A 288,358-nucleotide genomic window follows, 5' to 3' on the forward strand; every position below is an offset into this window, starting at 1 on the left:
AGGCTATTCCTAGAAATAGGAATTCATCTATGGCAAAGCTGCCAGAAAAAAAATTCAATAAAATTAATGTTAGAAATAGATAATACTAAGAGTGGGGGGGGGGGGGGGGTGTTGAATCAATATTTTCAACCTTTTTTCCCACAACTGGATATTATTAACTACTTTAATACATGTGTAAGGAAGTAAACCAATAATGTTGAATAGTATAAACAACCATGTACAAAGAGAGCTCATAACACCATATTTTGTTAACTAGGGAAACCCTGGCCAAGGGAAAACCCTGGTGGGGATGAAACCCACTAGATGATTCACTATATAAAAGAATCTGGTTAAGGATTTTGACCTTGTTAGGAGACTAGGCCTTGTTAGAAGCCTCAACTCTATTAGGAGTTGCTTCAACCCTATTAAGAGTTGGTGGATCACATACAAATGTGTGCAAGAAGAGCCCACTGCCCTAACATGCAACTATACAATAAGTTATTCAAGAGAATAGATATACATACAATATTAGATCACTTTTTGTACTTCACAATTCTTCTGATTGTCAGTTCTTCATAAAGAGTGATTGTGCATATATCAATTTGCATCATATCTTGCATAACATTGCTTCGCATCATATATCATAATATCACATCCATATTAACTTTGCAATTAAAGTTCTTTACTTATATCAAAAATATCAATAAATTCTTCCTTAGTCAGCTCGCATATTATCCTTAGAGTTGACTAATCAAGATTTAGTAATCAAAACAATTTTGCAAGTCGTACAAGTTAATTTGCTGACATGCTCTGTTCTAAATTATGAGATAACTACATCAGTATTTCCTCCATAACTTGAACTAGGTTGCTCGTACAGACATGTGCACTAGTATGCACCATCAGGATGATGTCATGCATCTAGGGTTAATTCCACAAGAGAATATTCTGCTATCAACAAATCTTGTCATGCTGCTGTAACATTGTCCAATACTTAGACAATGTTCCTTTACAAATAATCATGACTAAACTGCAAAGCATATGTTGCCATAAATGACAACCACATATCTTACCTTATTTGATTGATTAGTCATATTGCCAACAATCTCCCCCTTTGGCATTGATGGCAAAATTTTGGGGAAATTGGCTAAGTCCGAAAAATGTTGTCATACCAGTCAAAGTAAATAACAATAACACAGTAAAGACATTGTATTTATGTTTTCAAAAAGGTTACATCCCTTATAGCTCTGATTACAAGATTTTTTGAAAGAAAAGCTTACTACTATACTTCAAGATACAACTATATAACTTACATTTACAATTGCAATTATAATTTTCCTTATTTCTCCCCCTTTAACATTAATGACAGAGGTGTCAACAAAAAGAAAATCCTTTCAAAATCTAAAAGCTGCATCAAAACTTGGAGAAACAATCAATGAAGTTAGTCTTCAACTGCGCAAGGTGTTTCTTCCAACTATCTTTTAGTGCACTAGACACACTAATTAGCGCACATAGAGCATATGCAGCTAACTCTGCTACATTCAATTCTGTAGCCACAAACTTGTCATATGAGGTCTTAGCTGCTAAGCATTCCTCCAACTAATTTTGTAACAATGTAATCTATGGGGATAAATGGTCCCTCAAAAGAGTGAATCTTTTTAGAGCTTTCTCCTTTTCTGCTTGTATATCCCAGATGCTATCATGAATTGCTTGCATTATGTGCTCAAAGGTTTCTATGTTATGATTCTATTTCAAAAAGTTATGAGTGAGCGTCTGAAGCTCAGTTATCTTTTCTTTGATTTGTTCATCAAAACTGTGAAGGCGAAGGTATGCCATGTTGCACTTAGCATATATTTGCTTCCCTTCCTCCATACTCTACCTTAATGCATATATCTAGTGTTTCTATATCATTTATTATATTTATATAGATGATATTAAGAAGTTTACCATCATGTTCAGTCTGTGCTTGAATTGTAGCCACATTGGTAAGTGTTGTAAACTCATTATCAAAGGTTTTGCACAAAACTGTTGCTCTCTATTGAATGTCTACAGGTGTATCAAAAGAATTTACTATCTTTTCCAATCTATCCAAAACTGAGGTTAAAGTCTTCTCAATAGACTTGATTGATTTCTTCTTTTCAAGGAGTTTACTTACAGAAGATATAAGGTTTTGTGCCTCATCTTCTTCATCTGACTGTATTGCTATTGTAGTGACTATTGTTGCTTGTGTAGGTGGTGTAGATGGATTTACTATTTCTATTACTAAAGGCACACTTGTAGTAGCTTCTTCAATGCTAGATTCAAATTTCTTTGCAGAAGGTGCATCTTCTTCCTTTTGCTCCTATTCTTTTTTCTCATCAGATGAGCTATTGTAATCAACAATATTGCCAACAATGCTAGGGCCAAAATCTTTAAATGGGTCTTTAGTTCTATCCATTTTCATATTGGTGTCATCTACTTGCATAGATTCACTACCAATGGTAATGTGTGGTGAATCACTTGGTTGCTCAGAACTATGAGGTGGACTAACTGTTATCATAGTAGGACCTGTCTCCTCTGTCTGCACACTCTTCTCAGTCTCCTTAGGCATAGGGCTTGCCTTCTCTGGTTGCACTCTCTCCTCAATCTTCTTAGGCATAGTAGACATGTATGTGACTATAGCATTTTGAGTTTCCACATTGACTTCTTCATAATTTCCTCCCATAAGAAGAATATATCTCTTCTTATTTCTCAACAATGGTGCTATTCCTTTCAAAATTTTCTTTATCTCTTCCTCATTATTTACTGTACATAACTTTTTCACCATATTTATTCTTATTTTCTTATCTTCCTCAATTACTCTAATTTTCTTATTTCTTAATCTGTTGTACAAATCTTCAGGTATTTGACCTCTTATGCTATCAAACCTTTTATCTTTTAGGATCAGATTTCTAACTACAACATTCTCTAGGTGTCCTCTATCCATATTATTATACAAGTCATAATACTTATTTAATTGCACAAAATTATTGTCATTAATAATTTGCATGTTAAGATTTTCTACCTTTGGTTTCCATGCTTTTCTTCCTGCTTAAGTCTTTGCTTCCTAATCTACTAGTTCTATTGGTCTATCACCAGTTTCTTCTTTAGATTCAGAGGAACTGATTTGCAAGGTTCTTCTCCTCTTACTAGGTCCACTTGTAGTTTTCTTGACTCTCTTCTTAGGTTTGGTTTTCTCAAGCCTTGTGGACTTCCTTAGTGCTAATGCTTCCTCTGTTTTCTTCAGATTCCTCAGAGGTTGCTACTATGCAACTGCTGCATATGGCATTGTAGGTGCTTGTGCACTTGTATGTCCAACTATGACCTCTTCAGTAGGTTCGGCCATTGTAATAGATGTAAGGGTCAATAGTTCAAATTGACCACTGGCCTTCATTTCCAAGGCTATCCCTTTAACCTCTTCAAATTCCTTTCTTGACATTCCTGATTCCTTTAAGATAGAATCAATTACTTTTTCTACCTTCTTCTTGGAGTCCATGACTCTTTGATTTGTTTTGACTTCTCTCATCTTTTTAGTATATGTCCCCCATCTAGGGCATTCAAAATCAACTTCTGATTGTAGAATTATCTGGGCATATCCTTCAATCAGTTCATCACTCATTTCATAACCCATAGGCTCAATGAACTTTACATAAGGGACTACTGCCTCCATGCATGTGTAATCTGTTTCTACCATAAAACATATTTCATCCTTATATTTTTCTACTAGCATAGGAGGTATCCTATACCTTTGCTTCATTTTAGCTTGGAATAATTTCATCATTCTATCAATATCATTATCTCTGAATATTTCTAGTTTAGTTTTTTATGTGCGAGTGATAGTCTATGTTGCGCACTCACTTCCATCCCAATTTGAGATACCAAGAAACTTCTTTTTTGCATAGAAGAATATATGAGTCAATAGAGATTCAAACTTAAAGACTGTGCTCCTAGATTTCTTGATTTTTGATATGTTATCCAACAAATGAGTTTGGATAATATCACATAGATTAACCTTTTCACCCTTTACTGCCATCCCATAAGTTGCATGAAGAAACCTGACAGGGGCTGAATCTATCCTAGATCCATGGTTGAATTTATATCCCAAACTTTTACCAACAAGTCTCACTCCATCATCTTGAGTAGAGTTGTTCTTCATATTTCTGTCATCAAAACTTGTGTTGAGGTTTGTTTCAACTAACTTGCACACATTCTTTATGTTCACGAGATTGCATCCTTCATTACTCAAACTTGTGACCTTATGAATTAGGTCATTATCAATGCATATGATAGAATCTCCCAACCATAGAAGGTCATCATGAACTTTACTCATAATTATTCTTGTCCATTCATGGTTATTAAAGTCTATATGGAACATGTGCTTAACTAGGTTAAGTTGTTTTAGGTATGCATATTTTGGTTTCAATGACAAATCATTGTTGCACATTTTCTCCAATTCCTTATGAATCTCAATATCTCTTATGCTTTCTATTTTATAGTGAATATAACCTCTTATGTCCTCAACATGAAGAACATTTTCTAGTACTTGCGAAAATGCTCCAATGGGGTCATCAAGCAGAGACAAATGGGTGTTTCTTGAAGTTATATCTAGGCCTATTACTGACATTAAACACTTCTTGTCTTGCCATTTCTAAAAATATGCTCAATAAGTTTGAAAAATACCTTAATTTCATGTTTTAGTGTTTTCAACGATCTTGCATATCTCCAAATTTCTTCAACACTTCAAATATCTCTTTAATCTTGCACTTAATATTTCACACAAGCAAATGATGTTCGTAAATCAATTTGCATCCTTTAAATCTTTCACAATATGTACTTTGCATTAAATGTGTATCTTCCACCAGTTTAATGTACTGTCTCTATATAATAGAGAGGTTATTCTTCTTACATATCCTTATACTAATCATATTAGGCAATGTGCACTTTACTGTAGACTCCTCTTAATGTCTAGTATATATCGTTAACTATGCAACTTGTGATATTCTCTCTAACATGAGTTATTGTTAACTGATGCACTGTTTTACTGATAATACTTAATGTAGGTAAGATGGATCATAGAAAATAAGTGACTTTACTATCTTATCAGTACATTAGGATGAGCTTCGTCCTAAACTATATGAGAACTTCCAGCTTCTTTTGCCTTTACAAATATTTCCTTGAATTCTTCTGTCAGCTCCTTCATTTCTTCCTTCAGACTGTCATCATTTCTTCTGTTGTTCCTTTTGTAGTTTTGATTTTTGTTAAGGTTTCTTCTATCCATTCTACAAAACTTTGTTGTGTGTCCAAAGTTATTACATAATTAACATACAAGTACATTCCTTCTTTGTTCATTATTCTGGTTGTCAAGTGCTCTACAATTCCTTGCTATGTGTCCAAGATTATTGCATCTGTAACAAATAATTTGTCATCTTTCTCCACTTCCATTATTGTGAGATCTTCTTCTACTGCCTACATAGTTAGTGTTCCTAAACATTCTACTATTTGCATTATCATTATCAAATTTAGGTTTCTTACAATCTACTACATAATGTCCTTTTCCATGACAATTATGATAGTAAAAATTTGAAATAGGTTTAAAAGACTTACCTTTGCAATTGTCTCCAGAATGTTCAAGTTCATTACACCTAGCATGAGACTCCTTTCTCCTATTATCCTCATCTTGATCAGATTATTTAGATTTCTCCGAGTGAGTAACATCCTCCTTGTCTTTAGATGTATCATCTATTTTGCTTTTGCTTAGATCCTTTTTGACTTCAGGAGTATCAGGTTCTTTTCTCTTAATAGATTTCTCGGTGGATTGTCCAAGGAAGAATCCAAGTCCAGTCTTGTCATAACTAGGTCTTTGTATAGATATTTTTTCTTCAATCTTTTCACTGCTAGTATATAATTTCTTAAGTTGCTATTTGGTTTGCATCAATTCATATTTCACAATAGTGTTGTATTTCTCTAATTCTGCATGCTCTAACTTGATAGATTCCAATTCAGATGTTACCTTGCTTAACTGGGATCTTAGATCTGCATTTTTAGCTTTTATTTCAAAGTCATTCTTTCATCCATTTTTCTTAAGACTTAGCTTGAGTTCAACTATTTTTAACTCATGTTTCAAGATCTCATTTTGTTTCTTTAGATCTTTAATGTCATCATCATTGGTTTGCTCACTAGATCCTTTTTGCTTCAGGTCATCTATCTTGTCCTTTAGTTCACCAATGTAAGCTTTTGCATCTTTATATCTATCTTTTAGGCCATCTCTTTCATCAGTAAGGAGATCAATTTGTTCAAGAACTTCTTCAAAATTCTTCTTCAACCGTTCCATATCCATAGGGATCTTATGCAAGCTGTTAAGCCTCTTTTCAATAAGTAGGTTATGATACCAATTATTAGAAATTAGATAATACTAAGAGGGGGGGAGAGGGGGTGAATCCGTATTTTCAACTTTTGTGCCCACAACTAGATATTATTAACTACTTTAATACATGCATAAGGAAGTAAACCAATAATTTTGAACAGTATAAACAACCATGCACAAAGAAAGCTCATAACACCATATTTTGTTAACTAGGGAAACCTTGGCCAAGGGAAAACCTCGATGGGGATGAAACCTACTAGATGATTCACTATATAAAAGAATCCAGTTAAGGATATTGACCCTGTTAGGAGTCTATAAAGAATGTATAGTGTCTCAAGTCCCTGTTAGGAGACTAGGTCTTGTTAGAAGCCTCAACCCTATTAGGAGTTGGTGGATCACATACAAATGTGTGCAAGAAGAGCCCACTACCCTAACATGCAACTATACAATAAGTTCTTCAAGAGAATAGATATACATACAATACTGGATCACTTATTGTAATTCATAATTCTTCTGATTGTTAGTTCTTGATAAAGAGTGAATGGGCATATATCAATTTGCATCATATCTTGCATAACATTGCTTTGCATCATATATCATAATATTGCATCCATATTAACTTCTCAATTGAAGTTCTTTACTTATATCAAACATATTAATAAATTTTTCCTTGGTCGGCTCACATATCATCCTTAGAGTTGGCTAACCAAGATTTAGTAATCAAAACAATTCTGCAAGTCGTACAAATCAATTTGTTTACATGCTCTGTTTTGCAATGTGAGATAATTGCATCAGTATTTCCTCCATAACTTGAACTAGGTTACTTGTATGGACATGCACACTGGTCTAGTACATTACAAATAATGTAGTACATTACAAATAATCCATTATAAATATTTCCTTGATAACATTGTTCAGTACTTAGACAATTTTCCTTTACAAATAATCATGACTAAACTGCAAAGCATATATTGCCATAAATGACAACCACATATCTTACCTTATTTGATTGATTGGTCATATTGCCAACAATTAAAAGCCTGAAAACCCAAAAACACATAAATTTCCTTAACAACTTTCACGACGATGTGAACCTCTAAATGCATAGACACGCTCACTAGTCAAATCACATAATGCAAATGAGTTTGGATTTAATAATCATCGAAAGGTTTAATTAAACAATTAAAATAAGGATACACGACTATATAGGGATGACATTGGTAAAATATGAATGGCTGGACCACTAATTCCATGTGCCACTGCTAGGGATATAAATCATGCACACTAAACAACACGATCAAGTGCAATTGCATATAATAACTTAGCTGAAGCAATAAATGCATTAAATCACCTAATTTAACCATTTATTTAATTATACTGAAATAATCCATTTACATCACTCATGTTCGCATATAACATAATGAAGCAAGAATGAAGTAAATAACCATAGCATTAAATCCGTCACATAACATAATCAGAGATATGTCTAAGTACTAGATAACTAGATATCATCATAAAACACATTGTCATCTCAAAATGGCATCATCATGCAATATGATCAATTGAACATCATAGTAGTCTAACATCTATGATACTAATAACATCTGATCCTTAGGTCATCCCAAATGTAAAACATAACATGAGTAACAAAATATCTCTTGGATCAAAATATAACAAGGTAAATATCCGCAACACATAATCAATGAATCCAACATGGTCAATCCATTTCTAATTATTTAAGAAATTAATTATAGTTGTTTAAACAACAACAAAAGTGCACTTAAAACACATAAGCGAACACAATCATAAACATGACTAACCACTACTATAGGGACCTAGTCCAGTGTAGCATGGTAATAGTACACAGTACAATCTTTGCACACATCTTAGGGTAATCAAAAAACATCATCATGATACCACATCGATCCTAGTAACCATTGGCACAAACCTCAGTGAACCATACATCACATCATAATCTCATAAATCAACCATAAGCATAATTAAAGCAACTGATACAGTAACATAAATCCAATCACCTGAAGGGTGTAGACCACTCATGGTCCCAATCATGATCCAACTCAATGAAAGATTAATAAGGTTTCATTCATCAGGATGACTTACAAAAGTCAAATGGGAGAGGCACTACATGAGTAGAGTGCCATATCTAGATGATTGATGAAGATAATTTGTGTTAAGAAGATAACAAGAAGACCTAGTAGAAAGGTTAAGTTATATGGAACTACAATGGGCACTTGATCCATTAGGCTTTGACAAGATAATGTGTTGTTTATTCATAACACTAAGTGGAGAAGACAATTATGTTGAAGCCTAGAAGAGATGATCAAAGCAAGATTGTAAGCCTAGGTTTGACCAAGAAAAAGAGAAGAAGATTAAGGAACTTTAAGTAGAAGTTGAGTGATGCTAGAGTTGACTAAGTGATAATATAAGCCAAACAAAACATTTACTAAGAATTAGTAATGACTAAGTATCAAAAAGTTAGATTAAGAGAAGATGAAGAATGTCAAGCAAGACAGTTAGTGATGACCGAGACGAGGAACATAGTGATGATTGAGTGTCAACATTTTTTAGTTTGTGAGGAAATCTTGATTTCTAGCCAACATAATTGAATTCTTGGAATATGTAAAACATGTTGACGATAAGGATGAATGATCTGGAGCATTTAATGCATGATAAAAACATGTTTGTGTATGGATTCAAAGAGAAGTTTTGAGAAGTATCTAGAAGAAAAGAAGGATAGTAAAATGGTGGAAGGATTTGATGAATTTGATCAAACCCTAAGATCTACGATGATGGTTAAGTAGAAAAAGATCAAAGCTACCTATTTAAGGAGGCATAAGGGTAACCTAATGAGTTTATGCAAGTTGTTGATTCAATTGATTGGTGAACTTGAGAAAAAGGTTGAGAAGAGTTCTGAAGAAGTGAATAGTGATTGCTTGAAGGGTTTCCAAGTAGATCAAAGATGGAGATGATAATGAAGGCTAGTTAGTTGATCAATATATGGGCTAAATTATAACCTATATTTGCAAAGTGAGTTGTATTTTTCAAATCAACATGTTACTTTCTAACCATTATATTAGTTGAAATCCTTTAATAAAGGTTGACCTAAGAATCATTTGTAAATCCCTTAATCAAGGTGGCATTCTAATGGAATGTTCTTAAGTCCTCTAACAAGGTCACTCCTTAATAGGGTGTGCAAATCCTTTAATAGAGTCACACCTAATAGTGTATATTGTAACCTTCATTAGCGTTGGCTCCTCACAGAGCTCACTTCAGAAAAGTGAAAAATTGGTAGCATGTTACTGGTGGTTTTTCCTAAATTGGGTTTCCATGTTAAATCCTGGCGTCATACTTGTGTGAATTTTATTTGTTGAGTTTTCTTGTTTATTGTTAGTCATTTTACAAGTTGGTTACTATTGGATAGTGAATTGCAAGTTTATGTTACTGATTAATTTCTATAGAGACTGAGAATACTAACGAGTAGATTTAAGCTTTTAAAAGTGTTTAAAAGTTTAATTGGTACATTTGGATCTTAGGATTTCTTGTATCCAAGGAATTCTTCTCTAAAATAGAAGAATATATTTACCAATATTGCGCCAACTTTAAACTTATGCACACTATTGTCCTTCTTGATATTTAACACATTTTTTAACAACTATTTGCAAAGTCACCCACTTAGGTCAAGTGGGATTTTCTTCATTATTATTTGGTGTGCTTCATACACCACTCTATTGGGCATATTGTTTGATTGACTCGATTGGTATTTTTGACCTATGTGCAATCACTCTTATGACATACTACACTTTTTGGCCTGTGATGTCCTTTAGTGAGCACATTCTATCATCATGGTAACATTCATTCAACTTGCCACTGCTACTGGTTTATACTTCTAGGTAGTCATCTCTTCTTCTTGTGTTGTTCCATGGTCTTGCATGGTTCCAATGACCTTTCCTCCACTTGCACTGGGATGAAATGTGACCATCATTTCCATAGTCAAAGTGAACATGTCTTGTACTCTTAGGAGAGGATCGATATGATCCATTTCTAGATCCATAGTCTTTGGCGCTATGACCATATATGTCATAGTAATAGTAGTAGCCTTCTGTTCTTTCTTCATTTGCAAGATCTATGCACTCATGTGAACTATGTCCATACTGGTGGAAAATATAACAATAACCTCTAAAAGCATCTCATCTATCGGTTGTAGATTTCCCATGCCAACACACATTTGGCTTATGTCCTATTTTATGACAACAAAAACAAGTAGGTTTGTCTGATGACATTCCTTTCTTTGTTGTCCTATTTTTTTTCATGGACTTTGAGTTTTTTTCCTTTTAAGACTCTTCTTTCTCACTCATGTTAATTCCTTCAAATCCTAGACTGGTTGAGCTTGTTGACTCTCTTCAAGTGTTTAACTACTCCTCCACCATTTGGGTTTTTTTGTTTGGCTTTGTTAGTCTACCACATTCTTCCTTCACTATCTTGAGTTTGTCCATCAACTGGTAAACTTGTTCCTTCATATGTCTTTCTTCTTCAGTCAGATCATTCGGTTGGTCTTTTTTATCATGATCATGCTCAAGTAGGATGTTGTTTTCTTTCATGATATACTGATGCTCTTCCTCCATCACAACTATCTCATCTTCACTTCTTCTTCCACCTTCTCATGCTTTTCTTACATGTCTACTATTATAGTTTCTTCACAACTATTATGGTCTATCTTTACAAATATTTTCTTCATATAGTTGTAGCAACAACAATGATTTTGTCTTATCTCTCGACAATAGACTTCTCTCTTTCCATGCCAACTCACTTTAAATTAAAGTCAAAGTGATCTTTAAATCATGTTTATTATTCACAGATGGAAACCCTAAAAGTAATCCCACTCAAACTGTAAATTTGAAATTTGGAATCACATAGTGAGCATAGTCACAAGACCCCCATGATTACCTGTCCATATATGTCTATTCTCATAGGCCAACCTGTCAATCTGCAAGTCCACATCTAGACCTATGGCCTTGTGTTCTTTAGTCACATTATGTTGCTACTCTCTACATGCATGTCATGTCACATTCAAATTCCCCTTGTTTTGTCACATCAAAGATGACTGGCCCACTACCATCAAACTTTCATGTCTTCTTTCATTCTTCTATCGTGATCGGTATGCCATTCTATCGGTGGTTGCCCTTGTAATGAGTCATCACTTCTTGTTAATTGGTTGCCAATCAATGACAACACTTCATGCTTATCAATACTTGAGTTCTCTACCCACCATTTTCCTGATCAGTGTAGCTTAGTCCAATAGAGAACACATCTTAAACTCTTGGGCATTGAACAATGATAAGTTCTTCATCTGAATCATCATTCGAGGGTAGGTTTGCAGAAGTTACTAACACCATTGTTCATTTGCTGGTTCTAGGCTTGCTTGATCTCCTTAATTTTGGAAGGATGAACTTGAACTAATTATGATCACAAAGATCCATCGACACAAAAATATCAAATTTGGCATTCTTGAAAAAGAATTTGATCCATTGACTACTATCCTCTTTAATAATGTTGCTCCATTTGAGAAGGAAGTGGACATTTGCTTCATCTCATGACACACAAGCTCAAAAGCTTGGAAGTCCCTAATTGAAAGGATCATATGCTTAGGGACCTTTTCATGTTTGAGACTACCTACAAGCCAAGACATATAGTCTTTAGGTTATGGAATTTAAAGCCTATTGTTGATGCTAAGGATGACATTACAAAGCCCTTTCAACCAAGTATGATTAAAAAAATAACTTCATAGAGGTACACGACATCCCACTGGTTAACCCTAGCCCATAAAAGATAGACAATGAAAAACCTTATAACTTCACTATTTGTTTGCCAAGTAAAACTACAATTTAAGTGCTTCTCGCCTAAAGCTTTCCTCATTGTTAACCATGTCATGTCATCCACATTTTTCAAAATCCAACTCCAACATCCTTGAAATGACATAGTTCTATCTTCAAAAAAGTGAAAGAAAATAATAATAGTGTCCATAATGATGGGTGGAAAGGCTAGCTAAAGGGAAGTAGATAACAAACTATACAAGAAAAACAACCATTGATCTTGGCAAGAAAATTGGCAAAATTAACATCTAGCATAGGAAAGGTGATGGGAAATTCCAGAAAGATCAGGGCACTAACTAGAGTATGATTATCTTCTATGCACCCATCATTCGTAATATGTTAAAGCCATATAGATAAATGAGGATAACTAGCTTTAATGATTAGAACCCAATAGCCTTAATAAGAGACCACCACACCATTAATCGTGAACATAAGGAATTAGCATCGCCCCTCACCACATGTGCCTAAGACCAAGTCCTAACCACTAAAGCATTATAATATAGTGATTCAAAACAAAATGATAACAACTAGCAATAGAGACATAAAACATCTACAATCAAACAAAAGGAGGGCTAAAAAAAGCCAAGAACATTTTTCCTAATTAATATTAATAATATTATTTTATAAAAAAATAAAATTATAAGAACTCAAGTTTTGTAAAACTATAAATCTCATTAAAAAATTATTATTTCACAAAATTTTAGATAACATAGACTTATAAGTTCATAAAAATTAAAAAATAGTTCATAATTTAGATGAATTATTAAAATAATATAGTAATCTTTTTTCTTAATAATTTTAATAATTATATAATATTGAATTTCTTGTTATACTAATACTAATATTAATAAATAAAATAATTAATAATTAAAATTTAATATGAATATTATTTTTATTAATCTAATTTATTATTACTTAATTTTTTTATATTAAATAATCGATAGTTCAAAAAGATAGATACAAAATCAAGAGAGGGGAGGTGAACCTCAACCTCCTAGTTCAACTGGTAATCCATGATCAATCAACTAGCACAATATGTAACAGTTTCAGCGAGATTACAAAAAAGGAAATTAGATAAGCTAATCCAGAGTATCATCACGATCATCAATCCATGTTGTCCATCCTAGCTCTCCTTCCATCCAAACAGCTTTCTTCTGTTCAAGAATATGAGCAAAAAAATCAAGTCTATCAGAAAAAGGGCCTCTAGTATCTCGCATCTCCTTAATTAGCCGCTTAAGGGCTTCTTCAAAAGCAGCGTGGTCATCAATAATGTTGGCCCATTCTAGCCCATGCTTCATTCCGTAGATGAACATCATAGCGTGCCCATCACAGAGAAATCTTTTTAGTTTGTCTTTTTCAAGTTTCATAATGCAGCACACCTGCGAGACAATCTTAAAGCGTAATTATTACTTAATTTAGATAAAATGGTAATTATTATAATATTTAAATAGATGTATATTTTTTTTAAATAAATATTATTCTATTTTTTTTGTTAAAGCATTGCAATTTTGAAAGTTCATTAAAGAATAAAAGATTATAAGGTTCTTAGCTGTGTTTTCTGGGTAGATTGTGTTACAATTTTTGCATCAACGTTTCGGATCACACTCTGTGATCCATCATCAGGATGAGAGAGCTGAAGGAAAAAAGTAGAAAGATTGCAGACCCAATAAGGATAAAAAGGTGGGGAAAGGAAGGGGGGGGGGGGGGGGGGGGGGGGGGGTAGGTGCACCACAATCAAGAAAAGTTTGAGGTTCAACAATAGGGACAAGGAGGGAAGGGGACCCCAAAAAAAAGACGATAAAAATACATCCAACCACAAGAGAGAAAACAACCACCAGAAATAATGATAGATCTACTATTAAAAACCAAAGTGAAAGAAAAAATAAAACAAAAGAGGGTGACCCGAAGGGTGAATATGAAGGCTAGAAACAAAATAAAAACACAACAATAGATGAAAATGTACAAATATACATGATATTTATTATTACATAAAATTATTATATATATAAACAACCTAAAGAAATGCCAACGAAATTCTAAATGAATAATGACCAAATAATATAATAGAAATTATTATTATATAATAATGGTCATTATTATATAATAATATTCAATATTATATACTCGTAATCATTACTATATTATAATAAAGGAAATAATGGTAATAGACTAAAACGACACTAGAAAGGGACTATGAGACAATAACGGCATGGATACAACATAAGAACGCTTAAGAGTGCTTTTATGTGTGTGTGTTTAACAAGGACACATGCGTAAACACCAAAGAACAAATTTGACCCACACACACACACGAAAATAAAAAGAAATAAAATGAAAAGATAATGAAAATAATTATTAAATGAATAAATAACTAAAGAATTTTTTTACAATAATAATAATAAATAAATTATAACAATAATAATAATAATAACCATAATAGTAAAATAAATAAATAGATAATATCAATTTAAAAATAAAAATAAATAAATAAATACAAATAAAAATAAAAATAAATAAATAATTTAGAAGCTGAAAATATGAAAAGCAAAAGATAAAATAAAACTAGAAGAATAAAACTAAGTGAAAACTGGAACGAAAAAATGGGGGGGGGGGGGGGAGAGAGCAGGAGAGGTAGAGCAGAGGATGATGAGCGAGAGAGAGAGAGAGAGAGAGAGAGAGAGAGAGCGAGAGAGAGAGAGAGAGAGAGAGAGAGAGAGAGAGAGAGAGAGAGAGAGAGAGAGAGAGAGAGAGAGCATTAGGTGTGGCAAGAAAAGTTTCTGATAGGAGATAACAGGGGTTGCCATGAATGGCTAAGAAATAACCCTTCATCACGATTAAGATTCCGCGGGTGGTTGCCAATGGCAATGGCCTCTTTGATTTTTTGCCTAAAGAAATTGTCTTCCTGGCATAAGACTTGTGTCTTCTCTAGGCAAATGTGGTGTTTAGTGGTTGAGGAGTGCTTAGCTAGGGCTGACTTGGCAACTCGATCGTGTTGTATGTCAGCCCCATGTTCCTTTAATCGAGTTTTGATAGCGCGTCTCGTTTCCCCTATATAGGGAACACCACATGAACATTCAATCTTGTAGACTCCAGATTGCAAAAGGGTATCTTTTGAGTCTTTCAGAGAGCGGATATGGTGTTTGATCAATGAGAAGGGTTTGAACGCACTATGAATGCCTTTATTGGCAAGAATTTTGGCAATCTTATGGAAGATACCATTGACGAAGGGTAGCGAGACCCTATGTGAGTGAGAGATTTTGGGGGGTTTGGATTGAGAAAGAAGAAAGATTTTGGTGTCTTTGATAGCCTTCATAATTTGCCTGCTCGAATACCCATTCATTTGGAAGATGTGGCGCAGATGTGAGAGCTCAAGGTCTAGGTGTTTATCATCGCAAATACGAAAGGCTCTCAGGATGAGTGTCTTAAGAACACCAAAATTTTGACTAGGGTGGTGGTGTGAAGACGAATGGAGGTACAAATATGTGTGGGTGGATTTACGGAAGACACGACGACCTATGGATCCATCCGGATTCTTGATGAGTAAGATGTCTAGAAAAGGGAGTTGGTTGTCTGCCTCAATCTCTAAAGTGAAGGAAATGCAAGACGAGATGCTATTGAGATGGGTGAGGAAGTCTAGGAGTTTGTCCCGGCCATGGGGCCAACAGATGTTAGTGTCGTCTACATATCTTTTCCACCATCTAGGTTTGAGGGGAAAAGAATGGAGTGCGATTTCTTCAAAATGTTCCATGTATAGGTTTGCAATGATGGGAGAAAGTGGTGAGCCCATGGCAACACCATCTACTTGCTCGTAGATGGTGTCTTGGAAAGAGAAAAATGTGGATCTGAGGCATAATTCGACTAATGTTGCAATTTCTTCATTAGTCTTCTGCTTGACAATCTCCAAGGAATCTTGTATCGGAACTTTAGTAAAGAGGGAGACAACATCAAAACTCACAAGGAGGTCCGAAATAGCAAGAGTTTTATCCTTGATGAACTCAACAAAATGGGATGAGTCCTTAATGGAAGAAAGAGAGCTGCCAACTAATGGTGAAAGAAGTTTAGCAAGGAATGAGGCAAGAGGATAAGTAGGGGATCCAATGGTGTCAACAATGGGTCTGAGAGGAACCCTGTTTTATGATTTTTTGGAGCACCATAAATACGCGGAGTTATTTCTCTAGATTATAAGGTGTTTTTCAAATATTTACAATATATAAATTTCTAAATGTATAATTAGAAACATCAAATAAAATAAAAATGTAACTCTTTAAGAAAAAGTGATAAAATATTTTAAAACATGTTTTGTAAAAAAATAAACAATTTGCTTTTAGTTTAGATAAATATTTTAAAAAATTTTTTTGTTATTTAGTTGATTAAAAATTAACTATTAATAATTAAATAAGTTTCAACTGAGACATAATTCTAGTCTACAATAGGAACTAAACATTAATTCCAAAAACTAATAACTTTTATTAATATAATAAAAAATCAGTATTGTTTACTTTTAGTTTAGATAAATATTTTAAAAATAAAAAAAATCTTTGTTATTTAGTTGATTTAAAAATTAATGATTAATAATTAAATAAGTTTCCTACAATAGAAACTAAATATTAATTCTAAAAGCTAATATTCTTTATTAATATAATAAAAAAAGACTGAAATTTAAAAAAAAAAAAAAAAAATAAATAAAAATAAAAAAAATTTGCATTTCCAAAGAAATCTAAAATCACTACATAAAATAGAAATACTTGCATGAGCCATAAATTACTCTTAAAAATATTAAAGTAAATCAAGATAAGCTAAAGAAGTACATGAACTTGGCCTTAAGTAAAAAATAGACTTTCCCACTATTCACCAGGGTAGGGAGATAGATTATCGTGGGGGGTATAGTTGCTCTGCTGCCGTCGGAATTTATCGTGGGGGGTATAGATTATCGTGGGGGGTATAGTTGCTCTGCTGCCGTCGGAATTTATCGTGGGGGGTATAGTTGCTCTGCTGCCGTCGGAATTGGCTCTGGTTCCGCCTATGCCATCGTTGCTTCCCCACTGTGCATCTCTGAAGCCTCTTACTCTGTCTTTTATGCTTGCTCCCGGCTCTAACTGCCGCATGAGAACATATAAACATATTTAGCCTATCGAAAGATGTGCAGTTCACGGGGCACAGGTTGACGGATTCAAGAGTAACATTTATTGTATGCTATAGGCTATAATACGGGGCACAGGTTGACGGGTTTCAGAGTAATATTGATTCTATGCTATAGGCTATAATACATTTGCAGAATAAAAAATGTATAGAGATGGAGTTTTCGCAGATTGCTCCTTTGCAGATTTGGGCCTCAATCCTAGCCTTTCTGAACAATTGGAAGGTGAAAAATAGCTTTATTTATTTTCCTTCTGCATCAACTAGAACTTGAGAAACTATTTCAACAGAAGCTCCTCTTGTTTGGGTCTGATACTCCGGGTATCCAAATAGGTATGAGAAAAATGCGATGCAGGGTACGTGGCACCGTAATGCAATGGTAAAACTAACATAGGTTATAAGGGTCGTTAAAACAATTGCACTACACAGCCTGCACAGGATCCACAAAAATTAGGAGGTAAGAAGCTTCAGCAGCTTTTGAATTACTCCATAATTAGCAGTTTAAACTAAAATAGATTTGGCTGTTGTCAAGAGAGGTAAATATTTTTACAGAAAATTCGTCATAGTTTTATCCATTGTCATTTCTTGCGCAGTCCTACCTTGCATTACAAAACATAAATTTGAAGCATGTTGTAAATATGCTGCATGTTGAGCTGAAGGACTCCAAGGGATTCCAAAAAAACCCATTTTCTAGAGGAGATACTAATTATATATATAACAAAGACCGCTATTTTCCTTTAGTTTTGTCAGAGCTATCAATCTCAGGATGAAGAAAAATTCCCAGCTGCGAGACTGCCGAAGGCAGAACACTCCTCAAGAGATTTGCGCTTTCTATAATGGCACACAAAGTTCAGCCCTTACTTCTACGGGTCTATCTATGGTTACACGCTCGTGATCACTGCAGTATAGAGAACCATGGCCATGAGAGAGCGTGAATCCTCTTGTAAAGGCATTGGTAGAAGGAGAGAAATTTACATGTCAGGGTTTACTCACCGGACTCCTCTTCCCTCTAATCCTGAAATGGCCTAGGAGGAAATCTTTTGTGCTGCGATTGGACCCCAGTCTGTCAAATATACTTGCTTTGGCTCAGACCTAGATGAAGCTTACCAGGAATTTGGCCGAATTTCAAACGGAAAACATGAGAACCTTGAAATGTTTGGGGTTTACATTTGTGCTCAAGAGCTTGGTGAACATGAAGGGTTATATGAAAGAGAATTTTGTGAAATGCCATTGCCAACAGTTGTTCTGTCATCTCATGGAATCTTCTGCGATTTGCAAACGATTTTGTTAGGAATTGCGTGAAATTGTGTCTGGTTTGATTACTCACTGTGAATATCTAGTATTGTGAGTAGTAGTAAACATAAGTCTAGAAAGTAAAGTTAGAAATCGTAAAAAATTATTTGTGGAATTAAAGTGCAATGAGACGGATTGCTTTCTTGGCGAAATTTGTCATAAATTGGGTGAATCTATGTGTGGTTGCCAACAATGTCTTCACTCTGCTGTGACAGCCTGTGCTCTTTTGGTGTCATTGACCATGAGGTGTTCCATTTTCGCTGGAATGAAATGCATCCATATAATGTTCTTGCTCCCTTTATAGGATTCTCTCAGCTCCAGTCCTGTAGAGCTTCCGTAATGACTCATCAAATCTATAGATTAACTTTCACTATTTTTTTCATAGAGAGCCATTGGTCTGGTAGCTTTGTCTACAACCAATACATTGAAACCCCTTTTCAATGTAAGAGTAGGACAACCGATGTTTATGATAAAACCAATCACGGCTATCGCAACTTTGACATAAGAAAGAAGTCCACATTCGATTACTTTTTGATGGATCTTGATACCATGTTCCAATTCTCCAAATCTGGTGCAGACTGGGAGGATGCCAGCAAAGGTAGCTTTGTTAGGTTTCAGAACAAAGAGCATTAAAAACAAAGAGCATTATTTGTTGTTAAAAAAATCTCAAGATGGGAATGCAGATAGGACGCTCCATATGGCTATAAATCTGAATCTAAACCAAATTGCTACACCTGCCCAATATATTCACTCTCCCTACTTCCTTAAATTCCTTATTTATGCAGTGTAGACATTATCTCAGACTCAAAATACATGTTGACTTGGCAATAACACTCTTCTTGTCAGCGTTGATAGCAACAGTCCAATGTAGTCAGGCTTGTTGATATTGAATTCATTTAAGAAGTTATCACATATAAAGTCATTTATCTATTGTTTATGTTCTAGTTCTTCAAAAAGATTGTTTGCTTTGTCTTTAATTTTAATGTCAGTAGCTATGGCTGGCTGTAGAACTTGTCTTTTTTAAAGTTCTTGTGTAAGCAGCTGAACTACGTCTTGTACATTTAGAATTTGTGTAGATGTTGCTGAGAATGAAATTCTTTAATATGTATTTTCAGCATGAAAAAATCCATTTTTTAAAGATGAATATCATAATTTATGTCTCTGTCAAATGTTTTTACATTCCATTACAAGGCCTGATATCAATCCTGTTAAAGCCTGTCATTGACTTGGCAAGGGTAACAGAATGCTATTTTGTACTGTAAACATAGGGGGTCAGGCGAGTGCATAGAGAGATTTTTATATTTTCCTATTGTGTTTTGTGCTTTTTAGATTGTATGAAGCTTGATCTATAACTAGAATGAATATCGTTGATTATTTCTTAGCTTTATATGTAGTATCACAACTTTTGGTCAATTCATTTTCAATTATTTGGCCAAAAATATGGTGCCTGTTTAATATACAGCTGGAAACATTGTATCAGTTGCATATAGCTAGTATGCTATTATGCCATAATGATGTACTACAAACTTATTTTTGAATTGATTGCTTCATAAGTTTTTTAATAATTGCAGTTTTGCAATTTTTCCAGCTAAGTAGAGGATTGATGCTGATCAATTTCACTCATACGTCAATTGTTTAGCACCAATCGCATCATGTCATGAGAAAAGACTGGATTAGAGTGTTTTGGCATGCCTTTTCCTCCTAACATTTATATTTTTGCTACTGAAATGGTCATCTGTCTCTCATTGCCAAAAGGGATTGTTCCCTTTTCTTTTTCAAGAATTACGATCTTCATAAACTATGTAATATGTACTATTCAATAAAAGGTATAACAATTTGAGTCACTCTTTCTCGTGTAATTTTTAACTAGCTTACTTAGAGAAGGGCTGTTAGGATCACTTTTGCTTATCTATTGGCTTCAAAGTTCACAATCATCAGTTGTGCTTTTTTCTGCTGCTATTTTTCCTAGTCTCTTGTTTCCTAAAATATTGGTCCGATTTTCCTTTTCAAAGGATTGCCCATTCTAAATGTAATACGTTATATCTAGATAATTTCCAATATACAAGACATCTTCGATTCCAAATCCTTCAGCATAGTTATAGAAGGTATAGGGCTTCTGGATTTCTGAAAATGTTTCTGGCCTCTGTTTCTCTTTGCAGATTGAAAAACTAGATCTGCACTTTCGAATTAGACATTATTGTGGAGGAATGTCACCATTTGAGGTCATTTCCCTGTAAATATACACAGTAAAGATTCAATTTGGTTTCTCAACCAATAAACAAAGAATTCCCAGATTGCATATATGACAGATTATATGATAACAGAGCTCTAGATCATGAACCCTGATTATTCATAGAGTACGATAAAAACCAGCAAAGAGTATGTAAAATGACAAGAATGTAATGATCCTTTCCAATAGGCCACTAAACAAACCCTAAATTTAATACACTGCTAAAGTATATTGCTGAAATAAGGAAATAATAGTGCCAATGTATTCATTCAATGAAAACCAAATGTTTTTACAAATGATATGGCAATTTTCAGCACCGAAACATTATGACATGGCACATTACAGACAAACCCTAACTGGCTGTATACAATTGAGAACTTGTTACAACTACAAACTAAAATGAAGAACCTGGATTGATCAGATACTGGAGACTGACTGCTGAAGATGATATGGTGAAAGTGCAACTCCACTTGAAACTCCAAACCAGCAATTAAGCACAAGTGAAAGGACTGAAATATCCTTTCCACAGCTGCAATAATTCAGGTGATCTTTCACACCCTCAAAATTGCGTACCAATTGAGAGTTTTCGTTCTCAATGGCCAATTGTGACTACTTGCAGAAACCCTAGGCTCCACAATGCACATCAGCAAAAATCAATAATAAATCTCGATGATAGGCAATGAGCCCTCAATGCCTATTTATTCTTTTTTCCTCGATAGGTCGGCCTCTTTTTTTTTAATTATTTCTCTGGTTCTTCCAGCAACCTCTAGAACATTATTTTATTTAATTACTTTATAAGATATATCACTTAATTAAATATAAAGTTATCTTGTAATATATTTTTTTATCGATAACTTTATAAATAATTAACTCCTCCAAAACGGGGACATTACAGGTCCGCCCCCCCTAAAATTGCTTGGCCTCAAGCAATCTTAATGCTGGATGCTGCAAAATCACTTGTCCCTCCCAAGTAGCATCTTCAACAGGTAAATCTTTCCACTTAATCAGATACTCTCTGATTACTCTCCTGCGAAGCTGCTTCTCTCTACCATCCAGAATGGATTCTGGCACTAAGATCAATTTTCCCTCATCATCCAAGGTAGTTAATATTGCAGAAGGCATCACATTCTGACCCAACGCTTTTTTGGGGCGTGATACATGAAACACATTGTGCACTCTACTATCTGCAGGAAGCTCCAACTCATAAGCCACCTCACCAACTCGCTCGACAATCCTTAATGGTCCATAATAGCGTGGCTTGAGTTTCTCTACACCACTCTTCTTGAGAGTGGACTGCTTATATGGCTGCAACATGAGGTAAACCATATCATTTACCTCAAAGCTATGCTCAGTCCTCTTCTTGTCTGCATACTGCTTTTGCTGGTTCTGAGCTCTAGCAATGTTATCTCTGAGAGTAGCAACTATATCCTTACTTTCCTGTAATAGTTCACCTGCACGGGGTACCCAACTATCTCCCAACAACAAATCTAAGAAACTAGGTGCCTCATAGCTATAAAGTGCCATGAAGGGTGTCATTTGTATAGTCATATGGTATGTAGTATTATAACAATACTCATAGAGATATATAACAATACTCACAGAGATATATCCATCAGACCCAAGCTCGCTGTTGATCTGCCACATAATTCCTCAAATACCCTTCCACCCATTTGTTTACAATCTCTGTTTGACCATTAGTCTGTGGGTGATAACTAGTGCTAGGTGTAAGCTCAGTATCACACAACTGAAATACCTCCTGCCAAAAGTGACTCATGAAGCGGCAACCCCCTGTCACTCACAATGCTCTGAGGCAAACCATGTAATCTGAAAACCTCCTTGAAGAAGACCTCTGCCACCTGAGCTACTGAGTATGTAGTAGCGAAGAAGTGAGCATATTTTGTCAGCCTATCCACCACCACATAGATACAATCGCGCCCCTGGGCCCTAGGCAAGCCCGTAATAAAATCCATAGAGATGCACTCCCACTTCCTGTCAGGAATAGGAAGTGGTTGTAGGAGCCCTGCTGGATAAGTGTGCTCTTGTTTGTTCTGCTAGCAAACATGACACTCACGCACATACTGCAAAACATCAGCCTTAAGTCCCTTCCAAGTGAACCGTTCCTGTACTAACCTGTAAGTCTTGAAATACCCAGGATGGCCTGCTGTAGGTGAATTATGGAATGTTACCAAAATTCACTGCTTCACTTTCGATCCTGGGACTAAGTAAATCCTGTTCTTGTAAATGATCAAATCATCTATGAGAGTGTATTTGGTGTTGATTGTTGTTCCCTCCACTATAGCAGAGGCCCATGTGTCTTTGGCATAGTCTGCTACAATCAAGTGTCGCCAATCCTCTGATATTTGAATCATAGAAGTGAGGTGTGGCCTACAGTATAAAGCATATGCAACAATATTTTGTGTCCCCTTAACATATGTGATATCAAAATCATATGCCTGTAACTTACTCACCCACTTCTGTTGACGATCATTCAGGTTCCACTGTCCCAAAAAGTGCCTCAAACTATTATGATCAGTTTTAATACAAAATTTGCTGCCCACAAGATACTGTCCTAATTTGGCCAAGGCATGCATGATGGCCAACATCTCCTTATCATATATGCTGAATGATCTCTCAGGCCCTCTGAGTTTCCTACTTTCATAAGCTATAGGATGCTTGTCCTGCATGAGTACAACACCAACTCTTTCTCCAGAAGCATCACATTGAAGCTCAAATGGCTTCGTGAAATCAGGCAATGCTAATACTGGGCATGTAGTCATTATTTCCTTGAACCACATAAAACACTCCTGTGCCTCTCGAGTCCACATAAATGCCCCTTTCTTCAACAAATCTGTCATGGGCACTGCATGTCGTGAGTAGCCACTGACAAACTTGCGATAGAATCCACATAGACCAAGGAACCCTCTTAATTGTGTAAGGTTCTCTGGTGGTGGCCAATCAACAATAGCATGGATCTTTTCAGGATCCATTCACACTCCTTCCGCACTAATGATGTGTCCAAGATACAACAATTCTGTCATCCCCAAATCACATTTGGACTCCTTGGCATACAAGGACTCCCTCTGTAAGATGCTCAATACTGTCTCCAAGTGCTCTAAATGTTCCTGCCATGTCCTACTATAGATCAAAATATAATCAAAGAACACTAGCACAAATATCCTCAACTGATGGTGGAAGACCTTGTTCATAGTGGACTGAAAAGTGGCAGGTGCATTAGTCAAACCAAAAGGCATGACTACAAACTCAAAGTGCCCACAATGACACCTAAAAGCAGTTTTCTCAATATCCTGCTCTCAAACTCTAATCTGGTGATAGCCTGATCTCAAATCAATTTTTGTGAAATAACAAGCCCTATGCAATTTGTCTATCAACTCTTCGATGCGTGGGATGAGATACCTATTCTTTATAGTTCTCTTATTCAACATCCTGTAATCAATACACATTCGTAGAGTACCATCCTTCTTTTTTACCAAAACAACAAAAGATGCAAAAGGTGACTTACTTGGTCTGATGTGTCCCATTGCTAGCAACTCCTTGATGGTCCTCTCGATCTCATCTTTGAGTCATTTTGGGTGCCGGTATGGTGTGATCATGACAGGCTTAACACCTTCCTCTAGCTCGATAATGTGCTCAATGCCTCTGTCTGGTGGAATCTCGCTAAAAACCTTCTCATACTTGATTCTCAATTTCTGAATATCTGGATGATATTCAGTCTTATGCTGCTCTTCCTGGGTAGGCATCAAGGCACATATTGTCGCCCACTCTATATTATTATGCCTGGCTAATCTCTCCATCTGTCTAAGTGAGATAGTCCTGACATCACCATTACGAATAGCCTTCAGCACATGAGTCCTACCATCCACCTCGAATCGTATCTCCATATCCTCTAGTCTTAGAGTAACCTCCTTCAAAGAATGTAGCCACTGCATCCTAAGTACTATGTCCATGTCACCCATGTTGACCACATGATAGTCCGCCTTGAACTCATAGTTGTTTAGGCGCAAAGGTAGATCTCGCACCATCCTGTCACAGCGAAGAGTATATCCATCAGCTACCTTGACTCTCAATCCTTCGAACTCCTCAGTAATGAGTCCACGCCTCTCCACAAATCGTGCATCAATGAAATTATGTGTGGCACCTGTATCCAATAGAGTAATAACCTTCTGCCCTGCCAAGACTCCTCGGAGTCTGAAAGATCCCTCTCTTTGAATACTAGACAGACGTGCCTCCTGTAAATGTAGCTCTGGAGCCTCTTTTTTCTCAGCACTATCTATCTCCTGTTCACCCTATACCCCATTAGGATCCTCATCATGGTGCTCTGAGCTGTCTAAATCTGAACCCTCATAATAAGCCCACATCGCTCGGTTAGCCTTCCCCTTAGGCCTCATAGGACAATCATGACCAAACTCATAGGGACCTTTGCAAAAGAAGCATAGCTTCTTCCTACGTAGGTCATTAAGTGTTTCCTTATCCAAGGGTACAACTGACTTGCCTTTTGAGTCACTAACCTTCTCTTTACCCTTGTTGAATTCCCCTTTGTTATCTCTAAATGATGAAGAACCCTTCGAACTAAACCGGTTTGCTGGAGCAACAAGTTCCATACTGCGGGCTTTCTTCATGGCTTCCTGTAATGTAGGAGGATCAAAAGCCTTTACCCACCCCTTGAGTGGTTCAATTAATCCCTCTATGAATAAAATGACTAGCCTCCGTTCTAAAATGTCAGGCACCATCACTGCAAGATTCTAGAAGTCATTGATAAATTGTTCTAAGCTTCCTGACTGTCTCAATTGGGCTAACTCCCGAAAATAAACTTCAGGATATTTTTTATCAAACCTTTCTATCAATCTATCCACGAATTCCTGATAAGTGGTTATCTGATTGTGTTGCAATGTGATCATGCCATGTGTCCACCAATCATGTGCTGCCCCATCTAAGTGTAAAGTGGCATACTTGAGCGCTTCAAATTCTGTCATAGTCTTCAGAGATAGGAAAGTATCCACCTTATGAATCCAAGCACGAGCAGTCATTTTTTCACTGCCATCAAATGTGGGTAATACCAACTTGTTGGTGACTTGTTGCAACTCACTGTGTTTATCTGCCTGCTTCTGCCTAGCAGCTTTGTAGTTCAGGTACCTGTCAAATGTCCACCCATCCTGTACATATGTTGGTAATGAATCCCACTCATTCCTTGCTTGTCGAAGTTCATCTACAATATCTGTTACCATAGCATCAGGTGTGCGTGCTGGAGTTTCTTCCCTGAATGTAGGACGTGTGGGTCTGTCAGCTGTTCTAGACCATGTCCTATGTTGTGATCCTGCTATGCTCCTGTCATCCTGTCATCCTGATCAGTATCATGATTATTTCTCCTATTTTCCCCAATCAAATGTTGCATCATAACCATCATTGCCTGTGTACTTGCCTCTATTGACTGTAGAAGCCTCTCCTAATGCTGTAAAGTCTCATCATCTCGCACGCTTCTGGATGGGCTTTGAGAATGTCTCTCAGCCATATTCTTAGTTATGCTAGTTCCCTGTGTAAATTGGCTGGATAAACCTTATTAGGCTGCTAGGAAACTTGCTCTGATACCACTGTAATGACCCTTTCCAATAGGCCACTAAACAAACCCTAAATTTAATACACTGCTAAAGTATATTGCTGAAATAAGGAAATAATAGTGCCAATGTATTCATTCAATGAAAACCAAATATTTTTACAAATGATATGGCAATTTTCAGCACCGAAACATTATGACATGGCACATTACAGACAAACCCTAACTGACTGTATACAATTGAGAACTTGTTACAACTACAAACTGAAATGAAGAACCTGGATTGATTAGATACTGGAGACTGACTGCTGAAGATGATATGGTGAAAGTGCAACTCCACTTGAAACTCCAAACCAGCAATTAAGCACAAGTGAAAGGACTGAAATATCCTTCCCACAGCTGCAATAATTCAGGTGATCTTTCACACCCTCAAAATTGCGTACCAATTGAGAGTTTTCGTTCTCAATGGCCAATTGTGACTACTTGAAGAAACATTAGGCTCCACAACGCACATCAACAAAAATCAATAATAAATCTTGATGATAGGCAATGAGCCCTCAATGCCTATTTATTCTTTTTTCCTCGATAGGTCGGCCTCTCTTTTTTTAATTATTTCTCTGCTCCTTCCAGCAACCTCTAGAACATTATTTTATTTAATGACTTTATAAGATATATCACTTAATTAAATATAAAGTATCTTGTAATATATTTTTTTATCGATAACTTTATAAATAATTAACTCCTCCAAAACGGGGACATTACAAAGAAAATTTTATGCATTTTCTAATCACTGCATTCAGCAGTTCCAAAATATACTCATGCTGAAAAAGAACTTCATGTAAATTCTTCCTTAGCAAATAATTATGTAAACTGTGGCTTCGAAATCTATCCAAAAAGATCAGAAATAATTTTAGACCTTCCATGTTCTCAAGAAGCTTGAAAGGATCAACAGCTTCCCCAAATTCAAAAATTATTAGAAAGAAATTAAGTTCCTTAAAGTTGACTGGGACCATTCAATCTTAATGTCTTGGATGACTGAAATAATTGCCTTAATCCAAACAAAATGAATTAGAAAATCCTAACATTGAAAAATTGTGGACAATTGATGTACATTCATAACAAAGGAGCACAGATATTTTTGGGGAAAAATATGGAAGCACGTGCATTGCAAAAATTATGTGTGAGAATAAGCGCTGTGTATTCAAATAAATGAAATGCAATTTACACAAGACTTGTTCAGAGGAGTTTTGGTCCATCTGCACAAATCTGAAGTCGAACTTGAATGAGGAAAAGTGAAGCACATATTGACAAGAAAGCTTTTAGTTGCTCTGCCACCGTATTGGCTTGTTTTCCATCAAAATCTTCAACGTTTGTTGTAAATCCTGCAAAAGGCAACAATGGAGTTCCTTCTAATACTGACAAAGGTGCCACCTGTAACAAGTTGGAATGGTGTGATTTTTTCGCAACTCTTACGAATCACATTGCAAACTTATTAAATCAGGCCACTCATGAAAAATGTTTCTCAACTTTTCCACAACTTTATGAACTTAGGATGGTTCCGTGTTGATGAATACATACTATTTCTCAATACAACAAACATCTTTGCAGGAGCACTTGCAGCTTAAAACAGATTGTTCTCAAAATTCCCTTCATGTAAACAATAACCCCAAACAATTATTTTTCAAGAAATTAGTTCAACTCAATGACTAAGTATTTGATTATCTAACCAAGAGGCAGGGACACTAGCTCCAACAGAGCCCTTGTTTATTTATTTTTTTCCTTTTTTTTCTGCAACTTTTCATATGTACGGATCTTTGGATGAAACCATGATATGTTGAACACTATTATATCAAAAAAGATATTTTTATTAGTACAAAACATGAAGATTACAGATAATACTCTCCTAGATTATGAAATTTCAGGTCTTTCTCTTCTTTTAGTTAGAAGGTTGCCAAACAGATACTGCTCGTACATTACGTGCCTTTTATCTGTGGCCTGTATATTATCTATCCAGTTAGTCAACAATTTGTAGAAGTGCCAAGCACCTGTCAACTTGCATATTAGAGCTATTTTGAAATGCTTGATAAGCAGGCCCATAGACTACATCCTGGGAATATCAACCGAAGGAGAATTGCCAGTTTCTAAACCCTAGATATACCTTATTACCAATCTATAAATTGGAGAGCTCTGTTGCAATTGAGCTCGAAGTCAGACTAACACTCAATTTAGCTGCAGCAGCCACGGGAGGGGTAGTGCAAGCAGAGACCAAAGACAAAAAAGGCCAACAAAACCCAAGGAGAAAACCCTTGGATCAGCTTAGCATGTGCTCACATAAACTAAGTGATCAGAAAAACCAGAGGCCCAAAGAGAACAGGGATGGGAGGTTTCAGCTGAGCTAGGTGGCTTTCTGGTTACATCGAAACTCTAGAACACCCATATGTATTTGCTTCATTTCTAATGTTTTTCCTTGTGTTCTTGACGAATAATTATTAGCACTGAACATTTTTTTAAACTATTATGAAATGGTCTTCTGAATGTAGTAGACTTGCAGCAATTTATACACAAATTAAAAATCCAAAACTTGGCCAATAGGTGTTGTATGGTGACGAGTACATTTGATTTGATGTTTTTTGTTTTTATATTTTTTGCGAAGTGGGATTTTCGGGTGGGATTTCAATTTCCTGTTTTTGAGTTTTTCCAGTAATGAGGTCAGTTCTTAGGGCTCAGGGTTTATATTGGTGTTGAAATAGTTGTCAGGACTTGCTTGGTGGTCATGATCTGTGAAGTATAACTGGCAGTTGTAATTTCCCATGGATCAGCTAAAACTTATACTCAGGTCCTCATTGACATTTTTCAGTGGGCTGGTGTTCTTTACTGCCCAAATTATAGAACCTTCAATTATTTAGGATTTGGCTTCTTTTTTAACAACAAGAACGCGCACTGGCCAAATGAGACCAGACTAGTTTCAAGGACGTTTACAACTGTCCAATTTTAATGTTAATACTTTTTATTGGTTGATAAATGCTTAAATACAATGTTGAACAGTCAAATTTAATTATCATGACTCATATCCATAGTTTGAAAACTTGGACTCGGCATGGATTCAACAGCCGAAAATAGAATTCGACCAAAAACTCAGGTAGGGCTCAACAAAGAAGAAAACCATAGTTTAGAAAGTAAAAATAAATTAATGCATTTAGACTAAGTTTACTAGTTCACTGGAAATGCCTTTTCAACCATCAAAAGTTCAAACTGGTACTTGGTCCTGGTACAATTCAATTTCTGGTCCAGGGTGGGTACAAAAATTAAAAAATGATTTTAGGAGAAATCATCCCAGCCAACTCAATAGTTCCCCCCTATTTGTACGAAATGGAGAGTTTTCTCTACACATAATGGCTTCTAGTAAAGTGAATTGAATTAGCGTTTGTCTAACAGAGTGACTGACCTTATACACCCATGATCACGATATTGGCTACTTGATTAAGGTAAATGGAAGTGATGCAATACCCCTGACATTTTTAGAAAATATTAATACACCCATGGCCAGGATATTGGATACTTAATTGAAGTAAATGCTGGTGATGTTGTCTCAGTAACATTTTTAGAAAAAATGACAGATATTACTATATTAAGACTGACAAATGATAAGGGATTTTTAATGTTATATATGACATTTTTGATTGAGCCACATGCTTCTTGCTTCATAAATATTTATATATAATTTTTACATATTTTTGTACTGCCATATCTTGGTCAATATTTGATAAATCATAAAGATACAAGAACCATTTTAGAAAAATTACAAAGAACCTCCACTATTTACTTCTAGATATGATAAATTACATACATGGATTATTAATAAAGATGGTAGTGGGTACCAGATACGGGATTAAAATATATCTTTACTCACTCATGAACAAAGACTAATGAAAAGAGCGTAGACATTGACTCATTTTGTGCAAATTCCAAGTTGTAGTGTACTTTGAAAAATGGGGATTTGGGGTCAACGTGCCTAGTAGGATCAAGGGGCAACAACTGCTGCGGGGATGTGGGGACAACGACTCTGGCAGATTCAAGGAGTAGTGCTTCTCGTGGGGTCCTCGGACAATATCCTAAGTGTGCGCCTTGTTGAAATACAAGGTAGGAATGAAGGGTGGAGCCCCCACTATTACGAACAAATTAAGACCTTTAGAACCACATTGAACTCCATGATGCACACCATTTTCATGACTACATCCACATATGGCCTTCTTGAAAACAAAGAAAATGGTCAGGGAGAACAAAAAAAGGGTGTTAATTTTGTCTTACCATTTTTAGGCAATGCCAAGAGTCCTTCATTGGGATTTGTTGTGAGTCCTTCTCAAAAACTTGCTACTCTTTGTTTTAAATTCACAAGGACTCAACTTGTTAGTCCATGGCAAGTCAACTTGGCAAGCCTCGAGACTTGCTAGTCATTGCGAGTCTGTGATGGGTCCCCCAAGTCTTCAAACTGCAGTCGTTTTGCATCAAGAGAATGCAACCATTGATTACATGGGATTATGAAAAGGGAGTTCCATTTCATACAAATAGATTGGAATATCTGAACCTTTTCCACATTTTGAAATTCTTTTCCATGATCACTTAAGTTGTTGTACTTGTTTGAATTCCTAGAAGATATTCTTTTTCCTATTGTCTATGTGGATGACTTGATCATTACTGGCAATTCAACACACTTAATTGCAAAACTCAAACAAGATATGGGCAAGGATTTTGATATGACAGAATTGGGGCTTCTTCATTATTGTTTAGGTGTTTAGGCTTGGGAAATTGATGGTGGCATCTTTATTTCTCAGTCTAAGTATGCCGGGAACATAATAAGTTTCATTTGCAGGATTGTAAACATGCTTCCCCACCTATGGAGGAAGGATTGAAGTTGTCAACTAAGCTTGATTCTCCTCCAGTTGATGAAACCACTTACAAGTAACTAGTGGGCAGTCTCATCTATCTCACTGCTACTAGACTCAATCTCAATTTTGAGGTGAGCTACATTTTACATTTCATTACAGCCCCACCAAGTCCAATCATTGGGTAGCAACAAAGTGTGTGCTACGTTATGTAAAGGGCACCTCTGATTATGGACTTTTTACACTTGGAGTCATGATACAAGTTCAGATTGGACAGGTTTAGTTGTTGATAAGACATTAACTTTTTGATACATGTTCAGTTTGGAATCTGGTGCAGTCAGTCACCTAGACTAGTAAAAAGCAGCATGCAATCTCACTCTACAAAAGCAAAATATCAAGGAGCTATTAAGGTGGCTTGTGAGGCAGTTTGGCTTCATTAGATACTTGCGGATATGTGGATGTCTCAAGTAGGCCTGACTCCCTTACTCTCTGATAGGAAGATTTTTTCTCGAGTGGGATTTGAATTCCTTCTTGTTGGCCGATAGGCTACATTTTGTAATAGCATTCACCTTGTAAGTTGTCTCATTATGGTAAAAATATTTTTTGAGCTGATGAAATTCCTTGCCCCATGTCTGAAAACAAATTCTAATTATCAATGAATCTTTTGCAAACATCTTGCCATGACCTCAAGAATCTTGTAGCTCTAAAACACAAATATATTTAGGTGTACTTTTTGCTTATTGTGAATGGACTGAAGCAGTAGCTGGTTGGTTCATCTCATTTTAAAAGTTCTGCTTTGAGAGGGTTTCATAATAGTTTTCTACCCAACTATTTATAGGTATACGTTATTCTTATTGTGAATGGATTGAAGCAGTAGCTGGTTGGTTATCTCATTTTAAAAGAAGTTCTACTTTGAGAGGGTTCCATAATACTTTTCTACCCAAATATATTTAGGTGTAGTTTTTGCTTATTGTGAATGGATTGAAGCAGTAGCTGGTTGGTTCATCTCATTTTAAAAAAAGTTCTGCTTTGAGAGGGTTTCATCATACTTTCCTTCCAAACTTTGCCCTTTTTTTTCCATCAACATTGTTGACAGCACACCAAAAGTAGTATGGAAAATCAAGGTAAGTCACTTGCCATGGTTTCAGTTTCTTTTTTTGAAATCTGTATTCAAACAGATCATATTTGTTGTGTTTTATTATATTTAAAAATAATTATATTGTTGTCTTTTAAATTAATGACAATGGTTCTATGGTTTATCAATGTCTATTTTCAGATATGATATTAGTGTAATCTTTACTGTTAGATCCCCATCTATTTCTTCACGTAGAGATATTTGAACGGTGAAATGAATTTTACATTTATGTGGTGGTTTTATATTTGTGTTTATTTTGCGTTCCGTATTCTTGCTGTTATTTTTGTGACAATATCCCTTGCACAATTATTTAGTATCCAATGGATATGAGTGTAATGGCCCTTGCCAATAGGCCACTAATAACCACTAATACTGAACTGTGAAATTTCATCAAGCACTTGACATGCAAACTAAATACACTGCTGAAAGTAAAATGCTGAATAGAGGACATTGTTGTGCAACAAATCTACTCAAATAACTGATGTAAAATAGTGCCAATATATTCATTCAATGATAACCAAAGGCTTTTACATATGATATGCGATTTTCAACTCAAAGCATTACAACATGACACATTACAAACAAACCCGTACTGGCTGAATGTAATTGAGTATTTCTTGCAACTACAAACTGAAATGAAAGAACTTGGATTGAGCAGATGCTGGAGATTGAATGCTGAAGACGAAATGATGAAAATGCAACTCCAACTTGCCCTTATATTTGCTGACTGTACGGCTTGCAGGTACAACCGTACATGTACGGACTGGTACAACACTGGGCAAAAATAGATACTAGGCTAAAAGGTGCCGAAAATGGTATAGAAATAATCGCTAGGCTCCAAGGAAAATTATTCTAGAAAATAAAAAAATCAAACTCCCAGCCAACAGTGAGATATGAGCAAAAATGTATGTCCAGGCTGAAAATTGAACCCTGCTGGAAATGTCTAAATACCAAATAAGCCCAACTTGAAGTAGCGGAATACCACTTCCAAAGTGCAACCTTTCAAAGGATATTTCACCTCCTCAGTTTTGCAAATCCTTAGGAGACTCCGTTCCTAATGATCAAATGACAATCTGTAGACCAAGATGGCACCACAAATGCTCAAAGAGAAAAGTAGTGTAAACTCAAGTCTTGGGATGTCCAAATGAGAGGCCAAGCACTCTATTTATTCACTTTTGTAAGAAGCCACTAAGAACTTCTAGAATTATCCATAAAATATTCTTATGAAATCCCTTTGTAATGCACTTTTATATAAAAAATAACTTTATAAAATAAAAAGTGCAACTCAACTCAAAATTATAATATTTTGTCCCCACATAACACATAAAATAAAAATATGATAAACCCCATCTCTCCAAGAGCAAATAAGACCATCCAATCCCCAAATAATCATCAGAATGACTCTCTCACCAAAATCATTTGACTACAAGAGTCCATGATAGGAAAATTCACTGAAAAATAACATGTCACTAAAAAGGGGACATGACAGTCCGCCCCTCCTGAAAGTGCTTGCCCTCAAGCAATCTCAAAGCTAGATGTTGCAAAATATCTTCTCTCTCCCATGTGGCATCCTCCTCGGGTAAATCTCTCCACTTCACCAATTATTCTCTGATAATCCTCCTTCGGAGCTGTCTCTCTCTGCTGTCAATGATGCACTCAGGAACAAGAACCAATTTCCCTTCATCATCCAATGGAGGAAGAACCGCTGAAGGCACAACATGCTGACCCAACGCCTTCTTGAGCCGTGACACATGGAAAAAATTATGCACCCTGCTGTCTGTTGGAAGCTCAAGCTCATAAGCCATCTCACCTATCTGCCTGATAATCCTGAAAGGGCTATAGTATCTAGGCTTAAGCTTCTTTGACCCCCTCTTCCTGAGAGTAGACTGTCGGTAAGGCTGTAGCATGAGGTAAACCATGTTACCAACCTCAAAACTCCTCTCTGTCCTCTTTTGATCTGCATACTGCTTATGCTGATTTTGTGCTCTGGCAATATTATCTTTGAGAGCATCAACAATGTCCTTGCTCTCTTGAAGCAAATCCCCAGCACGAGGAACTCTAACATCACTCATAAGCAAATCAACAAAGCTTGGTGCATTATAGCCATATAGTGTTTTGAAAGGAGTCATCTGAATAGACATGTGATAGGTAGTATTATAGCAATACTCACATAAATAAATCCATCTAACCCATGCTTTCTGCTGACCAACCGCGTAGTTCTTCAAATATCCCTCCACCCACTTATTTACTATCTCTGTCTGCCCATCAGTCTGCGGGTGGTAACTAGTGCTAGGTGTGAGCTTAGTGTCACATAAACGGAACACCTCCTACCAAAAAAGACTCAAGAACCTGCTGCCGCTGTCACTCACTATGCTCCGGGGTATCCCATGTAGTTTGAAAATCTCCCTGAAAAAAACTTCAGCCACCTCCATTGCCATGTAAGTAGTAGTGATGGGAAAGAAGTGTGCATACTTCGTCAACCTGTCTACCACCACATAGATGCAATCTCGCCCTTGGGCCTTAGGTAAACCCGTAATGAAATCCATGGATATACACTCCCACTTCCTGTTAGGAATGGGAAGTGGCTGTAGGAGCCCTGCTGGAAAGGTCTGCTCTTGTTTGTTCTGCTGACAAACAGGGCACTCTCTAACATACTACAACACATCTGCCTTGAGCCCCTTCCATGTGAACCGCTCCTATACCTGCTTGTACATTTTGAAGTATCCAGTCTAGCTGTAGGTGAATCATGAAGTGCTCTCATAACAATGCGCTTCACCTTTGATCCTGGGACTAAGAATATCCTGTTCTTGTAGATAATCAAATCATCCACAAGTGTATACTTGGTATCGACAACTGTCCCATCAACAATCCCGGATGCCCATGAATCTCTAGCACACTCAGCAATGATGAAGTGCCTCCAATCCTCTGATATTTGAATCATAGCATTGAGATGTGGTCTACGTGACAGTGCATCTGCTACCACATTCTAAGTCCCTTTCACATAGGAGATGTCAAAATCATAAGCTTGCAGTTTACTAACCCACTTTTGCTGCCTGTCATTGAGATCTCTCTGTCTAAGGAAATGTCTCAAACTATTGTGGTCAGTTTTAATGCAAAACTTACCATCCACCAGATACTGCCTGAATTTTGCCAATGCATGCATAATAGCCAACATCTCCTTGTCATATATACTAAATGATCTCTTTGGCCCACGAAGCGTCTTGCTCTCAAATGCAATGGGGTGGTTGTCCTGCATCAGAACAACACCAATACCCTCTCCAGATGCATCACACTGAAGCTCAAATGGCTTCGAGAAGTCGGGTAATGCTAACACAGGGCACGTAATCATGATCTTGAATCTCTCAAAGCAAGTTTGTGCCTCAGGTGTCCAAACAAAGGCTCCCTTCAACAAATCTCTCATAGGAGCTGCATGATGTGAATACTCACTAACAAATTTGCGGTAGAAACCACACAACACAAGAAACCCTCTCAACTGTGTCAGGTTCTCTGGAGTAGGCCAATCCACAATAGCACGGATCTTATCAGGATCCATCCTTACTCCCTCTGCACTAATGATATGACCCAAATACAATAGCTCTGTCATGCCCAAATCACATTTGGACTCCTTGGCGTATAAGGGCTCTGACTGCAGGATCCCCAAAACTATCTCCAAGTGCTCCATTTGCTCCTGCCAAGTCCGACTGTAAATCAGAATATCATCAAAGAAGACTAACACATACTTCCTCAACTGGTGATAGAAGACCCTGTTCATGATGGATTGAAAAGTAGCTAGTGCATTGGTCAGCCCAAATGGCATGACCACAAATTCAAAGTGCCCACAATGACATCTGAAGGCGGTCTTCTCAATATCCTGCTCTCTAACTCTGATTTGATGGTAGCCGGATCTCAAATCAATCTTCGTGAAGTAACATGCATTGTGAAGCTCATCAATCAACTCATCAATCCGTGGAATGGGGTACCTGTTCTTGATTGTCCTTTTGTTCAACACTCTGTAATCAATGCACATCCTTAATGTACCATCCTTTTTCTTCACCAACACAACCGAAGAGGCACAAGGAGACTTGCTAGGCCTGATGTGACCCATCGCAAGAAGCTCCTTGATGGTTTTCTTGATCTCATCCTTGAGCCTCTTAGGATGCCTGTATGGTGTAGTCATCACGGGTTTAGCACCCTCCTCCAACTCAATGATGTGCTCAATACCTCTGTTTGGTGGTCTGTCAGGTGGGATTTTACTAAAGACTGTCATACTTCACTCTCAACCTCTGTATGTCTGGATGATACTCATTCTTATGCTGTTCCTCCTGTGTAGGCATGAGAGTACATACGACTACCCACTCAATGTCATCATGTCTGGCTATCCTCTCCAGCCGTCTGAAGGAAATAATCCTGATGTCTCCATCACTGATGGCTCTCAAAATGTGTTGCTTCCCATCCACTTCAAACTTAATCTCCATGTTCTTCAATCTGAAGGTGACCTCTTCCAATGAGCGCAACCACTCCATCCCAAGAACAATATTCAGATCACCCATGTTGACAACATGGTAGTCTGCCTTGAACTCATAGTTGTTCAGGCGTAAGGGAAAATTTCTAACCATCCTGTTACACTTAAGAGTGTAGCCATCAGCAACCTGTACTCGTAGTCCTTCAAACTCCTCAGTCATAATTCCACGACGTTCAACAAAACATGCATCAATGAAATTGTGCGTAGCACCTGTATCAACCAAAGTAATAACTCTTTGCCCTGCTAGAGCACCACGCAGTCTAAAAGATCCTTCCTGCTAAATGTTAGACAAATGTGCCTCCTATAAGTGCAACTTGGGCTCCTCTTTAGTCTCTGGAGCTTCTGCTTCTGCCTCGGGCTCTGCATCACTATGATCAACCTCATGTCTAGAATTATCAAAATCTGAACCCTCATAGTAAGCCCACATAACCCTGTTGGCCTTCCTCTTAGGCCTCATAGGACAATCATGATCTCTGTCGTGGGGACCCTTGCATTAGAAACATAGCTTCTTCCTGTGCAAGTCATTCAGTGTCTCCATAGCCAAAGGTGCAGTAGATTTACCCTTGGTGTCACCTTTTTTGCCCTTGTTTTTATCAAACTTCTTATTGTCCTTGAATGAAGAAGTGCTCCTGGAGGTGAACCTGCTGGAGGGTGCTATGAGCTCCATGCTCCATGCCTTCCTCATAGCCTCCTGCAATGAAGGGGGATCGAATGCCTTGATCCACCCCTTTAGAGGTTCAGACAACCCCTTTGTGAATAGTATAACCAACCTCCTCTCGGACACATCCTCCACCATCACTGATAATCTCTGAAACTCACTAATGTAGACCTCCAAACTGTTTGTCTGTCTCAGCTGTGCAAGATCACAGAAGAAGACCTTTGGGTCTTTCTTATCAAAGCGCTCTACCAATCTATCCACAAAATCCTGATTGGATGTCACTTGATTATGCTGCATTGTAACCATACCATGTGACCACCAATCATGTGTTGCGCCCTCTAAATGCAAAGTAGCATACCTGATAGCATCCGTCTCTGACATAGGCGTCAATGCTAGGAATGTATCTCACTTATGGATCTAGGCTTGTGCTATCATGTGTCCACTGCTGTCGAAAGATGGTAAGGTGAGCTTGCTAGTAGCTCGTTGCAACTCACTGTCCTGACCTCCTCTAGGCCACCAGTTCTGCCTGCTACTCATGTGCTCTCTTCTCTGACTTAGGTAGCGATCAAAATTCAACAACTCACGAACATGTGGAGGTAGTGCCTGCCATTCTGCATTTGCAACTCGAAGATCATCCTGAAAGTCCTCTGGCATATCATCCTCTACTGCCTCCTGGGTCACCTCTCTAAGGAATGTAGGACACGTAGGCCTGTTTGTAGTCCATGACCTGTGCCTAGGAGCACCCTGTGAACCTGCTACACTCCTGTTATCCTGCTCTGGTGTCCCCCTACCCTGTTCCTGATTCCTCGGCTGAGCAACTCTCTCCATCATAGTAGTCAATGCACGTATAGACTGAACTAACTCCTGCTGTCTAGTAGCCATAGCCTGGAAGAAGTTTCTAACCTCATCATCATCAGTCCTAGGGACTCTAGGTGGACTCTGTGACTGTCTTTCACCCATATTAAGTATATCCCTAAATTCCTGCTCACCCTCAGGTGCTGCTCTCCTGCGTGTATAATAGTTGTGATACCCAAAAGCTGAAGGATGCATAAAGATTCTTTACCCAACAGGATGGCACCGCTCTGATACCACTATAATGGCCCTTGCCAATAGGCCACTGATAACCACTAATACTGAACTGTGAAATTTCATCAAGCACTTGACATGCAAACTAAATACACTGTTGAAAGTAAAATGCTGAATAAAGGAAATTGTTGTGCAACAAATCTACTCAAATAACTGATGTAAAATAGTGCCAATATATTCATTCAATGATAACCTAATGCTTTTGCATATGATATGCGATTTTCAACTCAAAGCATTACAACATGACACATTACAAACAAACCCTTATTGGCTGAATGCAACTGAGTATTTCTTGCAACTACAAACTAAAATGAAAGAACCGGGATTGAGTAGATGCTGGAGACTGAATGCTGAAGACGAAATGATGAAAATGCAACTCCAACCTGCCCTCAGATTTGCTGATCGTACGGCTTGTAGGTGCATCTATACATGTACGAACTGGTACGAATCCTGGAAAAAATAGATATTGGGCTGAAAGGTGCCGAAAATGGTATAGAAATAATTGCTAGGCTCCAAGGAAAATTATCCTAGAAAATAAAAAAATCAAACTCCCAGCCAACAATGAGATATGAGCAAAAATGTATGTCCAGGCTGAAAATCGAACCTTGCTGGAAATGTCTAAATACCAAATAAGCCCAACTTGAATTAGCAGAATACCACTTCCAAAGTGCAACCCTTCAAAGGATATTTCACCTCCTCAGTTATGCAAATCCTTAGGAGACTCCGTTCCTAACGATCAAATGACAATCTGCAGACCAAGATGGCACCACAAATGCTCAAAGAGAAAAGTAGTGTAAACTCAAGTCTTGGGATGTCCAAATGAGAGGCCAAACACTCTATTTATTCACTTTTCTAAGAAGCCACTAAGAACTTCTAGAAGTATCCATAAAATATTCTTATGAAATCCCTTTGTAATGCACTTTTATATTAAAAATAACTTTATAAAATAAAAAGTGCAACTCAACTCAAAATTATAATATTTTGTCCCCGCATAACACATAAAATAAAAATATGATAAACCCCATCTCTCCAAGAGCAAATAAGACCATCCAATCCCCAAATAATCATCAGAATGACTCTTTCACCAAAATCATCTGTCTACAAGAGTCCATGATAGGCAAATTCACTGAAAAATAACATGTCACTAAAAAGGGGACATGACAACAAGCTATTTCTGATATTGTAAATGCAATTACTACTAGAGCTATTTTGTATGGAGTGAATAGTAGAGGTCGGACCATGTTCATATGTTAAATTTATAACATTCTTCTTCACAAACCTTTTACATTGTACAACTTGTATTCAGAGTTTTGTGTCATTGTATATTGGCTCTTGTACTTTAAAGAACCAATCTTAGAAGGGATTGTTGTGATAAATGACTAAAATTTTAAAATATTGTGTTTAATAAGTGATAAAAAGTTTGATTTTTCAGTTTGGTACATCCTTTGACATACATGGTTACTTGTTTAGGACTCGATAGTACAGTTAAGACTTGAGCATAAATATAATTTTAATATGATTACATTATTTTCTGAAGCCATATGTCTTTGTTATTTCAACATGAACAGGGACACTACATTTGGTATCTAATCTTCCCACAGACAAATAGATCTAAGACCATTTCTGCTCTTGTGTCGATTTGGAATGATTCTATTAAAGATTGGTAGCTGCAGGAGCTATTTGCATACCTGTGATGATTGCATTAGTATTATGGTTGAGATATTTGCTATGTGAAGATGACGTCTCTACTATGTTATGTCAACTTTTATACTTCTTTATGATCAGACACTTTATGACTTCAAAGAGTCTTCAAGATGATTGGTTATCCTTATGAAGAGTCTCACCTCTTTGGTTTGAAACACTGTGGACATGAAGAGTCCTCATTGCCAACACATGAAAGGTTGCTCTCTTTGTAACTGTCATCAGCATGTGTGCCACGACAGTCATGCATTCAAGCATCTTTCATTCGTGTTGACATCAGTATTTAAGAGATTCTATATTTGCCTGGCTTTTGGGAATTTCAAAGAGTCACATTATTTAAATGTGTCCTACAAAGTTTTGGCCAAAACTCTGGTCATAAGGTTAGAGAATATTTTGCCCATGATAAGCAGCTCTTCTCAAATAGTTGTTGAAAAAGGGAGATAAGTTCTGGAAAACCTAGTTACTTGTTGGCAATCTATGGTGTGGGCCAGAACTTCCAACCGACAGGCAGGTATCTTGTTGATAGACCATGAGAAGGCATATGATAGGATTGAATGGAACCTCATCCTAATGATGCTAGAAGCTCTGGGCTTCACCCCCCACTATTTTGTAAGATGGTCTCTACCTTGATGAATGATGCAACTGTGGTAGTGGAGGGCAATTGGGCTAGATCTGAAAACTTTATCCTCTCTAGGTCAATTAGACAAGGATGCCCACTTGCCCCTTCTCTTTTTGTGATTTTTATTAACTCACTTTTCTATCTTTTGAGGGATGAGAGCATTTCCCCCAAAGTCGAAATTGCAGTGCTTCTAAATCAAGACTATATCTCCAATAATCAGGTTACTGATGATAGTGAAATCATCATTCAGATGCTAGAGGAGAATCTGAGAAGTCTTATGGAGGAGTTAGAGCTATTCAGTGTAGCCTTATGGATAAGAGTATTGTTAGATATTTAAGGTTTTCCTTCTCTGTTTTCCCTGAGCTTAAAGACATGTGGGATTGGGTCAAGAACAAGATAGAGAAGAAGTTGCATAAGTGGAACAACCACTTCCATTCCATGGTTGGGAGAGTACAAGTTTGTCATAAAATTCTATCCTCTTACACTATTTACTATTCCTCTGCTTGGTTATTCAATGTTGGCACAAATTTCCTTTGGTCTGATGGAAAATGCAACAGAACACATCACGCTGCAGCTAGGAATGGTGTTCTAGAAGCAAAGAACTGGGGGAATTAGGACTGAAAGATCTGAGGACACAAGGTTAGCTCTTGTTGTCAAATGGATTGCCAAGGTTTTTGAGGGTAGTTAAACTTGGAAGATTTTGATAAGAAATAACATCTCTAGAGCCACACCTCACATGCTAGATTCTGGAAGAACCTCCATCTGAATGACCTATACAGTGTTGACTTACACATTAATGTTTAAGGCTTGAATGTTTTCAAAGCCGGAAAACTTGGAGCACCGTGAGACATTTTATCCTAGGTAACTATCATTTTGATAAGAATAATGCAATATGTGGAGAAAAATCAGTTTGGTGGAACTTAACTCATGGTGGCAAGCCTCTAGCACTACTGCAAGGGTGCTCAGCCAAAAAGTGGGCTTCTAAAGGTATTAATTGTTTCCAAGACATCATAGAGGATAGTGAACTTATCAGCTAGCAGAACCTTGTTAATAGACATGGTATCCCTCATTCTCCATTAAGAACATATTGTATAAAGCTTTCAGCCACCAGCTGTCTTAACCTCCCCAAAAGTTGTAGCCCTCCCTCTAACAGGTTTGTTATGCTCAAGTGGCCTTATGACACTCCCCTTCCTCAAGTCAAAGCCAAACACACACACACACACACACACACACACACACACACACACACACACACACACACACACACACACACACATTATATACATCCTTGACCACCTTAATGTGAAGTGGAATCTTAAGACCATAACAATTGGAGCAATCATCTCATTAATTTCTGACACCATCCCCGTGAACCTAAATATCCTGTTTCTTTTGGTGCTTTCTTTTGCACAGACTACCTTATAAGAAGCCAGGCGGGGAGCCCAATAATTGTTCTTGTTGAAAACAATTATTCAATTGTATATTGTCATTGATGTTACACACATGTCAAACTCTAATCGAGCACAACTAGTGTTAGGCGAGCTTAGTCAGGCACTGAAGAAGTCTCCAGTATTAGCCGAGCAGAATTCAAAAGGAACTGAGTTAGGTCAGTCAATGAAGAGAGTATTAACCAAGTTTGGTTGGTTATCAAAGGAATTCACTATTACCTGAGTGACTCATTTTAGTGTTAGCCGATTGTCAGTAGATTACCTTTGCCAATTAATTGGTTAATATAAGCTGACTGAATAGCTATTAAATGTTTGTATGAAAGGGTATTCAAGCCGAGTTGACATTGGATGTCATATATATGAAAGGTCAAGTTGTGGATTGAATAAAGCAATTGGGAACAATGAAAAAGAAGCAAAATGAGAAGGATATCTGATTAAGGACAGAGCATCCGAGTTGGAAGACTGAGCTGCAAAGAATATTTTGATTAGGAAGGATCAAGAGTATAAACTAGAATAGTGATCTGAATCTGCAAAGTCAGTTGCTTCATCAATCAAGTTAATCATTGTTACTCTCTAACAATTGTGGTAGTGAAGAAATCTCTTAACAGAGTTGGCTTAACAATCATTTTATAAATCCTCTAACAAGGTGGCATTTCTAGATTGAAGTGTTTGAAGACCTCTAACAAGGCCACTCCTAACAGGGTGATTCAAATCCTCTAATAGGGTCACATTTAACCGTGTGTTTTGTAACCTTTCACAGGGTTGGCTCCTAACAGGGCTTACTTCAGAAGAGTGAAAAGTTGTAACTAGTTGCATTGGTGGTTTTCCCAAATTGGGTTTCCGCGTTAAATCTTGGTGTCTCATGTGTTCATGTTATTTGCTTAATGCTTTTGCAAATAAGTTACTAAAGGTTAACACACATTAATATCTTAAGATTGCTTTGTTAACCAAGTTACAGTAAATATCTAGTTCTAACCAAGCAGAGCAAGGATCTGGTTTATTTAGTGAGAAGTTTGTATTGACATCTAAGGGACTTGGAATTGTTTTTGTGGTAATTGATTCACCCCTCCCTTCTCAATTACTCCTTACATTCCAACAGTTCTATGTGCAAAAACTTTGAATCTGTCTTACATGTCTTTTTGGAATGTATTTTTTCTAAGCAAATATGTAATCTCCTTGGACTTACCCCCCAATGGCAACTTTAACATAATGCATATTATTTTTGGTAATATTTGAGTAGTAATAAAAGCAGTAAATTCTTGTGGTCTATTCTTTCTTTTGTTATATTTTGGCATCTATGGAAGCATAGGATTGATGACTTATTCAATGGGAAGGTTAGACACCTTACTGAGTCTCTATGGAGGCTCATATTTTAATATTTCTTCACAGGTGACAATCATCTTAAAGTTTAAAGAGGACAAGTTCTTACAATTGCTAAATCAGGAAGAGAAGAAGTTTGTAGAGAGGAAGTTGCATATGGGTACACATGTATCAAACCTCAAGGAAAGGGAGATGAATTTGATATTACAATTGGAGAGTTCTTAGACCAGATAAGGTAGAGTAATAAGCGTGAGAAGAAGCATGGAGCCCCTGCAACCTCTAATGCTACACACCAGTGCTAGGCACCTTCTTCTGCTAAACCAACCCACCATCTCTTAGGCCAGCATGCTAAATGCTACTTTGTCAGAGCAAAGGATCCCACCCTCTACAGCTATGGCCTATTGGCCATTGCTATATTGGGGGCTGCCGCTCCCAACCCCCACTTGGGGTTGGCCCGACCCCAACCCCGTCGAGGAATTATGGATCTGATTTTGTGTAAATTTGACTTTTTTTTTTTTTACACTCACACTTGTTCTCTCTTGTTTACTTTTTTCTTTTATTCACAAATGAAATTGTACTCTCTAATGTATTGACTTACTTGTATATTTCTAGTAACATAAACTGAACCTCATTTTTAGGTGCAAGCACTAGTTGTACCCATTTCATATTCTAGGTGCACTCTAGCAATCTCTAGGTATATGGTTGGAGTTATGGTTAATAGTAGATTATGAACCTGCTGCCATTTCTGCAACTGTTCCCTTGTAGTTCCTTACTTCTTACCATTTCTGTAGCTACCTCAAATTTTCAGTTTAGAAGTCTACCCCAAAATTTCACCCCTTACCTGACCCAACCATCCCCACTTTTGATCCATCTCCACTATTGATTTTCACTTTTTGAAATTGCCATGGGCTGATTTTGGTTTCTTGATGTTCTGTAGACATATGGTAAGGAGTCAATGTGATAGCCAGAGTATGAAATCAGATGAGATGAGTTAGGTTGTTACTCAATTGTAGTACTTATTTGGTTTATTGTGAGTTATATTCATTAGGTTGGACCAATTAAGCAATAAGCTTGATATTTCCTACACAAGATCTTGATCCTTCCAAGTGGAGAATTTTATTGTTATTTACTTAGGCGATTGAACCAACATGTAGATTGTTTATTTTTGAATTGAATAGCATATAATAGGAGGTTCATTAGCTTGTCGAATAGCTTATATTATAGAAATCTTTTACTAGAGAAAATGATCTACTTTGAACTGGTGATGTTGGTTGATTTTTTATCCAACCATTATCTCCTTAGCATAGTGAGAGTGTATCATTTAGGTTCCACATGGTTGGGAGGTAGTGATTTCATTACCAATTGAGATTCTGATGGATTTGTACTAGTGTTGGATGATCATTTGTTAGAGTTGTACTATTCTAATATATCATGCTTGGAGACTTGACCTTATTCTTTGTTGTTTCATTTTGTATCATGTATCATTGTATTGGTTGAGATCCTTATGGGATATTGTATTTTACTTGTATTATAGCTATATACTCTACGATTTGTGCAGCCGATGCTATGCCATTGTGTATAACTTATGGTATCAGTTGTATCTATGTACATTCATTATGAAATGATGTGGTTGAAAACCATTTATGGTCTTGGACATTGTACTTAAGATGAATTTAACTAATGAATTTAACATGTACATATTATTCTACATTATGGAACCCTTAAGAAATGTAATCAATGTTGTGTATTCATGTGTATGTAATATGTTCTCATTGTATTACTTTTGCACTATTATTATTGATGTAGAAACTTATTTAGTAAACTTAGTGACATGTTTTAGATTATTTTCTCTTGGGTTCCCTAGTGGGGTGTTACATGGTACTACCATGATTAATCACACCTTTTAATGGAGTTATCAAATATTTTAAGTGTTAGTAGAGTGATTCAATATCTTTAGCTTACAATGCATTCCATTGTTTCTCATACAATTTTAACAAATGTTGTATGCATGCTTATATAAGGTGAATATATTAAATAACTATACTTAGAAGGAATCATGGTATGGAGATATGCAACATTATAGATTTTGCACCTCACATTAGAGGAATGTTGATAGCGGAGATTTCTCTATGAGAGGAATTTCTGCCAAACATATTAAGCAGGAAGCTTGATATTTCCTACACAAGATCTTGATCCTTCCAAGTGGAGAATTGTATTGTTATTTACTTATGTGATTGAATTAACATGTAGATTGTTTATTTTTGAATTGAATAGCATATAATAGGAGGTTCATCAGCTTGCCGAATAGCTTATATTACATAAATCTTTTATTAGAGAAAATGATCTACTTTGAATTGGTGATGTTGGTTGATTTTTTATCCAACCGTTATCTCCTTAGCATAGTGAGAGTGTATCATTTAGGTTCACATGGTTGGTAGGTAGTGATTTCATTACCATTTGAGATTCTGATGGATTTGTACTAGTGTTGGATGATCATTTGTTAGAGTTGTACTATTCTAATTTATCATACTTGGAGACTTGACCTTTTTCTCTGTTGTTTCATTTTGTATCATGTATCATTGTATTGGTTGAGATCCTTATGAGATATTGTATTTTACTTGTATTATAACTATATACTCTACGATTTGTGCAGTCGATGCTATGCCATTGTGTATAACTTATGGTATCAGTTGTATCTATGTACATTCATTACGAAATGATGTGGTTGAAAACCATTTATGGTCTTCGACATTGTACTTAAGATGAAATGTTTTGTATGTCATTTTTGGTGCTCTTTGCAAGAATGAATTTTATTTTGGAACATACTTGCATAAAAAAATACCCAGCTTCTTAAAGACTTCAACTACTATTGAAAGATGTAATGAATTTTCTTTCAGTTCAAATATGTTGTTTTACTAAAGTAGTTTACTGTGCTTTGGTTCAGGTAGAATGGGCTTCAAAGTCCCTACTCTTATCCAGAAGCAGAGCATTCCAGTCATCCTTTCAGGATGTGATGTGTATCCATTTGTTCCCTTTACTTGACATATGTTACAATCAGAATCATATTGATTTTTGAGAAATTTGATATATATGCTGTCGTTGAAATGTGAATGCTAAGCAATTAGTTTTCATTAATGAAAAGAAGGCAGACTTGTGAATGCAGGAACTGGTACTGGCAAAACAATTGCATATCTTGCACCTATTATTCACCACATGCAAGCATATGTTCCTCGTTTAAATCGTTTTGATGGAACATTTGGTAAGAACTGAATTTGCTATAAAAGTATTTCTTGTAATAAGTGGACATTAATTATTTGTTTATTTGTATTGATTTCCAGATTTCTAGATTCTTTTTACGCATTATCTTTATCACTATCTTGTCTCACTTAACATCGGTAGAAACTACGTGGTGTAATAAATTTATTATGATTTATTAAATTTATATAGAAAATTGCAACTACCAAGGAGTGGGTGCATTGAGGTTTGGTGAGTTCTACAAATCCAAGTTTAGGAAAGATGTTATGTAAATGCTGCCACTGTCACTTATAGTGTTTCTTTGCAGTTCACAAAGTCAAAATATCTGTAAAGAAAGATCAGCCACTTATGGTTCCCTATCTTCTGAAGCATAAAAATGAGTTTATTGAGTGGTTCTACCAACAATTACGTGGTTCTAATGACAAATTTAAAGTTGAAACCCTAACTATTCAATTTATTATTTTCTTCTAAATTTCTATAATCAAATATTTCCTATATTATTTAAAGGGGTTTTAAAAGAATACAGTCACAATAATTTTTTACAATTTTCTTCTAAAATTTTCCGTAGTCAATTTTCTTGATTAATAAGTTTTTTTTTCAAAATCTGCAAGATAATTCCTTATTCAACAATCATTACAGTAAATTAATAAGCAATAAGCAAACACCTAGGAAGACATGAAGTAGACAGATCTTTCAATAGAATTCTACAATGGGTTTTCAAACCCTACCTCAAAACCACAACTAAAATCTGAGACAATCTGTGAATGCATGCAAATCCAAACCCTCTGAAACTTTCAACAATTCTTTTGAACCAATTCTGAATTTTGCTCCCCAAAACCTGTGTGTCTAGAAATGAGCTCTAATTTCCTTAATAAAGAGTTTTTCTCCCAAATCAAGGCTTTGATCATGCAATCATGCGAAAACCCTTTGTTTTTAATTACTATATTTTAATTTTCATGAACACACTTTATGTAATTTAATTAAAATAAACTTTATTAAATTAAAGTTTTCTCTCTTATTAAATCATGCGACGTTTTTAATATAATATTTATTAATTTAACTAATAATATTATTTAGAGTTTATTAAAAATAAAATTCTTAAATAAATTATTATTAAATTAAATAAATATAAATACGCCTAAATTATAATTATAATCAAATCTTTTAAATTTAATTCTTTCATGCACATTTAAAGAACTTTTTAATTAAAATATTCTTTTATATTTTCTTTTCCTCCACTTATTAATTAGTGCAAGCACTAATTAAATGATAGTTTATTGTTTAAATTAATAATAATAATCAAAGCTCATTATTTAAATGCAATTCTAATTTAATTATTATTAAATAAATAATTTAATAATAATTTATTTAGGAGTATTATTTTTAATAAACTCTAAATAGTATTATTAGTTAAATTAATAAATATTATATTAAAAATGTCACATGATTTAATAAGGGAGAGAAAGCTTTAATTTAATAAAGTTTATTTTAATTAAATTGCATAAAGTGTGTTCATAAAAATTAAAATCTAGTAATTAAAGACAAAATGTTTTCACATGATTGCATGATCAAAGCCTTGATTTGGGGGAAAAACTCTTTATTAAGGAAATTAGAGCTCATTTCTAGATACACAAGTTTTGGAGAGCAAAATTCAGAATTGGATCAAAAGAATTGTTGAAAGTTTTAGAGGGTTTGGATTTGCATGCATTCACAGATTGTCTCAGAATTTAGCTATAGTTTTGAGGTAGGATTTGAAAACCCATTGTAGAATTTTATTGAAAGATCTGTCTACTTTGTGTCTTCTTGGGTGTTTGCATATTGCTTATTAATTTACTGTATTAATTATTGAATAAAGAATTATGTTGTAGATTTTGAAAAAGGAAAACTTATTAATCAAGAAAACTTGACTGCAGAAAATTATAGAAAAAAATGTAGAAAATTATTGTGACTGTATTCTTATAAACCCCTTTCTAATATAACGAAAATTTTGATAATTGAAAATTGAAAGAAAATAATAAATTGAACAGTTAGTGTTGCAACTTTAAATTTTTTATTAGAACCATGAGATTATCATGAGTTTTCTAAATATAGATAAATATTATTCTTATATCAAAAATAATTTAATTGCAAAATTTATTGGAAAAATAAAAAAAATTAATTGAGAGGAAAACATGTTGTAACTAAATTTATGCATGCATGTGAAAACAAATATACTAAAAATAGAAATGCTATCATTATTGAGAGAGTTCAAAGCATACAACATTTGACTAGAGCATATTTTGATATAAAACTTCATATTTTCATTCAATCGAGATACCTTACAATGCCAAATGTAAATGCTTATAAATCATTGATTTTTCGTGAGTAACCACCCAAAGATCCCTTACGAGAATAACTTCTAGCAACTAACTAGTGTATTATTTTATTTAGTTGAAGCTAAAATTAACCTATTAATGTAAAAACTCTAAAATTTCCCCCTTATTACGTTAATTCAAACAAGAGTGGAAATTGCAAGGGTTTTAAATCAACCATATGGAGACTTTGATGAAGCGTTCTCACCAATCCTTGCTCGCTCAAGAAACACCAAATTGACCGCATCAGTGGATCTCATGCCTGTAAAACTTGAAGTAGTCTTCACAATATGAGTGTTCCCCCATCCCTTGCACAATAAGATACATTTCTTCCGAAATTCCACAGCTCCTTAATGTGTGTCTAATGCCTTTAGTGCTGCACATGAGACAACTTTCCTCCAAAATTCCACTCTTCTCTAAGTGTGTCAAAGTGCTATGGACACAATCACCACCAATATGCCTGCATATGAGACACCTTTCCTTCGAAAGTCTAGATCTCCTCCGAGTGTGTCTGACGGCTCCTCAAATGCTCGACAAAGCATATTCAACTCCTGCCTCCCTCCATTTGTTGAAGGGACAACCATGCTACCAAGCCCCAGATTTTCAGGGACACAAATACTTGCTTCTCATTCAATAAATTATCTCTGAGCAAGAAGGTGGTTCAAGATGATAGAAAACCTCCTGCTTCCATTGCCTCCATCCTCTTATAATATCTTGATTTGGCTTCTAAGACATGTTCTCTTTATCAAATAATCATTCCAGTTATCTTGTTCAGTTGCCAAATGATACTTCCAGGCTTTCCAAGGCTCTGCAAAATCAAGATCAGTTTCATACAAAGTCTTCAAATCATCAAAACCAAACACTTCTATCTTCATTTTTGTTAGTAAACTTCTTCTTCTACTCAAAGCATCAACAACTTTGTTTGACTGTCTACTTCTATGTTTCAACAGAAAGGGGAAAATTTGCAAATATTCAATCCACTTCATGTCTCTGATTCAACTTGTTGTGACTTCCAATGTACTGCAAAGTTTTATGATCTGCATATTATACAAATTTCTTAGGCATCAAATAATGTCTCCATTTCTTCAAGGCTTGAACAATAGCATAGAATTCCTAATCATAGACTGAGTATTTCTTTCTAGTGTGTTTCAATTTCTTACTAATGAAAACTACATGTCTTCTTTCTTGACTCAAAACAACTTCAATTGCATTCCCAATGGCATCACAGTGTGCTTGAAAAACCTTAGTGAAATTAGGCAAAGAAAGTGTAGGCAACTCTGTAACCTTTTGTATTAATGTTTGCTCCTTTTGTTTTAATGTTTCCAAACTCTTATTTGCTCCATCTATCCACTTTAAATCCCTTTTATCTCCTCTGTAGTCTCCATCATAGCATTACATACTGAACTGAAATTTCTAATAAACTTTTTGTAAAAACTTGCCAATCCATGAAATGATCTAATTTCTCCAACAGTCACAGGTGTAGGCCATTCAAGTATAGCTTTTACCTTCTTAGGATCCATCTTCAAACCGTCAACTAAAATCAGAAAACCAAGGTATACAAGCTTCTTCATAAAAGAACATTTCTTCAAGTTAATCAACAACTTTTTCTCTTTCAACCTCTGTACCACTTGTCTAATATGCTCAAGATGTTCCTCTTTAGTCTTACTGAAAATCAATATGTCATCCAGATATACAATCACAAACTTACCCAAGAGTTCAAAACTTCATACATCAACCTCATGAAAGTGCTAGGCGCATTAGTCAAACCAAAAGGTATAACCAACCTTTCATACAACCCTTCCACTTCATTAGTCTTAAAAGCAGTTTTCCATTCATCTCCTTTAATTCTGATATGATGATATCCACTTTTAAAATTATTTTTGGTAAAGTATTTAGCCCCACTCATACAATCCATGATGTCATCAATTCTAGGCAAAGGCAACCTTTACTTCAATGTGCTCTTGATTATAGCTTTGGAATCAGTGCACATTCTCCATTCTCCATTCTTTGTAGATGCCAATACAACAAGTACAACACAAGGACTCAAACTTTCTCTTATCAAACCTTTCTCAAGTAATCCTTGCACTTCTCTATACAATTCAGCATTCTCTACAGGGGTTAATCTATATGGTGCTTTATTAGGTAAGCTAGCTCTAGGTACCAAATCTGTACAGTGACTAATACTTCTCACAGGAGGCAATTAGTCAAGTATATCCTTAGAAATAACATCTTGAAATTCATCCAACAAAGCTCTTATCTCAGGTGCATGCTCAAGTTCATCTTGTTTTTCAGTCTCCCTAGGAATCAAAGCAAGGCATATATAACATCTTTAAATTCATCCAACAAAGCTCTTATCTCAGGTGCATGCTCAAGCTCATCTTGTTTTTTAGTCTCCCTAGGAATCAAAGCAAGGCATATATTTTGTCCCTTCATATCTTTAGCAAATTGATTTCCATCTACCAAACAAACTCTTACTGTAGTACAATGGTTCTCATCAGGTTTCTCAATCAAAGGCAACAAAATCTGTTTCTTCCCAGTTGCCCAAATAGTATATTGATTCAATCTACCATCATGCAATGCTTGTCTATCATATTGCCAAGGTCTACCCAACAGAATGTGACAACAATCCATACGCACAATATCACATAAGACTTCATCACAGTAATTCCCAATTTTGAATTTCACAAGGCATTGTTTACTTATCAACAATTTATGGTCATCTTGAATCCAAGCAACATGATAGGGTTTCGGATGCCTCAACCCCTCTAATCTCAACTTGTTTACCAATTCCTCTGAAGCCAAATTATTTGAGCTACCACTATCAATGATCACTTTGCAACATTGCCCATCAATTTTACATCTGGTATTGAACAAACTTCTCCTCAAGACAGGTCCTTCATCTGATTTTTCATTCCACAAGACTTCTTATCACTAGGTTCTCCTCACCATTCTCAGGTTCATTTGGTGCTTCAAAAACTTCTTCACAAGATAAAACATTTCTAGCACTTCCTCCAACCTTTTTACCATAATTAGTACATTCAAAAGCTCTATGTCCTCCACATTTGAAACAAGTACCCTTAAACCAAGATCTTTCTCCTCTGCCCTCTGTTTATCTTCACCATGGCTTTTGATGCTTTTACCAGCAGGTGTGGCACTGATATAGAAAACATGGTAAAGCCATTATATGTTTGAAGATTCTTCTCAACCACTAAGTGGGACACAAACTCCACAGATACAACTCTGTCAATTTGATTTTTGGATGCCTATCTTTTCACTGACACACAACATTCACTGTTTGACATTTCCTGTCAACTACTCAGCAGATTCAAGCTTTTATCTTGGAGATAGAGAATCTTGGTCCTGCTGTGGGTTCCACTTTTGTTGTTCCCTCAGTCCCTTTGACTCGTTTGTTGTCACTTGCTGGACATTAATAAATTTTATCTTTATAGATCAAACTAAGGCTTCATATTTGATCATCTATTTGTCATCTAGTAGCACCTAGTTAGTCATGTACAATTTGCTTTTCCTTTAATTAAATCTGCAATTCCTTGTTATCTTTAGAGACAAATTAATCTTTCTTGTGATGTGCTACAAACCAAACTAGGGCTTCATATTTGATCATTTGTTTCTGTTCTATTTGTACAACACCAACTGATCTTTTTGGCATTAATGAATCTGTTTGACATTAATGAAACTATTTGACATCAATGAAGTTGTTTGATACCAAAATGACAAACTCTTCTTAAGAATAGATGGTCTCCAACATCTTATTTTTGGTCTGCATATTGTTTTGAGTCTCTCCCTAATGATATAAGTGTTGATAGTTTGCAATCTTGACAGTGTTGCTGATGTTGTGCCAACTAGGTGTACTTGTGGTTGATCCTGACCTATTCCATTTTCTTTGGAAAATGTGTTAGGATGCCTACAAGCTTTAGATAAGTGCTAGGTAGATTTGCAAGCTAATTTTACGCTTGTTTCATATAATTGGAGCTGACCTACTTCAAGTCACATGTTTCACTTGCTAAGTTCTTTGCCAATATATTAGGCAATCTTCTGATGATATGGAGGATCTATAAGGAAGAATATATCATTTGTGAGTTTTTGTGTGAAGTTTTTGGTGATGTGCAAAGCTGATCAGTATTTGAAATGATGATGTACGAAGTTAGTGTAACTGAATGATAAAGCTGCAAAAGAGGATTACACCATCAGCATAACTTAGATGCCTATAGTTACAATAGCTCTGGGATTGATTGTGTACAAGTTTTTTCCATCATCTTGGATCATTCTCTGTGATTGTGAAGAAGTATTACAGAGTGTGATCTGCAACATTGATGATAAAATTTTGTAAACAATCAGATTCCAGAAGCTACTGTAACCTTGATATGGATTATGGAAATTTAATGGCTTTGGCAGACACCTTTTCTATAGCAGTTCATTTCATCTATCTCAATTGAATGCAATTGTGTCTTGCTATGAAGAAGTGATCTTCAAGTGACAAGACATTTGTATCTTGCTCTGAGTCAACTTGTCTTGGATGCAAGCTGACTATGAGGCCCTTGTAACATTTGGTTCATACATTGTAGGATTATATTCATTGTGGTTTTCCACTTCCTGTTTTTTCTACAAAAAAATTATGTTCTTGTGCAGTGCATGTTGTGTACTTGCTCTTTGCTTTTGCACTTATATTTCAATGGTTTAGATATTAGTAGATACTGATTTAATTACTTCTGATCCACCCCCCTTCTCATCATTTGGTGTATTCAACAACCACCCTAAATGTCAAGCACGCCTTCCCTCAAAGCTCATTCTTAGATTCTAGTAACTTGCTTGGCTTAGGAGGTAGTGCCCTAGGTTGTGAAACATCCTTGCAAAAAGGTGTAACATGCAGATCCATATAGCAATAATTAAGAAATTAAATACATAAACAAGGAACTGTAAAACAACCATTTAATCATTGCATTTCTAACATTTGAATAACAAAAATACAATTTTTAAAAAAAACTTAGAATTAAATTAATCTTTTTTACTACAAGAAGAACGGAAATGAAGTACAGAAAGAAGTACAACAATAAATTTAACTACGATACATGAAATTAAATAAATATAACTGAACTACAAGATAGGCTTAAGGAATCTTACTGCATTCAAGTAATTGAGTTTCTGTCTTGTCTGTGCTTTGCTCCATGCATCTTGGGAGGGAAAACATGCTCCATGCATCTTGGCAGGGAAAACATCACCAGTGCATGTTTACTACCCATCTGTGGATCTGGTGCATGGTCCCACATAATAAGTTGGTCATACACTGTAGCTTCTCTACCTATTATGATCTCTGACTAGATTATCTATCTGAAACTCTTTGGGTTGGCTATCACTATGTGCATTGTGTTCCTTGGCCAAAGTTTTTCTCAGTGCAAGCATATTAATTGTACAGTTCAGTTCAACACTTCATCAGGTTGATTTTACGGCTCGTGGTTCAATAGGAATAATTCTTATTCTCTTAAGGTTGATCCCTAGATGTATTATCCATAGGGTATCCTTTCTCCGCTTTCACAAAATTGGTAAAATTGGAGCTACAAGCTCTCATTTGTTTCTTCCTTGCCGATATAGCAAATTGGATTCCACCTCAATCATATGGTCAATTCAAGCATTTCAGGGTTAAATAAGGAATACTCTGTTTAAAAATCCATGCTTGGTGACAATTTAGTACTCAATTAATTCTGTGAGAACAACATGAATAACATAGCTTACTAGAGTATGTACCTAGAGAACTGTTTGTCCCCAAGAGTGGTAAAATCTCTTCTTATCTGGGTGTAGGATTTTAAAAGCTAGCTTACAGTCATAAAAGTGCTGCTAATGATATGTTCCTCCTTCCTAAGGATGAAAGAGACCCATTATAATAATATCAACTCAAGACTAAGTTCAAAATAGATTTTGGTACAGAACCTTGTCTCCCAAGTAAGAATTCTACTGCTCAAACATTTCCTATGAGCTGAAGTTGGTTACTAAAATCAATATTTTAGGTGCTGGCAACAATAGTATAATTCCCCATTTCATATGTTAGATTGTATAGACCATTAATATTTTAATGCTGGTAGAATGTATAACCCTCACAGAGACATTTAAAGATTTAGCAGCTCATTAAACATTTCTATTTGCTGGTAACACTATCACATTCTTAGACAATACTATCACCTAAGATCCCCAACAGTTCAATGAATATATCCAACTGCTAGAAAAGTAACCAAATGACCATTAATGTTTTAATGCTGGTAAAATGTATAACTCTCACAGAGACATTTTAAGGTTTAGCAGCTCATTAAACATTTCTGTTTGCTGATAAAACTATTACATACTCAAACAATATGACAGCGTTAATGCTGTTATAAAACAACATTAGTGCTGTATTTGTCAGAATTAATATCCTATCACCCGTTAAAGTTCAGATTTAAACCAGGTTGGTAAGATGGAAAGAGTGCAAACAGCTTAGGTTAGCAGAGACTAACACTAGCTCTTACTTCAGTCTCTTCTGTTTTTTTTCGTTTCCAGATCTGAATAATATGCCTAAATATATGAAACATGAGCAGCAGAGGTTCTACTTTGAACTTTCTTTTGATTGCAAAGAAACCCTTAATAAATTAGTAAACTTTATCTGAAAGTTTTACACCATTGACACTAGCTATGATTTATCTAATTTACTTCCAGCATTTTTCTTTTTGTGAAACCTGTCTTAATTTTGAAATGAAACTGGCATAGGTATGTAGCCAAGAAGAGAGTATGATTCTATAATTCTTCTCTATTTGGTGGCTGCCCTTCTACAGATTTGAAGATAAATTTCTTGGTATCTAGTCAATATAAACAGCAACTAATAGAACTGAAAAAATTCCTTTATTTCAAGAGAAAGCCAATCTATTTTTTAACTAATTTGAATGTATTCTCTAAATAGAAACATAAGATAAGATAAATTTATTAATATCCAACAAGAGTCAACAAAGAGGGTCTAAGGGAAATTTTCCAAAAGCGGTCGCTGCAGCTTGCTCTGATGTTCTTTTTCTCTATATGGGTGGGAGTTCTTCCCTTCTTCTGTGAATGCCCAGATGTTTGTTTACAAAGAGCAAAAGCTTTTTGTGTCTTCTGATTTTCCTAGGTTGTCCTTATTAAAATTTCATTTCATTTGCTTCCAATTTCCATTTCATTTCAGCCAAGATCTAAAAATGCCAAATACATGCCCAGCAATTTCGACGTGAATGAGATAGAGAGGGAACGACAAATGATATCCCAAAATGAATATGGAAAAGCCCTTTTAAAAAAAAAAGTCATGTGATATTTCTTTGTACTCACATTATTTTTATTTTCTTAAAGCCCATGTAACTTTTCCATTCAATCAATATTATTTACTTGCCAAAAGCATAGTTACCAGTTCGAGTTCGATTCAAAATACGGGTTTGAAGAACCAGTTTGCTGATATGGCAAAATTTTGGAAAGGGTTTTGGGTTATATATATATATATGAAGCCTAGAAGCATAGAGTATCATGGAATCATATGATTTAATAATTTAAACAACAAAAACACCATAGGCATAAACTGTAAACTTGTAGGTTGTAATCATAGCATCCTAAATCAAAATCATAGCATCATATATTTCACCTATTTGCACACCACAAATGATGTTAGAAGCCAAAATAATCAATTTACATTCACTTTTTACGGCTACGGAACTCAAAAAAATCAAATATGTTTTAAAAAACACTTAAAAGCCGCACATCGTAGGAAATTTGCCCGGGTTCAATGCAAATTCGAATTGGGCCCATCAAATTTGCCTAGGTTCGAATTTCATGATTGTGGGTTCGAACCACTCCCAACCAAATGTAACCCTAAATGAATTTTGGTCGAATTAGACCAATTGGACCAGAACCGTGAACTGGTTCGAACCCAAATGTGGTTATGAGGGCAAACCAGCAAACCCAGGTAACTAAGACCAAAAGCATGGCTTGTGTTTTTTCTAATTAGGTAGATGAAACATCTTTTAATTTCACCTCCCTTATAGGGGTTGTAAGTTTGAGACAAATTTAATTAGAAGAATTAAAGTGAAATAAACTATTAAGGAAGGTTTCATAATTAATTAATAAATTTAATGTTAAATTATAACTTATAATTTCATATGTTAAATTAAAAAACATAGTTATTAAATGGGTTAAATATTTAAATATGAATACAAGAGGAAGCATATTCTTGATTATAAATTAATTAAAAAATATATAATATTTTATATATAGCAAATAAATAATATTTTATAAATAGCTTTACTCTAATATATTAATAATAATTATATGTCTGATATATAAAACTGTCTCATCTTTTGATGACACCCACAATTATACATATATGTATAATTATGTGTATATATAAATATTACGTATATTACCCAATAGTTATATAAACTTATATAACTATGCTAATAATTTCAAATGAGATTTGATAAAGCACATTTAAATAATGAAAAAAAGGATGAGGTTTATTCAATGAGAAGAGTGCTAGGGTGACAATCGTCGATTCCTAGGTACAAGGTCCTATTGACAAAGTCTAAGGTTGAGCAGAAATTGACGAAATCCTCCAAGGTTGCCTCCTATACCCTAGTTAAGGTCAATCACCAACCTAGTATGTAAAACTTACCACTCAAAGTTCAACTGGCTTGGTGTTCATGATCATGTTTACATCCACTCTTGGTGATGTTTTCCCTACTTTTTCGGAGGACAAATATTTCCCTTGCCCACTTGAACAAGAAATGTAGTCAATCTATTATTATTAAAATGATTACATTGCATAAATGATAATCAACAATTTCAAATAACTTTACAATATCTACTCAATACACATTTTGAATCACCGTTCCACGAAACAGAAACACATCAACATACCCATATTCGAAACCATTGTTTCATTCAAGGAAGTACATACCATCTAGGGTATAAAATCAATTAGCCACTGTTTTGTTAAAGCACACACTTAACATCTAGGACATCAGATATCTAAAGCCACTGTTTCATGAAAGTCTAAGGTTGAGCAGTAATTGATGAAATCCTCCAAGGTTGCCTCCTATACCCCAGATAAGGTAAATGACTAACCCTAGTATGTAAAACTTACCACTCAAAGTTCAACTGGCTTGTTCATGATCATGTTTACATCCACTCTTGGTGATTTTTTTGCTACTTTCTTGGAGGATGAATCTTTCATTCACCTACTTGAACAAGAAATGTAGTTAGTCTATTATTATCAAAATGATTACATTGCATAAATGATAATCAACAATTTCAAATAACTTTACAATATCTACTCAATACACATTCTGAATCACTGTTCCACAAAACATAAACACAATAACATACGCATATTCAAAACCATTGTTTCTATCAAGCAAGTACATACTGTCTAGGGCATTAAATCAATGAGCTCTTGTTTTTCAAAGCATACACTTAACATATAGGACATCAGATAGTTAAAGCCACAGTTTCATGAAAAAAAGTTTAAACTTCTAGGACATCAAATTTTATAAAACAACAATTTCATTCAAACAAGCATGTAAAATCTAGGACATCTATTTCCCAAAACCATTGTTATAAGAAAACCATAAAGTATTGTGTAGGGAATTAGAAATCAGGAGGGGTGTGACAAAAGGTCTCCTCTGCTGTCCTTATGGTGCATTCTTGGAATAGGACTTGTTCTTGGTTGTGGTATCCTCGAGACTCGAGGACCTTCAAATAGCATTTTACATAGAAGTAGGTTCAAAAGCTCCAACTATGCCTCGAAGTGACTCCGACTCTCCAATAAACAAGAACATAAGTCTACTCTTTGCAATATTAGGCACCATGACCAAAACTTGCTGAAATTTTACTATGTAATACTCCAGTGAACCATGTCATCTCAAAAGTGAAATCTATCTATCAGCCTTTGTGTGAAATCAGCATATGTTACTACTCTACGTTGTCCTTGTGTGAGTTTGATTAACCTATGATGCCACCAGTTGTGCTATACCATCCAAGCGGAAAATAGAAAATTTGATAGCTTCATCTATTGTGATAAGTCTGAGTGAAAGCAATGTGTATAGTTTTTGGACCCAAGCTTGTGCAGTGACATTTCCTAGCCATAAAAATTTGGGAGAGTCAACTTTCTCACTCTTGTTGTAGATCTTTCTTAAATTGCTGTACAAGTTCTCTCTCTCTCTCTCTCTCTCTCTCTCTCTCTCTCTCTCTTTCTCTCTCTCTCTTTCTCTCTCTCTCGCGATCCACTTCTAGCATTATAAAATTGTATGAATGGAATTTGATACTAATAATTTTCTGTTGAATTTTATTTCTTCCTCTTCTCATGACAACTTCACTCTAGGTAAATATGAGGGTTGTGTGAATCAATGAACCTTACATTATGATTTTCAGACCCATTCTGATTTGAATTCTACTCCATTGTTGTGTGTAGATCTCTGATAAAATTGATGGAATTATTTGTATTTTGCAACATTTGACAGGTATTCATGTTGTTTGCTCTTGTTGTTTCACCATTCTTTTTGCATTTGGGCTATTCTGCTGTATTTGCACGAAGACTTACCATTTCTCCTCCCAATGTAAAATCTTTTTATCTTTGTCTTCACTTCCATACCCTAATTGCTTTGACTCCGCTTCGAGTTTCTTTTTCCCTCTATCCAAAGCTTGCTTCCGCTTTGGTAAACTGTATACACAATCTATATAACAGATAGGCCCGTCAGCCTTCTTTTATACCACTGTACTTAACTTTAAGTTTGTTCCTTAATTATGATGCAAAATACATATGTATAAACTTGAATTTTCTTCATAAGAAAGTTGAAGAGATCATTCAGTAGATTAAACAGAAGACAATCACATAAAACTCTGATTCAACAGCAGGGTTTGGAAATTGCAGTAAGAATAACAATCTTTTTATTTGCTTTTCTTTCTTTTGGGTTCGATGTGTAGCAATTTTTCAGCGTCAATGTTTCGGATCACACTACATGATCCTAGGATGCAGCAGAGGAAAGGAAGAGAAGACAAATCTTCTCTTCCTTTGCTCTCTTGCATCCTGATGATGGATCATGTAGTGTGATCTGAAACGTTGATGTTAAAAAGTTGCTACACAATTGAACCCAGAAGAAAGAAAAACAAATAAAGAGATTTTAGAAATCTGATAGTGTTTTAATATCTTTATTACTATAACCAAATTTGATATTACAATGATCTGGTTTGTGAAACTTCCAACAATTGATATAGCAGTTTAAATCTGTCACAATGACGTGCATTAGGGTTTGCCTCTTACATTTTTGTGAACTCTAGCCACTACCTGGGTGTTAAGAAATCTGAGTTTTGATTTGCTACCTTGTAGGTTGGATATGGTCGCAGATATTTCATCTCTAGGATCTGTGTCAAAAACACTCCACTGAATGAGAAACGATGCGAGCCTGGCAACCAGCCACACGTGTTATTAGACTCAGATCTGGCATGACCTGGTACTTGGCAATCCATGGAAATTCACATGGAGGCCTGGTTGAAGCTTATACCACCTACAGTTGTCATCAAAGTGTCCTCCATGCATTGCAACTTTCTATTGATTTTTATTTGCTGAACCCTAGGCTAGACTGATAGGGGCAAGCAATTCATAGGTATTTGTTTTTGCTGTTTTTGCCTGAATCCTTGCTATGTTTTCTTGGAACCTTCCTCAAAGTGGATTCTGGAAGTATCCGGGTGCATTTGTTTAATGTCCTCTGATAATACAATAGCTCTTAATCTAAATGACTCCCCTCAAGGTCTAGATACTGAGATTTCTGCTAACTAATTGATCTGTTGCCTGCCTGGATTTGAATGATCAGATTTAGGAAATTGTAGAGAAAGTGGTGCTGAAGGAAGACAGGTTAGTATTTTCTTTCCAAGATGAACACAACAGCAGAGTTTTCATCTTGAGTTGATTATCGGAGTTTCTCACAAGCAAAGGAATTTTTCAGAAACATCAGATGAGATAATCAGCGCACAAAAGCCCAATCAATACAAGCTTCAAAATTAAGAGCTAGGCCTCCAAGGTCAACTCTTCAAGAATAAAATAGAACTTGGGTTCGAATTATTAAATTTTAATTAATTTTTTAAATATTTGTATTTATAATAATAGATTTATAAATAACAGGGTTTTTTCGTTGAAAACCTCAATTTATGGAGCTGATGTTGGCCACAAGGGAAGGGGGACATGACAGTGAGCAATGTGACAGATCTCTCTTCAAATTTCAGGGTGTTGTTGGGCATATGAGTAATGAACTGTGAAAGAAACCACTATACTGGGTAAATGGGATGATCTATTAACTTTGTGTCAGATGGTGAGTTATTAATTTCCCTAGTAATGCCATAACATAATCGCTCATTTTTAATAGTATTATCCTAGAAAACAGATTCCTCTAGTTAAGGTTTTGTATAAAGTAGGACTAGTTATCCAGTGCTGTTTTTGGCACAACATTGGTTACATATTAGTTATTTAATATAGATGAGCCTTGATTTAGTATCACATATATTTTAATCTTTGACATATTTTATGATATATAAGAGTATTTGAGCCAACCATCTGGAATGATTTTTTCATGTTGAAGTCATTTTTTCAATTGACCAGGTCACAAAAATCACGAAAACACAATCCAGTCTGTTTCTGGTTTTAGTTATTTTTTATTATGTGATTGAAGTGCATGATAAGCACTGTAGGTGCTAAAATAAGACATAAATTCATTGGACAACAGCTTAATTGTTTAGAAGGGATTCACATGTTCATTTCTGCAATCGAATATTATTTTTGATATATTTTCCATGGCTAAACTGTAGTTTTAAAAAACACTTAAGTTGTTAGTGTCCTTTCTTGGGACACGAACATGTAGGATTTTCCATATGTTCACCTTGTCATTTTAGAGACATTTCCAAAGGTTGTCTTGGACTAGGTTTTTGAGGAATTTAATAGAGGGTAAAATCTAATGTTTATCAACATTTTGGTTAAATTATTGTGTTGATTTTATGCTAGAAACTGATCTATCTAGTTGTAGCGTTGGTGCTTGTGCCAACGCATGAATTGTGTGATCAGGTATACAAAGTATTGGAGATATTGTTGCACCGTTTCCATTGGATTGTTCCAGGGCGTGTTAGTGGTGGTGGTAACAAGAAAAAGGAGAAAGCAAAGTTCCGTAATGGTAAGTTAACAATGCTTTATTATATTTCTCATGTATTCCATATTATTCTCAAGCCCTTCAAACAGGAAAACCATTTGGGAGTTCATACATTTACTGGAACTAGAGAATGTCTCTGCTCAAATTTTAACACTATAGCTTGACTTCATATGAAGTCAAGAAAATTACAAATTGTAATATCGGGGTTCTATAAAAAAAGACCATGGGTCAGCAACAAACCAAGATCATTTAAAACATAAATACCTTTATAAACTGGTAAACACTAAATAAATGTCTACTATTTTCCTTTTCGTCGTGTGATTTCAGATTCATATGGTTTATATGCTACCTTTTAAAATAATACCTTTTTTATATTTCATTTCTGTCCATTCCTTTTCTTCCTCCATGCCTGCTAAGGAATACAAAGACATTAGATATGATTAATTAACTGCTGAAGGACTCTTTTGCATGTATATCCTTTTCCTTCTAATTTAATTTGTAGGCAATCCAAAATGGTGATAATCTCGCTAAAGCTTGTTTGGGTGTAATGTCCTTATTTTTAAGAGATCAACAATAGCAATTCAGATCTAAATTTTTGATTAAAAAATAGTTATGCCATGCAATGAAAAATCCAAGCTAGCGAACTAGTCTTGTAGGAAAATATGCAACCATTGAGTGAACTCTTTGTAAACATTATTGTATTCAGTTTCTGACTTGGAACAACATGTAACAGGTCTGAAAATCAGATTTATAACAGAAAACTTGACTAAGGCTTTACACATCAAACTTCTATACCCAAATCACTAAACTATGGCAAAACAGTGGTACTCGATCTACTCAAAACTTCTCCAACTGAAATAACTTGTTCATCAAATGAAAATAATAATGCGTATATTAGAATATTATAATGCTTCTTTAATGATCATCTTAGTTAGTCTTTAGTTTATTAGGTAGTTTCTATTTCCATCTTTAGTTCATGATTGTTTCTTTTAGAAATATCGTGTTCGCAAATCTATATAAGGAGCTTTCATCTCCTTTTGTTTGATACAACTACAACAACATTGATTTACCATAACATGGTATCAAAGCACGTTGATGCGATTTCATAAAATTTGACAAGTTTTTAAAGAAAAATTGAGCCTCTTTTGATCTGGATTTTTTTCCAGAAATTTGTTTTACAAATTTGTGAAATAAAAAGTGTAAGAGGTATCTTAAGAAATTTGTGGCTTGTCTTTGAAGCTTTTTGTTGAAAATTGTGAACCTGGTCAAGGGTTTTGATTGCACAGTTTCTTGGTTTTGGTTAAAGTCTCTTATTTTTGAAGGTTGCAGGTGAGTTGTATGTTGCTTGCATGTACATGCATGAGCTGCTTGATGAAATATTGTCATTGATGTCAAAGTCAAGGCACGATCAGAGTTGCATATACATATTATTAATATAATATTTACTTCATTGTCAATATACATATTATGAACTTCAGTGTTAAAGAAAAACTAAAAATCTAAGACTACATATTTATATGTTGAAGAAAAGACAAATCCTGGAAATCAATGAAACATCATTTCCTAGGGAAGCAATATTTGGAGGTACCAAGTTGGTTGCATAAGTTGGCCAAACTACATAAATCTGTGGAAATCTATATTGAGCAGCAACACAATATATCAAAAGGAGCAATACATGTGGCAATTAAGAAATGATAATGATGTAAGTCATTTAGAACAGAGGAATTATATTTGTTGCATCCAATAAAGATTCCAAGCACATTGATAGAGTCAGACAAAATGAAAGAAACTGTCAGCGATTAAAGACGGCAACATAAAATAATATTAGCAAAAAGACAACCCTGATCCATGATATGAATTCCGTCAAATAAAAGATGAAACTTAATTAAGGAGGTGAACAAAGAAATGCAGTAGCGATAATGTTATCATTCACTATATGTCACGAGACAGCTGCCCTATTTGCAGTTTGCAAGATATTACTCAGACAACGGCATAGAATGATTGATTCCAGCCTTCATAGCATGGAAGAAGAAGAATATTGTATAAAAGAAAGGAACACAGCAATATTGGGAAAGGTCAGTGACAAACATCAAAGTTATTGATTGTGGCATTGTTGAATTGAAAAGTCAAACATAGTATTGATAAAATTCATTGTAATAATCAAACGCTATTCATTGGTGGCAGCAACACAATGAAGCAGTTAAAAGGGTTTTTTAAAGTTAATAAAATAAAGTCGAGAAGTAATAAAGGGGGAATAAGACAAGCATTGTTACGTCCCAATTTTTGACTCAATTTTAAATGTTCCTTTATAGCCGTTGAGGCCGTTGAGTGATTGGTTAAATTAGTTATTCGTTATGGTTTCATATGAAAATGAAGTGTTGATTATTTGTTATGATTTCATGTGAAAATGGAATATTGGAATCGTTATGACGATATATGAATTGGAAATGGATGGTTAATATGATCATATGCTATGATAATTTCGACTTCGTAAGATGATGAGCAATATGTTGTTACCATGATAATTTTTCATTGGAGGAATGTGGCGAAGGGGGGGAAACATTGCCAAGGAAGGAATTGGGCACAGGGGCACCACCAATCATTGGGCAAATAGGTATGAGTCCTAAACCACCATGGCTAAGGGTAAATGACTAGGCAAGCAAGACTATACTTTGGAAAACCATGAGCTAACATGGTCAATATGTGTATATCATTAAAACAATAAAAGAAAAACATGAAGTATTAATCAAACTAAGAACAAAATTGTTACCTTTATAATTTGGGATATTTTCAGATCCTTCTATTGTGTAAAGCATGTCTTAATATAACGACACCATGATACCTATATACTTATACATGTACATACATATATATGTATATGTGCGTAAATCAATTAAGATGTATATGCCTACTTAAATTGAACACATACATAAAATACATATATTTAGGATTTACACATGTATATGTGTATGTGTACATACACACATGAGTATAGGTAGGTACGATGATGTCCTTGTATTAATTTTTTTTTAAGAGGGTGAAATTATTATTATTTTTTTTCAACCTTGACTATGGACTTAATATTATTTCACAAGCGGCCATATTTCTTCATTCAACTCGTGTGTCTTCGGTGGGCATTTTTAAATTTTTAATATTGCCACATGTGCTGATGGCTCTTTGTTTTTGAACTCACATTTGCCACCTTTTCTTCCTTCTTGATTGTAACCAAGCATGCACAAGAGAAGCACGCTTTATATCTGTGAAGGCTCTTATTTAATTCATACACACTCCATAACAGAGAGACACCACAGTCACCATTGTTCTGATTTTACATTATCATTTTGGATTTTCATATTACCGCACAGTACATATAAGTTTCTACTTCTCTTGATGTAGTGTGATCTAAACCTTGTTAGTAAATAATTATTTCTCTCAGTTGCATGTTTATCTCAATTTCAACACTATACTTATGCAATCACATTCCTGTTCATATGAAATGGTAGTTAAGATTTTGTTATCCATTTTCGGACTTGAATTGAAAATTGTAAACCATGATTTTGAGATTTCTTTGACCTTGAAGTGGCTGGGGTGCCTATATGTGGCTAGTTTTGTGATGTAAATTGATGTTCACTTCTAATGATGATTAATTAGTGAGAAGGCCATACCTCACATTTTATGCTCCTCTATGGAGTAGGCACAGTTGCATAGATGAAACCATTAGTGCTTATTTATGATAAAATGTAACTTTTGTTCGACTTAAAATTTTCTTTGAAACATTGTGGTGACCAGATGGACATGAGAGCCTAAGTGACATGAATGGGAAAAGTGGATTTCCTAATCCTTATGGGTGATTGGCGAGCATGTGTAGGTGATCTACCTACTCGGCGATAAACCTATGTTAGATGGCACATGATTAACTTGTAGACACTTTCTAACCAGAATTTTGATTTAATTTGAAATAGAGATCCAACTAGTGCAAGCTTTTACAGGGGTATCTTCCATATGCCTTTGAGATAAGAGACAACACTCTCATGAATAGATTAGAAACAATTATAAAGCATCCTGAATCCTTTATGGTAATGCTAGCTATAAGCCTTGACTGGACAAATTGTATATGGCAGTGATTATACAATGTTTGGCAGCCACCCTAGGAATTCATCAAGGATGACCAACAAGGTCAAGATGAAGGGTGTGGACTGATAATCAAGAAAAACAATGGGTTATCCCTACACATAAAAATAAATAAGTCAGCATGTAATAAACAAGATGTGAGTATAAGTAGCTCATGATAGTCCAATGTATAGATCTTGTTTGTCAAGTCGTGCGGTGGGTTGACACTTTAATACTAGGATGCTCAATGGCAAGAAAGGGTGTCCCATCCCTAATCCCGGGTAAGGAAGGTTTGTCTTGGTAGAGATTGTGTGGAGATACTTAAGGGTCCGTGATTGGGAGGTTAAGCCCTTGTCAATACTTTTTCTCTCCACTAGATACCAAGACATGCACAAAACAGAGATGATTTGCATTCAATCATCTTCTATTAACGGGTATTTTAATTTTCTGAATTTGCAATTTAAGTCGAAGATATGTTAAGATGATTAATATTGTTAAATCAGTTATTTTCCTTTGAATTGTTTAGGATTCAGTTATTCTATTATAGCCGTTTATTCTCTTTCATCTGAATATGAATAGTAGCTGTTGTAACTGCCTTCTCAGGCTCACGAATATGAAAAGTAACTTCATTCAATGATATGATAGTCGTTATTTAAGGCTGGGAAAATGGGTTGTTTCAATCATATAGTTAATAATATGATTCATATTTAAAATATATGAATTCGTGATTAAACGTGCAATTTATTCATAAGTGTAATTTTAATAAAATATGACTTCTCATTTGAAAAGTCATATCCTCCAAATAAAGTAAACATAAATAAGCAAAGAAAATGTATTATTTAAAACATGAGGAAGCATGAAGTGAAAAAAGAATGCATAAAAGAGGATCTGAAAAATAAGAAGAATAAGAGGGCGAGTTCTCGATGTGAAGAAGTCAGCAGCATAGAAAGTGAGAATAAAAGGAGAGTAATTGAAGAAAAATGAATAAGTAATGAGAAGTTAGAAATAAGAGAAGTAAAAAGAGGGGCAAAAAGAATATATATAATCAGATAGAAAATCTGATTTATATATAAGTGTATATGAGTATGTGGCGTGGATAGAAATAATAAATACATACCTTTGTTTAACATTGATTTCAAAGGAGAAGAGTGTATATATATTTATACAAATATAAGAAGAGAAAAAGTGTGCAATTGAAGGATCCATCATTGGTTGAGTAAGCAACAAAGATAGTGGTGGAAAATCAAATCTATGTGCAGTAGGTTGGTGCTCACAAAGGCAAGTAATGGGAGTTGGGGCTTCTAATAGGTCATTACATGTGCAGTGTGGGAGATGGAGCTTCCAGTGAGTCGGTGCTTATAAACATAGGGGTTGGAGTCTACAAATCTCTGTAAACGAACAAGTTTATATAAAACAATTATCTTGCTGTAGTTTTCTCTCGCATTGAGTTTTCGTGTAAACATTGTGCTATTGATTTCATGTGCATAATTGTTTCATTAATAGTTTTAGGTTGGAAAAGTTGTTAGTATACTGATTCATCCCCTGGCCCTAGTATAATCGCGTGCTCTTCAATTGGTATTAGAGTGGATTCCTTCTATAAAGCCTATCTGCTTGAAGGTAGATCTAAACAACACAAATGGCCGAACATTTTCAAAACAAGACAAACTTTTGATGGGACGAATTATGCATTTGGAGTATAAAGATGAAAGATTACTTAAATGCTATTGCGTTTGATGTTTCACAATCAATGTTGGATGGTTATACACCACCATCAACACCACTAATAGACACAGCCGGAAAGACGAGAAGTAAAATAATGCCAAAGAAAAACATGCCATTTTATTCAATCTTGCCAAATCAGAGTTCAAAAAATCTATGGATTGTAAATCTGCTAAGGAGATGATGGGTACACAACCCAAGCACAGAATGGACACAACAGAAAAGGGAAATTATATTAACTGAGAAAATAAGCTAGTACAAATAGTACAGAGAAAATAAACTTCAAAACATGCCCTAAGGGCTTACAATAGCATAAATTTGGAGATAATTTCTCCTTTCAGTACCTCCTCTCAAACTCCACTCCGAACTGCCTTTTACAATGCCAGGAATCTCCTTAAATAGACCCCAGAGGGTTAAGGACTAGGAATACATTCTAGAAAGTGCTAGTAGGCATCCACTGACCAAATAGAAGGCTCCAGAAGCTGCGTTAGAAGTCGGCACAAATCTAGAAGAATCCAGAAACGGTAACCGAACTTCCGGGAGGCATAACTTTTGAACCGTAGCTCCGATTGACGAACCGTTTACATTTTTGGAAAGCTCTCGAAGCGCTCTATAGCCATATGGGCAGCTTCGCTTGTCCCCCATTTTTCGGCCCTTTTCGAGGTCATTTAATGCCCCTAACCTGACTTTGAAGCATTCTTAGGAGGTCTCCAAAGCTCGAAAAATTGCAATAACTTTCAAACCGTGGGGCCTTTTGACTTGATTCTTTTTCTGGAATGCTCTAAATCACAATTACATTCATCTGGCCAATTTACACCTTCTAGTTTACCAAAATGATGGCCCAATTACATACTCCTATTTTTTTAGGATTTACTAGCACACTGATAGTGGAACTATGAGAGTTGGAACCTTTATTTGACCCAAATGGGTATCCAAAAATGAAAACACATGAAACAAAATCTAAGTCTAAGTACATTTTTTTTTTGGGTGACACAGGATTGCCCTTATACCTCTAGATGCTCCTGCATCAGACACCCAGGGTAGATTGAAAAGTGACCCTGTCACTTTATGAATGGTAGAGGAAATCCCAAATGGAAAACCTCAGCTGCTGAAATCCAAGTTGAGTCCTCGATCGGTCGTCCTTTCCATTTGACCAAATACTCTTCATGCTGCCTGTTTCTGGTACTCCTACCCACACGATGATCTAGAATGTCTTCTATCTCCTCCTTCTTAGAAGCAGGAATCGGACATGGCTCTAACACCAGCTCCTCATCTGCACCATCATCATGATATTCTGTTAAGTCTGCAATGTTGAAAATGAGAGAAATGTGAATACCATTTGGCAGCTCCACCTCATATGCATTTCCTGAGTCATGTTTCTTCAGAATCTTGCAGGGGCCAAATTTCTTCATTTTCAGCTTGTTGTAAGTACCGGCTGGAAATCTTTCTTTTCGTAAGTGCACCATGACTAGATCCCCTACTTGGAATTCCTTATGTCTTCTCCTTTGATCAGACCTAGCTTTATACTCTTGATTCATCTTGGTAATGTGTGCTTGAACCTCCTCATGTAGACGCTTGATATGTTCAGCAAATTCTTCCGCTTCAGCACTTGTCCTCTCCCCTTGCTCTATCTTCCTTAATTTTGGTGCAGTCCTTGGGCTATTCCCATATACAATTTGGAATGGTGATTTTCCAGTACTCCTATTTATAGAGTTATTGTAAGCAAACTCTGCTTGTTGTAAAATCAAATCCCATCCCTTGGGCTTATCCCCAACTAAACATCTCAGCAAATTGCCCAGACTTCTATTTACCACTTTTGTTTGGCCATCAGTTTGTGGGTGATGCGTGGAACTGAATTTCAAGTCTGTTCTCAACTTTTTTCACAATGTCCTCCAGAAATACCGCACAAATTTAGTATCTCTGTCAGAAACTATACTCCTTGGAAGACCATGTAGTCTTACCACCTCTTTGAAAAACAAGTTTGCAATATGGACAGCATCATGAGTTTTGTGGCATGGAATGAAATGTGCCATTTTGGAGAACCTATCAACCACCACGAATACTGAGTCATTACCCCTTTGTGTCCTTGGCAATCCAAGAACAAAATCCATACTTATGTCCTCCCATGGCCTTGATGGAACAGGCAATGGCTGATATAGGCCAGTATTGTGACTAAATCCTTTGGCAACTTGACAAACCTGACAACTCTGTACAAACTTCTTCACATCCTGTGAAATTTGAGGCCAAAAATAATGTTCTCTAAGAATGGCAATGGTCTTATCTCGACCAAAATGTCCTGCCATCCCTCCGCTGTGTTTCTCCTTAATCAAATTTTCCCTCATGGAACTCCTTGGAATGCACAATTGACTACCCTTGAACAACATGCCATCCTGAATCAAATAGTCTAACCACTTGGTTCTATCTACAACAACAGGTTCTTTACAAGCTTTCCATGCTTCAACAAAATCAGGACCCTCAGGGTACAAATTCTTGAGTTCATCAAACCCAACTACTTCAACCTGCATTACTTCTTGGCTTATTACAACCCCAATAGCGCTGCCACTGGCATCATAATCCACCTGGAAAACCTTTCTAAAATCTGGAAGTGCCAACACAGGTTGTTCTGTTACCTTCTTCTTCAGCAAGTCAAAACTTCTTGCAGCTGCTGCAGTCCATTTGAACTCTTTTCTATCCCCTCTTATTGTGTCAGTTAGGGGTGCACATATGCTACTGAAATTCTTAATAAACTTCCTGTAAAAACTAACCAAACCATGAAATGATCTTAACTCAATAGCAGACCTTGGAGTAGGCCATTCCAAGATGGCTTTTATCTTCTCTGGATCCATTTTGAGACCTTCAGGTGATATAACAAACCCCAAGTAGACTAACTCCCTTTTTGCAAAGATACACTTCTTCAGATTAATTAACAGTTTCTCTTCCCTTAGCCTTTCAAGGACACTACGAATATGCAATAAATGTTCTTCCAAAGTCTTGCTGAAAATTAAAATATCATCCAAATAAACAATAACAAATTTTCCTAAGAACTTCTTAAGTACCTCATTCATGAGCCGCATGAAGGTGCTTGGGGCGTTCGTCAATCCAAAGGGCATGACTAACCTCTCATAAAGACCCTCCTTGGTCTTGAAGGCTGTTTTCCACTCATCTCCTTCTCGAATCCGTATCTGGTGATAACCACTCTTCAGATCTATCTTTGTGAAGTACTGAGCTCCACTCAAGCAGTCCATAAGATCATCCATCCTTGGCAAAGGAAACCGATACTTGATGGTTATCCTATTTATAGCTCGAGAATCTGTACACATCCTCCACTCTCCATCCTTCTTTGGTGCGAGTACTGCAGGTACTGCACATGGACTTAGGCTCTCCCGAATCAAGCCCTTCCTCAACAGCTCCTGAACTTGTTTGTTTAGCTCCTCTGTTTCAGTAGGAGTCATCCTGTGAGCAGCCTTGTTAGGCAAACTAGCTCCTGGAATCAGATCTATCTGATGACTGATTTGCCTTACTGGTGGCAATCCTTCTGGAACATTATCAGAGATAATATCTCCAAACTCCCCTAGTAAATCTGAAACTTCAAGTGGTATTTCACTACTACCTTCTTTATCTTTCCTAGGAATCAAAGCATAGGACATACGCTGATGTTTTATGCCATCTAAAAACTTCCTTCCATCAACAAGACAAATCCTAGCACTGCTACATACCTTTTCACCTTCCTTTTTCATGGGCTTCAATTTGTGGTGAACTCCATCCTTTGTCAGAGAGTATGTGTTTGCATGTCCATCATATACTGCATGTCTATCAAACTGCCATGGTCTACCCAACAATAGATGGCAAACATCCATCAGAATAACATCACAGAGAACTTCATCATGGTAACTCCCAATTTTGAATTTTACTAAACATTGTTCACTTACCAGGACCTTATGATCATCTTTTACCCAAGCAATCCGATAGGGCTGGGGATGTCTCTCCCTCTTGAGCTTCAGCTTAGAGACCATCTCTTCTGATACCAAGTTATCAGTGCTACCACCATCAATGATCACGTCACAACATTTATCCTCACACTTGCATCTGGTACGGAACAAACTCCTCCGTTGTCCTGGTTCAATCTCACCACTTAGTAGGACTCTTTCATTTACCAAGGTCTCTCCTCTTTCTGCATCCTCTGAATATGATGATTGTGCATCCTCATCCACATGAGCAACCCTAGCTTGACCCTCAGCCCTCCTATCTGTCCTTCCTTGTCGTTGAGGGCATTCAAAGGTACGATGACCTTCTTCATTACAATGGAAACAGGTACCATGGAAGCCTCCTCTTCCTTGTCCATGTCCTCTGCCTCTTCCTCGCTGATTCCCAAAGTCTTGATCACGGGAGCGGTTGAAACCCTCATTCCTCTGGTTCCTACTAGTACCCTCATCTTCATTTTTCTTTTGGGTTTCATTGCGACCTCCAGATGACCTACCGCTTCCCCTTCCTCCTTGACTGCGCCCTCTTTGTCTTCCTTCAAACCTTTTATTCAGCTTCTCTTCAACTCGTAGGGCAAACTGGTATGCCGCTTCAACGTTGGTCATTCTTACTAGACTTAATTCGTCCTGGATGCTAGGTCGCAACCCACTGATATAACGAGCAACCTTCTCCTTATTTGCTTTTGCATGCCCTGCTCTAATCAAGAGTCGGTAAAACTCCTCTGTATATTCTTGGACTGATCTTCCTGCTTGCTTTAACCCATGCATCTTCTTAAACAAATCAAGCTTGTAGTCCACAGGAATGAACTGCTTCTTCAATTTGTCCACCATGCGATCCCACCTTGTGATCTTCCCTTTTCCCCTTCTGTTTCTTTCCAATTGAACCTCTTGCCACCAGATTTTGGCATGGCCTTTCAGTTTGGCCTTTGCAAACTTAACCCTATCTGGGTCCCTGATATCCTCATACTCAAAGTATTCTTCCATTTCATTGATCCAATCGATCAACTCATCTGGTTTCAGATTTCCTGAAAATACACCTACTTCAATTGTAGGTCTTTTCCCAAACTTAGTAATGGCCCTAAAAAGCCTTTCCTCTGCCTGATTCAGAACTTTCCCGTCAAATTCTCCTTCTGGTCCCATTTCGTCTTATTCATTGTCATCCTCACTTTCATCACCTGCGGCCACATTTGTTCCTCTACGGAGCTCCTCCTGCAACGCTTGTACCTGCCTTTGGAGGGCTCTAACCTCCTCAGGATTAATAGCTCTGGCCCTTCTGCCACGCTCTCTTAATGGAGGCATCTTCTAACTCGAACCCACAACTACACAGTCCTGGTGCAAACTGCCTCACAGTCGGCGCTCTGTCTACACACTCAGGAAAACCAGCTCTGATACCACTTGATGGGTACACAACCCAAGCACAGAATGGACAAAATAGAAAAGGGAAATTATATTAATTGAGAAAATAAGCTAGTACAAATAGTACAGAGAAAATAAACTTCAAAACATGCCCTAAGGGCTTACAATAGCATAAATTTGGAGATAATTTCTCCTTTCAGTACCTCCTCTCAAACTCCACTTCGAACTGCCTTTTACAATGCCAGGAATCTCCTTAAATAGACCCTAGAGGGTTAAGGACTAGGAATACATTCTAGAAAGTGCTAGCAGGCATCCACCGACCAAATAGAAGGCTCTAGAAGCTGCATTAAAAGTCGGCGCAAATCTAGAAGAATCCAGAAACGGTAACCGAACTTTCGAGAGGCATAACTTTTGAATCGTAGCTCCGATTGACGAACCGTTTACATTTTCGGAAAGCTCTCGAAGAGCTCTATAGCCCTAAGGACCAGCTTCGCTTGTCCCCCATTTTTCGGCCCTTTTCGAGGTCATTTAATGCCCCTAACCTGACTTTGAAGCATTCTTAGGAGGTCTCCAAAACCTGAAAAACTGCAATAACTTTCAAACCGTGGGGCCTTTTGACTTGATTCTTTTTCTGGAATGCTCTAAATCACAATTACATTCATCTGGCCAATTTACACCTTCTAGTTTACCAAAATGATGGCCCAATTACGTACTCCTATTTTTTCGTGATTTACTAGCACACTGATAGTGGAATTGTGAGAGTTGGAACATTTATTTGACCCAAATGGGTATCCAAAAATGAAAACACATGAAACAGAAACTAAGTTTAAGTACATTTTTTTTTGGGTGACACAGGATTGCCCTTATACCTCTGGATGCTCCTGCATCAGGAGATATGGGACAAGTCAAAAAATGTTTATGAAGGAACCAATAATGCAAAGAAAGAAAAACTCCAAACTCATCGAAGTGTATTTGAAAGCCTTAAAATGAAGGCTGATTAAGGCATAACCTCTTTTCTTGATCGTGTAAATGAAGTTGTCAATTCTATGAAATCCCTTGGTGGAGAAGTAGAACAATTTGTAGTGGAAAAGATTCTGAGATACTTATCATTGATATATGATTCTAAAATATCTATAATAGAAGAGAGGAAAGATTTAGATACACTAATCAGAGATGTATTACATGGGTTTCTTACTGCTTATGAAATGAGAATAAGAAACAAGGAACGTACAAAAGAAATAACATTCAAAGCATTCAAGTAAGGGAAGTATAAAAAGAATGGTTTCAACAAAAGCTTGAGTAGTGAATTAGATGAAGCAGAGGCATAGTTCAAAAGAAAACTTCTCCTAGAGGGTGTTGGCGCTCAAAATTGCATTCTCATTTTGAGCGTCTATTTCAAATTTTGAATCACTTCAGGCCCTTTAAATGCTTTTTGATGCCTATGTACCCAGCTGCCCATTTGAAGCATAAGAGGTGTTTAATGTTTCTAACACCTTCCATTCAGTGCATCCACTTGTTTCATGAAGTTAAATTGAGATTTCGAGTCATTTCGTGAAGTCCCATTTTGAGTAATTGTCAAATCTACATTTTCACCTAAGTGTCAAACAGTGACAGGAGGGCATGTTTGCATGTGAATATCTTGCACCCAGTAATGTTTCATGACTTGCCACTTCTCTGGTAGGATCTCTCAATCAAATTTTGGCCAACGAACGGAAATCGCTTAGATTCCCCTGCACTTCGGGCTTCGCTACACCCAGGCAGGTAAACCTTCACCTTGAACACTGACTACTCAATTCAAGGGTTTTCTATAGCGAATTTAAACTTTGCGAGTTCCTCGGCTAGCAAGGTCCTTGAACTCGATCAGAATGAAACTGAAATGTTGGATAATGGTTAAATGTTTTGAACAATTGAATAATAATAAATTTGATGCTTGCAGGAGGAATGTATAGATTTTCTGACTTCAATAAAAAGACCAGTGCCTTTGCTCGTCCGGGCGATAGTCAACTTCGGTGAACTTTTACATACAACTTCATAATGTTCAATGCATTTGTACTGCCAACAATTTTGATAATCTAGATGCGACAGACCAATTATAATGCAATCTTAAATTAGTCCAGATTGAATTTTAACTCCACTGAGACAAACTGGACACAGCTGTGGAAACAATTAAATATTTCACAACATCTATGATGATCAAATTTAAAATGCTTAATTGACCATGTCCACTTATCTGATAACAAAATCATATACAGAATTTTAAAATATAATTATGAAGGACAATTCGCTTGCAGTTTTAAATCTCCACGCCATTAAAGGTAAACAAAAGACATTTTATTTTATAAAATAAAATAAAAGTAATGGACTTTATTACAAAATCATAATATTGCCCTTATCTCTCCTTACAAAATATATAGATACAAAATATGCTTCTTTTTTAGAGAATATAAAGTGTTCCGATATCCATATTACTCTCCAAATAACGGTCTATTTATATTTTGAAAAATAGAACCAATGTGACTGCCTAGATTTTAAAGTTGTGTCTTCAAAATAAATCGCAACCTTACATAACACAATTACATTAGTCATAATTGATTTTAATCCTTTTACTATAGCCTTCCCTTTCAAAATTTAATCGCAGCTGTAACTTATGGGGCTTTAATTTTATTATTGCTTTATTTTATTAAACCATCGATTATTTTCTAACATAATCGCAGGCTTCAGCCGCACCAAGGCAAGATTTTCATTCCATATTTAACATCATCAACAATATTTCCCGTCTACCTTCATTTAATTCATTTGTTCCTGCGATTGCGTATAGCTCCTGCATTGGAATTCACCATCCAATTTTCGAATCAGTTTGTGTGCTTGTTCTACTGCCTTCCAGTATGTCGTCCCTGCATATTTCGTAACCATGAAGATTCCTATTTTGATAATATCCTTAATCAATTATTCTGGACGGCACCCATATCTTATATATTTCAGCTTTTCATTTATCAATTGGTGCCATACACTACTCCCGTGACGTTTATATTTGATAGGGTTTCGATTTCAATTTTATTAATCTCTGTATGGTGTCGCCACTTCAAATTTAATCATCACGACCTGTTCATAGTTGTTTGTGTTATCGCTGCAGCCATATATAATTTAATTGATTTTTATCGCTTATTTCTATTATTAGAATCGCTGCTGTTAAATAGTGTTGATCTGCCACACATTTGATGTAATTCGTGAAGCTGTATCAGGATCTTATAAAAAGCTTTCATTTTTAAATCATTATGGCTTGAGGTCCCGTTGCTTCCTTCAAAATTTCCACATTAAAATATTCATGGCAGCAGGAGCAGAAGAAAAATGAAGAGACTTGAGCTTCCACATATCGATATAGAAACTGCCGCTAACTTCATCGTATGAAATTGCCTCTAACCGAAGTAAACAAAAAGGTTAGAAATTATCAACCACCTCCTGCTATGTCCACTGACTTATTTATTCCATGCCGTGACTTCATTTCAATGTGATCGTTTGCAGACCTGGGTGAAAGGTTTTCATCACTCTATAATCTCTCACACATGCCAAATACATGCCTATGACAATTCCTTTCATCCTTATTAATCTGTGTCAAATGCCATTCTGCAGGTCTACGTAAGATTACTTATATTGATTCATTTCAATCCTTGACTAGTCTTATTCATCAGTATGAATGTCTTCTGCACGTTCAACAGTCTTTTGTAATCTCTGGATCTCAAGGCAAAAGTGAGTACTTCCAGATTATGGTTTTTACACTCTTAACTGTAAGTATCATCACAACTTTCAGATTGAAATCATAATCTGGATAAAGATAATTAAAGATCTATTGATGAAATAGAAGGTACAACATGTTACATCCCTGTCCACAAACTTGAATTCTTGCTTTGCCCAGTTGAACCTAGTAGTCTGGAAAAAACTAAGCCGCTTGGAGAGAAACAAAACTAATACTTTCTTCTTCGGCAAATCAACAACTTCTGATGGCTCACTCAAACCTTCACAGTGTTCTTTCCCATTATAATTTGATTCCTTATAATCATTAGCATATAGCATGTAAACTTTTGTCATTGGTATACAACATAAAAACGCAAAGATATGAAAATATATAAGAATGGAGCTCCTAAAGTTAGAGTTCCATCAGGGGGTATCTAGTGTCCATACTGGACTAGTGCTTGATTGGTCATGGTGACATCCTTTTCATCTGGTTTCTCACCTTCTTGGATAGGTTTCGTGCCCTTAGGGCGAAGAGGAAGCTGTTTTCTCTCCCTTATAAGATTTTTCTAGATGAAGATCTCATGAAGGCTCAGGTTATAGAGCTCATGAAGGCGAGATAGGTCCCCAAGACCAAATATTAGTCTCGTTAGCGGTCGGACAAGAGGGAGACCTCCACGTGCTCTCTTCTTGTTAAATGTTTGGAATGGTAATGGTTCTCTTTGGTCATTACCCGGTCTCTTTCATGATGTAGTGAGGTTCTTGACATACTTGTCGACACTGAGACTTACGAGAGTCTTGTGCGTCCTCTTCCGGGGTTTACAGGTTATTAGGGGTTATCTATTTGTAGAGAGGAGGTTCGTGCTTCTAGTAGGGTCCATGGATCCGGTGGTGTTGCTTGTCTGATTAGAGATGATATTTTCAGCTTTACTTCTGTTGTCAACTCTGATATGCATGCTAGATTTATGTGGGTCCATATTGATCATAAGAGTCACTGCCAGAGAGATATCTTTATTGTTGTTTGCTATTTCCCGCCAGCTTCCTCTCCTTATGCTGTACATGGTATCGAGGATGGAGACCCGTATGTAGACCTTAATGAGAGTGTCTCTCAGTTTGCTGCTTTAGGGGACATCATTGTAATTGGTGATTTCAATGCACAGACCAGAGAACTCCAACCTTTGCCTTATGACTGATGCTCTGATTCTATCTACACCACTGTGATTGATCCAACTACTTTGTGACTTCAGCGTATTTTTGATGATGTTCTTGGGCCGATTTCCTGTTATGGTCGCCATCTTCTACAGCTTTGTGAGTCCTCTGGGCTTGTGATCTTGAATGGTTTCTCATGCTTTCCAGATTCTGAGCTCTTTACCTGTTAGCCTCATTGTGGGGTTGCTAGTGTTGTTGACTATGCCTTCACCTCTCCCTCCTTCATTCTCTTCATTCACAGCTTCATCATATAGATGATCTCCTCCCCAAGTGATTGATGAGGCCTAAAATATATGTGAGGACATCAAATGTATTTGGCACACGATGCGTCATAAAGCCGCAAAATGGGGACAAATAGATATCATAAAAGTTTTGTTGTAGTGGGGATCTCATCCTCTCCTCGAAAGAGATTGTGATGTCCGAACTATATTCCATTATTTAGTGCAATCAAAATTAATTGAAGAGGATGGAAAAGAAGTTGCATAACTGCTGTTAAAGAAGTGTGGATTTGATGAAAAGAAATTGTAGTGACTGACAGAACCAGGTGATGTGGAGTAGGTGACCTAACACTCCATAAACTGCACTTTGAAGAGGACAAAACCCAAATATTTGTGCAATATATCATTGGAGATTATCCATCAAAGGTGGCGAGTTAAAATAAATTCACATTATAAAGTAATAGCCACGTGGACTCCATGAAAGGGAAAGATTGAAAAACAAAGCAACAAGGAAAATTAAGTAAATTGTAAAGAGCAACAATATTGTCATTGTTAGAATGTGAAAAAGTTCAAATCAAACGACATCATATATAATTGACACCTATTCTACAAATTCAGTTCAATCATAAAGGGGCATCGCCACATACGGTGGTGAGAATTTCCTATAAACCACTTTGTATTACCTTATGCATGGGGTTTGTATAAATCAGCGGCTCACCACAAATAAACACACTCTGTGTATATTGTTTAGTAATGTCCACTAGGTATGTTGAAGGAAACATATAACTATTAAAGACATAGTGCAACGATTGAATTAAGAATTTGGAGTGCCAATATGGTAAGTATTTATGGTGTATTATTGAAGTTTTTTTATAATTATTTTTATGAAATATATTGTTTCAAGCACGAGTGTGCTTGTATCGGGTTCCTAAATCGTTTCAGTGGCGTCCTTTACTAGTTGGTAGCTTACAGGTCTCATGCCTTTGTTGGGTTGCCTCGTAGGTTTGAACCCTTCATAAAATTTAAATATATATAAATATAGTTTAAGATGCCTTATTAATATATTGGTAGGTAAGTTTTGGCCATTTATTTAATTTACATAGGATATTATTGTTGAAAACATATATTTAAATTAGATTAGTTATCTATATTATATTGGAATGATCTTATTATGAGAAATTTATTATTCTAGAGAATTAGTCTCTGTCTTATTTTTATTTCAATACTCCAAGAGCTATTTGCCTTGATCTTTTCCTTCAAGTATGTTCTTGCAGAAAAGGGGAGATTGATATCCGATTCAGAGGGAGTCTGACACTTTTAAGGTAAAGGAGCTCGGAAGATTGATGAATCAGAGGAAGTTTTGACTTAATATAAACTTTTGGTGTCATACATGTGACTGTATGATTTAATGGGCCTATCCATTGCGTAGATCATGAGGAAGTGATAACTTCCAAATGATTATCACTTGTATCTATAGAAGTTATTGAAAGGTGATGATCTTTCAATAAGTTAACCTTCTATTGTGATAGACATTTTTATGATGTTTGAAACAAATCATAATATATCGTAAACTTGCATGTTGGATTAAGATCCTTAAACAGACCATGACCATCTATTATGATAAACATCTTTTGATGTCTAAGTAGATCATAATAGATGATATCTTGCATGGTGGATTAATTTCCTTAAATAGACCACGACCTTCTATTGTGATGGACATCTTATGATGTCTAAGCAAATCATAATAGAATATTACTTGCATGGTGGATTAAGCTCCCTAATTAGACCATGTATGTTCATATGGTAATCATTATGAGAATATGTTTGCACATACCTTGCGAACATTTTTGACATTTTATGCAAATTGATATTCTGGAGGTCAATATTCATGATATCGAAATGTTGAATATCTTCTGATCAAAGATATTCTTATATTACATTTAGGTAATATATGGCCATGGTGTTTATCCTCCCTAGCTAAGAGGGAGTGTTGATGTTGTAGCTTCAGTCAGATTGATTTGATCCAGATTCTATCCCCTATGGTTATTGTTTAAACATTATTGCATTTGATTTATTGTCAATTAGACACACACACACACACACATATACATATATAGTTGTTAATAATGTCTAATGACAAATATTGATTAACATAGAGACATGTCTCTTCTACTCCTATTTATGTACACTTGGATCTGCATTTGAAAAGCACATACCACAATGGCAGTGCCATTACATTTGTAGTGATCCAAGGAAATCAACACTAAGCTATAAACATATATGAATTGCCTATGTAGAAGTTGAATTGCTAGATGGAGATATGGACCCGCTCAATAATAATCATTAAATATATATTGTGAACTATTAAGTAGAGTCTACCTCCGTTGATCAAGGAGATTAGGATGCAGTGAACATCACAATAGTAATAACTAATTATGAATGAAATTGATCAGAATGAACATGGGGGAGTTATTTTTGACCATACGCTAAGGGGGATATATATTTTTTCCTAATTGGAATAACTACACAGGTGGAAGTTGTAATTGAATGGAATTGTTAAACCTTACAGCAAAAGGAAATGAACGTTACAACCATGGAAGAAGCTTATACGTTTACCTATCAAATTAGCAACGCTTTATAATTATAGTTTACAATGAAATAAGAAACAAGATGATGTATTATTATTATTGTTACTATTGTTACTTTTGTCTCTCTGCTGGTTGTTTTGGTATTTGCTAGATGGTGCATTTGTGTTTGTCTACTGAAAGGTGCCCGCTATTGCGGATGTAGACGATTGCTCCTATGTGAAAAACACTTGTTGACTTTGTGTTTTCATATTATATGGGCATTCCTTGGTGAAATGTGCTACAAGTCGGCAAATGTCACAAAATGCTTTATTTGGGCATGTGCCCTTTGTATGACCCTCCTTGCAATCCGTGAACTGAATTCCCTCATCATTCTTACCGGCGTTGCGCTTCATTGCTTTGAACTCCATCACTCTATGCATATCTTTTTGAAGGGCTTGTCCCTTCTTGTTGGACTCCTCATTGCTCCTTTTGCTTGAGCAGTCGTCATCATTTGATGACTTGCCCTTCTTTTTCTTCGATGTTTTGTTCTCACTTTCGAAGTTCATGGCTCTTTGTATTCCTTTGCGTACGATGTTGGAGGATCAATTTTCATTTTGTTCCTCTAGGAGGGTTTGAGTCCTGCGAACGACATTTTCTTACAGTGGTTTGCTTGCTGACTATCCATTTTTCTTAGTAGTTCTTTAGTCACCAAGCATACACTCTAACAATCTTATTCTTTCCTTGCTTTGTCTATATATCTCTACCACAATTTCATTGCCATTCAAAAGCAATTGGAATTCATTGTGATATTCTTTTTCAAGTCATCACACGTAGTTAATATTTTTTATCAATGTTAGAGTACCAATCTATGGCCACTTTATGCAAAGTCTCTAGAAATTGTTGAGCCCATTCGTAATGGTCGGTTACACTATTGCCCACGAAATTGTTTCACTTTCGGTAGTATCGTACAAGATCGTTCTCATCCCTTGCGAATTTAGGCCACTTTTGTTTCAATGACATTAATGGTTTTGTTGTTTTGAGCTACCAAACTGGACATATTAGAACTGGACGCGTTGTTCTAACAACTTTGCCCCTGTGTCCCTCTAACACTCTTGGCTGCACTAGTGTCTTCTATGTCCTTGTCTTGGTCTCCTATACTTCCCCTCGATTTTCTTTTACCTCCTTAAGGTTCCTCTAGTTTCTTTGATTTGCTCATCATCGTTTACTTTCGTGCGGTATCCTTCTTCCGTACTCTATGTGTACCCTTCACCTTTGGCTGGTTCAGTTATCACGATGCCCCATTGGCTCCCTCCGGGTAACCCTTCTTCCGATTGTCCCTTAGAAAGTCTTCTTAGGCTTCACCTACACTCTACTTTTTCTAATTCGAAGGCTCTCTGTATGGCCTTGTAGTCGTTTATCTACTCGTGATCTCTTTCTTTGTTTAGAAGGTTTGGCATTAATTATTTTTCTCCCAAGCGTACAAGCTTCTTTGCCTTCTATTCTTGTTGTGCTCCTTTGCTTCCTTTCATCTGTTTCCTTGTACCTTAGGAGGATTTGTTGGCATCTGTTCTCCTTGTTGATCTCTTCCTATGAGTTTTGTAGGGCTAGTAAAGTTTTTTTCCAAGAGATGTGAAAGACAACTCATTAATTGGTCAACCACGAGACTTACTCTAATGGAACTTCACACTATGCTCTTAGGGACTTCTTCCTTTGTCGCTTCCCTTAGCAAGTGGGTCTCTATTGATGCTTGCAATATGGATACAAAGTGTGACATCAATGCTCTCTTTCTTTTGAATAACTCTTGAAAAAAGTTGTCTTCACTACGACTACCTCCACTTATTAGTTGGCACATTATTTTTCGTTCGCCATGCACTTCTCTCCTCACTCCTAGATTTGTATAGGCAACTGTGCCAAATGTTTTCCCTATAGGGACTCAGTTAATACATATGAGAATAACTAATAACATAACAAAATAACACAGAACATAGAGCACAAAACACAATGTTTCAGAAAACTCACAAGCATCTTAAAAAAATTATCAAATGCTTATAATGTCTGCACTAGGTATATCAACAATTACATCAATCCCAACCATGACTCTCATTTGATATGATATCATGTCTCTCGGATGCAAATACATAACATATATAAGGGTTGAAAGGTTACAACGACAAGCGCCATGACCGTTCCACTTACCTATCCCTTTGACTAACTACCAAGTATTGACAATTCATAATTATCTGGTAGCGCAAGGATTAAGCTTGAAACTCCTAATGAGAAGGAAGTTTAATTTATATTATCAAAAGAGGACTCAAATCAGGTTGCCAAAGACAAATTTCGAAGACGAAGACTAAATCTACAAGTTCAAGATGCAAATTCAATTAATGATGGTGAGAATATTTCCAAGAACATAGATGGTGAAATTTTGAGAAGATGAAGCAATTTGGGAATATGCCATCACTATTGAAGGCTTAAAATTTTTGAGTATGGAGAGATATTTTCTCTTTATCAAAATATGAATCAAGTCTACATAAGGATGTTGAGGTGACACCTAGTTGTCTTCGACCTCTTAGAAAATTCAAGTTTATACAAAGTCAATCATGTTATGCCAAATGTACCATTTTCTCATTGGCTACCAAAAGTATTGAGATTTTCTTATTGGCCCACATAATGTTGCTTTAATGTAATTGGTTGATAATGTGCCAACCTTAATTTGGGTTAGGGATAAATGTTGGCCATTGATCTTGACCCTTCATTGTAATTAATTACCTATAAAAGGCCAAGGCCTTCTCATTTGTAATACATTAGATTGTAGGAGAAGAGAAGAGGAGAAGGCTAGAGTAGAATAAGTTAGCTAAGGGAGATACTTGATCAAATTATTCCCATAATGCCACCAAGGTGATTAATAAATCATTGTTCATCTTCATGGTGGATCACTTAATGTTGACTTGGAGTGTTGTCCAGTTTCGTCAATCCTCACTTGGATTAGATTTCATTTTATGTTGTAGTAGTTGAGTTGGTTGAAAGTAATTATGGATGTACTTATTTGATTCGATGTAAACTAGGGCCACCAGCTAGTGAATGTTAGGAGTGCCTTGTGTGGTGAGCTAGTGAATTGTACTAGCATACCTTAAAAGCTACACGAGTATATCCTAAAAGCTTGTACTAGGTGGATAAAGTCGTTGATAAAGCTACATCTAGTAGAGTTCAAGTTCATCCTTGCTTCCTTGCATTCATCCACGTTTTCAACAAACAACATGAAGGTAAATCCTTAGAAGTGCATGTAGTTGATATCCATTAAATGAATAACGTGTGCCCCCTTGGTGATTACCAACCTTAGTTACCGATTCATGAAACTAATCCGATTCGGGCACATGAATCGGATCCGCGGATTCATGATTTTTTTTTCCCAATTATGATTCGTGGAGGATTTGTGTATATATATATATATATATATATGCATTATATATACTAAAAAATGAGAGAAATATACATAATTCTAAAACTAAATCATTTTAAAGTAGGAATCTATGATTCTAAATCATCTCATAGTATGAATCTATGGATCAAATCCATAACGATTATAAGAAAATAATCGAAAAAAACTAAAAAAAAAAAAAAATTAAAACAAAAAAATTTCAAAAAAAACAAAGAAATCCAAACGAATCCGGATGAATCCAGCCACAGATTTGGATCTGGATCGGATATGAATCCGGATCCAACCTACGAATCCGGTAACTAAGTTACCAACAAATCACATTATTTCACTAAGCAAGTATCCACAATTGAAGAGAACCTTGAAGCCATTACATGATCTTACTTTGCAAGCTTAACATGAGAGATGACCTTATTTAAGAGAGAATTGAGCATTTGGTGTTTCCCTGAGTATTTGACTCTGTTATAGTGGAATAAGACTCACATCAACACTAAGGAGGAACAAATCTACAAATAAAGAAGGATTACCATCATCAAAGGTTCAAGTACATGAAGGTTTACATGTCCATGGTCAATAGAGGAAATTACGTCACTTCAAGAAAATTGAGATATCAAGAACAATTCAATGAGAGAATTTCCTAAAGAAAGGGAACGTAGAAACAAATTTGAAACAAGGATCAAAGATGAGCAAGCTGAGATGGCTTCTAGTTATCATTCAACCAATCAGAGAGCTCCAAGTTGATGGTCCAAGATCACCCAATCATAGTCATTCTTGAGTGGACATGTGGAACACATTATTTACTCTTTGGTTAAACCTCAATTTGATTTGGAATGCATTTTTTTCATTACCCACATAATGATGTTTGCTACCAATCATAATGATTTTGGCAGCGAAAATTAGTTTACTTAAGGGATATGGAATCCATTACGAAGAGCCAGTTGGATGGTTTTCTCTCTCATGATTTCCATCAATTATCTACAAAAGCATACTTCAGATTGGGACAACATACTTGATACCAGCATGGAGAGACTAGAGGTGATTAAATTGCTAGAGCGCATGAATTCCAACGCAGTTTTACGGTGACAATCAGTAGTGTTGGTTTTACTAAAATTGGCATGATTCAAATGCCAAGATCGTTTTGTTAAGAATGTTAGCTTGTGAGAAATTGAATCTGTATTTTTTCATTACTATCCTAAAATAAATTTTGCATAACTGATTACAGTAGTCATATCTATATATACATATAATATTATATATATATATATATATGTCTCATTATTACTATTATCATATATATATATATAATATTATATATACATATATATATACTCAAGAGTAGACTAAAACACTTATATAATGTAATGTAATCACTAATGCCGATAGCACATAATTATTATATTCTGCGATTCATATAATGCACACGTAAATCAGTATTACCTTATACCATCGATGACAAATGTACTTATGTAAATACCGCTGATTACTTTACATGGTGCATAGCATTGACAAAGGAATGCTAACTAATCTTGCTTTCCGTTTCAAACCTTTGTGAACCGACTCTTGGTCATTGGGTTATTGGTACGTGACCTTTCATCATGTCTTCTCACTGTGCCCTTAACTTGATATATATATGTTATGATCTGCAGTGTGAAGTAGATCAATTACAGTGGAAATCGTACTCTCACACTTGCAGATCATAACACATAAAATCAGAGATATATATATATATATACACAGTTTCAATACATTATTTAAAATCATCAATAAACATTCAGAAATAAAATAACAGTATCTTAACAAGATTTAGAAAATTGAGATTTATAAATTTTACACGTTTAAGTTCTGATCCATAAATTTTCGATCACCGCTTCTTCTCCTAGTCACGACCAGTTTGTAATTGCATAATGAATGGATATGCTGCTTATCCTTGCCCTATCTGCTGCTGTTATATACAGCAGTTTTTAATATTGTAATCAAGCTATTTTTATGGAATAAGATGATTTTTTTATACTCTGTTTTCTCTGCTCTATTTGCTCTGTAATATTTCTTATAATGTGCAATGCTCTTTTTTTATTTTCCTAGTTAGATGTATGCGGGAAATTTTACATGGTATCAGAGCCTAGTTGCTAGAAAATAAATGTGAGTTTTGTTTGCAAGTGTGACGGATCAGAGCTTGAAAGAATGGAGTTTTCAATCTTTTCTGTTCTTATGTCATGCGATTATTTCGAATGGAAGCCACCAATTCTGTTGAGGCTCAGAAGCAAAGGCTTGTATCAAAAAGTCATGGCAATAGAGGTTGGACTAGATTCTACATCTGAGATAGGCCAAGATCATGCTCTCTTCGCAAGGATCTTGTCTTCTTTTTCTCTTTATTGACACCTGTTTTAGTGGACCTGTCAATGCCTATTGGTGCAAATGCTTCCTTTGCTTCCATAGTTGATCAGATTTATAGACATTTGGTACCTGTATTTTCAATCATCAATAATTCTTGCATGGTTGATAAGTGTCATTAGGGCCATCTATTCTTTGTTTGCCTCTAGTTATCATTCAACCAATCAGAGAGCTCCACGTTGATGGTCCAAGATCACCCAATCATAGTCATTCTCAAGTGGACATGTGGAACACATTATTTTCTCATTGGTTAAATCTCAATTAGTTTACTTAAGGGATATGGAATCCTATAAGAAGAGTCAGTTGGATGGTATTCTCTCATGATTTCCATCAATTTTCTACAGAAGCATCCTTCAAATTGGGACAACATACTTGATACCAACATGGAGAGACTAGAGGTGATTAAACTGCTAGAGCACATGAATTCCAATGCAGTTTTACGGAGACAATCAGTTAAGTGTTGGTTTTACTGAGATTGGCATGATTTGCATGCCAAGATTGTTCAAGTTTTGATCCATAAATTTTCGAGCCCGCTTCTTCTCCTAGTCACAACCAGTTTGTAATTGCATAATGAATGGATATGCTGCTTATCCTTGCCCTATCTGCTGCTGTTATATGCAGCAGTTTTTAACATTGTAATCAAGCTAATTTTATGGAATAAGATGATTTTTTTATACTTTGTTTTCTTTGCTCTATAATATTTCTTATTATGTGCAATGCTCTTGTTTTTATTTTCCTAGTTAGATCTATGTGGCAAATTTTACATGGTATCAGAGCCTAGTTGCTGGAAAGTAAATGTGAGTTTTTGTTTGAAAGTGTGACAGATTAGAGCTTGAAAGAATGAAGTTTTCAATCTTTTCTGTTCTTATGTCATGCAATTATTTCAAATGGAAGCCTCTAGTTTTGCTTAGGCTCAGAAGCAGAGGCTTGTATTGAAAAGTCATGGCAACAGAGGTTGGACCTGATTCTACATCTGAGATAGGCCAAGATCATGCTCTCTTCGCAAGGATCTCATCTTCTTTTTCTCTTTAGTGACACTTGTTTTAGTGGACTTGTCATGCCTATTGGTGCGAATGCTTCCTTTTTTTCCATAGTTGATCAGATTTATAGATGATTGGCACCTGTATTTTCAATCATCAATAATTCTTGCATGGTTGAGTAGTGTCGTTAGGGTCACTTGTACCGATTTATGTGTCATTTGCATCCTTGACAGATAAATGTTTTGCCTTTGTTTGCCATCTATTCTCTATTTGAGGGAGCTATGCAAATTACTATCTATTGTATCTTCGATTTGATTAACAGATGTTTTGCCTTTGTTTGCCATCTGCTCATTGTTTGTGTAGTCTTATGTTGGGCACTCATGTAGATTGATCCTGATCATCATCTCGGTTTAGAATAATGTTCTTCATTAGCACTATGGCGATTGTTATAGACAATTATCTACAATTTTCTTGTCACAAGATTTTTAGCTGCATCTTTTCTTTCTTTAGTTATCATTTTCCTTAGTTGGAATTGAGGGGGTGTTAGAGCGCATAATAATTCCAATGCAGTTTTACGGTGACAATCAGTTAAGTGCTGGTTTTACTGAGATTGGCATGATTCACCTTCCAAGATTGTTCAAGTTCTGATCCATGATTTTTGGATCACCGCTTCTTCTCCTAGTCACGTTCAGTTTGTAATTGCATAATGAATGGATATGCTGCTTATCCTTGCCCTATATGCTGCTGTTATATATAGTAGTTTTTAACATTGTAATCAAGCAATTTTTATGGAATAAGATGAGTTTGAATACTCTGTTTTCTCTGCTCTATTTGCTCTGTAATATTCCTTATTATGTGCAATGCTCTTGTTTTTATTTTCTTAGTTAGATCTATGCTGGAAATTTTACATAAACTACAACATAGCAGCTTGCTCAGCATTGCTATGGATGATCTTGATGCACTTATGTTCAAGTTCATGGAATTTGCTAAGGAGAAGGAGAAAGGAATATCTTCTAGATGATAAACTATATGATGACTAAGGAACTCTTTTTTTCTCATTGGTCCTCATGCCCTTGAATTTTTTCATTAGCTCATTTTATGGTTCTTCATTCTTATTGGAGATGCATTTAATGTTTGTAGCAGTCCTAATTAGGGTTTTCTTTGAGTAAATCTGAGACATTGTTTTTGATTTAATCTTTTTTTGTTCATTGTATTTGGGGCTCCTATAAAAATCCCACTCTTCTCATTTGTAAAGGGAGAGACTTATTCAAATTTTAGCCATAATGCTATCAAAGTAAGTGCTAATTTATTGTTGGTCATCATGGTGGATTACTTCAATCCTTGGAGTACTGCGTGGTTTCTTCATTTTCTCACTTAGATTAGGATTTCATTTCATGTTGATTAAAAGTAGTGTTTAGTTGAGTGGACGATATGGTGGATGCATCTTTGTTGAACTCGTGTAGACCATACCACTAGTTGCTTGCAGATTGCCAGTTTGCCTTGCGTGGTCAACTGGCATATTCATAAGCTTAACTTTGACTCTTTCCTGCACATTAATAATCATCGATGGATGGTGTTATTGGATTACTTATAATTTGAACATCTCACATTTACCTTAGGAGACTAGCATTGTTGATGTTGATGGCTAAACTATGTCTACTAGAGTCTCAAATACATTCATAGTCTCTTGCATTCTAGGAGTAGAATAGGTTTTTGAACCCTTTATCCCTTAGCAACTTCTTGTTGGTAGAAGTTGAAATAGCTGATATGCATTGATTGAACAACATAAGTCCTTTTGTGGTATCCATCATACCATATCACAAAATTGAGGTAAGTCCACAATAAGAAGGAACCTTGGGTTTGTCTCAGTTGATTACACAATCCATATTCATTGTTTAGCAAATGATATTCCTTATTTAAGAGAGGGTTTGATATTTGGTGTTTCATTCTATAACATCAAGTGTTTCATCTTGCATATTTAGTGGAACAAAACTCACATGAACAGAATCCTTGAATTTGAACTAGAACGAACAACTTACTAAAAGTTATAAAACTATAATAAGAGTTCTAAAAATTGATCAAATATGATTCAAATTTTTTGAAAGTTTCAAAAAAGTTAAACATATGATCTACAATGTATGTAGAAAATGCCACAAATAATTAGTCTTTAAATTCCTCACCGCTTGTTTATAATTGAGAGAATGCAATGATCTTTCAAAGAACTAGTTTTAGGTCCCATATTGCTATTAAGGAGACACACCTTGTACTATTACCTATAACATTTAAAGTTCTTTTAGCAACATTTTTCCTAGAAGGTAATCTAAAATTGTTATGAAACCAAAGGTTCCATACAAATATCTTGTCCTGAACTTCAATTTTTTAAAAAGTGACATAAATATACATGTACTCTGAATTATCACAAGGATGGGTGACTCAATTTTCGGGGGATGCCCAGATGCCCCTAGAACAATAAATCTAGAGGGCATTTTGGATATATCAAGTAATTTGTGTCTTTCAAAAAATTTATTGGACATTCTGGGGGTGGTTGGCAAGCCTTATTTGGGAAGATCATTGTAGGATCAGTTGGGGTGGCTCAGGGATGTTTTATCTTTGTAACCATGTTCCCAAAGGACAAAATTGCAAGGCATGTTAAAATGTTAGTCCCAAGCCTGGACTTTATCCAAGTCTAGCACATTAAGTCACAAGGTTCGCCAAATTTTGGCCACGAAGTTCAAAATTCGGTGAACCTTAAATTCCTACATAAAAATCGTAAAAATTGGTTTGAAATTCATTCAAAAAATGACGAGCATTTCTTATTAGGGTTTCTAATCAGAGTTTTTCACCATTAGTGCGTAATGTTGAGTGAGACCAAGGAGAAATGTGGAGTTGAAGAAATCGTGAGTTAGCTGAGTGCAAAATAAGAGTATTTGGATGCGTCTAACAACCAACCATTTCAATCGTTGGAAGACTGTAACAACCATTCGAAGCCTGTGTGTTGACGCGAGTCCTATCAGTCCTTTTTTAATTCATCAAATTTCTAGGTCGCTATCAAACGGAAGCTCTTCTTTCCTAATGATGGAAAGGCACATTATCAAAGTGATAACAAATGGTCTTTTTTAATATTTAATCTACGCATTTAACTTTTTAATTATATTTGTAGGTATTACTTTATTTTCAATTTAATATTATTCTTTTTTAATATTGTAAACCAACATTTGATAAGTCTGAAATTTTTGGTAAATTAAAACATTTGGTAGATTATAAATTACAATTATATAAAATTTGGAAATTTAAATTATTTAATTTAAAATAAAAAAATTGAAATATTTAACTTAACAATTGAAATTTATTAGTACTCTGAAATTAATTTTTTTTTTTTTTTTAATTTAGTATAATATTATTTATTTTCATAATTTAAAATTATTAAATATTTTGAAAAAAACAATTATATAAGGCAAACTTAATAACAATTTTTTTTCTGAATTATTTTTGTCGTCAAATTTCATCCAAATTTTATTGTGGTTGAACACGAACTCGAACTCAAACCTTGTGACAGTATATATATATAAAACTTGCAAACTTAATATTGTTTTGTTCTTTCACAGGCGATTGCCTAGAACTTATGAGAAATGGAAAATTTTCTGATATTTAACATATTCTCCAATTTTAGGAATAACTTTTCTAATTGCTACTCCTGGACGGCTTTTGGACCACTTAAAGAACACTTCTTCTTTTTCTCACAGTTGCCTTCGCTGGTTAGTGTTTGATGAAGCAGACAGGTGCGTGCTAATACTTCTTGTTTGAGTATACAGTTAATTATAGTTCTAGATGTTTGCTAATTTTTTCCTTTTAAAACTCTTATTTATAGGTGAAGCATGTGTATATATTGGTAGCAATAATGTTTTTTTGATGCGATCCCATGTTTTATTTCCTAAGAGTGTTTGTATTAATAAGTTTTGAGTTATCATTCCTTTTGACAATTAATTTTCTATATTTCAAGCTGGTTGTCATTTCAAATATATATTTTGTTTGAACCAGACTTCTGGACCTAGGATTTGGTAAAGACATAGCAAAGATATTGACCCTGTTGGAATCAGGGCAACGTGGATATGGGAATAAGAAGACAGCTAATTATGATCCTTCTAATGATGAGTATCGGATTCAGAACTTGCTATTGTCTGCAACTTTGAATGACCAAGTTAATAATCTTGCAAAAATTAGCTTGCATGATCCAGTCAACATTGGGTTGGAAGTGAGTAGATCTTTCCATGGCAAGGCTGAAGCTTCCTCTGGTATAGCCACAGATATAGAAACTATCAAATGTGCTCAATTTGATTCTAGTAATTCAACAGCAGAATATAAATTTCCAGCACGGTTAGTTCAAAGCTACATGAAAGGTGACTGCATACTTCATAAAATGCACAACTACCACTGTCAAAGTTAGTTAAAAACTTAAGCATACTGTAACTTGTTTAAAAGCTTTTGATATTTGAGATGTCATTTGCAGTGCCTTGCAGTATGAGGCTGGTAGTCTTGTTGGCTCTTTTACAATCTCAATACACAGAAAAATCTTCTTGCAAGGTAAAATTAACATGTTATTTTGAACAATCTGTTGTATCTTAAAAATTATATGCTGATTTTGCTTGATACAAAAGATTTTCATGTCAAATGTGCAGCATGTTGTGAATTCATCATTTTCTAGCTTTAAACTTTCTCATTTGGATCTTGACTTTGAAATTTTGGCTTCAAATGATCAAATAGAAGCAAATGTTCTAGCCACCAGGATATGGATTTGTTTCTCACACTTTAATACGAGAGGATGAAAGATTGCAGCAAAGATACGCAGTCTATAGTAAAATCAACCCCACTTGAATGTTACAGTAAAATTGGGCAGAAAGACTGGAGTTCCACAGCTAAGCATAGGATGCATGCAAATTACTTAAACATATTTCTTGTGTCAGCTTGTGACAAATTGATCTACTTGAGTGTATTTGTGTAGACATAATTCATAGTATTTCCCCTTGCCATTATCAAATATTATAATGTTTCTATAATGGTCCTTTTAGGTGTTTCTATTCTGTTTGTTTGTTTGTTTTTAGGAAACTCTTTGTTCTTAATTCCTCTATTTAAGGAGATTGAATCTCCATTGTTTAATATCGAAATATCAAACTATCACGTTTTATAACATGGTACTAGAGTGGGTTTGAGTCTACTTCCCACATGGGAGCCTGAGGATCATGTGAGTTGCATGTTGCTTGCATTTGCTGTTTTCTGCATGAAGTTTTTTCTTGTTTCACTGCATGATGAAGTTTGGTCACTTTTTGTGATATTTTACCAGCGAAGTCTGGTGTTTTGCTGCATGTAGGTTTTTGTGGTGAGTTGTTTTGCTTGCTGCCACTGGGACCTGTTTTTTGCAGTGTGAGGGCTTTTATCATGGTCTTTTGGGTTAATTGATTGTACTCCACAAAAAAATATGGAAGGGTTTTGTATTTTCTTTCCATAAAAATCAAGTTGCCGAGTACGGGTATGCTGGTACGACCCACTTTTTTGGGGAGGTTGGGTATGTTTGGGTACGCTAATAAAGAAAAACAATAAAAATTTAAAATCATAACTATATAAATATTTGCAGCCTTCAAAATTTAGAATACTACATATCATGCATGATAAATAAAACTCAGAACTTTAATTAATATTACAAACTCAAAATATGACAATACTAATTTGTTATCAGTATGTCAAAACTTGAATTTTATGATAGATTTATTGAATTGAAATCAATTGTTTATTGGCTCAACATTAAAATAACACATCTGGTAGTTACTCTAGTAGTACTAATTATGCATCATATAAGTTCATCAACACCAATATGAGCATCATCATTGACATCAGATGATGTATGTAGATTAGGATCTCATGCAACCCCACAACCACTTGCACTAGAAGAAAAGTTGCTATTTGTCTGCACATCCAGTAAAGATTGTGATGCAACTCAAAAGTCCAAATCAGTTCTCTCTGGATCTTTATCCCAAAACTTTATGCCCCCTTCCTTCTACTCATTTTGACTATGAGTAAGAAGGCATAAGTTGGAATGCACATAGACTAGTTCTTCTGCCTTGTTGCCACTTGATTGCGTTTTACCAAGTGAATGAAGGAGTATGTACTGTTGATCTCATTTTGGTTTTGACATACGAGTGACAATACACTTAAGTCATTACTTAACAAAACTTAGTGCATGCCGAGCATAAGATGTCAGATAATGCATGCGGAGCAAAATATATAGTATGTGCTGAGTAGATAGTTAGTGACGAGTCACTCGATGACGAGCAAGCTAATACATGCCGAGTGATTCAGATGCTGAGTAAATAGTGAGTGCCGAGTCATTCAGAGGCCAAGTTCCAACATTAAGGATATAGTGGATGCCGAGCATCATACGTTTCAAGTGTTGAGTGAACAGTTTTGGACATAGTTGTTTGTAATGGCACAAACTCCTATGTAAACCGTTTTTGGGCCAATTTAAGGATTGTTTTATGATTCTAGAAGATATATATGAAGGAATATTAAGAATCTCTATGCAGAACATGCAACCAATTAGATAAAGGGATGAATTAAGCGGCAAAATGGATGAATCACAATCATTGATCCCTACCTAACCTTGAGTCACCTAAGTCTTCTTAAGGAGGGCAAAACCTAAAGAGTTTGTGTGTGATTGAAGAGGTTTGCATGTGTAGAGGCATAGCATTCATGGTGATTATGAAGGTTATGACAGAGATATGAATTGCATAATCAGTTATAGAGAATAGAGTAGAGCAGTTAGAGAATAGAGGAGACATATTTGATCAGGAGGATCAAGGATATACTTGGAAAGAGGAGATCTGATATCTAGCAAACCAGTGCTAATTGAAGGATCAATGCTGAAACATTCTAACAGGTGAATCAGTCAAATCTCTTAACAGAGTAGTCTTAATAGGCTTTTGTAAATCCTTTAATAGGGTGTTTACTTTATTGTAAGTTGAAGTCCTTTAACTAGACACACTTTTAGCAAGGTGTTGAAATCCTTTAGCAGGGTGAGATTTAACAGTCTTTGTAAGCTTTTAACAGGGCAAACCTTTCACAGGGTAGATCATAGTTTATGATCAAAGTTATTGTAACCTTAATTGGATACACTTTACAACTGTAGTAGTGAAGATTTGTGGGTGTCATCCCCACCCTAGTTTTACCTTCTCATTGGAGGTTTTCTAGGTAACCAAATATCTTGTGTCATATGTGTTATTTGTTTCCTGCTATGGATGAACATGCTTAGTTAGCGATTTCAGCTTACATGCATATTGAGAGATGGATGTGTGGTGAATGTTTTATTGGTTAAAGTTTTGAAGTGCTGATTCAACCCCCCTCTTAGTATTCAGTTCCCCATTGTTATTTCCAACAATTTGAATTTCACTCAGATGAAGAGGAACTAGCAACCTATTGAAACAAAGGGAGAGTCATAAAAAATTGTCAATCAAATTAAAGTTAATATTTTTTGTAATTTTTACAAGTAAACAATATAAATAAAAATTTAGAGGGTGCAATAAAAATGAAAGAACTTGTGATAAGATTTTGATTGCAAGAGTTTGGAGGTGGGGTGATGTATGGCCATTAAGGTACCACCAAGCATGAGCATCCTTCGTATACTTGTCACATAGAGCAAAAGCAATCAAATACTTTTCAATATTTGGAATGCATGACATATTACAACACAACAATAATTGGAATGTATGATACTAGGACTAAGATAAAACCTACACCAAGTACCATGATATTTAAAGTTCAGTTACACCTGTACACAGTGGAAAATTGTGTATTCATGAGACTTTAATTTGAGTGTGTGAGAGTGAGTTAATCTAAGGGATATGTAGCAAATATAAATGAAACAACTCTCTCAACTCAAGAACATCTCATCTCTCCCTAACTATGATGGCTAATTTGCTCTTAGATCAGGCATCTTGGTGACATCCTAGAGTGGGATATTGTATGACTAACATGAAATGATGCAACACTAGCATGAATACACAAATTAACATGAACCTGCAGATGAAACTACGAACTACAATAACAAAGTATAGATATGAGATTGCTCTACAAATATAGATCCTAAAAATGGTAATGATAACAATGATAATAATAATGCATATACTTCTCTCAACAATGAACTATAATGCCAATGCCTAAAAAATTGAACATTTTGCTCTAGAAATGCCTTGTATTTATAGATTTTTCAAAGAGCTTGGGGTAAAGTTTGGTTTTTACCAAGGGTAAGGTTAAATATTAAAATCAAAGTAACAAGAATCAGAATCGGATCGGAATCGGCAAGGCCGAATCGAATCGTGAATCGGCAATGAATCGGCGATGAATCAGCAAATTTGAAAAAACCCTTTAAATTTAAAGATTTTAACAATTTAAAACTTATTTCATGCACCCTTTATTGAATATAACTTAAACACACTATAACATCATCAAATAGAAGTTAAAACTTAACATACATAAACATGGAACATAAAATCCATCACATACGTAACTATGTTATCTAAAATGTAAATTGTAGGCTAGCTGAAGTAAATAGAAATCAAATGATCATAATGATTTAAATCATAGAATGTATGTAAGATGATCCATAAGACATCAAATCATAAATGTATGTAAGAATCTAAGATGAAGATCCATGAAAGTTTGAAACATAGGTCTATCAATGATTCAATATCAATATCTGTAAACAAAATATAAAAACAAGGCTCCAGCTCAAGCCTAAGACTCATAGTCATCATCATCATCCTCAACATCATCCTGAAGCTCGGCGGCAGCCTCAGCCTCAGCCTCAGAGTATCCAGTCTGCCTAGTAGCAAGGCGTCTAATGTAGGTCCTAGAGGACTGCCGAGCCATATCTCCTGCATGTAAGATGGGCTCACGAATGTCACTAGGGCCTGTGCCTGTGTGTGCACGTGTGCGTCTACCAATGCCTGAAGAACGTGCTCTAGCTGCCTCAGCCTCTATATCCACCTGGTCAACCCACGCACGGTCTTCCTCAGTGAAGACTGGATCCACAACCTTTGTGAGCCACTCTGATTTTGGATCAATCTCCTCCAGAATGATCGGAGAGGAGTCAGTGCCCAAAATCTGTTTGAGCCTAAGACGGAGGTTGTAATGAACAAAGACAATATCATTCAACTTCTGCACTGTCAACCTGTTTCTCCTCTTCGAATGGATGTGCTCGAACATGGACCAATTGCGCTCACATCCAGAAGCGCTGCTTGGTTGACTCGGAATACGGATGGCAATTTTTTGAAGTTTTGGGGTTGTGGCCCCAAACATTTTCCACCATCTATCTGCAATAAGGGAAAATAGAAACAATTAGTCTCATTTACAAATTACAAGTTAACTCTAAAATTACATAATCAACTTTAAGTTTAGAATCTAGATTCATGAACATTGAATATATTATTTAATTTTTACCTGGCTGTAGTGTTGTTTGAGCATTTATGGCCATCCTGCCAAAGAAAAGTGGCCCCTCTTTATTGTTGAACTGGTCTAGCTCAACAATCGCAGTAGCGCTATCTTCATCGCTACTCAACCTCTGAATCACTGTGTATAAGCCAGTGAGAACCTTTGCATCTGCCTTGAACTCAGGACGGAAACGAAATGCCGGATTTAGAAAGTAAGCTGCTGCATGGATGGGTCGATGGAGCTGATTCTGCCATCTCCTATCGATGATGTCCCAAATAGGGCCATACCTCTCCATGCCCTCATAAATGTAGCCCATAGAGGGCTTCTCCCTATCAGCAGTTCGTAGCAAAGCTACAAGGGGCTCAGTGACCTACATATAAAGTAAAACAAAAAATTTGAGTCAAAACTTAAATATAAAATAATATAACTTAAAGTAAAAGTAAAATACTAAATGTTAAATTGCAATAAATTTACCTTCAGGATTTCTCTAGCGGGTTCCAAAAGCCATCCTCATCAAATATGCAATCCGCCACATCTATCCTTGCAGTGGTCGTAGCATAGGAAGAGGAAATCCAGTCCGCCCAACAAACATGCTCCTCAATTCATCCCTTGATGTCAACAAGGACTGCAGGGTGATGAAATTCGAGGCAAACCTCGTGATACCTAGGCGAGCTAACTCCTTGCCTTCTGTGTACTTCCTCATTGTGCTAAGGACAAATGAATGATTATAAATGAATTTGCATATGTTTTTTTGCCCTTTCCACACATGACTTGACAAACTCAAGTTTGCCAATTTCCTCCAACATGAGGTGAATGCAGTGTGCCGCACAAGGGGACCAAAATATGGTGGGGTGCCTCTCCATCAAAAGTTTACCTACAACAATTTTAAGTCAATTAGAAATTCAAATTTCAAAATTCAAATAAATTTATTTTGAAAACTTGCAAAGATAAAAGTTTACCTGCAGCAACATAACTTGCTGCATTGTCCGTCACCACCTGGATCACATTTTGTTCTCCCACCTCTGCTATGACTTTCTCAATAGCCTCACAAAGTATGTGGTATTTTTTACATGTGCGGAAGCATCGATGGATTTGATGAACATGGTATATCCTAAAAGTAACAAAACAATGAATTAGAATATTAAATGGATCATCAACAAATTAGCATTCAAAAAATCAAAATTTACAATTATGTATGTAGGAAAGTAGAATGATCAATCACCTCCATAGGATACAAGAAAATTGAGGAGTGTTCTATTCCTCCTATCTGTCCAACCATCAGTCATGATGGTGCAACCTTTTGCAATCCACTCCTTTCGGTTCTCCTTGAGCTCAGCCCTCATGTCCTCTACCATCTCATCCAAGAGGTATCTGCTCAACTCAGCCTCAGTTGGAGCTTTAAATCCCGAACCACAAATAGCAACTGCATCTATCATGTTCTGCCAATAAGGAGCCCTGTCACAAATAAAAATTTAGATGTCAAAGACTCAAATTATAAAACAAGTAGATATAATTAAAGTTTTACTTTTACTTTTAATTTTAACTTTAAAAAAAACAAAGAAAAAAGAATCAATTACCTGGCTGTAATAAATGGAATGTTGCAAAAGTACCAAAATTTGCATATCTCCTTTCTAGTAGCATCATGAATCTCCTTGTTCAAATCCATGCCCTCAAGCGTGGGTTGGGAACTAGGAGTAGTGTGGGGCACAAAGTAACTATCCATTCTGTTTTTCCGCACTTTAGGCTGCAATAGGTTGGTGTGGGACTCTGTCTCAGTATGTGATTGACTAGCACTAGCACTAGCACTAGCACTAGCACGAGCAAAAGAACTAGGATAAAAAGGAGGCCTAAAAGAACCCTCTCCAACACAACCTATGGATGCGGAAGCTGATGCAGATGCAGATGTGGATGCAGCTGCAGATGCGGGGACATGGGAGCCAATGCCCCTTAACCCTTCAAGTTGCATTTTCCTATTGGCTTTGTCTTTTTCAATTTTTTCTAGTGCCATTAAACAAGTGCATTTTGCCTCAGGAGTTTGGTGAGTGCAAATTGTAACATTGTGTCCAGTTATAGCAGCAATGTGGTATTTCAATCTATAAATACACCCAAAAGTTATTTTTTCTTTACAAAAAATACATTTTGTTTGATATTTTGGTTCTTCCAGGAAACTCTTCGTTATATTTCCAACATTCATCTTTTCTACCCATTGCGAATTTGCAAAAAATGAAAGCAAAGGCTGCTTCAATACTTTTTTTTATGTAAAATATCAAAGTTTGAAGCTAATAAAAGCTACAAAACAACAAACCCTAATTTGTAACTTAGTAAAAATAAATAACATTCAAGATCTAAACTAAAAATCTTGAAAACTATAAAAATTTAACAAAAAATGCATAATACACTAAAAATTTAACAAAAAATGCATAATACACTAACATGCGAAAAAAAAATGAGCACTTACCTCTTGCAAATGAGTTGAGGAGTGTTGAGATTGGCTCCTTAATGCTCCCAATGCAATTGATGGCCTCCCCAAATGGATTGTTGATCTCTTTTGTGCTCTTCCTTCTTGCCGGTTAGAAACCTATGGCTTTTCTTTTCTCTTCTTCTCTCTCATTTTTTCTCTCTTCTACTCATGTTAAACAAATAGAAGGCCTTTTAGGGTTATAACAAATAGAATAGGTCAAAAAGAAAGTAAAAAAAAAAGTGATTTTTTTTAATTTTACAAGTCCATACTTTATTGGCCGCGGGCGATTTCTTGGTAATTTTATCAGGTGATTTGGGCGATTTTTTGGATGAATTGCCGATTTGGGCGATTCAGGCGATTCACCCAATGAAATTGGCAATGGCAATTTCCGACTCCAAAAAAATTGCCATCCATAAATCTGATCGCTGAATCGCCGATTCACGCAATTTTTGGGTGATTCTCGTTACTCTGATTAAAATAATATCCATGAACCGATTTTGAATAAAATATTCATTATGGAGAGTCCACTCAATTATTAAATTATTATTTGAATAAAACAATAATATCCATGAGACCCACTTTGAATAAGATATTCATAATGGAGAATCCACTCAATTATTAAATTATTATTTGAATAAAATAATAATATCCACGAGACCCACTTTGAATAAAGTATTCATAATGGAGAATCCCACTTCAAATATTAAATTATTATTTGAATAAAATAATAATATCCACGAGACCCACTTTGAATAGAGTATTCATAATGGAGAATCCCACTTCAAATATTAAATTATTATTTTGAATAAAATAACAATATCCATGAGATCCACTTTGAATAAAATATTAATAATGGAGAATCCCACTTCAAATATTAAATTATCATCTTGAGTCCATTTTGAATAAAATATGATTTTCATGATCCCACTTTGATTAAAATATGATTTTGGAGATATTTGAATATAAAATTGATTTTTGAGTATAAATGCACATGTTAATTTGTTTAAAATTGAATTTCATGTGTAAATTTCAAATGGATTCAAATAGTTGATTAATTTGAATTTTTGATTTAAAATCAAATTTGATTGATTTATCCTCAATTCTCCAAAATACATATGATTTTAACCTTAAAACCCTTGCTAATTCAGTGAAAGGCCTGATTAAAAGATGTGCCCAATTTTAGGTGTCTACAACACCCATACAAAAAAATCCATGATTGCATGGTAGATGCCGATACAAGTAAATCAATGCAAGATAGGCTAGTGAATACTCATCACACCCTCACTGCAGTCATGTTCCTTATGTGGCATCCTAATAACTAGTGTGGGTTTGGGAAGTGAGACCATAATGAGGTTGAGGAGCAGTGACTCTCTGTTAGGAACCTGTGTGTTCCTTCTGTTTATTTTGTCAGAGTAGTGTTGTTGGACGCATATGCTTTGTAAGTCGTCCCGTGAGTATATTTTATTATCCCACATGCATAGGTAGTATTACTTTTCTAGATCGTACTCAGTATATAAGAATAGGTTGAGGCCCTTGATGGGTACGGACGAATTTATTGTATTGAGCTTGCTCAAAGGAGGTTACCCCCTCGAAGTGGCCTGCGATCAGTAGATTCATTCTGAGTTCTGCTATCACTTTGTATTCTGTTATTTCGAGCATTCTCACGATATTTCTATAAGGAGGTTCTTCACATCTGGTATCAGAGCACTCTCTTGGGCTCGCTGGGTGGAAATTACATCAAATTTTTTTTCTGTCGTGGCCTTCAGGTTCCTCTCACTTCTAATATCTCTTGTTATTGCAATAACTCTTTTCAGTTGTTCTGTCTGTGAGTGAATTTTTCTAAGTCGACTGTTCAAAAAAAAAAGAGTAAAAATTTTTCTGTTTTTTAGTCGTAGCTTCCTTGTTTGCTTTCTGTTTCTGCTCATACTTCCGCAGACCGTCTGCAATATCATTTCGCATACTTCCTTCCTTGGCGACCCAACCCCAAATTTTACATATCAAAGCCCTAAATCCCTCATTTATCTAATTTTAGGGTTTGCCCTATCTTTTTCACCTCTCATCCAATCGCCACCAAACTGAGCCACAAGATTCAATTCCTCATTTTGCTCCCTTATCCCTCTTGGACTGTTCGCCTCATTTCACCTCCCTACCCTTGAAACCCTCATTTTTCTGTTTCCCTTGTCCCCAGATAGTCTCCCACCACCCGTCGAACACCCATTTCCTATCTGAGTTTTACCCAAATCCAAGTTTGCCGTAACTAAAAAAGTTTTTGTTTCTCATCTTCTACCCATTCCAAAAAAAAAAAAAAAAAAAAACCTTGCTTTATGGTTGTTACGCGTACAGGAGCAAAAATCATGGAAGAAGAAATGGCATCCCTCAAAACCAAACTTCAAGATCTGGATGACAAAATTCTGGGTCTTAACTTTCAGCAGTCGGCCATGAGCCGAAACCATTCAGGAGATACTGGGTCCTCTTCTGGCAATTTCCGTGGACCAAAGCTTGATTTTCCACGCTTCGATGGTTCTGATCCGACTGGATGGATCTATAGGGTAGAGCAGTATTTCAGCTTGCATAATACTTTGGATAACCACAAAGTCCCCCTTGCATCTTTTCATTTGGAACATGAAGCTCTTCAATGGTTCCGTTGGTACATCAAGGCTAATGTAGGCCCAACATGGAGAGAATTGTGCACCCTCATTTTGGAGCGCTTTGGCCCTAGTTCCTTTGATGATTTCACAGGAGCACTTACTAAACTGCGTCAAACAGGCACTGTAAGAGAATACCAGACAGAGTTTGAAAAATTAGCTAATCACACAGAGGGCTTGTCTGATGAATTCTTCCGTAGTTGTTTTGTCAGTGGTCTGAAGGATGCACTTCGCTCAGAAGTCAAAATGTTTCGACCTACTACAATGATGGAAGCCCTTGGGTTGGCTAAGTTAGCGGAAGACAAGATTAGTGCTCTACAACGCTCCAGATCTAATTTTGCTCCATTCAGAAATACAGGTTCTCACAACCCTCCAGTCATACCAGCTCCCAGAACTACTCCGATCAAGCACTTGTCTGAAACAGAGATGCGAGTCAGGCGAGACAAAGGGCTTTGTTATAATTGTGATGAGAAATGGTCTCGGGGCCATAGATGTGTTTAGCAAAAGCTCTATCTCTTGGATGTGGATTCTCCACCGGAACTGGAAGAATATGTAGATGCTCAGGAAACAGTGGATGATGCGGTTGAGCCTCACCAGCCTGAACCTCCTTCACCAGAAGCTCCACCAGAGATATCTGTCCATGCTTTGGCAGGAGTCACTACTCCACAAACCATGCGGGTCCAGGGTTTCTTCAAGAAGATCCCTCTTACTATACTCATTGATTCTGGTAGCACTCATAACTTCATTGATCCACGAATAGCCAAACAAGCTGATTGCTTTATCCATCCCTGCTCTAGCTTTGAAGTCATGATTGCCAATGGGGGCACTTTACCTTGTAAAGGGAAATGTCGCAATGTGCGTCTCTCTATTGGAGATTATAACATGCGCTCTGACATGTTTGCCTTACCCTTAGGTGGCTGTGATGTGGTTTTGGGTGCCCAATGGTTACGCACTCTTGGCCCCATTCTCTGGGATTTTGCTGAACTTTGGATGCAGTTTTCAGCCGAGGGGCACCAACACACTTTGAAAGGCTTACAACCAGGGTCTCTCAGCATCATCAGTTCACACCGTATGGAAAAACTTCTTAAGAAGAATTCACATGGTGTCATCGCTCAGCTCCATTCCATTCAGATACAGCCATCAGCAGTCTCTAGCACGCCTGCCGATCTCCAACACATTTTGGACAAGTATTCTGGTGTATTTGCTGAACCTGTGGGATTACCTCCTTCTCGTCCAGAGGACCACCGTATTCAGCTCCTTCCTGGCAGTGTTCCGCCCAACATCAGGCCCTACCGCTACCCATTTCATCAGAAGACCGAAATCGAGATACTTGTCCGTGACTTACTGAAGCAAGGTATTATTCGCCCTAGTACCAGTTCCTTTTCTTCTCCAGTTCTGCTTGTTCGCAAAAAAGATGGGTCATGGCGACTCTGCATTGATTTCCGAGCACTTAATCATCTCACTATAAAGGACAAGTTCCCCATTCCAGTTGTTGATGAACTTCTTGATGAACTTCATGGGGCTCATTTTTTCTCCAAGTTAGATCTTCGTTCTGGGTATCATCAAATTCGGGTTAATGAGGAGGATATACTTAGTGTGGGTTTGGGAAGTGAGACCATAATGAGGTTGAGGAGCAGTGACTCTCCTAGGGTCTAGGGGTATTTGAAGCTACACTAAACTTCATGGTGCAAAACATTTTCATAACTTACTTAAGGGTGAAATTACATATTTGGTGTTTTTTGTTTACAAAAATGTTTTCTGAAAATAATTTTTTTGTTTTGTTTTTCCTTTGGGTGGCACTTAGGTCTCCTTGGACTCAACTAGGTTTTATTTGGGTTACACTTTGTGAAAACCTTGTGGCGTATTGGTTCCCAGATCAAACCTATATGATACGAAGGCATTTTGCGACAACTTGGTAAAATAGATAAAAAGGAGCATATAAGTATTTTTGTTATTGATTTTAGGCTATAAAACAATTTTTTTTTGCTGTGGGAATGAATGGCAGTCCCTAAGATGGTTGGGGGATGTCATTGATTACCCATCATCTCTAGAATGTTTGGCTGCCACTATGGAGACCCTGCAGTTTTGGGATAGCTAGGGAAAATATTACCTAGGGACAACAAGAGGATATTTCTTAGGCATGGGACTAAAAATTTGAACTCATATCCTCAAGAAACATAGGTTTAAAGTATATCTTAGCTAATTGGAACTGGAGCGTTTACTTGTTTATCCACTCAATTAAGCAAAATTAATTAGATTAAGAAAAAAATTAAGAATATGGTCTATATGCACTCAACTTGCTTCTCTTGTCACGTGAATGAGAGAATGATGAGGAACTGTGATGTAGCTTTGAGTGTGCTGACATAGATGCTACTATTGCACAGCTTGGCTAAATCTGTATAGATGAGGAAATTTCTATACATGACATGACTGGTGGGAGTGGCATTGCAGTTGATTGTGTTTTGGAGTAAGTTGAACCAAATATTGACATTGATGAGCTCGGTGAAAAGCAATATGAAGATTACTGAATGTTGATTATATTTTTCATTTTGTATTAACATATGACATATCATGAAATAAATTAATAATAAATTTACGAGTACAAACTATGACATTTTTATTCACCTTAACCTTTTGACAAGAACACAGGCAGCAAGGCTGTTTTATGAGTTGATAGGACTGTTCTGCATATTCTTTCTCTTTGTCACGATAACATGAATCCTTGTGCAACTGCATATTATAATTTTACTCTTTACGGCTGCCTATTCATTGCCTAACATATGTTCATATCTATATTTTCTTCTAACAGTGAATATATCTTATATCTTTACAGTGAATATTACCTTATGACAGAGACAAACACTCTTCAAGAAGAGTGAATCACTCTTTTCAAACAGTAATTCGCATATGGGACAATCTTTTGATCTTGAAAAGAGTCATTTGATCAATTGATAAGACAAACCTTCAAAACATAAATATCTCTTGAAAAGAGTCATTTGATCAGTTGATAAGACAAACCTTCAAAATATAAATCTCTCTTGAAACAGAATCTGATAACTCTAAAAGAAGTGTGAAACCCTTATCTAGAGTACTGTAATAAACTTTTAAGACAGTGGATACTCTTTATGAACATAACTGTGATATCACTGCCCCTCAAGAATCAGTGAATACGTGTGCACTATCAATCTAAGAGCATTGTCTGTAATTTTGAAAAATATGACTAATCAAATGCAATAAAGTTATAAACACAAGAAATAGAATTTCTTCAATATTCTTTGATCTCGCCAATGCTTTAAAGAAATACTAGGACCTTTCTAACATTGAAAGACATCTTATATTCATTGAGACTTTCCTGTCACAAATCTTGAATGAAGACACAGAAAAATACCAATGTAGAGTAGGGTGTTATGAATATGCATGGAACCTACCTTTAATGCGATCCCTTTCTTGACCATCATGTTGAATGCCCCTTGAAACGCGCATCTTCTCTGTGAAACTACTGTATAGGATTTTTCGCTGATTAAATTCTAAAAAATTATGAAGAAGTTGTTGATAATCATTGAGCAAATAATCACATGTTTTTTTTGGGAATGTCAGCATTGGCAACTCCCTACTAATCTGGTATAATTACGATTTTTTGCAGATTTCTTTCTATGATTGAATATTATTGTGTCTATATGTACATATCTAAGAGTACTCTATTTTTTCTTGCTTAATGAGTATCACAAGTTTAACTCTTTTGTATTTATAGACACAAAAAAGCGTGGGTGAAACTGTTGGTGCAGGTAAAATGCTGATTAGAATGCATTTTTCACATGCTATTTTTTCTATAAAACCATGCATTTTCTCTATTGAGTTGTTATTTTTTTTTATTTAATACATTTTTAAATGAATTTTTTTCCTATTGCACCTAAAGAAGGTTGTTTACAAAACATTGTCAAAGAGATATCACCATTAGCATATCACTGTGCATATAGCACTACCCGGGACTATCAGAGACAGAGACACATATTTATATGATTACATTTGACTGCACGGAGTATACAAAACATTTCGTAATTGAACATTAGAAAAGAATACGCCTCTTCAAGAATTTGGAAATTTTGCACTTTCTAAGTTGCTGAGTTTTTTTTAGGTATTTGCTGAGTTGAAAATTTTAAATTTTGGGCTTGCTGAGTACAATCCAAGTCTGATCCTGCAAACTATATATATGTGGGGGAAAAAATGTTGTGTTGGCATGCTAGAACCCCAAACTCATACACATTGAATACTAGGATCATCAACTTAAATTTACTTTTGATGTTAGATCTAAGCAGCATAATAAAGTAATTAATGGATCTTTTGAAATTCTATTTTTGTCAACATAAAAAACTCCTTATTGGTGCATACTTCCATCATCTAAACAACGGTCTCAATTCTTCTTGATATGCCTGTGTGTGTTACCTTTGCATTTGATTATGGGCATCTATTTATATTGCACTTTTACTTATTCTTGGAGTTTATATTCCATTAATTGTTATAAATGGAACTCACTAGATGTAGCCATCTTCACAACTCCATAATATATGGTAATATTAAAGAAAGAATTGGTTGAAGGACGAATTGACATTTTATAACGTATTTTCTTTCTAGTATTTGCAATAAGATGCTTCTAATGATATTTTAGTTACTCTAACACTAGACGCAATGATGCAAAACATATTCGTCATAGTTGAACTCTTCAACATCGTTGAACTTGTCATAGTTAAATGAGTCAGAAATATGCTTGGAAGGGACATTTTAAATTCAATTAAGAGGATAACTGAGAGCCATTTTAAAGAAAATGCTTCTAAACATGAATACAAGTATTTGAAACATTAGAATGGAAGCTTTCTTTTAATTAACATAAGAAGATAAAAGGAAATACATTCTAGGCATAGCAAATATCGGTTGTAGAGAAATAGCAATGGATTTCGCTAACTTTGTAGTTTATATATTGAAACCAGTCACTCAGCCAATATATTTTTATTTGTTGTCCAATGGGTGATTGTGTAGTGGTTTTTGTGTGTAAGTGTAAGGTCCCAAGTTCAATTCCCAATTTGAATTATGAGCCACCAATACAATGGACTGCTTGTTAATGGGGTGTCATGATAATATGGTTAAACTTGTGGGAATGCTTAATGTGCTTAAATTCCTATTATTAGCATGATACCATGCCAGTGCTAGGGAGTGGTAATGTCCTTAGATATCCTTAGCAATACCTTTTTTCAAGTTTACAAATGTTTAGCATGTTTATATTTGTACGCTTTATAGTTTGAAGAATAGTTACTTATCATGATCAAACTTCTACATGCACAGGTGGTAGTTTTCTTCTCCACATGTGATGCAGTCGATTTTCATTATGCCTTGATAAGTGACTTTCACTGGGTGTCAAAGTGTGGAGAGGGCTTGGATGAGAAAGAGGGAAGTTTCATAGGCTGCAAAACGTTCCGTCTACATGGCAATATGGCACAAGAAGATCGGAAAAAAAATTTTCATCACTATAATGTAGAAAAATCTGCTCTTCTCTTATGCACTGATGTGGCAGCAAGAGGCTTGGACTTTCCAAAAGTGAGATGCATTATACAATATGACTCTCCTGGTGATGCCAGTGAATATGTGCACAGGTATGTCCTGATCATTATTTAGTAAAGTTAATTTCAAAATTGTATGGTGATGTTTGCAACTTTATAGAGTGTATAACATTTTCTTATAGAAACTATATACCTTCTTTCAGGTTATAATGCTCGTTTGTTGTCTCAGTTATGTCTAAAAATTTAATTTAAACATTATCGGTCGAGATATATATATTTTAATCAAAATGGCGTAGCCATTATATATTTAATTAATAGTAACTAGTTCGATAACTCCACAGGGAAAGAACTAGAAAGAAAACCCTGCTTCCTCGTTGAAGTACAATAAGAAAAATCACTTGACTATCCAGATAAGAAGAAAGAAGAACTAAACAGGTTTCATTATGTCTAGATTTGATGCGAAGAGCAGATTTTTCTACATTATAGTGATGAAAAGTTTTTATCTGATGCACTGATGTAGAGATCTGCTCACAATCCTTATCACAACTGAAAATCGAGACCCAGATTACCCACAAAAGATGATGAAGAACCATGCGTGCTTTCAAGCCTCAAAGTGCCCATCAGCAGACAACAAAGTTATTCCTTTAGCAGCTAGGAGCAATAAGATGACAATCCGAAAAAATATTGTATTTGACTCTGAGCTTTGTTTATGTTCTTATTGTCTTCCACACTTCGTGGGCATGGTTCTGTTCCTTTGGTTCACTCTCTTTAATAGTTGACCAAGGATTCAAATGTAGGTCACTTCTAAGGTCCTTAAGGATTCAAATGTCAGTTACTACATGTTCACTTTTATATATTGATTCCTATTTCAAGAGAACTAAGCTCATACTTGGAATCAATGAGAAACCTTTTTGGTCTAGAGTTCTAGGAAGTTTACAGAAAACAATGTCTATCTTTTTGAAGAAATGAGAAACAGTCCTTTCTGGAGATGTTGATAAATCATTGATTTCTTGATAGTTTAGTCTCTAGCTCATGAGATTGTTATGCATGGTACAAATGCATGATCCAGTTTCTGTAGAAACTGGATCTAAATAGTGGCAAGATCAAAAGTTACTATTATGGGAGTCTTCTTTCCTCCATCTTAGAAAATGATTGTTCAAACACCTCTAATAGTAGCCCTTTGATTATGGTAAACTATTGCTTGCAGATGAAATTCTAGGACATCTCTTATTTCAGAGGCAAAAAGATCTTCAACAATATTGGTCAGCCTTTTCATTTCACTGACATAAAAATATTAATTTTGAAAGAAGAGACTGCTAAAATGGGCTCAATTGGATTTTCTTGGATATGTTGAGGCAGACTTGGGCTGAGGTCTCATCTGAATACTTTCTTCTAAAGATTCTGAATTGAGAGTTTACCTAAGTGGAGCTTTTACCAGAAGATAGACTGTGAATGGATTTCAAGCACAAAATGCGAATCAATCCAAATGTTAATACTTGTTAAGTTGCTATTTTCTTCTTCCATGAAAACTTAGAACAAAATTGACTATGATCAAACCTTTACATTGAACAAGGTGTTGGTTACCATAACTACAGATTGGAAATCCAAGAGCCTGCCACTTCTCCAATAGGATTCCACAATCAATTCTGACCAACGAATGGGAATCACCTTGATTCCCCTGCACTTTAGGCTCCACTACACCCAAGCGGGTAGATCTTCACCTCAAACGCTGGCTGCCTCGTTTGAGGCTTTTTTATAGCGAATTGAAGCTTTGGTGAGTTCTCAGGTTGATAAAATCCCTGAACTCGATCAATATAAAGTTGAATGCTGAGTGTCTGAAATAATGAATGTTTTGTATAATATTTGTTAATAATGGATTTGATGCTTGTAAGAAGGAAGATATAGATTTTGTGAGTTCAAATATAAAAAGATGAGTGCCTCTCCTCATTTGGGCAACAAAGTCAACTACAACGAAGATTATCACATACAACTTTGTAAAGTTCTATGCACTTGAACTATAAACTATTCAATAATCAAGATTCCACAGATCAAATATATACGCAATTTTAAATTAATCTAGATTGAACTTTAACTCTTTTGGTAGGGAGACAAACTGGAAATAGATACATAAACAATTCAATATTTCACTATATCTATGATGATAACATTTAAGATGTTAAATGACCATGTTCACTTATGTGACATTTAAATTGTTTATGGAATTTAAAAATGATTATATATGAATCAACTGCAGTTTAAATCTCCATGCCTTCAATAAAAATAAACAAAACAGGGCCTTTTATATATTATTAAAATAAAATATTTTGAATCCATATCTCAAAGTCATACTTTAAGCCCCATATTTCTCCTTACAAATAAATATTTCTCCTCGTTCTATCATGTTGGAAATCTTTCAAATATATCTTCTTCTTTTAAATAATTCGTTTTATATTTAAGGGGACATGACTTTTAAACTCAAAAATTCATTGCTTAAAAAATAAATTACACATTTTCTTAACTATAGTCGCATCAAATTACTTTAACAAAACCTTAGCATTCATGACTAGCGGCTTAAAGAAGGTTTGGACCAGATTTCACACATTATGCTACCTACTGTGTCTTCAACAATTACAAATATCACCAAATAGTGAATATTATGATGAGTTTTATTACTTTTGATGGTATTCTTTCATTTTTCTAAATCATCCAGGGCCTGTTTGGATCATGGATTAGATTAGGAATTAGAATATGGAATTCTTAAAATTTTCAAATCCACTGTTTTGGTCTGCCAAATGAGAATGGGAATTAGAAAAAAGTAGAAACCGGTATCCTTATTTGCCCCCCAAAACCAGGATTCTTGTATTCTTCTAAATAGTTGGAATTGTCCAAATACCTGTTTTAATTCCATTTTTCAAAAAATGAGTATTAAAAATTATTGAAACAAAAATATTTTTTCACATTTGCTTGTTTGACGGCTCATTTTGCAACATGGGATTTTTCAACATTGCCGCCTCTGCACATATCTTCTCTGCTCATTGTTGCCTCTGCAGGTATGGACTGAGAGTGAATATAGAACACGGAATAGTGTAAATAAATTTTTTTTGAGGGAAATGATTCATTTATTCCCATTGCAAAGTATTCCTTTTCAAGTGATTAAGTTGTTCTCACTCCAAATTTCTGTAAGCTTGTTGTGCTTTAGAAACGGATGTATTTTAAAAAAGTGTATTTAAAAAAAAATGACTGCACATTCGAATCCAAGATCTATCAACGCATGCGGCAAATAGCAGTAGATGGGAATATCACTTTTGTTACAAATAAAATGAAGAATATGATTCCATTTCTTGATTTTGTGATTATGTAAACATGTCCCAGTGCAATTTATGGAAAAACATCAGTATCTTGAGCGATTCAGTATTGTGTACAAACCAATTATGGAAAAGTTGTTTATTTTCTTTTTTTTGATCATAAATTTATTTCATTTTATAATGAATGTCTATGACAAAATAATATGTCATACAATTGTTTGCTGAATCAATTCATTATGGCTAGTAGAAGGCTGTGAAAATTAGAATTTTAGTTTGAATATTAATTCTTTTCTTTTCTTTTCTTTACATAAATTTATCATATAGTGAATGTCTATATATGTCATGACAAAACAATGTGTCATACAATTGTTTGCTGAATCAATTTGTAATGGCTAATAAAGATAGAACATTTAAATAAAATATATTAAAAACTCATTTCATTCAAGTTAAAAAAATAAAAAAAATAAATAATGCTTATTCTGGTTGGGATTCCAATTCTACGAATGTGCAACCAAACGGAAGAAATGTGTATTCTCATAATGAATTCTTGGTGAACCAAACGGTCCTAAACCAAATTCTCAAAACTATAATCTGGATTTCAAGTTCCAGAATCCCAAATTCAGCATTCTGGATGCCAATTCTTAAATTATATTCCAGCAACCAAATGGGCCCCCAAAGTCTGCCGACATTGTTCCTCATCACGGTGCAACATGGCAAGTTTGGCGAGAGATTCTTGACATGTTGTTTGTTTATTTCCAATTGTTTCTCCGTCCAACTAATGGCAATATCGTTTGGGGCCTTCAAAATTTTTAGCGTCCAATACTCTTGTATACCTGCGATTTAATATATGCCTTGGTGCGATGAATGTATGTACTGTGATATATGTCTGCAGTCTATTATATACCTGCAGTGGCACTATGTTTGATTCCTGATGGCACATACTCTGCTGCTGAGAACACATCTTTGCATCATTTGATGGATATGCATGTTTCCTTTCGATTCCATGCATATTTCACTTCAAAAAAAAAGCTATCATCTGGTACTGGACTGGGTATGTGAACCGTTCCATTCTCCTGTACTTGTTTCTATTCGTTCCTGTTCACTGATGGACCTGCTTTGTGTATTACTATTTCTGGTTAATCCGGTCTGCCCTGCTAGCATATGTTTTTCGGTGTCTTTTGGATAGGGATAAAGGAAATGCTCAAATAACCAATTACGTAGAACAGAAATAAAATACTCTGGAAATCCTTTCTGACGTCTCAAGGCATGTTGTTGAATCGTTCCTAGCTGTTGAAGAGCTGCCTGTTGGCACAGTTGTTGATCTGCAATGTGAGGATAGGATGGTTCACTTCTCCTGTTTCTTAAAAATTCCTTACCCAGATTTTGACAGTCAAACGAATTTGACCAGTGATTGCGTCTCTCGAAACAATGGAAGTGGCAGGAGATTGTTTTAGGTGCCAGAGTCGTGTATGTCTGCAACACCAAAACCAACTGCACCTTTAAATTCTGAAACTATAATCTGCAGCGGATGGTTGTATTCTCTGTACCTTCGTTCAACCACTTTCAACATCATTGCTGCCACTGTTCTTTACAATTCCTGTGTTTTACTTGATAACATTGCTCTAAGTCTTCACCATTTTGTATCATGGAGTTTATATGCATCAAAACTTTATGTACTGCAGACATATGTATTTGATATATCTTTATTGCTGCAACTTAACTATCACAAAATGCACATCGTGACTCATTGCTACTTAGTAAAATAGTAGCTTGGTACTGAAGAAGAACTTTCATTGTTGTATGTTTCGATCCCCAAATATTTCTGTTATGTCTCAGAACTGAAGGCACCAAAATTCTGAATTGAAATTGTTTTACTTTATTATTGGGGTCCATAATAATAACATGGCTGACTAGGCATCCAATGTCTGTTCTTAACATATTTCAGACATTTCTTGGTCATAGCTTTAGGTTGTGAGAATCTATAATCACTGTTTTATTACCCCATTCTGAGGACATGATTGCCGCTTAGTTATAATATCTTTATGGTATGTATATTTCTGAATTTTGTTTTACATCCTTCGAACCTTTTCGTCAACTCTGTTGGATTGCTTCTTACTCCCATGATGATCTATGTATATGCTTTGACTTGTTCATAGTTACAATGTGATATTTCTATCGTGACAAATCTGGAAGTCACAGTCCTTTACATCCCGATAAATATGAATGATGAAATGCTAAGGTAGATACATGTTGCCCAAGTGTTTGCCTCCAGTGATATCACTGACTATCATATCTCAATCCTTCTTCATTGCCTATATTATGTGAAACTCTTGTAACTTCTTTCATTCTTCTACTACCACTGATGCATATGGAACATCACCAAATCATGTTATTTGTATTAGCTGTTGTGGCATCCCACTCAATGACAATACTATCAAGTTTTCAACATTATTCCACAAATGGAGGCCTAAATTTTTAGGCTCCATCACAAGGCATGCATCTTTTTGTATATCAATATTGTTAGATTTTTCAATGAACATATAATACTAAATCTTCCTAGTTACAAAACAACGTTACAATGACATACAATATAAAAACAAGAATTTCTACATTCCAATATCTGAATTTAATTAGATCACAATAAAAGGAAATGAACTATAATATTGATGCAGGAGCATCCTGGGTTTGCCTTGTTATCCTGCTCATTTTTGTTCATTTTGCATGTGGATGCTGAGTTACTGTAGCTCCAGTGTATGCCAAGTGACTCTTCATTTGCCGAGTTACCCAGTGTATGCCGAGTGTCAGCATTTGGACGTGATTTCTGTGAGCCGACTTGCGGGATTTATTTTGTTCGCGACATTTATGTTAATATATTTTCTTAGGATGTGTCCAGACCGTTGTTGGGTCAGCCTTCCTCTTATGTAATGTTCTAGAATAATCTGTAAGCCATTTTTGCAAGTATATATAGAGTGTTTAGGCTTAGAGTTAGGTAAGTTTTTGGGAAGAAGATTAGAGAGCAAAATTGAAGGTGCGAATTTGCAGTTGGATTTTTGAATGTGAATGTATTTGTAATGGGCCGTAACTCAGAAGGCCTTACAGCTGGGTATGTATGAAGATATTTTGATGAATCAATAAAAGTATTTCACTCTTCCTCCTCCTTTGGTTGATGTTCTTTGTGTTTGCTTCCATTGTGTTAACTCTTGCAAGGTGGTTTGGATAGCTGGGTGAGCCTTTGGCCCTAGTTATTCATCCTTTTGCCTGCATCAGTTGGTATCAGAGCTTGAGGTTTGTCCTTGTGGAGATTGGATCGTGTAGAACCCTGATTTGGGATTTGGTTGTAGGGTGGCAGATTTGCGAATTTGACCTATAATTTGCAGAGGGTTGCGATCTTGCAGGAACTTGATTTGTAAAGATGGTTCATGGTAGAGGAAATAATGTTGATAATGCTATATTGGATTAGTTGAGTCAAATTGCAGCCAGATTAGATGCTGTGTAGATAGCTCAGAGGAGAGGAGCACATCTTGATGATGTAAGTGATTATGAAGTAGCAACATTAAACCATAATCCAAAACTTGAAGAAGATCAAGATGAGGAAAGATTGTTGCAAGTATTGTTTAGGGAAAATTCAAAGCCTGCTGTAGAAGTTGTTCCTTATGATGGAAAACTAGATACCAATGCTGTGTTGGATTGGATCTCTGATATGGAGAAGTTCTTTGAGTATGAAAACACTCCTGATAATAGAAAGGTGAAGATTGCAGTCACTAGGTTGAAAGGTCATGCATCACTATGGTGGGAGCACCTGCAAACTGATAAACAAAGGAGAGGAAAGGAGAAGATTAGAACTTGGCCAAAGATGGTGAACAAGGTAAAGAACAAATTCCTTCCTGCTGATTACCAAGTTAGCTTGTTGAGAAAGATGCAAAATTTGAAACAAAAGGACATGACTGTGAAAGAATATACCGAGGAATTCTATAGATTGGACATCAGATCTGGACATGTGGATGATGATGTTGAGAAAATTGCAAGGTACATTAATGGATTGAGATCTGGAATTCAGGATGAAATAAGTTTTGTGAAGTTGGAAAGTATAGAAGAAGCATATCAATATGCCTTGAACGCTGAGGAGATCTCGACAAAGAAGCATGAACAAAGACAAAGAGGTAGAGGTGGTAGATTCTAGAGAGGCAGAGGTAGATCTTATGGAGAAAGTGGTAGATCTGACAGTTCTATGCAGGATAAAGGAAAACCTGAATGAAAGAATGATGACAAAGGCAAGACCGAATGGAAAAGTGATAATTCTTATCGAGGAGGCACTAATTCTTACCAAGGAAGAGGTAATTCCTATTCTAGAGGTGGATTTCATGGTAATTGTTTTAGATGTGGTAAAAAGGGACATAGATCTTTTGAATGTAGATCCTCTAAAAGTAGGCAAGGTAACAGAAATGCTGTGATTCAAGAAGATGATGAGGGTTCACCAAGTGGACCTGAGGCTGGAGAAGATCTGATGGTGAGAAAAACCTTTTGTAATAAGGGAAGTGATGAGGAACTTGTTTTAAGGAGAAGTCTTTTCAAGACCAGATGTCAGATGGTTGGAAAATGCTGCAAGGTGATTATTGACAGCGGAAGTTCTACAAATTTGGCATCAAAAGAGTTGGTTACCAAGTTGCAGTTGTAGAGGTTGAAACATCCCAAACCTTATCATGTTTCATGGATCAAAGATGAGCATAAGATATTGGTAAGCGAACAATGCCTTGTGAAGTTCAAAATTGGACATTACTTTGATGAAGTTTTGTGTGATATTATGCCCATGGATTGTTGTCATATTTTGTTGGGTAGACCTTGGCAATATGATAGATATGCTATACATGGTGGAAGATTGAATCAATATACTCTTTGGGTAAATGGGAAGAAACAAACATTGCTGCCTTTGATTGAAAGTCCAGATGAGGTTAATTGTATTGTTGTAAAAATTTGCATGGTTAATGGGAAACAATTTGAAAAGGAAATGAAAAAGAATCAAGTCTGTTTTGCCATAGTTCCTAGAGGATCGAGTGTTGGTAGTAATGACCGAGTAGCAGAAGCTAGTAATGACCGAGTGACAGCAGATAGTGATAGTCGAGTGCCAGTAGAAATTATCGAATTGTTGAATGAGTATAAAGAAATTATTGCTGATGATATTCTTGATGGTTTACCTCCAGTAAGAAGTATAAGTCATTGTATGGATTTGATCCTTGGAGCTAGTTTGCCAAAAAAAGCACCATATAGATTGACACCTGTAGAGAATGAAGAACTTAACAAACAAGTGCATGAGTTGTTGCTGAAAGGTTTGATCAGAGAAAGCTTGAGTCCATGTGCTATACCTGCTGTATTAGCACCTAAAAAGAATGGAGAATGGAGAATGTGTACTAATTCCAGAGCTATTAACAAAATAACAGTGAAATATAAGTTTTCTATGCCAAGGATGGATGACATAACGGATTGTTTGAGCGGAGCAAAGTATTTTACCAAGATTGATTTGAAGAGTGGCTATCATCAGATCAGAATCAGAGAAGGTGATGAATGGAAGACTGCTTTCAAGACAAAAGGTGGTTTGTATGAATGGTTGGTTATGCCTTTTGGTTTGACTAATGCACCTAGTACTTTCATGAGGTAGATGAATGAAGTTCTGAAAAGATTCTTGGGTAAGTTTGTGATTGTTTATTTGGATGATATTCTAATATTTAGCAAGACTAAGGAAGAACATCTTGAGCATATTAGACAAGTATTGCAGAGGTTGAAAGAGGAAAAATTGTTGGTTAATCTGAAAAAGTGTTCTTTCATGCAAGAGGAGATTGTGTATTTGGGATTTGTGATTTCAGTTGATATATTGAAGATGCATCTTGAGAAGGTTAAAGCAATTTTGGAATGGCCTACATCTGAGAATGTGGGTGAAGTAAGATCATTTCATGGTTTGGCTAGTTTTTACAGAAAGTTTATAAAGAATTTCAGTGCTATTTGTAATGCTATGACTGAAACAATGAGGGGAGATAAAAAGGAATTCAAGTGGACACATGGAGTTGATAAGAGTTTTAAAACTTTGAAATAAAATGTTACTGAATTACCTGTATTGGCTTTACCTGATTTGAACAAAGTATTTCAAGTTGAATGTGATGCAAGTGGTAATGCAATAGGAGCTGTATTAAGTCAAGAAGGTAAACCCGTTGCTTTCTTTAGTGAAAAGTTGAATGATGCTAAAAGGAAATATTTTGTGTATGATCAAGAGTTTTATGCTATTGTTCAAGCCTTGAAGAAGTGGAGACATTATTTGATTCCTAAAGAGTTTGTGTTGTATACTGATCATAAAGTTTTACAATACTTGGGAAGTCAACATAAATTGAACCAAAGACATATGAAGTGGGTTGAGTACTTGCAGAGTTTTACATTTGTGATCAAGCATAAGAGTGAACTTACTAACAGAGTTGCTGATGCATTGAGTAGAAGACATTCTTGTTGACTGGAATGAAGGTTGAAGTTCTTGGTTTTGATGAAATGAAAGAATTGTATGATGCTGATCCTGATTTTTCTGAGGCATGGAGAGAGTGCAGAGCACCAAATCTGACAAATCACATAAGTAAGTATGATGAATATTTCATTCAAAAAGGTATATTGTTCAAAGGTATTCAGTTGTGTATTCCTAGAAGTCCTATGAGGTTGAATTTGATTAAGGAAAAGCATAGTAGTGCATTAGTTGGACATTTTGGAATTGATAAGACATTGAGTTTTCTGAAAGAGAAGTATTATTGGCCACAAATGTATAAGGATGTTCAGAAATTTGTAAAGAGTTGAGTTTGTCAAGTTGCAAAGGGAGTGAGTCAAAATACTGATTTGTATACACCTATTATTGTTCCTGAGAAACCTTGGACTGACATCAGTATGGATTTTGTTCTTGGATTGCCTAAGACAGTGAAGGGGTATGATTCTATATTTGTTGTAGTGGATAGATTTTCTAAGATGGCTCATTTCATACCATGTAAGAAGACATCAGATGTTGAGTATGTTGCTGAACTTTCCTTTAAAGAGATTGTGAGATTGCATGGATTACTAAGAAGTATTATTTCAGACAGAGGCAGTAAGTTTGTTGGTTATTTTTGGAAGATTTTGTGGAAGAAGATGGGTACTAAGTTGAAGTTTAGTTCTACATTCCATCCATAGATAGATGGACAGACAGAGGTTGTGAATAGAAGCTTGGGAAATTTGCTGAGATGTTTAGTTGGGAATAAGCCAAGTAATTGAGGATGGTATTGGCACAAACTGAATTTGCATATAATAATTCTGTGAATAGGAGTACAGGGAAGACACCTTTTGATATTGTTACCGGAATGCATCCTAGAGGTATATCAGATTTGAGAGATGTTGGTGGTGAAGAAAAGAAAAGTGCTGCAAGAGAAGAATTTGCTGATTTTAGGGAGTCTTTGCATAAGGAAGTGAAGTTGAGGTTGGAACAAAGTAATCAGAAGTATAAGGAGAATGCTGATCAGTCTAGAAGACACCATGATTTTCAAGTTGGTGTTGAGGTGATGGTTCATCTAAAGAAAGGAAGATTCCTAGTTGAAACATACAGTAAGCTGAAGATGAAGAAATTTGGACCTTGTAAGATCTTAAAAAATTTTGACAGTGGTAATGCTTATGAAGTTGAGTTACCTGATGACATGGATATATTTCCTATATTCAATATTGCTGATTTGTATAAGTATCATGAGTGAGATGATGAAGTTGTTGTATTAGAAGATTATCCTAAGAAGCAAATTGAAGAAGTTGAACAGATATTGAATCAGAGAGTTGGCAGGAGCACATGAGGAAAAGATTACTATGAATATTTTGTAAAGTGGAAGAACAGGCCTATTGAAGATACGTCATGGATTTCTCAATTTGAGTTGGATTCCGCTCAGATTGTGACATCTCAATGATTCAGGAGAATCATTTCTTTCAACTCTGTTTGTCTGATGCAGGAGCATCTTGGGTTGCCTTGTTATCCTGCTCATTTTTGTTCATTCTGCACGTGGATGCCGAGTTACTGTAGCTCTAGTGTACGTCAAGTGACTCTTCATTCGCCGAGTTACCCAGTGTATGCCAAGTGACTCTTCATTCTCCGAGTTACCTAGTGTATGTCAAGTGACTCTTCATTCGCCAAGTTACCCAGTGTATGCTGAGTGTCAGCATTTGGACGTGATTTCTACGAGCCGACTTGTAGGATTTATTTTGTTCGCGAACATTTATGTTAAGATATTTTCTTGGGATGCATCCAGACCGTTGTTGGGTTCACCTTCCTCCTATGTAATGTTCTAGAATAATCTGTAAGCCATTTTGACAAGTATATATAGAGTGTTTAGGCTTAGAGTTAGGTAAGTTTTTGGGAAGAAGATTAGAGAGCAGAATTGAAGGTGTGAATTTGTAGTTGGATCTTTGAATATGAATGTATTTGTAATGGGCCGTAACTTAGAAGGCCTTACAGCTGGGCATGTATGAAGATATTTTGACGAATCAATAAAAGTATTTCACTCTTCTTCCTCCTTTGATTGTTGTTCTTTGTGTTTGCTTCTGTTGTGTTAACTCTTGCAGGGTGGTTTGGATAGTTGGGTGAGCCTTTGGCCCTAGTTATTCATCCTTTTGCCTGCGTCAAATATGTAGCATTTTTGTTTCCAAATTTGAAGAGGATAACGATAAAGTATGGCTAACACAGGAATGCTAAAAAACAAGGATTGAGGTATACCCATTATCCCTAATCTAACTAGGTAATGAAGAAATGTTATCTAAAAAAATTAATATAAGGTGCAATTATATTATTACAATTAGGATTGGATTTGAGGGGAAGCTATAACCAAATGTGGGCTTGCACTTAGAGTCACTTGCCTCTATTAGAATTTGTATTTCCTTCCAAGTTTGTATCTCAATTTTATTGTATAGTTTAATTTTAATTGGGGAATGTTCTCCACGTCCACTTTTAGATATTCTTGTCTATTTCAAGAAAACTAGGTTCATACTTGGAACTGATGAGAAACCTTCTTTGTCTGGAGTTCTAGGAAGTTTATAGCAAACAATGTCTAGTTGTTTGAAGAAATGAGAAATTGTCCTTTCTGGAGATGTTGACGAATCATTGTTTTCTTGAAAGTTTAGTCTCTAGCTCATGAGGTTGGTACGCATGGTACAGATGCACAATCCAATTTCTACAAAAATTGGATATAAATAGTGGCCAGATCAAAAGTTACTATTATGGGAGTCTTCTTTCCTCCATCTTTGAAAATGATTGCTCAAACACCTTTAATAGTGGCCCTTTGATTATGGTAGACAATTGCTTGGCCATGAAATTCTAGGACATCCCTTATTTGTGTTAATGAAAATTGGATTTGAGGTAGAACTTTACCTTATAAGTAATTGCCAGACAATGATGGATCATATTGCTTTAACTTTGATATCGATCACAGCAGATGTATAGATTAAATGGTTTGTATGAATTCTTGATGCCTTGTCTTTTGGTCTTTCAATGAGAATTATCGATGCTTCCTCAATATTTACAGGTGAACATATTGTTGTTTAGTGTGGAGCCTGATCAGTCCCCAAGTGGGAGATTGTTAGATTGTGGTGACTGATTAGGAAAGTACTGTACATACTTCATAAATAGTGAAATTTTTTTTTGGGAAGTAGCCGACATATGGCCGACATGTTATAACCCTAAAGCGGTTTAATACTTGTATAAAAAGGGCTTAGGGTTGGGTATTTTACATATGTGGTGATACGAAATTGGTTCTTGCAGCGGTATTGAGCTGTAAGGGATTACGGATTGTAATCAGGTTGTAATCACTGGATTATAATAAGATCGGACTTGCTGTTTGGTGGACGTAGCCCAGGGATTGGGTGAACCACGTTAAATCTTGGTGACTTGTGTTCATTTCTGTGTGTTCTATTATTTTCTGTTATTGGTTATATTTGCATATAGTTTTTATTTCTGTCCGTGGTTTATCCTAACAAGTGGTATCAGAGCAAGGTTGTCTTTCAGTTATCTTCTGCAGGAAAGTCTCACGGTTAAGTGGGAGTCTCACAGTTGAGTGGGAGCGATGGCAGATGAGGGTAAGTTGAGGGTTGACAGGTTTAATGTGCAGAACTTCCAGTTATGGAAGATGCAAATGGAAGACTATTTATATCAGAAGGATTTATGGAAGCCGTTGGAAGGAAAAGTCAAGAATCAGGGAACTATGTCAGAGGCTGAATGGGATCTTTTGGACAGAAAGGCACTCGGAAGCATTCGGTTATGCTTGGCACCATCGTTGGCATTTAATATTACAAAAGCAAAGACGACAGAATATTTGATGAAAACCCTAGCGACACTGTATAAAAAGCCCTCCGCTTCAAATAAGGTATTTCTCATGAAGCGTTTATTTAATATGAAAATGGCAGAAGGTGGATCTGTTGCAGATCATTTAAATGAGTTCAATACTATTACTAGTCAATTATCTTCTGTGGGTATCAATTTTGATGAAGAAATTAGGGCTCTCTTGATTTTGTGTTCTTTGCCTGAAAGCTGGAATGGCTTGGTAATGGCGGTGAGTAATTCTGTTCCTGGATCTAGTACCCTAAAATATGATGATGTGATCGGTGTTATTTTAAGTGAGGAAACTCGTAGAAAATCCTCAGGTAGATCTACATCAGGAAGTGCTTTAAATGCACAAAGCAGGGGCAGAACGACTGAAAGAGGAAGTAACTCTGGAAATCATGGGAAATCAAGAGGAAAGTCAAAGGGGAGGAGGTCTCAATCGAGAGGACCAAATGATTGCTGGTACTGTGGAAAACCAGGGCACAAAAAGAAAGATTGCTGGACTCGAAAGAAAAATGAAGGAGATAAATCAGATGGAGACAAAGAGGCAAATGTAGTAAGTAACAAATCCGAAGAGGATGCTTTGCTTCTATCTTTAGAGAGTGTTGATGATTCATGGGTTTTAGATTCTGGTGCTTCTTTTCATGCTACACCTCATAGAGGTTATTTCATTGATTATGTCCAAGGGGATTTTGGGCTTGTTTATTTGGGGGATAATGAACCCTGTCAGATTGTTGGAAAGGGAAAAATTAAGATTAAGTTGCAGAATGGGAATCATTGGCTACTACATGAGGTAAGACATGTTCCAAAACTAAGTAGAAATTTAATTTCAGCAGGGCAACTCGGTGATGAGTGTTGTGTAGTTACTTTTAATGATAAAAATTGGAAGGTTTCAAAAAGTTCCCTTGTAGTAGCAAAAGGTGTGAAAGTAGGCACCTTATATCTTTGTACATGTCATATTGTTCCTTCTACTTTGATTGTTTCAGAGAAAAATGAATATTCAGGAACAATTACTGCAGTTGAGCAGGGAGAACAAATAGCTGCTGTAGATTCTGATACAGCGCTGTGGCACAATAGACTTAGGCACATGAGTGAGAAAGGTATGAAAGTACTTCATTCAAGGAAAGTTTTACCAGGTCTAAAATGTGTGAATATGGATTTCTGTGAAAGTTGTGTGTATGGAAAACAAAAGAGAGTGAGTTTTGTAAAGACAGGGAAGGAAAACAAAAAGGAGAAATTAGAGCTTGTGCATACAGATGTATGGGGACCGGCTCAGGTATCTTCCCTTGGTGGCTCTCATTATTATGTTACATTTATTGATGACGCAACTAGAAAAGTATGGGTTTATTTCCTTAGACAGAAATCTGATGTATTTCAAACTTTTAAGAAATGGAAATGCTTGGTTGAAAATGAGACTGGTAAGAAATTAAAATGTCTCAGATTTGATAATGGTGGTGAGTATTGCAGCCATGAATTTGAAGATTATTGCTCCACTAATGGTATTCGTAGACAAAAAACTGTTCCAAGGACTCCACAGGAAAATGGAGTGGCTGAACGCATGAACAGGACTATAATGGAGCGCGCAAGGAGCATGAGGTTGCATGCTGGGTTGCCCTTACACATGTGGGCGGAGGCTGTCAATACTGCAGTATATTTGATTAATAGAGGTCCCTCTACTCCTTTGGGCTGTGGTATTCCAGAGGAAGCATGGACTGGTAAGAAGGTGAGTTATTCTTTTCTCAAAACCTTCGGTTGTGAAGCTTTTGCTCATATAGACTCTGAAAATAGAACCAAGCTAGAAGCTAAATCAAAGAAATGTTTCTTTGTTGGATATGGCATTAATGAATTTGGCTATAGGCTTTGGGATTTTGAAAATCATAAAATTATAAGAAGCCGGGATGTCATATTCAATGAAAAAGTCTTGTACAAAGATCTGTTGCAGCAACATGAGAAGAAAGAAGATGATTATGTAGTGCTAGATGATACTCCAAAAGCAGATGTTCCAGCCATTCCTCATGATGTGCAACAACTGCAACAACAAATACCACACACACTAGTGAATGTTAGATGGACAACAAGGCCAATTAGACCTCCACAAAGGTTTTCTCCCTCTTTGTATTCTATTTTACTTACTGATGCTGGTGAACCTAAAAGTTATGATGAAGCTATGCAGGTGGATACTAAGATTCAGTGGGAGTCTGCAATGAAAGATGAAATGGACTCTTTGCTGAAAAATAAGACATGGGATTTGTGCAAGTTGCTTGCAGGTATCAGAGTCTGGTTTTGGCTTGGTCATGGGTTCAAATCTCCCCGGTGCCTTCCCGACCCGCGTAAGCACCTGGTATGCGTGTTGAGGGGGAGATTGTTGGGTGATGCGACGCGCTCCCCTACCCACAGGTGGTTAATTATGTGGTGTTCCATGTTCACTAACATTCACGGCTTTTGGTGCAACGGCAAATGGGCCCTACACATATATATGTGCAAATTGCTGGTAGTAACATGTATTGTATGATGTGTTTCCAACTGATCAAGGCACTAAATATATATAATCATGGGAATGGTCGTGTCTCATGTAGAGAAAGGAGGGCCCGTAGGGTCATGTCTCTACATGAGACAACCTTAATTACATTAGTTTTGATTTAATCACAATGTGCTCTAATTAACCTTAATCAATATGTCGACAGACTGCTCTTCAGTGTTGATGTATTCCAACTTGATGACACCTTTGTCTACCATATCTTTGATGTAGTGGACGAGTATCTCTATATGCTTTGATTTGTTATGGAAAACTGGATTCACTGAGAGGTTGATACAACTTTGATTATCACAATTTTTAATTGTAGGTTTTAGAGGCTTCCCATATAGTCCAACCAGTAACTTCCTTAACCATACTGGTCATGGAGCTCCCATGGATGCAACTATGTACTCTACTTCAGTGGAACTCAGGGCAATAGAAAATTGCTTCTTACTAAACCAAGAAATCATTGCAGATCCAAGACTGAAACAACATCCTGTAGTGCTCTTTCGATTAGTAGAACATCCGGCCCAATCAAAATCTGAATATCCATGAAGCTCTAGCTCAACTTTGTCATATTTCAGACCAAGTCCAATAGTGCTTCACAAGTACCTCAAAATATGCTTTGCTGTTATGAGGTGAATCTTCTTAGGTTCGCACATAAATTGATTTAGTGCATTTGTGGCATAACAAATATCAAGACGGGTATTCACTAAGTACATTAATGATCCAATTATCTATCTATAATATGTAGGATCAATGGCCTCAGCCTCATGTGCCTTAGTTTTGAGATTATAAAGGTTTGTCTCCATAGGTATGGATAACGGTTTTCAATACCATCATGCCAATTTTGTTTAATATGTCAGTGGTATACTTGCCTTGGTTTAGGAAAATGTATTCTTCCTTTTGACTTACTTTTAATCCCAAGAAGTAGTGTAGAAGTCCTAAATCTTTCATTTCGAACTCAGATATGAGATCTTGCTTACATTTAACAATAAGATGTTCTTCACTGGTTATCAGAAGATCATCAGCATAGAGAAATAGTATTAACATATCTCCCTCTAATTTCTTGAAGTATATGTTAGGATCTGCTTCATTTCTTGAGTACCCTAATTTGATAAGGTAGCTATCTATTCTCTCATACCATGCCCTAGGGGCTTGTTTAAGTCCATAGAGAGCTTTCTTCAGTTTGCACACATGTGATCTCTTGTCATGGATAACAAACCCTTCTGGTTGTTCTAGGTAGACTTCTTCATTAATGACTTTAAGAAAGCCGTCTTTGCATCCATTTGATGAACCTTCCAACTTTTGGATGCGGCGATAGCAATTATGGTTTTGATAGATGTGTAACGGGCAACAGGAACAAATGTCTCTTCATAATCAATTCCTTCCTTTTGTGAGAATCCTCTGGCCATAAATTTGACTTTGTGTTTTTCAATATTGTCATCAGGGGCCTGTTTAATTTTAAATAGCCATCTTGAGGAAACAACTGATTTGTCCTTGGGTCTTGCCACAATATGCCAAATATTATTTTTCAATATAGATTGATATTCCTCAATCATGGCATCTTTTCAAGCTTGGGATTTTAGAGCTTCTTCAACATCAGAATAGTGGACTCATTTAAGTGAGTAACATAACTTGAATGGTTTCTTGTGTTCTTGGTTTCTCTAAGCATTTCATCAGGGGCCACATTGTTCTCTTCAAACATTTTTCTTGCCCATAAGGGCCTTTTCTTATTGAGTGGATTTGAGTTATCATTAGGATTAGGTGTAGTGGGTCCATTAGCTTCTGTACCATTCTCCCTCTCAATCATAGAACTTTCGTCATTCTCAAGAATGAAATCATCACTTGGTTCTTCTATATCTTTAGAAGTCTTGGATGCAATATCTTCATCAAAGTTGACATCTCTACTAATTTTAGTTGTCCTTGATCCTGGCATATATACTTTGTAGGCTTTGGAAGAATCACTATAGCCAACGAGTATGCCTTTCTTTCTTGAGGGATCTAGTTTAGTTCTTTTCTCCTTAGGAAAATGGATATATATAGGACAACCGAAGATTTGTGACTTAAATCAGGTTTGTTTCTTGAGTAGACCTCTTTAGGTGTTATGTTTTCTAGAATTGCTTGAGGGCATTTGTTTTGAATGTATACAACAATATTAGATGCTTCAACCTAGAATGTTGTATGCATATTTTGATTGTAAATCATTGCCTTAGTTGCTTCAATGATAGTTCTATTTTTTCTTTTTGCCACTCCATTTTGTTGAGGATTATATGGTACAGTATGCTCCCTCTTAATCCAAATAGATATACAAAATTCTTTGAAGTTCTCGAAGATATATTGTCCTCCATTATCAAATCTTAAAATTTTGATCTTCTTCCCAGTTTGGTTTCCAACTAAGGCTTTGAATTCTTTAAAATTGGATAGAACCTCATTTGATCCTTTTAGTTTGAGGAAATATATCCAAGCTTTCCTAGAATAGTAATCCACAAAGATGATGTAGTATGAGTATCCTCCTAACGAAGGTACTAACATCAGCCCACATAGATCAGTATGAATGAGTTCAAGGATGCTCTTAGATTTATGTTCACTGGGATGAAAAGGAGTTTTAGGGTTCTTTCCTAATGCACACCATTTACATATTCCTTTATGTTCAGGTTTAAGGTTAGGTAAACCTTTTACAATTTTCTCTATAGAGGGTAAAGCCCAAAAATTTAGATGCCCTAGTCTTCTTGCCAAATCTCATTTGTCTTCCCAATTTCATGGTTTTGGGCTAGATTTGTGGAATTACAAAGTTTGTATAGGCTACCTTCTCTAAATCCAATAGAAATTGCATTTTTGATGTTAGAATTTTTAGGCCAGCATAGAACTCTTTTCGTGGAAGGCAATTCAATACCCTTGATTTGCTAAGCCGGATATAGAGATAAGATTAACTTTGGTACGTAGTTGTACTGAACAGGTCTCAATTCCTTTCACATGGTAAGTGGAGTTGTCGCCTATAGTCACTTCTTTAGTTGAATATTCTTTAATAGTCTCAAATTTATCTTTAAATCCGGTTGTATGTCTAGAGCCTCCACTGTCGACAATCCAGATGTTTTTATTGGTGTTTAACTCACTAGATAAGGCAAGGTAGTATAGTGAATATTTTTCATCGTTGTCTTCTGCTTCCTTGAATTCAGCCATGTTGACAAGATTTTTCTTCCTTTATGGTCATTACATTTGAATACATCCGAATTTGTCACATTTATAACATTGGACTTTTGATAGATCTCTTTTCTTATAGTTTTTCTTTCCTCTCTTCCTTTTGAATTTTTCCTTATTGCTTGATTTTGCATGTAACGCTTGAATCTCTTCCTCCTTGTTAGAGATGATATCTCTTGAGATTAGTTGTGACTCTTCTTGAGTACAGTCATTTTTGAGTTGATCAAATTTGGGTATAGAGGAACAATTAATGCATTGGATAAATGATTCCCATGATAGTGGTAGTCCTTTAAGGGCTATTAGAGATAATTCCACATCTTCTACATTGTTCCCAATGGTAGAGAGTTGATCTCTTAATTTAGAGATTCTGGAGAAGTATGATGAGATCGTATCTCCTTTGTCCATTTTTATGTTTAGGATTTTATTTAAATGTAAGTGATTTGCTTGAAATGTTTATCTCAAATGTATCTTGGATAGTTTTGAACACATCATAGGCAATAGTTAGTTTTGCTATTGATGGAAGAATACGATCTTTAACTCCATCAATGATAATTTTCCTAGCCAATTCATTCCATCTTTTCCAAGTTATCAATTCTGATTCATCTTTAGGTAATTCCTTGTTTTCCTCGACAAATGATTCCAATTCAAGTTCTCGAAGGATAGCTACGATTTGAATTTTCCATGAAACAAAGTTAGAGGCGCCTTCCAATCTATCAACTCTTATATTGTTTACCATGGTTGATATGGTGAATAAAGAAAATTTCAGTGATCTTGAATCAGTCACAGTCAGGTTAATGCTCGTTCTACCAGCCAAGCTTTGATACCATGTTTAGGAAAATTGGATCAGAGGTAGAAGCTTACCTTATAAGTAATTGCCAGACAATGACAGATCAGATTGCTTTAACTCTGATATCGATTACAGCAGATGTAAAGATTAAATGCTTTGCATGAATTCTTGATGCTTTACTTTTCTTTTGCTCTTTCAATGAGAATTACTAATGCTTCCTCAATATTTGCAGGTGAACATATATAACATGTATTGTGTGATGTGTTTCTAACCAATCAAGGCACTCAATATATATAATCATGGGAATGGTTGTGTCTCATGTAGAGACAAGACTCTACGTGCCCTTTGGTCCTGTAGGGTCATGTCTCTACATGAGATGACTTTAATTACATTAGTTATGATTTAATCACAATGTGCTCTAAATAACCTTAATCGTGATTGGCATCTTTATGTCTTATAATACTTGATCTCAGTCGGTAATAGAGACATGATAACATGATAATGTAACTTAGTTAATGGAAAATAGCGAGTAACAGAACCATCTCCATGATTTATACAGATAGCAGGATCATTGCATTTTGACAGACACTAAAACAGATCTAATCATTTTGCATAATCAGTTTTGATACTCTCTCTTCATAAATACATGTGTATATATATATATATACACATACATGTATATGTATATGAGTATCTCATGTTCCTTCTTGGCAATAACCAGATATTGATTATCGACAGATGCTACAAATTCAACAATTTGAGAGGCAAAAAAAATCTTCGACAATATGGTCAGGCTTTCTTGTCATTGACATAAAAATATTAATTTTGAAAGAATAGACTGCTAAAATGGGCTCAATTGCATTTTCTTGGATATGTTTATTACGATAATAGATAGTTTCTATTATTATTATTTATTATTTATTATTTAATAGTTATCTATTGTAATCTTTTGTAAATATTAGAATGTTTCTAATAGTTAGTTTCCTATGTCTAGAATAGAATGTTTCTATTCTTTATGATTGTTTTCTAAGGAAACATCCTTCATTCTTTTGTAATATTGACCTCTCGATTTTTCTTAATATAAGCTAGTATTTTACCAATTACTTTGTAATATGGTATCAGAGCCAATACTCTAATTTTTTTCGAAAATAATTATAATTTATTGGTCAAAATTATCTGTCTTTTATTTGCAAAATTATTTTCATGCATATCTGCTTCCAAAATCTCTAGTTCAGCTAGGGTTTCTTGGGACAAATCACGTTTTTCTAAGAACACCATTTTTAGCCTTTGTAAGGTTTTCAAAGTCTCAGATTTTTTTAGGCATTGCTCTGGTGATTTTTGAGTCCAAACCGCGTCTGTACTGATGCCATTTTTTGCCCAGATTTGCAGTATTTTGATGCCAAAATACCCACATTTTCTGATGATCGCCGCATTTAGGTTTTTCCTATAGTTTTGGACGGGATTTCTTGTTTATTTTGTGGTGTTTTAAGCTCCTTGGGTAACGTCTAGGGTATCTTAAACTTTTAACACCAGATTTGTGCCCAGAAATAACAAGACAATTGTCGAGATATGGGAGCATCTCAAGAAATTTCATGAGACTTCAGACAAAAGCAGAGCCTTCTTTTTCAAGAATTTTTTGTTTTCTATTGCCATGGATGAGTGGAAATTGCTCCAAGAACACTTGAATAGGATTCAGGAAATCCGTGACCAGTTGCTTGCCATTGGATGCAAGATGGAGGAAGAGGACATTGTGGTCATCACCCTCAGGAGTTTGCATTTTATTGAGACTCTCAACATCACTTCTACTGGTGTTGATTTGAAGTTCATAGATCTCTATACACTTATGCTTCAACAAGATTGGTGGAAACAACAGTTCAGTAGTAGTTCTAGCTCCACCTCTACAGAGAAAACATTTGCCACTAAATCCTTTCAGAAGAATAAAGACAAGTTTCATTCACGACAATCTTCTCTGCACAAGTCCTCTACTCCAACTTCAGAAGGCTCCAGGAAAAAGAACATTCAATGCAACTATTGCCACACCTGTGGCCACATGAAGGTTGAATGTCGAAAATATTTCGCTGCCCAAGCTAAGCAATCTAGTTCACAACCCAAAGCGAATAGTGCAGAGCACTTTGAGAAGACAAAATTTGCCTTTACGCCTTCATGGCTAAAAGTCTTGTAGATTGTGTGAAGTCATCTACCTGGTACATTGATTCAAGCGCCTCTTGTTGTTTTACACACATTAGAGTTTGGTTCAGTGACTACCAACCTTATTTAGATTCTGTTATTTTTGGCATTGGAGAAGAGTACACCGTTGTCAACAAATGCAATATTCAAATTCAATCTACTAGGAGGAATCTCATTTTCCTCGATGTGTACTACATTCTAGGGATGAAACTAAATCTACTCTCAATCAGTCAGTTGTTGCAACAGTCTCCATAGTTGGATGTCACCTTCAGTTCACGTTAGTGTACCATCATTGATAGGGCGACTTAGTCTATTGTTGCAGTGGGTCTTGAGGATCATGGTCTTTTTAGACTTACTGATTCTAGTGATTCTTGGGACATAGCTATGGCTGCTCAGCGGTCTTCTATCAGCACACTTTGGCATCAACGGTATGGACACTTGAATGTTCATTATCTCTCTCAGCTTGCTTGGGAAGAGCTTGTTCTTAGATTGCTAGAGATTCAGACTCAACAACTTGGAGTTTGTGATGCATGCCAAGATGGGAAGCAACATCACACACCTTTCACCAGTGGGATTCATGGTGAGCTTCTCAGGTACTTCATCTTGTTCATGCCAATATCTGCAGCTTTATGGCCACTCCTGTTCTTGGGTCAAAGTATTTTTTGTTGTTTGTTGATGATTTCAATAGAAAAATGTGGGTATATTTTCTTAAAAAGAAATTAGAATCATCTACAGTATTTTAGAAGTTTAAACCTTTATTTGAAAAAGATTATGGGAAATCTATTATTGCTCTTAGTTTAGACAATGGGAGGAATTTTGTTCTAATGAATTCTCTAGCTTTTGAGATACTCATGGCATCAAGTGCCAGTTAACCACACCCCACACACCACAACAAAATAGTGTAGTTGAATATCGAAACGAAATAATCACTGAGATAGCTTGATCTATGCTCAAACACAAACATGTTCCGAAGAAGTTTTGGGCAAAAGCAATTAACATTACAGTTTATATTTTGAACCGGTCACCCACAGTGGTGGTCAAAGGTAAGATTCCAGAAGAGGCCTGGTCAAGTTGCAAGCCCAGAATCAGTCACCAGAAGGTTTTTGGCTCTCTAGCTTTTGTTTGGATCCCTGATGCATCACGCACTAAGTTGGATGCCTGTTGATGCGAGTTTTGTATCACTTACATAACATATTAGGACTTGGATATTCGATATGGGATATCAAACATGCAACTCCTCTCTTGAAAAGTTATTGCTCATGAGACATGAGTATAACTCCAATGTTCCTTACACCGTTGGATATTCACTCAGTTTTATTGATGTGATTCGTTGGTAATCACGTAGGCGGCCTTATGTTTTTCATTCAAGGATGACTTGGACTTTGGTGGGATGAAGGTGATGGTGGTTCAGTTTGTGAAATGTACGAAGGTAGATAATGTTGATGGTGGTGGTGATGGAGGGTGTGTCTGTCAGTGATGATGTTGATGGGAAAGCGATGGTCCTGGAAGGTGAATGGATGTGTTCTAACACTTAACCTACTCCTCTAGCTTCTCTCTCTCTTAAACTTTGACTACCTAGCGACTTACTGTTCTACTCCTACTCCTATGAATGGAAGGTTAGCAAATGGACGGGGATCGAACCTAATGAGAGTTGACTAGCGGCCTCAGGTGCCTAACTTATTGCCTCAATGTCAATTGGTCCATCTTCTTCTCTACTAGTTTCTGCCATATCATTTCCTTGTTGGTTCTTTGAGAGAGGGGAGTACTCGGTGCTTTCACTATAGACATTTAATTCCAAATCAAAGCTCACCTTTACTGAGGCTCCTTTATCACTTGAATTGACCTCTTGGCTTCTAGCCTCAATTATACTCTCTCTTGATGGCGCTGTGTGTTGTCTCTTGGCTAGAGGCTTAGGATGTTTTTTGCCCTTCTCTACCTCCAAAACTTTCTTCTTTCCATTTCTAAGCATTTCCTGTTGCCAGCCACTGCCTTCATTCCTTTGTCCGACTGATTCTGCTTGTCTTTCCTTTGGCACCATCATCTCATAGGTAAGGGGAATCCTTTGCCTTTGTAGCTTCCTTAGTCTTTCATTATACCACGACTCAGTATGTAAATCTACCGCCCTTGTAACTGCCTCCAAGGAAGGATCTTGATGGTCATCCCAATCCACTGGATTCCACTCTGCTCCTTCTACTATATCATAATCTTCTCTCAGCACATTTCCATCATCCTCCAGTTGATCTGGAATATCAAGGCCTCTCCATCTGATAGCCTCATCATGTTCACCGATAGCCTTGAGAAAGCTAGCTTTCTCAAATGAAAGTCATCTTTGGTGTTGGCCCAAAAGTCTTCTATGGTGGGAACATGCTTGAACTCATTTCCGTAAGATACCTTGATAAGACCATTAGGATCAAATCCTTGCCTTGCTCTGTACCATCCTAGATGATACCATTCCAATTCGTTTTCCACAGCTTCAAAGGAGGCCCGATTTGGGCAACTATCATTGCCAATTATGATTGAGAAGGTAACCCCTATTTTTCCTTCGTTTCTCATCATTCTATCATAGTGCTCGAGTTGCCTAGCCAATTCCATTAAAACTACCTTGTCGAGTGGGTACCTTGGAAGCCTCTTAGGACAAACTGTACTTCCTGCCACTCTAATGTATGTAAACTGTGGAAATTGGATGAACCAACTCCCATACTTCTTAATTCTTGCTTCTGCTTCCGGTGAAATTCTCTTAGCAGGTGTCCCTTGTAATACCCTTACTATCTTCATGGCAAAGGCATCACAAAATATCTTGTAATCTTTGTTGTTATGCAAATGGAGCTACGGATAGCAGTCATGTACCAAATATTGCCCCGGCCCACTACCAACTTCTCCTAAGGCCTTAAGTCCCGGACTCTTGTACAATCTAGCAATTAGGTAGAACAGATAGGAGCCCATGTAGAATTGCCTTTGGTTTTGCATGGTTTTGAGTTGCAATTCTAAGTTCTCGCTTATGATCTTAGCCCAATCAAACCTTCTTTTTCCCTTTTCAATCTCATCAATGAAGAAGTACATCCAGTTTTCAAATTGCATCCCTTGAGCTAGGCCCATGATTCGGCTGAGAAGAACAACGAGATCACCATATTTTGGTTTGAAAGCTGCCATTGTGAACCTTGATGATCTACTAACACCTTTCTTTCTTTCATGAATCCAATTCTGCTTTAGGTGTGTGAAATAGGCCTCTTGGTTATCTTGAAATGATTTGGTTGCTTGATCCATCATCACAACCGTCATGCCTTTGTACTAGGGAATGTTGAATGTTTCTTCGATTGCTTGTTCACCAATGTTGGCCAACACTCTCTTCCCTTTACCAAAAATGATGGATTTACTGTTTAGATCAAATCTGGATGCACATTCCATGATCAATTCCGGACATGGTAATGTAGAAAGAAAGGTTGCCGCATGTACGATTCTACTTTTGTATATCCTCTTTGCCAAGGGGGATTTTCCTTCCTTCAGTCTTTCCTTCATCTGTATCATGTCCACCGTACCGATATTGGTGTTGGTTATTCTCTTCATTTTCTCGAAGAAGGGCGTTTTGGGCATCATATACTCTTTGTCTTTCTTAGTGTTTGTCCGCTAGGGATTCTTACTTGCACTAACATCCTCCATACTCGTTGCCCTATTACGGAATGGCAGAGTGGTCGACCAGAAGGCAAGTAGAACCAAGGGAAGCAATCCTTAGACTAGAACGAAAGAAGGATGTTAGCTTAAGGACCCCTTGCAACTCTAGATGATGAAAATTCACCTTAACTAATAATCTTACAGTGACTTTTCGGAATTAGGACTAGACCTTAAGAACTTCAAACTTTTTGCAAATCAGAAATTAAAACATCTAAAGCTATCCTCCACTTGTCCACAAAGAAAAAATCAGACTTTCTCATGTATCCTCCCTCTTAACAAAAATTGCCTAAGTCTGATATAGAAGTGCAGTCTTTAAATGGAGAAAATCAAACCTTCACACAAATTGTTCATGGCATACAAATCAGGTCTGCTCTAGCAAAAACCGCCAAATAATGGAAGAGATCTGCCTCTTTGAAAAGTCTCCTAACAATGAGGATTTTGTCCCAAGAGAAAAATTGCCAAGGAAAGTAGGAAAATCTGCCTTGAACAAATTCGCCAATCACCAAAATTCTGCTTCTCAATAAAAATTCGCGTAAGCATGGAGAGGAAGAAATGAAATGTGAGGGAGAATGGGAGTAAGGCCTCCTCTTATACCCAACTTCCCTCTCCCTCTAAGCCAGCCGACTTGGTCCTGGAGGAGAGAAAAAATAAAAATTAAATCCAAGTCAAGGCCCACAATGAAATACTTAGTTTAAAATTTAATTTTGCCAAAAGGAAAATTGCACTTTTAAATTGCCAATTAGTTCTAAATTGCAAAAGGGAATTAAATAATGCCTTGGGGGTGTTAAATATTTTCATTTGATGAAGATTTAATAATTAATACGTCATTAAAATTGGATTTTGGCTAACCAAAAGTCATTTTTCAATATTAAATTACCAATTTCATTAAAGGCGAAAGTTTGTCAAGGTAATTTTAATCTATTAAAGCCAATTTTTTGCCATTTTTACCCAAATCGATTTTGCTATGCCAATTAGAAATTTTTGACCAAAATAAAATAAAATTACTTCTAGAGCCAAAAATCGATTTTTGCAATTTAGCCTAATTTCTACAAAATTAAAATTTTCACCAAAGCAAAATTTGAGATTTTCCAAAACTTAAGTCTAGCAAATTTTTTTTCTTTTGAAAGATTATTCAAATTTACACAATTATATCCAGATTTTCAAAAGACAACCTCTAAGTACAAATTTACAATTTTATCCTATCAAATATTGCTCTTTAAAATTTTGTTCGGCCTAAGGATGAAATTGGTGGCTCTGGAAAAACAAGCGGAACCGGGTGAAAATAAGCTAAGTCTCCTCACATTTGGCCCGAAGGTGCCAAGGCGTGAAATTTTCAAAACTCAAAAATTTTGGACAACCCAAAAATTTGCCAAGGCGATCAAAAGGGGTTCCCCAAAGAATTTGGGGCCATGGTGTGAGAACCTCACAACAATACCAAGAGTCAGAAACTCGTGCTTGCTAGAAACAGTAATCTCCACAAAGCCTACCATTTCATCGACACTAAGACATTTCGTCTTTTATACAGTCATGATGTAGTCTTTGATGAGTAATGACAACCATTTATGCTTGTTTCTCCTGCTCCTGATCTAGTAGACTAGTCTATGAAGGCTCATGATTTGGGAATTTAGCTTCCATTAGGTCCACCTGATGGGAGGGCTCCAACACCTCCTGCAGCTCTAGTTATACCAGCAATTCTTGTATAGACACCTCTGACTTCCCCTGTAGGATCACCTAGATATGTAGATGCTTCACCTGAATTTGATCTTGATTCTTCTGATGTGGAACTTGATCATAGAGCATCTTCATATCTTAATGTTGGTTAGTCTCCTCTCCAGCCTAAGTGGTGGGCTAAGACACTTGCTAATCTTCACAATGATAAACTCATTGATGGGAGAACTGCTCGGAAAAAGACCAAACCTACAGAGTTAGACAAGTTTTCTCTCATGGCCAATGTTCACAGTGTGTTTGAACCTCAAACATATTCCGAGGCTAAAGGGATTATAGAGTGGGAATAGACGATGACATCTGAACACCAAAGCCTGTTGAAGAATAACACCTGGGTCCTTTCTGATCTTCCGGTGGTTGCAAATGGGTGTACAAAATCAAATACAAATCTTTTGGTACTTTGGATAAGTACAAAGCTCGATTAGTTGCAAAAGGCTTTTCTCAGCGTCAGGGCATTAATTATGAGGAGACCTTTACTCCTACTGCAAATATGAGCACAATCCTATTAGTCCTAACCATGGTTGTACTGTTTGGCTAGAAGGTCCATCAAATGAATGTCAAGAGTGCTTTCTTGAATGAAGATCTCCATGAAGAGGTCTACATGACACAAAGTTCTGATTTCAAGGTTGCTGGTAAAGAACATCAGGTTCTCAGATTAGTGAAAGCTCTCTAAGGCTTGAAGCAGGCCCCAAGGGCATGGTATATGAAAATTGATAAATACTTTAGTGATCAAGGCTTTCAAAGGAGTTCTTCAAACTCAATTCTGTACATCAAGACTACTGACAGTGACATCATCCTTTTGGTTATTTATGTGGATGATTTGATCATCACTGACAGTTCAACATCTTTGATTGAGGGGATCAAATAGAGTTAAATGTCAGTCTTTTGATATGACTGACCTTGGGCTCATGCATTATCGCCTAGGTGTTGAGGTTTGGTAGCAATCTTCTAGTATATTCTTTTCTCAGTCCAAATATGTCAGGACTCTGTTAGACAAATTTCATAAACAGAATTGCAAGCTTGCATCTACACCCATGGAGAAAGGTCTCAAGTTATCAACCAAGTCTATTTCTCCTTCCATTGATGATACTAGATACAGGAACTAGTAGGCAACGTTATCTACCTCTCTGCTACTAGGCCTTATCTTTTGAACCAGTCACCCACAGTGGAAGGTGAGACTCCAGAAGAGGCTTGGTCAAGTTGCAAGCCCAAAATCAGTCATCAGAAGTTTTTGGTTCACTAGGTTTTGTTTGGATCCTTGATGCATCATGCACCAAGTTGAATGCCAAGAGTTAGAAACTTATGCTTGTTGGATACTACAGTCTCAACAAAGTGTAATGTTTCATTGACATTGAGACATCTCGTCTCTTGTACAATCATGATGTAGTCTTTGATGAGCAACGACAACCATTCATGCTTGTTTCTCTCGTTCAATCTAGTAAACGAGCCTATGAAGGCTCATGATTTGGGAGTTCAACTTCCATTAGGTCCACCTGATGGGAGGGCTCCAACACTTCCTGCAGCTCTAGGTATACCATTGATTCTTGTATAGATACCTCTGACTTCCCCTGTAGGATCACCTAGATATGCAAAAGCTTCACCTAAATTTCATCCCAAATTTTTTGATGTGGAACTTGATCATAGAGCATCTTATAATCCTATTGTTGGTCATTCTCTTCTCCAGCCCTAGTGGTGGGCTAAGACACTTGTTGATCTTTATGATAATGAACTCATTAATGGGAGAACTGCTCGGAAAAAGAGCAGACCTATAGAGTCAGTCAACTTTTCTCTCATGGCCGACATTCATAGTGTGTTTGAACCTCAAACATATTCCAAGGCCAAAAAAATTTCAGAGTGGGAATAGGCCATGACATCTAAACACTAGAGCCTATTGAAGAATAACACTTGGGTCCTTTCTGATCTTCCACCAGGGAAGAAACCTATTTTTTGCAAATGGGTTTACAAAATCAAATACAAATCTGATGGTACTTTGGATAAGTATAAAGCTCGTTTAGTTGAAAAAGACTTTTCTCAGCGTCAAGGCATTGATTATGAGACCTTTGCTCCTACTGCAAAGATGAGCACAATTAGATTAGTCCTAGCTATGACAGTATAGTTTGGCTAGAAGGTCAATCAAATGGACGTCAAGAGTGCTTTCTTGAATGGAAATCTCCACGAAGAGGTCTACATGACACAACCTTTTGATTTCAAGGTTGCCGGTAAAGAACATTAGGTTCTTAGATTAGTGGAAGCTCTCTATGGTTTGAAGCAAGCCCCTAGGGTATGGTACATGAAAATTGATAAGTACCTCAGTGATCAAAGCTTTAAGAGGAGTTCTTTAAACTCAAATTTGTACATCAAGACTACTAACAATGACATCATCCACTTGGTTATTTATGTAGATGATTTGATCATCATTGACAGTTTGACATCTTTGATTCAGGGAATCAAATAGAGTTTATGCCAGTCTTTTGATATGACTGACCTTGGGCTCATGCATTATTGCCTAGGTGTTGAGGTTTGGCAACAATCTTCTAGTATATTCATTTCTCAGTCCGTCCATGTTGGACAAATTTCGTATGCAGGATTGCAACCCTGCATCTACACCTATGGAGAAAGGTCTCAAATTATCAGCTAAGTCTGATTCTCCTTCCGTTGATGATACTAGATATAGGCAACTAGTAGGCAGCTTCATCTACCTCTCTGCTACTAGGCCTGATATCAACTTCGCAATTACCACATCTCACGCTTTATGACAGCTCCCAAGGTTGATCACTGGATGGCAACAAAGCATGTGCTTTCTTATGTGAAGGGCACTACAGATTATGGACTTCTTTACTCTCAGAGTACTAATCCTAGACTTAGTGGGTTGACAGATTCAAATTGGGTAGGCTTTGTTGACGATAAAAAGTCAACTTCATGAAATGCATTCACATCCAATGCCATCACATAGACCAATAAGAAGTAGTAGGCAGTTTCTCTCTCCTCCACAGAGGCTGAATACCAAGGGACAGTTAAGGTAGGTTGTGAAGCTATTTGGCTTCGTTGGATGCTTGGGGATATGTAGATGTCACCAGTAGGATTGACCACTTTATTTGTCGATAACGAAGTCGTTATCAATTTAGCACAGAATCTAGTCTTCCATAAACGAACCAAGCATGTGGATGTTCACTATCACTACATATGGCAACTGGTTGAAGACAAAACAATTGACTTGCAATGGATTCCTACAGCAGGTCAAACTACAAACATTCTCACTAAGCTATTTGGTTGAGATAAGTTTGTCTGATTCAGAGGATAGCTTGGTGTTGTGGATAGATTAACCATTAAGGGAGGGTATTACGATATAGATATTTTCTATTATTATTAGTTATTATTTAATGATTATCTATTGTAATTTTTCTGTAAATATTAGAATGTTTCTAATATTTAGTTTCCCTTGTCTAGAATAGAATGTTTCTATTCTTTATGATTGTTTCCTAAGGAAACATCATTCATTCTTTTATATGTATTGACTTCTCGATCTTTGTTAATATAAGCAAGTATTTTACCAATTACTTCGTAATAAAGTTGGGGTAGACTTGGGCTGAGTCTTATCTGAAACTTTTCTTCTAAAGATTCCAAATTGTGAATTTATCTAATTGGGGCTTTCATCAGAAAATAGACTATGAGTGCATACACTTCAAGCACAATATGTGAATCAATCCAAATGTTGATGCATGTCAAGTTGCTATGCTCTTTTTGCATGAAAGCCTAGTACAAAATTGACTATGATCAAATCTTTACATTGAAAAAGACATGCATGTTTCTTTATATTGGTATTGTTAGATTTAGCAATGAACATGTAACACTAAATCTGTCATGTCCCCTCTTTAGCTCTGTCTACTAGTGACATGAGAGTTAGCCTATTATGGAGTATTGTAGGCTGAAAGTAGTAATCAGGGACTCAGTCAGGGTTTTCAATTTCTGGATTTGGTACTACATGCAATAGTAGATCAGTTGAGAGCAGTTCCTTAATTTTAGGAGGCAACTCCTTGATTTTAGGAGGAGATTCCTAACTTTTAGGAGGTGCTAACATTTTCCAGAGTAGAGTTCTATGAGATCACCCCTTGGTCTCGATTTTAGGAGATCGGGGTGTGTTCCCTATTTTTTAGGAGTACCCCTAGATTTGAGGGTGAGACTGCTAGTTGGCCCAGGTTGTCCGGCATCAGTCATAGGGCAGTGACAAATTCAGTTTCATGTTTTAGAGGTGTTTGGGTTGTTCCTTGGCTACTTGGAAAATATTTTATAATATTTAAATATTCTCATAAGTTAGCATTTTAATAATTTAAATAAGCCAAGTGTCTAGCCATTTTGGAGTAATAAGGAGTTTTTTGGCTCCATCTGGATCAATTTGCCTGTGTGATAACTCGTTGGAAAGAGCTCAATCTCTAATATTTGATTTTCAGTTACTGGGACCTATTTGATGCTTGGAGCAATTTGTCATTAATAAAGTAATGATTTCTTTCTATTTGGACACCTTTATTGGGGAAAATAATGTTATATTAAAAAAAAGTTCAAATGAATTCCACTTTAGGGTTCTTTTAGGGTTCGAATAGCCTTGGAGAGGGGATATAAGGAGAAGGCAAACTAGGTGATCATCTTTATCATCTTGTTAGCCTATTTTGGATGCCTTTGCTCTGGAAGAGCATTCCTCACCTAGGACGCAAACCCTAGTGCTGAGAGCAGATTTTTTGGGATGTAGCCTTCAACAAGATCAGATTCGAAGGTTCTTATGCATACAGTTTGATCAAGGCAGATGATCAATTTGTAGTATTGCAGTCACACTTTGCAGGCAGTGGATTTTTAGGGAAGGCGACCACTTTGGTTCAGCTTGGTGTTTCCTTGCAGCAGCTCACGTGAGGAATCCTAGGGTGTTTTATTGTAGTAGACTGGAGTTGTTTTATTGTAGCAGCTTGGGCTTTATCATTTGAACTTTTTGGTTGTAGTTGGTTCCCATGTTCAGCTGGCGTCAATCTTGTTTGAAGTACATCTGTATTGGGACTATTCTGAAATAAATCAGACTTTGCTGGTACGGTTTTAGAATCATTTCCAGATTAGTATGTATTGTTGCATATGATATCTATCACTTCTATTTTATTAGTTACAGCTATTTATTCATTGTAATACCTATATTCTGAAAAATTGAAAAAGAAACAACATTCTTCTGCAACTTCTGTCTACCTCTATAAGATAAAAAAAAATCTACAGGAAAATATAATTTATATAATTAAACACTATAGTAGTAGGAGAGTAAAAATCTGTTTAAGATATTTCAGTGGTATCAGAGCTTACATCCTGTCAGCCTGTAGGGTTTGTGAGAAATTGTCATAACAGATTTCAAGAAAAGTTTTGATAATTCATTTTGACATCTAGGTATTAGCTAGAAAGTTTTGATAATTCATTTCGACATTTGGGTACTGGATTAGAAGTTTTGATAATTCATATTAGCATCTGGGTAGCCACTAATTGGTGGATTGAATACATATTATATGCATTCGAGGAGAGCAGACTTCTAGAGGTACAAGTAAGATGCCTCTTGCTTAGACTTTCAATGATGCAATAATGAGAAGCTACCATCAGTATCGTTCTCTTCCTAAGGAGATACAAGACATGCTTGCATTCACACAATTTATGGGTATACCAGATGCCGAGGATGATTCGGTATCCAAAAATTCATATTAGCAGCAAGGAAGGAAAGAAGAATCGAAGGATAGAAAATAAAGTATTTGAAGAGAAGACAAGTTAACAAGGGAAACAAGGACTAACAATAACCAGCAAGAGGAATTACCAGATGAAGATCTTGAGGGGGTATCAAAAGAGGATATTGAAGAGAGCCTTGCTCTTCAATGGCAGTCCACATGCCTTGCTTATGGATTTACACATGTCCATAAGCTTGTTTTGGAGAGCCAACTGAAGGTTGGTGAAGAAAATGTCATTGCAGCTTTGTCACATTTTGACAGTTCCCACAAGTTAGCAGAGAGTTACATTTGGAAGGTCCAACTTGAGGGAAGACATAAATGTAAAGAAGAGGCTTCATGAATCTCTGATTTCCATGTGCTTAAGACAGCCATGGAGGCAATGAAGAATAATTACTTAAACCTCCTTTCAGATAGAGATCATCTTCTCGACCTTGGTGTTATTTACTCTATTGCTTTAAGGGGGAAAGAAGAGGAGATTGATTAGCTTATTTCAGAACTTTTAAAGGTTAGAGAAACTTTGGGAAATTCTGAAGTAGCTCTCCTCATGGTAGAAAATCAGATTGAAGAACTTAGTGAGTTGAGTTTAATCTATGTTGTACCTACAAAATCATAAAATTAGTGGGAGGAACATTGTGTGGAGCTGAGTCTACTACATTCTACTTCAGCTCAATCAGAAAACCTGCCTCTTGTAATAGCCCGTTTAGATAGACAACATATTCATGAGGTGAATGAGGAAGAGGAACCACTTGATGATACATTATCCAGTGATACCAATAGTTCCATTAATACTGAGGATATATATAAGATGATTCCAAAGAAGGTATAGAGGAGGATTCCAAAATTTTGAGTTTGGTAGCAGCAATTTTACTTCCCATTCTCATGAGTTTGTTGCCTATAGTCTTGAAGAAGTTGATGACATACATTCAATCATTACTGATAACCCCTTTTCCAAGATGAGTCCTGATTTGATTTTAGATAACCCACTCTTTGAATTGGATGATGAGGAGGTTCTTGATCCTGATGACACAAATAATATGAGGAGCTCAATCTTGGAGTGTGATTGTGAAGTTGAGCATACACTTGGTGGGCTGACCACTCAAGAGTTGTCCCTTATGGGCATGGATGGCACATATACTTCTGTTAAGAGGTGGCCTCACGGTTTCCTTGACGGGGCAGAAATAACCTTGCTGATTGGTGATTTTATACTTTTTAATCCATTGAGGATTACTGACTATCCTAGTGGGGATCTTATGACTCATTCGAGCTTTACATTGTCTACATTAGGTTTTCAATAGTATGCGAATTTTGGGAGGTGCTCGTATAGGTTAGCGATGGAGTGGGGAGTGTTTTTTGTTGATTGGAATTGGTTTGATAACATGTTTGATATCACTTGTGTTGCTGGTCAGAGTTATGATAATGAGATAGGGTGGCCATTGTTGATAGTTTTTGGGCATGCAAGATATTACTCACCCATAGTTATGGTGTCCTGCATACATAGAGGGTTACTTGATAGTGATGGTGATAATACGAAGTTCTACATCACACGTAGTATGACATATGTTTTGTTATGGGGCCCAGGTATCGATTCACTAGATACATCACTTTACACAGACTTCCATATATTGCTTCATGGTTTGGAGTATATGGACATTTTTGTCAGAATGGAACAGCTAGTTGTATGTTTGAGAGATATAGAGGGTCGCATGCCATGGTTGAGCATGTTATTATGTTAGTTTCCCCGGATTGCATTAGGTTCAAGGATTGTTAGTAGGGACCTGACGAAGAGGCATTGGCAATATGGGTTTGCACATCTATTTAGACGGGTACAATATAAATATGTTGTATTTTTTCTTGAAATTGTTTTGGTATCCGGGAATCAACATCTATAATACATTCCTCCAGTGGATTCATGGTGAGATGCTACACTTTGAAGATCTTGATGTTTATATCAGAGTAGCATAGTAGAGGACATGGGTGCGTTGGTTGCACTTGGGCGAGTATTGTTATAATACTACGCATCATATGTCGATTGCTATGACCCCATTTAGAGCCGTCTATGGTTACGATGCTCTATCTTTTGTTGATCTAGCGATTAGTGATAGCAGGGTTCCTTTGGCACATGATTGGGTACAGGAGAACCAGGACATCATGAGATTTCTCAGAGAGAATCTTCAACAGGAACAAAATCAGAAGATTGTCTACACTGATCGACACAGGATTGAGAGGATATTTGAGGTGGGGGATATGGTGTACCTACGACTGCAGTCTTACCGACAAAGCACCCTTAAAAGGGGTGGAGCTGAGAAGCTCAAATCTCATTTTTATGGACCATATAGGATTATCAGGCGTGTTGGAGAAGTTACTTATGAGATTGAGTTACCATTTGACAGTAGGATTCATAATGTGTTCAACGTGTCATGTCTAAAAAAGGCACTGGGACAGCATATTATACTATCTCCAGATCTACCTCCCTTAGATGAGGAAGGTAAGTTGACATTGGTTTCTCAGGAGACCTTGGAAGAGAGAGAACGTCGACTGAGAAGCAGGGTGATTCGAGAGTATCTGATTTGCTGGAGAGGTGTAGACCCCTATAGAGGACACCACTTGGGTGGGCGAGACTATTTTACAGCATCTAGCTTTGCAATTGCTTGTGGGCAAGCGTCTCCGAGAGGGGAGAATTGTCATGTCCCCTCTATAGCTCTGTCTAGTAGTGACATGAGAGTTAGCCTATTATGGAGTCTCATAGGCTGACAATGGTGATTAGGGACTCAGTCAGGATTTTTAGCATCTGGATTTGGTATTACAGGCAGTAGTAGATCAGTTGAGAGTAGTTCCTTGATTTTAGGAGGCAACTCCTTGATTGTAGGATTGAGATTCCTACCTTTTAGGAGGTGGTGATGTTTTCCAGAGTTGAGGTTCTATGAGATCACCCCCTAGTCTCAATTTCAAGAGATTAAGGTGTGTTCCCTATTTTTTAGGAGTATCCCAGATTTGAGGGTGAGATTGCTAGTTGGTCCAGGTTGTCCGACATCAGTCACAGGCTGGTGACAAATTCAATTTCATGTTTTAGGTGTTTGGGTTGTTCCTTGGCTACTTGGGAAATATTTTAATATATTTAAATATTCTCCTAAGTTAGCATTTTAATAATTTAAATAAAGCTAAGTGTTTAGCCATTTTGGAGTAATAAGGAGTTTTTTGGCTCCATTTGGATCAATTTGCCTATGTGTGATAGCTTGTTGGAAAGAGCTCAGTCTCTATTATTTGATTATCACTTACCGGGAGCTATTTGATGCTTGGAGCTATTTGTCATTAATAAAGTAATGATTTCTTTCTATTTGGATGCCTTTATTGGGGAAAATAATGTTATATTATAAAGTTCAAATGAATTCCACTTTAGGGTTCTTTTAGGGTTCAAATTGCCTTGGAGAGGGGATATAAGGGGAAGGCAAACTAAAGGTGATCATCTTTATCATCTTGTCAACCTATTTTGGACGCCATTTCTCTGGAAGAGCATTCCTCACCTAGGACGCAAATTCTAGTGTTGAGAGCAGATTTGTTGAGACGTAGCCCTCAACAAGATCAGATTCGAAGGTTCTTATGCATACAGTTTGATCAAGGTAGAGGATTGATTTATAGTATGCAGTCACACTTTCTTTGTAGGCAATGGATTTTTAGGGAAGGCGACCACTTTGGTCAGACTGGCGTTTCCTTGCAGCAGCTCATGTGAGGAATTTTGGGGTGTTTTATTGCAGCAGACTAGAGTTGTTTTATTGCAGTAGCATGGGCTTTATCATTTGAACTTGTTTGGTTGTAGTTGGTTCCCATCTTCAGCTGGCGTCAATCTTGTTTGAAGTACATCTGTATTGGGACTATTATGAAATAAATCACTCTGCTGGAACGGTTTCAGAATCATTTCCAAATTAGTATGTATTGTTGCATATGATCTCTATCACTTCTATTTTATCATTTATTGTTATTTATTCATTGTAATACCTATATTTTGAAAAATATAAAAAGAAACAACATTCTTCTGCAACTTCTGTCTAGCTCTATAAGATTAAAAAAAAAATCTACAGGAAAATATAATGTATATAATTAAACATTATAGCAGCAACAGAGTAAATATCCATTTGGGATATTTCAATCTTCCTAGTTACAAAAAAAACATTACAATGACATACAATATAGAAACAAGAATTTCAACCTTCCAATATTTGAATTTAATTAGATGATAATATAAGGAAATGAACTATAATATATAGCATTTTTGTTTCCAAATTTGAAGTGGATAAGGATAAAGTATAACTAGCACAAGAATTCTTATAAACAAGGAATAGGGTATACCCATTATCCCTAATCTACCTAGGTAATTGTTAATGTTATAATTCTGTCGGATAAATTATATTATATGTATGAGATATATAATATATGACAAATATTATATATGGAATAATTAACTTATATTAAGAGTAATATATATATATATATATATATATATATATATATATATATATATCTCATTATAATATATTGAGAGTATATTAATTGTGTTATAACTATAACTAATGTAAGTTAATATATTAAAGAGACATGTCTCTTCAAGAAGCATGCCTCTTTATATCATATATATATTCATTCGAATAGTAACTTGGAACACACATAAATATCCACAAGTGCTATTACAAGTTACAGATCCTATTTCACTAAGAGTAATGAAGAAAAATTATCTAAAAAAGTCAATAAAAGGTGTAATTATATTACTACAAGTAGGATCGGATTTGAGGGGAAGCTATAGACAAATGTGGGCTTGCAATCCTAGTCACTTGCTCTACTAGAATATATATATTCTGCCAAGTTTGTATCTCAGCTAATTGTATAGCATCCCATATTGATGTGTCCCATGTAGATATTGTAGTGTACACATGTCGACTATCCAATAAAGCAAGATACCATGCTAAAATAGTAAGGAATGTGTAGACAATTTTGGCTGAGATATATGAGATTGGCCCAAAAATGATTGATACAAAGAAGTATCAGCAATAGGAGTTGAAGAATTCCACCAAATTAACTCTTGATAGAAAGTGAAGTGTCGTAGAATAATATGCAACCATCTCAGTCCGCAAGAGAAGATCGAGAATATACTTGGGATAAGCACGACATATTCTAAACTAGTTTGAGTGATCTCAAATTTGCGGATCTAAATCTCGAGGAATTTTGTTAGCAATTTTAAGCTGGTCATTGAGAATGTGTTTTGTGGATTGAACTTTGTGCAGCCAATGAGAGATAAACTCCTTGTGATGATTAGGTTATTAATGCAGAATACCAAAAGTAGAAACTCATCATGTTGCTGCAATATGTACACTATTGTGTTAAAGTCACATTGTGTAAAGCAGAGAGAAAGAAGGAACAAATCGATTTTGGCATACCAAGTCCAATGGCTTGTTTGAGGCCATAGAGGGTTTACTTGAGTTTGTAGACTAAGGAAGAATCATCAATGTCTTGTGCTTGTGCTATGTATAATTCATCCTTAGATCGCCGTGAAGAAAAAGAGTACTCATCATGCCCATCTAATATGTCAACTGGTGGCGAGCAACTCCAATGACTAGAGTGAGGTGGATCAAATTCATTTTGTTTATGAGTGCAAGGTCTTACTACATTCTATGCCATGTACTTATGAAATTCCTTTTGTGACAGGTTGGTGTTGTCCTTGTCAATTGTTCTGTTTTTGGCATACCATTTCAAAAGATCTACTGGTATCAAACCATTTTCTTGCCTTTGGAGAAGGACGAAATCCTAAGTTTTCAAGTTTTTTGATAAGGATATCACATGAACATTACAGTAGATTGTGTGGATGAAGCTGCCTCTTGACTATCCCGAGCTAAAATCTATGTATCTCCACCCTTTATTGAAGTATGATCCATACTCTGTGCCGCTATTTCCCTAATTGATGAAGAACTAACAATAGGAGTAGGTGCGGCAGACTTATGCCTTTTTCTTTCAGACTCCTTACTAATAGTCTTATCACTTTGCCACATTACCCCCTCTCTTTGAAGTTCGTCCTTCATTCTCAATGTGTAATCCTTAACTATTGATGGTCTTATCATCCCCTTTCAAACAAGATTCCTCACTCTGCATCCTTGCATGACTGAAGGTAACACCTTATTTCCCTAACTTGCTGACTTGCTTATCAAATCATGCCCTTATCTATCCGCCGCCTCATCAGAATGCCCAAATTTGTAAGGTCTTTTTGTGACCAATTGGGTAGTTGGATTGACTTTTTCTTTTCATATTCATAATTGGGCTGAATAAGATATCCATCATCCTTAACCTGGTTAGGAATAACATCACATTTCCTTATGAGATCAATATACATCCTTGACCATATCTTTCTTCTTATAACTTGTTCTGTTAGGATTAAACCACAGACAGAAATAACAATTACATGCAAATCTAAACAATATCAGAAAATAATAGATCACATAGAAAAGAATACAAGACACCAAGATTTAACATGGTTCACTCAATCCCTGGGCTACGTCCACCAAACAACAAGTCCAATATTATTACTAACTAGTGATTACAACCTGATTACAATCCGTAATCCTTTACAGCTGAATACCTCTGCAAGAGCCAATTTTCTCATCACTCACTCAATGAAAATGCCTAACCCTAAGCCCTTTTATACAAGTAATTTAATGCCGCTTTAGGGTTACAACATGTCGGGCATATGTTGGCCATACGTCGGCCACGGCCCATTTTTTTATTATTATGAAATATGTATAGTACTTCCTTGATCAGTCACCACAAACTAACAATCTCCCACTTGGGGACTAATCAAACTCCACACTAGACAACAATCTTCCACTTGGAGACTAATCCTGTAGCAATACTGCTACCACATGGGGCTCCCACTGGCTCAAACCACCCTGGACTCTACTGTTCGTTGATTTATGTTCAATTTAGAAGACCAACGGAAGCTGAAGAAGAATTCAGCTTCTCCCTTGTCACTACCATTGTAAACATATCCATTGAATTGTCATCTGTATGTATCTTATCCAGCTTTAACTGTCCATCATCCAAAACTAACCAAATGAAATGGTACCACAACTGAATGTGTTTTGTCTTTGAATGCATAGCTGAATTCTTTGCAAGATGAATGACACTTTGGCTATCTATAAACAAATAATTATCCCTCGGAGGGTGTCCCAATTCTTCCAAAAAGAACTGAAGCCATATCATCTCTTTGGCTGTCTCTATAGCAACAACATACTCTGCCTCTGTAGTGGATAAAGCATTTAACCTTTTGTAACCTAGAAACCCAACTCACTGCTGCCCCACCAACAGTAAATACATAACCTATAGTACTGTGCTTGGTATCAATATACCCTGCGAAATCTGAGTCAACATAGCCCTGTAAATTAGTAGTAGAGCCCCCGAAGTGTAAACACTCATTGGTGGTTCCTCTCAAATATCTAAGAATCTATTTGATTGCATTCCAATGCTCAATTCCTGGATGACTCATATACCTGTTAACAACTCCTACTGCATGTGCAATATCTGACCTTGTACATACCATAGTATACATCAAACTTCCTACAACTGAAGCATAGGGTACCTTAGACATCTTATCCTCCTCTTGTGTCTTGGGACATATCTCCTTAGTCAACTTCAAATGACCAGGTAAAGGTGTATTGACAGCTTTAGCATTCTCCATAGAGAAACGTTGCAACACCTCAACATAATCAGCTTGAGATAGCGTCAATTTCCTATTCTTTTGATCTTTGCAAATATTCATACCAAGGATTTGTTTCGCTATCTCCAAATCCTTCATAGGAAATGCATGTGCTAACTGGCGTTTTAGCCTCTTAATGTGATCCATGTTAGACCCAGCTACAAGCATATCATCAACATATAAACATAAAATAATGTAGCTGTTATCATCCAACCTCTTAAAATAAACACAATGATCTGAATGACACCTAATATATCCATGCTTATGCATAAAACTATCAAATTTCAGATACCATTGCTGAGGTGCTTGCTTCAAGCCATATAAACTTTTTTTCAATTTACACATTAAGTTCTCCTTACTTTTGACCTCAAATCCCTGTGGTTGAGCCATATATATCTCTTGATCCAAATCACCATGAAGGAAGGTTGTTTTAACATCAAGTTGCTCTAAATGCAAATCTTCAGTAGCCACAATACTTAAAACAGTATTGATAGAAGTCATTTTAACAACAGGAGAGAATATCTCATCAAAATCAATGCCCTTTTTCTGTGCAAATCCTTTTACAACTAACCTGGCTTTAAATCTTTTCTTACCTCCATCCTCTTCTTTTAACCTGTAAACCCATTTATTCTGTAAAACCCTTTTACCTATAGGCAATTGGCATAAATCCCAAGTCTTATTTTTCAGCAAAGAGTCCATTTTGTCTTTCATGGCAGACTCCCACTGAATCTTAGTATCCACCTGCACAACTTCATCATAACATTCAGGTTCACAAGCATCTGTTAGTAAAATATAATACAAAGAGGGAGAAAATCTGTCTGGAGGTCTACTTAGCCTTGTTGACTATCTAACATTCATGGGGTTGTGTGGTATTTGTTGTTGTAGTTGTTGCACATCACGAGGAATGGCTGAAACATCATCTTTTGGAGTATCATTTAACATTACATAATCATCTTCTTTCTTCTCATGTTGCTGCAATAGATCTTTGTACAACACTTTCTCATTGAATATGACATCCTTGCTTCTTACAATTTTACGATTTTCAAAATCCCAAAGTCTATAACCAAATTCATTAATGCCATATCCAACAAATACACATTTCTTTGACTTAGCTTCCAGCTTGGTTCTATTTTCAGAATCTATATGAGCAAAAGCTTTACAACCGAAGGTCTTGAGAAAAGAATAACTCACCTTCTTACCAGTCCATGCTTCCTCTAGAATACCACAACCCAAAGGAGTAGAGGGACCTCTATTAATCAAATATACAATAGTATTGACAATCTATACCCACATGTGTAAGGCAACCCAACATGCAACCTCACGCTCCTTGCACACTCCATTATAGTCCCATTCATGCGTTCAGCCACTCCATTTTCTTGTGGAGTCTTTGGAACAATTTTTTGTCTACGAATACCATTATTGAAACAATAATCTTCAAATTCATGACTGCAATACTCACCACCATTATCAGATCTGAGACATTGTAATTTCTTACCAGTTTCATTTTCAACCAAGCATTTTCATTTCTTAAAAGTTTGAAATACATTAGATTTCTGTCTAAGGAAATAAACCCATACTTTTCTAGTTGCATCATCAATAAATGTAACATAATGAGAGCCACCAAGGGAAGATACCTGAGCCGGTCTCCATAAATCTGTATGCTTAAGCTCTAATTTCTCCCTTTTATTTTCCTTCTCAATCTTTACAAAATTCACTCTCTTTTGTTTTCCATACACATCTTTCACAGAAATCCATATTAACACATTTCAGACCTGGTAAAACTTTTTTTGAATGAAGTACTTTCATACCTTTCTCACTCATGTGCCCAAGTCTGTTGTGCCACAACATTGTATTAGAATCTACAACAGCAATTTGTTCTCCCTGCTCAACTGCAGCAATTATTCTTGATCATTCATTTTTCTTTGAAACAATTAAAGTAGAAGGAACAATATGACCTGTACAAAGATATAAGGTGCCTATTTTCACACCTTTTGCTACTAGAAGGGAACTTTTTGAAACCTTTCAATTTTTATCATTAAAAGTAATTACACAACCCTCATCACCGAGTTGCCCTGCTGAAATTAAATTTCTACTCAGCCTTGGAACATGTCTTACCTCATGTAGTAGCCAATGATCACCATTCTACAACTTAATCTTAACTTTTCTCTTTCCAACAATCTAACAGGGTTCATTATGCCCCAACTAAACTAGCCCAAAATCCCCTTGGACATAATCAATGAAATAACCTCGATGAGGTGTAGCATGAAATAAAGCACCAGGATCTAAAACTCATGAATCATCAACACTTTCTAAGGATAGAAGCAAAGCATCCTCTGCGGATTTGTTACCTATCACATTTGCCTCCTTGTCTCCATTTGGTTTATCTCCTTCATTTTTCTTTTGAGTCCAACAATCTTTCTTTTTATGCCCTGGTTTCCGACAGTACCAATAGTCGTTCGGTCCTCTTGATTGAGACCTCCTCCCCTTTGACTTTCCTCTTGATTTCTCACGATTTCTGGAATTATTTCCTCTCCCAGTCGTTTTGCCTTGAGTTTGTGCGTTCAAAGCACTTCCGGATGTAGATCTGCTTGAGGATTTCCTACGAGTTTCCTCACTCAAATTAATACCGATCACATCATCATATTTTAGGGTACTAGATCCAAGAACAAAATTACTCACAACCATTACCAAGCCATTCCAGCTTTCAGGCAAAGAACACAAAATCAAGAAAGTCCTAATTTCTTCATCAAAATTGATACCCACAGAAGATAACTGACTAGTAATAGTATTAAACTCATTTAAATGATCCGCAACAGATCCACCTTCTACCATTTTCATATTAAATAAACGCTTCATGAGAAATACCTTGTTTGAAGCGGAGGGCTTTTCATACAGTTTTGCTAGGGTTTACATCAACTCTTCTGTCGTCTTCACTTTTGTAATATTAAATGCCACCGATGGTGCCAGGCATAATGGAATGCTTCCAAGTGCCTTTCTGTCCAAAAGATCCCAGTCGTCATTTGACATAGATCCCTGATTCTTGGTTTTGCCTTCCAACGGCTTCCATAGATCCTTCTGATATAGATAGTCTTCCATTTGCATCTTCCATAATTGAAAGTTTTGCTCATTAAACCTGTCAACCCTCAGCTTACCCTCGTTTGCCATCGCTCCCACTTAATCGTGAGACTTTCCTGTAGAGGATAACTGAAAAATAACTAGGCTCTAATACCACTTGTTAGGATTAAACCACAGACAGACATAACAATTACATGCAAATCTAAACAATATCAAAAAATAATAGATCACACAGAAAAGAACACATAACACCAAGATTTAACGTGGTTCACCCAATCTCTGGGCTACGTCCACCAAATAGCAAGTTCAATATTATTACCATCTAGTGATTACAGCTTGATTACAATCCATAATCCCTTATAGCTCAATACCGTCGCAAGAACCAATTTTCTCATTACTCACTCAATGAAAATGCCTAACCCTAAGCCCTTTTATACAAGTAATTTTATGCCACTTTAGGGTTACAAAATGTTGGCCATATGTCGGTCACGGCCCAATTTTTTTATAATTATGAAGTATGTATAGTAATTCCCTGATCAGTCACCACAAACTAACATGTTCATCTATTAGATTTGCCCAGTAGTCCTCAATGTTAAACTTATAGACATATCTCCTGCCACTATTAGGGTGGATTCTCAGGAATGGATCAGATTCATTTCTTGTCTTGTACATTCCAAGATGATAAAAATGTGACTCCATATTTGCTGTTTCAGCTGCCTGTAATGAAGGACATGACTCGAGCATCTTCTCCAATGTCACAGAGGAAGGCATTCTCTATTTGTGCTTCTCCTTCTGCATAAAGTCAAAACTCTGATAGTTTCCATACCACCTCTAACAAAACCATCTTATCTGTAGCATACTTTGAAGTTTCGGCTCTGAAGAAAATCCCTAGATTTAGATGTAAGTGGGGAATTGGATGTACCAATATCCATACTATTCAATTAGTGCTATAGCCTCCTTGTATAATCTCTTATGTAATCCTTCTTAAATAAAAGTGGGGAATTGGATGTACAAATATCCATACTATTCAATCAATGCTATGCCTCCTTGGATAATCTCTTATGTAATCCTTCTTGGAGCATGTGTGTGATATTCATGGTGAAGATGTGATTGATCCTCTTATAAATTTCCTTCTCATGCAATTGTAACTCACGATACCAATCATATACCTTGAATTGCTCTTTTTTCATTTCCAATCATGTCCCTACATATGAGAGCTGGATACTCGGTATTTCTTGCTAGCAAATAAATCACATGGGAAATCATATAAAATTGCTTTGTTTTTCCCAAGTTCCTTAGTTGAGCATCCAGATTCTCAGTAATCCTCTTGGCCTAATTCATCCTTACATTTCTTGTTATCTCCTCAATGAAGTAGCATATCCAACTCTTGAAGAAAGCTCCTTGGGGGATTCCCACGATCTTGTTCAACATAAAATTCAAATCACATACTCATACAACTGTCTATTACAAGTACTAGCAAATGGTTTATTTGTATATAGCTTCAAGTGGTTCTATTTTAGGAGATGCATATAAGCTACATCTGTAATGGGGGTGATGGGCAAGGAACCAGGCTTTGAAGACTTGAGGACCACATTTAAGGAGCAATTTGAGAATTTAGTCTTGTGTAGTCTTGATATTTGTAGCAACATTTTTTTCAAGAGCCTTTATTTGTTTGTAATTTAGTATTTATTGAACTAATTTGAATAGCATTATCTCTCTTATTGCTTAGTGCTTATTATAGATAATTTTCTCTGAGTTTTTAAAATTTGCTGTGATTTGTAGGGTTGGTAGAACAGCTCGTCTAGGCCAAAAGGGGGAAGCTATATTATTTTTGCAGCCTATTGAGCTGGATTATTTGAAAGAATTACAGAAACACAGTGTTCCTTTGAATGAGCTTTCAGTTAAAAAGATTCTAGATCATATCAAGGTGAATGGAATAATGAGGAATTATAAACAGGGAAAATGGACTACACTTGAAATGCATCCTAGGGTTTTGTCCATGCAGAAGGCCCTGGAGTCATTCATTATGGCAGAGGTATTTTGTTTGAAATTTTGTACATGTATATATGCTGTTCTATATGGTTATAATTACCTTGATTAATTTTTCACATGCTTTATTTATTGTGTTTAGATTCCACCAATAGCCAGCTCTTATTTCCTTCTTTTTTTGGTAAAGGAAGTTTTCAAATATAAAAGGCAACAATTATAGCTACATATTGCAACAATGCACTTCTTACAGAACATGACCACCAGGGACAAGAAACTAACCTTTAACAGATGTGTCACAAGTTGAAATGCACCCTTTGTGTTATTTTTGTTATTCATTTTTTAGTTAACTTGGCTTTTGTAAAAAAAACTTCATTAAAACTTGAAAGAAATTGTATAAATAGCCAATTTTAGTATCCAATAGGTTTTTGTAAGGGTGCTTTCCAATACGGCAGGCAACATAGTTTCATATTGCAAGAGAGGGCTTTTAGGGGACAGTGGAATCCTGTACAAGACTGGTATCCTTGGGAAGAGTTTAGATGAACCTCGGTGTTGTTTACGTAGTTATTTTGTTTTCTAGTTAACTTGGTCTTCTTAATCTATGAATTATTGGAAGTTTTATCTGTAAAATCATCAGTTCCAAGTCAGAAATTGAATCTCAGAATTATTTCGATAGATTTCCCCGTCTGAATTATAATGCAGCCTAAACTAAATCTTGGATGTTTTGTGAGGATTCCACTGTTAATCCAATTGAAACGTGTTACCCCCACTAATGACACTAGGGCGTGGCCTTATTCAATCACAATTGGTTTTTGTCTCAGGCTTGTGAGGCTTTATTGTCTGCCTGAATGGATTGTTTGATGTTTTAATGAACATCAACCACCTAATGGTCACCAGCACCTTTCACAGTATACAATAATTTTTTCCGTGTGGCTAGAAGAATCAGAAAGGACACTGGGTATTTTAATATATTATCTTCACAAATTTAACTTTGAAAATTTCAGTTAGAAATGAGGACATTAAAATCAACACGGTTGAGCTTTGCAAAAATTGAAACTATTATTTCTAATATGGATCTATTGTGACATTATCACATAACTCCATTGCAAATGGGGACCCCCCATTTTTTGCTTTTTAGGATTTTGTTTAGGTTTTTCTGTATGAGTCTTTGGTTTATTGCCATTCAAAGTTTAAGAGTCCAGTCAAAATTCAGGGATGTCAAAAGTAAAAAATAGAAAGCATGACTAAATGAGTATTGTGATGCCATAGAGATGTTTAGAAGATGTAATGTACCAAAGCAATGTTTGATCGAATGAAGGCCCTAGGGTTCAAATTGGCGTATAGTTCTGGAGATGACTGGCGTACGAACTATGGAACAACAATCTAGAACCAACTTGCAAATTGGTCATATGGTTTGTGGAGTCTGGGTCTTCCATACGACAAAATGTTTTTCGTATGATGTGGCAAGATGACGGTGGGATCTGTATAGTGTATGCAGGGCCGTTTTGTGATTTTTTTTGCTATTGTCGTACTGTAAGGAAATGAAGTATGGCATACACTGCAGTGGGCCAAGTGATCGTACAGAAGTGGTGCTTGGTAGGTCATACGGTGAGGGTGAAGTAGTGATGTCGTATGCTGGAGGGAGCCAGGAGGGCCATACAAATGGCAAGTCGTACGGTGAGGGTATTGTCTTGAATCTTCAGAATAAGATGGTTAATACTTACTGATTTAGAAGTAAAATGTCAATATTTAGGTAGATACAAACAAGGATTACTCAATGGTGCGCAGAAGGCGAGTTCCAAATGGGATGTTGTTTCCTTTGGAGTTTGAGTAGAGATGGAGAGATTTAATACCAAAGAATTCACAAATCAATTGTTACGCCAATTAGTACACAGGTCATATATTATGCCAAGAATTCTTCACATTCGATAATTATATTGCTTGGATTTGCCAGATCCAAACACAAAGAACCAAAGTAGAACAGGGCAAGCCTGAATCCCACTAAAACTGCAACAAGTCAAGTAGGGAAGGTCTTTCACTTCTGAAATGGTGTACAAACATAACCCAATTGGTTCACAGTACAAAATAATAAATCAAGTCACATGCCTAAACAAAATAACCCGAAGAACGTATATACCCTGTTGAGGCAGAAATTAAGTGCTAACACAAGGACACAACAAACACCTATGAAATAATTAAAATCAAAATGGGTCCAAGATATACTAAATCATTTGGTCCCTTGAACAAAATTTCAAATATCTTATTTATTTTATGACGGGGACATTACAATCTTCCCATCCCAAAATTTGCTTACCCTTAAGCAAACATAATGCCGAATGTTCTAGAACTTTTTCACCTTCCCAGGTGGTGTCAAGTGGCAAATGCTTCCAGCATACCGAGTATTCCTTGATGGTGAGGTTTTTGAGTTTCTTCTCCCATACGTCAAGGATTTCAACAGGTTTCAATACTAGTTTCCCTTCTTCATTGAGAGGTGACAGGTTAGATGTAATTCGCACTTGGACCTTTTGGCAAACAATGATTGGGCCTTCATGATCATGAGGACTTCATCCAAATGCCTCAAATTCTCTTCCCATGTTTTACTGTAAATAAGAATGTCATCAAAAAATACCAGCAGGAACTTATGCAATTATTTGTTGAAGATGCGATTCATGTAGGACTAAAATGTAGCTAGTGTGTTTGTTAATCCAAATGGCATATGACCAAAAACTCATAATGTTTGTAGTGATACTGAAAATCCATTTTCTCCACTTCTTGCTCCTGCATGCAGATTTGATGATATTCGAAACCAAGATCTATTTTAGAAAAATAAATCGCACCAAGCAACTCATCAACTATTCATTGATCTTGGAAGTATGGTACCTATTTTTGATCGTCTTCTTGTTCAATACACGTATAGTCCACACGTGTAACTTCCCATCCTTCATTTTCACTAGCACCACTGATGAAGCAAATGGGCTAGAACTGAGACAGATGGCAGTATGGTGTGGTGATGACTAGCTTAGCACCAACTTCCAATTTGGCAGTATGTTCAAAACCATGATGTGTGCAAAAACTCTATCATGTTTATCCAAAATGACCCGATGCTCATCATCTTGATAGTACACATGTTGCCCTTCTATAGGTCTTGTTGAGACAAAACAATGTGTGACCCATGCAACATTGTCATGCTAGAAGATGCCCTCCATTCGATGGGCTGAAAGCTCCTTCGGGCCCTCATTTTCTATCCCTCTGAGGGCCATCTTTCCATCAACTACAAAAGTGAAGTCCATCCACTTGAAGCTCTCTGTGTACTCATCCAGAGATTTCATCCACTGGATGCCAAGAATAACCTCCATGTCATCAAAATCCCTCCGATCACTTTGACTTGGAAACCTGCATGTGCTTTTGTTGGTAAATCCCTTTGCTTCACAAGTGAAGAGTTTATAAAATTTAGAGTTGCTTCGTTGTCTAGCATTACTATGACCTTCTATTGCTGGAGGGTTACTTCTACCCTAAAAATTGTGCACCTTGGGCTACCTGCAAGAGTGATGGTGGCTCCACACTTTACAAGTGCGTCTATCCTCTCTTTACAGTTTAAGCTAACCTCCTGTCTATTATCCCCTTTGAGTGTCGAATCCTTCAGTTCTTCCTCACCGTTAGACATGACCTCAATATAGTGTGTTTTTCCTTTACCTAGTTATTAGTGCCTTGGTTCCCATGACACCTTACAATTGAAACATAATTTTCTCCTCTCGAGTTCCTATTTGGTGGCTTCATCCAGGCTAGGCTTCTTTAGTGCGGTTTGTTGGCTTTTTCCTTTGGAGCTAGCGATGGTTTTGTGTGTATAACTTCGAGAAGATGCCATGCTTAGCATCTTCTTGATCGTTTCTAGGAGGATAACACGATTGGAACCTTTATACATCTTTTTCACAGTTTTGTTAAGCCATCCATGAATAGCATGTTTGTCGTCTCTCTAATATGTCCGTAACTAGTACAAAGAGTCTCTAAAACTCCAAGATGTAGTTGTCTACCTACTCGATCTGCCTTAACTATGCTAATTTTTTGAAATTGAGTTCTTGATCTTTGCCATCGAACCATCTATCAATTTTTCTATAAACTTGACATAAGTGTTTACTTGGTCATGTCCGAGAGTAACTATGTCGTGATGCCACCATTCTTGCACCGCTCCCTCTAGATGGAGTGCGGCGAATTTAATTGCTTCATCTTCTAGCAATGTGTTGAGTTGGAAGTAGGTATCGACCTTCATTACCCATGTCTAGATATTGGTCCAGATCCATCAAATGGTGACTGATTCACCTTACTTAATATTCTTTTGAGATCATTGAAATACACACGGTCGCTGCCACCAGAATATCTCATTCCTAATTCCATGTAATCTTTGTATGATATATCCCCTCCATATTGCATTTCTCCTATCTTCTTGTAACTGTTCTTGCACTTCTTCAAAGGTTGGTTCCCTTCCTCTATGAGGACATTCGTTCATGGAGGGAAAGTTGGTATGGAGGGTTGAGAATGCGTCAAATGAGGATTTACCTTTTTGGTAGTTGAGTGGTCCTTTTGACCATAATGTTCACCCAATAATTTACCTTCGGCTAGTTTTTGTAATGTTTCTTCCATGAGCTACTAAGTGTCATTAACCTGTGCCTGATTTCTTGAGAGCTCCCTTAGTAACACCATGACTGCGGCAGGAGCGGGTTCTCATGAATCTCCCATTCTATCAACTGAGTGGGCCTGTCTTCGTTTTCAGCTATAAACTTTCATTCACTATCCACAGGTAGAATTACTGACTCTTATACCTTTGTAATGTACCAAACCAACAATTGATCGATCGAAGGCCCTAGTTTTTTAATTAGTGTACAAGTCTAGAGTTGACTAGCATATGGACTATGGAACAATAGTCTGGAACCAACTTGCAAATTGGTTGTATAGGTTGTGTAGTTTGGATCTATCATATAGTGAAATGTTGTTCGTACGATGTAGTAAGATGACGGTAAAATCCGTACAATGATGCAAGGCCGTACGAACTTTTCTTTTTGCTATTGTCATATGGCGAGGAAATAGAGTATGTCGTACATTGGAGTGGGCCAAGAGACTGTATGGAGGTGGTGCTTGGCAAGTCGTATAGTGAGGGTGAAATGGTGATGTCGTATGCTAGAGGGAGCCAGGAGGGCTACATGGAGGTAATGTCTAGTAGGTCGTATGTTGAGGGTGTTGTCTTGAATCTTCAAAATGGGATGGTTAATGCTTGTTGATTTAGAAGTAACATGCCAATATTTAGGTAGATGCAAATGAGGATTACTCAATAGTGTACAAAAGGCGAGTTCCAAATGCGATGCTAGTTCCTTTCGAGGAGAAATGGAGAGATTTAATACCAAGGAAGTCACAAATCAATTATTATGCCAAGAAGTACACAACATATATTACACCAAGAATTCTTCACATTCGATAATGATATTGTTTGTATTTGTCAGATCTAAACAAAGAGAACCAAAGTAGAATAGGGCACACCTAAATTCCATTGGAATTGGAACAAGCCAAGTAGGGAATGTCTTTCACTTCCGAAATGGTGTACAAGCAGAACCCAATTGGTTCCCAATACAACATAACAAATCAATTCGCATGCCTAAACATAACAACCTGACGAACATATATACCTCCTCGAGCCAAAACTGTGCCGGCACAGGACATGGTAAACACTTACGAAGTAATTAGAATAGAAATGGGTTTGAGAAATGCAAAACTTTATAGATGGAAACTTTATCAAAAGTCCTCAACTCATGAATTGCAAAAATTCTAATGGCATTAGCCGGCAACAAGGGTCTCATCATTTTTCTTACTACTTAATCTTCCATGGTTCCATTGACACTTCTAATTGCAATAATCACTGCTTTTTACCTATGTCCATACTGAGCATCATTTTCACTTTCTTCCATTTTCATGTCATCATATTTTCCTTCCAAACTATCAACCCTTGCTCTTTGAACATGTACGTCTCTACCATAGACTAACTGAAAAGTTTTTCTAGACGTTATGTGCAGCATTGAGTCCACGAATATCAACAAAATCAATATCAAACAAAGTACTTTCAATGGCATCTAAAGCTTGCATTTTTTGTCTCCACCTTCAACTGATTTTCCCCGAGTGTTTCATTCAGTTCGACATATTTGGTCTCAACATGTATCTATTATTGTGGCCTCATTGCTCTGATGTAGATCTCCATCCTATCACACCATATGGAAAAGTTTTCCTTAAAAACTTTGGACCTTTCTTTATCATCTGGATCTTCACCTCAAGATGTTAGGCTTTCCATGATGAGGACCTAGTCTCTAATACAAATTGTTAATATACTTAAGGTCCTAGATTACTAAGAGGCGCGGGGGTGGGGTGACACAGTAATCTTTCAAATTCAAACTTTAAAAAAAACTTGTCAACTATGATCGATTCAAATCTGATCTAACCACTTAATCATTCACCACATTCATCCAATGTTATATTGTGAAGCAACAAGTAAAACAAATCATAAAAACATCCACACAAGTAACACAATAACACTAATAATCTTCACGTGGAAACCTTTAGTAGGAGGGAAAACTATGGTGGGAGTTAGTACCCATAAATATTTGCACTCTTTTGAAATGTTCCTTGTAAAAGGCCTAGCCCTATTAGGAGAGGTTGTAATAATGCCCAATTAGGAGTCTTCTTGTTCAGAAATTTTCCTCTAGCCCTGTTAAGAGCTTTACCCTGTTAGGAGTAAGCTCGTAGTAGGATTTCTAACTCAAGCTAATGAGCCATCCAGTTAAGGGAATTAATCATCAGACCTTTTAGGATCATGCTCACTGTAATGCCTCGCCTGGAGATCCTTGGAAACAAGGATGAAATACAAGCCAAGAATTTTTTTTTTTTAACAAGTATGAATGCACATGACAACATCATACAGGGATCACAACGATCGCAACGAAAGACTTCACCACAATCCCAACAACCAACGAATCTCCAAATGCCACTACCAAATTGACACACACAAACAAAGCCAACAATGACAAACGCACATGATGAGGGCTCAAGAAACAACCACTCATCAACAAAACACCAAGCTGGGGTAAAATGCAGAATCCTGAAATTTGGCTAAGCCTGAAATCTTGAAGCCCTGAAAATTGGCTAAGTCTGGATTTTTGAAGCCCTGAAATTTCTTAAAATCTTTATCTTATCTCGGAGAGGTCTGAAACCTATCTCAAAAGATTCGTCGCATATATTAAAATATATTTTAAACCCCTTAGGAAATCTGTTTTGAACTAGGAAGGTGTAGAAACCAAAAGGGTGTCCAAAACCAACTTTCGAACTTTCATCCGACAAGCCTATATAGCCCCTGTTTCTTGCGCGAGAAAGTACACTGGTCTCGAGTTTCGCGCGAGAAAGTGCACGGATTCGCACGAGGACTCCTAAGCATCTTGCGAGGGCTTTAATTCTCGTGCGAGGATTCCCTGCGCACCGCACGAGGACTTGCATTCTCGCGCGAGGACTTGCATGGTCTCACACGAGGACATGCATTTCCACGTGAGAAAACAAATCAGCGCGACAACAAAACGCAGACAAAAAGCATAAAAACATGGAAACCTCCACACCAGGGAGTACCGGATCCACGTAAATCGAGGAATGAACACTCGAGAGCAACAACAGAAAGGAAAGAGGAACATCTAACCATCTAAACCATAGCAGTAATGAACATACTAAAATAAACATTGCAGTGAAAAAAAAATCGCAATGTACAGAAATAACATCGGCAAAAACTGAACAACCAAGTACGCGGTTCCTCCCAACCGTCAATAGCATCATAAGACCATCATGGATCCTAGCCATCCCCTGCGCGTGACATTCCAAGCCACCGATTCGATCATCGGTACTGTCGTAATAGGGACGTCACTACTAAACATGCTACAATATAAGCATAAGGAAATCTAACATGCTAGTAGTAAAGCATCAGATAATCTTGCAAGTAGATAACATCACCTATTACATACTGAACATCGTAATAAGGAAATCTAATATGCTAAACCAATAAGCAATAGATAAACTAATACTGCAATTCACATCATCTAGGCATATGCTAAACATCATAGTATGGGAATGCGTCAAATAAACTAACATCATCTAAACATGATATCCAAGCATTCCACTGAAAGCATAAATCACAAGAAAGCATACTCCGAAACCTGAAGCATCAAGTGAAAACATCCAGCAACGGTCGCACTAGGATAAGAGACTGTCTCTGTACACCGATCCCTAGTAGTGGTGAAGGTAGCTATGCCTCCCAACCACGTGGAACCCGTAGGTCCACACCTGTCGTGCTGATGGAGATAAAGATCCAACCACAAAACACACAAAACAACATCCATGGCTAACACTCACGCTAGACAGTATGATGGCTGCAACCAAGAACCTAAGACAATGCAAGGAGTACAGGTCCTAGTCAGACACTCAGTAGGCTACTAAGTAGGGACTAACATCATGGAGAGTCGCTTGGCATCGAAAAGACCAAGCTCGGACTTGCACAGATTCAACATCCCTCAACGGAAAGGCTCTAGCACCCCACATTTTTATTATCTTAAGTTTTTATTACCAATCACACATTTTATTTAGTTATCACTTATATAAAGCTCCCTCTGCCAACCCATGGCGCCATGTTTGCCGGGCTGCGAGATAGAAGCCCCCTCCATATGGTACCCTACCCTACCCATGCTCATCCTACGACAAGTGCCCGTGGGCATGCATACTCCCATCCCAACCCCAATGATCATAACTTTCGGAAGTACCATGGAAGATCAGGGCTTGCAAGTCACCCGACAAATGTACGTGCACGTACTTTTGTGTGGTGCACCACCATCACGAAGATCACAACACAAGGACAGGATGAGAACACAATGCAAAACAAAACACTCAACCGAAAGCAACTCAAGAGGACGGATTCTACACGAATCCCAAAGCCAATAAAACCATACATCATAAAATCACTCAACTGGCCTCAATCTGAGAGTATGGATTCTACACGAATCCCAATGATGCAACAAGACCAAACATCATGAACTCACTCAACTCATCTCAATCCGAGAGTATGGATTCTATACGAATCCTAGCGCTCATGAAACAATAGCAAATGTCTAAAAGAAACAATAACATGAGGTACAAAATCACTCAACTGAACACGACGTCGGGAGTACGGATGCAACACGCATCACAATGCAACAAAAAGTGCAATAGTGGTCTGACTGATGTCCAAATGGATCATCCAAGTCCACGACCCACATTGTGCCATGAAAACCCAAGAAAACAGGGCAGCACACAAAACGAGGTAAAAACCCCAAATTTTGAAAATTTTTGAAATTAAAACCCATTTGACCTTTGGGTTCAAAAATCTCAAAAATCCAAAAATAAAAGGAATCGGACACCGTATGCAAAAACGACCAGCATAACTGCCCAAAAACTCAAACCCTCATCCCAAAAAAAGGGAAATGTTCATACCTGCCCAACTGGGTAGAACTAACATACAGAAACGGAGGAGAACACTAGTTCTCAGCCTCCAAACAAACGGCTACCAAAAACAGAAACAGAGACGCAGCAGAAACAATAAAACAGGAAAGCCCTACCTCATAGCCAAAAGGGCAAAACGGGAATCTGAACCATAAAATAAATATTCTGCAGAAGTAGCTGAAAATTGCAGCAATCCAAGGTTTCCCCGAGCTGGATCCAACGAGCCCAACCTCACGACTATCCCATGCCCATAGCTCCCACAACGAACAAAACAATAAATCCTCATGAAGAGGATTTTGGGTTTTACTCTCCAACTTTCTAATTCAAAAGTGAGAAGTGAGGAATTAAATTCCTTTTTGGATACTTATTCACTTTTCGAGTGAATAATCGATTAGGGCAAATAACCAGCTAACCTAGTTAAACCCCGAATTGACCCAAATGAAAACAGGTTATTCCTATAAATAGGAATTCATCTATGGCAAAGCTGCCAAAAATTAAAATAAATCAATTAAAAAGCCCGAAAGCCCAAAAAAAAAGAAATCTCCTTAACAACTTTCGCGACAATGCGAAACTCTAAATGCACACACGCTCACTGGTCAAATCACATAATGCAAATGAGTTCGGATTTAATAATCACCGAAAGGTTTAAATTAAACATTTAATTAAGGATACGTCGACCATACCAGGACGACATTGGTAACTAACTCCATGTGCCACTGCCAGGGATATAAATCCTGCACAATAAACAACACGATCAAGTGCAATTGCATATAATAACATAGCCGAAGCAATAAATGCATTAAATCACCTATTTTAACCATTTATTAATTTATATTAAAATAATCTATTTACATCACTCACGTTCGCATAACGCAAACAACGCAGGAATGAAGTAAATAACCATAGCATTAAATCCGTCACATAACATAATCAGAGGTATGACCAAATACCAGATAACCAGATATCATCATAAAACACACTGTCATCTCAAAATGGCATCGTCATGCAATATTTTCAACAGAAGGGCACAATAGTCTAAAATCTATGATACTGAAATCAAAGTATAACACCTGACCCTCGGGTCGTCTCAAATGTAAAATATCACATAAGTAACAAATATCTCACAGATCAAAATATAACAAGGTAAATGTCTGCAGCACAGAACCAAAGAATCCAACACGAACAATCCATTTCTAATTACTTAAGCATTAAATAATGATTGTTTAAAGAATCAACAAAAAGGCACTTAAAACACATAAGCAAACACAGTCATAAACATGACTAATCACTGCTACAGGAACCTAATCCAGTGTAGCATGGTAAAAAGTACATAGTGCAATCTCTGCACACATCCCAAGGTAATCACGGAACAACCTCATGATACCACATCGATCCTGGTAACCACTAGCACAAACCTCAGTGAACAATAAATCACATCATAATCTCATAGATCAGTCAAAAGCATAATCAAAGCAATTGATACAAAAACATAAATCCAATCACCTCAATGGTGTAGACCACTCATGGTCACAATCATGACCCATCACAACAAAAGATCAACAAGGTTGCATCCATCAGAACGACTTACAAAAGTCAAATGGGAGAGGCACTACACTCACTATGTCAAGAGTGAGCCGGTTAAGGGATTTAGACTTGGAGAACCCATTAGGATTCAACAAGGAAAGTGATCTGGAAATAACAATTCTTGATTGCTTGTATAGATCCAATTCAGCTTAACATGTTTCTTCTTGTAGGAATTCAACCACCAACTTGATGTCACCCTTCATATAGGATCTACAACCTTACAATTGCAACATTCTGTCACATAAATACACATGTCAATCTTTATGGCAGCCACCATCCCAACCAAAACGTATTATACTTGAATTTCACATGTGGCCCACCAAAACGTATTACCAAACCCTATCCGTCATTTACTAAACTGATTACCAATTTGAATCACACATTGATTCAACAAAGAACGTCTTTTATCCTTTTCACTTTTTCCAATGAACATGACTTTGAGAATTTCAATAAAAAAGACCAATGTATGACCAATTCATTATAACCCACTGATGCCACATCATTGCCCCATCATCACACAACTTTACATTGTGAAAGTTTCATCGGAGTCAGCCCAAACATTGCCGGTTGAGGATCAAACATAAACTCACTTTCTGGTGAACATAGTTCAAATGATTCTAAACATGTCTTCCTATAAACAAGAATCATGCGCAATTGTAACATTGATCATGTAACTATCTATATATCATAGATCCTGAATTTCAACATTTGAATCCTCAAAGATTTGATATGCCAATCAAATCATTCATTGTCTGTCACTAACAGTTCTACTCAGTTGCTCTGTCACACTTCACCATAACTCTTGATCAACTTGTTTTCAACTTGCACAATGGTAGGTACTGCAACATTAGACATCCCTTATTCATAGCTACCACACAACTTAATTCCTACTGCATAATAACTTTCAAGCTGATTTCCACTTTACATACTAGAACAACGCTCCTGGTGAACTGTCAACCAACAACCTTCAAGTTGACATCAATGACAATGCAATAACTGATCAATTGAACATCAAACATGTACTATAGTCTATAACATTTCTTTAAAACCTTAGTCATCCATAGCTACAACACACCTTAATTCCTACTGCATGATAACTTTCAAGCTGATTTTCACTCTGCATATTCTAGAACAATGCTCTTGGTGAACTGTCAACCAACAACCTTCAAGTTGACATCAATGACAACACAATAACTGATCAATTGAACATCAAACATGTACTATAGTCTATAACATATCTTCAACACAATCTGCATCAGTTATGCTAACAAAAAAAATTCACACAATTTTGGAACCTTGGAGATGACCTTTATAGTCAGACCATTCATCTGCGACACACTTTTTGGAGATCTCAGATGGGATTATTGCCCGACCTAGCTATCTTTCACGGTGTTGGTCTCATGCCCTGCCGATCTCCTTAGGTTCTTTCAGAGTTGGTTCCCACCGTCTTTGGGCTCAGTTGGATCATCATATTGACAGAGAGGAGCGGACTTGTTTGTTTTGTTCTTTAGGGGAGGTGGAGGATGAGGCTCACTTTCTTTTTTGATGCCCTATTTATTATGAGATCAGAGGGAGGTTCTTTTGTTTGTTCAGAGAGTGCTTCTCTCTCTATGATTTCTTCAGCTATTATGATCAGAGATGCCTTGCACTGTATCTGCGTGAGGCCACTATGCTCCGGGATAACATGATTTAGACTCTACTTCCACACCGGCACTCATCTACTCAGCTCATTACTGCCTTTTTTACACCTTTATCCCCCTTACGTGGTGTGAAAAGGCCCTCTAGCTCTATTCGGCCTAGTGATCTTTCTAGATGCGTCAGATCCCGTTTTGCTTATAGGCACCAGCGACACTCTTCTGGGACAGGTCGGAGACAGTGTAGTACCTCCACGCATCGACACGTGTATCATTTTATTATTGATTTCTTCTCACCCAAGAAAGACTCCTAGTGCTTTCTGTTGCTTGTATTTGTTTGTTGTTGTGGCTTTTCTTTGGACACCTTTGTGTGCTCCTGCTGGCTTCAGCCCTGCTTTGTTGTAATCTTTCAGTCCCATAGACCTCTTTTTGGTCTTTTGTTGGACATTAATATCATTATCTCATCTTATCTTATCTTATCTGCTTAGCACATAGGATTTTTTTTAAAATTTAGGATAGAATACCCTTTGTATTTTATTGTGTTGTCTATTACAAAACACACACCAACAAGATCATTCTCAAAGATTAAGTGGGTAAATGTCAAACTATTTACTGTTGAAGACAACTAATGAGTGGCTCAAATGCCAAGATTGCTAAAAGGCACAGTCAAGTCTTCATCTATAGGCAATTTCATGGCATGAGTAGTTTATTCTTTATTTCTTGATTCCCGATGTTACAATTTTTTTTCTTTCAAATTGTTTTTTCATATGGCATAATTTCTTTAGATATTTGCTTAGCTCTTTGATATTCTGATTTTGTGAGTGCATATTTTAGAAGCTTATGGGAAGTCTATGGTCTTTAAATTTTTATGCATTTGATGCTGTCATTTTTGCCTTCGTCTGTCAGTTTGACCTGGCCATTTATTACTGAATAAATACATGTTTACTCCATGAATTTCTAGGTGCCATATAATCTATTCTTTTACGAATCTCTGTCTTTGTGATCTACTTTGTTAAATATCCCAATCTCACATATTGCATTGGCTTCCTCATACTAACGATTCTTCATTGTCCACTTCATTCATAAGTTGCCTTTTATTAAAATTAATGATAATATGCTAAAAGTCTAAAACACATTTCTTATTGACATTTGGAATCTACTCAACTCAGCTAAAAGCTATCTTTCACATGTACCTAAAATTTATCCCAAGGAAGTTTTCATTGAATAAACTACAATCACTGAATATTCTTTTAAAATTTGTAATGCATGAATCTGCAGTCTTCAATAAAAAATTTGATGGTTTCTTGATCTGACTACATTACCAATATTTTCATCACCATTTCAGTTCATACTCTATGATCTGTCGTCAGGCTGACAAATATTTGGTGATCTCTGGATCTGACCACATTACCAATTTTTTCATCAATTCATAGTCAATGATCCATCATCAGGATGACTGACTAGAAAACAGAAATGGAAAAGAAATGTCATGCCAGGATGATCTAAATATAATTGGTTGTTTGAATCAATGCAATGCCATGCCAGGTTAATGTTGGAAATTTCATTTCTGCTAGTTGTTTAAATTATTTATAATTTATTTATACTCTGTAAATCTATATAATTTAAATAGCTGTCCTTTCTGGCCCTGGCTTTTAGCTCAGAGAAACATTGCATTGGATGCATATTTGAACCTTTAAAATATAGAACATTTTCTTTATAAATGTTGTCCTTGGTGCAAACTTGGATATGCGATTTTGCTGCAATATCAGTTTCTATCTTGCGGCTTATCAAAAGCATGTGTTAATGAGCACATTTTGATGCATGATTTTGTAATTTGTAATTAATTTTTCTACTTGATTTCTGCTTTAGAATTCTTTATTTTACAATAGGTCTGTCTTGATTTTTTGACATGCAGGGAAGCATGAAACAACTTGCAAAAGATGCTTTCTGTTCTTTTGTACGTGCATATGCTGTTCATCGGGGTGATCTCAAAAGGATATTTCAGGTGAAGAAACTTCATCTTGGCCATGTGGCAAAGAGCTTTGGCCTTAAGGAGCAGCCATCCTTAGTTGGAAAATCCTTCAACAAGCAAAATAAGAAGAGGGAGAGGAGTCAAATGCATAACAAATGGTCGAAAAAGAAGAGGCATGTTACATGAGTAGGGTCAATGAAGTCTCATTTGATAATGAGTGTATTATGATATTATCAAATCCTAGAGTAAATAATGTGACCTTCCAAAATTAAGAAAGCTTGTTTTCCATTTTGGAGGAAAATCAGCATTTAAAATAGCATTTAGTTACAAAACTTTCTTTGTAAATTATTCGGCAGGATACTGGAGCTTGGATTATATTTACAGTTAAATGATTATTTGAAGCACGCTCTTAGTCTAGGCATTAGTGCAGTGATTTTAAGTTATGATAGCCTTGTGTAATAAGCATTTTGCATAGTAATCTATTGAAAAAATAGAACAACAGAAACAAAATAGAGGAAGAAGGAACTTCCAGCTTAATTTTATTGAATATTAGATACAAATTTATACAATAGCTTGACCCAACAACATTCCTAAATGACTGCTAATTAGATTGACAACAAACTACTTCATGATTGACAACACACACAAACTTGACAGTTAAGTGAAATTTATGGGCACCTAACTCAAACACATCTACAATAAGAACCTGATTCAAACTAAAACTCTTTGACTTACACTTAAACTAAACTTGTGTTGTCAGCAACTCAACAAGGTTTGCCACATGCACACTAATTATTATTGACTATTGTTGGAACATTATTTCCAACACCCCCACTTAATGTGACAACTAAATGAAACATTATGTAGAAATTATACTTTGAAAATATGTCATAGAGGAGTAAGACTTTTTCATAGTTATGTAGCTATCACCTAGCTTCGAAACACCATTGGACACACCATCTCCACATGAAATGTCTTATAACCCTCATAAAGGTACGATGCCAAGCTTCAAGACATTCAGATCTCCTTGAACTATTGGACACACCATCTCCACATGGAATGCCTCATAACCCTTGTAAAGGTATAGCTTCTTTGATCCTATAGCACCTCAAACTATTCGAGCATACATCTAGCCTCTGCCACATCTTTTCCTACTTTTCAAAGCATTGATTTCTTCAAAAAACAATTTCTTCAATGAAAACATAATCATCTGATGGTTCTTCTCTTGGCCTCATCTTCTTAACAACTTCTTCTCTAACAAACATAACTTAATAGAAAGATAGCTCTGATACCATATTGGAAAAATAGAATAATAGAAATAAAATAGAGAAAGAATGAACTTCCAACTTTTTAATTGAATAATAGATACATATTTATACAATAGCTTGATCCAACAACATTCCTAAATAACTGCTAATTAGATTGACAACAAACTACTTCATGATTGACAACACACACAAACTTGACAACTAACTAAAACTTATGGACACCTAACTCAAACACATCTACAATAAGAATTTCATTCAAATTAGAATTTTGACTCACCTCTAAACTAAACTTGTGCTACCAGCAACTCAACAAGGTTTGTCACATGCACAATAATTATTATTGACTACTGTTGGAACATTAATTCCAACATAATTATGATATTTATTTCATTTATCTAAATTGGTTAAGGTACGATCAAATAGTCGTTTTCATACTTGATTTGGTAGTTCATTAATATTTTGAATAGCTTTGATTCATATCTTCAAAATGTTTTGGTAGTACTATATCCAACTCTTGTACCTATGCATGCTGATAAGATTTTAAGAATAAAATAAATGTTGAGTATAAATTGATATAATTTAATTAGTTATATAATGAGTAAAATGTTTAACAAAATTTTTCATGTAAGAGATTTTAGAATTATTAGATATTAGTATAGCAATAAATTATAGTTGTGGAAGTATTATTGTTTTAAATTAACTGAATAGTTAGATTTTAAGTTGTGAACAAATTTATAAACAAATAAATATAATAAAAATAAGAAGTAATAGCTTAAATATACAAGTAAAAGGTAAGGTATTTAACTTTGATATAAAGAGTGAAGAAGTGAGGTAGGGTGTATACAAAGAGGGAAGACGGAAGAGTGTAGAGGTATCAAAGGAGAGCATTAAATATCATTATTGTAAATCTGACAAAAAGATACATATGCTTATGCATGTGCACAATTGTGCATGGACATGTGATTGCAGACACAAACACACACGACACTACATGTACTCAGCTACACATACTCTTTGAGAACCTTCTTTGAATCAATACTTCCCCTATATATATTTTGTGGATCTAAGATGTGAAACTGTAATATTGAAGACTTACGCTTCTAATGTCTCATGTAGACATTTAAGGTACTTGTAGATGTTTATCAATGGAGTGATTCCAATTGCAATAGACTCTGCTACAACAACTACAACACAATTAGCCTTATTTATATGTTTCCTAGCAGCAAATGTTATTCCCTCAAAAAGGCACATAGCCTTATTATCTTGTAGAGATGTGGTAAGGTGCATGTCAAGTGTTGATTATATGGAACATCGAACTCTATAGGACATACTAAATTAGGGATTATAATAGTTGTGTTTCTTTTTCTTTGAGGCACATTTGTTATCCTTGTAGTGTTAGATTTGTAGGATATACTAAGTTAAGGATTTTTTTTGAGTTTCCTTAGATTTGCTACAATTGGTCTAGGGCAATTCTCATGGCAATTTTGTATACAAAAATAAACACACACTTTTTTTTCATCGACTTTAGTGGATTTGAAATATGACCTTCATGGTAACATATTTACAACGTCAAACTAATCTTCTTTATATTTTAAAGAACTATGGGGCTTAATTGAGCTTTAAATTATAGCTTCATCCAAGATTAAGAGTTATGAAAATTAAACATCATTTAAAAATTCATAAACATGCCTTCATTAGCCCACAACAACATTTTGTGTATCCCTTGCAATCATGGCATTCCACACAACCTTAGTTTGAATTAGTATTCTATGTATACGATGCAACGGGTAGAAGTGAGTTTTGTTCATAATTTTTTTTTGTAAATATATATAATTTTGACAACTTAAATACTAAACAATATTTGATAGATTCCCTCCAAGTTCTAGAGGCATTTTGACAAACAATGCACTGACCTTGTGTTTTTGTTTACCACATTTTTTATACATATCTAGCATGACAATTGCAACAAGTATTCATTTAGGTATATGCACATAATTGTGTATAGATGTATCACATTTTATGGGTATAACTATTCACGGATTATGAATAGTTAAACTAGTTTACCATTAAGTTTATGAAATGTATACAAATTTAGAGTTACAAATAAAAACAATCTATTTAACTATTTTACACCTTTTGGCTCACTTGTCTCTCACAGTGCAATGATAAAGAAATATTTATTTAGAATCTATGTGTATATCGTTTTCTTCTACTCAAGACATGACAACCACACATGACCATATATATGTAATGACAATATCAAGTAACTTCTTCGAAGATGCCTTGACCCCTATAGAGCACAACAACATTGATATTGCATAAATAGGTTCAATATCTGTTGACTGGTATGGATTCTAAGAAACTAACATCAAGGTTGCAGTGAACAAATATTATTACACATTGTTTTGCAACTATTGGAGGCTTTAGGAACAAATATGAAGATGCACAAACCATTCAAAAATCACAACATCAAAATGGTGTAGGATTTTATGTACACTATAGTGTATTGAAAGCTTTCTATGAAACATTGCAAGAGATATGAAGTACACAATTTTTCACAATGGACAATAGGTCTATATCAAAAGCCTCATTTTTCGGTTTTATTGTGGTTCCACAACACACACCCATTCATGACTTCACAAATAGGGAACCCCTTACTTTTTTTCACTTTTTGCACATCCTGCTTCTATGAGATTTTCTTAGTAAGTAAATTTTGATCACTTTTGAGTGTTCTTGACAGTTGAGTTGCTTCTTGGAGGTAGGTAGGTAAGTTGGTCTGTCATTTTGAGTCTTTTATTTGCCTAGATTTTGATTGTTTCTTCTATTCTTTTGACTAATAGTCTTTATCGGACTTTTAGAGTTGTTGTCTAACAGTTGAAACTCCAAATTCCCATTGGTTTATCACTTTTTGTGGTTAAGTCCATTGAGCGTCAACATTTCAAACTTGTTAGTGTTTTGGATATTGACATGTTCAACATGTCTGATCACTTGAAGATTCGATTATCATCCTCGAGGATGATGGACCATCAGCATTTTAGAGATCTTATATCATCAAAAGGCTAAAATATTGGAGGCTTTTGGACCTCGAAAGGCGAGTGAGTTGGAGATTCAAACATTCGGAGTTTGAAACCCCGACCTCTACAAAAAATTGCCTATTGGGGTTGACGTTAGTGGAAATGCTTATTTAAAGGGCATTGAGGAGATATTTCATTACTTCCTCTTTGACGATGTTTGATCTAAGTTGTGTCTACTTCAGTTTTTGTAGGTTTCCTTCAAGCTTTGTGGATAGTCTCCGAGGTTTGAGTTCAGATATTTTTTTGAGGCACGTTCCTTTTCTTTTCCTAACAATCTAAGCTCCAATTTCATCTATAGGTCCCCGTACTTCCTCGGGTTTGGTTTTGGGTTTTTAGAGATCGTGTGCTCGCAACTTACTAAATAGGCTTTAGTGCCTCCTTTTTCTGGGTTAGTTGTTGAACATTCTACATTTTCCTTTCAAGTCTAGAGTTTACCTGAATTTCCTTTTTAGGTCTTTCTTGTTCAACTTGTACTCCTCAAGGCTTTTGACAATGACAATGGCTATCCAACCAGTTTGTTAGGTATGGTTGGATGCCCATCTCTGCATGCCCCCATCTCTATCGAGCCTTGGTATTTTTGTCGGTACTTTGTATTGTGTGTAAAGTGCACTTGTCAGAACAATACAACATACTTTAAAAAGCGAGAAAATTCTTTTATAATATATTATAAAAAACCAACTTATCAAAAAGCCACCATTACGTCCAAGGAGCCTCCATTAATAACAACTTTTTGTATTTTTGGTTATAATAGTTTGCGATATTTTTAGTTATTTAATACTTAGAAATTTTAGATAAGTTAATTTTTAATAAAGTACAATATAATCATAAAGATTAGTTAGTTAAATTATTGTAATGATAAAAAAATATATTAGATAATGAGTGCATAAATTTTTGTTAGAGAAAAACCATAAAAGATATAACAAGATAATTAGTTTTTAATTTAGGAGGATAATTGATTTCAATAAAAAGAAATATCATGTCATTATGATATTATGTTGTGAGTTTTAATATATGATTTTTATCACTTTATATCTATATATGTTAATTATGTTCATTTGTCAATCTTGAATTTTATATTCTTAATAATTTTTTTATTTTTAATATAGTTTGATTTTATAGTTATGCATATGTTATATCAATAATTTTAATATATGATTTTTCATCACTTAAATATATGTTTGGTAATTATATGTATCTCTCATAAATTATTTTATTATTTTATTCAATTTTAAAAATATTAATATAAATATTTTATTATTTTATGCAATTTTTATCTTAATAGTAAATATTTATACATAGTTTTTGAAATTTTAGTTTTGTTGTAATTTTTTAAAAAAATGCCCGACACAATAAGTACACAAAATTCTTTGATAGCATTGGACAAAGCTTCCAATAATTAAATACAATAAATGTAATTTGACTTAATAAACTCTAATTATTATTGTTAATAAAAAATATAAATATAATAGCAATAAAATAAATTTTGACAATAGAATAAATTTTAAAATATTTCTTGAAGTTTTATATAAAAATATATATACTAATATTCTAAACTTTAAAGTAAGATATCTAAATTGAAAAAAATAAAAATACTATGCAAGGGAGATACATATAGTTAGGAATTAAGTGATAAAAATACAGTAAATAATAAAATAATGCAAGAGAGATGCATATAATTACTAAACATATATTTAAGTGATAAAAATATCATATATAAAACTAATGATATAACATATACTTAACTATTAAATCATACTATACTAAAATAAAATAATATTAAGGGAATAAAATTCAAGGTTTCAAGATGAACTTAATTAACATATATAAATATTAAATGATAAAATATTAATATATTAAAAATCATAACATAATATCATTATGATATGATACTGCATCTCTTTTATTAAACAACTACTTAAATTCAAATATTATAGTAAATCTATACACGATTATTGAAATTAATTATCTTATTAAATTGAAAGCTAATTATCTTGTCATATCTTTTATGATTTTTCTCTAATCAAATTTTTATGTTCTCATTTATCTAATATAATGTTTTATCATTATTACTAATTTAACTAACTAATCTTTATGATTATAGTATACTTTATTACTGCTTAACTTATTTATAAATTTTTAAAATATTAAATAGTGAGAAAATGAGGCTTTCAATTATAGTTCATTCTAAATTTTTCGTCTAAATCTGCTGAAAAATACCCAAACTATTCTTAATGAAAGTTTAAAATTAAAGGCACAGATAGAGACTAATGAAAATTCTGTTAGGTCCAATGTTGGCTTTTTAATAATATATAATAAAAGACTAAACTTTTTTCACTTTTTAAAACTGGTTGCACTGTTCTGACAGACGTTTTATACATACAGTATTGTTGGAATTATCGAGGCTCGATGGACATGGGGGCATCCAGAGATGGGCATCCAACCATCCAACCATGTCTAACGAACTGACTGCATAGCCTTTTCCCTCGAGGATCTTGTGTTTTGGATTTGTTGCACTTTAACAATCCCAAGAACGCTGGATCTCCAAAGTCTTTGTTTGATTGTCAGGCTAAAGCCCACCCTTTAGACTGATATTTGAAACTCCGTAACCCGGCCACCACTTGTTGTCTTTTGAGTCAAGTCACTACAGTCCATCAGAGTAATCAGAGTTTCTATTTTTGTTACCATGTGATCGCCGAAACTCCAAAACCTGGGCCCTCCTATTGCTGTTCCCAAACATGTTCAGACTTTCAGACATGGTGTTTCAGACACTAACCTGCCTAAAATGATGATCCCCCCTTCTCCGTCTAACCTCTTTCTTCCCAAATTAGACTTTAGTGTTTTTAGAGTTGTCAAACATTGACAACAGCGAGACCTTGAAAGTCCAAAAATCCCATCTTCTCTTTTTTTGGCCTTTCACACTTTGCCAATTCTATCTCCTCCGACTACTTTGAAGTCAATCTAGTCAGTCTATGAGGTTGGTTAGTTGGTCAGTTGAATCAGTTTGTCAGCGTGTGAATCAATCCAATTTTAGAATCTTACGTTGTTTTGTGGTGCTAAATAGTGTCTTGTATGCAGGATTCTGAATAGCGTCGTCATCTGTAGCAATCAAGCTAGTGTCCTCTCAACCAGTGCCATATAAGTACAAAGGGAGAGCCATACAGTCCAAGATGATGGATAAACATGCAAAGATCCAGGATACTAAACTCGAGAACCTATATTGGGATCAATTTCTTCAAGAATGTCATATCCCACATGAAAGGTCAAGGCCACCCTAAAACATCACACACTAAGCTTTTGACTATTTAGGTGGATGTGGGCCCAGTTCTACTTACCCTTTTCATGCCATTTAGTTTTGTGTACTTTTTCATCAGTTTTTCAAACAAGTTTGAAAATATTTAACTTTGGACGAGATTAAAGCAAATAGAAACGACAATCCCAAACGATGAAGAAGATGGGGTTGGAGGGGCCCACATAATCCACTTAAGCTAACATCGAATGAGTTTAGGTATCGAGGGAAGCTTTCTTTGTTCATTCAACATGTTTTTCTCATTTGATGTGCATGAGGGTACAAAAGACAAAAGATGTCGCATAGAGCATAAAAACATCCTGCAGTGTAACATTGCAGCATCAAATTTCCTCTTTTTGGCAAGCCCTGCAATGATGCGCAAACACAAAAATGTACTACAACACAAGATCGCAATAAGACTTTCTCTTTCTTCAAACTCACCTGCCATGTTGCACAAAGGTCAAAAATACACAACAACACAAGATCACAACATGAAAACATCTTGTTGAAGACAGACATGTGATACTGTGTAAAGCACACAAAACAAACAACAATTTCAATTTTCATGTCCATTGAATGAGAAAAACATGTCGAATGAGAAAAAAAATCTTCCTCCAATGCCCAAACTCATTTGATGCATGAAAATGTAGAACAATTTCATCCTGCGCAACATCACATCAATAAAGCTCCTCTCTTAAATTTGACCTACAATCATGCATGGGCACAGAAATGCAAGTGGGCTGAAACTGAAGTGTATTTTTGTTCTCTGCATGATGTCACAAGACTTTTGTGTAAAAAGAGGTTTCTTTCTGTGAAGTTATGCCAGTATATTTTTGTATTTGCATAGGATAGCAAGTCAATTGTGAAGGATGGAAAATCATGTTGCAATGTTGCACCGTTTTATTTTCGTGCTTGCGCGACATTGCAAGGTCAATTTGAAGAGATGAAAAGTTTGGTACAATGTTGTGAAATTCAGAACTATGACTTTTTTGCATGATCACAAGCCTGTGAGAACAAAGGGAAATCTTGTTGCGATGGTGCAAAAGTGAAAATTATTGTGTGTTTAAATTTCTCTTGGCACATTCCTATTGGAAGAGTTGTGTATTTCTAAGGTTTTCGAGCACATGAAAATATTGTACATTTTTGAGCATCGTAGGAGATGCATTGAATGAGTTGGCTTATTGAAGGAACACTATTTCACTCATTCGACATTCACAGGTTGAACCTGTGGTGCATTTTTGTGCCCGTGCATGATCTCAAGTCTTTTGTGCAGATTGAGAAAGAAAGTTGCAATCTTGCACCGATGTGTTTTTGTACTTTCACATGATCGCAAGGCCAGTCTAAAGGATGAAATATCATGTTGTGATGTTGCACAAGCTACAATCTTGCACCAGTGTTGTGTGTTTTTGTGCTTGTGTGACATCTATGGTATTTTGTGTAGGAAGTTGTTTCATGTTGCGATGATGCATAGGCCAAAAAAGTTGTGTTTTCATGCCTACATTAATTTTTCTTGGTGACTGTAATGTGAGAGCTCAATATTTATTGTTCAACTAATTTTTGGGACCTTTTCATGCAACATAATGACTTTTCCTTCCTTTGTTTCCACTTGCACAGGGTATGGAGATGACTTTCTTGATTGGGGGAGCATTTATAAGTCTAAGCCAAAATGTCATACATGAACAATGAAAAGTTAAAACTTCTTGGGTGCATCCCTTCCAAATGAGGGAAAGTATAAATATTAGTTTTTTGATAAAATGCATCACACATTGAATGTAAAAAAATCAGCTATTTTGGTAAAATGCAAGGTACATGAACTATTAAATGGTTCAATAAAAAGTTGGTATTAGATAAAAAATATTTTTGGCTAAGGATATCTCTTCAGCCTCTATAATCACCCCTAGAAGTATCTTGGCTTCCCAACATGGCTTGCCTATGTAAAGTTGTAAATCCTTTTCAATAATCCAATTTTTTGCTAATATCCTACAAACAGATGTTCCACTACAATAGTGTATCAAGCAGTTCATGTGCCCATATTTTGCATATCCTATGGTAATGGTATTCTCTAAACAATTCTTCAAGGCATTATATTAGTTAGATAAAGTGTCTAGTTTATGCTTCTATATTTTGCTACATATCTATAGCATCTGGGAAAATTCCTTCTTTGATTGTGTTGTAGAAGTCCATGCCACGTTCAAAATTTTCCATTTTGGTACATGAAGGGAGGATCCTAGCTAAAGATTGTGACCTCTAGATTTACACTTGTCAGTTACATTAGAGAGAAAGTTTTTGAATCCTTGTCAACTAACACATTTTGGGCATATCTTGCAGTTGTAGCAGTAAAGACAACACCTTGTGAAATATTTCTCATGCCTTGCTTACACTTCCACATTTTGCATGCGTGTTTTCCAATGCATTTCCAATAGAAATGAAAAATGTCCATGCAATCTATTCAAAAGCTCCCATTCTAATATAGGCCATTACAAATGAGAATTGCTAGTTTAGGAAATATTTTTCTTTGAGTTGGAGGTCTAATGGGCGAGATAAAAAGGTGGAAACAAGTTTGAAATTGTGATATTGCTATCAGGATTTAACTGTGTGATTTTTGAGTCAAACTCATTGACCCATATTTCATGAGTAGTGTTCCATTTATTCTCATGAGAGATGGATTCATGTTGAATCACTACTCATGAAATATGGGTCAATGAGTTTGACTCAAAAATCACACAGTTAAATCCTGATAGCAATATCACAATTTGACTTGCTGTGGAAATTATCTCCTACTTATCAAGTTTGAAATTATTTAACTTTAGGCCGGATTAAAGTAAATAGAGATGAAAATCTCAAATGAAAAACAAGATAGGCTTGGAGGGGACCACTGCTTAGTGTGTAAATTTTAATCCACACAGAAGGTCAAACATATTCACAACAATGGTGATATGTGGTTTCGTATCTGGAGCTGCTCAACCAATAGCTATTCAATCTTCTGAATTCATAATTACCTTGGCTTCACATTACATCCTTGAGGAGAAAGAAGTTAAGAATGCTAGACATCAGGTTTGACTAAATTGAGAGAGTCCTTCACATCCCCAAAGGAGATGCTTTTATGAAGATCTCATTTGAAAGCCCAACAAGGTGGTATGAAGAAAAAATCACAGAAGCCAACAACTTGATCATGCATAAGTACTTCATCAAGCCTCCAACAGGTGGTAGGGTCAAGGATGTTGATATGACAAGAGGTTATATGGTCAGGGTTATTGGATATACAATTATTCGATTGTCAAGAATTGCTGGAAGACCTATTGCTCATTTCTTGGAGCCATGGATAGTTTTTTTTTATAGAAATGATCAAAACACAAACACACAAATTAGACGGGGGAGAAATCATGAGTGATCATATGCACATGCAGTTGATGCAAGTCAAAGAGTAACCCAAGTTCTACACATCCTCATACATGGCGTACTTATTTTCTACAAGAGCCAATTACCTTGGTTTTTCCAAAATGACAGTTCAAGAAGATGTGCCTATATGGACACACATGACCTATCCCCAATTTGTCAAAAATATACTTTCAACAGAGAGCCCAAAGTTTAGGATCATGAATGATGCATTTGCATTTTCTACAATTAGAAGTATAGAAGGAGATTTTTCCAAGAGATTATCAGTTGAAGCTGTAACCAAAGTAAGCTAATTGGGTACTTTTTACATTCAATTCAAAACATTCACTTATATCAAAGCATTGGGAATCACTACTGGAGGTTGGAAGACAACTTGAGTCAATGTATGAGAAGGTGAAGACTAAGAAGAAACATTGCTAAGATTTTCCCATATTCATCAATGCCTTCTCATTGCCCAAAATCAAAGCTCTTGGAATGCTTGTTGATGAGTGGAACAATTACCCATCTTTGTGACATATTTTTGATCTTGTGGGCCACTTCAACGAAGTAAAAGGAAGAGAATATTTGTGACATAGTGCAAGGTAGGAGAATCCCCAAAGGAGATGTCTTAGCCCCCAACAAACAACCACACAATAGAAACAATACAAAAAAAAATAATAATGCAAGATCTGATACCAAATCACAACTCTTTATTCATATATATAATTTATTACATGCAATATGCCTGATTGTAAGGCCTTCCGAGTTAGGGTCAAATACAAACAAAAATTACAAAATTAGTTCTACAAGATCCAACAAGATCCACTTACAAACTCAATTCTAGCTAGTCTAGATCCACAACTAGATAGGAACACCAAGAAAATCTACATTTGTATCCTCAGGTCCACCAAGCAAGTTCTTTGGTTCTCAAGTTGTAGCCCTAGCTCCTCAAAATTTGCATCTATACGATCCCTTCACTCCTCCTCCCAATGAATTCTCCAGCTCTCTAAAGACTTCAAAAAACCCTTTACTTATACCCAACTAAGCCACAAGTCAACCTAGTTCATTACAAACTAAATTAAATCCCTCACATTAAATATATGTTGAGCAGCAAGTCGCCCACAAGAAAAATTAAATACCTATACATAAATTAAATACCAAAAGTCATCTCACAGACAACTCAGCACAAACATAACCAAAACCAATATTAGCACTCGACACATATAGGAACACTTGACACCCACTAGCTACGGTAACTCAGCACCCACTAGGAGCTACAGTAATTCAACATCCACTAGGAGTTATAGTAACTCAACATCTACTAGGAGCTATAGTACTTGGCACCCACTAAGAGCTAGAATAACTCGACACCCACTAGGAGCTACAGTAACTCAACATCCACTAGGAGCTACAGTAACTTGGCACCCACTAAGAGCTATAGTAACTCAACATCCACTAGGAGCTACAATAACTCTGCCTCCATTGAATAGCTCGACAACAATAGAAAATTGGAAACCACTAGCACTCGGCTCCAACATGTAGGATTGCAAGAAAGCCTAGGATGCTCCTACATCAGACACCCTAGGTTCGAAAAGATGTTCTAATAACTAGAAGAACATCTTTTGAGATTCAACACATAAATCTGAAATTGGTTCTTCACATAAATATCCTCCAAATCTTCAACTTGTACACTCTTTCCCTTATTCTTCTTCGGCTTCTTCACATCAATCTTAGGTGTGCTACAGGTCTTCTTTCCACACTGATCTCCAACCTTCTTAGAATTTTCTAGCTCAACTCGCCTGCCAATACTCAAGTTCCTCCTACCGAGCTCTTCATTCTACAAAGGATTCAGGGAAAACTTCTTGCCACCTTTCTCAATAGTAAACACATTCTTGACACAATAATGCACAACCCTACAATCATATTTCCAAGGTCTACCAAGCAACACATGATAACTATTCATGTCCACAATATCACACAACACTTGATCCTTATACTGCCCAATTTGGAAATCAACAAGGCATTGCTCCCTCACTTCCAAAGCATGTTCGCCTTGCAACCAACAAATCCTATAAGGATAAGGGTGTCCCACACTTCAAACCAAGTTTCTGAACCATCTCCTCAGCAACAAGGTTATTAGTACTACCACCATCTACAATCACCTTGTAGACTTTACCACCAGACTTACAAGTCCTAAACAAACTAGTCCTCTGACAAGAATCCAATGTCCTCTGACCAACCAGTACTCGCCGAGCCAACAAACTTTCTCCATGCTCAGGATAACTGTCTTGAACTACAACCTCATTCAAAATAGTAGCTTTCCTACCAATCAAACATTCAAAAGATCTATTGCCTTCTTTACCACATTTGAAACAATTACCTCTGAACCCACTTCCACCTGTCCTCCTTTTCTGATCAACAGGTTTTGGTTCACTTTCTGCACTTGGTTAAGCTTGTGCCAAGCTATCCTGCTTCTCCTTCCCTCTAGCATTACCTTGAATTTTCCTCTTCAAATTATCTTCTACCTATAGAGCATATTGATAAGCATCCTCAACAAAAGAAATATTCAACATACCAACCTCATCCTAAAAATTGAATCTCAAACTATTAATGTACCGAGCTACCTTTTCCTTTGACAATTCTCTATGATCAGACTGAATAGTCAACTTGTAGAACTCCTCCATATAATCTTTTATAGACATATCTTTTTGTTTCAGATTTTGTAACCTTTTAAAAAACTCAACTTCATAATCAGCAGGAATGAACTTAGCATTCAGCTTAGTCAGCATTAATCTCCATCTAGTGATCTTCATTTCACCTTCCTCTTCTTTGTCTCTCTGCAATTCTTTCCACCAAAGAGTAGCATGTCCTTTCAACTTAGTTTTTTCCAACCTCACTCTGAGTGGATCCTCAATATCCTCAAGCTCAATGTAGTATTCCAATTCACCAATCGAATCAATCAGGTCTTCAAGAGTCAATGTACCTGAGAAGTTAGAAACTTCCATCTTATGCTTCAGCTTCAACTGAGATCCAGGTCTCGCAAAATGACCAGCCCTAGTTCAAATAGGTCTCTCCACATGTTCAATTTTGTCCTCACCACTAGATCTAGTAACTTCAAAGTCTTCAACAACTTCCTCATAACTATCGTCAGTGCCGACATGCCTAGGTACACCACCTAAAGCACTCACAATTTTAGTAATCATGTCACTCTTCATCAATGCAATCTCAAATTTGAACTTTGCTCTAATCTTTTATGAGATCCTTTCTTCCACAACATCACTAAGATCATCAATCTCCCTAGGGTCCAATCTTCTTGGAGGTATCTTCCAAAATTTTAGCAAACCCTAAGCAATAGATCCACTAATCCAAAAGATCAATCAACCACTAGATCAAACTTCTCCAACCCAAGACCCTGAAGCAAAACTACCTCAAATTTGGCGACCTGTCTATACACTCAGGAACAACCTTGGCTTTGATACCATCTGAGGTAGTGAAAGGTAGGAGAATCCCCAAAGGAAATGTCTTAGCCCCCAGCAAACAACCACACAACAGAAACAATACAAAAAAACAACAATAATGCAAGATTTGATACCAAATCACAACTGTTTATTCATAGATATAATTGATTACATGCAATATACCTAGTTGTAAGGCCTTCCGGGTTAAAGCCAAATACAAACAACAATTACAAAACCTGTTATGAAAGATCCAACAAGATCCACTTATAAACTTGATTCTAGTTAGTCTAGATCCACAACTGGATAAGAACACCAAGGAAATCCAAACTTGTACCCTTAGGTCCACAAAGAAAGTTCTTTGGTTCTCAAGCCGCAACCCTAGCTCTTCAAAATTTGCATCTATACAATCCCCTTCACTCCTCTGAATGAATAAGTTCTCTAGCTCTCTAAAAACTTTACAAAACCCTTTACTTATACCCAACTAAGCTACAAGTCGACCTAGTTCATTACAAACTAAATTAAATCTCTCACACTAAATATATGTTGAGCCACAAGTTGGCCACAACACAAATTAAATACCTATACATAAATTAAATACCAAAATTTGGCTCACAGACAACTCGACATGAATAGAACTAAACCAATATTGGCACTCAACACATATAGGAACAATTGACACCCCCTAGCTACAGTAACTTGGCACCCACTAGGAGCTACAATAACTCGGTATCCACTAGGAGCTATAGTAACTTGGCATCCACTAGGAGCTACAATACTCGACACCTGCTAAGAGCTGTAGTAACTCGTCAGCCATTGGGAGCTGTGGTAACTCAACATCCACTAGGAGCTATAGTAACTTGACACCCACTAAGAGCTACATTAACTCGACATCCACTAGGAGGTATAATAACTTGGCATCCACTAGGAGCTATAGTAACTCGACCTCCACTGAACAACTCAACAATAATAGAAAATTGGAAACCATTGGCACTCAGCTCCAACATGCAGGATTGCAAGAAATCCTTGGATGCTCTTGCATCAATTTGCATGAGCCCTTGATAGAGGACCATTGAACTAACTTCCTTGATGGTTATGAAGTAGGGATTAGGGACTACAATTGCCCAAATTTGGAGTAGGCATACGTAGTGTTGCAGATAGACATCACAACCAAGTCATGGGAGCACACATGATTCAAAAGATACAATGGACCCCTTGTACAACATGGGAGTGGGGATATTCACTGGGGGGAGATGGGAGCAGCAAGAGGTGAAAATTTGAATTTGGAGGTGAGCGAAAAAAACTCAGGCAATGGTGCAAGCACCTTAGAGTAGGTTGGTGCCCATATCGATGGGGTTGCTGGAAAGGAGTTTGATAGTGAGAAGGATGGGGGGCCATAAAGTTTCCAAAAAGAACCTAGAAAAGAGGGAAATCATGTAAAAAATAATGTGATAGAGATTCCCTGACCAGTGGTTTTTAATTTTGGGAAAGAGAATCATCAGGTGGATCCCCTTAGATCTCAAGATGAATGAGTGTGCACTAAACCTTGGGTGACACTTTTCGATGTCAAAGAAACTTGAAAATCAAGTTGTCTAGATATCAAGGTTATTTCAAACAATGAGAAATGGAGCATTGTGATTATGGTGCCAAACGAGCTAGTAGATCACAATATTTCTCTAATGGCCATGACTATGGTGGGTAAGTTCATTGGACCTAGACCTAACATTGATATAGTTAGATCTTTTGCAAAAAAGAAATGGGATCTTGAGAGAAGTGTAGAAATCTTAGCCATGGCGAAAGGATTCCTATCCTTTCCTTTGCCTATCTTAAGGATTTCTCCAAAATATTTTGTGGAGGTTCATGGATGATTAGTAAAATCACCTTAGTTCTTCAAAGGTGGTCTCCCCAACTTGATTTGAATGACTCTTTTTTTGTTCAATCCCTAGTCTTGGTTAGATTCCCTAAACTCCCTTTGGAGTTTTGGTATGAGAATGTCTTTAAAAAGGGTGGCTAGCTCTTTTGGTGATCTTCTCTCTATTGACGCTGGTATTGCTTCACACAAAAGACTAACTTATGCGAAGATTTGCACTAGAGTTGAATAAGATAGAGATATACCTAAAATAATTGAAATCTACTCTAAACTGGGAAAACATATTCAAAAGGTGGATTTTGAAAATGTTCCTTTTTCTTTCTTCCAATTGCAAGAAGTAAGGTCATGTAGCCAACTCCTTTCTAATTTTCATTGCCAAGGAAAAGGTGAGAAAGGCCTAGAAAAATGAATGGAAGAGGAAGGATAAACTAGTAGTTATAAAGGAGAACAAGGAACAAGAGATGTACTCTAACAAACTGGAAGAGGTTCTCAAAGAATGTAGGAAGAAAGACAAGGATATTCCCAAGGTGGTGAATGAGAAACTGGTGAATACCTAGGACAAAAAGAATGAGTTTATTAACTTGGCTGAAGGTGGTCCTCTAACTTACTATAAGAGAATCTTTAGAATGTGTGAAAAGTCCTAGATTTTGTGCAATCCCTCTCACCTAATAAAGGAGCTAATTAGTATAAGGAAAATTCCATGGAAAGTGTTACCCCATAGATGTCCATACAAGATTCCCTACCTTGTGCTATATTGGGAGGACCAAGTAACATCTTCATTGGGGATAGATATCATGTGGCTTAGAATATGGAGGTAATATTTGATCAACTCACTATGTAATAGAGATACTTCTCCTATCCCACTAGAAGCCACTAGGAGAAAAAGTAAGCTGAATGTGGGAGCAAAACCAAAGACACTGGGAAGGAAAAATGCTAGCAACGTTAGAGAAGAAGAAGCATGTAGAATATTGTAGATGGAACACAATTTCCCATCTGGGAAGTCTTCTCCTACAAGAAGAAATGAAGATCATATCATAAAAAATTCATGGCCTAAATGGACCACATAAGAATGATGTAGTTAGGAACTTGATTAGGGACCATAAAACTAATTTTTTTTCGATTCAAGAGAGAAAGATGATTAAGGATAGAGTGGAGTCTATTAAAGTTGGACAATTTCATATTGTAGGATCTAGCTCTGAGGGAGCTTCAAGTGGGCTTGCAATTCTTTGGAATACCAACAAATTCAAAGGAGAAATTGTTTATGTTGGCAATAACATTATGTGTAGTAAATTCTCTAATGTTAGGGATGATGACTACTAGTTCATATTGAATGTCGATGCTCCAAATTCTAAAAGAGGTAGATCATGGTATCGAGACCAAATCAGGTATCTTCTTGGAGGGATGTAGGGTAAAGGAATCATAATGAGGGATTTCAATAACCCCCTTAAGAGCTAGGATAAAAAAAGGTGGCACAGAGATTGATCTTGATAGCAAAATGAAACTCATGAATTTTATTAATGACCTAGCCCTCATTTATCTTGATCTTCAAGGAGAGGATTTTATTTGGTTAAATCATAGAGTTGGAAAGGAGTGCATCTAGGTGAGACTTGATGGATCTCTCATTATGATGGATTGGTTAGTCAAATTTTCTTGTACTTTGATGGCTATGGCAAGGATTTGTTGGGTGATGCGACACGCTCCCCTGCCCACAGGTGGTTAATTATGTGGTGTTCCATGTTCACTAACAGTCATGGCTTTTGGTGCAACGGCAAATGGGCCCTACAATTGGTATCAGAGCCTGGTTTTGGCTTGGTCATGGGTTCAAATCTCCCCGGTGCCTTCCCGACCCGCGTAAGCACCTGGTATGCACGTCGAGGGGGAGATTGTTGGGTGATGCAACACGCTCCCCTGCCCACAGGTGGTTAATTATGTGGTGTTCCATGTTCACTAACAGTCATGGCTTTTGGTGCAACGGCAAATGGGCCCTACAGGATTAGCTCAGATCACTCCCTAATTGTTCTAATGATGGATAAAATGGATAGAATAAGGAACTTACCCTTCAAATTCAAAAAATGTGGATGGGGAACCCCAACATCAATGATAAGTTTAAGGAGTGGTGGTCTATCCATGTGGAGGGCACAACTATGTTTAAAGTGGCTAAGAAATTAAGGAATGTCAAAGACAAAATCAAGATCTAGAATAAATCTAAGTTTGAAAACATTTTTAAATCTAAGGTTATAGTTATGGAAGAGATCTCTCAAATACAAGAGACTATCCAAAATATGGGATACGATAAAGAGAGCCTAGAGAAAGAAAAAAAACCTTGCTAACTTCCTACCATGATATTAGTGGTAAAGAAGAACCTTATGGATACAAAGGTCTAGCTCACTCTGGCTACTGGAGGGTGATCACAATACAAGGTTCTTTCATCTCACAACCCTCAAGCATAGATCAACCAACAAGATTTATAAAATTATAAAAAATAACAATACTATTTATGATGAAACCAACATCAATAAGGAAGCGAAGTGATATTTTGAAGAACTCCTTTCCATTGATCCAACTATTTCATTTATCCGCTAGGAAATGATTTTGGGAAATATAAATCTCATTATCGGGGAATCTCTCAATAAGAAGCTCTATTCGATTCCATCTAAGAAGGAGGTTGAAAAGGATTCTTTAACTTTCAAAGATGATAAAGCTCCTGGACCTTATGGTTTTTCCATGTACTCCTTTCAAGATTTCTGGAATATAGTTAAATATGATGTGATCAAGGTGGTGCATTATTTTTTTGGCTCCAAGAACCTCTTGAAGGAGCTTAATGCTAATTTCTTGGTCCAGATCTCTAAAGTGCCCAAGGTTGTGACTATGTACAAATTTTGACCTATTAGTCTGTTTAACTCTTTTTATAAGATAATCTCTAAGGTTCTCACTTTGAGAATGCCAGAGACTTTGCCAATCTTAATTTTTCCATATCAATCTGGGTAGCATATAGATTTTGGATTCCATCATGATGGTTCATGAAGTCATCCATTCCCTTGATGTTTAAGGGAATCAAGGATTCTTTCTCAAACTAGATCTCTCCAAAGTGTATAATAGAGTGGACTGGGCTTTGTTGCTGAAGGTTTTGGAAGCCTTTGGATTCAATAACAAGGTTTGTAGAATCATCTATCAATTTATTTATTTTGTCTCTATGGTTGTAATGGTTAATGGAACTCCTACCTCTTTCTTTAAACCATCCAAAGGTATTAGATAGGGGATCCTCTTTCTCCTATACTTTTCATCATAGTTGTTGAATGTTTGGGGAGACTCATTTTGTCAGGCATTAACTCCAATATTCTTGATGAGGTTAAATTGTCCTCATCGTTTGACAAGTTCTCCCATCAATGATTGATTGATGACACTATTCTGGGAGGAGCTGCCACTATTAAGGAAGAAAAAAATCTTAAGGAGTTGCTTAATTGTTACTGTCAGGAAACAGACCAACTCATCAATTGGAATGAAAGATCTTTGTTTTTCATCAACATGCCCTTTGAAAAACATAGGAGGATTCCGGCTATTCTGGGATGAAATAGCAAGAACTTTCCATCTACTTATTTGTGGCTTCTCTTTGTTCTTAAGCTACCATAAAAAATTTTGCATTCCCTAGTGGATAAATTTACTAGAAAACTTGCAAGATGGAAATGGATTACTCTCAGTCAAGATGGTAAGATGGTAAGATCCAACTACTCAAGTCAACCTTGTAGAATCTTCCCACCTATGCTCTTAGTCTATTTCAGATTCCTTCCACAATTGCAGAGGTTGTTGAGAAGATTTAAAAAATATTTCTTTGGTTAGGCATCGAAGAGAAGAAAAGATGGTCCTCGATATCCTGGGACAAGGTCTGTCTCCTCAAAGATTTTGCTTGTCTAGGGTTGAGGAAAATTAGGGTTTTTAATTTTTCTTTACTTGTTAAATAAGTTTGGAGACTACTCCAAAATAATGATGAATGGAGGAAAATTTTGTGCCAAATACCTCTCTAATCATACTTATTTTTAGGGCTTTCTTATTGATGATCACATACCTAATGGAGCCTTCACATGGAATGACATTTTGAAATCCAAGAAAGTATCATCTTTGAAAGAAAGATGGAAACTTGGCAATGAAAATTCTATCCAGTTTTGGGAGGACAATTGGCTCGCACCTAGACTGGTGGAAGATCAGGAGGGGATCAATAATGTAAAGGATTTTTGTGTGGATAGGTTTGGTAGTAGAGTTACCGACTATTGGAGGAATGACAATTGGGTGATGCATGAATTTTCTAAACTCCAACCTCTAGCTCTTATGTTGAATTCAATATTTCCAATGAATAATCCTAATAGTTTAATTTGGGAGGTGTCTTCCTGAGGGGATTTTTTGGTGGCTTCTGCTTACTAGGATTTATGCAATTTTCGTCTGGCTCCTCTATTGTGTGAGAAAGTGTGGATACCATCCCTTACCATGAAGATTAACAAACTTTTTTTGGATTCTTCTCTAGAAAAAAATTCTCACTATAGATAATACTTGTAAAAGAGATTTCCAATAACATAATAGATGTGTCTTGTGCTACTTTGACACCTCTTTCTACATTGACCCTTTGCAACTATTAGCTGGTCTAGACTCCTTGTTAGAGCGAATATCTCCTAGGCCCTTCTTGCCACTATTCCTTACTGATTTTAGTAGACCCCTCCTTCTCTAAGCCCCAACGATTTTAGTTCCTTTTGGACTCTTTCTTTGCCTCACATATTTTGGGGTATCTGGAAGGAGAGGAACAAAAGAATATTCAAAGACCAGGAAGCTCCCCCTACAATAATTTTTTCCAAGATTATCAATGTGATCTCTGAGAAACTGAGTTTTCTTAGTTCCTAAGATAACAAGAGGAGTCCCCCTAAAAGCCTTTTAAATCATATTGACAAGGCTAGAATGGTGGTGCAGAGCACCTCTCTTTTTGGCTTGATGTTGGATTAGAGGTTGTTTAGGGTTAGTTAAGAGTCTATGTGAGTATAATAATATCCAATGGTCTTTGGATTCAAACTTGTCCTAATTTGTTTGTAAGAGCACAAGTTGCTCATAAGGTCAGAATATTTTCAAAATATTGTCAAGTAGACCAAAAGATGCTAGGTTTGTGTAACTATGGAACATGGTCTCCTTTAGGGTCCTAAGGGATATAACTAGGGTCCTAGGATAGGTCAAGGAGCATCAAGTTGACTAAAATGCTCCAAATCAAGAAATGCTAAAAAGTTGCTCAAGCAACTTTTGCAAGAAGTTGCAAATGAAGGAATGGATGGTTGTAACCACCAATTCTTGGGTAGTTGAGCATGGGATGAATATTTTTGAAGGGATGATGAAGTTTTAGCTGTAGAAAAAACATGTGAACAACTTGTATGAATGTTTTTCTGAGTTTTTCCTACATTTACAATGTTTTTGCACTCTTCTACAGTTGTATATAGATTGGATTGCACAATATAAGTTTATGGGAGTGTAGGGTTTTTCTTTATCTTTCTTTTTCATATTTAATTTTGTTTCCAAGATGAAGGATTAAAGAGTTATATTGTATTTTAGGTGACTATGGTTGCAACTTCTATTTACAGAGTTGTAGGAACTAAAATTACCCTAACCCAATCATCCACATTTGAAAATTCATGAAACCTTGTGGAATGGTAGGTTAAGACTTGTACATAGTGTTTTTTTCTTCATTTTTTTTCTTGCAACTAAACTCCTAATTTTGGAGTGATACCATAGGCTAGCTGCTTAGAGTAGGTGAGCCAAGATGGTGTGAAGAACTGATTGGAGAGCACACCCATGATTTGGTATGACCATCTCAATGGCATGGATGGAAACCCTAGAGTGTCCTCTTGAAGCAAAAAATGGTTGTAGGAGGTTGGTATGAATTTTGAAGGCCTATTGGATGTATTTTTCTATGACTAGTCCAAAGGCCTAAACAATAGCCTAGTAACTAGGGCCTGAGAGTAATTAGGTTTATGGGTGACTTGAAGCTCTATAACTTTGGATTATTGAAGTGCTAGGTGATAGCTTTCAAAATAGCATGGTGTTCCATAGGGTTTAGTGGAATAATTTGTAGTAATTAACCAATATAGTAAAAATAGACCTTATACAATTAGGCCTAATTAGGCCTAAAGTAGGAAACGATAGCAAAGTGATTGCTAAGGTGTCCATACATGTTTGAGAGGTCTAAAGAGGATATGGAAGGTATCAAATAAATAGGTAAAGACCTAAGAGGTGTATGGAAAAGATCTTAAGAAAGGGTTCGGAGTTCTAATGGAAGAAATAAGGTACATAAGGGCTAATGGGAGTAGTACCCAAATTAGTTTGCATTGTGCTTGCATCAACCCAACTATACCTAGGAGTAAAGTTTAATTAAGATCCTTGGAGGCTAATATTTGTGGAAGGTGAACCTTGAAGGAAGGAACCACTGGATGGTTTAAATGAATCAATTAAAATGTAGAGGAGATAAGCACTAGAACTCTAAACCCTCTGCATCAGAGTGGTATTAGAGCCTAAACTATGATAAATTTGTTGTATGTATGAAGAGGAGGAGAGCCAAGAGGTTGATAATATACCACCCAAGGAAATGATAAAGGGTTCCATGGTGTACTTTTTTAAAGACCTATTGGAAATGACCAATCTGATAGAATCAAAGAGTAAGATTAGAGTCACTGAATGGGGAGATGAAAGTGAGGAAGAAGGTGAAAGCCAGATAGAAGATATATCTAGAAAAGGTAAAGAAGTGGAGATGGATAAGGACCAAAAAGTGTTCTTGGATGCCTCCAAATCCATCAATAAAGATAGAAAGGAACACATTTCGTACTATAGTGGCGGTTTGAATGGAGAAGAGTTGCTAGATTGGCTAGAGGCCATAGATGATCAATTTGACTATAAAGAAGTGCTAGAGGGGAAGAGAGTTAGCTATGCCAAGGCTAGACTCAAGGGATCAACATTGGTTTGGTGGAATATGATGCATGGTGATAGGGAAACAATTGAGAAGAAGAATATAGTTTCTTGGGATAGGATGAAAACTAGGTTGAGGGCACAATTCTTTCCCACTAATTATGAGATCCAAATGTACCAAAAGTTACATTTTCTAAGGAAAGGGGAACTAACAATAAGTTCCTATACCAAGGAATTCAACACTTTGAGCCTAAGGGAAGGAATACATGAGGAAGAAGTAGAAAGGGTAGCAAGGTATCTCAATGGATTGAGGCAAGGAATCCAAGATGAGATGAGTATAATGACCCTTGACAACATGCACAAATATTTTCAATTAGAATTGAGAGAAGAGGATAAGGATAGGAGGAGAAATGATTCTGAACAAAGAGGAAGAGGCAATAGAGGATTCAGAGGTAGGGGTAACTTTGCAAGAGGAAAAAGATGAAGTAGGCTAGAAGAATCTCAATCTACAGATAAAAATGGAGGCAATCAGAGTAGAGGTTTAACTCAGAGGGGAGGATATAGGAGAAGAGGACCTCCTAGGGGTAGGTTTTAGTAATAAGGCAAGGGTAATTTAGTCTTCATAGGTAGATGCTACAATTGCAACCAAGTGAGCCATACCATGGTTAGATTTCCTAAAAAAGGTTCCACCTCATCAATGGGAGAGAAAATAATTTAGTTAGTACAAGAAGAGGACACACAAAGTGTCACCTCACTAATCTCCAAGGTAGGCCAAAATTGGATGGAGAAAATATTATGTTGAGAAGGACATTATTGAAAGTTCCTAGTGTTGTAGAGCCACCCCAAAGGAAGAGCTTTTTCAAAAATACTTGTAGGTCATATAGGAATATCTGCAGGGTGATTGTGGATTCTAGTTTCATAGAGAACATAGTGTCAATAGAGATGGTGAATAAACTAAGTCTTAGAAGTATACCCTATACCACAACCCACAAGGTATCATGGTTAAATAGGGGTCAAAAAATAGTGGTGGATGAACAAACTTTAGTGGAGTTTGAAATATGAGAGTACAAAGATAAAGTGTTATGTGAATATAATGCCTATGGATTCCTATCACCTCCTAATAGGAAGTCCATAAAAATATGACGTAAAGGCCATTCATGATGCGAAAAAGAACAATTATGTAATCACTAAGCAAGGTAAAAAGTTTCAAATGTTTTCTTTGACATAACCTAATGAAGAGAAGCATGTGGGATCTAGTGTGATGCTTTTGAGTGGAAAGGAGTTCCTTAAAGCCATGAAGAAGGAATGCAGGGTCTTTTGTGCAGTGATAGTGAAGCCAAGAGAAGAGACTAAGGAGAAAGTCAATATGTCTCAAGAAATGCATGAATTGTTAGAGAAATACCATGAGATAGTAGATAATGGACTGACCAGTGATTTTCCACCTATGAGGGATGTGAGTCATTAGATAGACCTAATATCGGGAGCTAATCTACCCAAAAAGGCAACATATAAAATGACTCCAAGTTAGAATGCAAAAATTGCTAAAAAAATACAAGACTTGCTAGAGAAAGGGATTATAATGAAGAGTTTAAGTCCTTGTTCTATGCCCACTATCCTTGCACCTATGAAGGATGGAAAATGAAGGATGTGTACTAACTCTAGGAATATTAACAAGATTATAATTAGGTAAAGATTTCCCATGCCCCAGATTGAGGACTTGTTGGACAATTTGCGGGGTTCTTGTTATTTCTCCAAGGTGGATATGAAATCAGGGTACCATTGAATAAGATTTAGGCTTGGTGATGAATGGAAGACAACCTTCAAGATAAATGAAGGGATGTATGAGTGGCTTGTAATGCCCTCTGGCTTGACAAATGCACCTAGAACATTCATGAGGCTCATGAATGAAGTGCTAGTAGAATTTATAGGTAAATTTGTAATTATTTATGTAGATGACATTTTTATATTTAGTAGGTCCAAGAAGGAGCACCTGAAGCACTTGGAAAAGGTTTTAAGGAGGCTACACTAGGACAAGTTAATGATCAACAGAGAAAAATGTGAAATTTTGAAAACTGAACTAGTATACCTTAAATTTGTTGTTTCCAATGGATGCATGAAGATAGATCCTAATAAGGTCAAGACTATATTGGAATGGCCAACACCTAGATCAATAGGGGAAGTTAGAAGTTTGAATGGATTGGCCTCTTACTCTAGGAAGTTTGTGAGAAAATTTAGTCATGTATGTGAACCAATCCTAAATACGATTGAAGGAGGAATTAAATGTCAGTTTAAGTGGACAAAAGAAGCAGGTAAAAGCTTTGAAATTCTAAAGAAAAAGATAGAAGAACTAACTACTCTTAGGTTCCCTAAATTCAATTAGTTATTTGTGGTGGACTTGATGCTAGTAAGTTAGCCATTGGGGGAAGTGTTGAGTTAAGAGAAATACTTGTGGCATTCTTCTTAGATAAGTTGAATGAAGCCAAGAAAAAGTACTCCACCTATTATTTGGAGTTGTATGCAATGGTACAAGCACTCAAGAAGTGGAGACATTATCTCCTACCAAGGGAATTTGTAGTTTACACATATAATCATGCCTTTAGCTTCCTGAATGGGCAAGAGAAGTTGAACTAAAGACACCTAAAGTGGGTAGAATACTTGCAAGCATATACATTTGTCATAAAACACAAGAAAGTTTACTTAGTAACAAAATTGCAGATGCTCTAAGTAGGATAGTGTTAGCTATTCAGTAAATATAGTTACAAAGTGTGGGAATGAGTGACCTTAGAGACTTCTACAAGGAAAACAAAGATTTCAAAGATATCTATGAAGCATGTGAGAATTTCAAATAGGGTTTTAGTGAGGATTTTACTAACTATATGTTATAGGAAGGACTATTGTTCAAGGGACACTTTTTTGGTACACTCCAAAGCTCAATGAGGGATACCACAGTCAAGGAGAAACACCAAGGCAGTTTGGGAGGCCACTTTGGAGTGGACAAGATAGTTGAGTAAGTGAATAAGCATTACTATTGGCCTAAACTATAGTCATATGTTAGGAAATTTTTGGAGAAATATTAGATATGCCAAAGAGCCAAGGGACATAGTAGCAACACTGGATTGTACCAACCTCTATCTATACCACAGAGACCTTGGGAGTTCCTAAGAATGGACCTTATTTTGTAACTACCTAAGACACCAAGATGACACGATAGTGTGTTGGTAGCAGTGGAAAGGTTTAGCAAGATGTCATACTTCATTCCTTGCAAACAAACCAATGATGCTTCACACATTGTTGGAATTTTCTTCAAAGACATAGTGAGAATCCATGGATTGCCACTCAACATAGTGAGCGATAGGGACAATAATTTTTCTGGCCATTTTTGGAGAACCCTTTGGAAAATGTTAGGAAAAAACTTATCTTTCTCTTTAGTCTATCACCCTTAGATGGAAAAACTGAGGTAGTAAATAGATCTCTAGACAATCTATTAAGATATTTGACTAAACAACATGGACAGTCATGGGATCAAATTATAGGACATGTAGAATATGCCTACAATGACTCCATCAATAGGATCACAAATAAGATCCCATTTGAAATAGTTTATGGGGTTACTCCAAGAGAGATCATGGAGTTGAGAGACCTCAATTTGTAGGATAGAAGGAGTTATCAAGGAGAATCGTTTGCAGAGTAGATGAAATAAATTCATGACCATGTTAGGAAGACTTTATAACACCAAGTTGAAAAATACAAAACCAAGGTAGATAAGAAAAGGAGGGATTTATAATTCAAGGTGGGAGATTTGGTACTTACCTACCTTAGGAAGGAGAAATTTCCAAAAGGCAAGCCAACCAAGCTACTGATGAAGAAGATTGGACCATTGAAGATCTTGCATAAGTATGGTAATAATGCATATGAGGTGGAGTTACCTCCTGATTTGGGCATCTCACCCATCTTCAATGTCCATGACTTGTTTCCCTATAGGGGTCTTCCTTCTGATACTGCTCAGCAAAATCTTTCAAAATTTGGAGAAGATGAGTGGATCAGAGATTTTCCCACTCCTCAACTTCTACAATTAGATAGTAAATTAGACTCCAAGGTGCTCAAGAAGAACATGAAGGGTACCTAAAAAAAATATCTAGTAAAGTGGAAAAGATTTCCAGATGCTAAAGCCACTTGGATGACTGAAGAAGACATACTGAAACATGGAGTCACCATTAAAGACCTTCTAACTTAAGGGACTTGAGTTCTTTGTCCTAGTGGAGTATGGTGTAGAGAACCTATTTTTTTGGCTTGATGTTGGGTTAGAGGTTGCTTAGGGTTAGTTAAAAGTCTATGTGGAATAATAAGATCCAATGGTCTTTTGATCCAAACTTGTCCTAATTTGTTTGTAAGAGCACAAGTTGCTTATAAGGTCAAAATGTTGTCAAAATGTTGTCAAGTAGACCAATAGTTTCTGGTTTGTGCAACTATGGAACATGGTCTCCTTTAGGGTCTTAAGGGTCCTATCTAGGGTCCTAGGATATGTCAAAGAGCATCAAGTTGACTAAAATTCTCCAAAGTAAGAAATGCTAAAAAGTTGCTCAAGAAAGTTTTGCAAGAAGTTGCAAATGAAGGAATAGATGATTGTAACCACCCATGCTTGGATATATGAGCATGGGATGAATATTTTTGAAGGGATCATGAAGTTTTAGTTTCAGACTACACATGAGAACAACGTGTACAAATGTTTTTTTTTTTTGAGTTTTTCCCTGCATTTACAATATTTTTACACTCTTGTATGGTTGTGTACAGATTGGATTGCACAATCTAACTTCATGGAACTATATGGTTTTGTTTTAGCTTTCTTTTTCATATTTAAGTTTGTTTTCAATTTGAAATATTAAAGAGTTATACTATGTTTTAGGCGACTATGGTTGCAAATTCTATTTATAGAGTTGCAAGAAATAAAATGACCCTAACCTAATCATCCATGGTTGAAATTGCATGAAACCTTGTGGAATGATAGGTTAGGACTTGTACATAGTGTTTTTGTCTTCGTTTTTGTTCTTGCAACTGGAATCCTAATTTCGGAATGATGCCTTAGGCTGGCTACTTGAAGTAGTGAGCCAAGATAGTGTGAAGAACTGATTGGAGAGCACACCCATGATTTGGTATGACCATCTCAATGGCATGGATGGAAACCCTAGAGTGTTCCCTTGAAGGAACAAATGGTTCTAGGGGTTGGTATGAAGTTTGAAGGCCTATTGGATGCATTTTGTTGTGAATGGTCTAGAGGCCTAAATGATAGCCTAGGAACTAGGGTCTGAGAGTAATTAGGGTTGTGGGTGACTTGAAGCTCTTCCATAGGGTTGAGTGGAAGAATTTGCAATAATTAACCAAGACAGTGAAAATAGACCTAATACAAAGTGGGTAGCGATGGAAAAGTGATTGCTAAGGTTGCTAGAAGTGTTTGAAAGGTCTAAAGAGGATATGAAAGATATCAAATACATAGGTAGGGACCTAAGAGTTGTATGGGAAAGATCTTAAGGAAGGGTTTGGAGTTCTAAGGGAAGAAAAATGGTACAAAAGGGCTAATGGGACTAGTACCCAAATTAGTTGGCATTGTGCTTGCATCAACTCAAATACACCTAGGAGGCAAGTTGAATTAAGAGCCTTGGAGGCCTAGATTGGTGGTAGGTAAAACTTGAAGGAAGGAACCATTGGATGGTTCAAAGGAATCAACTAAATATAGAGGACATAGACACTAGAAATCTAAACTATCTGCATCAAATGGAAAGTAGATGGAGTTTTCATCTGGAAGGATGGAAAAAAACCAACTTTGATGGGGCAACCAGGGGAAATCATGGGTTAGGTGGGTGTGAGGGAGTGATAAGAAATTATTATGCCTGAAGCATTGCAATAGTGGCTCTCCACTTGGGATCATAGACCAAACATTTCACTAAGGCAATGACCACTCTCCAAATAATCAAATTGGCCAAAAATTAAGGCATCTCCAATCTTTGGTTAGAAGGAGACTCAATGAATATAATTAACTGCCTTAAAGGAATGACTAGACCCTCTTGGAATATTGAAAACATTATATTGGAATCCAAAAATATTCTAAATTTCTTGGATGGTCACTATATTTCTCATGTACACTGTAAATCCAATAAAATGGCTGATGCTATAGCCAATGAGGTGATGAGGTGTCAAGGGATCATGACATGGTAGGGTGACAAAAGCCTCACTATGAACGCCATGTCATGCATTGATTGTGATTTGATCAATGATAAGGCAAGGGTAATTATGAATAAGGATGGACATGCCTAAAAAGATTATTTTACTAATTTTGAAATGTAAGGAAGCCCAAACAAAAGGAAAGTATTTTAATGATCATATAATTTCACACACTTTTTGGGTGTTTTTGAGAACCACTTCTTGAACTTTAGTGGCAATTGTTTTGGTAAGTTTTGTAAAGTACTCTCTGCAAGCCATAAATCATAGAACTAAGATGGGAGGCCAAAGAAGTAGGCGAGAATCATCTAAATGTGACAAGTCAGAGAAACACTCAAGGGTTTGGGAAATTTTGGAGAATGAGCACCTCACCACCTTCATGACGGAATCCATGAGGTTACTAATATTTTCTAGAAGAAATCAAGTGATGATTCACTGGACTTGGATGGTAGAAAATATACCATCAATGAGGAGCTAATCTCAATGGTTACTGGCATTTTGATGGAAGGGATGAAGTTATACAATGATCAAAATTTTTCAAATGCAACTATTGATGATTTTCCCAAAGAGCCAAGTGAGAGAGATGCCCTTGTGAAAGAGGAAGGTAATACCTACTTCCAACCAAAATGTATCAAGAAAATTTGGATGTCTATCCTATGAGCTAGTATCTATTATGTCACTCTAGACACCATATTTTCTAGAGTTTTCTTGTATCACTTTGTCTTTTTGAATCATTATAAGAATAATATAAAGGTTTCTATTTCTTTTTACCTATTATCTTCTTTAGATGATAGTATAAATGGTATTAGGGAGAAAATTGTTGCAAATCCTCCTTTACATGAGGGTCTCATATTTCTCATTTACAATTATATTAAAGCCCATTCATTTGGGAAATTTATTGAATTGAAGGGAAATGAGGATAATATGGGCAGTGACTCTGATGATTCTCAAGGGTTTTTTTGATACTAAAGATAGTGAAGGGTTACACTCTGATGATGAGGACTTAGGGATGAAATCCAAAGATAAGGGAAAACATTGCACTCACAACACTCCTAGCAAGTCCCCGAGGAAAAGTGGATAGGCCACCAAGAAATAGAAATAGAACGCGGAGTCAGAAAAGGAGCTGTATGAGGAAGACTCTATGGAGTCAAAGGAAGATGTGGCTATGATTCAAAAAGGGGAGATTCCTATGAAGAGAAACCCTATTCAGATTGTCAAACCCCTTAGGTCAAAAAAGTAGGCTAAGGTGGTTATTTCCATTGATGATCGTGAAGAGGAAGGGGATGAAATGGACACTAATGGTCAGGAGGATGTGCCATTTAAGGCAACATTGAGAAAGACAACCATAGGGGAATGAGGAATGAAAGAGGACTTGGGTGATGACTCCCATCTAGATTTCATCAATAACTAGTATGGTGGGTCTCTCTCCCTTAAGGATAAAGATAATTCCCCCTATTTGCTCGAAAAATATGCAAGGAAGAGGCACAATCTCAAGGGAAAGGAAGAGAAATATACTTAGCAAAATATGACCTTAGATTCAGTGAGACTGGGGATTGTAAGGCAAAAATCAATTTAAAGACCAAAGTATCTGGGCCAAGTAAGGTGGACCTCCATACCCTTATTGATCCCTCATTGGTCATTCTTAGTGACAATAACAAAGAGGAAGACATTGACCTTCTCAAAAATGCTAAGAATGACATACTTGATAACTTTAGGTCTATAAAATGGATGTTTCATTATATTCTAGGCTTGAAGGATAGGATGAACATGGTTGAGGAGAGGGATGGTGGCAACAAGATTCAAGATGCTGAGAACATAGAAAACCCTCCCATTGGGTACCTAATTGATATGTCCACTTTCTATAGGTTAGAAGCCCAGGTGACGGAGCTAGAAAACAAAGTCAATTATATTGAAAGTACCCTCTAGAGTATAGATGAATAGAGCTATAATATTCTCAAAGCCCGCAATTAGAACATTAGGATTTTGATCACTACGATGGAGGGAATCTTGGGGGAGAAAGCCATTTTTGTTGTGATTGAGGATATTGAACCTCTTTGTAAGAAAAAGGAAGGTATGGATAGAAGGACCAAGGCTACCATAAAAAAATTGCTATTGGGTCTTCCTCTACTATCAAAAAAATCAAAGATGTCGCCAAGAAGATGGATGTACTAAAAAATCAAGCAATGAGGAAGATTAAAATAATAGATTAATGCCCAACTTCCCCTTGGTCCTTTCTATGTCTTTTTGGTTTCCTAGATTTTTTGTGTTGTCTTTTGGTTGGTGGCTTTTTTGAAGATGACTTTGTCATTTGTGTGATGTTTCTTTTTGAGATTTAATGCTTAATCTCTAGATATTTTGTATAGGGTTTCAAGGCCCCTTCAAAACCTATTTTCTTATTAAAAAACATGGATAAGATATATGAACGCCCCATCCTAAATGCTGAGGTATAAAAGAAAAAGATGATACTGATTACAGGGCTAGGCACATAGTTGAATTAACATTGAGATGGATTGAGAAGTTGTTCAAGCTACCTCCCCTACCAAATCAACCAAGGTGGTTAAATACTAAGAGCCCAAATAAAGGAAAGGGCAAGAAGGTAACTACCCCGAGCTTCAAGTTGGCTGCCCCTCACAATCTAGTGATAGTTTACCACTACTAACTTGAGGTTTCCTATGAAGTGTTGAAAGAAAAGGGGAAGGGTAAGAAGAAGAATAAAATAGAGAAGGAAAAAAAACCAACACAATCACCCCAAGTAATGACTCTTGCTAGAGAACCTAAGAAGAAAATAACACCACATATAGTCATGAGTCCTACTCCTCCTCATCCTAGGATTCAAATGTACTCCAAAAGGAGTGTGTCTATGCCTTCAACAAGTTTTAGGGTTTCCTTAATTGAAAAAGAAGAATATGATATTGAGGATGCCCTCCCACTTAGTAGAAGAATAAGACAACAAAATAAAATTAAGGGAAGAAGTCAAATCTAGACTCGTCTTGCACCTCAAGAAGGACCTATCCAAACTGAGGAGTCCAACAACCCTAAGAAAGAATGATTGGAAGAAGATGAATCTACATCCAACATGTTCCACATGGATGAACTCAATTTTTTTGATATAGTTGAGGTTCTAATGAGTTGATTTGGGAAAATCTTGGGTCAATGAGCAATCTTGCATCAACCAAACAATAGGTCTTGTCTTTGTACTAGTTTAAAGTTTGAGAAGTAGTCATTGTTTTTTTCATTCTTTCTTTAAGTACACTTGGGATATTAAAGAGGACCTAATGTTCTTCATCACCCTGAGCTCTCATCTCTTGACTCACTGGCACATGGAATATATTTCCATCCTTCTCAGGTTGCATTTCCTAGATGTTCCTAAGCATAGCTTGTGGATTTCATGTTCACACAGTCCTGCAAGTTGACTTAGTGACTTGAAAACTTAGGATTTGACTCCTAGATCATTTTTGTTCATGTCTTTATGTGCACACATATTTTTGTATTTATTTTCTTATGTTTTAGTTGTTCCTTCCAAGGAAAGACCTTTATTTGTAATCTCTTGCTGGCTATATATGAAGTCCTTGGAATAGTTTTAGGTAGATAGGTAGGAGATAGAAAGAAGAGAGATAGAAGGTAGACATGAGGTAGAAGGTTCTAGTGAAGACATCTTGTTGATGATAATTGATAATTGTAATGAAATGGCTCATTGAGCTTGCCAAGTGTTGTACATGTGAAGTTAAATAATTACACTATCAAATCTGTGGTTGTTATTATGTTCTTGGCTTGTTATATAGTACTTCCTTGTGCTATTTTGGCAGGGGATTGATAGATTTAATTTGAGTTTATTCTACTAGTTCCTCTTTGTACCCTATATCATGAGTGAACAAAAATTAGAATATCACGTGCAAATACCCATGGTCATCCCTCCTTATGTGACTCAAGACATGTATTACCCATCTCCAAGAGCTAGAAAAGATACCCGAAAAGCATACCACTCCTGAGGAAGGTGAGATTCTACAAGGTAGAAAACTACAAACATGGGATGAGTTGCAAGGTCATGATTCCTAAATAAGGCCAAAGGGTGTTGCCCACCAAAGAGAGAATAATGAAAAATGTATCTATGCCTCTGCCATCTCCCTCAAAAGAAACACCATCACTATATTCTACTCCATCCAAATATTCTCTATGGAATGAAGAACAAACTAACTCGAGGACAAAGACTACACTAGAAATTCTTCCTATCCCAATGGTTTCACCATAATAGGCTAAAAATTCTTGTGAAGAGAGGGAAGAAGAAAAGAAACACATTGAAGAAATAAATAGAGTTGAGAAATTAATTCCTTCCTCCTTTCATGTATAGGTGTTTGTCTCAAAGCCTCTGGTAAAAAATAGAATGTTTACATGGTTAGAAATGGCTATAGAGCCTCAAAAGAGGGAGTACATTTCAAAGGAGAATGCAAATATTTCTAGGGTTGGAGAGACATTTATACTAGTTCTATCAGAAAAAGAATTAGAGAGAATGACATACAAGCCCACTAATCAATGGGATAACTTGAAGGTGTAGATTGACATTTCTCCTCCATTAGGATCAATATTTTCTTAGTGCTTGAAAATTTTAAAATTGAGGAAGTTGATCTCGGATAACCTACGAGAGATAGAAGTAAGGCATTAGCGACTATAGGTTTGAAGAAGGTGCTAGAGTACATGGAGACTGATGAAGTGGAGAATAAAGTTCTCATTAATAGAACAATGTAAAGTGCTCAAATAATTTTTGAATAAGATCACAAGTCTCATTGACCTTGTGGATCAAGAAGGTTCATTGAAACTGGATCTAAAGAGGTTTATTGAGACTACTAGAGTAGAACATTTAGATTCTTTTATAAAGGCGCGTGTCTAGTAGAGAGGAAATTTTTATGAGAATGGAAAAATCTATATATAGGAAGTGATAGATTTGCTACACTCTATTTATGATAATGTAGACAATCTAGTAGCTTTAGTATATGGGAAGAAAAAAATTGTTGACCAAACTCATGATTGGGATAAGATGAAGCAGTGTTTGAATATTATAAAGAAAAAAAAATTTCAAGACATGAGTAGAATTGTATATTGTAGATGATCTTGAAAAGTTTGATGGTTGGATAAAGTCCACTAGGATCTTAGATAAGGAGCTTTCCACAATGTTTCTTGAGGTACAAAATATAAGGGAAGCTACTGAGATTCATGCAATTGAGGTTGGGAAAATCTTTAGTGGTATGGTTTTGGAAATTTTTGAGGATGAAACCAAAAAGCTATTAATTTCAATAAGTATAGTGCTACAAAAATTTGAGATGACATTTGAGGCCATATCTAATGATGATGATTTGAGAAAAATCTTCCATAGTGAAACCAAATTCAAAGAGACAATGCTGAAAATGGACACACTGAGCGAGGAAAAAAAGATGATACAAAAGTTTAGGAAGAAATGATCAAAGAAGCTAGGAAAATACAAACCCAAGTGAAGTATGGGAGATCATAATTTATGAATAAATATTCATGGATACTCCCAGAATGCATCTAAAGAAAACCTAAAAATCATTTCAAATTTTGGGCATATTCAATTTTTGTTGATTTTTGAGATTTTCAATGTCTGTTAGCAACTTTAAAATTTCAATGCCTAGAAGTTCAAAATTTGGACACAGAGTCAGGTTCCAATGATTTTGGATGGTGTTGTGTCTCTACTACTTCTACTTCTAGAGCTAATTTTAGCAAGTCTTGCATGTGGATTTTGAATGGAAGGGAGATGTTGCCAATTATTTAGGTAAAGGATACAAAGGGATAAACACTTCTATTCTTAGAAGCCCTACTTTTGGAGATTAAGAAGCAGTTTGAAGTCCATTTTCTTTCTATGTTTATGCAAAGTTTAAAGACATGTGAAGGTCCATGCATCTAAATATAATTAAAATTAAAACTATAGACCTACTTAGCACCTAGATATGAGTTAGTTTGTATATGTTATTATATATTTAATAATATTTGCATACATTTTGCAAGGGATAAAGCCTATCTTTGAAAATTAGATCAATAGAGAGGGTTCCCTATAAATACAATGATATAATATGTACTTGTTAGTAAACAAATTTGTCACCTTGAAATTATCTCTAAAAATGATCATGTTCACCCTATGAATAGTGAAAATTGTGCCAACAGTTGGAGAGACTACAACTGATCACTATCAACTTTTAATCTGCCTTTGCATTTGAGAGGGACAACTCTCTCATATGATGCAAGTATTAGATAATTTTTAGCACTTTTCTCCTAAAAGTACAAAAAGGAAGGAAATTAAAGCTAAAAGGAATTAATGAAAGAAACTCCAAATGTTGACCTATAAATACCATATGAGATTCCCAAAGGACAACCACATGAAAAGGGAATTAAGTACAAGAAATAATGGATAAGTGAAATTAATGAGAAGAAGAAAAAACATTTCCACATATAAGGAAACACATAGCTTAAATTTTTTCTAACCAAGATACCATGGCGTGAACAAGCTTCATCTGCATAAATCCAAAGTACTCAAAGGAATTTTTAATTTAACATATGGGAAATTGATAACAATAACTAAAAAATATATCTAAGATATAGAAAATTATATACATTCATGGTTATTCTTTTAAAAACATACAAGTTAAAACCTTCAAGTATAAAATATGAATATCAAGTGCTCCACTCAATTGTAGGGTTTTCTCCTTTGCAAAATATTCTCCCCCCTTTCACATTGAATTAGTCTTGTATTTATAGGCTCTAAAAGATTGCTACCTAGAAGCAACTCTTTTAGTTCCGTATCTACCTAAAGAGTTGAGTTTGGAGGGTATTCGTGACTTTTTCCAACCAACTCTAACTTTTACAAAAATGACTTTAAAACTTAACCTTAACTAGGGAAAATTTGAGATTCTAACTAAAACCTTAAATCAATCATATAGTGGACACTTTGATTAAAAAAAGTGACATAATTCACTTTTAGTAGAAGTTATTTCAACTTCATAGCATCAAAATAAGACTAAGGCATTGGTGTCACTAATGCCATCTTTGTGTCCCTTTCTTGATCAATGAGACAATTGTTGTTGACAAACATAACTTGCAAGAAAAAATTTTCCTATTTTATTTTTTTGAACTTTTTTTCTCCAACTCCACTTTCTACAAATAATGAAGTCATTTCATTCTCTAGGTCAAGAAAGCATTGAAAGCATGGATAAAAATATGAAAAGTTTTATTTTATATTTGCAATTTTTGAATTATTTTATCAAATAGTTCCTGACATTGTATATGTTATTATTCATCTTACATGCCCATTGATGGTAGGATATCACATGCTTTTGATAGAGGTTCACAATATTTTTGAAAGATGCACTATTCTAAGGTTTGTTGAAGATGTCTACTAGCTCCTAATCAGACCTGCAAAACTCCATATGTATTTTTCCATTTTCAACTTGTTCACACATAAAATGATATTCAATTTCTATATGCTTACTTCTACCATGAAAAAAATAATTATTTGTTAAAGAAAAGGAAGAAATATTGTCATAGAATATGGTCATTTCTTCCACTTGTTCTTACTTCAAATTAGCCAAGATCCTTCTCATCCAAACCGCTTGATATGTTTCTGCATTAGCTACTATAAACTCAACCTCTACTGTAGATTGGGCACCTACAAGTTTCTTCTTAGAAGCCCAAAAAATTACACCATAACCTATGTGAAAAACATAATCGGAAGTATCTTTCTATCATCTAGACTTCTAGCCCAATCATTATCTTCTTTCCAATGAGTTTCCTTTGGAGTTTCCATAAAATTGGAAATCAAACTCATTGCATATATAATGTTAGGCCTAGTTGATGTTAAGCACATCAAACTTTCAACCGAACTCTTAAATATAGTTGGATTCACATTGCTTCTAAAATCTTCCTTACTCAACTTAAGACCTATGCTAATTGGTGTTAGGGATTTATTGCTATTCAACATTCTAATCCTTTCCAAAATATGATTTACACACTTCTCTTGAGAAATAAAATAACCATAATTTGTTAGTTTAACTTCCATGCCTAGAAAGTAGCTCAAGATTCCTAAATCTGTCATTTCAAACTCATCCTTCATAACTTTTTTGAAATAAAAAATAAGGAAATCATCATCCCTAAGATAAGTTAGATCGTCAATATATAAGACAACAATTAAAATCTTACCATATGCTACCCTAATGTAAAGAGTAGGCTCACCATTTCTTTTGTTAAAACCATTGCTCAACAAATATGAGTCATTTTGACTGTACCATGCTCTTGCCACTTTCTTCAACCCATAAAGAACTCTCTTTAGTCTATACACTTTACCTTCTTTACTCAGAACTTCATAACCAAGTGGTTGATCCACATAGAATTCTTCTTTCAACACACCATTAAGGAATAAAAACTTCACATCTATTTAAAATACCTTCCACTTGTGTTGGGTTGCGATTGCTATGAAAACACATATATTTTCCATTCTTGCAACAAGTGCATATGTCTCATCACAGTCTACCAAACTATTATTTGTATCCCTTGACCATCGAACATGCTTTATGCTTATCTATTTTTATTTTAACATTACACTTGGTCTTATACATTCATTTTACACCAATAACTTGCTTGTTGGGAGGGAAATTAGCTAGCCTCCAAGTTTCATTCCTTTCTATTACATCTATCTCCTCATTCATGCCCTCACATTATTTTTCTTCTTTCACAACTTCTTCAAAATAAACTGGATCACTACTAGAAAACAATGGAAAATTACTATTCTCATCAAAATCATTATATCTTTCATCTTGGTATATCTCTCTTAGACTTTTAGTCTTTCTTGGTAAAATGGAGGCAAGTGTAGGATCAAAATTCTCATTACTATTGGTGTGTTGTGTAGGTTGTATCTAGAGTTATCTGGAACTATTAGAAACTCTCTGTGTATTAATTTTGAGTTGTCTTGAGCTTTCCCAAGTTGAATTTTTAGCTATCTCTAGTTGCTTCCCTTTCTATCTATTTTTGTCAAATGAAATCCAGAGTTGTCTAGAGCCTTCAATTTGTGCTGCTACTTCTTCTTGATGATCATACAACTCACCATCTTTGTCAATAATTGGAACTTTACTTGAATTGCTAGATGATGCATCCACTAAGCCATCCTATGACTCATTCTCTATGAACTAAAAATATCTTGAAATGATGATCTTCTTGGCGAGATGGTTATACAATCCATATGCTTTAGAATATAAACTATAACTCATGAAAATACACATCTCACCCTTATCATCAAAATTTTGTCTTTACTCCTTTAATGGTATGTGTGCATATGCTACACACCCAAACACTCTGAAGTGTTCAAATATCCATCTATGTCTCCCCCATGCCTCAAGAGGTATATTATAAAGGGATCCCTTTGTAAGACTTCTATTAATCAAGTAAATTGGTGTTCCTACAACCTCTACCCAATATTATGTTGGAAGACCTTTTTCTTTCATCATATTTCTTGCTATCTCAACAATAATTCTATTCTTTCTTTCAGCCACTCCATTTTGTTGTGGAGTATAAATGGCTATTATCTCCTTTCTTATACCATTTTCCTACAAAATTTCACAAAAATATTGGAGATATACTCTCCTCATCTATCTAACCTTAGAAATTTGAAGCAATGTCTAGTTTCTTTTTCACCCCGGGCTTTAAATTCTAGAGATTTATGAAAATCTTGAGATTTATTTTGTAGAATATACCCATTTTATATGGCTGAAATCATCAATAAAGGTCATAAAATAAGTACTCCCTCCTATGGAAGTAACTTGCAAGGGTCAATACTGTCCAACCACTATCCAACTTATTAATTGGAACAAAAGATCTTTGTTTTTCATCAAAATGTTTGAAGATAGATAGAGGAGGATAGTGGCTATTCTATGATGCAATATCGAGAATATGCTATCTACTTATTTGGGGTTGCCTCTTGGTCTCAATCCACTAGAAATTTTTTGGCAATTCTTAGTGAATAAATTTAATAAAAAACTTGTAGGATTGAAAGGCATTACTCTCAATCAAGATGGAAAGATCCAGCTGCTCAAATCAACTTTGCAAAATATTCCCACCCATGATCTCAGTTTATTTCAAATCCCAACCAAATTTGTGAATGCTATTGAGAATATTCAAAAAAGATTTCTTTGATCAAGCCTTGGAGAGATAAAAAGACTTCCCCTTATCTCTTGGGATAAGGTCTATCTCCCTAAGGCTTTTGGATGTCTAAAATTAAGGAAAATTAGGGTCTTCAATTCTATTCTTCTAGCCAAACAAGTATGGAGACTATACCAAAATAATGATAAATGGAGAAAATTTTTGTTTTCCAAATATCTCTCTAATCATGTTTCTTTTTAGGGTTTTCTAATGGCTAAGGACATTCCTAATGGATCCTTAATTTGGAATTGTATTCTAAAAGCTAGGAAAGTGCCATCTTTGAAAGCAAGATAGAAACTTGGTAATGGAAATTCTATCCAATTTCAGGAAGATAGTTGGCTCCCACTAGGCCCTTTGGAAGACTAGGAGGAGGCCAATCATCTAAAGGAATTTTGTGTGGATAGGTTTGGGATCAAAGTTGCTGACTATTGGAGGAATGATAGGTGGGTGATTCATGGCTTTCATGAACTCCAACCCCTAGCTCTTTTTTTGAACTCTATCTTTCCAAATACTAATCTAGATTATTTATTTTGGGAGACATCTTCTTTTGGGACCTTATCTATGGCTTTCACTTACAAGGTTTTATCCAATAATTCTCTGGTTCCTTCATTGTGGGCAAAAGCTCAGATCCCAACCCTTATCCCAAAGATTAAAATTTTCTTTTAGATTCTTCTCCAGAATAGAATTCTCACACTTGATAATATTTGTAAAAGGGGTTTCCACCTACCAAACATATGTGTTATGTGATTCTCTGAGGATGAGACTGTTATCACCTTTTCCTACATTGCTCCTTTGTTGCAAATATTTGGTCAAGATTCCTTAGCAAATTGAATATCTGTTGGGCCCTTTCTTCTTCCATCCTCAACTATTTTTCTTAGTTGACCCCTCTTACTTCAAGCTCTAAGGAATCTAAATCTTTTTGGTCTCTTGCACTACCTCATTTGTTTTGGGTTATCTAGATGGAGAGGAACAACATGTTTTTCAAGGACAGAGAAACATCTCCTATGGTGTATTTTTCTAAAATTGTCAATGTTATCTCTGAAAATTGCAACTTGCTGTATTTTGGAGATAGTAGGAGGAGACCCCTTAAAAACCTTGTCCTTAGTAACCTTGATGAAAAGGCTAGATCAGAAAGCAGATGGTGGTTTGTTCCAAAAGGATGGTACAAAGCTAACTTTAATGGGGCACCCAAGAGAAATCCTATGCTCACTGGGTGTGGGGGAGTGATAAGAAATCATTATGGTTGAAGAATTGTAGTAGTGGCTCTCCTATTGGGATTATAGACCAACAACATCTTTGAGGAATTGGTTGCTCTTTAGATAACCAAATTGGCTAAAAACCAAGGTATTTACAATCTTTAGTTAGAAGGAGTTTCTATGAATATAATTAATGTTTTAAAAGAAATTACCAAACCTTCATGGCATATTGAAAATGTCATCTTGGAAACCAAAGATGCCCTCCAATTTTTTTGATGACCACTACATCTCTCATGTGTATTATGAATCCAACAGAGTAGGTCATGAGGTGTCAAGGGGTTGTGATTTTGCAGGATGACAAAAGCCTCCCTAGAAATGTCATATCATGTACTGATTATGATTTAAACAATGGCTAGGAAGTGTTGTGATGTGGAGCCTAATTAGATTCAAATTTTTTTTGGCATGGTTTCCCCCCAGATTATTTCTATAGGGGTTTTGGGGAAACACCCCCAAGATGGGGTCAAGGAGCAGTGCCCCATGGACACTTCTTGTTGAAGTACATGGTGGGTTTAAGGGGCAATGCCCTATAGGGGCTTGGGGGGACAACACCCCTGAAGTAAAAAATGACTCACTATTTTAAAAGGCATCGAATTCTATTTTTCTATTGGATGACTTATTCTATCCTTGATTTTCTAAGTGACAAAATCTTGTATAAAATGGCTTAGGGTTAAGGATTTCATACTGTATAATGAGATTGTAGCTTCTTGCAGTGGTATTGAGTTGTAAGGGATTGTGGATTGTAATCATATGATAATAATAATATTGGACTAGCTGTTGGTGGATGTAGCTCAAGGATTAGGTGAACCATGTTAAATCCTTGTGTCTTGTGTTCTCTTCTGTGTGATTTATTATTTTATGATATTGGTTATATTTGCATGTAACTATTTTTTTTTGTTTGTGGTTAATGTTGTCACAAAAGTTTTCACCCTTGTCTAAAGTTTTTACCTAAAGAAAACCTTTTGAAACATGGAAACAACCTCCAAGTTGTGGGACATGAACAATGAGGTTGAGTCTTCGGTGAAGGCTGACTTCCTTTGCTATCAGGGTGCACCTAAACTACACTTGAGAGGAAAAGGGAGAAGGAATGCATGAAGCAAAGCTACCTAATCTATTCTAAAGGAGGTGATACACCAAAATAGTTTGTTTAGTCCTATTTCTACCTAACAATGCACTATTCATCAACATAATCTCAAAAGACACTGATTCAACCTTTTTTTAATTAAACAATCACATATAGATTAGAAATTGAATGGATACTATGATGAAGGGACTTCACTCCATAACATTCAAAGTGAAATAGTAGATACTTTTATGCAAATTGAAGAATGAAAATAATGCATTAACAAGGTAATAAGGTTTTACACTTATATTAATGGAGAATGAGGCACAAAAGAGATTACATTCATTCATAGGAAAAAGGGAATTACAGTAGCAGAACAGAACACTGTTGTTAAAGAATCAGAAAAATGACCAGCCCTAAGAAGGGTAACAAAACCTTCTTTTATTGTTCAAGCATAACTTAGATTACTTCAGTTGGAAGTCTCATTTAAAAAATTGCCATTAAGATTGCAAAGAACAATCATGCAAATCTGGGGAAGAATCCAATCATGGTACACATCTAGATGCATGAAAATCTAATATTTTACCAAAAGAAACACCTTGAGAAGACAAAAATGACAACCACTAACCCTATGACTGGGTAGATGGATAACTAGGTGGTGGAAGGAATGTCCCTTGTATTGTATCTATCCCTAAATTCATTTGGGAGTGGTTGGGATCGATCATGGATATTAGATTGCATAGAAAAAACTAATTGTTTCATTCTTGGCTCAAAAAATCATCACAAAATCAACAATCAATTGGGCAAGTAACCAAAATGAGCCACATGGACCAAAACATTTTTTCTTTTCACCAACTTGCAAAGTCTTTATGAGTTTGACCACCTTATCTCCTTAAATATGCCACCTTTTTAATTTAATTGTAATTGCTTCATGAAATTGCAAACTTAACTATGATTTAACTGTAACTACTTACTTCCCAACTAGGCCCGCTAAGACATGTGGCACATCATTGCTATGTTACATGAAATAAAATCTGTTCATCTTTGCAAAGTGACATAGCGACAACCATGGATCTTAATCTATTTGACAACCACGATAAAAATTAAAAATACTACCTCTTTTGGTACTTTTGACCAACTAGAAACTGCCAACTGTCATCCCATCTAACACCTTTTACATTCTTCCTGTAGCCCACAAGGAAAATAAGACCCACATATCCATGTGTTTCTATGTCACCATGTTACATGAGATAAAGTCCTCACATCTTCACATAGCAACATAGTAACAATCATGATTGTCATAGATCTGATGGTGGATAAAATATGCTTCATAAAACTGACCCATAATACAAAGCTTGAATCAGAACCTGCCAACATTACTTAGTTTTGACAACTCCACCAGCATGCAAGAAAAGAAGGCCCACCTTGGACATGTGACATGCTATCACTATGTTACATGAAATAAAGTTAATGGATCTCTTCATAGCGACATAGTGACAAGCCTTGATCTTAGAAGATTGAACAATCATGATCAGATAGAGATCACTACATATCCTTGTACCCTTAACCTATAAAATAATGCCACCTGTCAACTACTGGTTTTCTTTCAAATTATGACCCACACAATAGGGCTTGGTCCCATCCTAGACATGTGTCACATTGTTGCTATGTCGCATGAAGTAAAGATTGTGCATTTTTTCATAGCAACATAGAGATAGCCATGGATCTAAGGGAGGTCTGACAGTGGAAAGAAAAATTACTAATGACTGCACTTGACCAAAAAGAACAAGGCCCCACCTAGACATGCATCACACTATCACTTTGTCACTAAGGTTAATGGTCATGCAACTTTTGATAGCAACAAAGCGATGATAGTCGATCTAATCTACATCGAATGGATGAGAAGATGTGAACTTGCTAAAATATTAAAATGCACAGTCTCCTTGGAGACTTAGGAAATAAACATAATCTAAGGTTTTTTAAAATGTATTTTTGCATGCCCTAACATTTGAATTTTTAAATATATGAATGTTAAATTTCAAATGTTTAAATTTTGGTGGGAGGGAAAAAATATCTAACAATTTATCCTAACAGGATGGTGTATTGATGAAAAAGGAAGGACACACTTAGAAAGGATGTTTCTCTGATTTTAAAATGTAAGGATGTGTAAGTCAACAAAAAATGTTTTAATGATCCTTTCATATTGCACACTTTCTCGGAACTTTGGAGAGCCAAGTTACTTCTATTTTAGTAGAATCTATATTGGCAAATATTTCCCACAAGCATTATCTGCAAGTCAAAATTAGAAAACCCAGATGGGAGGGCAAAGATGAAGGAGAGAACCATCAAACTGTGACAAATGGAAGAGACACTCGAGGGTATGGGAAACTTTGGAAAATAAAAACCTCACCACCTTCATGGAAAGACTTCATGGCAGAAACCCCAAGGTGACTAAGTTGTTCTAGAAGAAGTGGAGTGATGGCTTACTGAATCTAGATGGTAGAAAATTCATCATCAATGAAGAGCTCATCTAATTGTTGGTGGTTTTAACTACCAAGAAACAAAATACCTGATACCAAGATGATGGAGATCAAAATATTCTAAGGATTAGCTACTTCCTATGCTTAGCTAAATGGTCTTCATATCTAGACCCAACCTCAACAAAATCATAAAGATTTTCTACTCTTTTGGCTTTGTAAAACCAAGGTGGGTGCACCCGAGGGATAAAAAGATTCAAAGCTTGACACTATCTCCACATTTCATTCCTTTAATGAGATTCTATTACAATATTCATCCACTACAGTAGATTGGTCATAATTCTTCTCTGATTTACAAGTAATTTTGGGTAACAACATCTAACTAAAACATAGAGATTAAATTCAAACAAGTATTGACCAGCTATAATACTCTTCATACGTTTAAAGTAAAATTGATTTTGATTTTAAATTTTTGCTTGATGCTTATCTATGTATATCTTCATATGCAAACTAAAATAATTGATTAGTGCCTCATCCATTTGAATTCAGAGTCCATCCAACTATTTTGACCTAATTGATTACATTACAATCAATATTATTAGCAATCTTCCCTAAAATTCATTCTTATGCATATCCTTCTTACTGCCTAGAAACCTTAGCATATTCATTGAAGCATTTACTTAATTCATTGAATTAAAAATAATAGCTAATTGACATACAACCTATCCTAGTTGCATTAAATTGAACAAGCTTTGCTCATACAACCTCAAAAAAACCATTCAATAACAATAGAGATAAGATTAAGAGAAAACAGATATGGTGGTGATTCATCTTTGTATTGATTTTCTTTGAAAATTATAGAACATTGGGATAATACTCAAAAAAAATCAAGATAAGACACCATGATCTTGGAAAATTATTGTATTCTCAAACTTATAGAGAAAATACATCACAAAATTGGCATCAAGGAAACTGGACTAAATAAAACTAGCAAAACTAAAAGTTATACAATAGTTCGAATCCCCTCTCTAGCCTTGGAATCTCACTTATATAGTGTGAGATGCAATAAGCTTTAGGCCTAGAGAATACTGACAGTTGTCCTTAGACAGAAAGCTATTTACAAAAGCTACTATCATAAAAGTAAAAAATTGGTGCAACAGAATGGTTTACATAATGAATATTCTTTTGTGGGGCCACTTCTGTTGCACTCTTTGTTGAGGAGTTTGTGATTGGCTTTATCATAATAATAATTACTTGGAGCATGTGGCCATTGGACTTGCTCGTGATGGACCCTATTTTGATACTTGAAAACTAAGTTGAACTCAGGTTTGTCCATCATGTGATCTTGCATTGAAAAACTGACAGTCACACTTGATTGTCTTGTCACCAAGTCATCAGTTTGGGTCTCTATGCCTGTGACTAGAATTGGTTGTTTCCCTTTGTCTTATTCTGCTTTTACCAAGGCATCAGTTACTTGCAACTCATCTTGTTCCATTTCATCATCATGAATTTCACCAAGTTCCAGGTTCTTTTCATGCACAAAATTTGCCATCCACTTGTCAAAAAGTGTGTCATCTAGCCAATTGAAACTCAGAATCTCATGCTATTTTTTCAACACATATTCTCCTAGCTTATATATTTCAATAAACTCTTTTCTTAAAGAATCATAAATTTTTTCCACTTTAACAACTTCTTTAGTTGTATTTTCCCACCATGCATGTCCCTTTTCATTTATGATCTTGTTCATCCTAAGACATAACAGATCATCCAATTCTTTGGCCCATTCCTCTTTATCATTTAATTTATCTTTTTTATCCACGTCATGGAGGAAGAGTTCAAAGTTTTTAATCTTATATTTTGCAAGATAATTTATGATTCTCCTCTATAATGCAATTCTTTGATTATCAAACTTAGAGAGATCATTTGTCAAGTCAAATGTCCTTTCTATTTGTTCACAAGATAAACTGATAACTAAAAAACATAGAAGAGTGACATCTTTATCCCTATTGTTCCATTTATTTACAATTGGCTTCAGAGTATGCTCGTTTCCTTTCAACTCATTCCATATGTTTGTTAATTTTTCCAATTGTTCATAGAATGTAGGCGAACCAATTTTATCAATCGAATACATAATTGCTTTCCTCAATTTGTCCTCATATTGAATATCTAGTTCCACATGCATTGCCCAAAGTTTGCTCTTTTCTTCTTCAAAATCCTCTGCAGTATAATACTGAGGTCTTTATGGTGTGTCTAACATTTCTATTAGAGGAGTTTATTTAAAAGGCTCAATTGGTGCATGGGGATAAGTAAATCTAGGCCTACTAGACTGTCCTTGGTGCCCTATCATCTTATTCTCAAGCTCTATTCTCTCTTGCACTTATTTATTATAAGCTACCATAACTTGTTCATATTTTTCTTTCCCTGTGCATGCAAGGTGGGTGGGAGGAACTTTAGCTCCCCACCCCCCTCCTCTTCATATTTTTCTTGTAATTCTAATCTATCTTTTTTCTCACTTAAGGTTGTGGCTAGGGTGAGGTTGGCTCTTCCAACATTTAGCTCTGCAGCTTCCTCATTTGGAGTATCCTTCACCCTTTTCACAATTAAATTTCCAATCATACCGATATCATTAGGCTGGGAGAAACTAGCTCTGGATCCTCTTCTCATAGACCAAATCTTGGTCCTCCCTGAATTTAGCACCTTTTAGCTCCTTTTTCACCTTTTCATTTGCATTTAACTTAGCAACAGAGTTAAAAACCATTGCATCTGCAATGTCCCAATTTGGCAAGAGAAAAACCCTAGATGATCTTGTCATTTTTATCCCTTCTTCATGGGTCAAGCTTTCAAACTTTTGCATCAACTCATCCTTTACCTAATCTTGTATGGATGCCTCTTCCATTTTAGGATGCTTTGCCTTCATCTTATTGCACATCTCCTCAAATTGTTCAATGTTAGTCCTCCATGCAAACTGGTAGAAAGCTATTGATTTGACAAATCTATCATTAGAGAGAAATTCATGACTAGCTTATTCTACCATAGGGTCCAATTCCCTTCCTTTATAATCAGAAATAGTTAGCTCAAGGCTTGGCATGGAAGTCTCTTGAGAATTTACTTCTTGTAATTTTGAAACAGTAATAAAAACTCCCTCTTGGGATCTCAATTGCTCGATTTTCTCCTTAGTGAGCTATTCATCTCCTACATGCAATGGGGATTGAGTGGGTGAATATTCTTCTATTTGGGGCACCTATTTTTCTTCTATTTTTTGCCTCTTGGCCTTTGGCTCTTCATGCCTCTCTTCCAAAACAACACAAGTATATCCAACAATTTGTTTACCCTTGTCAACTACAGGGTCTTTATTCTTAATGATATTATAGCCAAACCTCCTTTAGATAACCAGTTGCCTTGATCCTACTACAGGGGTAAAATATAATCTTTTCATTACTTCTTGGGACTTGTCAGGATAAGAATTGATAAAAAATGTCTTATTTTCATTCATGGCCTCCATGATGTTAGGAAAAGTAATCATCAATTTATTTATCTTATCTACCTCTATCTTTTCATCTTTAAAAGGCTTATAATCTTTCTTAAAATAATTAATAAATTCTAAAACCTTGGAATAAACTCTCCACTTCTCCTTCTTGATCTCTTGCTCCTAGAGAGAGAATTCATTTCTTATTATATCTTCAGGGAAGTAGGGTTGATGTTTCTTGGCACCATTCTTAGCCCTCTGTCTGAATATATCAAAAAATCCTTCACTATTATTGAAACGATCATGGGAGACAACCATTTTGTATGGGTTTAAGAATTTGTACAAAAACAACCAACTATCTTTTGTGATTATGAACTCGTGGGAAACTATACAAGATGAGAAAATAGAGCCCTTAGACCAACTAGTCAGTTGTGCTTGCTCCAATCCACCTATCTTCCATATCATTTCAACAATTCCCACCTTTAGAGGTACTTGGTAGGGAAGTACATGTGAAGTTCCTTGGAATCCATATACTCTAAACACTATTGACACAGGGTATGGTATGATATCTGCTTAATTATGAGAAACCTTCAAAGGGACCATCAAAATGAGAATTTGGCTAAGTAGCCCAACATTGCTTTTCACATTGTTGGAAACATAATAAAGTAAAAGAATTTGCAACAAGAAACCAAAGTAATAATTCACATTAACAAATTTTGCATTACAAGCATAAGGCAATTGTACCAAGGTCACCGAGGAAAAGGAGAAAATGATGGTTTCCTAATCACGATTGAAATTTGATGGTGGACATTGATCTTCAATTTAACTTAGTTGTCTTTTTACCACATGATTATAATCAAAATTGGTCTCACACACCTTGGAACATGATAAATATTGAATATGTATTGCTTAAAATTAAAAGACTAAAGTAAAATCCATATGATCCCAATATTACTAACCTAGTGGTAACCATCCAAGGTTTATCAGTAGCTGCACTAATGTATACGTTTGCACTAGTAATCTTAGAATTGCAACACTTGTGGGGATATACATATGGACTATCATCCTTCAAAAGCTTATAGTTGGTTGAGAACTCTACCTCTTAACATAGTGTGTGTTTCATAAGAAAATAATTATGGGTTTACTATCAAAATAATTAAAGTATAGCTTATGACTATAACATATAATCTTATATCATTATCCTACTAGAATTTACATACTGATGCACCTATCTCATAATCCCATGTTTTACTCTTTTGATCCATACCCAACATCATAAACAAGATGAAATTTGAGTCACTAAATCTACTAGGTTTTTCATGCTTATTCATACATATGCATGCTTTCTTTATATTTTCTCAAAATGTCATATGAAGTTATCTGTATCTGGAATACAAGGATGTATTTAATGCTTGTATTCTTAACCCAAATGGATAATTTACACTCTCTAGCCATATATTTCTTAATGAATCTATACACATACAACATAAATGAAAATCTAACTTGTCAATGGATAAAAGTTATCTCAAAGTATAATTTCCCATCAAGATAATCCTATTAATATCACTTTTCCTATTATCTCTCATGAATATAGCTTCCTCTAAGTTAATATTACTTTAATTCTAAGATTAGTATCACATGGATAAATTTCTTTAGTTCTCTAATCTAACTATGAGTATGCCTTAAACCTAAAACCTAAGACTTGAAGAGGTTCATTGATCTTTAACAAGATTAGTGGTTAAGGTCAATATTTATAGTATTTATTTTGAGCTATTACTATATCATGAGGAGAAAAGGTTTATTCACCAAACTAAACCTAGATCTATATGCTAGGATAGGGTTGATCAATATAGCTTTATTTGAAAGTATATATATATATATATATATATATATATATATATATATATATTCATTAATATATTTAACATCATGACTAGTTTTGGATGCATCCTTGAAATCATGATAATATACTATTCTTTACTAGGTTACTTTCTTATCCTTATATAAATTCACTTTAACTAACTAACTAATACTATCCTGAAGAATAAATTAGTTAAATTTTAACGTTGAAATCAATTATGAGCTCACTCTATCTTTTCAAGACTTAGAATACATAGAATCACGTTATAAGCCACTTGATTGTGTCCTTTTTAAGTCCTCTAGCTAGATGAACTATCATTTACATTTTTTTAAAAAAAAATTAAATTTTTTTTTATTATATTTCTCTTATTTATTTTATTCCAACATAGCCAATGCTAACATTTCTCTTATCATGCCCAAAATCATAGGAAAAATAAATGAGTACTAAAGTTTACTAAGTTTACAGTTAAAGTGTAACTTTAGATGTAATAATATAATCAAGAAAATCCAACCATTTTTATTAAGTATAATAGAACATACACAATACTTGTTATTCTAGAAACAAGTATAAACCTCAATTGTTTATTAATTATATAAGAAAAAGTTAAATTTTATTTTATACAAAATCATCCAAACTTAAGGATAACTCTAAAATACATGAAAATTCTTTTAATTTATTGATTATTTAATCTAATTATACAATTAACATAGTAGAAATATGCATTCTATATTTTTAATCCTTTGAGAACTTATTTTATTTATATTTCTACTTTTATTTTTCAAACAAAATAATATAATAGTTAAATATTCTCACATAGAAAAAATATAAACATAAATTTTCTCAAAATTTATTTTCATTCTTCACAAAAATAAAATCAATTATATTATAGATGTATTTCATGTAGCTTCTATTTCTAACAAAATATACTAAAATCTCTAATGAGAGAAAGCTAAAAGAACATACTATCAATGTATCACTAATAAACCTTCATTAATTCCCTTTTTGTTTGGGATAAAAGAATCATATTGAAGATAGAAATGATATTTTAAAATTAATTATTAGCCATAATGATTACAAAAATGAGTTTTTTTTTTTTTGTCACTTTCTATTTCTTGAAATAAGAAAAAATCATTCTATTAAGAAAAAGACTATTAACTCTCCAACTTTCCTTATAGGATAATCTAAAATATATCTTTGATATAATTATAAATTCTCATTCTATAAATTTTATAAAGAAAAATCACTTATAAAATAGAAAGATTTATTAATTACTAAATAATTTCTATTCTCTAAATCAATCTTTCTATTTTATTTTATACATTTTTTTCCCTTCTTACTTTCATAAGATGTTTTTCATTTGAGTGTTACTATTCTTATTATATTACAGAGACTAAGAAGGATGAGCGAGAGAGAGATCGTACTACTATAGAATGTGACATTAAAATGTGCAACAATAATGGAAATGCATGAAGCCTCAAAATTGCAATCTTTGAAGTTCAATGAAATTTATTTCACCTTGTACCTTCAAATCTATATATTATTAGACCATAAAGCACTTTGTAGTTTTTTTTTTTAATGATTATTTTCTTGATAAGCTTCAACTACCTACTAACACTTATTGAAATTTAATTTAAGAACTACATTTTAAGAACTGTATGATGTGGCTCAGACTACATGGATAGATCATCAACAATGTTGCGCTGGTGGGTGATTGGGGTGCATTTTTCAATGGCTTAGATTGTTTCCAATGTATGGATCAGATTTGATCTCATTGTAGATGGGTCATGAGTCTAATAATCAAAACTTGCAACAGTTGTACTATTAAGTGCACCCACGACAAACCATTATTTGCAATTTGAGCTCATGGTTTCCTCTGTTCAACAAGGAGATAGATATCTATGAGTCAAAGGGTTTGAATTTACCAATATTGTCATTTAATGGTTACTATTTAAGGATTTTAATCTTCATTTATCACTTAACTCATGGTTATTGTAGGTATTCAAAGATTTAAAGGCCAAAGTTAGGGACTGTGGTACTTGCGATTCAGAGTCATGTAGAGACCGCGAGGTAGAGCTTGTGATGTTTCCCCTAACACACTTTGTTTTTTTTTTCCTTTTTTAAATATTTTTTAAATATCAAAATTATATTTATATATAAATAAATATAATATATATTAATAAAATTATATATTTATGTACATATTTATTATACAAGATATCATTATATAAGGTCTTAAATGAATATATATTTATATTAATTTATTATTTGTATATATAAATTTATATATTTAAATATGTATACATAACATATATGAATAAGTGAATATAAAACTTTATCAAAGCAAGAGATATAATGCATATTACACCTTGTCATAAAATAACAAGGTAATTATTCTGTAAATATTTAATTAATTTTTTAAAAAATATGTAATTTGTTGACCTATTAGAATACTTGAAACCATAGAAAATTTCCAACAAATCAAAGTACTTTTATTGGAGTAATAATATATCCAAATGACTTGGAATAAATTCATCTTTCAATTATGACAAATAAAGGTATCTAATAAATATTTTTTTGCTCAAAACTATTAATCATTTTCTTTCACTTGCAACTAGATATTTTAAAAATCAGCATTTTCCAAATTTATTCAACCTTTTTCCACTTTGCTACTCATGCACAACATACAATCAAACTTCATCATGGACCCAATAATGCCCAATGTTTCTAACCTGGCTCTGATACCAAATGTCATGCCCAACTTTTTAAAGTGAAAACAACATTAATTTTTTTTTATAAAAAAAACAAATGCTTACTTATATGTCACACATACCAAGGATATAATTATGATTTATTTTAATTTAAATTATGCTTCCAATAATATGCATGTATTCTACAAAATGGAACTAAACTTGTATGTCAAAACCAAAATTATACATAAAGGACATAATGGATCTGTATTTAAACATTACTAAGTACAACATTTATCATGGTTTTAAACTCTACTTACATTTTCAAATAGATTAATTTATTAAGATGATAAAGTAGCTTCATTACACATGGTAATATTCAAATTAAACTATCTTCCTCACATTAATCAACTGCTAAATCCAATTACAAAATACATATCGATCTTTCATTTGAGAAAACTAGACTTTCTTGAGAACTTTTAAATATGTCATTCAATTTGTTATACAAGATCTATAATTACTTCTTCCTTTGATTGTTGCAAGGATAAAACTTAGTAGAAACTTTGATTTTTTTAATTTCGTAGAAGTCTATTAACATTCAAATAGATTTACCAATTAGAAGATTTAACTAGTTGGTTTAATATACCATGAAGACAATGTTCCTTCCTTCTTTTAACATCTAAACAATGGAATAAAACAACATATGAGAATAGTCCCCTCTTAACATATTACATCCGACTTTTATGGATTCACACATGAATGTAAATTGCACTTTTTGAAGACTTGGTACACAAAGCTTTTAACCCAAGTTAACATGAAGCAAGCCATCTTTATAGTTATCCCATACTCCTCCCCAATTCCATTCTTTCACTTAAGACCTGCAATACAATATCTTACATGCCCATGGAATGCTCACCTCCCAGCCCAGGCCTTTACAAGGCCACCCTTGATCTAGGAGAACCAAGTTTGAATGGGTGACATACAAACTTACACACAAAATAAATAGAACAAGAAACAATTACAAAAAACTCCCACCCAAGGCTTGTTCACAAAGGTCTATCTAAGACCAAAAAATAGGGTGAAGGTGGACCAAGTACCCATCTATAGAAAGCCAAAAGTTTAACATAAAAATAAATAGAGTTTCCTTCAACAAGGCCAATATACAAACAACTCCCATCTTTAGTTTTCATTCACATCAACCCTTATTACCCCCAAATATTTAAAATAACTTTGGCAACATGGAGCCCATACATCCATGATTTTCCTCTCTCCTACACAAGGAGATGTTCTACACATAATGGTTTGTCAAACACCCTTCACCCCAGGCTACTCTACCCTCCCAAGGGTGAGTGTGCCTTATACACCCAACATTACAAGACTCTTAAAAAAGAAGAAGAAGAAAACAACATCAACATTATAGCTACATTTGTTTACAACAAGAGACTTTACAAGGACACATTTCAATCCATCATCAACACTACATATACATTGCAAATATAACATCACACTCTTACAATATATTTCTACGAAACACATAACAAAATAAAGAACATGTAAATTACATAGCAAGGGTAGTGAAATAACAAACCTAATCCAAGCTTAGGGTAATGAAACTTGTACAAGAGCTCCCTTAAGGCTTCCCACCAATCTTCACACAAATTTTTACTTTTCACAATCTCCCTAATCTCCTAGATGTCTCCAAGTTGAGAGGGTGAACACCCAAATGTGTCATCATTTTCTCCCTAAAAAGAGTCCTCCCCCCTTCCCATCTAACTCTCATTAATGAGGAATGGGTCTCCTACCCTCATAACTCCTCCTTGTCCTACTCTTCATAAATGGAATAAAGGCTAAGGGCCTATTTGTTTGTTGGCGTAGGAATAGAATATTAGAATGGAAAATTGGAATAGGAATAGAAATGGGGAATGGGAATAGAAAAGAGCAATCCCATTCTTGTTTGGTTTTCCCGGTATTTGATTGGGAATATGTTACTCCCTTGTTTGGTTGTACAAAATTAAAATTGGAATACAGTTAAGTTTAATATATATTACTTATTTTAATATAGTATTATATATAACCCTTGTTTCTATAATAGCTAATCAAATATTTGTTGAATAAATAGATGAAAGCCTATTATTTATTTTCCTGAATCATATAGGTAGGGTAGACATTTGAATTAGTACACTATTTAGTTCCTCTGACGTACTCTTAGACCTAAACAAGTCTTGAATTTGTATGGCATTTGTGTTGTTCCATCATACACTACATTGTTATTGAATTTTGTCATTGTTGTGCCACCTCTTATCTAGGGGAACATTCAAATATGTAGGGCAAGGAGTTTTTAATATATGGAGAAGACATTATCATAAGATTGATAAACAGTGAGATAGGGTCAGAAAGCTGAAGCTTCAACGACAAAGGCCTTGGACCCATTCCCTCCAAATGGAAGGGCGAGTGTGATACTAGGAAAGAGTTCAATGCTTTGCACTGCAATAAGAAAATCATTGGAGCTTGATACATTTTCAAAGGCTATGAAATTGGATTAGGTCCCATCAATGAAACCTTGGAATACAAATCTCCTTGAGAGCATGATGGCCATGAGACACACAACTTCCACTATTGCTAAAATGAGCACTAAAATGAATTAACGACAGACTCCAAATAAAGGACTTCAAAAAATTGTAAATTTTCAAACAGTATTATGTGGAATAGGAATGAGCCATTCCAATAACAACTTTTTTTTTGAATGGACATATCCTTGTTTTTGGGGTAAAATTGTAATAGAATTCCATATTCCCTATTCTGATTTGATAGACCAAACAAAGAATACCAAATCAATTCTAATTTTTCTATTCCTATTCCAGCAAACAAATGGGCCCTAAAGGTATGGTCTGAGGTATGGCTTCCTTACACTTTAATTTTTGTCACTCTTCAAAGGTACCCTTTATAAAGGATCATAAATAAGGCATGGACACCTTTTTTACTAGAAAACACCCACCAACCCAATGTACCATAAGTAGGGTAGATATTTTGGCTCTAGCTAACCTCTAGGGTTTCTTATAACCCTTGAAAAATCCACTTCTAACTCACCTACAGGTTCAAGAGGTTTCACTCAAATCATGTGTCATTCAATGATGGGATTATCATAGGTTATACCTAGGGTTACCGATATAGATTAGGTTTCATTATTTTAGTAATCCTAGTTTGAACATCTCATTTACAATTCACTTTACACATGTGTCAATTGACGCTACAACAATTCCACATCACAATTCCACATGACATGTCCATTTGGAAAGGAAACAAAATACTAAAAATAAAGATACATTTAGAACAATCATACTTCAAACCATGTTTACAAAAGAAACACACTACAATAAAGTTTACATCTCTTCATTAGACAAATCTTTGGCATCACAAATTTGCATTAGCTCAAACTTGATTCTCTGAATAAATTTCCATGGTTATTTTCCTTCACATCTCAATTCAAGTATCAATAGCCCAAGAAATAATATATTTGATAACATTATTAACATAATCAACTAATAATCTAATTGCATTGAACAATTCACCATTTTCCTAATTGAATTTTCTATTCAAGAAATCAAACATATAAATCAACATAATAATTAATCCACAATATATATAATTCATATTGCATAACCCCTTCAATTCACAATTTAATTTCATATAAGGTATTTTCAAAAATTATACAACATACTAATCACAACGATATCAATTTCCTTAATCTTACTTTGCATGTCAATTATGATTAGTTCATAAAATTCTTAACTCAATTTCCATTATACTAATAATCTAAATCCATTGGTCAATAGTACACAGAGTATCATATATCATCTAATTCACATTTTTACATAGTCAATCAAAACTCATCACAATATATAGTTTATTTTTATCTCACAATACAATATCCTCATAAATTTACTTGTGCAATAATTTCACTTTTAATAGAAAATTATCATATGATCACTTCTTGTCATGATACAAATTCTATCTACATTTCCTTTGTAACAATTCTAATGAGCCTAAATATCATAGTATCAACTTGTAATTCAATTATCTCCTATAAACACAAGTGTTCCTACTATATATGAAAAATTAGGACATCATGCTATATTCAATCAATATTTAGTTTATTCTAGAGCCAAAATTCACTTGTGCAATATAATCACATCATGAAATTAATAATGCAATTTCTCCTCAACATAATACTCCTCTAAATCTATTAAAGATGCAAAGTACATGAAAGATATCCCAATATAATCATTTAACTTATAATTAATATCACAACCTAGTTGAGAAATTAATATAATTCAACACAATATCCTTATGAAACTACTCTCCAATATTTTACATTTATTACTTACCCTTAAGTTTGATCGGAGGACTTCTAATCTTAATACGAGTTTCATCCCTAATTTTAAATAATCTTCTTGAGGGTAATTTACTGAGCCATTATACATAATAACCATTCAAATCAATTATCCCTAAACTAAGCATGAGATATCACTATGACATCAACATCAAGTTAGAAATCAACATAATCCATAATATCAAGTTCTTGTCAATGAAAATCAATTTTCATAACATATCAACATAAGCAATCTAATATAAAGTTCTTTATGAAGGAATTCAAACTATAATGACTTCAAATATAGTTTTACACACATCAAACTAGAAAGGGATATGAAATGACAATATGGATTATGGGAATAATCAAAACCTTATTAACAATTATTTCAAAATACATCATCATCGAAATATAGTAAGGTAAAAATATATGAGAGTTCTATTCCTATCAAATTTTACAAGGAAAATGTTTCCTTTATAACACCCCATCTCACTCTTCTAAACAACTCTAAACTCTCATTAGAATCTACATATTCAAAAGATTAAGATTTTTTTAAGTGTTTGAGAGGAGGGACCTAATAGCTGGATCCCAATTTTTGCATGCTACCTCTAGAGATTGATATTGAATGTTTGGTTGAGAAAAAAGGTCAACTAAGCAATCATGAGTAGAAATTTGGTTATCTTTCTTCATCAATGATTCAACATAGAATAGTTCTTAATGCAAAACTTCCATGTGTGGAGTCAAAATGGATTGGATACTGATCAAGGTAGCTCTAATATTTTCATTTTGTGTTTGCATCTCGGCAAGCTTACCTTGAGTGGACAATAACCCCTAAAAATATGATTAAATTTGACCAAGGGATAATTGCAATGTTGTACTTGTGAGTTGTAGATATCCTTGCAGTTGGTCAATATCCCTTTGTACTTCCTATGTGAATAGTTTACATCACATAGCTTGGTGTATAGAGAGAAAATTTTCTTCAACACTTTCTCACACTCTCCACTTTGGTTGCTAGATCAACCCGTCTCAGTGCAATAGCACTAGATAGCTTTTCAAGTAACTTCAAATGAAATTTTCTCTCAAACCATTCTAAGAGTTTTACATTTGAATCTAGGTATTCATCCCTTATTTTGTTAATAGTATTTACAAGTTTCCCAATGGTAGGTATTTCTTCATTAGGCTCTGGAAGGCTGAAAGCATCAAGAAATATGTCTTTGATGTCATCTAAAACTTTCTTTTTCTTTTGCTCCCTTCTTAGCAACTCTCACCTCTTCTTTCTTTCTAGATCTTGTAGAATGCTCATTTTCTCTATTGTGATTGTGCATATTGAGATCAAAATTTGGCAATTCAATTACCTCATCTAAGCTCACATTTCCATATGATGTTCCATCTTGGCTCCTTGATTTTTTGCACTTGGCCTTGATATCTATAAAGGTGTGGCATGTGTACTCAACCTCTAAAGAGCTTGATTACTAGGAGTAACAAAAATTGGTAGGGAAACCAAGGTCTAAATGGAAATTTGTTCCTCTAGTGTAGCAGTCACTTTTAACTCTTCAGTCTTATTATCTTTATTAACCTCTTGTGCTTCACCTTATGTTTGTGGAATAGGTGCAAGATCTGCTTCCTGACCTGTGTGAACTTTAGTTCCATCTTTCTCAATAGTTAATAATGCTAGCATACCTAAATTTTTTAGGCTTGGCATTGATGTGTCTAAATTTCGTGCTTGTTCCTCTTTCATCTAGAATACAATAATAGGCATTGCAAATTGTGTCTCAGTTGTAGAAACTATTTGTTCTAGTTTTCACTTTGATCTACTTGAAGAACATGTGATTCTTTCTCCTTTTTGGCTATAGATTGAAGTGGCACATTAGACTTGTCTTTTTATTTATCCCTTATAGAGGCAAGTTCTACCTTCTCAATTTCATCAACTCTCACTAGTATAGGATTGTTGCATAGTTTTGATGCTATGGTGGAGTCAGTAAAATTCTTTTTCAAATCTTGTTTAGTTAAGGGATTGATGTTCTAAGCTGAAGTTTCAAGAACATCCTTAATTAGTACCATGTCATGTTGACTCACTCAATCTATATGTGGAGGACTAGTACTCAACACTTGTACATCCGGTACATCTTCCTTCTCTTGTTCACTTGTTGCCTCTATTTTTGTCACTTCAACACCTCCACATTACCATCCTTGACTTGGACCTATGTATCTTGTCCACCTTTCTCCTCTCCAACTTCCTTGGGTTCTTGTCCCTTTTTATCACCTTCCTTCTCAACATCCTTGGTTGACAAACCATAAATTACCTTCCAAATTAAAGTGATCTTTGTAACTACCTTTTCAAATTGATTTTGTAAAATGTTGAAGGCTCTATATTTGGAGGAAAATCTCCCCTTGTATTTATTCATGGCCTTCACTTTGGCTAATGTAGCCTCTCTTATTGTCTTTCTATGGTTAAACCATATTTCCACTTCTTCTTAACTTGGTCATATAGACTCTTAGGTAATGAGTCAGTAATCTCTAGTGGTGTAGATTTAAATGTAGCCATCATAACATATATGGCTTCTTCTACCTTATTCTTATCTACACTCCCTAGCTTATCAAAATAAATGTGTGAAACCAGATAAATCTTCATTTTTAAAAATTTTATCACACAAATTATTAATATCTAAGGAGGGATTATTACTTAACACCTTAAATTGACTCAAATTATCTGACTCATTCTTCTCCTTATCTAACTTGACTTGTTGAGTATATTTCCTCCTTAATCTTTTATAAGTTTCCTTGGCAAGCTGGTTCAAATTTCCTATGGTAATTGTCCTCTTTCCCTTAGGCTTTGTTGGAGTTCTTAATGGTAAGTAAGATACTAGGTTGCTTTGAACCTAACACCAGGGTGCTCAAGACAAAGAACAACCCTAAGGAATAGCTTAGGACAATATTCAACTAGGTTTATCTTGTCTCTAGATCAATTTCAATATAATCACTAGGAATCCCTTCACTTTAGGCTCTGTAGAACTAAGGTGGGAAAATATTAGGGATTGATATGACCGCTTCCATGATATTCTTCTATTCACAAGTATCCCCTATAATAGAAAGTGGTTAGTTTCTTCTATCATTCGTCAATAATTCCCTATCATAGTAGCTAACTATAACCAAGAAGAAATTGCAAATAAGTAATGACCAAAAACTTTAGTTCTTCATTTCATTAAATGGTAAATTGATTGTTTGAATTTTGTGTGTTCAACAACTATATGAATCATCAACTTGCAAAATATTTTAAATGACCAGTGTCTTATCCATTGATAAATAGAGTCAAAACTAGCAAACTTGGACCCATTTAATCAACTTGTAATTAAATTTGTCAACAATGAGCTTTGAATTTCATTCTTACATTATCCCTCTCATAAACCCTAAATCCTATCAATTATAGAAAACAATTACCTAATTCTTTGAATCAATGATGATCCAAAAGAGATACACAATTCATTCAAATTGAATTAAAATAAAAGAAGCTTTTTCATTTCAATCTTAAGATCATAGGCATATAAGGAAGGAGACAAAACCCAAAGAAACAGATATACAAAAGTTCCTTTTGTATTGATTTCTCTTTGAAAAATGGATACAATCCGGATAATAGTCAAAATATAATGTAGAACTTGACAACTAATACTTGGTAATCACTACATATTCAAGTATACAAAAAGTGATTACATTCACATAACTACAAAAAACTTGGACAGACTGTAAAAGGCCAATAAAACATAAATTTTTAACAGAAATTTGACCTCTACTCCACATCTTGGGAATCCTTATATAGAGGATTGAACAAGCTTTAGATGGGAGGTTAGGTGCCAAAAACTATTCAATAAAAAAAAGGCAAAAACCTTTGATAGAATTCATTAATACATTCGTTTTGTAGTTAGAAAGTAGACAGGAAAGTGGGTGCAAAAAGTAGATGTCATTTATGGCAAGAGTTTTTTCTTTAACTATTTTGTCCTCTTCCATCCCTTCCTATCTTCTCGTAGCGTCCTTCCTTTTGTTTTTGTCTAATCATCCTCCTAGGATGTTAACTCATTTATCTTTGCTATTAATTCCCATATGAGCACATTTGATTCTATTTTGGGCCAAGTAGCATTCTTAATTGCATATAATTCCTCAATACATTTATTCCACTTAGAATTAGTTATAGCCTTTGCATCTCCTAAGACTTTTCTCATATTTGATTCTATCCTAAAGAGGAAATCAATTAGATCATAGATAAAACTTATATCTATCTCATTATTACAATGGGCCAAAAATTGTGGATGCCTCAAAATATCTTCAAACAAAGAAGACCATTCCTATCATTCTTTAATATTTCCATTACTATCTACAATAACACGAATGAAATTCAGTATCCCTATAGCAATTTTTTTCATTTTTACTTGGATCAATTTCAATTTTCTTGTGCATAAATCATATAACTCACTTAACCTAGTTATCAATTTTTTGATATTAATGATTTGTAGCTTGGGTAACTCCTGTTTCTAGGGTAGTAAAGGGACTAAATTATCAAAAAATTGAACATATAGTCCCCAAGTTGTGAATAGAGGGGATAAAAGGTTTAATTTCTCTAAGAACTTATATTCAACTTCTTGTAGGCTCATGCAACTATTATGCACAACTTGTGAAAGAATCTGTAGGGCTCCAACTTTTTGAATAAGGAAATTGTCAATTGTCTTTATTTCCACCTCCTTATCACCATCCCACTCATCAATATCCATATATTGGGCTTCTCCTACAATTGCAATGCCAACTTCAGTTTGAGCTTCACTTTCCTTTACCTCTATGACAAGTCTAGTCGTAACCCTTAGGCTTCTTATTTCTTCATCCATGTCAGTTGTCTTCTTCTCGAGGACATAAATCCTCTTCAACTCTTCTTCATATTTTTCCTAAAATCAATGAATATACTATAAGTTGTGTACACTTGCTCTTGCAATGTATCCATCTTGGTCTTCCCCATTAATGATACTGTATTCACTAAATGGTGAATTTGGTCATTGTATTCAGTGGAAACATTTCAAAAAATTACATTTCCTTGGAGGATTCCTTTATCTCAATGAGAGTTGGTTTGTCACCATTTGGAGCCATGCTCCATATTTCCATTTTCTTACTATCTGTGTTAAAACTATACCCCTATAGTTCACCAACAATATTACTCTTGACAAAAGAGATTGATTTTTCTTGTTTTCTAATCTGGTCTAACATAAAAGAGGAACTAAGTTCCCAACTAGGAAAAAGAAGCATTCCACTTCTCATTACTAATGCTCCTCTAGCTTCCTCAACTATGAGGTTCTCACTATTGGATAATAATCCTACAACCTCTAAACCAATTCTGCAACTTTCTCAAGTGAATCTCTAGGTTGCATCTATAGGGAAAGTTCATTCTATTTCACCTTATATAGGAATTCCATAAATTCATCAGTATTTATAAATTGGTCATCCTTTATGAATTCCTCTACCTAAGTTATTCTTTCATCCAACATTTGAATTTGCAATTTAGTCATGTTGGGGGTCCTTTCATGCTAACCTACTTATTTGATTAGGAAATTGTGTCTAATTGTATCAAAGATCTTTGATCCATGAGGCATAATTTGTAATACCTTTCCTCTAACCTTGACAGAGATAATGAATCATCTTTTACTTCTTTTCTCATTTAGCCCATAAAGAACTCTCTGGTTGATCATCCTCAACCTCCACTGTTATAACATCCTCATTTGGAGGAGATGGGGTCCCTACTATATTTCTAAACTCTACAGGTACTAGCATCATTAATTCATCAAAATTATCCAGGAAATTATTATACCTATCAAGGTATGGCACATCATGGTGGAAACCCTTGAAAGATGGGTCTGCTACCCTCATGGATTCTTCTATCTTCATTACCTTGCACCAATTTTGATTTCTCTCCCTACATACCTCTATTTGCAAGCAATTCATAATGCAATATTCTTCCTAAATTGGCTTGCTACTAGAAAGAGTGTATTTCCTCATTTGTTTAAGAGTATTCCTCACCAAATCCTTTGTATCATAGGTTCTAGCTGGGGTAGAGGGAAGCTTAAATTTAGCAATGTATTGATCTATCTCTTCTATGACATCCTTCCCTATTAGAAGATCACCTATCTTTGTATTTTTGGCTACAAAAGAGCCTTTCTTGATAGTAGGGCCTAAATGCTCTCTATTCATCGATAACAATTGCTAAAAGAATTCTAATTGGCCTAATGTTTCAGGGACATGTCTATTTAATACATGGGAAGGTTGAGGACAACCAAAAACTTTGATAATTGAAAAGTTTTCAAATAAAATAAAAATAGCACAGTCAAGATTAAGTACTTCATCCCCATTTGGGTAGGTAGATGTTCTAATTAACATTCTTGCACCCCTAGGAACTCTTTCATTTATGTCCATTAATATATTCATGATTGGAAAAAAAATCATTATAGAAAGAAACAACACTAGTATAGGGATAAAACCTTTTCCAAAAGCGAGCCCACAATTGCATAGGTAGGGCTTCTCCATTCTCCTCAGTAGCTTCAATAAAGTTTAGATTGATGTGCCCTATATTCTTGTAAAGGATAATGTGCATCAATAGTGAATAATGGAAAAACCTAAAGTTTCTCATGTCTCCCTTCTAAGCTACCTCAATTTCTTCAAGCATCCTCTCAATGATGTATTCCATAAAGTCATAAAAAATATTGCAATTTGGATCTTGATATCTACTACCATGATATATTCATAACCTAGGGCATTCATGGTACCATAAACTCCTAGCACTTTGAAAAATCCTATTGATTGTATATCTGAAATACTTGTAGAAAAATTCTAATGGCATTAGCTCCCCCACCTTTTTAGGAAACTCCCTATTTTCCTTCTTTGATTTGGGAATGTGCCTCATGATAGTTCCAATAAAGAAACTCTTGGAACTCTTGAAGGTCTCATTCATTTTTCTTTCTCAATTTTCTCGGTGAGAGGTCCTCCTAAGTTAAAAACTTCACCAAAGGTTTTCCTATCCAATCTACACAAGACACTCCTATCTTTTCTATGGAAGGCCTTGGTCATTGGATTGCACGACTTAATTAGTGCCTTCACTAAATCAACATCACCTATCACCTCTAGCATTATCAATTTTTTGATATTTCTAATCCATGGGTTGCAAATTGGTGACTTGGCATACCTATTCTGATAAAAATACCATAATAATTCATTCTAATTGGTTTTAGGTACAATGGCATCCTTGCAGAAAGAGTATACATCTTTGAAGACATGGGCATTCAAAGTTTGAGCACAAGAAAACCCTGGGAAAATATACCCACTCTTTTGATAAAAGGTTGCCAACTTTTTCTTTGCCTACTCTATGGTTTGTGAAGATTCTTCTACATCAACTTGAGCTATCATCTTTCCCTCTTCCCGTGCCATGTTTTTGATTAGATAAATAGGTTTTATAGGGACCCTAAAATCTAAAAGTAATTACATAACTATGGCTAATAATAAGTAATAAAAGCCTAACCAAAAAAGATAGGTTTCATGACTGATAATAAGCAAAAAGCCCAGCCAAAAAAAAAGGCCAATAGAAAGGGCAGTAGAACATCCAATTAGAAAGCTAGAACAAGAAAAATCCAACAAAAAATAGCAATCATCGATCAACAAAAGAGAGAATAAGAAAATTACTCTTCTATCTTCCTCTCGAGCTCCTGCATAGTCTAAGTAGCTTCATAGACTTTTTGAGTCTCCTCTTCCATCTACTCATGGGTCTTCTATGCATCTTGATTCATACTGGTGAAAGTAATATTAGTTTCCATTTCCTCATCAGTTCTGGCTCTTCCCTTGTCTATGTCATCATCCACATCCAACATACCTCTGGCTTTTAACACACCTATCAGGGACAAAATGTTTTCATTGATCAAGTTGAGAATGGAAATCATTTGATTTGCCAGGTTATGGTTGTAGTTTTCTAGGTTTTGTATTCTCTACTCATCCAAGCTGAATCTTTTCTCTTGGTCCTTCTGATAATCCTAACCTAACTCTTTCTTATTTCTCTCCATATGTCCAATCTTCTCCCTAAACTCCTCCAACTTGTGATAGAGCCACTTGATTGATCTAAAGTTATCAATCATGTTGTTACGAGCATTATTCAATAAATTCATACCTGTCTCCCTTGCATTATCAATTATTGCTACAATTATAGGATCGATAAGGTATTCAAACTAGGGCTGGTTTTAATTATCTACTAGAATCTAGAGGTTCACAATCTCTCTTACAATACCTATTTTCATAGTTCTGACTTTGAAGTTCTTCCAAGCTTTTCACCTTTCCTTCACTACCACTTCACCACCCTCACCCCCAATATCCTCCTTTTCTTTCTCCTAGGGGTGAAACTGGGGATGAATAGAGGAAAGGGGAATTGTCAAAACATCTAGTCCTTGGCTCAAAACCCTCTCTTCATTTGTACCTATCTCCCTCTTTCGTTTCTTCCTTGCAAGATCTTCCAATTTGATAACCTTTTCTATTTTTCCCTCTTCATCAAAAACCATGTCCTCCCCTTCCTCATTATAATCCTTATCATCCTGTCCTAAATTATTTTTCCCATGTCCTTTGGGACTCTTTCTTCAAGGGATTATCATGGAAGGTGACTTTGTATCCTTTCCTTTAACTCTCTTTCCCGAGGAAGTGTTCTCCTCCCCCTTTGAGCTAATACTTTGGATGTCATCAGAATTATAAGAAAAACTAGAGCTACCCCTGTCTTCAGTAGCATTCACATCATGCAAAGGGTTATTGCTAATTGTATGAGCTTTGAAATACTCATGAATTAACAATAATAATACCTCATGCAGAGCATGATTCATTGAGGGTTTCTTCTTAAAACTAGCGATAGCCTTACTCATAGATGTAAATAAATAGTACAAAAAGGAAATTTTAATATCATGGCAGAAGTGATTAAGAAGAACAAAATGATAAGTTCTCATTCGATCAAATTTGGTATCCAGAGTGATCTACTCAATAACAACTTGTAAGAGATACCTCCAAAGTTTCTTGATGGACTCCATTTCATAGTACGTCTCGCATTCTACCAGGATGTTATTCTCCTCTAAGTTCTTCACAAAATCCTTCACTGTGTTCATTGATAACTTCTTATCTCTGAAGAAATTGAAACCCTTCACCAGGATTTTAGACACAATAGCAACCACTTCCTTGATGACCTGAAAAGAAACACCATTCAATTTCACCTTCCCATCCTTCCATGAGTTCACCATGCTGTTTGTAACATCTGGGTCAAACCCATGGAGTTTTGCAATGTATTTTGCAATACCTCCCTTCTCCAATTTTTCCCAAACTTTACCCCTATTTTTCCATTTCTCCACTTCCCCCATAGGCTCCTTCGTAATTAATTCACCCACCATCTCTTCACTTTCAAATCTAGCGATTCTCATAAACTCTACTCTTTGCAGACCCTTCTTAGACCTATGGAAAATTTGATTTTTGTTCCTTTGAAAAGTACCAATTTATTTTGCATTACCCCATAAAAAGCAGCAAAAGAAATTTTTGACTCACAATACATGTCAAAATGGCACAGATAACCTTAGTTGCTTGCATTTTTTTGTAAATGCTTTTATTACTTGAACCCATTTCCCAATATCCATAAATAATCATAATTGCAATTAGATCTCCACCATACACCCTTGGATTTTTTCTAGTTTGATGAGACTCTTGGCTTCTACCATAATATTCTTTCCTGAATTCCATGTCAACAACTTGTCTAGCCTGACACCCTCATTGGCAAACTGGTCTACCATAGGGTTAGCTTCCCTAAACACATGTGTGATGTGGACACTTTCAATTTATTGAGGATAACATAGGTCTCTTCAAATAAGTTAGCAATAGACCAAGAAGGTTGAGAAATATGATTAATACAATTTATGATATTTTTAGACTCCCCTTCTAACCAAAGTTTTGTTATACCCATACTTTAAAGGCCAACTTAACAGATTGACAAGTAGCACTGGCTTCAGTAGAAATGATTTGTTTGGACTCCCAAAGGAAGAGAAAAAGCCACCACACCTTCTCCAAAGTTATTCCTTATAACTCCTCCACAACCTGAAGGTCTAGGGTTACCTTTAGAAGCACCATCAAAACTTTCTTTATGTCATCCCTCCAGGGGAAGAAGCCATTTTACTTCTTGTCTTTTTTTCCTCCTATCCTTTTCTTTCTCCTTCTTCTTACCTCCATTCTCTATATCTTGCCCCTTCCTAACCTAGTAATTTTCCTTGATGCTCCTATAAATATTTTGACCAAGAACAAAGGTAGGCTCCTCTATTTCTCTAAAAATTCTATTGTTCCTTTCCTTCCATATTCCCCAGCAAAAATATGAGGCAAAAGCTAGGTACCAAATTCCTGCAAAATAGAAGATTTGAAAAAAATTTTCCACTGACTAAAGAAATCTAGAAGATTTTTCGACATGCACCAATAAATCCCTAAGTCCTTTGTTAAGAAATCCCACCTCCCTTGAAAAAGGATAGTGGATGAACATGTGATTACCCATTTCCATCTAGCTTTTACATAAAATACATCTATTAGATGCAATATGGCCTCTTTTTATTAAGTTATCCTGGGTTAGAATTTTGTGCTAAATAGCCAACCAATAAAAGTTATTGTTCTTTGGGATAAGACCAGGTAACCATGTGGTTTCCCATAGGGATTCCTCCTTTAAACTCCAAAGAGAATTATAGCCCAAAGCAACAGAATAAAAACCATTAGGATTATCCCCCCAAATAACCTCATCTTTTCTGTTGCTTAAAACCATAGAATTTGACATTTTCATAATCAGTTTAAGATCCTCAGAAATGAGAGAAAGATCTCTCCATTCTTGACCAATTCTATAATTAATAACTTTAAACCCAAATTTCCTTATACAAACATTTGCCCAGATTTCAAAAATAGGATTATTAATAAGGGGACCTTGGATTAACCAATTATCAGACCAGAATTGGATATCCTCCTCGTTGCCCAATTTCCAGATAACTCTAGCCTTAGTCAGATCCTTGTCCTTTTGAATACCATTCCATATGACCGATCCCTTCAGAATATCCTCATTATTAAGTACAAACTAAAGAGAAGGTCTTTTGATGTATTTATTAACCAAGATATCTCTCCATTCTCTAGTACTATTAAAAATGCACTAGATCTGCTTTGCCAGGAGGGCCTTATAAAGATGGGTTAATTTCCTAATGCCCATGCCACCATAACACTTCGAAAGACAATCATTATCCCAAGCCACAAGAGGATACCTTTTTCCCCCTTCAAGACTAGTCCATAAAAAGTCCCTCTAAATTTTTTCCATTTTCTCAGCAAATTTAACTAGTATCCCAAAAAGACTCAAAGCATACATAGGAAAATTCTAAAGTGTGGATTTAACCAGTTAACATTTTCTAGCTTGGCTAAGCAAAGCTCCTTTCCATCCCACCAGCTCTTTGCTAAACCTATCAATGAACCCATTCCAGAAAGAGTCAGGAGGCTTAGTGCCCAAAGAGAGCCCAAGATAAGTGGAAGGAAGCTTTCCCACTCCACAACCAAGGATCCTCACAATTTTTCTTTGTTTGACCTTCGAGGTATTAACAAAGAAGATCAAGCTCTTATCCAAGTTAATTAGATGTCCCAAACTTCATGTATACAAATCAAGGATCTCCTTTATTACCTTTGCCTCTTTAACAGAGGCCTCCCCTCCCATAATTATATCATCCATGAATTGATGATGGGAAAAAGGAACACACCTGGAGGATGGTTTTAACCCTTGTAAGCTTCCTTCATGCTTATTTTTCTCAATTAATCTTCCAATACATTCAACGATAATAATGAAAAGAATTGGTGAGAGGGGATCTCCCTGTCTAAGGCCTCTCAAGGGTTTAAAAAAATCTAAAGGAGCACCATTTACCAAAATAACAAGAGAAGAAGTAGAAACAAGTTGGGAAATAATCTTACAAACTTTCTAATCAAAACCAAAAGCCTGGAGAACCAAATCAAGAAAAGACCAGTCATCTTGATCATAAGCTTTTTAGAGATCCAATTTTAGTAGCATACCTTCTCTTTTTCCAGCTTTCATTGAATGTATTACTTCATGCACCATCATGATTGAGTCCAATATTTGTCTACCAAGGACAAAGCCAGTTTTCTACTAAGAAATAATAAATGGGAGAATTTTCAGCATCCTAGAAGTAAACACCTTTGAAATAATCTTGTAAAAGGAATTGCATAGACTGATAGGTCTGAATTTATCCAAAGAAGCAACTCCAAGAGATTTAGGAATGAGGACCAAAAAAGTGGAATTTATCTCCTTCAGAATGCTCCTGGCTCCAAAGAATTCCTGAACAATCTTCACCACATCATCCATTACCACCTGACAATAAAATTGGGAAAAGAAGGTAGGAAACCCATCCAAGCTTGGGGATTTATTAGCAGGCAAAGAGAACAGAGCTTCCCTAACTTCTTGAGCATTAGGGATAGTCCAAAGAATTTTTTTGTGATGGGGTTGGATAATTTGAGGAATACAAGACACAATATCCTTCTGATCCATCTTAGATAATAAGCAATCCCAGGACAAAATAGAGGAGAAAAAGGAAACCACCTTAGTAGAGATATCTTTCTCTTGAGTTAGCAATTCATGCCCTTTCTTAATCCCTGAAATTCTATTGTTTGCTCTATGTTTGAGAGTGGATAAGTGGAAACTTTGTATTTTGATCCCCTTCCATTAGCCAATTAATTCTTGATCTTTGCCTCTAGAATTTCTCTTCCTTACTAATGATATTGTGCAAATCAGATAATATAGATAGCTCAGCCTCCTTGTTTAAATCATTATATCCTTCTTTCTAAATATTATCTTGAATAGGGAAAGTTTAATAGAAAGATCCTCTTTCTCATGAAAAATATGACCAAAATCTGTTTTATTCCATACTTTTATCATTCTCTTCACATTACTCAATTTTCTAGCAACTCTAAACATAGCAGTACCTTCTGCATCTATCCCTCACTAGAATTTCACTTTGTCTAATAAGTCAGGGTGAGAGGTCCACATCTTTTCAAATGTAAAAGGAAAATTCCTTCTTGGTTCAATAGGAGCAACCAAAACGGAAATAGGCGAGTGATTAGAGCCAACTCATGGGAGTAGAGATAACTTACAAGAGAAGGACTACAACCAGTCAGGGGAGATTAAAGCTCTATCTAATCTAACTTGAATAAATTCCTAGACCATTCTTTTATTTGACCAAGTAAAAGTGCTTCCTGAAAGATCCAGATCCAAAAAAGTCAAGCTGTTTATAAAACTGGAGAGATCCTGTTTACTTTCCCAATTAGGTGCCAACCCTCCCATTTTCTCCTCATCCACTAATGGAGTATTAAAGTCCCCCATGATAATACCTTTCTTTAAGTTACTAGTCTACACCAGCTCCCCAACTTTAGACCAATAATTCTTCCTTTCTCACTTATTACATTGGGAGCATATACATTCAACAAAAACCTACTTTCATTGGAATACATATGAAACACCCTATAGAAGAGGACATTGCCATCATTATATATAGTATTGAGTTTAAAATACTTGATGTTGTACAAGGTTAACAAGCCTCCACATGCACACTCTAAATTCGAGGCCTCCCCACTTATGGTATTACTAAATTTGATTTTCCCCAAAATCTCTTTCTTCATCTTAGTTTCTTGAACCAACATAATATTAGGTATCTGATCTCTAATCATGTTCCTAATAATTTATTTCTTATGGGCACCATTAAGGCCCCTTATATTCCATGAGGTTAACTTCATTTTTCAGTCATAATAAATTCCAAAAGAGTTTTTTGATGCCCATCCACCAAACTTCTTTTGGTCTCCTCCTCTCTAGCTTGTTTTTCAGATCTTCTTCCTCTTCTAGACTGAAGTCCCACATCTAGTTTTCTATTGCTTCTTGTCTCAACTAGAGAAGCCATAGATGGCTCCCAATAGCTTTTCTTTCTTGTCTTTGGTGATAAAGAAGCTTCCCTCTCCAGCTCTTTATATAGAGAGCGAGATATAGTTAAGGCTTTCCTTGGGGTCATGGGAATATTTAATGGCTCCACTTGTTTTTCCTTCACTACCTCATCATCTATGATGGAGTCAAGATCCTCCCCATCCTTTGATTGATTCCCTGTCTCTAAGTTTTGTAGGTTCCCAACCATTTCTGTCCTATCCTCAATAAACTCATCCGAAACCAAGACTGCACCTTCACCAAAAAGAACATCTATGTCTTTTGAGATGCCAAGACAGATGAAAAGTTCTTTCTCCCCACTTTTAGTCTCATCTTCTTTGGTTTCAAAAACTAGCTCCTTCCCATCATTAGAAAAAGCCATAGTATCTTCCACTAGCTTTACTAGCTGAAAGGTAGCTTTCCCATCATCATATGTTATATCCACTCTCTGGAATCTCCATTAACTTTACAAGAACTGCAACCAAATTTGTCTTTGGAAGTGGTGCATTTGTAATTTCCACTCTCTCTGGAATCTCTATTTCCTTTAGTGGAACTACAACCACATTTGGCTTTGGAAGAGGCTCTCCCTAATTATTGATCTTTGATCTAGACAAGACATTACTATCTTTCCTAACAGAGGTAGTAGAGGGTTTTTTCTTTTCTATTATTGGGTCCTTGAGAACCCCCTCCTTCTGACCACTCTTAAAATTCTTCTTTTTTCATATCAATTTTTCCCTTTGTTGAGAAGAAGAAGAAAACTTCTTCTTATCCTTTTTAACCTTTAGACATTGATACACCTTATTCCCTATTTTCAAATAGTGGAAGCAGGAAAAGGGGATACTATCGTAATCTAACTTTTGAATATGAGTACCCAGCTTAGAGTGAAAACACACCACTTTTGGCATGTCATCCCCTTCCCTAACACCAATGAAAATCCTTACATAAGTTAATCTAATCTTTGAAGTTGTAATTAGATCAATAGATGAAAGTTCCCTGAAATAATTTTCCACTCCCATGAAAACATTCTCATTCCAGAACTCCAGAGGTAGCTCTGAAAGTCTAACCCAAACTGGTGCTTGCTGAAAGAAAGATTCATTGAGATCTAGTTTTGATGACCATTTTTGAAGCACCAAGGTAGAATGACCTATACTCCAAGGTCCTTCACAAAGAATGTTAGCCAAGTCCTCTTTGTAGGAAAAATCAAAAGACATAAATCCTTTTGACATTGTTGTTACATTGACCTAGCCTTTAAGGTGCCATTTCTTCATAGTGAAAGCTCTTACCACATCTATGTTAGGTCTTTTCCCAATGAAATTCCTAACCAGAGTAGAGGCCATAGATGCAATACTATGATCAAGAAGCTTGTCTAGAATAACAATTGCACATGACCCCTTTTCCAAACTAGACAAGATCTTAACCAGATGGAAATAAGACTTACCAGATGGTTTGACACCAAAAAGGGAAGACCATTTATTCTCTGGAAGAATCCTTGGCCTATCCACCTTGGGTGTCAAAAGAGGCTTATCCAATCGTCTACCATTGTAATGTGTGTCCCCATCCCCATTTTCCATTGCATCTCCACACTCTACTAAACTCTCCTCCTTCGATCTTGGTTTTTGATTTCCCCTTCCTTGTAGATTCCCACCTAGGGCCGGTTTCAAAATTCGAATGGGTGCTCCCTGTTCTCTCCCTTGACTACTCCCACTCTCGCTCGCCATCATTTTTTCAAGTATTCTTCCTATGCCACATTGAGAAAAATGAAAATTCCTACAAATTCTTGGTGTTGAAACTCTTGTTTCTGAAATTATGTAAAATTCTATAACTCGAGAATCTATTATGTCAGCTTATTAATGGAAGGAATGCAATAGAGGGGCATTTATGTCTATTAAGGCCACCATGTGTGAGAAAAAAAAATTCCACAAAAGTTCCTAGAAATGACATGTACAACCATAAAGTCCTAAAGAGGCTTCTAATAGTCACTTCTTACTTAACATTTCTTGCTCACAACCCAGTGATCACAACATTTTATGTTTTTCCTTTGCTTCATGGTCTATCCTCCATTGTTGGCAATTAACTGTATGACAAAGTGATCATATGTTTTGATCCTTGTTCTAACTTTAATCATGCAGTTGCCGCCACATGTTAACTTTTACACTTAACATCAGCAATTCCATTATCACCTTAACTTCATGAAGTTGTAGCTTTGCACACAGTTATCCATTATAAACATTTTTCTTTGTGACTGAACAATCATTACAAATAGCACTAAAAATAATTGCATCGCATGGTCACAATCAACTTCAATTTTATACTTACTAACCATGCAACTAGGTGATCAAGCCTTCCTAATAGTCAACTCTAGGTCAAAAGATACTTCTCTCACTGGTTAGCTAGTATTGCAACTACATGATCTAGCATCTTTCTACACCTTTTCACCTAGTCATAGTTTTCATTACCTTGTGACTATGCGAGCACCAACAACCCCTTTGAAAAGTGGACGATCACCATGTGTCATGCTATTGTTTTATCACTTTGATTAAAACACCTCCATATTCTTATAATGACAAAGTGATAACCTTAGATTATCATTAATATGATGGTCCTAAGAAACTTTAGCCTTATGTCCATGCCAACACCTTTGATCAATCAAAAACTATTTTCAAGCCACATCATCTTGACAACTAACTACCATATCACCATGCTAAATCCATATGGTTTCCTATCATGCCATTGCAACTTTAACTAAAGGTTAAAAATAACCGCACATGAACTCGTGATTGCTAACTATTCACAAACTCTTAAGGAACCATTGCATAGTCATGACCAAAGCTTTAACATAACACTTACTGAGGCGATCATGAGATCAAAGTGATTTTAATTGCTTTGCTAGGTTGTGATTAGAGAAAAACTTGACCATGAACCTATTGTGACTCAATGACCAAAGGGAAAAGACTTGATTCACCAAGTCATGCCATTTATTGTTGTTGTGTGATTGAGAGCCTCAACTCTGTGACTAACCGTAGTCACTCGGTCACACACTTAAAACACATAAGCTTCCATTAGAAATGAAAGGCTTAACACATAGTGCCATCTTGAAAGGTTTTTGAATATTTAAAATTTGAAAGGAGTGGGTCAAAAGGAAAGGATTTTTTCTAGGGTAAAGTATTACATGAAAATCTCTGAAAAAACCTAGGTGTCTGGCATAGATAATAAATTTCAAAATAAGGAATTTTCCATGGGATTAAAACATGTTGTAGTTAATCCAAATTTCTAAATGGTTTAGAAGAATCTTAACAACTCAATGTGGATAAAAAGGCTTATTGAAAATGAGGGCTAATAGGCTTCTCAACTTCTTTTTCTTGTATGGTGGCTACCCTTGTGCTAGACCTAGTAGTAGGTACTACTAGATTTAGTTGTGAATGCTTCACAACCTTCTTTGGCTTTTCCACTACTAGCTCCTTTTCCTTTCTCTTCTTCTTATTCTCTTTGGGTGGTTCCTTGGCTTCTTCTCCCTCGACACCTTTATCATCTTTACCTTGATCCTCTCCTAGGCCTTGAGTTAATGTTAATGAGGCTTGGCCTTGGTCTTCTTCATCATCATCATCATCATCATCATCATCATCTTCTTCTTCTTCTACTTCACTAAACCTCTCATTCATCTTCTTAACCTATTTGTTCTTCTTCCTTATCACTGTAATTGTCTTCAAGTCAATTGTGATTCTAGACTTGGCTTCCTCATATTTCCCAAATGCGGTAGCACTCTTGTCAATATCTTCTGCTAGTAAAGATGTTATAGCTGTAGAGGCCTCATCTACATTGATTTCATATGGCAAGGGTTTCAGCTATATGACCCTGGGTATTTCTACTTGCACATATGTATAGTCCACATGCACTAAGAAACAATCATCATTATAATGTTGTTCCACCAGTGACACAAGTATCCTAAACCTATGTTTCATTGATTTCTTAAAATCCTCAAAATAACTAGTCATAATTGAATCAAAGTTGTATACAAGTTGTTTTATGCACTCTATTATTTCAAGTGTGATAGGCCTATTAGTATTTCACACCACTTTACCAAATGTAGGAAAAGTGTTGTGCACATAAAAAAATATGCAAACCAATAAAGAACCAAATTTGCAAGATGCATTCTTTTCTTTCTCAATGACCTCCAAGTTTTTTGATAATTGTTGCATTTGTAACTCGAAAAGGTCATAGGAATTGTCTCCCTTTATTATCATGTATCCCAAATCCACTACCATATATGAAACACTATCCAATCAACTAGACTAAAAGAACACTTGAGCTATCACTCTCACAACAAAGGCAATTAGGGGGTCTGATATGGTGTCAATGGACATTCCTTTTTTATTCCATACTAAATCTATATTCTTCTCAATGACTTCCTTTGCATCACTTCTCATACTTTTAGGTTTATCTAGGGTAGGGTACCCTAATACTCTATTAATAATCCTCTTAGTGATCTTTGTTGGTCCATTCTCCAACCAAATAGAGTTATCATGTTTCTAGTTTAGTACTATGTTAATCCATTTAGTCTTAAATGCTTGGGGAAAATCTAGTGCACGAGTTAACCCGTTATTCTCAATTATTTTGTTCTCTTCCCTTGAGACTCCATTATCACAAAGTTTTCTATATATAACCCTAATTTCCATGTCTCCTACCTCTCCAATTCTTCATTTATAAGAACATCTAACATCCTAAATCATTATCAGTTTTGGTGGTATCATCAATAATGCACCAAGTGTGCCTCTTTTATACACAATCTTAGGAATAGTTCAAAAAGGGGGCTGCCTAACATCATTACTAATGAACTAGACATTGAAAACATCCTTCCCCTCTTTCCTCACACTTGCAAAAGAGCTAGATGTCATATTGACTACGTAAAGTTTGCAAAAAACTCAAACAATGTAACTCAACAATAGCTAAATACCTTTCAAATCTAATGAATGATGTTGAGTAGTAGTTGAATCTAGTTTGCAAAAACTATAATCTCCTTTTTCAATTTTTCTTCATGCTCTTCATGCACTCTATAAACTTTGGTAAGTGAAAATGAGTAAAAAATCAACTATATAGCCTTTCATATTCGACAATAAATGCTTAATGCTTACATAGTTGTAAGCTCAACTATCATAGGACTTTCAACACACTCAGCTACCACATGATTCCTATTATTCTTGGCTAACATACCGAGATTGACCAATACTAACATAAGTGCATAACTCGGCATCAACTATAATATCTTTCCTTCCTTGAAATTAACATAGAAAAACAACAAAGTAATAGATTTTCTCTAGGTTTTAATCACTCCATTGCATCTTAATTCATACATATATATATACTTTTTAGATCTTAGATTCTTGGAGCTAATGCATAATATAATTTTAGAATATCAGTCCCACACATAGCTTTTGATTACCTAGTTGGGGGTGATGTGATCACCCGATCCATTGGATGAAGTTACCTTATTTGGACTTGATATGTTGCAATCTTGTCTCTTTTTCCATGTTTTGTTCATTTTCACCTTTACCTTTCCAACATCAACATTTTCTTTGCCCTTGTTGAACTCAATACTTGGTGCTCATGACCTTGTTGGACAATTTTTGCTAACACAACCAATATTCAAATAACTAAAACATGTAGTCCTACTCAACCATCTACTATAATTGCTTCTAAAAAAATTTCTTATGCAATTCTCAAGGACATGTCCATATTCTTGACAATAGTGACAACTATACCTTGTATTGTAATCCCAATTGCAAGAGTTTTTCATTATGGTTTACCTTGTCTTTCTTATTTGATGACCATTTGGGCTTGGATCTACATTAATATGCATTGTGTCCATACTTCTAATAGTTGTAATAGTATCCTTCAAATCTTTGAGTGTTAATGATCTTGGTCTTGCATTCATGTGCCTAATGTCCTTGTTTATTGCACTTGTAGCAATATCCTCTACATTTATTCTTAGGGCTTTGGTTGATAGTTTTTCTCCTGTATACATTATCTATATGACCTAATTTGATGCAAAGCCTCACCTTGGAAAACTTAGTAGGAAATCAATCACCATTATCACATATTAGTTATGTGATTTCAGTATATTGGTGAATACATAAAGATATTCACCACATTTAGAGATTGAATTCCACATGGCATGAGTTGGAATAGATGGACATGGAAACCAAAAAAGAAAACAAAAAACATATGATACAAAACTCCTCCATGGTCCCAAAAAATAGATCATGGAGAATTTAAACGACTCCCCTCAGTTTTTGTGACTCTCAAAATAGTAGGACTTTAGAATACCCGTGCATTGATTAGTTATGAGTCTAAGTTAAATTTGCTGTTTGGAACCAATTCTAGGAAACACGATTTTGGATTTAATTGTATATAAACCTTTACTATTTTGAGGGTACTCAAAATTGATGGAAGCCTTTTAAACTCTCCATGATCTGGTTTCTAAGATTATGGAGGAGTTATGTATTATATTTCTTTTGTTTTCATTCTATTTTCTTGTTCCTTTATTCTTTCTCATAACCAGAAGGAAATCAATCTCTGAATTGGGTAAATATGTTCATGTATTCACTAACATGTGTAATCATATGAATAATATGTAATTTTGATCAACTTTGAGATGACCTATGGAATTTGTAGTTTCAGTTCATGTTTGAAGTGTCCTACTTAGCAGTCGGCTCGAACCTAAGTTTCAAATCTCACATGTATAATAGTGGTGTGGATTTAGGACTTAGTCTATTGTTGTTTGGTAGTTAGTGTGCAGATAGAGTGATTCATGTATTTAAATTTAAATGAGGAAGTGGCTGGTTTGTATTAAGATGATGTAGGAAACTAAAAGATGCTATAGGAGGTCAAAGAAGTTCATGTCACATGCTAGTGTATGAATTAGTATTAAGATAATTAGGCTGATAGAAATTTGAGATTGATTTAAAATTTATCCAAGAAGGTGTATGTGCCCTTTTAAGGCACTTAGTCAAATGATTGATTTCCTCCCGAGTTTTCCAAGGTGAGGCTCTGATACCATTTTTGGTATTAGAGGTAAAGTTAGTAAATCCTTGTTAATTTAATTTTTTTCAGATTGAAAAATAGGAGCGGAAAACATAATGGAAGAAGAAGAAGAAACAAGAACAAGACACACTCAAAGACATTTTATATTCTCAACAAAGTGCAAGTGCAAGAACAAGGTATGAAAAGTTATAGTTGACAATGATTCTTCTGAAAATATAATCTTAGTAGAAATGGTTGAGAAATTGAATCTTCCAAGAGTACCTCATGATTTACCTTATAGAGCATATGGGTTAGGAGTTGAATAGTGGATTGATGTCTTTGAAAATTCATATGTTTCTTTTAATATTGGACCATATTTTGATACCATTGAATGTGATATTATGCCTTAAAAAGATTGTCACTTGATTTTTGGAAGAGCATGAAAATATGATAGGTCAACCATATATGATTTTAAAGAGAACACATATACCCTCAACAAGGATGGAAATAAGATGGTTTTGTTTCAATTGAATGATGATGAAACACTAAAGAAATCAAAAAGTCTAGGCCTTATTGATAGGATAACATTCACAATGCATTATGAAGTTAAAGAGGAAGTGAAAGAAGTTTTTGTAGAGGCTAATGAAACTGTGGAGAAGGTAGCCATAAACAATGCAAATATATGTAAAGCTAGGAGAGAAATATCAACAATGATAGATGTAAGTTGTCCGTTGGAAGGGAAAGAACATGAAGTGTGGAAAGAACATAAATTACAAGAAGAAGAAGTTCAACAAGTAAATTTTGATGAGAACAATAAAGAGGAAAGTCCTATGGGATTTGAGTGTGATAAAGTTAAGGTTGGAATAGTAATGTGTCCTTTGAAAATAGAGATGAGTACAATGCTGAAAGGTACTCCTATGAAAGAGAGTTTGGAGGAAATGATGAAGCCTTAAATATATATAGCACAATGAAATGTCAAGATGAATGGCATGAAGATGGAGATAAATAATGTGTAGCAGCAAGTTCTAAAGAAGAATCTGACTTATGGGAAGAGTTTACAACCATCATGGGAGAATGGAAAAGGCATAGTGGTAGTTTGGAGACTAAGCATGAAGAAGTTTCCAAAAAATAAATATCACATGATATTATTGACAAAAAAGAGGAGGCTAAATATGTTTATGAAAAGGTAGCAAATTATTTTTGGGACATAAAATTCAGAATACAGATTCAAGTGTATGCAACAATAATAAAAATTTAGAATGTGATGAAGTTAAAAGTGTATGAAACAACTGTACAAATTTAAAATATGATGAAGTAGATGCATAGTGAGCAACAAATTATTTTTATTTTACCAATGGGAGACAAACCAAAGGTAAAGATAAAGGAGAAAGAGAAAATTCAAAAGATACAAGTTCAAGCATGGCCAATTTTGTTGATGGAGGAAAAGTACAAACCAAAAGTCAACATGAAGGGATTCTAATGCTTTGTTTTGTAGGTGTTTCCAAGGAATTTGGAAAATTTTCAAATTTAGGAGTATGGTGTAGGAACAAGTCTATGAAAAGAAGTCTAGTGGCAACATGAAGATAACATGAATAATTGTATTATGATAGGAAGTTATGTAGAAATATGTTGCAGTGGAAGACCAAATAGATTCTTCTACGGGAACTAAAATGGTTAAACATGCAACAGGAGTTATGCAGAAATATGTTGTAATAGAAACCAGTTAGATTCTACCACAAGAACTAAAATGGTTAAAGATGCTATAGGAAGTTATGTAGAAATATGTTGTAGTGGTAGAATAGATAGATTCTTTCACAAGAACTAACATGGTTAAATATGCTACAAGAAGCTATGCAAAAAGTTAATGTCATATTTTAAATGTTTTTAATTTTTAATACTTTTAATAAAGTCCTATGTTGTGGTGACATGAAGAGAGGAGTGATTTGATAAACTCTCTAGTATAGCCACTTAGGATAAAGTGCGTTTCATTTTGATGTTGAGTCAGTTTTCTTTAAGTCTATTTTGTGTGTTCAATTATTAAGCCAACTAAACAATCAAAAACTACAAGAAGTTGGCAGCAGTTTATGATTTCCTCTTGATTTGAAAAAATGGCTCTATGTTCTTGATTTTGGATGATGTTTCATCTTCCTACATTAGAGATAGGAAAGCATTGAAAAGGCATATTTTTGGAATGTAATGAGGAAGAGATACTAAGAGGACTACAATTTTTTTAAGTTTTACTAATTTTTTATGAGTCTATGGTTTTGGGTGTATGATTTTCTTTATTTCTTTCTTGTAACGATATTCTGAACTCTAAGAACTTATCAATGGTTTTGTTTTAGAATAATAGTACATTGCTTGGTTTTGAGTCTAAATTAATTTTTTTGTTTGGAATCACTTCTAGGAAACATGATTTCTAATTTGATTGTATGTAAAACTTTACTATTTTGAGGGTCATCGAAATCAATGGAAGTCTTTTAAATTCTCCATGATCTAGTTTCTAAGATTGTGGAGGAGTTATGCATTATATTTCTTTTGTTTTCATTCTATTTTCTTGTTCCTTTATTCCTACTCATAATTGCACAGAAATCAATCTTTGAATCAGGTGAATATGTTCATGTATTCACCGATATGTGTAATCAAAGCTATCAGATTTCCGCAATCCGTATATAATGTTCTATTAGTTTTCTAGGAAAGATTGTGCAACTTTTTTTGTCATCAATGTTTTAGATCATACTACATGATCATCATCAGGATCCATCATCATGTGAATAAGTTTTTCAATTTTCCTTGACTCTCATGCATCCTGATGATTGATCATGTACCATGATCTAAAACATTGATGATAGAAACACTTACACAATCCTTCCTAGAAAAGTAATAGAACATGATATGTGGAATCATATGAATAATATGTGATGGTAATAAACTTCAAGGAGAACCATGGAATTTTTAGTTTTGTTTCATGTTTGAAGTTTCCTTCTCAACAGTCAGCTCGAACCCAAGTTTTCAATCTCACATGTATAATAGTGGTGTGGATTTAGGACTTAGTCTATTATTATTTGGTAGGCAGTGTGCAATTAGGTGGATGTTCAGTTTTATGTATTCAAAGATGATTGAGTCGCTCATGTATTTCAATTTAAATGACAAAGTGGTTAGTTTGTATTAAGTTGATGCAAGAAACCAAAAGATCTTATAGGAGGTCAAAGAAGTTCCTATTGCATGCCATTGTATGAATTAGTATTAAGAGAATAAGTTGGATAGCAATCTAAGATTGATTTAAAATTGATCCTAGAAGGTGTATGTGCCCCTAGAAGCAAATTAGTTGAGTGATTTATTTTCTCTTGAGTTTTGAGTGTAGTGCCTACCCCTAGTTTGCATTTTCGTTATCATTGTCAAACTCCTTTAGGCTAGTTTTATGCTTATGATTACTAGTAGTATTTTTTTGAGATTATCAGATATTGTTTTACACTCAGTTTATTATATGATGAGATTACTTGGTACTCTATATTTTATGTATGTATGATGATTATTTAGTGTTTTCAGTTATTGATGATGATTAGTTAGATGGTTTATTATCACATGTGTTTTCTTATGGATACTTACCCCATACTACATGTGTATGGTGTGCGTGTTTGTTTTTTTAATGTATGACATCTCTAATGTGGTTAAGGAAGGGAGTCATAGTCACCTGCTAGTCGGGATCTACAAGATGGACCACTTCCTGCCATTGCTTGTTTAGCTTAGAATATTGTGTCTGTACATGCGTGGATTTTATGCAAGTTGCAGGTATTGGGTATCATCTACCCTTAATTGCTAGGATGAGTGTACCCTATCACATTATCTCAATGGTAAGAGAGGGGAGATACATTCTTAAGTCCAAATTCTAAACCCTTAAGCCATTTGACCCAATTGAAAATTAGGACAAGTCTCTAAGTTGAGTACCCTCCGAAGGCATCAGATGACGCTAATTTGTGATTGTAACCCTTTAGTTTGATCTTGTATGCATTTTGCTATGATGGGTTTTCGTATGTTGTTTTATAAGTCTTTGGTGTATTTTCTATTAATTAGGTCTAATTAAAGATTAAAATAATGATTTAAGTTAATGGAAATTATTATGACACTTGAATATTTAATTATATTTAATTAATTGAGAAACTAATTAAGTAAAAAGAATTAAAACTAGAGATTAAAGTTGTAAGTATAAATTTAGAACGTGATAATATTTATTTAATTTAATAATAATATATTTAGAGTTCATTTTTAAATAAATGCTAAATATTATTGTTATTTAAGTTAATAAATATTTTATCAAGTAAAGTTTCTAAAATAAATTAAAAGTTAAAAATATATTAAACTATTAAAAAATTCTAGATCGCATGATGTGTGCATAAGTTGAATATAAAATAGATTAATTAAAAGGATAAAACATGTGGACTTAATAAATATATTTTAATTTCATAGAGTGTGCATGAGATTAAAGTTAATAAATAAATTAAAATAGAAGTCAAGTGAAAATTAAATGAAGTTATTTAATAATTCATTTCACATCCATGAAAAGATAAAAGAAAGATTAATAAAATTTAATTTAGAGTTTGAGTCTTGTAAGCATGGAGTTCTCTTGGGTGAATGCACAATTAGTTCTTCGATTTGAGGAGAGAGAACTCTTTCTCACCAATTGGAGGAATTTTGGGACATGAATTTTGGAAGCAAATTTCAGAAGGAGAATTCTAGGAAAAATCTTCATAGAAAGGTTCTTGAAGAGGACCGAATTCTCTCACAATTTTTGGGGATTGTGTATTAGCATCAGGCTTAGGTAGGGTCTTGTGTTTTGATCATTGATTGATTATGCAATTATCCTTTCCTATTTTCTTCGTGTTTGTGGATTGTCAATCCAAATCCTCTATGATGAAAGTTAAACATTTCAATATTGTGAATTATTAATGGCTTGTCAATAACTTTTGTATACGGGGGAAATAGAAAAGTAATCAGAAACCCTCATTTTCTAGATTAAAGAAAATAGGATTTCATTAGAAAGGGGTTGAATATAAAGGTGAAATTCTAAATTAAAAATTGGGATGGTTGATAATATTTTCTCCATCAAATTATAGATGAAATCAATTTCAAAAAGAAAAATTAAAAAAAAAATAAAAATAAAAAATAAATAAAAAAATAAATAAAGAAATTAAAAATAAAATTATATATATATAGAAGGATAAATTGTTTAATGAATTTAAATATTTATAAATTTTATGAAACAAATAAAATTATATTTTTAAAAGAAAATGTTTATCAATAAAGTTTTATTAAAATATAATTTAAAAAAAAAGGGGAATTGGGGAGGGGCAACTTAACCACCTCCTACCCCACTTAATAACATATGTACAATAGGTGACTGTTGTACGCAATCGTACCTACTAACGCAAGATGACTACGACAACAACCCTTGTGCTACATTAATCGTAGACAATGATTTAGAAATCACTTTTAAGATTTTTTTTAAACATTATTATGTGCCCTTTTTAATAGTGTTAAAGTCGATTTTGTTAATATGAATTTGAATTTATATTTTAATAAATTTTAAATTAATTAAATTTATGTTTCTTTTTAATAATTCAATTATTAAATTATATTAATATTTTATAAATTGACACAATAACAATGAATGTAATATATTTAAATAAATTATTAATTTATTTATTTGAACATGATTTAAATAATATTTATTAATACTGCAAGTTATTATGGAGGATTTAATTATTGATGTTAACTTTTTATTATTATTGATTTTAAGAAAATCGTAGTTATTTTATTTAAAATCATTAATGGTTATTTTTATAACTTAATAAAATAAAAGGTTATCCTCAAATTAATCTGTTAGGAAATTTAACTTTTAACATGAGAGTAACTTTATATTTATGGGTTGAATAAATGATCGGGTTAAATTATAAGGGTAATATTGAGAATCCCATACACTTGAAACATACATTGTCATACAAACTAAAACCTTACCTTTAACCCTATTGTGTATTTTGAAATCAAACCCAAACTATGAACTGTACTATTTTGTTTATGCTTTTAGTGTTTTGGGGTTGACTAGATTGTTGACCAGTTATAGGTTGTTACTAGAGGCTCGGGGGTTATGTGATTTTGATGTTATGATGATTTGTTCTCAATCTTTCTAAACCTAACCATGGTGATGTGTTGATATGCTCTATGATGGATGTATTTACTGGTTGTTATTGCTTTCTAGTTTCCTTGTGTGAAGCTGAGGTGTATGTTTATGAGATACCTGACTTAACCATTTTTGAGTCATCAATCAGTTATATTTGATTTTCTTTCCAGTCGCTTTGAGAGGACTGAGGTGATTTGAGTGATTTGTTCTTGATGATGTCATGTTGTGACATGTTTGACTTGACCATTTTGGAGTTCTCGATCAGTGTTATCTTTGGGATACTTTTTGGTTTCTTGTTGAGAACCATTGGATATTGTGATTTATCATTGATTCCTTCAGTTGCTGATAGAGAATTGTTGTGATTATTATGATTATCATATAATGCTTTTTAGTTGCTCATGGAGAACTGATGTAATTATTGTGGCTTATCTTTTGATGCTTCACAATCGCTTGTATAGGGCTGAGGTGATGTTGTGATTTGTGATTCCATGAGCCTATGGTAGGCTATCTATGTGTAGTGTTAGGAGGTTGCTTGCAATGGGGGATGGGAGACCCTAAGTGGCTCTGGGGATGACTCATTGTAAGTTGTTTTTAAAAAGTGATAACATTACACTAAATACTGACTTAAATGAACCTAATAAGATTAATTGTATGTTCTCACCCATGCTTTGAGTACTAGTACAAAATAGGATGGGAGTTGAGAGAATGTTTGGTTATGACCTTGCATTCCATAGTATGCCTCGTCAGTATAAGAGGATACTAGTGGCTGTAGGATCACTAGGGACCCAAGATTCCTAAGGGATTGTTCGAGTAACTTTCGACGTGATTTGTGCAATGACACTTTCCCACTTGCATAGTAGGTTTCCTAGATGTCTTTGTGGTGCCTTTGGGTCTAGATGTCGATCTATGTTGGAACCTTTGAGTTGGTATACTCTTAGGATTCCTAGACTTAGAGAGTATCTATGTTATGTGATTTGATATCCTATTTGGGACTTGAAACTATCTCCTTAGCATAGTGGGAGTGAGCCATTTAGGTTCCATGTAGTTAGGTGGTAGTGCTTTTTCACTCTTACCATTGAGATCCATCCATAGTCACTGTGGCTAGATCATTCTTTGTTGGCATTTACCTTCATTCTATTCATGGATCATTATGATGGATGGTTATGTTTTATGATGGATGTCATATCTTTTTGATGTATGGATGTATCATGTATGGTGGATGATTTCATTTATTTTATTGTATGTATCATGGATCCAAAGAGGATGATATATTTCTATTTTTACATATATATATTCTTTTAAGCCTTTCATACTGTGTGACATGTACAATGGATGAATGAGCATTCCGAATTAATTTGCCAAGAGGCATTCAGAACAAATGTATATTAAATGGACATTGGACTTTTCATTATTCTTTGATATGGATGTGGTATTTGATGGACTTAGTATTAGATTAGATTTAAATGTAATTCAATGTCATGTGATCCTTAAGAAATGTAACCTGTAACGTATGCTTACAGTTGATTGTATGTTATTGCTTCCGCTACTATATGTATTTGATGTGCATGTTATACTTTCTTACTTCAAAAAAAAAAAAAGTTTGGAGAACTTAGTAAAAATTTAGGTTATTTCTTTTGGGTCCCTTAGCGGGGCATTGCATCTGGTATCAGAGCCCAAGTTTCTACATTGGGAGCTTATGGTATATTGGAATGCCATTAGTGTTGAACTAGTTAAACTGAAATAGAACTTAAACTGTTAGTTGTATGTTTTTCATACTTCAACACTTAGACTTCAAAAATGAAATTATATGTAAACCTAAGAATAGGTAAACTGGGAATTGAAACTTATCTTGTTTGCAAAACATATGTCTTTTATCTACGCTCTTTAGTAGTATGTGTTATGGTTACTATAACATCTTGCATGTTTTCCTATAGATTAGGGATGTTGACCCTTTGTTTAGAGTGATTAGGGGGATCTAATTTAGTACTTGTTAAAAAAGGATGAATGATTGGATCAATATGGTTTTCAGTTTACTATTAAACCAGAATCATATTGCTCTAAGTGTATTGTAGTGTTCTCAGTAGAGGTCATATTCTCCTACGGGGGGAAAGGGTCTAATGGGACCCACAAAGTGAGATTCTTTAGTTTTTACTATTCCAGTAGGCTTCCAAGAGTAAGCCTAAGTCTAGGGGGGGTGGATGCAGTGCCTACCCCTAGTTTTCATTTTTCTTATCATTGTCAAACTCCTCTAGGCTAGTTTTATGCCTATGATTACTAGTAGTATTGTTTTGAGATTATCAGATAATGTTTTACACTCAGTTTATTATATGATGAGATTACTTGCTACTCTATAATTCATGTATGTATGATGATTATTCAATGTTTTTAGTTATTGATGATGATTAGTTAGATGGTTTATTATCACATGTGTTTTCTTATGGATACTTACCCCATACTGCATGTGTATGGTGCACATATTTATTTTCTTTATGTATGGCATTTCTGATGTGTTTAAGGAAGAGAGTCATAGTCACTTGCCAGTTGGGATCTACACAATGCACCACTTCCTACCATTGCTTGTTTAGCTTAGAATATTGTATCTGTACATGCATGGATTTTATACAGGTTGCAGGTACTGGATATCTACTACCCTAAATTGCCAGGATGAGCATACCTTGTCGCATTATCTCAATGGTAAGAGAGGGGAGATAAAATCTTAAGTCCAAATCCTAAACCCTTAAGCCATTTGACCTAATTGACAATTAGGATAAGTATCTAAGTTGAGTACCTTCTGAATGTGTCGGATGACGTTAATTCGTGATAGTAACCCTTTAGTTTGATCTTGTATGTGTTTTGCTATGATGGGTTTTCCTATGTTGTTTTATGAGTCCTTGGTGTATTTTCTATTAATTAAGTCTAACTAAAAGATTAAATTAATGATTTAATTTAATGGAAATTATTATGACACTTGAATATTTAATTATATTTAATTAATTGAGAAATTAATTAAGTAAAAAGAATTAAAACTAGAGATTAAATTTGTAAGTATAAATTTAGAACATGATAATATTTATTTAATTTAATAATAATATATTTAGAGTTCATTTTAAAATAAATTCTAAATATTATTTTTATTTAAGTTAGTAAATATTTTATCAATTAAAGTTTCTAAAATAAATTAAAAGTGAAAAATATATTAAATTATTAAAAAATTCTAGATCACATGATTTGTGCACGAGTTGAATATAAAATAAATTAATTAAAAGGATAAAACATGTGGACTTAATAAAGATATTTTAATTTCATAGAGTGTGCATGAGATTAAAGTTAATAAATAAATTAAAATAGAAGTCAAGTGAAAATTAAATAAAGATATTTAATAATTCATTTCACGTGCATGTAAAGATAAAAGAAAGAGCAATAAAAGTTAATTTAGAGTTTGAGTCTTGTAAGCATGGAGTTCTCCTAGGTGAACGCACAATTAGTTCCCCAATTTAAGGAGAGAGAACTCTTTATCACCAAGTGGAGGAATTTTGGGACACAAATTTTGGAAGTGAATTTTGAAAGGAGAATTTTAGGAAAAATCTTCAGAGAAAGGTTCTTGAAGAGGAGCGAATTCTCTCATAGTTTTTGGGGATTATGAATTAGCATCAGGCTCAGGTAGGGTCTTGCATTTTGATCACTGATTAATTATGCAATTATCTTTTTCTATCTTCTTTGTGTCTGTGGATTATAAATCTGAATTCTTTGTGATGAAAGTTAAACATTTCAATATTATGAATTACTAATGGCTTGTCAATAACTTCTATATACGTGGGGAATAGAAAAGTAATAAAAAACCCTCATTTTCTAAATTAAAGAAAATAAGATTTAATTGGGAAGGTGTTGAATATAAAGATGAAATTCTAAATTAAAAATTGGGATGGTTGATAATATTTTCTCCATCAGATTATAGATGAAATCAATTTCAAATATATACATATATATATACACACACACACACACACACATATATATATACATATATATATATATATATGTATGTATATATATATATACATACATATATATATATATATATATATGTATATATATATACATACATATGTATATGTATGTATATGTATATATACATACATATGTATATATATATATATACATACATATACATATGTATATATACATACATATGTATATGTATATATACATACATATGTATATGTATATGTATGTATATATACATACATATGTATATATATGTATGTATATATACATACATATGTATATGTATGTATATGTATATATACATATGTATGTATATATACATATACATACATATACATATGTATGTATATATACATACATATACATATATATATATATATATGTATATATATGTATGTATATATATATATACATACATATATATATATGTATGTATATATATATACATACATATATATATACATACATATATATATATGTATGTATATATATATACATACATATATATATACATATATATATGTATATGTATGTATATATATATACATATATGTATATATATGTATATACATATATGTATACATGTATACATGTATACATATATACATATATGTATATACATATATATACATATATGTATATATATATACATACATATACATATATATATGTATATATGTATATATATATGTATATATGTATATATATATGTATATATGTATATATATATACATATGTATATATATATACATATATATAATTTAAATATTTGTAAATTTTATGAAATAAATAAAATTATATTTTTAAAAGAAAATGTTTAACATTAATAAAGTTTTATTAAAATATAATTTTAAAAAAAAGGGAATTGGGGAGGGGCAGCTTAACCACCCTCTACCCCACTTAATAACATATGTACATCAGGTGATTGTTGTACACAGTCGTACTTGTTGATGTAGGATGACTGCGACAGTAGCCCCTACACTGCATTAATCGCAGACATCAATTTAGAAATCACTTTAAAGATTTTTTTTAAAACATTATTATGTGCCCTTTTTAATATTGTTAAAGTCAACTTTGTTAATATGAATTTGCATTTAGATTCTAATAAATTTTAAATTAATTAAATTTATGTTTTTTTTGATAATTCAATTATTAAATTATATCAATATTTTATAAATTGATACAATAACAATGAATGTAATATATTTAAATAAATTATTAATTTATTTATTTGAATATGATTTAAATAATATTTATTAATACTGGAAGTTATTATGGAGGATTTAATTATTGATGTTAATTTTTTCTTATATTGATTTTAAGAAAATCGTAGTTATTTTATTTAAAATCATTAATGGTTATTTTTATAACTTAATAAAATAAAAGGTTATCCTCAAATTAATCTGTTAGGAAATTTAACTTTTAACATGAGAGTAACTTTATATTTATGGGTTGAATAAATGATCAAGTTAAATTATAAGGGTAATATTGAGAATGCCATACACTTGAAATGTACATTGTTATACAAACTGAAACCTTACCTTTAACCCTATTGTGTATTTTGAAATCAAACCAAAACTATGAATTGTACTATTTTGTTTATGCTATTAGTGTTTTGGAGTTTTTGGGGTTGACTAGATTTTTGACCAGTTATGGGTTGTTACCAGAGGCTCGAGGGTTATGTGATTGTGATATTATGATGATTTTTTCTCAATCTTTCTAAACCCAACCATGGTGATGTGTTGATATGATCTATGATGGATGTATTTACTGGTTGTTATTGCTTTCCAATTTCCTTGTGTGAAGCTGAGGTGTATGTTTATGAGATAATTGACTTAACCATTTTGAGTTATCAATCAGTTATATTTGATTTTCTTTCTAGTTGCTTTGAGAGGACCGAGGTGATTTGAGTGATTTGTTCTTGATGATGTTATGTTGTGACATGTTTGACTTGACCATTTTGGAGTCCTTAATCAGTATTATCTTTGGGATACTTTCTGGTTGCTTGTTGAGAATAGTTGAAAATTGTGATTTATCATTGACACCTTCAATTGCTGATAGAGAATTGTTGTGATTATTATGATTATCATTTAATGCTTCAGTTCCTCATGGAGAACTGATGTGATTATTGTGGCTTATCTTTTGATGCTTCCCAATCACTTGTATAGGGCTAAGGTGATTTTGTGATTTGTGATTCCATGAGCCTAGGGTAGGTTATCTATGTGTAGTGTCAAGAAGTGGCTTGCAATGGGGCACAGGAGACCCTAAGTGGCTCCGGGGATGACTCATTGTAAGTTGTTTTTAATAAGTGATAACATTACACTAAATACTGACTTAAATGAACCTAATAAGATTAATTGTATTTTCTCACCCATTCCTCAAGTGCTAGTATAGACTAGGATGGGAGTTGAGAGAATGCTTGGGTACGACCTTGCATTCCATAGTATGCCTTGTCAGTATGAGAGGATACTAGTGGCCACAGGATCACTGGAGACCCGAGATTCCTAAGGGATTGCTCAGGTAACTTCCAATGTGATATGTGCGATGACACTTTCCTGCTTGCATAGTAGGTTTCCTACGTGTCTTTTTGGTGCCTTTGGGTCTAGATGTCTATCTATGTTGGAACCTTTGAGTTAGTTTACTTTTAGGATTCCTAGACTTAGAGAGTATCTATGTTATGTGATTTGATATCCTATTTGGGACTTAAGACTATCTCCTCAGCATGGTGGGAGTGGGCCATTTAGGTTCCACGTGATTGGGTGGTAGTGCTTTTTCACTCTTACCATTGAGATCTGTCCGTAGTCACCATGGCTGGAGCATTCTTTGTTGGCATTTACCTTCATTTTGTTCATGGATCATTATGATGGATGGTTATATTTTATGATGGATGTTATATCTTTTTGATGTATGGATGTATCATGTATGGTGGATGATTTCATTTATTTTATTGTATGTATCATGGATCTGAAGAGGATGATGTATTTCTATTTTTACATATGTATATTCTTTTAAGCCTTTCATACCTTGTGACATGTACAGTGGATGAATGAGCATTCTAAATTAATTTGCCAAGAGGCATTTGAAACAAATGTATATTAAATGGACATTGGACTTTTCATTATTCTTTCATATGGATGTGGTATTTGATGGACTTAGTATTAGATTAGATTTAAATGTAATTCAACATCATGGGATCCTTAAGAAATGTAACCTGTTATTTATGCTTACAGTTGATTGTATGTTATTGGTTCTGCTACTAAATGTGTTTGATGAGCATGTTATACTTTCTTACTTAAAATAAATAAATAAAAATGTTTGGAAAACTTAGTAAAACTTAAAGTTATTTCTTTTGGGTCCCTTGGTAGGGCATTTCATTGAGAGTCGTGAAAACTGATGGGAGTCATTTAAACTCTTTGTGATCTGTTTTCTAGGATCATGAAGGAGTTTTGTATCATATGTTTTTTGTTTTTTGTTTTGATTTCCATGTCCACCTATTCTGGCTCGTGCCATGTGGAATTCAATCTCTGAATGTGGTGAATATCATTATGTATTCACCCATATGCTGAAATCACATAACTAATACATGATGATGGTGAAATTTGGGTCAAATCACAAAGTTGCAAAGTTGTGAAATGATCGAGAATGTCATATTCGACAATCGGCTCGGTCTCGTATTTTAATTTTTGAATGTAGTATGGTGGTGTGGACTTGGGACATAATCTATAGTTGTTTGGTAGTCCAAATGCAGTTGGGTGGATGTTCAGTTTATGCATTCAAAAATGTTCAAGTTATTTATGTATTTCAAATCAAATAGGGAGGTTGTCAATTTATATTACGTTGATGCAAGAAACCAAGAGATGCTAGAGGGGGTCAAAGAATTTCCTGTCGCATGCTAGTGTATGAATTAGTATTAAGAGAATTAGTTGGATAGAAATTTGAGATTGATTTAAAATTGATCCTGGAAGGTGTATGTACCCCTTGAAGAAACTTAGTGGAGTGATTTATTTCCTCCTAAGTTTTCCAAGGTGAGGCTTTGCATCATTTTTGGTATTAGAGAAAGAGTTTTGTAGATTTTCTTTCATTCTATTTTCTTGTTTTCTTAATACTAATTCATATACTATCAAGTGCCAAGAACTTCTTTGACCTCCTATAGCATCTTTTGGTTTCCTACATCAACTTAATACAAACTAACCACTTACTCACTTAAATTGAAATACTTGAATGAATCGATCATCTTTGAATGCATAAAACTAAACATCTAGTCGACTGTACACTAACTACCAAACAACAATAAAATAAGTCTTAAATCCACACCAATATTATACATGAGAGATATAAAACTTGGGTTTGAGCTAACTGTCAAGTAGGACACATCAAACATGAACAAAAACTACAAATTCCATGTCTCACCTCAAATTTTATCACCATAACATATTATTCGTATGACTACACATATCTATGAATACATGAACATATTTGCTCGATTTAGAGATTGATTTCTATGCAGTTATGAGTAGGAATAAAGGAACAAGAAAATAGAATGAGAACAAAAGAAATATAATACATAACTTCTCCATGATCTTAGAAACTAGATCATGGAGAGTTTAAAAGACTTCCATTGATTTCTATGACCCTCAAAATAGTAAAGGTTTACATACAATCAAATTAGAAATCATGTTTCCTGGAATTGATTCCAAACAAAAAATTTAATTTAAACTCAAAACTAAGCAATGTACTATTATTCTAAAACAAAACCATCGATAAGTTCTTGGAGTTTAGAATATTGTTTCAGGAAAGAAATAAAGAAAATCATACACCCAAAACCATAGACTCATAAAAAATTAGTAAAACTTAAAAAAATGGTATTCCTCTCGGTATCTCCTCCTCATTACATTCCAAAAATATGCCTTTTCAATGCTTTCCTATCTCTAACATAGGAAGATGAAACATCATCCAAAATCAAGAACATAGAGCCATTTTTTAAAATCAAGAGGGAATCATAAACTACCGCCAACTTCCTGCAGTTGTTGATTGTTTAGTTGGCTTAATAATTAAACACACAAAACTAACTCAACATCAAAATGAAACACACTTTTTCCTAAGTTTCTATATTGGAGAGTTTATTGAATCACTCCTCCCTTTATGCCACCACAACGTAGGAATTTATTAAAAAGATTAAAATTGAAAACATTTAAAATATGACATTAACATCTTGTAGCATAGTTAACCCTATTAGTTCTTGTAGCATATGTCTAATCTATGACTGCAACATAATGTTCCACAATTAGGACAAGTGGGTTTTTTCTTCTTACATTTTTTTTCCCTTTGTACACCACTTGATAATTCTCCTTCTTTAGTAGTAGTGTATCCCAATCTAGTAGTATCACTATTAGGTCTTGGTGATTAATTTCTCAAAATACTTTATGGCTTCACTTGGCTTGTTAAGATTTTCTCTCACAGCTCTCAATTCATTCTGTAGTAGGTCATTCTATGGTTTCAAGGTTGTGATCTCAATATGCTTTCCATTCAATTCATGATTAGCAATAATAAATTGATTCATTGTATCCAATTTTATGTTGGCAAGCTTTTGTACATCTAATGTTTTTTCTTCAAGTTTGTTAGAAAGTATCCTTTTCTCTTCTTCAATCATGAATTTGTCTTCTTCATCTTTATTTTTCATTTTAGTCTTCTTACATAGCAATACTGATTGTATTTTTAGTTCTATTTTGAGATTCATGACTTCTTCATTTAGGGCTCCATTATTTTCCATTAAATATGTGATTGCTGCATCAAACTCTTTAGATTTTCCATCTGTAAATAATCCAGTAGTGTCTATCTCATTATATTTTGTGTCATTTTGTTTCATGGATAATTCTTTCCTTTTCTTCAATGACTGCTACAACATATCTCTTGCTTGGTTCAACTGATGTAGGATAAGTTGTATTTCAATCTTCTAGTTGTCATTGTTCTTTTCCAATTAGTAGACTCTCATATTCAAGATCTTTTCCTCTCAAGTTGTCAAGCTTTCCTTCAAGAGAACCAATTCTCTGATACTAATTGTTGGAATTACTTAATGGAAAAGTGAATTTTGAGAGGGGGGTGAATTAGCACTTAAAAAATTTAACCATAAGACATTCACCACACATCCATCTCATAATCTAACATGTAAACTAAAAATATCTAACCATACATTTCACCCATAGCATAAAGTAAATAATACTTGACACAAGAAATTTGGTTACCCAAAAACCCTCCAAAGAGAAGGTAAAACTAGTGTGGGGATGACACCCACAAATATTCATTACTACATTTCTAAAGTGTGATCAATCCAGGTTACAAGTGTTTGATCATAAACTATGATCTACCTTCTAAGGGGTCTACCTTGTCAAAGGCTACAAAGACTATTAGGTCTTGTTGAGTTGTCATTTGCATAATGCTTTAATGATAGTACTCCTTTCAAATTCCTCCATTGAAAAGTCAATCTTGGATTAACTCTAAGGTTCTAGGTGATCTTTCAACCTACTAGAATCTGTTCAATTGAAGATAATTGTTTTTGTTTACGGTGAGGCCTTTGTTGGTTCCCACCAATTTGGATAAGATGTCTAATTTTCTGTTTGAAAAAGTAACCATGAAAGAAATATATTTTTCTCTTTTTCTATTTTATGATGTATGCAAGTTATTAATGTGGCTATATGAATTCCTAATTTAACCCAGTGTTTCTAAAAGAAAATAACATAGATAAGATAACAAAAAGTTTCAGCAGATGACTTTGAAAAGTAAATCCTAATGGACATAAGCCACGAACACAACACGTCTATGAATTAAGCCTTTGGAAATATTGTTAGATAACCAATGAAAATAGGATTAGTGCTTCCTCAATTCCACTAATGCAATCGTCGATGCAAATTTAGTAACCATAAGATATTTCACTTTTCATCAAATTGCAAGGCCATAGAAAGTGTGATCATGCAAGACAAAGAGCTATGTAGGAACAATAGGTGATCTCTTCTCTAACTTGGTACATTAGTGGAATTTGTAAACACGTGGCAAACACTAGAACTAACAACAAAACAAAACTATTAGCTCCATTACAATTCGTGAACATGCATTCACAAAATATAACACACTCCAACAAGAATCACTACACTTAGAATGAGAGCACCAATAGCATATATTATTGCATCAAAATAATGGCCTGGAATACATGTCACATTCCTAAATTTATAAGAAATCATCTCTGAAATTTATGTTGAGAGTGAGAGATATATTAATGAAAACATATGCTTCTAAATTAATAAAACAAATCTAATTATATACAAATTAACTCTCTAAATGGTGCTAAGTAGGACTCCACCCTTGTTTATATCAATTAATGGGCACATGAGCCTTTACATGACTTAGAAACAATGAAAAAAAGTAGTATATAAGAAGAAGGAAGCTATAAGAGGATCTGAGAGTCACTGGAAGCTCTAAAAATGGAAGCTTGGTCCATTTCTAAGAGTTGAACTACCATCAGACTATGTTTCTGATGCATGAAATACTCTAAATTTGGAATTGGCAATTAACTATCAGTGCACCTCTAACTTCTTCAAAATTTCTAGTGCACCTTTGGAGTAGTACACCTTAGTGGCAGGTTCAAAAATCCAAAATTTTCCCAAATGTAAAAACTTAAATTCTAGCTTTTGGGTTTTCTTCCCCTTTATATCAAAGGTATGTTTGGATGTTTTCTCTTGAATTTCTCTATAATCTCAATCACTTGAGTTGCATCTAGAAAATTGAAAGCTTCATACTTCTCTTTTACTAAAGCCAATAATTACTAACTTCTATATGTATGGTCACAAAATCCTCAAACTTTGTGTCTAGCTCCAACAGTACCTCTTTAGTTTTGAATGCTTGTCTAATATCTTCTTTAGATGAAGCTTCTTCAAAAGTTTTTTGAAACTATTCAAAAAATGATTACATAGACAAGAGTTTATCCTTTGATTCATCTTCAAAAATGTCAAGACAAGAATCCTTAGCTTCCAAAATCTTATCTTGTGTTTGATCGTTGAGCTTCTGCATGCCTTCATGTAATGTTTCCATTACTTTATTGATATCTGTAATATTCTCTATCCAATCTTCTAACTTATCCAATTTCTCTGCTGAGTACACCTCCATAAGGGAAAGATATCTTTGACCCTTTATTGACCAAAGCACTTGGAGCTCATTTCTCTAGATATGTACTATTGGCATTAAGTTAGTATTTCCATTAGTGACAATACTTATCCATATTAGTATAGCTATCGAGCTTAGCACCTAATTTTCTACACTCATTGAGCATTCTAGTGTTAACCAAGCTTTGAAGAGTTCAATAGTTTACACCAAGTAGACAATGGCTACCAAGTGAATATAGACAATGTGAAGATTAGTAGTGTTTACTGAGTGAAGCAAGGTAAACTTAGTGTGCAATATCTACTGAGTCACTAGTGGTCATTGAGTTCAGAACTACATCGATTGATTAGAATGGACTAAGCCTTCACTTCTATTGAGTGCATGATGATGTTGTGTAATGCAGTGGATGCCATGTATTAGAAGGTCACCGAGTCAGTTTAGTTAACCTGAGTTATTTACTATTGGGCCGACTTTGTAATGTGTTGTTCATTTGTATTTTGGCCAACCTTGTAATTTTGTAAATTTGAAAGGTATACATGTAAGGTGCATTGTAAGATAACATTTGTATTAAGCAATAGTGAAGTAATGTGAAATATTTTTGAGAAGTACATGCAAAGGATTATTAGCAGTAGTTCAAGGAATACAACAAGGTCATTACAGAGGTAGAAAAGTTATATCCATCACATAAGGTGATTAGTGCATAAAGGATCTTATCAGCAATCAATTGTAAGTAGATCCACTGCTTCATCTTAATAGGTGAATTAGTTTCTAAATTCTTTAAAAAGGTAGACTTAATAGTCTTTGTACAAATCTCTTAACCGAGTGCATAGTTCATTGTATGTTTGTAAATCCTCTAACAAGGTGGACCTAGCAGTCCTTTGTGCTCCTAATAGGGTAGATCACCAGAAGTGGTCAATGTAAGCCTTAACAGGCCAACTTTATGCTATAGTAGTGAAGTTTTGTGGGTATCATCCCCACCCCAATTTTACTTTCTATTTGGAAGGTTTCTAGGTCACTAAAATATTGTGTTCTTTTGTGTGATGAATGTTTTATCTTTCAGTATTAATGCATGTAGTAGCATAGATTGATTTGTGGTAGATTTAAAAGGAAAAATTTTAAAATTTACTGATTCACCCCTCCCCTCTTAGTAACTTGTCATATCTTGAATATTTCCAAAAATTGGTATTAGAGCTTTGTGGTTCTTAGGATAAATTTTGACAGCTTGAGCAAAGATCTAAGGACAAATGGAGATATTTAGACTTGACAAGGAAATTGAAAATGAAAAGCTAGATCTAGAGATGGACATAGCTCAACTCAAAGAAGAAAAGGAGCATCTTTCCCAATCCCTGAAAAGAAGGAAGGAAATTGCAAGACAAATGGATGACCATCAGTATGTTGAAGAAAATATTGAATACTTTTTCCCATCAAGCAACTTAGATGAAACTAATGAGGCAATCAAGGAACTCCTAGCAAAGAATGGTTCTCTACAAGAAGAAGTAAGGAAACTCAAAAGAGAACAAGAAATCCAATCAATTAGGCTATGTGAAATTTTGGAACAAAGGAATAAGGCAAATGAAGACTTGGAGGTAAGAAAAAATGAAGAACAAAATCAATCCAATCAGCATGAAGACCTCATTGATCAAATCACTGGAGCAAATGAAGAAATCAGGATTCTCAAAGCATAGAATGAAAGAATAAGAAGTGATCTAAATTATCAAAGGAAAATTAATGAAAGAATAATAAGAGAATTGAGATGTGAAAAGAAAATCATTGAAAAATTGAAGAATGACCTAAATGCTGAAAAATAAATCAATGAGAGAATGTTGAAATCACAAGAAGACATGAATCAATTGAATCAGTAAAATGAGTAGAATCTTCATAGGCACAAAGGTAAAGCAGGACTAGGATATAATGAAGAACAAGGTGAATCTTCCAAGGAATAAAAAATCCTCATGTAATCATTGTGGGAAAATTGGCCATACATCAAACAAATGCTAGAGCAATGGAAAAGCAAAATTCAATGGAAAGTGCTAAAACTGCAATCATCATGGTCACAAAGCCAATGAATGCAAGGAGAAACCAAAATTTGAAGGTAAATGTCACAAATGAAAAAAGCATGGTCACAAGGCATCTCAATGTAGATCCAAATCATTCAATCTAGCTGAACAATTTGTAAAGGCAATATTTGGATGGGACTACAATACCTTTTGCATATGTCATTATTGTGGAGAATATGGACACACCAGCATAAACTATACAAGGCATCACCTAAGAAAGAAAGATACTACTATAGGGTGTTTCACATGCATTGAACTTGATCATATAGCTAAAAACTACATGAATATAGGAAAAGTTAAAGATAAAAAGAAAGCAAGGGCTGACAACATAAAGAAACAAATGAGGCAGCAATGGATTCCTAAACCTATTGAGGATACAAGCTCAAATCATGGAAGTGAAGTCACTCAAGAAGTGGGTGACTCCATCCCCTCAAACTAAATTCCTAAGAATGTATTGGAGTTGTACTTAGCAAGAAAATCATAAGCAGTTCCAAGAAATATGAGCAATGCAAATGATCCAATCAGTATTCTAGATACATAGGAATCACATAAAGTTTATCTTTCTCCGAGTTGCATTAGACTCCACCTTGGAAAGTTGGTTGAAGACCTTATTGAGTGAGGTTGGGAGTAAAGGAAACTTGGTTTATTCATCGAGTTGATACTCTTGCCGAGTTAGGTCAGTGGATGATAGTCTGTCATGCACTATGTCATAATGGCACCGAGCATTTATGAAATTTTCTCAACAAAAGGGTAAATTTTGACTTCATTTTTTCACTACATTCTCAGGATTCGAAGAGTAGAGTGATTTGAAAGAGCATTGTAGTGTTTTCGAGAAATTTAGCAGTGAGATATTCATGAATTTTACCATCTACCGATGGTGTCTACCATTGGAAGTAGCACTAAACCAAAGAAGGGTTCCAAAATGCTGGTTAAGAGCATTGAATGGAAAGCACCAAACTTTAAAATCATTTCGGCCGTTGTTGAATCACTTGATCCTTATGGTGCTCAATTGCAAATCCCACCAAAGGTACTCCTAATTAACAACATAATAACTCATTTTAAATGTATTGTTCAAGAATTAGGGACATTATCAATGGATAATGCCCTAGTTGAAACGTGTGTTGATGGAGTTTTGAAACCCGAGCATAAACATTTGGAAGCTAAAGGATTAACTCATATCCCTCACATGCCTCAAAATTTCCAAGTAAGATGGATAAGATATATATTGAGCTAATTCCACAGTGGTCAATTATGGTTGGAGCAACCCATTCTAATTAAAAAGAAGATGATACAAAAGGTTACAAGTTTTCCAATATTAAGCAAAGCTAAGTCAACCAAAACCCTAGGTCCAGAGGAACTATAGAAGAAAACCCTAGTCGAGTGGGACAGTAGAGGTTTGAAAATAAAAAATGTCACTAACATAGAGCTTAGGTTTGGCATCCGTATCATTGCACATAAGATCTACAGCTTGAGTCGGTTGAACAACGTTCCTTGTGAGGCATTTGAACTAGCATACAAGGTTATAAAGAAGAATCTCAAATTTGATCTGTCAGATGTGTTATTGAAGCAATTGAACAAAAACATTGAAAGTGTGAAGACTTCCAAGAACAATTCCTTCAAGTTTGGTTAATTGCTTGTTTGCTTATTCTTTTATGTTCAAAAATTATTTCCATCTAAGGGCACGGTCATATGGAGGAAAGAAACCCCTATTCTTTATCAGATAAATGAATTTATTGAAGAAATGGGTGAAAACTTTGAAAGGATGTTGGATAACTATTTTGAGGCATTCGAGGAGAAAATGAACAAAATTTTTTGTATCCCACCTAAGCTTGTAGAAGACTACAAGGATGATATATGTTTCATGGTGGACTGTGATAGAGTGTACATTCAAGCAGTCATACCAAGAGTGGCATTGGTAAAACCATTGCCTTATGAAATTAACATTGATGAAGCTAGAGACATCATTGAGGCTTTAGTAAATAAGCCAGCCAATCCTAATCTTCCTGCATTTTGGCACATATGAGGAAGCCAAGAAGAGGATAGAGCTTAGTATCAAGATTCCTTAAGCTCTTAGTAGAGGCAAGAAGAGAATTTCCAAATTGAAGACAGTTGAAGGTCCTCTGATGCTTACCGAGGGCAAGGGTGAGGATGAAGAGGAGGAATATGATGAAGAAGAAGAAGAAGAAGAATCAGAGAAAGAGGAACTAGCAAGGAAGAAAGGTAGAGTGATTATCACTAAACCTCAAAAGAAACCAACTGTTGTATTCTCTAGGAGAGGTATGAAAGGTAAAACTGAACTTATATTCATTCGCTCTCCAACTACATTTGAGGAAAGGATGAAACAGCTAAGAGTTGGAGTAGGAATTTGTAACTTCAAAGTTCTCAAATATGAGACTTGGACTCTAGCTGAGCAAAAATAGGTTGAGGACTTAGTCATGGAGAAGATGGGTATTTGGAAATACCCCCCTGCACAAATTCAACCTCAAATCCATGTAGATCTTTTTGCCACAATCCAAGTCAGATGGGAGAACACGATACATGCTGTAAAAGACATCTTTGAACAACAATTAAGATAGTTAGTACTGAATCTGACTAATGCAAAAGTGAAGAAGGCAATAAAAGAGCATGAAGACAGAATGATTCTAAAGCTTAACACATGTTTCATATTAATGAATAACATAGAATCGGTGGTTAAGCATGTCTCAGACATTTGGAGAGATGTATATCATCTCAACAAGCCATTAGATGAAACTATTGTAATTAAAGATGATGATAGTGATGATGATGATGATGAAAACACTCCTTCCATCTTAGTTATTGCAGAAGAATTGCATGCTCTAATGGAGGAGAAGGAAGAAGAATGAAAGGAGGATGAAGTAGAAGAGGAAGAAAAGGATGAAGATGATCCAGTCAGAATTGCGGTAGAAGCAATTGCATCTCTTCCTCACACTCCACCACATACTATCACATCTATGGAGATAGCTTCTACTAGTGAGATTGTGAGCACCATAGCAACATCATTTGCTCAATCTTCACCAGCCACCTCCTAGCTCCAAGTGTCTACAACAAAAGTGTCAAGCACTTCATCTACTGAGTTGATTGTTACTTCTTTAGCTACCAAGTTAGCTCCCTCTACTTTTTCATCTTTAGTTATTGCATCAGTAAGTTCTACAATTTTGTCTTCATCAATTCCAGTAAGCTCTATAGTTTTTTTTTCATTGGCATTATCTGCATCTACTTCAATTCCAGTTAGTTCAAACACTTCTATGGTTATTCTACTGAGTGTGGCACCAGTTTTCGGAAGTGTTTCAATTTTTGATCGAGTTAGTACTCCTATTGGCATTCAATCCTTAAGCCCTATTCCATTTTTCACTGATAGCCCTTCTATCTCTACTATTGTATCTATTCCAAAGGTCAAACTAGTAATCATGAAGTAAAACAAAGGCAACCATTAAAACTTCTGATCACTGGAAAAGAAATTGAAAAAGACATTAACTTAGACATAGATATAATAATACCTAAGAATGACTGAGATTGCTACTATTGAAGAAATGAGGTTAGCCAGTCAACTCATAGAGAAGAAAGCTACATAGAAGCAGTTAATGTCTGAAAGGGATAAGGAGTATAGAATAATTGAAAATGCCAAGAATATAACTATAGATGCTATAGGTGTTGAAGTGGATTCCACTCAACATATTTTGATTCAGTTAGAAGAAGCTGTATAGAAATATAATGAGGACTCCTTTGGACAAGAGAATTTAATTGAAAAGGCTGAAAGGAAGTTTGATAACAAGGTGCTAGAGCATATTGCTTAGCAGATTGCAATCAAACAAGTGGAGTTGTCCACAGTTTTGGGTAATTTTGAAAATTCTTTTAATAATGCCACATCACTTTTTGGAAAACTTTGTGATACGTCCAGTTTTACCAATGAAATAAAGGAGAAGCTAAGTAAGATTGATGCTGACATGAAATCTATTGCATCAAAGTTGTAGGCTGACTCCTCTTCCAACTCCTCTCATCACACCAAGGTGAAATATTTGGCAGAAGTGCAAGCAAAAATTCTAAGAGAAGAAGCAAGAATAAGAGAAAACTTGATTGATATTCAAAACATGATCTTGCCAATAATGGATACAATGCAGAAACATATTGCTCATTGCAAAACATTGGTCTACGATCAAAACTTCTCAGTGGCTGACCACATGATCAAATTATTAGCAGAAGTTCAGATTGCTCTCTCCACTTATCAAATTTTGCAAGAGAATTGTGATACCTCATTCGCCCTCATTCTCAAGGTACATCAAGAATTTCTCTCTCACTTTGGTGCAATGATATAGATACTATATGTAGCCCTTTGGCATTACTGTAAAAAAGGGGGAGAGATATTAGTATAAGCAAAAGGGAAATTCTATATATAAAGAGAGATATCAGTATAAGTAAAAGGTGGAGATAGCACTCAATAGAGTCAAAATGTATATGTTTATAGCTACGTACATAACTATCTTTGTATATATATTATGTGTCATCAAGGAGATATGTGTAGAAATGTATATGCAACAACTTTACAAAGATCAATTTTGAAAAACCAAAATTCAATGAGTCAGTTTATGTACATATGTTTTGTCTTATAAGTGTTTTGTCACTAATGCCAAAGGGGGAGATTGCTGGCATTAAGTTAGTATCTCCATTAGTGACAATAGTTATCCATATCAGTATAGCTACCAAGCTCAACACTTAATTTTTTACACTCACCGAGCATTCTAGTGTTAACCAAGCTTTGAAGAGTTTAGCAGTTTATACTGAGCAGCTAGTGGCTACTGAGTGAATATAGACAATGTGAAGATTAGCAGTGTCTACTGACCTTCATAGTGTCTATCGAGCAGTAAGTTTGTGTCATGAAGATTTAGTGTAAATCGAGCATTGGAAGAAGTAGTGTTTACTGAGTGAAGCAAGGTAAACTCAGTGTGTAGTGTCTATCGAGTGACACTACATCTACTGAGTCACTAGTGGTCACTGAGTTTAGAACTACATCGAGTGATTAGTATGGACTGAGCCTTCACTTCTACCAAGTGCATGACAATGCCGAGTAATGCACTGCATGCCATGTATTAGAAGGTCACCGAGTCAGTTCAGTGAACTCGAGCTATTTACTACTGGGTCAACTTTGTAACATGTTGTTCACTTGTATTTTGGCTGACCTTGTAATTTTGTAAATTTGAAAGGTATACATGTAAGGCATATTGTAAGATATCATTTTTATTAAGCAATAACAAAGTAATGTGAAATATTTTTGAGAAGTACATGCGAAGGATTATCAGTAGTAGTTCAAGAAATACAACAAGGTCAATATAGAGGCATAAAAGTTATATCCATCACATAAGGTGATCAGTGCATAAAGGATCTTATTAGCAATTAGCTGTAAGTAGATCCACTACTTCATCTTAACAGGTGAATTAGTTTCTAAATCCTTTAACAAGGTAGACTTAACAGTCTTTGTACAAATCTCTTAATCAGTGCATACTTCATTGTATGTTTTTAAATCCTCTAACAAGGTGGATCTAGTAATCCTTTGTGCTCCTAATAGGGAAGATTACTAGAAGTGGTCAATGTAAGCCTTAACAAGACAAATTTATGCTATAGTAGTGAAGTTTTGTGGGTATTATCCCCACCCCAGTTTTACTTTCTATTTGGAAGGTTTCTGGGTCACCAAAATATTGTGTTCTTTTGTATGATGAATATTTTATCTTTCAGTATTAATGCATGTAGTAGCATAGATTTATTTGTGGTAAATTTAAAAGGAAGAATTTTAAAAGTTACTGATTCATCCCTCCCCTCTTAGTAACTTGTCATATCTTTTGTTGAAAATGGTCAAGTTGAGATTAACTATGGAGGAGGTGTGCCATCTATTGACATTTATGATAATATTCTTGTTTATGGATTATCTTCTACTACATCTTGGCAAGATTTGAAGGAGTCACACACCTTTAAATTATAGAGAGAGGAGTCGAATGTATAGACCAAAGAAGAAGATAGTCAAGGAAATGGTGGGGCAGAGGAGTATTAGCTATCATTAGAAAAATAGTAGAATATACATGGCACATTGCATTATAAACATTATTTAGAAAGATAAACTGCTGATACATATTGATATAGAGTTTCGATCACAATTATAGATTGCTGTAACAATCCAAAATGAATCAAATAACATGGATAAACCAGTCTTTCCAAATGCCCACGAGAGTTATAGTCACATGTCTTGAAATGTCAATGTTTCAAAATTCCTTAATGGTAACCAAATAACATTATGCCATTTTGAGTTCAATAACATTCAATCACATGTCTGATACAAAGGAATAGACACACCACATTTCTAGATTACTTTAATCCTTCGCAAGCTTGGTGGTTGTAAGTGTAGATTGAGGTCTGGTTCCTTGGTGATCACTATTTGAATTGAGTTCCCCTAGCTAGTGTTTACATAGGAAAGAGAGGTGCATCTATAGTTGTGTTGGAGGCAATGGAAAAACAATTCATAAGATAGTCATAATTGTGAAGAGTCTGAAAATTGTGCAAGCATGGGAGAGGTATCATCCTAGGTAGGTGAAGCAAATTTTGGAGTTGTTAATTTTTGCAATGCAGTTAGAAAGAGATGCCATAAGTGAGGAGGAACAATAGTCCATGGCTAAGGAAGGATGCAAAGGACTTTTACATGCAATGCCACCATCGACAGGAGGAAATAAAAAATGTTGTGCAACTTAGGATTGACCACATATTTTCCTTGCATGTGTTATGTTAGAAACACATCAAGTCAAATGTGATCATATTCAAATGTTATTATAAAAAACCAGGCAAAAATATACAGTGGAAAACTATGTTCAAAATATTCGGTACAAGTCCACATTGATAATATTTGCAAAAGAGAGTTAAATAGTGGACAAATGGTGCCAACATGATGTAGGCCCTTCATGACTCAAACTACACTTTTAAAATAATTATAAGAAACTAGCTCTTTATTTAAAAAACATGTGGAAGAGTTTGGTCACAATCCAGGATTCATCCGACTCAAATCATCCATTTTCCATGGATTATGCCATTATTATCATTAGATGGAAGGGATATACAAATAAATGGGGCCTAACATGTTTGAAATATGTGGAGTAGTAAAAGAAGATGAAAGTGTTTTAATGCCACATTGGATGGGCAAGCGGATTTTTTATTGTTGAAATATCCCAAGGCAAAGTAATTAAGTGTCTAACAAGACACTAGGCTTTTATAAGCCAAAGAATTCTTGCATGGGGCCCATGGCCGCTGGAGGAAAACTAATAAATTTTGAAATAAAATGCTAACATGGTGTAGTGATGTGGCTTGTTGATGAACTAAAGGTGGATACATGGTAGCAGAAGGGCGAATGGTGAAATGACACATGGAAAGGGTCCTCTAGCCTAGCATAGATTTTGAGGTGATGATGTTAGCAAACATGACACATGGAAGCTTGTCACATTGTTGCAAGCAAAATGGTAGTTTGGTGACTAGGATGTGAGAATATGAGAGCATGACATGTAGCATTGGGTAATGAAATGTCATCAAATAGGTTGGTGCACCAAATTGTGCCATGTGGTAGATTTGATGATTATCACTATCTCACAAAATAAAGTGGCTCACCAGATAGGAAATGCAAGAAAAAGAGAATATGAAATGTGGCAGTAGGCCTAGGTGGAAATGATAGTCCATTTAACCAATCATGAAGTGCCACATGGAAATGATGTGGTAGGTGCACCCAAAAGATGATGACAAAGAACTGATTATACGAGAAGATAACCAATGAAATGGTGATATGTGGCAGTGTGTCAGGTGACAAGTGGAGAATCTGTAGACCAATCAAAGGGTGCCGCATGGCACTTAGGTGGTGAATGATGGTGTAGAACTAACAAATGGCATGCTACCATGTGGTAGAGGTAGTCAAAGCAAGTTGACCCAGATTTGAGGATTGGAGGGAAATATTTGAGTTATAAAATAATAATTTATTATTATTCTCTTTTGGTTTCACATACAGGCATCTTTTATATCAAGTAGAGATTATATTCTAAAGTTTTGACTTTAGGATTTTTTGAATTTTTGCATGAATTTTAAAGTGAGATGTAGACCTATGAACTAGTCTAGGAGCTTGATCTTTAAACTATTTTTTTGGGCATCTTTGATGCATCAACATAATACTATCATATATTGTTGGAACTAGAAGAGAATGAGCTTTCCATTGTTGAGGTTTTTTTCTACATAGGAAGCAATTTGTTTGAGTTATTTAGGGTTTTGTCTCAAGAACTTATTATTCAACCTAATTGAGTTAAGGTAGTTCAGGTCTAATTTTTTGGAAAAATGGTGAATTGGGTGAATGTCAGAGGCAATAGGGATGCAATTAGTGATGGTATTTTTATCTCTACATTAGTTTAATAAATGATTTATTAGCATTTTAGATGTATATCTGATATTTTATTAGAACAAGGGTTTCTCATCATTAGGAAGAGATATTTCAATGTTTGTTACACATAATGATGAGATTTATATTAGATTTTAGTTGTAGAGAGAAGAGAGATACTTTACAATAGTAAGGAATGAAGATTTGAGTGGACACATGTCATTTCAAGATCAGATCCAAGATTTCATTCCTTTCCTATATCTTTCTCTTTCTATCTCATTGTAAGGGTTCCAGTTTCTTTGACATTTTTCACTACTATGATACCACAAGGATGGTTCTAGTTAGGTTGAAATTTTTGTCATGACTATGATACCATTTTCTTTAGAATTTCTCTTTTAATAAAAAAAGTAATAAAAATACATATAGTTTTGATTTGTTAGATAGTTTTATGATTCAATTTCATGCATCTTATTGTATATGTTTCAAGGAAATAAATAAAAGTGTATCAACATGTTTAATCTTCAATCTGAATTTTGTCTCTTATTCATGTTCTTGTGATCTTTTGTATTTTGTGAATATAGAGCATAAAACTCAATTGCATCTTGACTAGGGATATGTTGATATATTTTTCCTATGTATCAAAGAGTCATGTAAATTCTTAGTTTATCATCATAGGATTTCAGATCTCATGAAGGGATAGGTCAAGTATGAGATTTAGAAAGATGCAGATGTCTAACTCACAAGGTGAATGGATAGATTAAGAAGTCGTAATGTATGAGTTATATTAGTGATTTTTAGGGATGCGTGTTAGGGGTTTGTGGAATTTCCCAATAGATAAGACATTTATTAGGTATAGGATCAAAGTGTTATGTTGTTCATGTCTTGATTGTGTTGATATTTAACATCATTAATCAAAATCTTTTCCCTTTCATGTTGAAGAGATGAAAAGAATTTCCCTCACTCAGCTTGTGGATTTCATAGAATTTCAATTTGCTACTACATATCTTTGCTATTGTGCAAGTATTGAAGAAATAAGGGTTTTATCTACTTTGTTTAGATTTAGTTTTATGCTTTTAACACTAGTACCATATGAATAATCTATAGGTCTACCCACCTAGGTTTCGCAGAGCCTGAAGTAGAAGAAGGGTCTAGCCTTATAGTTGGCTTAGTGTCTGAAAGGGTATTTTGTAGATGGGAGATAGCTTCCCCTAGTTGTATTCTATTCTCATCAAGATAATTTTGACATTATGACATTTCAAAACACTAACAAGATCTATGTTGGGAATCCTTGTATCTGTTGAATCCATTGTCCTCATCTCTATATCTTGAAAATTTTGTTGATGTTGTTCATACATATTTGCTCCTCCTTTGATACTTCATTAGCTGGTCTTTATTTTGGATCTTTTTCTTGCACAACTTGTTCTTGTTCTTTGATGACCTAAGGGAGAGGAGTGGCTGAATGTTTGTCAAAGAAAGATAATTCCTGACATGGTGGTGGTGAGTTATCTAGAGAACCTTGTGGTTGAGGAAACATTTGGTTCCAATCCTCTCCCAAAGGTTCGTTTCTAGGTGTATCTAATATTTTATCACCCATCATTTTAGTACCCATAGGCATGAAGTCAAAATTAGACATATCAAAGATATCAGTCCCTTCACCTTCCTATTCATCAACCCACTATTGCTACTCATCCTCTGAAGTTGTAACCTAAATAGGTTGTGTGAGAATGAATGGTAGCATTATAGTGGAACTCCTTCTTTTCTCTACCTTAGTGGCCCAGGCTAGATGAGTCCTCTAACTCAAGGGGGGGTTATCTTCTTCATCTTCTTCATCCACCTCAGGGATGGTTTCAAAGACTAGAGGAATAGGTATAACCTTTCTTTGTATCTTTTTCCTTCAAGTCCTTTTGACCATAGGTCTAACCCTATCTTTCTTAGCAACCAAGGGAGAGGCCTCTTCCTCTTGTCTAGGTGGTGACACCTCTTGTGCTTCCTCCTCTGGTTCTTGTTCCTATTCTTGTTCTAGTGGTAGCACTTGTGAAGTATCCCGAGTTTGAGCTACTTCTTCATTTTGAGGCTCTTGGTTCTTAGGTTCTTGAGTTGCGTCTTGGGCTTGAGTTTCTTAAGCTTTAGGCTCATCTTGCTTAGGATAATCTCTTTTCCTCTTATTCTTGCCTTTGTTTGCTCTAAATTGTCGAACTTCCCTATCATGTTTATATACCATTTCCAACCTAACTAGAGATTGGGCAGGGAATGTTGGCACTGTAACTTTTTCCCCTTTACCCTTTATTGGGTGGGCTATGGCTTGAAAGATTACTGCCTTAGGAATTAGGTCCAGCTTCAAGGGCTTCTTGATCTAATCTCTTGTCAATTGGATTATATATCTCACCTTGTGATTGATACCTATATTCTCTTCCTTATCAATCTCTGCTTCATAATTAGCCTATCATGTATCTTATCATGATTATATAACGGGTAAAAGACATCTTGAGTGTCTTGTTGAACAACCTTCAATGGGACCTTTATTTTCAAGGAACTTCCTACCAGATAAAGAGTCATCCTACAATAATCCCTTATTTAGATATCATAATTATCTATCGCATTCATCTAATGATCCTCTATAGCATAATGTCTTCCCTGCCAAATGTTGAACTCTACCAATATTATCTCTCTTGTTATACTCTTCACAACTCTTTCTTCTAACACATAGTTATCTGCCAAGGCCAAGCTCTAAAGATTGCATTGATGTGGGATGTGAGGCCTCATTAACCAAGCCTAATCTGATAAGTACTAAGACCATTGATGACCTCTCCTAAGTAGGCTTGTTGCAAACTATATATCCCAATTCTATATCTCTAATTTATGAATGTTAATCTTGGAAGTGTGATTTCTTTGGTACACCTTGAAACTTGAAGTTAAATGGTTTTGGAGCAATCTTATTTGTGAGTGAGGATGAGGAGGAAACCATTTTATCTACACAAAACAAAACACATTAGTCCAAAATTTGAAATTCAACCCCTACCAAACCCTAATTATCAAACAATCATACCCAAAACATTAGAACCTTGAAAAACCATTCAAAAACTCCCTTTTAGCTCTAAATGCAATTTGGCACACCTTGTGCACCTTGATAGGTGCATAAGGTGCACCAAATAACCTTAAGAAAGTTATTCTATGTGTAGTTGTACACCTGTGTAGGTGTGCACCATTATGGAGTGTGCACATGTGCATGTGCACTATTGTGCACATGCATCTTTTCATGTGCTTAGATGGGGGGCTAAGTAATTTTACAAGGCTAAGGGTGCACATATGTGCACCTTTATGGGGTGTGCATGTGCTTACCCTTACATAGTCTACTGTTAAGGGGAAAGAAATAGTGCATAGATGCGCACCTTGTCAAGGTCCGCATCTGCGCACCATTGTCTATGTTTTTAGGTTTTTTGTTTTTGAAAGGTGTGCACATTTGCACCTTGGATAGGTATACATGTGTACACCTTTACTTAGGGGTTTGGTTTTTAATTTTTTTTTTAGGTTTTTGAATAAAGGTGTGCACATGTGCAGCTTGGATAGGTGCACATATGCACACCTTTATTTTTTTGACTTAGTGTTGTGTGTGCATATTGGAGATATTTGGGGCACCTCTAAAGGTGTGGAGTTTCACCCATCGATGCTTTGAAGGAGATAATGAGTGAAGGGGAAGGTGACGGCCCAAGGTATTTATAGACCCACGATCATGAACACCCTTTGGATATGTACATCTCTAAAGGAAAGTACATGTGGACTAGTGCATTTAGTGCACTAGCACACCTAGGATAGGTGCACATGTGCTCTAGGTGCACTAGTGTGTTCCTTCACACATAAATCACCTTTATCTCCAAATTACTCAATTTTGGCACATGGGGTTTTTAGGTGGAGGACTAGGGCTTGACCTAGACTCTAGGTAGAGTCCTGAAATGACTCAGACCCCAAACTAGTGGTCTAGGAAAGCAAAAAAATTTACTAGGGGGTCCCAATTTTTGGAAAAAATGGGGCATACATTGTCAAACCACAACAAGTCTCACCTTGTTAGAGGATTTAAACTCACAATTAAGTAATCACTCTATTAAGAGATTTACATAAGCATGTTAGGACTACTTTGTTAAGAGATTTTCTCTATATCACCCATTAAAATAATTCAATAGCATGATCCTTTGATTAGCATATTGTTGCTTGATGTCAGATCTTCTCTTTATTAGTTGTATCTTGATCCTTCTAATCAGATCTATCTCTTCTAATCCTCTTACTACTCCTCTACGTTCTCTCTAACTAATTTTGTAATTTATACCTCTCTCTCAACCTCCTTAGCCACCATGAATACCCCCTAACCTCTAAGCATTCATCTCCTTGTATACACAAACTTTTTAGGGTTTTTCCTCCTTATATAAGCATTTTTATGGATGGACTAGAGCTTGATCAATGACTATGGTTGATCCATATTACCACTTATTTCATCCATTTTTATGATTGGTTGCATGTAATGTATAGGGATTTGAAATATAATTTCATACTTATCTTCTAGAATCGTAAAATAATCATTATGTCAACCCAAAAATAGTTTACATAGAATTTTGTGCCATAAAAAACAACTATGTCAAAAACTATTCACTCAGCACATGAAGACTCTAATGCTCGGCCATCACTGTAATCTGAATGATGTAACTTGTCTTCTTAATGTCTTGACATACACTATGTACTCAACACCTAAATCAATTGGCATGTATAGACTACTTGACACTTGAGTGACTTAGGACATACCATTTTCTTAGCACAAACTAGTGCTCGACACTAGCTGATATGTTGCTTGACATGTATTGTCTAACAACTTATACTCAACATACACCATGCACTCAGCTCACACTATAATTTTGCTAGAATACGAGTTAATTATTTTATCACTGCCTTGTCAAAACCAAAATGAGACCAACATGTTGATCCCTTCTCTACTTGCATCCCCATTGATATACACGTAGGTGTCCCTTGGTAATTTAAAATGTATTCCCACCTTCTTATATTAAATCTTTGTGCTATTCAATTAACATGAATGGGATATTATGCCCAATATCTTCAATGATAATTGGGTCCCTTTCCCTTAGTATAATTAGGGACCACTTATTTATTTTACCTTACCTTAGTGTCACTTACCTTTAATACCCTTTGAGGGTTCTCTTTTCTTGTCTTCAAAAATCTATTCTTTAGTATGCAATATTGTTAGAAGTTGTAATCTTTTCTTGGTGTGTTTATAAACCAAGGTTAGACCTCCTTTCTTTATTGTTATAATATATTAGGATATAAGCCAAGGTATCTTAATATATTTCTTTTTTGTCCTTTTTCCACTTTATCTTATTTTTTCCTCTAGTGGAATATGTGAGGACAAATATTTATTGTAATTTGTAATTTAGATTATTCCTCCTTAAGAGGAATCTCACACTTGGCCTCACACACTTATGAATGGTGGCATTCATAGACATGGGAGTTACATTCTAACTCCTCTCTCTCATCTCTATTTAAGAGATGACCCTCCTCTCTCAATTCTTATGAGGTTTTTTCCTCTTCTCAATTATTGTATGAGTGATTGCTCTCTCTCTCTCTCTCTCTCTCTCTCTCTCTCTCTCTCTCTTCTTAGGGTTTTCATGCCTCATTCATAATGTCACAAGGGTTTTTCTTTGCTTTCCCCTTTTCAAATATCTTTTCTCATGGTGTTGGATCTTGAAGCTTTCTCTCTCCTATCTTATGGTAATATCTTTTCATGCATTAACTCGCTTAGATTCTTTCCTAGTATTGCTTATTTACATATTTATTTTTCTATTTCTAACATGGTATCAGAGTAGTTTAATCTTTGTTTTTGAGTGTTTGCATGAAGGTACAATTTGAAAAAAACTCTTGAGAGAGATTTCACTAATTTCTTAAGTTGGAAGAAATTGAATTTTTTTTCTGATTTGGCTGGTTTACCGCCAAACCCGATTAACTCCTGTTTGCTCTAATTTGTGTAGGTTTTGATACATTGTTAATAAAGAAAATAATATAAATTTAAAGATATCACACTCCTAATTTAATAGTATATTCTAGTACAATCTAGTATATTGTTGAGATAGTTTATTCTAATAGATATTTCATTTTTTTAAACTAATTTAATTTAGTAGAAAAAAATTTAGTAACTCCCCTTACTTTGTTAGTTAAGTTTATTCTAAATCTCCTTTATCAAAATTTGTGCCAAATTTTTATTATTATTATCTTTTATCATTTCATATAAATCAAAATATCAAATATTATCCTTTTCATTTTGATAATAATATTAATTCTTTTCTAATATTATAATTAAAAAGTTTTAATATCAGTTCTTATCTAATCATTTTTTTTGAAACTGCACTCTCTAAGTTTTTTAATTTTGTCTCTTGCATGCTTAGAATATTCTCTTTGCAATTATTATTTCTAACTTCTTATCTCTGCATGTCGTAATATGAATGATAGTTCATTTTCTTTGTGCATTTTTAAATTTCTTAATCATTACTTTTATTTTTGCATGCCTTGCATGCACTGTGTTTTGTATCATTGCTCTATTCTCTTGGAATCATTGCACTATTCTTATGAACTATCGAGGAGAGAGATATGAACAATTAGACTTTCAAAAGAAGGTTGCCGAGCTGTACGAGGCCTTGCAGGATTCAAATTGGTAGCTTGTGGATGCGTCATTGCCAATAGAGGATGTACACAATGTTTTGAAGGAACTCGCCCAAAAATCTATTACGGACTGCCAAAGAGGAAGCTCTGGGAGGTCTTCACAATCTATTCGGTGCACCTAATGTGGTTCATGTTGTTTAGAGCAGCAGACCCCATTGTTTCGCCATTACCAGAGCTCTGCCTGGTCAGACAATGGCGGATGTTCTGGCGTCGATGATGCATGAGCCTCACATGATGTATGATTCCCTCAAGTGCCACATTGAAGACTCTCTTTCATCGCTCTCTCTTCATGATGATCAGTGCGATTCTGCTCTTACCGCCATTGCTAAAGCCTTTCATGGCTTGCTGTATCTCTCTGCCTCCTCTGTTTCTCCCCCTGAATCTGATTCTGACATTGATGCTATGAGTTATGATTATATGTATTAGGTTGGCCCCGTATCACCCAAGGAAATATATCCTTCTCAAAATTTGACGAAGCACTCAAAAACCACGCCATCGCTAGCACTGCATTTGCTGAGAATTAGTAACCCTAATAGAAGACCCAAGCCTAAAGTAGCCTATCTGAGGGCATCTGCTATAAATCCAACCAATTTTAGAGGCAACAATTTGGGCATCCTGTACCATGATATCACATAGCTCTGTGTTGTTGCTTTGCCTCTGAGGCGTGCCCTGCAACAATTTTCTAAGCATGAGATTCTTTGACTGGCTGTACGTTTTTTTTTACCTAACGTACGTTACATGTCAGAATTGACAACTGGGGATAGGTTCAGCTTTCATTTTTTGGTTTGGCCCGTAATCCTCCTTAATCTTCTTTAAATCTTTTGTTTGGTTCTGTCATAATGTATTAATCTTTATTTTTTGACAAATTAGTATTACGTTTTTTTAAAAAAAGAAGTATATTATGTTTTTTTTGAAAAGTTAAAAGAGTTCTGCATTTTTTCAGTGAATTAACATATCTTTTCAAAAAAAGTGTATTAAGTTCTTTTGAGTTTTGTTTTTTTAAAAACTATTAAGGGTTGTTAAAAAATTTTAACTCTTAAGGCTTATTATTATTTTTAAAAAATTTTAATCAAAGTTTTTGCTTTTTGTTTCAAATCAATCTTTTTAATAATTTTTTTTTACCGAATATTTTATATTTATAATTAGTTATGCATTAGTATTTAAGTTTTTTTTCTTCACTATTGCTAATTGATTGCTAGATCCTTCCTTTCTTTATATCTCTCTAACCTCTCTCTTCATTTATTCTTTTTTTCTAGATTCTTGTCTTTGTTGGTGGGCCCATCCTTAATATCTTCTCACTTGTGTTCACCTTGCATGGAGATTTTAACTGATAACTTATGCTTATTGCTCTTCCAAATACTTCTTATTCATCTCAAATTATTCAGGTTTATGAGTTATCTTACACTATTGCCTTCATTATTTACTGATTTGATTTAATTTTACTATGTTCTATTGATCTATCTGCACATGGTTGCAGTTTTATACTTTTATAGCATCTCTTTATGCTCATGGTAGTAGTTTATGGTTTTATACCATTGGTTTATATGATTTTTATTTGATCTTGTGTAAGTTGCATCAGGAGCCAATTGTTTCAAGGTTAACTATGGTGGACTCGACAATTTTAAACTGACTCATAGTTGTCTTATCTAGCCCGTGGAGTATCCCTCCAACCTATAATTGATGTGCACTTAATTCAATGGAGTTTCCCTCCATTTGTTCCACTTTGTTCCTCAATGCGAGGATGATATTTTATGGGGATTTCCCATTTCAATCTCTTTGTCTCCTTGGTGTATGCTCCTAGTTTTGATTTATTCATGGTATAACTTCCTTCACCTTGCTCATTTTTTAGTGTATAGGTGATGAGGCTACCATATCTTGGAGCACTCCAATATTGAAGACTCTATTTGAGAAAGTTGTCTTGACCCATGTTGATCTTTTTCCTCGTGGCAATGATGTTGCTTGTCCATGATGGATTTCTTATTTGAAGGCAATATGTTGTTACTCCTCATAAACCCTTCCTTTGGTCCACATCAGCAATCATTCTTGGAATAACTGCAACTTGAATTATTTGGTGCGTGAGGCACATGTTCTACTTATTTATTATTATATCTCTTATATTTCTTTGATAAATATACAATGTGATAATGTTCTGCATACTTTATTGCCTAGATCGTGGGTCATGTAAGTGATGGATTCACAACCCATTCACTTGTAGTGGGATGACTCGTTAGTGGACTATCTATATCCATGTGATTGATGCAATATTGATGTAGGTTTCATTAGTTGGCCTTGTCTATGGTCATTTGTGCATTCGTATGTTCTGTAATGAGAGATTTATTGCATCTATTATGATCATTTTGAGCTTATGACTTATTTTAGATATCATGTTAACTCCATTGCATGTTGGTGAACACATTCATTTATCCTCATCTCTCTTAGTTCCTCCTTGATTAAATTATTATAACTTCATTTTTTTACTAACTTGACCATTCAATGTAATTCTACTTGTGGATAGTTGTCTTGTTTTTTGTTCTCTGCCTTTTTTTTTTCCAGGTGATCCATCAAGGAACCTTCTCGATTTTTCACATATGAAGATGTGTCTATGCTTCCACTTGGTCACATTCAAAGGACTCATGTACTTCTCTTGGATCTGCAAATGTACCATATGGCTTGAAGACAATCAAATTACTTCATATTGAAGATTGAGTTGCAGATTGTTGTAAATTATGGGTTTAATACCCCTTGATATAATTACCCTAAGTAAAGATTAAAGGGTGGTGTTAGAAGTTGTAATCTTTCCTTGGTGTGTTTATAAACCAAGGTTAGACCTCCTTTCTTTGTTGTTATAATATATTAAGATATAAGCCAAGGTATCCTAATATATTTCTTTTTTGTCCTTTTTCCACTTCATCTTATTTTGTCCTCTAGTGGAATATGTGAGGACAAATATTTATTGTAATTTGTAATTTAGATTATTTCTCCTTAAGAGGAATCTCACACTTAGCCTCACACACTTATGAATGGTGACATTCATAGACATGGGAGTTACATTCTAACTCCTCTCTCTCATCTCTATTTAAGAGATGACCCTCCTCTCTCATTTTTTATGAGGTTTCTTCCTCTTCTCAATTATTGTATGAGTGATTGCTCTCTCTCTCTCTCTCTCCTTAGGGTTTCCATGCCTCGTTCATAATGTCACAAGGAGTTTTCTTTGCTTTCCCCTTTTCAAATATCTTGTCTCATGGTGTTGGATCTTGAAGCTTTCTCTCTCCTATCTTATGCTAATATCTTTTCATGCATTAACTTGCTTAGATTCTTTCCTGGTATTGCTTATTTACATATTTCTTTTTCCATTTCTAACAAATATCCTTCCCGTTGACTAGGCCAATTGTATGGAATTTTTATTTCGTCTTTTGATGTGGAGTCCATTGACCTTTATTAATGTTTTCTCTATGTTTGTACTTGGGTGATGTGACTTAGGCAATTCCTATTCCCACTTCTTTAATATTAACTTACCCTTAGGGCCCGTTTGACAACGAGAATACAAGCAGAATAGGCATATGTGAATTCTTAAAATTTTGAATTCTTCTTTTGGATGCACCAAATCGGAATTGGAATACGGAATAAAATAGGAATACGTATTCCAATTTTGGTCCAAAAATGAGGTTTTTCAATTCCACCCAAATAGGTGGAATTGGAACACGTATTCCTATTCTAATTTTATTTATTTTAGAAAACATACATTTTTGGGTCTGCGAATTTCCCATCAAATTCTGGATGAACCAGATAGAGAATAGAAATATGTACCCCCATTTTCTATTCCAGAATAAGTATTCTAGAATAGCTGTTCCTGTTCCCCTATTCCTATTTCTGTAGCCAAACAGGCCCTTAATGTTGCTTCTCTCCCTGGTAGCGGTAGGTCCTCATATTCCTATGGCGCATGAGCTTATTGGCAGCAAGACCACATTTCTTATTAAATTTTTAAGTCTTGGTCAATCGAATGGATTTCCAATAAAGAGTCTCTCTTTTAAGTTATGATCTTTAATATATTTGCATCAGGTATTAATATCTGTGAAAGTCGTGGCATTAAGACAAGATTATTGCACTACTTGCAGTGCTGCCTGGTAGACCCAATATATCTGGCTTGGATTTATCCACGTACGGCCCCGTTTGTTTAACCCGTTAGTGGGATCAAATTTATAGCATTTAAATCTCTGCAAGTTTAAATCAATTTCCTTTGTTGATAAATCTGTACACCATATATGTTCTAAAATCTGTACACAATGTTGAATGCTAGTATAACTGCAGCTATTGATTATATTCAGATTGTGATTCTCTCTACACTTTGCATGTGTTTTTCGATAATTCTTTGACAATAAGAGTCAATGATCTATGTTCTATTCGATCTCATTTAAGTCAGTTTATACTACTATCTGGTATGATGTTTAGGCATAGATGATTTGTCATTAATCTGCAATAAACATTTAGAATAACCTGTGATGAAGTTAACAGTGGAAGACTGTGGAATCTATATGTTCGTTGTTGATTTGGTCACATATACGCTTCCGCTATAGATTTATGCCATCACATATTCATGAGTAACCAACGTGTTATTTTGAAGCAGACACCTTGAAATCTTGAAGTTACCAAATTTCTTGTGGACATCTTTTGTAAAACAAAGTATTATGTATCAACACTCTTTGCTAACTGTCAGCAGTAATTTGGGAGAAATTTCTAAGTGGATTTGTTCCACATTGACTCATTCTCATTTGAACAATCTATTGAGATCACTTTCTAAAGAATAGGTCTCTCAAACTTTTTTACATTTAAAACTTGGCTCTGATACCATGTTATTTTTCTGAGGATCATTGCAAATGTAGTAGCACTGAAATTATTTTCGAATGTGATTTTTAAATGCAGATCCAAGGTTTATAAATAGGTGTAGAAGAGACATGTCTCTACATTAATTAATATTGGTTATTGTTAAGTTAATTATCATTAGACATTATTAACTACTATATATATGTCTAGTTGACAATTAATCAAATGCAATAATGATTAAACAATAACCTTAAGGAATCAAGTCTAGATCAAATCTATCTGACTAAAGCTAAAGCATCAACACAATAAAGAAATATACCATGCTAAAATAGTAAGGAATTTTTAGACAATTTTGTGTGAGGTCTATGAGGTTGGCCCACAAATTATTGATATAAAGAAGTATTAGCAACAGGAGTTGAAAATGATCCACAAAATTAACTCTTGATAGAAAGTGAAGTTTTGTAGAATAATATGAAACCATTTGAGTTTGCAAGAGAATATCAAGATTATACTTGGGATGAGAAAGACATATTTCAATATTAGTTTGAGTGATCTCAATTCATGGATCTAAATCTTGAGGAATTTTGTTAGCAATTTTAAGTTGATCATCAAGAATATGTTTTGTAGATTGAAATTTGTGGAGCCAATGAGAGATAAACTCCTTGTGATGA

The 288,358-nt window shown here is 35.2% G+C and overlaps 1 protein-coding gene across 5 annotated transcripts; it reads left to right on the top strand.

The window, feature by feature from the left end:
• Positions 1-17,072: 17,072 nt before the first annotated feature.
• Positions 17,073-169,899, top strand: LOC149572092 (DEAD-box ATP-dependent RNA helicase 17-like). 5 transcript variants are annotated; one of them, XM_089813396.1, is made up of 11 exons: positions 17,477-17,611; positions 17,719-17,842; positions 46,794-46,866; positions 46,999-47,108; positions 62,526-62,669; positions 92,011-92,119; positions 92,379-92,737; positions 92,848-92,921; positions 108,261-108,568; positions 154,543-154,795; positions 169,426-169,899. In XM_089813396.1, exons 3-11 carry the CDS (start codon positions 46,799-46,801, stop codon positions 169,666-169,668), a joined length of 1,668 nt encoding a protein of 555 aa, XP_089669522.1. In that variant the 5' UTR covers positions 17,477-17,611; positions 17,719-17,842; positions 46,794-46,798; the 3' UTR covers positions 169,669-169,899. The 5 variants fall into 5 exon arrangements, with proteins under 5 accessions (XP_089669520.1, XP_089669521.1, XP_089669524.1 ...); XM_089813394.1 differs by lacking the exon at positions 17,719-17,842 and having other exon boundaries at positions 17,073-17,611; XM_089813395.1 differs by lacking the exon at positions 17,719-17,842 and having other exon boundaries at positions 17,163-17,611; positions 46,995-47,108.
• The last annotated feature ends 118,459 nt before the right edge of the window (positions 169,900-288,358 follow it).

Source organism: Cupressus sempervirens, chromosome 2 (assembly GCF_028749045.1).
Source record: "Cupressus sempervirens isolate cs-2001-9-10 chromosome 2, ASM2874904v1, whole genome shotgun sequence".
NCBI classification, from domain to species: domain Eukaryota; kingdom Viridiplantae; phylum Streptophyta; class Pinopsida; order Cupressales; family Cupressaceae; genus Cupressus; species Cupressus sempervirens.

Coding starts and splice junctions, on each gene's coding strand:
- LOC149572092 (XM_089813394.1), top strand. CDS start 17,533: ATGTATAGAGATGGAGTTTTCGCAGATTGCTCCTTTGCAGATTTGGGC. Junction 46,867..46,998: donor ATCCTTTCAGGATGTGATGT/GTATCCATTTGT, acceptor AAAAGAAGGCAG/ACTTGTGAATGCAGGAACTG. Junction 92,922..108,260: donor CAGAAAAATCTTCTTGCAAG/GTAAAATTAACA, acceptor CTACATGCACAG/GTGGTAGTTTTCTTCTCCAC.